Source organism: Pseudopipra pipra, chromosome 15 (assembly GCF_036250125.1).
Source record: "Pseudopipra pipra isolate bDixPip1 chromosome 15, bDixPip1.hap1, whole genome shotgun sequence".
NCBI classification, from domain to species: Eukaryota; Metazoa; Chordata; class Aves; order Passeriformes; family Pipridae; genus Pseudopipra; species Pseudopipra pipra.
Window position 1 is genome coordinate 8,757,074 of NC_087563.1, and position 278,754 is coordinate 9,035,827.

General features: G+C 52.5%; 9 protein-coding genes and 1 long non-coding RNA gene across 30 annotated transcripts in view; 3 read left to right on the top strand and 7 right to left on the bottom strand.

Moving 5' to 3' along the window:
- Positions 1-2,023: 2,023 nt before the first annotated feature.
- On the bottom strand, positions 2,024-16,460 carry ARHGEF37 (Rho guanine nucleotide exchange factor 37). Its single transcript, XM_064671717.1, has 13 exons — positions 15,832-16,460; positions 13,312-13,529; positions 12,774-12,897; positions 12,207-12,354; positions 11,199-11,398; positions 10,526-10,656; positions 9,881-9,985; positions 9,132-9,242; positions 8,065-8,394; positions 7,051-7,179; positions 6,489-6,684; positions 5,867-6,039; positions 2,024-5,511 (listed from the first exon to the last, which is right to left on the bottom strand). Exons 1-13 carry the CDS (start codon positions 16,448-16,450, stop codon positions 5,302-5,304), a joined length of 2,694 nt encoding a protein of 897 aa, XP_064527787.1. The 5' UTR covers positions 16,451-16,460; the 3' UTR covers positions 2,024-5,301.
- Positions 16,461-33,605: 17,145 nt separating this feature from the next.
- Positions 33,606-70,187, top strand: CSNK1A1 (casein kinase 1 alpha 1). 8 transcript variants are annotated; one of them, XM_064671735.1, is made up of 11 exons: positions 33,606-34,116; positions 34,860-34,966; positions 46,584-46,710; positions 48,440-48,538; positions 50,938-51,021; positions 53,802-53,941; positions 56,855-56,933; positions 57,944-58,018; positions 59,404-59,510; positions 60,382-60,530; positions 69,974-70,187. In XM_064671735.1, the coding sequence occupies exons 1-11, from the start codon at positions 33,994-33,996 to the stop codon at positions 70,120-70,122; spliced, it is 1,239 nt and encodes a 412-aa protein (XP_064527805.1). In that variant the 5' UTR covers positions 33,606-33,993; the 3' UTR covers positions 70,123-70,187. The 8 variants fall into 8 exon arrangements, with proteins under 8 accessions (XP_064527805.1, XP_064527806.1, XP_064527808.1 ...); XM_064671736.1 differs by having other exon boundaries at positions 60,382-60,494; XM_064671738.1 differs by lacking the exon at positions 69,974-70,187 and adding an exon at positions 65,563-67,076.
- Positions 60,537-101,221, top strand: IL17B (interleukin 17B). Of its 2 annotated transcripts, none has more exons than XM_064671746.1 (3): positions 60,537-65,534; positions 99,468-99,754; positions 99,978-101,220. In XM_064671746.1, exons 1-3 carry the CDS (start codon positions 65,484-65,486, stop codon positions 100,234-100,236), a joined length of 597 nt encoding a protein of 198 aa, XP_064527816.1. In that variant the 5' UTR covers positions 60,537-65,483; the 3' UTR covers positions 100,237-101,220. The 2 variants fall into 2 exon arrangements, with proteins under 2 accessions (XP_064527816.1, XP_064527817.1); XM_064671747.1 differs by lacking the exon at positions 60,537-65,534 and adding an exon at positions 70,334-71,344 and having other exon boundaries at positions 99,978-101,221.
- Positions 80,773-90,490, bottom strand: LOC135422526 (uncharacterized). The gene is made up of 2 exons (XR_010434514.1): positions 84,014-90,490; positions 80,773-83,017 (listed from the first exon to the last, which is right to left on the bottom strand). It is a non-coding gene; the product is annotated as an uncharacterized LOC135422526 (long non-coding RNA).
- A 75-nt stretch (positions 101,222-101,296) lies between the features above and the next one.
- Positions 101,297-104,921, bottom strand: PCYOX1L (prenylcysteine oxidase 1 like). Its single transcript, XM_064671734.1, has 6 exons — positions 104,414-104,921; positions 103,873-104,079; positions 103,216-103,390; positions 102,915-103,126; positions 102,680-102,820; positions 101,297-102,116 (listed from the first exon to the last, which is right to left on the bottom strand). The coding sequence occupies exons 1-6, from the start codon at positions 104,904-104,906 to the stop codon at positions 101,458-101,460; spliced, it is 1,887 nt and encodes a 628-aa protein (XP_064527804.1). The 5' UTR covers positions 104,907-104,921; the 3' UTR covers positions 101,297-101,457.
- Positions 104,922-106,733: 1,812 nt separating this feature from the next.
- On the bottom strand, positions 106,734-118,647 carry GRPEL2 (GrpE like 2, mitochondrial). The gene is made up of 4 exons (XM_064671745.1): positions 118,518-118,647; positions 113,550-113,718; positions 112,157-112,238; positions 106,734-110,897 (listed from the first exon to the last, which is right to left on the bottom strand). The coding sequence occupies exons 1-4, from the start codon at positions 118,583-118,585 to the stop codon at positions 110,542-110,544; spliced, it is 675 nt and encodes a 224-aa protein (XP_064527815.1). The 5' UTR covers positions 118,586-118,647; the 3' UTR covers positions 106,734-110,541.
- A 966-nt stretch (positions 118,648-119,613) lies between these two features.
- On the bottom strand, positions 119,614-142,244 carry AFAP1L1 (actin filament associated protein 1 like 1). 2 transcript variants are annotated; one of them, XM_064671732.1, is made up of 19 exons: positions 142,146-142,244; positions 128,903-129,031; positions 128,297-128,380; positions 127,845-127,942; positions 127,608-127,719; positions 127,124-127,222; positions 126,226-126,437; positions 125,698-125,877; positions 124,891-124,977; positions 124,515-124,608; positions 124,251-124,403; positions 123,604-123,815; positions 123,036-123,181; positions 122,601-122,679; positions 122,368-122,482; positions 121,993-122,157; positions 121,565-121,743; positions 121,189-121,317; positions 119,614-120,811 (listed from the first exon to the last, which is right to left on the bottom strand). In XM_064671732.1, the coding sequence occupies exons 1-19, from the start codon at positions 142,159-142,161 to the stop codon at positions 120,788-120,790; spliced, it is 2,313 nt and encodes a 770-aa protein (XP_064527802.1). In that variant the 5' UTR covers positions 142,162-142,244; the 3' UTR covers positions 119,614-120,787. The 2 variants fall into 2 exon arrangements, with proteins under 2 accessions (XP_064527802.1, XP_064527801.1); XM_064671731.1 differs by having other exon boundaries at positions 121,565-121,746.
- A 2,861-nt stretch (positions 142,245-145,105) lies between these two features.
- ABLIM3 (actin binding LIM protein family member 3) lies at positions 145,106-198,465 on the bottom strand. 10 transcript variants are annotated; one of them, XM_064671728.1, is made up of 23 exons: positions 190,199-190,232; positions 165,873-166,010; positions 163,218-163,401; positions 162,705-162,817; positions 160,606-160,732; positions 160,400-160,493; positions 156,687-156,774; positions 155,813-155,871; positions 155,255-155,326; positions 154,719-154,874; positions 153,604-153,633; positions 152,997-153,126; positions 152,047-152,145; positions 150,589-150,639; positions 149,156-149,290; positions 148,838-148,902; positions 148,386-148,533; positions 147,662-147,691; positions 147,145-147,203; positions 146,576-146,636; positions 146,400-146,407; positions 145,767-145,847; positions 145,106-145,362 (listed from the first exon to the last, which is right to left on the bottom strand). In XM_064671728.1, exons 1-23 carry the CDS (start codon positions 190,215-190,217, stop codon positions 145,249-145,251), a joined length of 2,061 nt encoding a protein of 686 aa, XP_064527798.1. In that variant the 5' UTR covers positions 190,218-190,232; the 3' UTR covers positions 145,106-145,248. The 10 variants fall into 10 exon arrangements, with proteins under 10 accessions (XP_064527798.1, XP_064527797.1, XP_064527794.1 ...); XM_064671720.1 differs by lacking the exons at positions 145,106-145,362; positions 145,767-145,847; positions 190,199-190,232 and adding an exon at positions 198,110-198,465 and having other exon boundaries at positions 145,857-146,636; positions 165,873-166,013; XM_064671718.1 differs by lacking the exons at positions 145,106-145,362; positions 145,767-145,847 and having other exon boundaries at positions 145,857-146,636.
- An 11,227-nt stretch (positions 198,466-209,692) lies between these two features.
- On the top strand, positions 209,693-232,036 carry SH3TC2 (SH3 domain and tetratricopeptide repeats 2). 2 transcript variants are annotated; one of them, XM_064671730.1, is made up of 19 exons: positions 209,693-209,920; positions 211,967-212,199; positions 214,657-214,776; positions 215,914-216,018; positions 216,229-216,356; positions 216,803-216,908; positions 217,246-217,389; positions 217,516-217,717; positions 218,316-218,389; positions 219,174-219,369; positions 220,378-220,514; positions 221,351-221,392; positions 221,692-223,395; positions 223,502-223,682; positions 225,133-225,283; positions 225,648-225,770; positions 226,293-226,443; positions 227,005-227,201; positions 227,556-232,036. In XM_064671730.1, the coding sequence occupies exons 3-19, from the start codon at positions 214,767-214,769 to the stop codon at positions 227,745-227,747; spliced, it is 3,843 nt and encodes a 1,280-aa protein (XP_064527800.1). In that variant the 5' UTR covers positions 209,693-209,920; positions 211,967-212,199; positions 214,657-214,766; the 3' UTR covers positions 227,748-232,036. The 2 variants fall into 2 exon arrangements, with proteins under 2 accessions (XP_064527800.1, XP_064527799.1); XM_064671729.1 differs by lacking the exons at positions 209,693-209,920; positions 211,967-212,199 and having other exon boundaries at positions 213,760-214,776.
- A 22,159-nt stretch (positions 232,037-254,195) lies between these two features.
- The window catches only part of ADRB2 (adrenoceptor beta 2), a 31,908-nt gene continuing 7,349 nt past the window's right edge, over positions 254,196-278,754 (bottom strand). For both annotated transcript variants that reach the window (XR_010434513.1, XM_064671744.1), the window contains exon 2: positions 254,196-257,889. Coding sequence is in view for 1 of the 2 variants with exons in the window: in XM_064671744.1 (XP_064527814.1) it covers positions 257,855-257,889 (35 nt within the window). In the remaining variant the exon portion in view is untranslated. The remainder of the gene's footprint in view (positions 257,890-278,754) is intronic.

The window sequence follows — 278,754 nt, forward strand, 5'->3', positions numbered from 1 at the left end:
TAATTCCATGATTCTATAGGATGGCTCTGGCAGTGAGGCAGGAATGAGGCAGCCTTTCTGCCTCGCATGCCTGATGTGAGGAGAGGGCTTTGGAATGGCTCTTGACTCTGAGTTGGTGGCCCATTTGAGGGGAGCTGTGGCCATGGGTATCTATCCCCTTTGCTGGGCTGGGCAACAGGACAGGGCAGCTGTCACAGGGGCTGGAGGGAAGGCATGAGAATACTCTGCACCTCCTCCCCACCACACTCATTCCTTACCTCCTGTGGCCTCTGGAAAGCCCTGAGGTGCTCTCCAGCCAGCAGGGTGACCTTGGGGACAAGACAAGCCCTCAGAGATCTGCCTTTTTCTGCCACAGCAGATGAAGCCCTTGTGCCATGGGGCCAAGGAAGCCCCAGGGGAAAGGCTGCATCACCTCAGGACCACTAGCTTGAGATCCTGCCTGGGGTTCCCCCAGGTCACGGTGGGGCAGGGGCAGGGGGTAGGGACTGGATGAGCTATTTGTGATGGATAGTGTTGCCTGGCTGTTCCAGCTGACTCATGTCAGAACCCGGCTGGCTTCCCAAAGGCGTGAAGCCTCCCCCAGATGGGTGGCACTGCAGACAGGGCAGGCGGCTGCAGGACACGGGTTATAAAGTTACACCAAAGAAAGAGCAGCTCCAGGCGGGATGCTCCTCTCCCTGGCCATGTGCCATCTGCCTGCCCGGCCTCAGCTCAGCCTCTGGGGATGCTCCAGCTCCATTCCTCATGCAGGAGCCTGGTTGCCAGGATGTGCTCTAATAGTGGGGTCTGACTCTGGGAATGTGATCTGATGGGGGGGGTTGGCTGCAGGAACGTGCTCCAACAGCTGAGCTGAGCTACAGGCAGTCGGGCCAGACCCCTGGGCAAGTGTCACCAAGCCAGTGGCACTAACAGCATTGCTGTCCTACCCAGGCTTGCCTTGTGGGCTAAATCTTAAACCAGATCAAGGGTTTAACTTTATCAGTGGCTGGGAAAATGTGGCGCCATTTCCCCGGGGCAAAGTATCTTGATCCCTGCAAAAATCCCAGACTGCTCTCACTCAGCAGCTCCATGGCACTCCTGTCTGCCCCTTTGGCACAGGGACTCGCAGGATACTCTGGAGCAGGGATCATCCTGTGTCCCATGCCCAACCTGGGCTCCCAGCTGGTCTTCCCTCCAAAATCACAGCTTGCACAGACCCAGGAGCACCAGCAGTAGGAGATGGCACTTCCCCTTGCAGGGTGTACCTGGGTATGGATTGCCCTCCCAGCAGGCAGTGCAGGAGGAAAGCCACCACCGGAGCTGAGAGTTCCATGTCCCCTCAGGGGAGCCCCACCACTGGCACTACAATCTCCCCACCAGCCCTGCCAGCTCCCCAGCTCTGGAAAACCTCCCACAACCCCTGCACAGAGCAGGATGATTGATTATTGTTATTAGAGCTGGAGAACAGTTTCTGTGCACATCCAGGTGGTTCAGCAGCAATTAGTCACCCACCGGTGAGGGGGAACCAGGCTGACCCTCTGTCCCTGCCAAGGTGGGAGCTCTCTGCTGCCTGAGCGAGGGTCTGAGGCGGCTCCTGGCACAGCAGGATGGAGCCCTATCTCCGAATGGAGCCCTATCTCCTCAAGGGCTGTATCTGATGGGCAAGGGCAGGGCTTTGGCAGCGGTACAGCCCCAGGGCAGGGCTCGAACCTGAGCTGATCCCTGCACCCCGAGGGCATCTGATAGGGGTAAGGAAGTGGGAGGGCAGCCCCCAGCCCCACGGCAGAGATCTGCCCCCATCAAGGGTGATGCAGCAGCAGCAGCTTGTGCTTTTACATGGGGTGGGCACAGCAGAGGGGTTGAGAGGGAGGGGAGGGACTACGGGCAGCCCCCGGCACAGCCGTCCCGCGGGGCTGTGCCAGGCACAGCTCCAGCCCGGGGCTCATCTGGCAGCGCCGCGACAGCAGGACATCGGCACAGCCGGCTGCGGGCTGGGAAGGGGGGGGCCGTAATGACGGTCCATCTCAGCAAAGGTAGCAGAGCATGAAAGCAATTTCACACTTTATTAGACAATTCAGGTGCCAGCTGCACCAGCCTGGAGCGAGCACTGCTGCTCACACCTCCACTCCTGCTTTGCAGCCCCAGGGCCACTCTCCGTGGGGCTGAGCCCTCCCTCAGGCCATGCTGGTCATGGTTGGTGCACGAGGGGCCAGTGAGGGCTGATGGGGGCAAGGGCTGCTCCTTATGGACCTGGCAACAGTGCAGCATAGGCTAGCTCTGCTCAGAGCCAGCTCAGCCTCACAGAGAGGGTGAACTCAAGCTCCATGCCCACAGTCACAGCCCCGCTTGGGCTGGTTGTGCCTTTCAGTGCAGGGCAACCGCCCTGCTCCTTCTGGGTCCCCTCTCTCCTTTCCTTCCCCGCCCTCCATTGCTCTGTTGCTCCCCTACTCCTATTCTGCACTTCTGTGGTGAAGGGATGGTCTGGGTTTGGGAGCCTGGGCTTGGGGCTTCCCTGGCAGCTGCTTTCCTCTTGCCCCTCTCTGCTTCCTGGGTGCCCCAGCAGAGCCATCGGGCACATGGACACCTGGGCACAGCCATCCTCCTGCAGTCCAGGTGTCTTCACCTGGAGATGTGCTTTGTGGCCCTCTACCCTGTGTCCCCAGGGCCCAGCGTGCCCCACAGAGCAGGAGAGAGCAGAGTCTGAGCTGCCACCGTGCTGGCGCCGCATGCCCTGGGGACATGGCCGTGCACTGTCACACCCCACAGGTGGACGCTGTCCAAATGCCTGCACGTCCAGGATACGAATCAGCCTGGACAGGAGTGCAACAGCCGCTCCTGGATGACCGGAGTTGCCCCAGAGGCTGCTCTGGCAGCCAGGCTGTGTCGGTGCCAAATTCCTTGCAGGCTGGCAGGCAGGTTGCAGGCAGCAGTGCCTGCCTGGCTCTGCTGCCACCTCACAGATCAGCCCCTGGGCATGGCAAAACACCAGCCTGTCATGTGTTTCCCTCCCCCTTGCATGGCTCTGCCTCTGTGGTGCCAAGCCACAGTGCTGTGGTCCCCAGCCAGGGCAATGCCTAACCTTGACCTGACCTCCTGAGCAGCCGTCCCTGCCCAGCTGACACCCCATGCCCCTGGCCACAGGCATGTTCCACCGGACCAGCCAGAGCATTCCTCCTGGGAGAGCCTGTCCTTGACGGGCTATTTAAAAGCACACTTGTGCCCTTTATCCCCCGTCATGTTTAGGCTGGAAGAGCCCTGTACCCACCAGGGACTCCAAGAGAGCACTTCCAGACTCAGGGCAGCAGCAGTGCAGTGAGTTTGGGTGAAATCATGAGAGAAGTGAGGGATGTTGGCACCTGCATCCTGCAGTCAAATACTAGGCCATGTCCTGAGGACATGGTGAAGGTCCCATGGGCATCCAGGCTGGCAGCAGGACTGGTGGCAACTGCAGAGCCCAGCTCACCCCTTTGGATCCAAAGACCAGAGGAGCCCCATGAGCTGATTCCCTCTTCCTAGCTGGGACCATCCACCACCAGGACCTTGGGGTGGGCAGGACACCAGTCCCACTGCTGCTGGGCAGGGTGCTGGTGCTGGCTGGCTCAGGACCCTCTTGGTGCTTAGGCTGCACCTCACTTGGAGCACAACTGCCTTATCTGACAAGGGACAGAGGACAGGCAGCTGCTGCCTGACACAAGCAGCATGTCCCCAGTGCAGTGTCGCCTGCAGAGCACTGGGGGGTGGCTCCTGTACATCTGCTTGTGGGATGTACAGGGAGTGTTTCCACCTTGCCCTGCAAGCCTGTCAGCCTGGCAAGTGCTAGTAGATGGGCTTGGGTAGGCAGATAGAGTGAGGACCCAAGAGAGGCAGCAGGGATTTGGGACACCTCACTACGTCCTGCATGTGGGTGAGCTCGGGGCTTCCAATGGCTCCTGAGCAGAGGCAGCTGCCCCCCAGATAACCCCAGGACCCTGCAGAGAGTGAACCCCACAGAGTTCTGCCTCAAACCAGGCACATGGACCCACATGTGGGGTGCACACAACAGTGTCTGGGGCCTGTCCTCACTTGCCTGGCACCCACCCCATCCCTCCCCACATGGCACCTCTGCCCCCCTGCCCAGCCCGCAGTGTGGGAACCTGCATGCAGTCCCCATATCCCCCGGGGAGCCCGTGGGTGGCCGGGCGTGCTGCCTCTCCATCGGCAGGGCACGGGGCCCGGCGTGCCGGCACTCGCCAGCCAGGACACCACACCTTTGATGCGGATGCCCAGGGCAGCCGGGACGACGCCAGGCTGCCGCACCGGCGGGTGCCTGCACTGCCCACGGTGGGCGAGGGGTGGTCAGCGTGGTCCCATGGTCTGAGCTCTCCCGCGGTGCCCTGGGGGCTCTGACACCATGGCAGTGCTGCCGTGGGCACGGCTGCCAACCCTCAGCCCCATCAGCATCTTCAGTGTCAGCACGACGGCAGTGAAGCTGAGGCACGAAGCTGGGGCGCCTCAGGAGTGGTGGCAGGGGGAGGAGGGAGTGCTGTCTCCAGGGGAAGGAGGGAGTGCTGTCTCCATCCTCAGACCGAGCCTTAGGTCAGGGACCGACCGGCACTTACTGATTCTCCCAAAAACCTCTTCCACGGGACCTCCGTCAACTGCCGGGTCGTAGGGGGATGGGGCGCTCAGGGAGCCTTGGGAGCCGGGATCTCCGTCCCATACCGGGCTGTGCCCCCACGGCCCCCGCACCAGTGCTCCCAGTATGCGCCAAGCGGGCATTGGGCGCTGGTTCGGGGCTCCCTCTGGTGGCCACTCCGCGCGGGGCCAGCGCCGCCGCAGGCACTCAGGTGCCCAAGTGCCCCGGTGCTCAAGTGCCCGAGTGCCCCGGTGTCCAGTTGCCCAGGTGTCCAGCTGTGCAGATGCCCAGACGCCCAAGTGCTCAGTGCCCAGGTGCCCCATGCCCGGCTTAGGGCCCCTCTGCAGCACTGCACCTTTGCCACTCAGTCCTGATCTAACCAGGGACAATGCTGCCTCATCATCCCCTGGGGCACATTTGTCACTGACAAAGAATTCAGCAAATCCCTGGATAACTGCAGCCACCTGCCCTCACTCCCTCAGTGCTGCTTTGCGTTGTGCAAACACACACGGGACACGGCACCCTCACGCCTCCCACCACCACTCCTCCACGCCATCCTCGCGCCCCTGTCCCCCGGGCCATATTCTGCCCACCCTCCCCAGACTGGGGCTGCCTCCCTCCAGCATCTCCCGTGAGGAGTCCTCCGGTGCCAAGCCGACTGCTCCCATCTGATGAAGCCTGTGCCCTTGGGTGTGGGCTGGCCATGCTCACACGGGCAAGCTCCAGCCCATGGGCTCCTGCACGGGGACAGTCACCAGGTAGCTGGAGGGCACATAGCCCCTCTGGCCGTTCACCTCCACCAGGCTCCACTCCTTGCTCCCCTTCTTGTCGTGTGGCTCCAGCACCACCACGGGCTGCCCTGCCTGGAGATTCACCTCCTGCGGACTCCTGGCTGCGAAGGAGAAGCCGGCGACCACCTGTGAAAGGCAGGGAAGGAGGGAGGAAGCCATTGCTGGACATGAGAGTCAAAGGGAGGTGGACACACATGGCAGGTCATTCTGAGAGGGCAGCGCTGCAGTGACACGCATGGAGGGACACTGGGGACCCACCAAGCACAGTTGTCTTGCTCTGTCCACCCTGGTGCCAGCAAGGAGGACATCAGCTTCATGTGACACTCACACGGGGGTGTGACACTCCCTGCTGGGCACGTGGCTGCACATGTATGACCATGTGTGTGCTGGAAAAGCAGGTCCACCTTCCCACCCACACACGAACTAGCACGGAGCTGGTGGTGTTGCTAGGAATGGCCCTGGGGGTGTCCCCCACTCTCACCTGGAATGTCGGGGTGAAGGTGGCCACCTGGGGCTTGGGAGCTTCAGGTAATGCATAGGAATGTCTCCTTCTCTCTGTGCCACTCTCTGGGGTTAGCAAATCCATCCCATGCTGCTGGCTTTGTACCGGGGAATATGGCTGGAGTTTTGCAGCAGGCACAAACCCTCGGGGACCTGGAGGACATGGACACACACAGGTCACAGGGCCCCACTACCTGACACATGTAGGACTGGTCAGAGGAGAGAGGAATGACACTTTGGTTGTTGCTTGGCTTGGCACAGTGGCCCTGTTCAAACTAGTCCATCACTAGGGAATATCCAGCAGAAACCCCCTCCCACAAAAGAGGAATTCCATGTGTTTCTGCGTGCATGGATTCTCCTTTCTCAGCCACAACACTTCATGAGTGTTCCCTCGGGGAATGAATCGGGAAGCCTGAACCTCACAGCTAATGGCAACGGGTGTAGCTGGTAAAGCTGAGGTGGGTTTGGGCTGAACAAAGCCTGGAAGGGAGGACCCAGGAGGCCATGGCCCGCTGTTTCATTCAGGATGAGGAAGTGGTGTGGGTTTGGTTCCTGACCCCGGTGCCAAGGCAGGGGGAGGCTGCCCATCGTACTCACGGTACCTCCAGCATCCACCAGCCATCTGCTCGTGTTCCCCTTCGTGTCAGCACTTTGCAGCAGAGCTACAATCTGTCCCCTCAGCAAGGTCAGGTCCAAGTCTTTGCTGCCACTGATGTTGCTTGTCACTTGGTAAAGTTTGTCTGGGCCATGCTTGCTCACAAGGGAAAGGACCTTTCGCTCCTCAGCAGGGTTCAGAGGCTGGCGGGGAGCAGGAGACATGGGAGCACTTGATGAAATGCACAGGAGACTGAGGCCCTCCATGTATACATGCCCTCCCTTCTGCAGGATCACATCCCAGTGAGAGGTTAGAGGACCCCTAACCTCCTTCACACTATCTGCTCTACCCCATGTTTTGGAGATGAGTGCCCAGAACCAGAATTGCTGAGCCGCTTCATCCCTGGTTATTTCCAGCCAGCTGCTGTCAGCGGGAAATACTGTGGCCATGGCAACCCTCTGGGTCACTTTCTCAGCCAACCTCCCTGCCGAGGGGATGTCCTGCACTGGGGGGGCACAGTCCTATCTCTTTATCCAGCTGGCCTGAGACATCCCCTTCCCAACCCCTACCTGTGTCACAGGGCTCGGCATGACGGTCTCAAAGGTCTGGCAGAAGGTCCGGAGCTGAGCACCTGAGTGCTGCAAGGTGTCTTCCACCACCTTCCAGAAACTGGGCAGAGGCATGTGGCCATGGGGCATCTGTGGAGACAAACTCTGAGATCAGAGAGGGCCCTGGGGAGAGAAAGAGCTGTGGGCAGGGTCAGAAGAGAAGGAGCAAGAAGAAAAGGGTTGAGAAAGCAAGAGAACAGACCTGGCCAATAAAGATGCACCTCTCTGACTGTGAGCCACTTTCTCTGGGCAGGACCATCACACATGGGGCTCTTGGGCTGTATTCAGCCAACCAGAGCAATCCCTCATTTTTGCTGTCCAGCCCTGAGCTCACAGCCTGTCCCAAATGACTATAAAGGGAGACAGGTAGGTGTAGCTCCAGGGTAGGTGTCTGCAGCATAAGCAGCCCAGACTGAGCAAGGGTAACCCACTCTCCTGACTACGTATGAGCAGTACCAGAGAGGACACCTGCACCTGGCTGCACCTTGTTCTCATCCTGATCATGGATCAGTCCAGAGCCATCTCTGCCCCAGGGCTTTCAACTGCCCTGACCCTCCATGTTTGCATCAGGCTCAAGAGTACCACAGGGAGGAGTTCTGGGAGACATCTCCCAGGTGATGGGTGTTGAGGAATCCTTGTTCCTCAAGCCAGAAGCTGCCTTTCTCCTCCTTGCCTTCCTGGCACAGAGCTCTCAGGAGCTCAGAGTTAACACTGATCTCTCAGGCAGCAGCACACCAATAAATTACCAGTAGTGTCCGCAAAGAGAAAGCAACAGTTTCTGGCACTGCAGAAGAGAAAATTTGGCTTTCCCCAGGCAGGGAGGAGGAGAGATTGCTTACAAATCCTGTCTGCAAGGGTGGGCTTGGGCCACAGCAAACCTTCAGAGCCTGGATGTCTAAGATGTCCCAAGCCTGCAGAAGGTCTGGCTCAGCTCATGTGCCTGTTTGGGCACACACGCCGACGGGTCACGCTCACCTGCTCCAGCTCCTTGTCTGCCCGTTGCAGGACCTGGGCAGCCAAGTCCCGCTGCAGGGCGCTGAAGGAGCACAGGATCTGCCTCAGGAGCTGCACAGCCACCTGGTTGAACTGCGGGAGCTCTGCCATGAGCAGGTCATTGATGGCGAGGTAGGTGTTCATGGCTGCCTCCTCGTCATATGTCACACTGCCCATCTCGCTCTTCCGCTCCTGGATCTCCTCGTAGTCCAGCAGCTTGTCCAGGCGCTTCTTGACCAGCTGCTGTGGCCCCACCAGCATGTCTGAGAGGCTGCTGAGGGGCTGGCAGACCAGCCTGTCCAGCCGTCGCTTCTGCGAGGTGAGAGAACCCAAACCCCAAAGTGAGCTCCCCAAACAGGACCAGCTGCCTGCTTGGGGCACTGTCTTATGGGGCGTAAAAGGCTTGGGAATCTGTTGAGGGGCTTTGTGTGGAGTGGGAAGCATCTGAGGCATCTTTTCCTGAAGGTACATAGGATGCCAAGCAAAGCAAACCCTTGGCAGAAAGCAGTCATGCCTGCCACAATTCCAAACTTGTGCTCCATGCAAATGACCAGGTAGGAACACTTAATGGCCAGGACCAGTTTCACCTGGGCCTCCCTCCACACTCCTGCCCACAGCCCATTTAAGGGCCCTCTGCCTCTGCCTGTTACTGTGGGTGTGCTGGTTTCTATGTCTTTGGATCTCTGCTATAGGTAGCCCAGCTCCTGGATGCACCCATAGAGAGAGAGTGCATCTTGTCATCAGCCCTGGATGGGCTCTGGAGCTGTGTTGTGGTTGTGACTCTGTCCAAGCCCTCCCTTCTCTCCTGGATGGACCCTGAAGCTGGTTCCTCACTTCATGTGTCTGGGACTGCTGATGGATCCTGTTACTTGCTCCTGGCTCTGCTGCAAATTTGAGGCCTCAAGGGACTGTGAGGACACTGCTCTGGGGTCCCCCTCAGCTCCTGGCTGCCCTGCCTTGTGTGAGCAGCCAGCCCCCCACTGTGCCCTGGCAGAAGGTGGGGAGAGCAATGCTTGGCTGAAGGAGATGTGCAGGGAAGGAGCACTCACAAACTCTGGGAAAACAGTGTGCTGGAGGCATTCTGCAAAGTGCCGATACTGCTGGGCAGGTCCTTCATCCATCTGCAGGTCACGCTGGTGTGGGGTGGGCAGCAGGAATGCCTGAAAGAGAGAAAGCATCAGACTCCCTTACCTCCTGCCCAATTCTATATGGGGAGTCCTTCTCAATATTTTTATGACAAGGTCTTTCCAGCCCATGAACTGCTGCTTTCTGAACCCTCTGCCATTTCCTGAGGCTTTCCTGATAATACTGTCTGGGGATTGCATGTTTTGCCATCGCTCATACTTTCATTTCCCTCAGATGCCCCAAGGAATTTCTATGAGAAAATCACAGTAGCTGCTGACCCAGGTGATTTCAGAAGGGAAATTTGTTGTCAGGACTGATATGGGGACATTTCTGCCTTACATCCGTTATTAAAGCAAGAATCCCCAGGCTGAACAACACTTGGCCTTTTCAGTCATTTAAGACCTTGAAATAATGATAAGTTTAAGGACAGATTATTCTCAAATGACATCAGCTCAGACTGTGTTGTCAAAGCCTCAGCTTTGGTTTAAGCTCCCCTGGACCTGAGCAATCCTTGGATGTTGTGCAACTCCCTGACACAACAGGACACTTTAGCTGAGCTGCAAATCCCTGAACATCCCCAGCAGCTATTGCTTTCCTAAGTGTTCTGCAATCCCAACAAACAGGTCCTGAAGCCTGAACAGGGCCAACCCCTTGCCAGTGGTCAAGGTTTTACCTCTAAATGGCCCAGGTAGGATGCTACATTCTCCTTCAGGGTGGCCACACTGGACACCACACACTGGAATTTCTCTTCCAGGTCATCGTACTCCTTATCCTCTGTCTGCAAGGCAAGAGGCAGCTTATCACCAGCCAGGTCCCCATTCCTGGGGGCTAACACAGAAGCCAGGCACTTGCCTGAAGCTGACAGGGCTGGGGACAGGCAGGGGAGACTCTGAGGGGCTCCAGGAATCTGGAGAGGGGCCAAGACATGGGTTGCTTGGGGTGCAAGCAGCAACAAGGCTTTTGGTGTGGTCATGGTCCTGGGGGACACTAGGGTGTCTTTGCTTTTGTTAGGATGCTCAAGGATCCTGTAGGTCCTTTGGGGGCCAAAGTTCTGCCCTGCAATGTTCCGAGGAAGGGAGCGAGGTGTGTCCCTGCATCCCTCCTGCCCTGCTGGTCCTTGGGATGGAGGACCAGGAGGCATCCTTAGGCTGCTCCACAATGGGACTGTGGCTCCTGTGTCAGCATCAGCCACCCCACCCTGGCCCCACACTCTCCATTCCTTGGGGGAGGCACCTCGGGAGCAGCAGAAAGCCCCAGAATTGACCTGAGGAGAGGCAGCAGGTCCCTGGGTGCAGGCAGAGGGGTGTGGGCTGCCCACCTTGGCCACGATGCCGGCCTCGTGCATGAGGAGCCGGCTCAGCCGCGTGGTTTTCTTGGCGATGGAGTGGGTGTTGAGGCGCGCCAGGCGATCCCGCAGCGTCAGGTGCTCGGCCTTGTTGTATTTGGTTGCTGCCTCAGGTGGGGGCGACACAAAGTGGGGGGGGGGGAAAGATCAGAAGAGGAGACTTCATGGCAACATCCTCAGCAGCCTGAGCAGGCAACAAGGGTGAACAGCACAGGGGCTGAGGCTGATCAACAGGATAAGCACAACCCACATCAAAGAAGGAAAGTACTAGGAAAACCAGAAAGAAGCCAAGCTCCCATCTGTGGAGAGCCTGATTTCTCCTGTCTCAAGGGCAGGAGTGTTCTTTTCAGTTCCCCAGACCCAGGAATGCAGACAGACTGGTTTTATCCTCAGCCCCCCTGCCCATGCCACTCTGCTCCTGCAGCCTTCAGGTCTTGCCCAGAGTGGCATTTACAGTACCAGAGCAGTTCCAGGAGCTGCCTGCACAGAGTGTGTGGCTCCACCAGGCAGGATGGGTGGAGAGCAGGAGAGCTTTGAACTGATTTAAGTGGTAATTAGCGCAACACCAAGGGGAGACAACTGGGGTTGGGCTGGGGGTTCCCAGGGGCTGTGCCCCCTGCCTGCACTGAGCCCCCCGACCGCTCACCTACTTCCCTGCGCCGTTTGTACTCGTTGATGTTGGCATTGACCTGGGCCATGGCACGAGCAGCTGCCTGCAGGGCTGAGTGGGCACTGGAACTGGCCGGGGTGTTCTTCAGGATCTTCTCCAGCAGCAGTGGGTACTTGGTGACTCTCTGCACCGGCATCACCAGGAAGAAGCTGAGATCTGATGCGCCTGTGTGAGGCCTGATGGAGAGGGGAATTGCTCAATGTTGGTGTGGAGAGCTGCCTTCCTGCCCTGCTGCTCCTGCCAGCTTCTCTGCAAGTGTTTTGGGGAGACAGCAGCCCAAAAGTCATGGGAGATTTCTGGCTGTGAACTCTTGCTCCCTTCCAGCTGCAGGGCCACTGCTGTCCCCACCAGCCCCGAGGGCAGTGCCAGCCCCACGTGGGCACCCTGCCTCCCTGAACAGTGCTGTGCTTGTCCAGCTATGAGATACAGGATCTGTGCTTGCTCTGTGGGCACCAGGGAGGGAAAGGGAGAGCAAAGTGCAGGCAAGACTCCCCTTTGACCCAAAGGCAAGGCATATCTCATTCAGGAATCACATCACCCATGCTCTAAGCAGCAAATCCCAGGAGCTTCTCCACTGCCACTCCTGCATCTCCTGGCTCTAACAGTGTTTGTGACCCACCTGATAGTTCAGGACGGGTTTGGAAGGTCCTACAGGGGCAGCCTGTCTCTCTGGTCAAGCTGGGGAACATGTGCCCTTCATGGGGCACAGTGGGGGAGGCAGCAGCTGCCCATGACACCCATCCTTTATTTTAGGGTCCACCATAAAAAATCACCAACTGTAGTGGCCCTTTGGCAAGTGGCCCCAAGGATCCAGGATGGGCTGCCAGGGATTACACCAGGAAATGCCACAAAGGTAGTGGCCATGATATTACACCCAGACTGGGGACACATATCCATACAGGTAGCTTGTCCAGAGAGGTGAAGGGCAAAGCCAGTAGGTAAAACAGGGAGAGGAAGGTGGTGGCCTCAGCAGCAGGTACCTACACTGTGGCATTCAGAGTCTCCAAGATCTCCTCCTGCAGCCTGGGGTCCTTGCGGTAGCTCTCCACCAGCTGGAGGGCATGGTCGTAGCTGGCACAGTAGATCTTGTAGACAGTCTCCATCTCTTCCTTGAACTCATGGAACAGGGTGCCTGGGGAAGAAGAGTGAGGCTGGAAAGTTTGGTCCTTTCCTGTGGCCTCAGAGAAAATCCCTCAGAGAGTGGGGGTTTTTCCCCAGCCTGCTGGAAGGGTGAAGCCAGCAAAGCAGTGCCAGACGAGGGTGACAGGGCAGTGCTCTACACCCAGGCACCTCTGCCTAGCTGGGCCTGATGATCTGCCCCCTCTACTGTTTGCAGGCTGGGCAGGTCTGCCTTGCCTCTGTGGGGCAGGCTCCCTGCGGACACCAATGTGCTGGCAGCAGCACTTCCCAGAGCCAGGGGAGGTGCAGGAGGTGTCAGGGCAGGTGGGATGGGGATGGAATCTACACGTGCCCAGCGCTGGGCAGTGGCACTTCCAGCACCAGCAAAGGCATGGGTGGGCACAGGTCAGCTATTGGCAGTGCACCACTTACTGATGCAGAGCAGCTGCTCCTGCCCCTGGGTGGCCGTGGCCTCAAGACCCTTCAGAAACCGTCTGGAGACATGGAGGATGTCGTCGGTGTTAGAGAAGAGCCCTTCCAGGTCCAGATCAGGCAGCTGAAGGGAACAAAGATGCCCCAGGCTAAGCCAAATATGTCAGAGATGGGCTGTGTGTTCCAGAGGCACTCACGCCCCCCTGAGCACTCATCTGCCCCACGTGACACCCCAGGACCTGGAGCAATGCTCTGTTTCAGGAGGTTTTGGGAATGCTGAGACCTGTCTGTGCTCCCAAGTGGGGCAGTGAGGTCTTTTCACGTTACAGACACAGGGTTACAGTTGTAGGATATCTGTACTTGGTCAGACCCAATGCCCATCCAACCCCATACCTTGCCTGGTCAGGGGGAGCCCAGGCAGGAAGGTGGAAGGTGAGCACATGGTAACCTCCCTGCAGGGATTTGGGCATCTTGCGGCTCTCAACAGATTCACCCCACAGTGCCCAGCCCCTGGGCAGGAGGATGTACCCCACGTCACCTGCTTCTTCTGGAGGTGTGCCCGGATGTCCGACACACAGAGCTGGATGTTGTGGACGTAGCTGGCCTCAGTAGTGATGAGCTCCTCCACAGCCAGCCGCTGGCTCAGCTCCATCCTGTCACAGGGCAGCACCTCCTCATAGATGGCCTCTTCAGCCTCCTCTGCATCCTCAGCATCAGGCTCCACCCCACTGGCACTCGCCATCTCGGCAGGGTACTCTGCAGGGGTGGCAGGAGGTAGGAACAGGCTGTGGCAAGGGCAGGCTGGTGCTCTGGTGCACAATCCAGAGCAGTGGCCGTGCTCCCTCCCCTGTGCCAGGGGCACCACACGGCACATCCCCAGGGACACTCAATCCATCTGCATTTACAAGCAAGGCATGGATGACACTCAAAGCATGAAGTGCTGCAAGGCAGGAACAGTCTGGCTGCCGTGGGCAGACACCCACGTGTGGCAGGCAGGGACTTGCCACACACACACACACACACACACACACACACGCATGTGCCCAAACTCCAGGGACCACGTGCAGGGCCAGGGTACAGGCAAGAGGGGCCTCCAGGTGCAGGCAGGGGCCTGGCAGCTCCCACCCAGCTCTGGGACTGTGCTGGGGCTGTCCTCGAGGGCAGAGTGGGGTTTGCCACCTCTGCTCCAGCTCCTTGCTGCCAGAGCCAGTTGTTCCCTCCCTGCCCTGGTTGTCGGTGCCTGGCACCTTGCCTTGTCTTTAAGGGCCCTGTTCAAAGTACAAAGAGTGTTTCTGCAGTGCTTGAACAAGAGATGCTTCTGTGACAGCGAGAGCTGGTTTAAAAGCCACTGGGACGGGGGGAGAAGTGGGCAAAACTGCTGACGCCTCTGCCAGATGCACTGGCAGCCCCTGGTATGCAATGCCTGTGCCCTGCCTGGCACGGGGCACTGCCTTGTGTCTGCCTGCAGAGAGTGTGGAAAATCAGAGCTGATTCATGACTGTTTTCTTCTCAGGAAACATGCTCTGCTCTAACTGATACCGAGCAGGATGGAGCAGCTCCCAAAGCATCACAGATAGTGGTTGATTCCTGGCAGGAGGCCTTGAGGGAGAAAGATGTGGCACGGCCCACACCAGCACAGTGCACAGCTTGGCTGGATCCAGATCCCAGCCAGGGGAAGGAATTCTGCCAGGCTTTCCACCTGCCTGTGGAGGAGGTGAAGAGCAAAGGCAAAGCAGAGGTGGCTTGGCAGAGTAAAAGCAAGATGGCACAAGCAGCAGCACATGAAGGCCGGCTCTGTCCCTGCTCTCTGCTGCCTGCCCAGCCAGTGCCAACCTCCACAGCCAGACTGCAACAAGCCAGGTGCCCACTTTGGAAGCTGCAGCCCCGGGCCCCTGCAGTGGGAGCAGGGAGAGGGGCTGGTAGGACAGCCCAAGCCTCTGCTGGGGAGGGTCCAGCTAATAAGCAGGGCGAATGACCCCTCCTGGCATACGCCCACTGCTGTGCTGGAGGAGAGCTGGGTTTGGCACAGCAAGCAAACACAAGTGAGAGGGCATTGGACCTCCACCTGCCTGACAGGGGTACGTCACCCTGCCAGCTGTCATCCCTGCCCTCTGCAATTTGGCTGCCTCCCCTGCCTGTGGCATGGCACTGGTTGCTATAGGACATGGGAAGTAGGAGGCACTTTTCTGCACCCCTCTGGATGTTTCCAAGGTGTCCAGGCAGAAGGATTTCCATCAAGGACTGTTGGACAAGCTCAGTGTCCTCTGCCCAGGCAAAACCCTTGCTCAGAGGAAGGGCTGTGGTGGAGGCAGGTGGAAAGTCCTGACCTGAGACACCCCCCCAGCCCTGGAGGGACGTCCTGCAGCTCAGGGCATGCCAGCATTGATCCCCGCAGCAGCATCCTCAGAGCACGCAGCTGCTTTGGGGTTTCCCCAGGCTGCGGAAACCTCTTTCCCTCTGCTCACCCCTCTGGCCTGAGGCATCGGAGGGGTAAGGGAACTGTGCAAAATTAAAACGCAGCATTTCTGGGCAGCGTTGGAGCAGCTGGAGAGCGAAGGAGCGGCTTTCGTTTCCCCAGCCCTTCCTCCCGGGCAACTGCCCGCGTCTGAGCTGTGACTGCCGCCTCGGCGGGTCCCATCCCAGCATCCCTGTCCGTAACGAACGGGCTCCCAGCATCCCTGTCCGCAACGAACGGGCTCCCAGCATCCCTGTCCGTAACGGGGGGGATGCTGTGAGCATCCCTGTTTGTAACCACGGGGCTCCGAGCACGCCTGTCTGTAACCAGGGGGCTCCCAGCATCCCTGTTTGTAACCAGAGGGCTTCCAGCATCCCTGTCTGTAACGAAGGGGCTCCCAGCATCCCAGTCTGTAAGCAGGGGGCTCCGGGCATCCCAGTCCGTATCGCGGACACGGCCGCCCCCCGGCCCTCCCCAAGATCCGAGCGCAGGGATCCCCAGCTCCCTGCCCAGGTCCCACTGCGGCCCGGGAGTGCCACCCTCGCTCCCCGCTCAGCCCCGGCGTCCCCTCCGCGCCCCGAAACCCCAGGCCCCGGCTCTCACCTGCGGCGCAGGTCGCCGTGCCCGGCCGCGGCCGCTGTCGCGCTGCTGCGGGCGGTGACACCGCAGCCGCGGCCGGGCTGGCACCGGGCGGAGTCCGCGGTACGGGGCGATCCCGAGCGGGGGCTGATCCCGAGCGGAGGCTGATCCCGAGCAGGGGGTGATCGCTCCCGGGGGGTGCCGGCCCCGCCGGTCCCGGCCCCGGCAGCCGCAGCCGGTCGGAGGGAGGCTCGGCGGGGCGGTCCCTGCGCACGCCCGGCGGGGCGGGGGGGTTGGCGGCCGGCCCGGGTGGCAGCGGCTGCCCCGGAGCGCACCGCCCCCGCCGGCACCGGACCGCGGCACAGCGGCGGGGGGCTCCGCTCTGCGATAGCAGCCGAGCCCCCAGCGCCGGGCCCGGCTCTGTATTGGCCCCCCTGCGCCAGGCCCCCCTGCCCCCTGGTCCATCCTCGAACCGCGGTGCCCTGGCAGCAGCTGCGGCTGGAGAGCAGGGGACACACCGCCTCTCCCCTGCCATAAATAACACGGACAGGCCCCCGGTGTCTCCATGGCCTTGCTGCAGCTCCGGTGTGCTGCCTTCGTTGATGCCATGGTGCCCCCCGCCACTGCCCCTAGGCTCTGCCATTGCTCAGCAGCTGCTCAGCCACGGAAAAGGGGGCAGAGAAAACAGACATGAAAATATAACCGAGGAAGTGGTTGCCAGGATTAGGGCACTGGGAGACAGTGGCTACTTGGCATGAAGTTGTTTTTATGCTGGTGAGGTGTTTGCACCCTCATAAACAAGCTATTGAGAAGTGAGGCTGTTCCTTAGCCAACTCCCGTAGCTGGGAGCTCAAATTCATCCCAACCACAGGGAGGGGACAGCAGCACCTGGGTTTTTCCAGGCTGACCCGCAGTGTGCAAAAAGCATTGCGTTAAAAAGGACTCCGAGTCCTTCAGTGACTCACACAGATCACAGGCAGCATCTGTGTCTAGACCCAAAACTCCCCATGGGCCAGGACAAGCTCTTTGCCACCTCCAGCCCTTCTGGGTCCCTTTCTGGGACCATTTTTGATATGAGCTGGGCAGGGCAGCATGGGGACCCACATGCACCTGCTCCACTGGCTCCCACCCGGTGCTGGTGCCAGGAGGGCCATCCTGCCCCCCTGCCTGCCCTGCCTGCATCCCATACCGCCTGTGGAGAGGCTGGGTGCAGCTCATGGGGCCCCAAGCAATGACTGTGAAACTGCTCTCCTTCATCCCTGCACTGAAGGGATGCTGGAGCACACAGGAGCAGTTATGGGTGGATAAGCTGGGCAGCCAAGCAACAGAAGAAGCCGAGGATGGGAAGAAGTCCAAGCTGGTCTTTGGGGGAGAGGCCAATGAACATACAGCGATGTCCCCTGGCTGAGTGGGTGGCCAGGGTAAAACCACCCCAGGAGAATTGTTCCCAGGCTGATCCATGCTGTATGGGCTTAGGGAAAGACATGTGGCCATGGGAGAGACCTGCATGTGGCTGGGCAGTGAGGGCATTACCTGTCTGTGGCCTTGGAAACACAGATGTCGTTCCTCCCTTGCAGACGTCAGCAGGAATTCAGTCTATGACCAGGTGCTTTCTGAAGCAGCAAAAGGCCTGGCCAGGCAGCCTTTGGGCTGTCATCACACTGACACAGGAGTCCTCCAGCTCTGTCCTTGGGCAGGTGCTCTTACTGCCATGTCCAACGAAGCCATCAGCCCTTGAGACACATCACCACTGCTTTGCTCTCATTGGCATATTGTGGATGATCACGCCAGGGCAGGAGCCATGCTCCGTCAGCTGCCGAGGGAGTCCCAGCAGGGCAGTGCTCCCTCCTTGGTCAGCACCCTGACCCACCAGGCCCAGCTCCACCCCGCCAGCTCACACTGTGGGTGTTGCCTCAGGTATATTTCCCATTGCAGTCTGGTTTTTCAGAGGCTGTGTAACCTGGCTCCAGCTAGTTCCTTGCAGGATGGCCTCACCGTCCTCCTTCCTGACACCTCCTTCCCCCCAGCACAAGTTGTTTCCTTCCTGCTGTGCCACTGGCCCCACACACCTCTCATCCAGCCCTGGCTGCGGCTGCACTCACCTCACCTGGGTGGCTCAGGGACCAGGAGCAGTGTGACAGTGCTGTCACCACTCCAGGGCTCCCCAGGCAGGTGTGGAAGTAGGCTGGCTGCCCTGGCCTGGCCCTCCTTACATAAGGAAAGCAAATAGGCACTGGCTGGTTGAGCACAAGTGTTTGTGTCCCAGTGTGAAGCCAGGCTAAAGTGTTCCAGTGGGGTGGGCTGTCCCCTGGCAATCTTGGTGTCAGCTCCCTTGTGGGTGTGCCCCCAGCTTGACAACACGAAACCCAGCAAGCAATGTCAGGGAGTGGGGCCGTGTGTGGGATCACACGTGGGACTGCACAGCCGCCGAGGGAGGCAGGACTGGCTTCACCTGCAACAGAGCCAGCTTTGTGCAACCTCATTGCAAAAGTGTTTTCACAGGATGCTTCTCACAGAGCAGGGATGAGCCACCTCCACAGCACTGCCCAGCCCTCCTCATACCCACTGCCACAGCAGAAGTGCTCTGCCAGCCCTCTTCTGGCAGTATTTAAGAAAAAAATCAACCCCTTGTGGCTGGTGGGGCTAGATCCCCCATGACACTCCTTGTGTGATTGACCACAGGCTCAGTCCAGAGGCTGGAGAAACACCTGACAGTCCTGGGCTCCAGCTCAAAATAGGCATCATGGTGAAAGCCTCAGGAAGAGAGAGGCAGATGGGAGGCAGGAACTTGTGGCTGCCCAGCAACCATCCAGGCAGAAGGCACCAGGAGGTGCCTAGGAGGTGGTTATTGCCCTCCTACATCTCATCCTGAGCTTCTGCTGGCTCCAGGAAAGCTTTTTGCTGTTGACAGGGACTTTCCCTGCTACTCCAAACATTAACGTGCAGGCTGTTGGAATGAAAGCTAAAGCCATCAGGGGGCTCTGTGGGAACGCACCAGACAAGCTTTGAGTTAGACAGGGCTTGCTCAGAAAACAAGCAAGGCCTCCAGCCATGCAAAGCACGACAGTTCAGGCTCTGCCAAATAACAACAGCGGGCGGGGGTTCCTCTCCCAGCAGCAGGTTTGCACAGGAAAGTTACATTTCCTCTATTTAATCTTTTCCATTATTACTGTTCTTTGGATTTCTTTCCCGTCTTGAAAGGGCTTGGTGACCACACGCCGCTATCGGCCATTCATGGTGGAAATGAAAACACAGGGAAAAAAACCAGGAGCTTAAGAATGTGCTCACAGGTGCATCCTAATCACAAAACTTCCTCCCACACTGCTGGGCTCGGAAGTGGACTTTGCCTGCAACCTCAGTGCTTGTGTGTGCTGTGCAAGGCAGGGCAATTTGAGCTGCGGGAAAGGAGGAAGAAACCTGTGAAATGAAAGGTCTTCATTCTGCTGAGCTTGCCATCAGCATGAGCAACTCCAGAAAAACCACACAGATGTCATTCCTTTCTCTTCCTTCTTCTCTTCCCATTTAACGTGCTTAAATCACCTGTGGGAGGGAAGGAGGGCTGTGCATCCATTCTCAGGATAATCCCATCCACGTACTTGGCCACGGCTGTGTCCAGAGAGGGCTCCCAGGCAGGTAGAAATGGTGTCAGCCACATGCCTGCACCACAAGGCACAGGCTAAAAATAAGCAGATAGGATTTGATCCAAGCAGAGTAAATTAAGAGCCAGTTCTTTATTTCCAAGAGGGTTATTTATGGGCCCTGTGCAGACCTCCTTCATGGAGGAGGCTTCAGCCACTCTTGGCCTCTCTGAGGCTAAAGCAGCCCAAGTCTCGTGTATTTAGTGGTTTTAGTGGCTAAAGTTTCCTGTACACCAGCCTCTGTGGTCCTTCTCTCTCCACTCTGCTGCCTTGCCTTGCTTTTCCTATCCCAAGATTCCCATTTCTCTCCCAGGGCTGGTGACTCTGGGCCTTTTACCAGTCTGTCCCAAGTCCCTGTTACCAGCTGAGCCAGCTGATGGTGATGACAACTTGAACAAAAAGCCAGAGGCTGGTGTGAGGGCACCAAATTCCGAGGTATCCATCTTTCTGCCCCGGCAGCGGTGCCTGCTCTCTCAGGACCAGCATGGAGAAGTGCTCTGCTCAGAGCCCTCTGCCATCCCTCACTCTGCTAACCAAGCAGTACTGGTATTTAGCCCTTTCTTTCTCCCCTTAATGAGGAATACTGGTGGCTGCTTTTCTTGCTGGTGTCTCTGCTGGTGAAGGATAAGAGTTTGCTGGAGAGCACCATTACCCAGTTAGCAAACAGGCTGTTTCATAAGGGCTGTGGGCTGCATGACCTCCCATCCCTGTCCATCAAGAACATACCCCAGGCCTTTCCTGAGGGGTGGTGTCTCCAAACCCATGATAGGACAGGCACTTAGTCCCTGCCTCTGCCCTTCTCTGTCCTGGAAAGCCATGGATTAACAGAATGCAGAGGTCTGCCCAGAGTCCATGGGCGTCTGGGCCGGGATGCAGGGAGAGAGAGAGAGGTGTCTACAGCAACCCGCAGCTCTGGGAGGAAGAACAAATGTCTTCAGGACAGTTCAGCCTGAGATGGGGCCATCAACACTCATCATGGGGCAGTGCCAGCGACAACACTCATTGCCCAAAGCATCCCACAGCATGGGCACACCACCCCACCAAGTACCATCTGCCTGCAGCAAGGAGGAAAGGAGACATGAGAAAGGTAAGAAGAGTTCAGAAAATTCTGGTGGTTTCTGCTGATTAGTCATTTCCACTGATCAAACCAACATCTTCTCCCTGTCTGTCTTTGTACAATTTCTGCTTCTGCTGTGTCATCACAACCACCCACCTGTGGAGCTGGAGCTCCACACGAGCACCACCTCCTCCCCCTGGCACCCCACACGCCTGGGGACCAGGGCAATCCCTGCCCACACCCCACCTTGGGTGCAGTTGCTCTCCTGAGAAAGGTGAGGGCACAAGAAGATGAACAGAGGCACATCCCCTCGAGATTCACCTTCTCCTTTGGGATTGGGCATCTCTGGAGTCCCACCAGCACCCGCTCCTCCAGGCAAATTTCTCCCAGAGTAGGTGCTGTCTGCACAGGAGATCTTGCAGGAGCTGAGTTCTCTTGCTTCAGAGAGAAATGAAGGGTGGGAGGGAGGTGAGAGCCCCTTGAAGCTGCCAAGCCAGTCCATGTGCAATCTCTCCCTCCCTGGCTCCACAGACACGCCCGGGAGTGCCTCTGCCATGACAGGGCTTATGTCTCTGCTGCCGGCAGGTGTATCAGCTGGATCATTGGGTGCCTGTTTCACTACTAAAGGCAAAACCCCATCCCAGGAGTCTCACAGCACAGAAAGGACACCTGAAGCAAAGACCTTGCAGGTCACCAGCTCTATGCCCTGCTGGGGTGGGCAGCCCTGAGCTTTGTGCAATGGGCTGGCCAAGAGCTTTTTCAGGGGAGCAGCCTAATGCCTGGGTCCCCCTTCATTGTGGGAAAAATAATCACTGGAGGCTTCAGAGGGCTGGGTGTGGGCAGCTGCCTGGCAGTAATGAAGGTCCCTGGTGGGGCTGCCAGATGCCGAGGCTGAGAAGACAGAGACGTGAAGCTAAACAAACCCAGAAGAGATGAAAAGAGGCTGAGGTGGAAGGAGAGGTGTAGAAGTCCCTGGAGCCCCAGCAGCAGCAGAAAGGCTGCAGGGCCTGCTTATGGCATTGCCCACGTCCTCCGCTACCTGCCACTTCACATCTTAGAAAGGAGGGTGTTTTACTGGGCAGGAGTTTGTTGTGGAAAAAAACCAGCAGCTCATTCCATGGAATATAAGATGATGGGCAGGAATTGCAGGTGCTGGTGTTACTGAGGTGTGGCAGCTCAGCCTGGGTGCCAGAGGCCCCATACAGCTCAGTATCCCCTGTACTTGTCAGGTTATCCCAGCTCTGGCAACACGGGGCTTCCTGACAAGGTGGCAGCACCTGACCAAGGTGTGCTCTGCCCATCAACTGCTTCTGCTGAAAGCAGAGCTCCCCTGTGGATCAGCAGCCATTGCTTCACCTTCTTCCCTCCAGCCACAGGATGACTGCAGCATCAGAGGGACATCTCCATTATTAATGTGTTTCCATTATTAATGAGGTTCCAGCTCCAGCTCTTCCACTCACCCTGACTCACCAGCCTACACCCCAGCTCCAAGTCTCCTCCCCAGGCCCTGACGGTGAGAGTCACCAGCCTTGACATCTTCCAGTCAGAGACCTCTCTGCCAAGCCTGGGTCCTGCTCTTGGCCGAGGGGGATCATGGGGCCATCCTACAAGGATGCAGGGAAGGAAACCTGGTTTGTGACATGTCCGGCCAGGCCTCCCACCACAACCCCCCAGGGACATGGTGTTGTTCAGGAGAAAAAGAGGAAAGACCTGCCAGACAGAGCAGTTGTCACAGGCAGGAAAGGAAGGACTGAAGTAAGGGGTTTGTTTTCACAGCAAAGGGATGTTACCTGTGGGGAACCATTGAGTGTGCCCACAAATTATCTGGAAAAGGGCCAAAGTGATCATGTTTGCCACCAGCACTGAGCTCTTCAGAGAACAGCAGGCAAGGGCAGGCTGCAAGGAGCTGCTGGGTCTGTGTCCCTGTGTGGTGGGACAGGCAGCCAAGGAAACTCAGGCAAAGGCAGAGCAAACACAAACCAGTAGCCCAGCGATGAGCTCTGACTGGTGTGTCTCCTTGCAGGAAGGGATCCTGGGGGTCATGCTAAATGGTGTTTCCAAATCATCTGGGGCAGAGAAGGCAGAAAATTGAATGGTGGAAGTGAGTAGGAAAGAAACAGAGGATGAGAAAGGAAGCATTGCCACTGCGTGAGCCGGTGATGTGCCCACACTAAGGATGCTGTGTCCAGCTCTCCCCATTGCCTCGGCTCAAGAGGGATATATGGAAGAGGCTCAGGGAAGGCAAGCAGGAATTCACTAAGCTCTGGAGCAGCCTCTGTGTGAGGAATAGCATCATGGCCAGGAGAAGGGATGACAGTGACGGGTGTGATACAGATCTGCACTGTCTTGGGAGGCATGTGAGGGCATGGAGGGGTGATTACTCACCATCTCTTCCAGTAGAGGAATACAAGCTCCAAATGAAACTACCTGGAGGGAAGTTTGAAACCAGGAGAAGGAAGTGGTTCTTGGTGTAATGTATAGTTAAACTGTGGAGCTCCTCTCCACAGGATGTGACAGATGCAAAGCATTTAAACAGGAACTGGATGAATTCATGGAAGAAAAATCCTTTGGGTTCTTAAACACAAAGAACCACCACCTCTTCCCTAAGGCTAGGGGACTGGGGGGAGCTCAGGGACTATTCTTGGGAAGCCTTCCTGTGCCCTTACTCTGTGCCTCTGTAAACATCTGCCCTGGGCCACAGCAGGAGCCAGAGTATTGGCCCAGGTGAGCTGCCACGTGGCTCTTACGTGCTGTCCTAAGAAGGAACCACAGACCAGGAGCTTCCTGGGAACATGGCACACCACTTCCTCACCTGAGGAATGCTGCCAACTGCTGCACCCCACGGCTGCAACAGGTCCACCCTTGTGTGAATGTAAAACACTCCTTTCTTCCTCGCTGGCCTCAGATCTTTTTTTTTTCTCTCTACAGAGCGGAGGCAGGTCCCACATCTGAATTCTCTTGAGAAGCTTTAAAGTGAAAAATAGCCTGTCTCAGGTGGCAGGTTGGATCCCAGACCTGGGGCCCAGCTCCATCAGCCCAGGTGACACAGATTTGCTGTGGGGAGCCACTGCTCAGCCTCCACACACCCTCCCCTGCTCTGGGGACCTGGGGCACTGTGTCCCTCTGGAGGCAGGATCACAAGAGACCTTGGGACAGCATGGGAACTTCCTCACTTAGGAGAGAGGTGATGAGCCTTGTGCCTGAGTCACATGAGATTTCCATCTGCTCTGCAGGTACTAATGGGATTTGGACCTGTAATCAGGGTGAGGTGTCCTTGCTGTGTGACATTCCTGTGCCAGGCATCAGTCACCACCACTCAGACCCAAAGGAGGTGGCTCAGAAAGGAGCATGGGTACAAGAGCTCTGCACCTGGAGCCTCACACAGTGACAAATAAGAGTACCTGTATTTTCACCCGGTTTCAGAGCCAACAAGAGCAGGCACAGGGCAGCGACCTGCAGAGCTGTGCTCCCATCATGAATCCCCTCTGCAGCTGCATCTGATCCTGGGTTGTTGGAGCTGCCCTCCAGTTCAGTAGCAGAGACCAGTCCCTGCCAGGACCCATTCCCCCTCGCAGAGGACTCTGCAGAGGGAGCTTATGCCATGTGTGCTGGAGCTACAGTCAGTGCAGAGGAGAAGGGAGGCTTGTCCCTAGCTGGTGCTGCTCCCAAATTTGCATCATAGGTGTCAGTGAAGCACCCTGCTCTTCAGGGCACCCAGCTGCTTCCCAGGGTGCTCAAATGGCTGTCATTGTGCCTCTGAGCAACAGGAGAAACTCAATCTGCTGCCAGAAAGCACCGTGGCCACAAGCTGCCTTGTGTTACCGAGCCCCAGTTCAGCTGTCCCCACAGGGTCTCACTGCCACCCAGCTCTGGGGATAAAGTTGGAGTGTCCCTGTCTGGTTCAGAGCATGGTCATGGCAAGCTTAGAGTTGTCCAGGAGACCCCGTAGAGCCATTCCTGTGTCTGCCTAAATATTGGCCGGTGTGTCCAACACGGACTCCTGCTTTTGCAAACCATGGCTCCCCTGTGCTGTGCTGAGCTGCTGATCATTGGTGCTAAAATTAGCTGAAGGCCCATCAGTGAAGGAGCCCTTGACAGAGCTCATTCTCAAGTGCACCCAACCAGGACAGCTCGTACCCTTTTCATCTGCTCGCTCTGCTCCTCAGATGATGAAGTGGGACCCACGAGTCGTGACTGCTGCTCCAGAGGGGATGTGGGGCAGGGCCTTGTGCATCAAGGGCCTGATTGATTTGTTAGTGATATTTCCAGTGCTGTGCTAACAATAACATGTGATGAGCCTTTCCCCTTATCTGGCACTTTCCTCCCTGTGCTTTTCCCAATGAACCGGAACTCGTGATGATCTTTGGAGGAGGGGAGAGAAAACATTCAGGCATAATCAAACAGCATCACTCAGCCCATTGTGTTGTGGGTTTTTTTTTAATCTCAACAACTACCAGCTTTTGAATGACAGCTGATCTATTTTTGAAAGCTGATCTATTGAGTAGAGAAGATACTTAGGCCTGCAGGTGACTGTTGGAAGGGACAAGGTACAGGTGGATCTTACACCTGGGAGGACTCGCTTACAAAGGGGCTGGAGCCCCAGGTTTCCAGACACAATTTGTCTGGAATCAGGTGGTCCAGCCTGAGTCCAAGTCCTGGAATACTTTGCCCAGTAGCTTCCCAGTAGCTTCCTAGCCCTTGTGCAAGGCTTCTGGGAGGTAGGCCAGCACATAGCATCCAGCAGAGCTTGTCTTCTGTGACTCTCCCCCAGGATTTAGAAATCAGGAGGATGGATTAGGAAATATCATGCTTAAAAAATCACAGAGACATTTACAAACCAGCCCCATGAGGCAAGGGGCTCCTTTCCACTGCGCTGTGCTCTCCAGGCTCTCAGGGGTGCTCTCAAAGATGTTTTTCTTTCCAGTCTTGGGAGGAAGAAACTTGCTTTAAAAAAAAATGGAAGGGACTGTGATGTCCTGACTCCATGGGACTCACTCCATGACCCCTGAGGAGGTGCTGATGAAAGCCACAGCATGAAGAGTTGTTAGTGATAACATCACTGGCCTCAGCAGTGCTTTGATTGGGCCCCTCATCTACAGTCTGCTGGACTGCTGATCCTCTCCCTGGGGCAGTCTCTGAGTGCTTTGAGATTCAGGAGCAGGGAAGCAGAGGGAGCATCCCTGCTGTGAAGGGGCTTGGGGGCAGCCAAACCGGCCTCTGCTCCATCTCCAAGTCATTTCTCCCCCAATGTCTCAAGAAATTCAGAGCTCTCTGAGAAGAGGGTGATGGGCTCTCTGGGACAGACTGTGCTCAGTTGGCTCTTGCCACTGGAGAGCAGCAATATCCACCCTGCACAGCCAAAGCCTGCAGTGGACAGAGAGGACCCAGCTGGCCACATCCTGCACTCCAGGCTCTTCTTTTGCTGCTGCAGCAGACACTCTGCACCAGCTACTTTTTTTCCTTCTATCCTCCCTGGCATCCTAAACCACAGTACATGACATGTATAAAACCCATGTTCCCTGAAATGGTTCAAGAAATTATACTTAGGAGGAAGATTTACTCCCAGGTGTATCAGCTGTCATCCACAAGCTGAATTACTTTGTGTTAGAGCAGACTCACCTCAGTGATTTGAACCTGACTGATTTAAGCAGTCACAGAGGAAATGTGCCTTGGATACCAAATACCAGAACTCTGCACCAGCAGGGTAATTAATTCAAAAGCACCAGAGAAACTGCTGCTGAAGACTTATCCACAGCACTTGACATGCAGTGAATCAGCTGTGCTGCCATTTACATCTTTTTCTGGCCCATAGCTCCTTCAGACTCTCTTACCTCACCTCCCAGTGCATCCACTCAAGCACTCAAAGCAATTTCAAGTCTGACATCACTGGAAAGTTTGCACCTCAACTTCACACACTGCAGGACAGAGTCTTCCAGGGAACAAGTTCACTGGTAGAGCTTCAGCTGTGCACTAACAACATTTCCTATGAATCATCCAAATTACTTGAAAATCCCCCTTTTCCTGCAGTACTTAAAAAAACCTCTCTCTCCAAACAGCCGAGAATGTCCCAGACTGCAGAATTCCCCTCAAACTTCTTTCAAGCTTGGAAATGGCACTGTTAGCTCATGGCCACCTTTTCCTGGACACAGACACCTTTGGTTCAATTCAAGCACTGTGAGAATGAGATTCGTCCCACTGCCCCAACCCTGATCCAAGCTCTGTCCCAAAGCCACACCCCAGCTCCAGGGCCCACCATGTCCCTTCCCTGCCTGAGGATGAGCAAGGCACGATGCTCCATGGCTGTGGATGATGGGATCTGTCTGGAGACATGATGTGGTCAAGTATAAGGTTTTGGCATAGGTGGAGCAGGCTCATCCCAGCCTTGCTTTTCTCTGCTGTCCTTCTCCTGGAGCAGCACTGGAGATGAAATCCCAGGCTCTGGGGCAGACATGGGATGGCTGCTCATATCTTTGCTGATGCAAAAAGGCATCGCCTGTGCTGGCTGTAACTCCAAGGGATGACAACTCTCTGAGGGTTGAGTGCAAACACTTAAAGCAGTCACTCTTGCCAAAAATAATGGTGCCTCTTGCCTTTGTGCCAGCACTGGCATTGAAGCTTTGAGCTGAGAGCCAGCCTGGCAAATGCAGCCAGTGTCAGACTGTTCCGGAAAAACAGAGTTATTTTCAGTCTGGAGCAGATCCCTGGGCTGGCTCCCCACAACCCTGTGGCAGTGCAGGGGAGGGAGTGATGTGAGGGCAGGGACAAGTGGCCCTGGCAGGGATGGCCAACAGCACCTCTTTGCTGCCAGTGGATGCCCTTGGCGTGGGTGGGTGTCAGGCAGGACACTGCCCAAGGAATGTGGAGGGACTGGATCCCTCCTGCCACGCTGCAATGTCCTAGTGAGCCCCACATCAGCCTGCTCTGCCAGAGGCACCTGAGAGGGTAGGAGGGTTTGGCCAGATGGATGGCAAAGTCACCTGTCCTTGAGCAGGAGCATCCCAAGGTGAGCCACCTCAAGTGGGGTCCCAGAACAAACTTGGTTTGGTTCCTACTGGCACAATCTGCTCCCCTTCAGCCATTTTCCCAAACACCATAAGCTCTGCTAAAAATAGCTGGATGGAGAATGAGCTGAGATCAGCTCAAAGCTGAACCAGGGGCTCAGGATAGAGGGCAGAGGCCCCTGAGTGAAGGGCATGCTGCTGGTGTAAGGTGTGGGCACGGGGCCTGTGAGGAGATGCCAGAGTAGAGAGGGTGTCCCAGACAAGGACCTGCTGCATCTGCAGACCTGTGACCCACATCTGATTGAAAGCACACATCCCTAGGTCATGCCAGAAGCTCATTTTTCCTTCCTGCCAAAGAGCAAAGGAATTCTGAGATGATTTTGGCTGCCCAGGACTCAGTGACAACCATTGGTGGTGCCTCAGTGTGTTCATCTGCACCCTTGTTCTGCCAACGTATAGAGAAAACTGAGGACAAAACTGCCTTGAGTTCTCCATCTTTCTGAGACAATAAACACTTCAGAGAGAAGACTGGACCTTGGGCTGAAGATAGAGATTTTGCTTTTTCTTGGCTACACAAACAAGGTGAATGTGCCCCTCTGGAGAGGGGCTGATGCTGGGTGGCTGGAGGGATGAGCCAAAATACAGAAGACAAGAGTTTGATTTCTCAAGATCACAGAATCATAGATTATTAAGGGCTGGAAGGGACCTTAAAGATCATCTAGTCCCAATCCTCTCTGCCATGGGCAGGGACACCTCCCACTAGACCAGATTGCTTGATAGCAAGGTCTTGGGCTTCTTCTGATCCCAGTTTTGTTTTTCCTTTGCATCAACTCCAGCTTTGTTGGACTTTGCCATGAGACAGTCTGATTCCCTAAACCATCAGAAAATTGGCTTGGCAAAACAAGGGAATTGTCTGGTCAGGAGGTACATGGGCTTGGCTCAGGGCCAGAGCTGGAGCCAGGAGCAGGCAGGGGATGGGATTTGTCAGCTCAGCTCAGCTGTGACGTGTCACTTTGCCCTTTGTTTGTTTTTCAAAGTCACTCAGCATGTGCACCCCTGGTGCTCCCAGGCCCTCCCCACAGCAGCAGGAGGGAGGCCCTGGGAGATGGGATCTCCACTCCACAGAGGCTCTGTGATTATAACCTGACCTGAGTGTGAGCAGGCACTCCCTGCCTTTTGACTTTTTCAATCATGGCTTTACTCAGCTTGTCATTTCACCATTCCTCCCTCCCCAGGAGCTTTTAGACAGGATCCCAGGACATTCCTGCTGCCCAGGAGGATGAGCAGTTCCCTCCCTCTCCAACTTCACAGCAGTACATATTTGCTGACACAGTGACATGCAAAGGATGCTGCTCTATCAGTGCTGCATCTAACAGCTGATTTCTTAGGCTGAAAACACTTCTCTCCTTTGCTAGGATCAAATGGAGAGGTTTGGGGATGCTCAGTTGCAAAGCAGGCACAAATAAAGGATGATCAACACTGGCATCAAGGTAGCTGCTCACACTGGAGGCTTGGTCATGCAACAGGACTTCTGGCCTGCCTTTTGGAAAGAGAAGAGAGAGGATTTATTTCTTTCACTCTATCAAGTGATGCAGATATAAAGATGTTTTCTTTGTCTCGGTGTCCCTGAAAGAAGTGAACAGGAGCTGGACTCGATGAACCTGATGGGTCCCTTCCAACTCAACATATTCTATGATTCTGTGATTCTACAAGAGCTAAAGAATAGCCTGTGGGTGTTTTAGCTGTGTAGTTCACCCCATCCCCTTCGGTGGTGGTACTGAGGTTGGTGTTCTCCCTGTTAGCTGGGAATTCATGGATTCTCATGCTCTCTCCCGGTAGTCTGCAGAGCGCCTTTCCAGGCAGCAGAGGATGTTCCTTCATTTTTCCCATCTGACCCTTCCTGTCTGGTGTTTTGCCAACCTGGGACAACCCTTGCACTGTCCTCTGGAGTTCTTTGAGCCACTAGGATCACCAGTCTAACAGAATATTAACCCAGAGAAAACACCAAGAGAAACCACTTGAGCAATTTTCTGTAGGTTTGGAGAGCTGAGCCGACCATGCAGGGTCTGATGAGCTGCCAGAGCTGGGAATTGAGTGGGGTGAGTAGGAGGGAAAAAGGATGCAGAAGTGAGATTATCCTGTACGAGCAGCAGTGAGGCCTTAGGTCAGGTCAGCTGCTGGGCAACCACAGCCTAAAATTCCCCCCCATACACTTACATTTTTCAGTGATTTTCACTGATATAATTTCAAATCCAATCGGTGTCTCTGTGAGTTTTATGTTTGTGTAGATCTCATATTGTTTGTCCTCACCAACTTCTGTGCTTTCCTAAAGACTCAGGTCGTGAACCCCAAGGAAGAGGCCATGGTAGGATTTTCCCAAGGCCAGGACTGCTTTCGAACCATCAGTACCTTCATTGCTCAGCAAGGAGAACCCCAAACATGGTGTCATAGGATGTGGTTTCTCACAAAGGGCTCAGAGGGGAATTTTCCTGCACTGTGACATGAAGACAGAACAGATCAGTTAGCCAAAGTGAAAAACAGCAAAAGCTCCTGCACAAGTGGACTTTGTCCTGACACAGGACGGGACAACACACCAGGAGAGACTCACCTCTAGATCTGATCAGCTTCTGGACATTTTGGATCCACTAGGCTATGAATCTCCTCCACCCTCATGCTCTGAATAGTGCTGTTGGATCGATGGGTTGAATTCTGCCCACCCAGAAATACAAATGCCTGTCCTCTGAACGGAACAAAGCTCTCCATGCTGCTGTGGAGACATGAACAGAGCCCAGAGGGGCTGGGATGTACAGTCAGAACGTGGGATCCGACGTGGTTGTCCCCAGCCCACAAACAGACGTGGTCTGCAACCACGGGAGTGAGGAAACGGGAAGCAGGTTGAGGTCACCTCGATGTGGCACTCGGGGTGACACAGGCACACGGGGCTTCCAGCTCCTCCCTCACAGAGCTCCAGAGCTGGAGATGGGGTGTAAATGTTCCCCATGCACTGGTTCCAGTGCAGGAGGGTGTTCACAGCTATCCTCACTGCTCCTGGACGGGGTGGTGGAGCTGCAGCTGTGCTGGTAGGTTTTTCTTCTCTTCTGTGTCCTGGTTTTACCTGGTTTATGTTGACTGACTTCTGCTGCCTCTGTGCTGTCCTCCAGCCTGTCCTGCAGCCCTTCCTACATTGCCTACGCTGATCTTCCCCCATTCCCACCTGCCTGAGGCACACATCAGTTGAATGCATGTTAAAAATAATCAACACAAAAACCACTGAATGATGATGCTGGTCATCATTTTGCACAACATCCAACTGGCCTGAAAATGTTTGGGGGAAGATGAGATGTGTTTGCACTGCATGGCTCTGCATCCCTGTGGGATGTTGTCTGGCCCATGCCTCTGGCAGTGTCCCCTGGACACAGAGATGTCCCCTGGACAGAAGAGCTGTTCCCTGGACACATAGATGTCCCTGAGACACAGAGCTGTTCCCTGGACACAGTGATATCTCCTGGATACAGAGCCGTCTTCCGGACACAGAAATGTCCCCTGGACGCAGAGATGTCCCCCGGACACAGAACTGTCCCCCGGCAGGCAGGAGGTGGCAGCATTGCCTAGCCCAGGAGATCCTGTTCTCCTGCATACTCAGGCATGGGGCTATTTATTGGCCAGGAGCTCCAGACCTGTTTTTCCAGCTCCTCCAAGGATACGTGACTCAAGTCCAACGCCTCCAAACTGCTCAAATCTCATCCAGAGCAGCCATTAAAAACAACCAAACCCCAAAGGCCGATAGAAGCACATCAGTACTAAGCTGTCTGCAAATCACAGAGGGCAACTGAGGACACAGGGCTCTGCTTTTAGAAACGGGTGTGATGTTTAAAGATACCTCATTTGCCCTTGAAACTCCAGCCCCCTTAACTAGTGTGTGATGCATCCGAGATCCTCCGCACAAGATCCACAGTCCCTGTGAGTGACAGGAGTGCGGATATTCTTGCCTGCACAAATGCTCCTTGACAGAACCGAGGTGGGAATGAGTTGGAACCCAGCTTGTTCTCAGAGCATTGTTTTCATTCTGGTGCATCTGGCACAGCCCGGGCTGATTTTGAGTCATTTTTTATTAGAGATATGGAGAAAGCTGTAGTAAAACCTTGGATCTAAGCTCCCTGAAACACCAGAGGAACTTGGAGATGATATTTGCTGTGCAGGGCATTGCTGGCTGGCGATCTTTCCTCTCCAGTCCTCCCAGTCTCTCAGCACGGAATCGTCTGGAGCTGACTGAGTCCACCACAGGAAGAAACACAAGCAGATCACAGATTTCCCTCACTGCCTCACAGCCAAAGGGACACAAGCCAGGACTTTTTTGCACTTGTGCAGACAAGAAGGGCTTTTACCACAGTGCCTTTGCTGAGCTAGAAAGCAGCATGGTGAGCACAAGAAAAGCCTCTACCGCCGTGTGGATGCTGTTCTATGAGAGGACTGCTCCACCTTTATATGAACAGCTTCCTACTGATATATCCTAACTTGGACCTCTCAATCTCACTTCTCTCCAAAGCAGTGAACTATTAAAAAAAAATCTGTGCACAGACAGGCCTTAAAAATCAATATTTCTACTATTTTCACGGCTTCAGGTGCACCAGACAAGCTGGAAAGCAGTTTTTGACTGCCTCCGTTAAAAGCAGACACCCTGAGTAGGCTTTCCTTCTACATCCATGAGCCACATTGCTGGAGGAGCTTTCTCTCTCCTGCAGGACTGAATCATTTCCCAAACGTAGACTTGCACAGCAGAAGTCGCTGCTGTGACAGGGAGTGACGATGAGTCACCGGGAAATCACAGTTTGGTGTTCCTGCAAAAGGGAAAACTCACAGCGCGGAGCGAGGGGGCAACGGAGGAGATCTCGCTTCTGACAGTCAGCATGGAACACCTCCTGGAGCACGAGCTGCTGGGTCAGAGGGACCTGGGGAAGGAGAGGAGATGAGTGTCATGGCCACGTGAGGGTGGGGGCTGCGGGGCCAGGAGATGTGGCTGTGACAGGTGGTTCTGATCACAGTGTCATCCTTGTCTGAGTGTCACGGCCTCCTCAAGCTCCTCCTGGATCCTCACCTGGACTGATAAACCCCAGGTCCTGCAGCACCCAAGCAGGCGCAGGCTGGAGGGCCGAGGGATGAATCAGCCGTGGCAGGCGGAGCAGGGAAGGGTAATGAAGCAGATGTTGTGTGTGCACAGGAGCATGGATGGCTCAGCCCCACGACCTGCCGGGCTGAGGATACGGGCAGAGGAGTCAGGTTGTGGATTTCACAGAGTCACAGAACGGTTGGGGTTGAAAGGGGCCTCTGGAGGTCACCCCGTCCAACCCGCCTGCCCAGCCAGGGTCACCTGGAGCAGGTGGCACAGGAACGTGTCCAGGTGGGTGTTGAATGTCTCTGGAGAGGGAGAGTCCATGACCTCCCTGAGCAGCTGTTCCAGTGCTCTGCCACCCTCATGGAAAGAATCTCAGAATCACTGAGGTTGGAAAAGACCTCTGAGATCACCACCGATCACCACTTTGTCGACCAGACCATGGCACCATGTCCAGCCTTTCCATAAAGACCTCCATGGAAAGAAACTATTCTGTATTTATTTACACACAATTATTTATTTATATACATGTATTTATTTAGACACATTTATTTATATACAAGCCAGCCCATTAACGTACACAGAGGTTGGGGTCCAGGGCTCGAGAAGAACAGCCCCATAGGAGAGGTGGACAGTATATCACGGTGGTGGCTGACCCAGGGCCACCCGCACTCCCTGCCCAGGATCCCGAAGCGCTGAGGGACCTGTGCCTGGGTGAGCAGCGCTAACTCCTCAGGCACCTCACCCTCCCGGCCTCCTACCCCATCCCACCGCCTGCCCCTTTAAGGCCGAGTGAGGGCACGTCTGCTCCTCCCCTCCCTCTTCCGCCCGGACTCTGGGTGTGGGGTTGTGCGCACGCGCGCACCCGCCGAGCGCCCAATCGCCGCGCCCGGTTGGTGAGGGGGTCACGGAGCGAGGGCTGTGATTGGCGCAGCGCAGGGAGGGGGGCGTGGTTTGTGAGGCCCCGCCTCGCCCCGCTCCCAGCGCGCCCCGCGCGGTGAAGAAGCGGCGGCCGCGCGCCGGGGGCATTTTGTGTCGGCGGCGGCGGCTCAGGCACAAGATGGCGGCGGCGGCCGAGTGAGGGGCCGGCGGCCGCCGCGACCCCGAGAGTGCCCCCTTCTCCCCCCGCCTTTACAAAGCACCTCGCGGGCCGCTTTTTGTCTTTCTGGAGGGCGCCGAGAGCCGGGGAGCGGGGCAGAGCCGCGCAGGGGGGGCGCCCGCCCGAGGGGCCCGGCTGGAGCTGAGCGCAAGGACCATCCTTGGCTGCGCCGCTCTCCCCTCCCTCCCCTCCCTGGCCCCTTTCCCCTGTAAAGGGGGCAGCTGTAGAGGCCTCACTGTCCCGCCGAGCCGGCCGGGAAGGCCTGAGAGCCGCCTCTCGCTATGGCGAGCAGCAGCGGCTCCAAGGCCGAGTTCATTGTCGGAGGCAAATACAAGCTGGTGCGGAAGATCGGGTCAGGCTCCTTCGGGGACATCTACCTGGCGATCAACATCACCAACGGGGAGGTAAGGGCCGCTCGCATTCCTCGGCCGCTCGGGGCGATCCGGGGACCAGCCCCGGCCTCTCCGAGCTCCCCCTGCCCCCGGCTGTGCCCCCCCATGTCCTCGGGGAAGGGGGCGAGGTGCGGACCCGCCGTTGGGGGACCAACCCCTACCCCCCGAGGGTCCTCACCCTCTCCCTTGGGTCTTCACCCACCCCCGAGGGTCTACACGCCCTCGGGAGCGTAGGGAGAGGAAAACACACTAATCCATTGTACGAAAACATATTTAAACGAATTTTGTGCCTTATGAACGGCCACAGTCGTCCCTCGCCCGCCATTGATCTACTCCCCATCTGCCTTAGCTGGGCAACACTTTGTATCTGGTTTCATCAACACGAATAGAAACAAAGAAGATCCCCCTGTTTCTCCAGCTTTTTCTTTGTTGTTTTTTTTTTCCTTTTCTTCCTCCCCCTCACGACTCTAAGCTGTAAAGAAGAAACACCCACGTATGTTCTTCCTCACTTAAATGGTTCTGAAGACTCCACATCTCCAGCTCAATTGCATGACCTGGGATGGATATTTATGTTACAACTCATCGCGATATGGATTTTATTTGAAGACGCGACAAAATGCAGCACGTCGAGCTCCGCAAAAAAATAAATAAATATATACCTCAGAGCGTTGTGTGGGGAGTGTTGAAGTGCTGTGGCCCTTAAACCTCAGTGCTTGGTGGACACTGCTCTGACTCCTTGTTCCCTCTCACTGCAGGAAGTTGCTGTGAAGTTAGAGTCTCAGAAGGCTCGGCATCCCCAGCTGCTGTATGAAAGCAAACTGTACAAGATCCTGCAGGGAGGAGTTGGCATCCCACATATACGGTAGGAATCGTCCATATATGCCAGTAACTTTTCTCTGTGTTAGTACGACTTTTTTTTTTGTCTTGCTTTTCAGGGTGTATAGTTAGAAGTTACATACTTTTTAGTGTGAGGTAGGGCAGCTTCATGAAAAGGAAATTTATCTCTGAGGGATTGGGCTGATGGGGAGGAAAATGCTCCGTTCCAAGCTCTCCCAACTCGCTGGTTCCTCCCCACAGGCCGCTGTCTTTATCGTACGTACTGTGCTTTGAAAGTGAGATATCCAGCAGTCCCTGAGCTGTGAGAAATTCTTATAGTGATTAGAACAAAGTGTGAGGAGGCTGTTTCTCCGAGACTCCGTGTTCCAGCTGAGGCCGGGAGTTGGGAGCCGGCCCTGGAAATGGCTGCTTTCTTTTGTTGCCTTTTTTTTTTTTTTTTTTTTTTTTTGTTCCAACATGTCTTCCTGCTCTGCTCAGAAAATGGCGGATGGACGTGATTAACCCTCCCCCTTCTCCTGTTGGGACAAGGGACGTGCTCGGGCTTGTGTCTTTTCCTTTCATAGTTATGAGCCGCGAGCCTTGAGACTGCGGAGAACCTGGAGCAGGAATGAAATGGCAGCTCCTTTCTGGTGCCCGCAACAGATGCGTCACCAGGGTTTCCCGCACGGTTAAAGTGCCAGGATTAATCCGTCCCAATTGGTCATTATGCGGCTCCTCATTTCCTATTCCATCAGAAACTTTCAGTAGGGTTTAATAATTCCCTGATCTGGGAGAAAAACTCTGGCGCAGGACTCCAGGAGGAGTTATTCCTCCTGAGATTATTGAGGTGTTACCCTGGATTAGTGCCCAACGCCTGGATCTGGACATCAGAATAGTTACATGAAACTTCAGTTTTCTCCAGAAAGACTTTGTACAAGTTGTTCTTTTTTTGAATCTTTGTTAATAATTGTTTTCAAAGTTAGTATTTCTTCCTTTTGCACAATGGCATAAAGGACTTTTGTTCGTTGAGCTGCAGAAACTATTTCAGTTTATGTTTTGTGTCAAACTATGGATTCCATTTAATTTAACCCTTCCTGACTTCGGACGTGCACCTGGATCAATCCTGGCATTTGTGGCTATTTTAAAGTTATAAAGATGACATAGTCAAGATTCTGTATTATTTTCAACAAAGCATAGAACAAATCTGCATTTCTGAGGTTAATAGCTCCCTCCTCCTTCCCCTAGAACACAACTGGCTCTGATCCTGAGCCAGAGGAGACTCTGTTGTCCTGGCCATCTGTCCTCATTTACTACAGCCTTTCGCAGGGATACAATAAACATACCTGAATTAAACAGAATACTTGCAGCTTCAGCAGAGTTGGTGATGTGAAAACAGATGCAGTCTTTCTTTTAGGCTACAATTCCCTTCTTTTCTCAAACGTGGGTGCTTTTATTTCACAACTGGAAGAATAGGAATCGTGTTTTGGAAAGCTCTCACAGTATAGTTACATGCTAAAACAGGGATAACTGGGAAAACAGCCAGAGCAAGCAGATATCAGGTGTTTCATTGCAAAACTGGAAAAACAGGCATCCTTAAACTACTCTTTTTAAAAGTAAATGACTTTTTGGCGTTATAATGAGGCCTAATTTGCAAATTTTTTGACTTTTCCATGTAACAGAAGTGAAATGCTATTTATTTCCTTGTATTAGGTTGAAATGGCCTTTGAAATACTGAAGGTAATCTCACATGCTGAAAAACTTGCTTCTTAAGATGACTGCTATAGTTGAAGCTAGTTTTCTTTCATTTGTATTTGATGTTCTTGTAACTCCCAGAAGTAATACAAGGTTACAAAAAATTAATAAGAATGAACCACTGAGGCAGCACTCAAATTGATTCATAGACTCATTGTGCTGAAGGCGTGTGATGTATTGGATAATGGCAGTCAGTGCCTTTCAGGTTCTCACAGTGTTAATCTTCGTAATATTTTTCTAAAAAAGTTTTTTTTAGGAAATTTTTGAAAATACCCTTTTTGTTTTCAGAAGCAGCATTAATTTTAAATCTGTTTGTATGTGCCAGATGCTACTTGTCAGCTTCTTTGGGCTGCTGTTCCTAGTTGTCTTCTTGCTGTATGACAGCTGGTGATGTTTGAGGAAATCTAAACCAGTATTCCTAGGTTTACTTTCTGTAAGAGGAAGCTGAGTAAGGGACTCAGCACAGTTCTCGTGTCAAGTGTTAAAATGTTCTGTGTTTAGTAGAAATAGAATCCGTGGTGCTCTGTATCCAAGTCAGTATATTACTTGGTACTTAGGTCACTTTGCATATGTCATTGATAATCCATGTGCCACCATTGTTTTATAATAATATGCTGTCACCTTGGAATAAGCTGTTCCTGCCTCTGTGTATTCAGAAGGATGAATCAAACTGAAGGAAAACCAATACATTTGTTAAAATTTCTGTAATGTGACACCTTTAAACAAAAGGAGCACAAAGAGATAATTTGATAGCAAATTAACAAATCATTCTAAGCTTTTCCCATTACCATTTACTTTATAAATGAACTCAGCAGTACTTTTACCTCAGCGCTGCACATCTTGGACACAGAGGCAGAGTTTTCTCTTCCTCAGTTAGGAATGAGGGACTTCTGTATTTTTCACGTACTTAAGTGATGAAGTGGCCAAGATCAGCTTCCTGGAAGTTGCATTATGTGACTTTGCCTCACTCGAGTGGTCTCTGCTGTGGTTTTGTGACTCACAAAGCTGAAATAATAGGTGAGTTGTGCATTGCTCATTCATTTTGGGCTCCTGTTCTTAAAACTGAGTTCTGCCCTTTAGATGTCATTAGAAGTTCTTAGAAATTATAAGATCACAAGTTATCTAGAACCAAGCCATTTTTTTATAGCCTTTAAGGTTGATTTGATAGACTTTCTGGCAGATTTGAAAACAGTTAATGAAAAAACATCTGAGTTTTGGAGTTAAAAGTTTTATATTGCTTCTGTGGGGTCAGGGGTGAACCTTCACCCCTGGGGGATGAACAGGGGCCTTCGTACTTAATTCCACTGTAACAGAACATGTTGTTTGCACAGAAAATAACTATAAATGAGATTGGAATGTTCTCTGAATATTCCAAACCCTCTTAGATTTGCTAATCTTTTGAGTTTGTTGCTTATTGTTGTGTCCTGGAAGAGTAGCAAAGTTTCTGAACTCGTCTCTGAAGTTTCACAAAACCTTCCATAAATACTCCACAGATTTTTAAAGCTGTGGATTGTTCTTGATGTACAAATTTTGGTTAATTATTACCTTAATTTTTCACAAAAGACTCTTGAGCCAAGCTTAACGTTGTAACAATCTGATCTGCCTTTAGGACACAATGCACAGCCCCAGCATTCTGCTGGGCTTACTCTCATTGTTCTCACTCGTCAGCTGTCCTTTGCTTTTTTCCTCTCTTTTTCAGTGACAAAGCATTTTGAGCTGTAATCTTGTTAACTGGGCACTGATCCTATTAGTTTGGACTATCTACCTTTATTCCCGAATTCCTAGTTCTGGCTTGGAGGAATGCAGCAGAGTGTGTTTTGATTTTGGATGTTTGTTCACAGTGTAACTGTAAAACACTCTTGACAAAAGCAATTATTCAAATTACTTTTGACAGCCACCCTTGATTTTTTTGCCATTTATGGTGTTTATCAACTATTTCTCACATCCTCGAGGAAGATTAACTTTAAATACTCTTTCAGACCTGCATTTAAAAAGTGGGCTTCAGACTTCTGACAATATCATGGGATAACCTGTTTTTGTTATCAGTTTTAAATGGAAAACAGCTCTGGTGGAACCAGTTGTGGCTGGTGAGGCATTACAATTGTTGCACTTAACAGGAAGAGAGACTAGTGAGTGTGAAAAAGAGATTGCATGTGGTTTTGCTTGAAAGCTAATCGAGGTGATATTTGAGTTTAGTTATTTGTAAGTTTAAAAACAAAAAAAAAATACTTAGTGGTGTTTTTTTCCAAATATTCTCTTGCAAACGGAACAAATTATTCTCCACATTTCTGAATTTTTCAGTGCAGTACTTATAAATATTTTGATGTTGTGAAGTTCTCAATTGAGTTGAGAAATCTTAAAGTTTCTAGCAAAAAAATGTATAAAAGAATCTACAGTTTTTGTGCTTCTAGTTGCTTACTGCCATGCTGCTGAATAATTATTAATAACAGAATCGTCCCTTATTCATCTTCACTAAATAGTACATGTAATGGAAAACTGTGGTCAAGTTTGGTAATCTTAAGAGATGTTCTCACAACTGATTTTGCTTTAAGCACTTGTAATTTTGATCTTTTAGCAGTGCTTAAAAGCCTGTAAATATACCTCTCAAACACATTAATTTTAAAGTGTTTTCACAGTAACTTCCTGCAGCATAAAAAAACCCAGAGCAGCCACCAAAAAAAGCCCCAAACCACCACCAGAAAAACAGAAAAATACCCATGAAACCCACAAACAACCCCACCCCTCAAACAGAAATGAGAAGGAAGGTTCTATCAGTACAGCCTCCTATTAACTTTCTAATATTACTAAAGGCTGCATATTGAAGGGCAGAACCACTCTGGTAGATAAGGAGAAGCCTCTTGTTCTTGTAGCTTGAAATAAAATGGAAGCTAGTATTTTAAATGAATACCTAAAGTGCCTCTGCTAAGCAAGTAAATGTATTTTAAAAAAAAATCTATTTCCTGTTTTCTGACAATCTTAACTTCTGTCTTAATTGGCCTTTGTGGACTCTGTAGAAGCATCCAGGAGAGGTCACAGTTTGAAAGGAAATGGAGCTGTCTTATTTTATTTTTATTTTTTCTCCTTGCCTTTAATCAGCCTTTGCAGTTTCAGGTCAGTGTTACTCCTGTTTGAAACAGCAGAGGTAATACTAAAACACTCTTTTTCCTCAGCAGTGTGTCTTGTCCCCACTGTGGATTAATGGCTCACCTTCTGAACTGAATTGAAACTTCTGACTTTTGCAGGAGAAACTTGACTCCTCACTTCCTACCAGGTGTTAATGTCCCTTATTAAAGAGCTCCGCAAAACAGCGAGTCAGCTGCATGTTTGCAACATAACACTGGGCAGATGAAACCACCTTATTGCTGAGGAGAGGAGTTGTGCTGACATACTTGACGTGTTCATATTGCTCTCAGAACTGTACAAAAAGTGATACAGAATTTTATTTATAGAGTGTATCCAACTCCATAGCGTAGGGTGTTCATGACTGTGTCTTTATTTAGTACTTGGGTGGCCTAATTCATGCTCTCCATGGCAACTAACGTTAGGTGACATCTGCTAAGTATTCCACTTCAGTATTTCAGTCATGCCATATTATGCTCATTTATATTACTCCTAGCTGGCTAACAGTTAAGTGCTTTTCCAGTTTCAGGGGAGATAAGTTAGAATTATAAAATATGTGTCAATTTAGACATGAGTCTTTGATGGATTACCTTTCTTTTATGTGTTGCTTCAGTGTCTGTTAAAGACTGAAGTTAGTGTATTTTTACAGACATGATATACTTTCCAGTTTGTCTGCAACGTCATTATTTGTCAGGAGATGTCTGTGCTGAGCAGTCTAGAACATGAGAGCAGAAAGGACCACTTTAGTCCAAATCCAGCACCTGTTTTGGACAGTGGGCTGTTCTTTCTGTGAATCAGTCAGGTGCAACATCAAAACTTTCTAGGCCAGCAGGGCAGTGCTCATGATTGTGTTGTTGGGCAGAGAGAGCTGCTGTGCCTAAACATAATGGTTGTACTCGAGCAGTTTTATTTGTTAATAACCTTCTCCCTCTTCCCGTCCTCCTCTATGTATAAAGAATAGTTGCATAACTCTGTAGCTGCCTTGCTGAGCTGTTTAAATACATGGTTGCAGAGGTCACCACCTTCTCATTTTTCTTGAGGTTTCTTTTCTGTCCTTGTTGAGATTTGGGTTTCCTTTCCTCAATGTTTGTGACAGAGCTTGCAGCACTGATCCCAATTACTTCAGTTTCTGCTTAGAACAGCTGCACTTTTACTGCTCAGGATTACTTGGTATTTTTCGGTGATATCAGAGCTCTGTGATTATAGGGAGGTCAGTGTTGTCTCTTTAGTCACACCATCTGACTAATGCCTTGTTCAGAGACTTTTGTATAAATGACTTATGGCTTGCAGAACTGGGATACAGTTCCAGAGTGTTCATCAGTTCAGTGTCATTTGGTTTTCTGTAGGATGTCTGAATCCTTTGTGTTCATGAGGCCTTCCAGACTGGCATGTTCCCCTCATGTGCCTGCTGACTTGTCAAACTTGCTAATTAGGTGATCTCAGGTAATTCTAGTAGTAAGTTCTTTCCAGCTTTCCTGTTCACTGTACATTTTTGTTCTAACAGCTCTTTTATCCACCTTAGTTCTTCTGATAATCTCCGTTTTTGTCACATGAACTCTTCCACTTGCTGCTGGGAAACTAATTACATAGGACTACACAGAGTAATCATAGGGTCACATACCATAATTTATGAAAGTGGCAAAAGTTTATGTGGTGTCAAAGAAGTCAAAATCACCCTTTTTGTAATGTGAGTATCAAGGTTTCTGGAAGTGTAAAGGTTTGAGTTTAAATATTCAAGTGTTGGAAGCATTGTACTCATTGTACTTCCCTGCAGTGAGGCACCAGGGGATATTTCTTGTCTCACAAAAGCATGACCTCCTGCAGTTCTGTTTGTAATTCCAGGTTGCCACAGCCTCCAGTGGAATAGTCAGTGATGGAGTTGACAGAAGCCTTTAGTGGAGGATGGGCTGCCTGGCAAAGCAGGTGTTGATTGAGGAGAGCTTTTATTGAGTTGGAACAAAATAGTCTTGTCACACTTGCTCTGGTGGTGAGAAGAGTTTCTTGACACTGAGCTCATGTTCTGTTGGTTTTTTATATGATATGCTATAATATATTACATATATTAATACACAACATCATATATTGTTTTTTTATATTTTATATTATAACCTGTAGGCAAAGTGAGGTGCCATTATGCTCATAGTGCCTTTACTGCCTTCATGGTTTCTGAATGCTGGGAATTGGGGTTTCTTCACCAGTGACTAACAGCTGTCATTTAGCAAGTCAGTTAATTTAGTTCATCTTGGTCTGAATTTGATTTTTTTTATGTGAATCTTCTGAATCCTTTTATTTATCGCTAGACCTGTCACATATCTTTGGTAATTGTGCTGGGTTTGTTACCTTGTTTTAATTACTAGTGCCAGTGTCGTGGATGAAACTGCTGGTTATCAACTAAAATTGTGTAAGTGGCACAGTAGTAACATCGAGCCTGTGCCTGCATTCTGTTTGCCCTTCACCCACCTTTCTTTGCTTGTTGACCTATTTCTGACCCTTCCAAAGGAGGATACACCAGATGTGAAGAAAATACTATAATAACCAAATGTAGTATTTTTGTAGTTAAATAAAAAACCCAAACCAAGCTATTAACAAACACTTTCTCAAACGTTTCTTTTGTTCTTGACATTATTTACCAAATAAGCAGTTGCCAAAATGGACATTATAGTATTTTTGAAAGATGCAGCTCTGAAAGCGCAGAAGGATTTTAAGTTCGGGGAGACCTGACTGCAGTATTTGCCACCAAGTAGTAGATGTGCATCAAAACTTCACTTGCTGTCTCAAGATCAGTCAAGAGAATCAAAAAAACCACCCCCATGAGTTAAAGTGACCATCCACTTATGTGATCTGGCATCATACCTGTTGTATATTATTTGGAAACCAAGCAAACCACTGTGTCACGTGACTTCGTTGTTCACTAGGACTACAATACTGAAATGCAGGAGGTTAGAGAACTTCTGCTGCCTGCATGTGCTGGGGCCATAGATCAGCCTCTGAAACCACATGATTTGGAAGCTTGTTGACGTGGCAAATGTTGGTCTTTCACATCGGAGAAGTCACTGAAGTCAAATGAAGGTCTCTGTGCTCAGCCTTGAACCATGCTCTGATAGAAAGCTTCATAAAGGGTATTTACTGCATTCTGAGTGATCTGGAGTCATTTGATAAGTAGCTTTAAACAGAGGAGGGAAGGGAGAGTGACGAAGCATTTTCCTGCCTGTGAGCTTGGGCACACCTTGGCAGATGAGTATGGACCAGGGTTCCTAACAGCTGTGTCAGGTGTTCCAGTGTGACACTGCCAGTTAAAGGGTAAACTGAACTATTCCTCATAATTCTGTCCTGTGAATGTTTTGTGTAAAGGAAATATTCCTAATGGGATGTAAAGCACTGTGAGAATCAATTAGAGAAATAATGAATTTTCCTAGTCTAATAAATTAGCTTCTCTTTTTGAAATAATCCATTTTATGTAAGTCTGCCAAACCCAAAGTGAGCTCTCAAGTAGTTAAGTCTCTTGCTCCTGCTTTTTTCTCCCCTCCCAAACTCTCCCAGTTTAAATGTATTGCTGCTGTTGCTTCCTCAACTTCAGTATGAGAGAGTGGACTTCCAAGTGTGTGTGGGGAAAAAAAAAGGTCCATGGAGTCCCTTATAGGGACATGTGTGTTCTGAAATGCCAGTGTCATCTAATAATTGCCCAGGGCTTTGTATGGATCATTCCCTTGGTAGTTCACTGCAAGTTTCCTTCCTGATGCAGTATTAGGAGTTGAAAGATTTCTCTTTGGGACACCAGCTTTTACATATTGTAATATCCAACTTTTCCCAAGAAGAGACAAGACTTCCGCTATTTTTACACTCACAGCTGCCAGTAGTAGCAGTTCCTAGATTTTGAATGGACATGATGTAGCCTTACTTTTTAATCCCATTTTCCCTGGAAATGTTCCAAGGGAAATGAAAACTTACTTGGAGTGTTAGCAAAGTAAATAAAACGCAAGTTACTCCAATACTCTGGAAGAAGTTCCAGTTGCCAGTAGTGAAATGAATAGGTGCCACAGTCTTCTGTGAGGAACTACAGGCAGGTAATAATGAAAATGAAATGTTGAGCTCTTCTGTCTTATTTCTTTATCTTGCAGAGCTGAATGTGCTTTCCACCAGTGCAGAATGATCAGGAGATTAAAATTTTCTTGTGCCTATGTAGAAGTAGGACAAATGGAGGTTGTGCAATCAACCTGAATTACTGCACTTAACTCAGCAGACAGATCCCTGTAGAGGAACCAAAGGCTTTTTAAACTGTACCTCCCAGGGTGGGCTTACTTTGCATCAGCTCCACTTTTTCTGTGATGCTGTAACTAAATTTTCTTAGCTCAGTTGAAAGCTGATCTTTGATCCTTTTGCCTTACAGTGCATCTCTTGGGCCCTGAACCATTACTGTGCTGAACAATTACACTCAGCATCTGACTTGGATTTCCATTTCTTGGAAAAAAATTTTATTTAGATCTTGATTTACTACTTGGAATGCTTCAATTTAGCTCTTTACTCTCCAGACTTTTTCCTAAACAAACCTAAATTTCATGGGACAGACTCTCTAGGCAGGTAACTTGGTCCAGGTTTTATTATTCCAGCTGACCATCATGTTTTGTTTTCAGCTGTGACCTGTGGAGCTGTTTAGAGGGCAGTGTCAAAAGCTGTTTACATTGGTGACTTTGATAAGAACCAAGAAGTAGATTTGTAGGCCTCATTAATAATTCTTGAACTGAAGCTGGTCATTAAGAACTTCTCTCCACAGTATCTCATTTTGACGATTCATTTTCCATATTTTAAATTCTCTACTTGGTTGCTCTTGCAGTTGAAAGTAGCTGCTGATCACTCCTTAGAAGGGCCTAGGCAGGCAGGTCTTCTTAAAACACATACATTTCATGGCTTGGTATCTGGTTGCAGTGTAAATATTAACCTTTTTTTTTGATATTACGAACTTCATCAAATAATACCATCAGCATTTGTTCCTAGTTGAGTCACTGGTAAGTTTGGGGTCTTTTTGTGCATTGTTGTACATTCAGTGAATTTTTAGAAGGCAAAAACTGATAAATAGCACTTACAGCCTTGGTGTGGTCATTAACATGTTGGAGGAAAACTGTTCTGTTGACATTCAGTTTGAATGAATGCTTGCAAAATATGTATTTTCTGCCTCTCATTTTGATGTAGGGAATGAATAAAGGTCCTAGATTCATCTGTAAAACAAGGAGTGTGAGCCACATATATAACTTTTATCAAGTGTATAACAATGCAGCATGAAGTGCATGGTTTCTGCTAGAATCCTGACAGTGGGAAGATACAGGCCTGAAACAAATCCAAATATAGAATCTTTTCTCTGTGCTTTGTAAACATTTTACTTTACTACCCCAACTAAGCTTGGAATCCTATGGGTACCAAGGAATTTGTTGACTTTATCAGTGGTAACTATTTTCCAGACATCTATGCATTAGTCTACTGGAGTCGTTGCCTAAAGTGGAAATACAGTGTCTATACAGATATTTAAGTCACAGATGCTACTTTGAGCTGAATCCTGATTTTTTTTTTTTTTTTAATCTGAATGTTCCTTTTATGAGGTACAGTCTTGATGTATCTTGTCTCTGCCACTGTTGTTGGAAACTTCAGTTCTCTTCCAGGAGGGAGCTAATCAGTGTCTTATCCCTGGGCTGCTGCCACTAGACCCTTGTTATAAGGACTAGGTGCTTAGCAAAGGCAAAATTGCAGCCTTTGATCAATAAGGTGTCATGTCAGCATTATAAACAGCTTTTCACATACAGCTGTCACTTAACTGGGTATTTGGAACATGAAGAAGGACTGGAGAGGAGAATGTTCAAGTTGTGTCTTTCAGTGCCCGTTTAAAATATGGAAATTCACAGCTGAGATGGGCTGGAGTGAAGTGTAACTCCACTGGAGTGAAGGCTGTAACTCCAGGTCTTCTCAGTCAGCTTAGGTGGTGAGATACTACCCCCCAGTTGCAGATACAAAGCAATGCTGTGATGGAAATGCTAGATATGGATTGCAAAGAAAAATACACATGGAAGGACTTCTGCTTGTCCTCACAGCATTGGTAACCTTTATTTTATGCCCAAAATTGATATATCAGCACTTAAAGGTGAATATCAGAGTCTGGCTGCAATTAGTGTTTTGTTACGTATGTATTTTGCTTTTATGGCACTTAAGTGCTTTTGCCTTTATCATGTTGAAAATATAATGAAGAGCCTTTATATTCTACTTAATTGGACAGTAGAACTTGATTGCCATTTTTTTAATTTGGAAATAAATTAAGGCATAGTATATGAGTTAACTGCACGAGCTGCTTTGGTCTGAGCAGAGAACTGAAACCTGAAAACAAAGCCGAAAGCATGTAAAGATGGTTCTGTGGAGTGAAATGAATGCAGGAAACAATGAGTGTAAGGTGTCCTGCAGATGAGTTTCAGTCCAGATGTTGTACATACACCTCAGGACACTGACACATGATGGCTGCTGCTTTGCTTGCGTTTTGGTTCTGCTGTTTGGTGTTTCAGTTGCTGAAGCCTAGTAGTGGTTTTTCTTAAGGGCAAATTAAATGTGCACACACACACTTGCCAACTTGTGTATTCTGGTTTGTGCTCAGACTTCTGTTTCCAGGAAAAATAAGACACTGCTGGCCTTAGTTTCTCGTTAGCTTTTCAAGACTGAACTTCAGTGAGCCATGTGCCCTTGCAGCCAGGAGGGCTGGTGGTATCCTGGGCTGCATTAGGATTCCTGCTAATCCTGGATCATTTTCTTTGTTGCAGGTGGTATGGTCAAGAAAAGGACTACAATGTTCTAGTCATGGATCTTCTTGGGCCCAGCCTGGAAGACCTCTTCAACTTCTGTTCTCGCAGGTTTACGATGAAAACAGTACTTATGCTAGCAGACCAGGTATGTACAGCCTTGGTGGGAGGAAGACAAAAACCCCAAGGGATTTTGTGCAATGTTGTTCTTTTTAAATGGGTTAAATAATGTTTAATGCAGAGTTTCATGCATCTCAGTGAACACTTGACCTATATAGGACGAAATAATGGTGGTTTCTGTGAGCTCTGGCCTACAAAATGTGCATAGTGGGAGGACAGTGCAGCTACCAGCTCCTTCATCTGCAGACCTAACAAGGGTAACTTCGTTAAGGTATCAAGACTAATAAGGGTGGATTAACTCCCAGTATCAGCCATGGAGGTGGAAGGTCTGAAGCAGTCTCCAGTTATGGTCTGATTCAGTGGGACCTGTTACGTGTTGGCCAGCTGTGGGGACATGTGGGGTTTGTTCTTACTGACTGTCTCTGTGCACTCACACTCTCCTGTAACTTCTGGGACCAGACCATGAGCTAATAAATACTGTCTTGCTTGTTTGGTCCTCAAAGACCAGTTCTTAAAGCTGTTAGTGGAGATGCCACTTCTCAGACTTAATCAAGGCTTCTAAAACTGAAGTCTTAAGCCTTTTTTTCTAGCAGTTGATATTTTTCCAACTTCTCCATGAGAATACAGCATTTCAAATGGGTAGCCATATTTATTTCTTGCTACTTAATGAGTAGCTTGATTGTGCTGCTTCAGCTCCTTGAAAAGCAATGAGTGTTTCTGGAGTTGAATTTTCAATGGTAGTTTAAATTTCATCTAATATTACGTAATTGATGTCAGTACCAAGCTGTCACTTGGCCAGATGCTCGTAGAATCCCAGGCTCTTGGCCAAGGAAGCTCATGGCATTTGTATGGAGACAAGGGGTCAGCTGTCCCTGTTCTCAGCTGCCCTAAGAGAGCGGTGTGCTTGCTTTGGAGAGCCACTTGCCTGCTCGCTTAGCTCTGGTCTGGGTGTTACAGCATCTCCAGGGAATCTGTAAGGACTTTGTGCAGTATTCCTTCGGGTGACAAACACTAATTCTTTGTCACCTGGGAAACATAGAGGGAACGGGTGCTATCGGTGCTCACAGCTGGTTTTTAGGGCATAGTCCAGTAGAGCAACTGTCAGGGGTACTATGTAGCAATTCAGATGGTTAAAGGCTGCATGAGGAGTGTGTGAGGAGCTGGGAAGCTGTGCCACATAACCCATGTGACCCATGTACTGGGCTCTCACGGCAGGAGGTGGTGTGACCTCGTCTGATGATGCGGATGTTCCAGAGTTTCTCTGCGGCTCCACTGCTGACAGATATTCCGGGATCACAGTAGCCTAGATATGACAGGATGGGCCACAATCAAGTTGTTACTTGCTCCATGAAAACTTACCTGGAAAAGTGACGTTTGATGATGAATGAATAACCAGATGAATGAGTAACTGGGGTGGGGGAGGGAATGAGCTTTAAAATTGTCTTGTGTTTGAAGTAAGAGAAAGAAATGGTTCTTTAATGGAATGCTATAGTTAGAAACATGAACTTCGGTATCTGGGAAATAGTTCAGATATTTCATCTGCCAGTTCCTAACCAAGGTTATGGAATTTTAACATATAAGAAAGATAAACTTATTTGAACAATATTTTTTAAAAAAAATGGTTTTCATTAAGCAAATACATAAACTGAAGTTGCACAGGAAGGTAACACTAAAAATTCATGTTTTCATTGAAGGTTTAAGTGAATTGTGTTCTCTCATTGAAATCTTATGTGTTTTGTTGCTGGTTTTTTTTACAGATGATCAGTAGAATTGAATATGTGCACACAAAGAATTTTATACACAGAGACATTAAACCAGATAACTTCCTAATGGGTATTGGGCGTCACTGTAATAAGGTTAGTCTAAAGCTCTTTGTTTAAAAGTCCAAAGAGAATGCCTGTGTGATTTGATTCAAGCTGCACAACTTTTGTAAAATTGATTGCTAAAACTGATGTTTTGGATGCTAAACCACAGTTCTTTGAGGTGAGAACTTGTTTTTTTTGGTACCCACTTCTAAATGCAGTGACATACATGTGGGTCTCTGACTCATCTAGATGATTTCTAGACTTGCAACAAGATTGTAAACTAACCCTATAGAATACTTAGCTACTCCTTTCACTGCTGGAGTTTTGTTATTGACATGACTGTTGTAATAGAATTTTTTTCCTCAATGATAAAGTCAAATCTTATCTTTGGCTTTGGGCCTGACTTCCTGGGATGAAAACAATTTGTGCCAACGTGGGAGCTCCTGACCCACCAGTCATCAAGGCATTAAATCTTGCAGTGACAGACTGGTAAAGAGAACACTTTGTCCATCAGAATTGTGGATAAGGTTAAGACTCAACATTTAGATGCCTTTATAAATAAAAGAAATTATGCAAATACGTTGATGGAAAACTGTTAAGCTATAAAATACTTGAATATGTTGTATGACAAACTTTTTTAAAATTTACTTTGTGGGGAAAAAAAAGCTGGGGGGTGGGCTGAGGTTGTTGCACTTTTTGGGCTGGGTAAACATAGTCAGAAGTGCATGTTTCCTGATGAAAATCTTACATAGAGGACAACTTTTTATTTTTAGTTTTCTTGAGTGAAATATGCTTAACCCTGCAATTGATATGTCGAGCTCGGGCAGACAGGCAGCATTGGCAATGCATTAAGCATGCTACTGAATAGCAATTAACTTCAGGACAAATGTATGTGATCAAGCTGTTTATTGGAAGCAAGATTCCCACTTATCTTCTCTATATGCCATCTGAGAATGTCTCATCTCTTTAGGCACTACTAGTATTAAAAATGTTTACCTTTGTTTGCCTGTATGAATGCCAACTTCAGGGCCATGAACATTAGAAGGGGAAAGCTTGAATAACATGAGATAACAGCTTTTGTCTGAAGAGGTGCAATGCACTGAGTGTTTAGATACAACCATTGTTGGAAAAGTTTGTAATTCCAGCTGAAAGACAGTCTTTATGTAATCTTGTTGCTGTTAAACTTTGCTTGTTCCCAAGTTTCATACTTTCACTCTGTACAGCTCTATTTTTCTCTGCTGTGTTGAGCAGTTAGGCTCCTTAGTTTTCTGGCATGACTTATAGTATAACTTGAAAACTTTTTTTTTTTGTTTTTTCCTAGTTTTCTAGTTTTCTGATTTCCAATTGTTCTTTTTTGGGCCATTTTTCTATACTTTTGCACAGTCATGCTAGGTTGGCATTGCTGCACTGTAGTTCATCTTCGTGTGGATTAATGGCCTAGAAATTGCTGCTGTGCTTACTTTAGAGGAGGAACACATTAGATTTGCATCAACTGAAACAAAATACAAAACTACCTGTAAACTATTATATTTTTTTCCCCGTTAGTAGCTTAGTTAGGAAGTCACACAATGATATGGTGGTAAAACACTGTCTGTAGGCATGGGCTTCATTTTTGTTTCAGGGGGTTAGAAATTAGGGAGATAGTTCCTGATCCAAGTGCAGATTGATAGTTTTACAGAGCAAAGTTAGGAATAGGTTACTTCAGTTTGGAAACAAGTGCTTTATCTAAGAAACACTTGCCACCATACAGTATTTAATGTTTCTTTTTCTAACTAAGTACAATTTTGGAGTTTTTAGAGATGACTATACACAGTTTAAAGAAAATCAGCCACAGAGTCTAGAATAGCATGGTAATCTTGTTCCAGTAGCTTCCTGTCAGTTATATTTAAAAAAGATTATATTGATTTTTTTCCAAATTCCAATTTGGTGATTGGGAGAAATTTTGCTCCCACCTTAAAAGATGAATTTCCAGCTCTGCTAGTAATAAGCCCTGCATGCTTATGAAAGTAAACTTTAAGGTGACTAAATGCCTTCTACCTCTTCCTTACTGAAGATTTACTTTTTCTAAATGTCTTTTGGGGGAAGGGCAGTTTGTGGAACCAAAGGCTGCTTTTGTAAGCAAAACTTTAATTTCCTTTTTTAATAGAGCCAAATGTCACCATTGCTATCCCTGGTCAAGGCAGTGCCATTTTGGAGCGGCTCACAGTTGAAATTTACTTTGTCACATCTTTCAAATTTTCTCCTTGGAAAAAAAAATAATAATAATGATAATAAAAAAAAGATGGAAATATACATAGTTTTTTTGAAAACTACAGTGCTTGGTGGAAGAAGGATGGCATTTGGCTACCCTGTTCTTTCTCGAACGCCTCGGTGTTGCCTGTCTGCGCCGGCCAATGTTGCAATGTAAGCAATACTGTTTGATGCACTGCCACCCTCTATTGTTTGTTCAGTGTTTAGAATCTCCAGTGGGGAAGAGGAAAAGAAGCATGACTGTTAGTACTTCTCAGGACCCATCTTTCTCAGGATTAAACCAGGTCTGAACTGTCTCCTATTCCAACCTCAACCCCAAATTCATGTGCTTTATTTTGGTTTTGGTTTTTTTTTTTCATTTTTTTTTTGTTTTGGTTTTTGTTTTTCTGGAGAATGTAGATCTTGCAAAAGCACCTCTTATGTTGGCATTATTCAGACATACTTGGCAAACATGTAACATTACTAAGATGTTTTCCTGTGGCGCTTGTTTAAATTGTGGAATTGTTTCTGAACTTTGATAGGGCTAAATGTACGTGCTTGATTTCAGGTGCAGGTTTGATTTTTGGCCTTTAAAACTCAAAGGCAATCTACTGAATGTGCTGAAGGATAGACATGCCACCCTGGTGAAATATCAGGGCTCCTGCTTGCCTTCCCGAAGGGTTCCTGCAATGTCTGTGGATGCACATGGAGAAATTCTGTTATTGCTTCAGCCAGACTCCTTCCTGTACAGTGTTTGTTCAAAATCTCCCCAAATGTGTAATGAAGACTAATATTTTCATCCATTGTGCTTCTAAAATGAAACTACTCCAACAAGTCGTGTCTTAGAGAAGCATGAGCTTATCTTGTAGTGTTAAATGTGGTATTTCTTCTCTTTAAGAGAAGATGAATTGGAGAGAAAGGAAGACATACGCCAGTTGGTAGCAGGACAGCTGGAAATTGCTGAATGTGAATCATAGCTGAGGAGTTTGGCCATAGAATTGTTCTGTAGCTTTCCACAATAGTCTCCATGGATTAAATCCCAGGCAGATAGCTGCTGTACACAAGCTGACAGCCTTCTGTTGTCTGCTTCTGAAACTTTCTTATCAGAGGCAGAGACTTTGATCTACTTCTCTAGTTGCTCTTGGCAAAAATTGTGCCCTACTTCTCCAGTTTCCTGCTGATAGTGCAACAAACAGAGTTAAGGTGGTGTGAGGTTATCTGCGGGAATACGTCTGTTTCTGCTGACTGGCATCAGGATGTTCTGTGCTCCTCCAAACCGGGCTGTGTCTTCTGACTTAATTCTTACTCCTTTGCCTTCCACCCATCTAGAGGGAAATACAGAATCATCTTAAGCAGGGGAGCACATTAAACCTCCCCAGGGAAATTGGTGCTGTAAAATAATACCCAGTTATTTGACTAGCATAAACCAGGTCTGTGTTCTGGACCAAATCAGTAAATAAGGGATTGTGTTGGAGTTCAGGCTTTGCTTCTATGGAAGTCACATTTGCAGTGTTGTAATCACAGAAAGCTTTGCACTGTCTGCTTTGGGAGTTCCATATCAAGTATTTCTTGGTATATCAAATCATTTCCTGGTAGCTCGAGAACATGTCCGTGCTCACCTGTAGTGGCAGCTGTGGCGGGTGCAGCAAAGCCAAGGCCCCCACTTTGCTGAGCTGTCTGAGCAGTGTAGTTGTTCGAAAAACTTGGGTTTATGGCCTCTCACTCAAAGCATTCTGGGCTTCCAAGGTGATTTGCACCAGAACAGCACAGGTAGAACTGCTGTGGCTTGTGTTTTCATATAAATCATGGCAAGACTTCAGCCCCAGGTTTTCTGCTCCAACACCAATAGTTAAGAGGTTTTTAGCTTCTCTTCTCCCTGTCTAGACTACTGTCTTCTTACACCAGAATTCTAAAACATAGCTACTGTGCAGTTCAGAAACTTTCAGTATCTTGGATATTTCCGTGTTGTCACTTTATAATTCACAGCACTTCCAGTGTGCCAGATTAACTCTTTGTTGCAGCCTTGGTACACCTGCATATAGTCTCCAGTTTGCTTTTAAAGCTGCATCTTCTGTTCTCTAATCAGCTTTAAGCTGATACTGAGTTGCTTTTTACTGAGACTTTATCGAACCTTAAATGTCTTTTTTCCCTCACATCCTTCCCCCACTCAAGTTACTTTTTGCAGCATTCATCAATCTGTAGGGGTTGTAGTCCTTGATCCTGTAGCATTAATCCAGACTTGGATTCAGGAGCTCATGATGTGGAGCTTGAAGACTAATGCTAGAGTTTGAAACGTTCCTTAGGTACTTCTGCCTCAGCTTTTTTTTGCCTAGTCCTGAAATCTTGTGAGAAGGTACTTTCTGGATTAACCCTTTTATGTGGGCTGGCTGTCAGCTCACTGATAGCACACACTCAGGTGTTGCTAAATATCAAATCATTGGGCAAGCTTGGTTATTAGAAACCCAGATTGGCTTCAATTATGAGGCTTCAGCTTCCTGACTGTTACAATCATTAGTGACTGTCACGCTGCTGTGATAGTGTCTTGGCAGTCTTACTGAGCAAAGAGCTGAGAGCAAGATGTCTTGTTTGCTGTTGAAGGTTTTGGCCTTGGTGCTCTGCAAAATGGTCACTGTTCCTTGAGACAGAAGGTTGCAGGATGTGCATCATGTGCATTAAGCTGCTGAGCTGCCATTAACTCTGTGTGTGTGACCTGCTCCAGTGCCAGTGGGGTTCCCGGTGTGCTTTCACCGTGCCAGTTCCTTCCTCAGCTGTGCACTGTAGTCATCGAGCTCATGTGATAGGAACTGCAGTAGTAACATAAAGTAGTTGTAGAACTAAGCTGCAGATGCTGAGTAGCACAATCTAATCTATTCCAGTGGATTGAGAAAAGGCTTAAACTAATTCACTATTAAGTTTTTAACTGACTAGTTAAAGCTGGTTGTGCCTCTGCACTGTTACTTTGCTTCTTTTAACTGTAGGCTGTTACATTGTCTGGGTGTCTTAAAATGTAGCTAATGCTCACTGAAAGAAATTGGGAATTTCTTGAATTGTATAGGAATATAACCTATTTTCATTTTTCTTTAAGTTATTCCTTATTGACTTTGGTTTGGCCAAAAAGTACCGGGACAACAGGACAAGGCAACACATACCATACAGAGAAGACAAAAATCTCACTGGCACAGCTCGATATGCCAGCATCAATGCACATCTTGGCATTGAGCAGAGGTGAGTGCAGTGTTCATGCTGTGCTTTGGAGGCTGCAGGGTGATCTCTGCAAGCTTCTCAAGTGTCTGAACTAATTTTATATAAATAAGCGTATCCACCCTTTTGCAAGTGTTTTTCTTTTTGGCTGCCTGTGCAAGGGTAGGGGAAAAATTCAAGCACCTAATTTGCTTCTTGAAGAGACTCTGTGTCTTGCAGACATGAGGTGGACATAGTGTGTACTGTTTTGGCTTTTTAAAGGCTAAGGCATACTTTGATGTGGATATGGTGGAGGACCTTCATAAAGGTGCACTTTGCTGATGTGTTGGTACCTGTTGACACCACTGTTGCCTGGCTTGAGATGGCTTTCTGTAACTCGTGTTCTAAAACTGATGTCTTGTTTTCTCGCTCTCTTCAAGTCAGTTAACTATTATTTCTCCTTTTGCCTGCAAGCAAGACTTAAATATCTCCATTTGCGCTGTATTTTAGTTTCTGGTATAGTCATAGTCATGTATCTAAATGTATGTATACATGTGTGTGTGTGTATATATATATATGTTTGAGCTTTGCTTAATCATAAACATGTTTTTATCATCTAGATCAAAAACATACTGCTCCTTCAGTATCCCAGCAGTGGTTCAGTGGAGAGAGCTCTCTGAATTGGTTGGAAGTGTTAGATACTCAAGAGATATTAAAGAAATGGCTCTCTTCTCCTCCTTTCCTATGTGCCTAAATATTCTAATATAAAAGTGTAATAGTGTTGCTTTACCACACGATGCTGATGTCACTTGGTTGGTTAAAACTTCATGAATGTCTGTGACTCTGACCTTCATGTTAATCAAGATGGGAACAACAGAATTTCTAGTGGTCAACTTCAACAGAACATGCAACCCACAAATACTTGGTGCTTTAAAATGTTCCATGTTCTTCTTTGCTTTAATTTCCTTAAGGGTGTTTTATTGCCTGTCAGTGTCATTATTTAAGCCTACTTGACATGTGGGTCAAGGAGAGTAAATGACAGGTGTAATTTCTGAAGTAAGTGCATTTCATAGATCCCAAGCAGCTCTGGTAAGGGAATAGCTGTGCAAGCACCTGAGACTGAAGGAGGGATTTGCAAAGGATTGTTGCTTTTGAATTTAATTGGAGTCTTACAGCATATCTGCTGGTAATGGGAAATCTGTTATGATTAGAAACCTGACTTGGTACGTGCTAAAAGCTGCTAAACTGTCTAGATCAAGCCAGCAGTGAGACAAGTAATAAATTCCTGCAGTCAGGAGAAACCAGTTCTGAAGTTCATGGCAGAATATTTCAGCTGTTCGTCCTGTGCTTTTATCTGTTGCAGAACATGTTTTCCTGTAGGTAGTGACAGCTGTGCTCAAGGAGCTGTTTGCAATGTTATCCGTTTTAGTAATGGAGAGTGTTATCCTGTTTTCCAAAGCCTGAAAATCACTTTTATCAGTATATGCTCAAATTTAATGTACCCCTTAGCGATGTGCAAAACTAAATGTTTCCTGCAACAGAATCATGACATTAAACCTCGAAACAATGAGCTGGATGGGGGATGGAAACTATTCATGCCTTTGTTTCTGAATTTATCACTGCCTCCTAAGGACACGTAATTTTATGTCATGGCCCCATACAGGTTCCCTGAATCCTGTTGATGATTAAAATCTGCAATTCTAATAGAATTAGCAAGTTTTGCAGGCTGGAGTTTGTGGTCTCGGTATAATTTTTCGTCCCTCTGTCTTTGTCTGTGGTTTCATGTTGCAGCTGAGATGATCTCAGAGCGAGCTGCTGTCGAGAGGAGAGAACCAATCCTATCTTCCCTGACCCATTAGTGCTTTTTTGGCCTTGTGATAAAAGCTTTAGAGAGCCAAGGTGATCTTCTTCTGTGATAGCTTCCTGAACTCGTTCCCCAAAGGGTTAGAGAGTTGACTCACCATTTAAATCCTTTTATCACAGATCTGGATGGCAGAGCAGCAGCAATATCCACCAGATTCTCTCCATAAGGGAGCTGGGAGGAGAAAAATAAGTTATTTTTCTGTCTCATGTTAAATAGATGTCAGCTGCAGAGGGGCAGTCAGGAGGAATCTGATTTTACCACAGCTGGGAAGAGGCAACTTTGCCAAGAGGAAAAAAAGTCATGGAGTGTGTTTTCCACTTCAGTGAACTGTACTAGTCTTAGCACTCATGAAAGCTGTGTAGCGAAGTACAGTGGTATTCACGGGGCTGATGTGGGGATCTGGAGCATGTGCAGAAAACATTTGAAGCCTTTACATGAGTTGGTGTGCAGGTTCTCAGTGAAGTCTGTGCATGGGTCACTTTGGAGTTCTCCAGCTGCCCCAAAACAGGCCTCTTATGGGAAGAAAGCAAAGGCACCTCTCAGATTGATGCATGCACTTTCAATATTGCTTGTATTTAAAAAAAACCAGACAACTCAGAGTTTTTTCACGGAAGTGAAGGAAGAAGCTGTGCCCTTTTGGGGCTGAATGTTCAGAATTGATCCCAGAGACAAGGTTCAGGGAAAAATCTTCATTAAGGAAGTAATGCATTCCATGCTTCCTACAAGAAAAACTTCCATTTCTGTCCAAGCTACTTTATAAAGCAGGAAAGACATTTAATGTTTCTTTTTCTTCAATTTTCCAAAGTTTTTCTTTCCCAAATTATTGTAACTGCAGATGAAAAGAACACACAATACTTACTGAGTATTCCTTGCTTGAAAAATGAATAGGATCCCCTTCTGCTGGGGAAGACTTTTTACAGTGGAATCGTGAGCACATCAGTTTTTTAGCTGTACTAGAAAGAGACCTTTGCATCAAAGCTTAGATTTTATCCCTCAGTTATTTTTAATTTAAATTTTCGAACGCTTGCACTATTTGGAATAAAGTGTGAAATGCCAGAATTTGTAATTCATTGTGTTTTTCCTCTTTTCTGCAGTCGTCGGGATGACATGGAGTCTCTAGGCTATGTATTGATGTACTTTAACAGAACCAGTCTGCCTTGGCAAGGATTAAAGGTAGGTTGTGTTGCTTTTTCTTTTCTCCCCCCACCCTGCCTTTTTGATTTTCTTTTTTTTTTTTTCATGTTTGGGTATCATGGTTCTGTCTGCTGATCAGGATAGGTGGGTTTATATAATGTTTAGCTTCAGTTATACAAAGCAGCTTTTCCCAAAGCATGATATTTATAGAATGTGGATTCTGCCTCTTGCGCAGCAGGCAAAATGTGCATTGTTTGATTGTCTCAAAATTTATGCTAAACAATAGCTTACGTCATCTTTGCCAATTATTATTGTCCTGTTGTAGTCTGAGGCCCTTCTGGGAAATAGAAAATAACATTTGTTAGTGGCTTTTTGAATTGCTGTAGAGAGCATGGAAATAATCTCTTGCGTGGCAAGTTTAGCCTCAGTGGTATCTTCAGTCCAGGTTATGGCACCACTGAGTGATTATTGGCTGCAACAGGCTTGTTCAGTATTTCCATGTATGGGAGCCAACTACAAGGATGGCAGATATTCCTTTTATATAGACTTCAGTGATTTATTTCCTTGTTTTAATTGTTTTTCTTCCTCCATATGAGAGTTTTGTAGCTCCAGTGGTGTTGCAGCTGCAAGTTTTCTAAAAAGACAGCAGCTTGTGAGACACTGGAACTCTTCAGCTGCAAATGAATGTAACGGGTGCTTACTGAAACACCAGGCAGCCCTGAATGGGGCACTGAGTGGGAATTAATACAAATTTGGCAAATGTAAATGCAAGTCTGGTCTGTTTAATGGACAAAAGCAGCAGCTAGAACTACACGAGCTGTGCCATGTGATGGAAGCATTAGACTGCGACAAATGGTATTAAACTGTGTCCAAATCTTAATACCAGATTGACCTTCATTCTCTTCGCAATAAGTGTGTGGGACTTGGAGATTTCACATAAAATACTTATGGTTGACCAAAGGATTTTTGTCATTTTTTTTTTTTACTGCTGTCCTTGTTAATCCAGTGTTGCACAATATCTCTTATATTGTGACCTACATGTTCCACAGGCTGCAACAAAGAAGCAAAAGTATGAAAAGATTAGTGAAAAGAAAATGTCCACTCCTGTTGAGGTTTTGTGTAAGGTAAGAGTTTCCAAGTGATGTCATACTGTGAAATGGAAATTCCTTTATTGTTTGTTTTGTTGTTTGTGGATTTTTTTCTAAACTAAAGCCAAAGTATTAGATAGTCTCACATGGCATTTGCTGCTGAATAATATTCTCTGGCAGGCACTGGGTGCCTTGTGTTTGGCCACCCAGCTAGACTGTGAATAAGTGTAACAGGGCAGGCATTTGCTGCCGCTTCTTGGCGTAGTTCGTGCCACCATCATTCAACTCTTGCTGACTGTTGGCTGTGCAAGCTGTCCAGCTCTCTTAAGTCAGGCTTGTTCAGTTCTTCACCTTCTACAGTGGAAGCTTTACATGTAGGAGTAAATAAATAACCAGGGTGGAGCTGTCTGGCTTGCCCACATACACTTGTTTCTGCCTCAAGATTGTTCATATTGTCTACTCCAACTCAGGTAGAGGCTGTAGTGGAATTGGATGCAAGTGAGCTTTTAGAGCCCTGCTGCAGAATGATGTTTTTCCAGTATTGTCCTTTGGGTCTTCAGATTTCTCTTGCACTGTGGCAACTACATGCTTGTTAGCAAAGGTCCTTGAGAACATGAAGTAGTTTCTGCACATCAAACAGCAGCACCAGGGATTGCAGTTTCTACTTCTGCACATATCTATACCCTTAGTCTGACAGTATCTTTCAAAGTGTTGAACTGTTCATAGAACCATAGAATGGTTTGGGTTGGAAGGCACCTTAAAGATCACTTTCTTCCACCCCACTGCTGGGACAGGGACACCTTCCACTAGGCCAGGTTGTTCTAAGCCCCCTCTAAACTGGCCTTAAACACTTCCAGGGATGCTATACCCATATTTTCTTTACATCCTATTACCTGTTTTCAGGTAGGCTTTAATATAGCATTAAATGTATAAAAATATAAGAGGAAATCTTTGAAAAAGGTTTTTATGATTAAAGTTTTCACACTTAGTGCCATTAACTGATCTTGCCTCTAGTATGCTCAGGTAGATTATCAAGGAAACAAATGGAATCTCTTAAGAGACAATTGCCTCTTACTATTTTAGAGACTTCGTTAACAAGAACGAGGTTTAATTAGGATGAACTAAGTGCTTTATAAGTAAGTACATTGAAGGTTTTGGTAGCAGAGAAGTTGTGATTGCAAAACATGCATCAGGTAACAATTCTGGGGAAGGAATGTGTACCTGGGGGTCTTGCTGATCAAATCCACTTTCTGAAATACAGAATTAAATTAATAACTAGGGGCGAAGTGGTATTACTTTACAAATCTTCAGCCAGTTTTTCTCTGCTGTTACAGAAAGAAGCACATCTTTTTGCCTTCTTATAGAGTTGTTAGAAGCTTTTTGCTGCAAGCCATGGCTTGATTAACACTGTTGATTTACAGGGATTCCCTGCAGAATTTGCCATGTATCTGAACTACTGTCGTGGCCTGCGCTTTGAAGAGGCACCAGATTACATGTATCTGAGGCAATTATTCCGTATTCTTTTCAGGTCAGTCTCAAGGTGGAAAAGTACAGAAATTTGTCAGGGCTTTAATGGTTGGGAACTGCTCTGTGGGACTTGCACTGTAGAGAGCAGCTCTGTGTGTGTGTAGTGTAGGGAGTTCTTCTGGTCCTTTCTTTCAGAGTTTGAAAAGCTGTTTAAATGACCTGAAAAATATGTTCAATGTTAAATATTCAATGTTAAACATAAAGGAGAAAGATTCTCTGGGTTTTGCATTATGTGATGTAACCGCTAATGGTAGAGACTTGAGCCCATGCTTTAAATTCTGTTGCAAGTAGCTTAAAAAATTGACCCCTTGTAAAAGTTTGAAGGTTTTTATGTTTGGAAATTGGTGGTGGGACTAGCAGTGGTGCCCAGGAGATGGATTTCAGTGGAGAGGAATAGTGCTGCTTCATTGAGCTTGTTTGAGCAACCAGAACATAAACTCAGCCTTCTGGAGTGAAGAGTGTCTGTCAAAAGAAGAGCTGGTACTGATCTCTCAGGTCTCCCTGTAGGTGTCTGGAATCCAAAGCAATTTCTATTCAGCAATGTACAATACTGCATTCTCTCCCTTAAAATTACATTTATTAAAAAAAGCTCAGAAACTCTGCAGGCAGTGGGTAAGGTGGGTTGGGAGGAAGTGCTGCTTCCACAAGTGCAGACCTTTGTGTAACCAGTGAGGAAACGCTGCTGGATGGTTTTCAGTCTTACTGCAAGAATCCCTTTAAGTTACTAATACTTAGCATTTCTATACCATTCATAATCTCTAAAGCAGCTTATAGGAAGAGTTATCCTCTAGTTCTGGTGTTTCAGGGAAGGCTTGGTATTAGCAATAAGGAAGCCATGACGTGTTACAGTAAAATATTTCCCTCTTTTTTAGGACCTTGAACCACCAATATGACTACACATTCGACTGGACAATGTTAAAGCAGAAAGCAGCACAGCAGGCAGCCTCTTCCAGTGGGCAGGGGCAGCAGGCCCAAACCCCCACAGGCAAGCAAACTGACAAATCCAAGAGTAACATGAAAGGTTAGTAGCCAAGAACCAAGTGACGTTACAGGAAAAAAAAAAATTACGCTAATTTGGACAACGTCGGCAATTTAAGTGTTAGATCAAGGAGGTGGTTTAAAAAACATATTTGGCTGTTAAATTAAAAAGCAAAACCAAAAGACGTCCTTGGAGAATTTGACTACTAACTTTATACCAAAATGTCCTTGTTATTCATATCATTTCTTCTGGGGATTTTTGGGTCATTTTAACCACTGCATCTTTTGCTCCCGCATTAACCACTTTCCAAAAACAAGAAACTGACTTGGTGTTGGGAATGTGACATTTTAATTTATTTTTATTTATATATACATATATATATTTATATATATATAAATATATAATGCAATCCAAAATCCTAGACCTAACACTTCTTAAGGGATAATTCTCATTAACTAGGCAAGGATCTAGAGACTTTGGGTTCTGCTCTGTGGCAGCTGGTATAATGCTGTGGGTTTGCTTCTGTTCTGTATGCATCAAACGTGGGAAACAGAAAATTGTGAGTGATCTGGCTTCCTCCAGTGGGTTTACATTGAGACATTTGGTCCAGAGTTAAAAGCAGGGACCAGTGAGTTCAAAATGTCTTGCCTAAATCAACCAGTAACCCCAAACTGCTGTGGACTGCCAAGTCACAATTTTCTGAGGTATCTGGGTGCTCTGGGGTGGGGCTTCAGGTTTCTTGATGATTTGAAATTTTTCTAGGTTATGGTTTCAAAGGGAAATGTTGTGACATGTTCAGCATGTAATTGTGTAATAACTGAAAACTGAGTTCTGAAAAGGCACATACAATTTTTTTCACACAGTCTAGAAGCTTTTAAAATACTTTTTTTTGTGATGTAAATCTGCTAGTGCTGGTAAGTCACTGGGATGAAACTGCCACAGCTAGTGACTGCTACAGTCTTATAATGAAACCAATTCCTCAAGCTGAGCTGCAGATAAAATTAAAGCTAATGAGATTGTACGAGTGAGACTAGAAAAGCAAGGTCTAAGTTCTATACTGAGGTATTGCTAGTACTTGCTGCTCTTCAGTACATCTTGTCTATCATATTTATATATATTAAAATTATATATTCAGCTAACATGACAGACTTGGAAGTCAAAGAAACGCAGGAGTGTTTGCAATAAACGTATCAAAACATTGTTTTTCATGTATCATGGCAGCATTCAAACCTTACCAGGTGTCTTTAGTCAAAATAGCTATCCAAAAATGTAACACTTCATCCAGAAAAAAATGAAGTAGTAAAATACCTACTGCTCTTCCCGAGGTCAAAAAAAATAAAAAAAAATTTCATAGGCTGCATTAAATGTCAGACTTTCAGCATAAAGAGTCCAGGTTGTTTGGCTGCAGCTGACAGATGTTCCAGCACTGAAGGCTGTAAACCAGTTCCTTCAGCTGAAACACCAGGATGTAGCAGACTGGGTGATTAAGCATCTGGGCTTAGGTTGCTTGCTGCAATACAGAAGCTCTGACTGAAGTCCAGAACACAGCCCAATTTGGGGTGTGGAGAGGTTGACTGTTAGAGCAGAAGATAATCTGAGAAAAAATGCACATTCTTCACAACAGCTCGAGCTTAAAGTGAAGGGCTTGCAGGAGGTGATAATCTGTAAGCAGAAGCTGCCCTGAAAATAAAGTTGGGCCCTCATGAAATACTGTTTCACTCACGTATTCTGAGGTTTAATGTGCTGCTCTCCTGGCTCAGGCTGTCTCTGACCAAGTGCTGGAAGTGCAAGGTCATTAAAATGATTATCTGCCTCCGCCTTGTAGTGGTGCTTTGGTGCCAGAGTGCAAAGCTGAGCTGAGTGACAGGCAGGAGGAGCAGGGAAGCTGCCTTGCCATGGAGCCTTAGAGACCTTTTCTGTTTCCTCATGGACATTCCTTATCACACTGTCCTTTAAGAATGAGACCCATTGCTGTAGCTACGGTGAAGTTCCTGGGTTTTTAGCAGAATTTCATTGGCTCTTGCATGGAGTAGCAGCCTTTTAAGGGTATTTCTCCTTTTTTCCTCCCCATCCTAAAGAAAGGCTTGTGGCCTTCGAATCGATCAAGCTGTAATGTCAGCAAAGCATTAAAGTATCGCTTGGCAAACATCTGAAGACTTCTCTTCAGATGCTTAATCTCTTCATCAAAGTAAAGATTCCAGATTTCTAAAATCCTACATGCCATTTTGTATGGAATGTTGTCTATTAAAGAAGACTGTTTTGAACCCAAAAAAGCTAAGCTTACGGAGGAATCTACATGGCTTTTGTGTTCCTGTCACATTGAAGATTAATGAAATACCTGGTTATTTTCCAGAGTTCAGGTAAATTCTCTTTTAGTTGCTGTAGCAAAGCCTGCGTGGAAGTGGCTTAAAAGGCTTCATGGTGTCAGATTCTACCCCTCTAATAACCAAATCCAGTTCAACAAGAGTCCTAGAAAAAGCAATTTACAGATGCATTTCTTTATAAAGTGCAAGTACTATTCAAGATGTGCATCTGGGAATGGTGAGCAGACAATCTCCAGATGTTTACTCATTTGCAAGTACTCCTGGCTTCCTTAACTCAGATCCATGTTAAATAATTTCTGAGTCCTGTAGGTTATTCAGGATGAATATTCTGTCTGGTTCCAGAGTAACCTGTTCTGTCCATGGTATTTTTCTCTTCTATTTTTTTCCCTGTCCCTCTCTGGAACTCAGTGCCGTGTCTTTTGTAACAGCAAGATCAGCTGGTTTTGAACTTGGGAGAGGTGAACTGTTTGAATAGGCTCAGCTTCTTTGCTGACTCAAAGAAGTTTGGCTCTTGCTCTCTTGACAGCGTTGTTCAGGTGTGATTTGTAACAGTGCTTACAGTCAGCTTTTCTCAATCATAAAACTGACTCAGGCAGTCAATCTGCAGGATAAAGTCTACCAGTTCCATTGTGAGAAGTGTTTTTAGTTCTTGTCAGTGGAGAGTTCTGTGAGCCCGTCATTAACATTCGCTGGACGCCTGTGGTCGTGGCAGGATTTCTCAGCACAGACTGTTAGTTCTCTACTTGAGAATTAGCCAGTTGACAACTAAGTATTTTTCACTGCACTGCTGGTCCAGAGAAACAGAACAGACAAAGCTTGAGAGCTTCAAGTTGAGGAGGTTGTTAGGGTGTGACAGGACAGTTGCTTTTCCCCATCGATCAGATCTGCAGCTCTGATGGTAATAAAGCAATTTGAGTATCCCTCACGTAGTACAGAGATTATCAAAGTTTTGGGTAACAGCCCAGAGAGGGACAAGCAGTGATGAATGTGCAGGTTTGAGCTGGCCATGTATATAGTGAAGATCTGTTAAAGAAATGCCAACAAACTCTTCAGCACGTTCTTCATACCAGCAGTGATGCATGTGCTCCATGAGTGTCTCTATTTCATATGACAGCTGTGGTTGGGCTGTGTCTTAACACGACTTGGAAGGGATGTTGTGAGTTGATTCCAGTTCCCTGTTACTTTCTCTAGCTGTAGATGGATGTTCTCTTGCCTGTAATACCTTGGATTTGAGGTATTCTAACAAATAGCAGCATATAGTTTGTTAGCACATCCTTTGTCCTCAGGTTCAGGGTCCCATTTTTCATTTGAAACGTTCAGGTTTCTAAAGCAGTGAGTTGATCTGTTTCTTCCCACACTCCTCCTTTGTTCACTTAGTTTTGGCTGCTCGGATGGAGAAAGTGGTTCAAATGATGAATCAGTGTTCACTGCTGAGCACACTAAATGGAAAAACAGTGTAACTCTTGGTTGTATGCATCGAGTAAGGGTTAGGGAACTAAGGAATCTCTGGGGTTTCTGTGCGAATTTGCTGTCAAATGGGAATGGCTGTCTTAATTCTGGTGCAGGATTTTTTTTTTTTTTATATGACTACTGGTGGATCAAGAGAATTGTCCTTCAGTGCATTAAGATTCAAACAAAGCTATTGAACCTCTTCTAAATGACCTGTAGCCTGTTCTGGAAGAGTTAAAGCTGTTTTCTGAGTGCTGTCCAGATACATTTGGGATAGAATGTCAGGCTATTAAGACTTGTTTGCACTTGCTTCTCTCTGGATGACAGCACAAGCTATAGCTGAGGTCAGCTTTGTCTGTATTTCACTGTGAAGAGATTTCTGTTGCAAAAACTCAAGAGCTGTTGCTCAGCTGAATTCATCCGTGGACAGACCATCCTTTTTGGAGGGCATCCAGAACGGAAACTCGCTTGGCAAAGTGATCTTCAGATGAGACTCCTGTTACCTCTGTAAAGCACAGTGCTGCCACCTGAGTCACCAGGAATGAGCACGAAGGGAAGACTGGCTTAGCTTGCAGTAACTGGTTCTTGGAGATTTGTGTGTATTCCTTCACTCTCCGTATCCCACAATGTCTCGAATTTGTCATTTGGAGTGCTGAACATTAAGAGAATTGTTCTTGATGCCCCACCTGCCCTGTCATGTGAGTTTTCACATGTCCTTCCAAGGACAGAGGTGTGCTGGGTCCCTGGTCACTGTCACAGGTTCTGGCTTCTGTTTCGTCTGCCCAGAGAATGGTGCATGTGGGCATGTGGTGACACCAGTTACTGTAAGGTAAGTCATTCCCATGCCTCTCCCTTCTGTCCGTGTGACAGTGCCGTGCTGTGTCTCTGAAGAGCACACTGCAGTCAGATGACAGTTTGACATTCAGGGATATAAACATGAGACACTGCAGACAAGTAGAAAACAATCCTATGAAATTACATCCTGTTTCCTAGTGGCAATAACACGTCTTGTTTTCAAACTGTTGGTCTGAATTCCCGCTTGAGGAATGTGGCATCCAGCTGGTGCATAAGCCTGTTTTCCAGTGCCAGCAGTAGGTGTGAGCGAGAGGTGCTCGTTTGAACTAAAGGGTGTTGGTAAACATCATTACCTTCGGAAACGGACGCCAGGAACTCTGCAATTCCAAGATGGAGCAGCATTTTCCCCTTTGAATGACCATAACTGATGTTTAGTTCTCCTGCTGTGAAGGCTGTTTCTCGTTTTCATCCCGTATCAGTAAGTTGCCCTTGTCTTTATCTTGCAGGTTTCTGAGCATGGCGAGGATGGGACAAAGCAGAGCAGATTGGAGCAGGACTTGTCACTCCCCAAATCCTAGAAATTTTAGTTCATACGTACACTTGCCAGTGGCTGTGGGCAACCATTTACTTGGTGTAAAGAACTTAATATCAGTATAAACTGGCTCTGGGCAGTGTCAGTGATGCTGCACTTTGAGTTGTAGCAGCTGTAATTGTGAATATTACTGAGATAGTGAAACATGGTGTCCAGTTTTCTATTGCATTTTTTTCAAGTGGAAAAGTTAACTAATGGTTGACACACAAGTGGAGAAAATTGTGCATATGCCAATTTTTGTTACCTTTTTACTTTGAACTACACTGCTTATGAGATCTCATTGTTTTGGAAGAATGGCATGAACAGTCTTCGGCAACAGTTGTGATAATTGTAAATGCTCACAATTGTGCACTCTTTTCTGGTTATTCCTCCCTGGGTTTTGAAAGTTGTACACTTAAAACATTCTTAAAGTTGTTGGCTTCTATGTGCAACATACCAAGCCAGCTGACATGGTAGTAACCAAAGATTCCAGTTTTTAAGCATATGAAAGACTCTGCCTGCTTACCTGTGCTAGAAATAACAGCATCTAAAGTGAAGACTTAAGAGAAACTTAGCGACTACTAGATAATCTTTAGGACTCTGCATTAACTCTATAATGTTCTTGGTAAAAGGAAAAACAGCATATTTGTCACGAAATTTAGTTAACATCTTACAACTGAACCTGTATGTAAGTTGCTTAGATAAATGTAATCACTGTAAACATCTATATGATCTGGGATTTTGTTTTTATTTTGAAGCGGGAGCTTTTTTGTTTACAAGTTCATTAAAAACTAAGAAACTGTTTCTGTAAGGAAATGAAATTTTTTTAATTTGCCTTGTTAATTCAGTTTAAGAAATTTACATTACCCTGTTTTTAAACCAAGTTTTGAGGCCATTTGTTAAGCAAAAGAAGTCATATTTCTTTCTAAATCATTTTAGATTTAGTGTTGTAACTCTTCCTCATTTTGTTTTTAAATAAATTTTGTATTTTTTCCTTGAGGGGGAAGGGGCAGTCTTGCATTTTTATAACTTGTTGTTTGAGACCAGCCCTCTATTCTAAGATTGGATTTTTTTAAAATGAAGTGGCATCTTTTGCAGACCCGGTATTGGCAGCCTCCGAGCATCGCCATGTCATGCATCGGCTGGACTGACTTGTGATTGCTAGTTTTGAGAAAAATTTGAATGGTTTGAAAATTTGGATGGTTTTAAACCAAGGCATTTTCTTTCAAGTTCTTGTGAAGTGGATATGACCAGATTTACTCTTGTTCTTGGGGGCAGCCTCGCACCATGCAGAGTTCACATTGGTTACTGCCCCAGGCTGTCTTCCTTCTCACTCCTATTCTAGCCCAGCTGAAAGAAAGAAATACTTTTATTGCTGGTAATTCTTTAACAGTGTAATTTATTCCTTTATAGCATGTCAGAATAAATTAAAAAAATGTCTGAAAATGATGCTGCCAGATGCCTATTGTGTAAATGTTGTTTGTATATTTGCTTTTTAGACAGTTTTCACGCATGTAGCAGAGTTCCTGCTCACAGTTCATATTTTTAGTGTTTGAAAAGGTCTTTCTTTCATTTTGGAAACCATTTCTTCAGGATCTTAACACACCATGCGCTCTCAGCCGTCCCGGAGTGGTGATCTGGATCAAGGTTCCCTGTGGTCACTGTGTGCTTCCTTTAGGAGAAGGAGGTGCCCCGAGATGTGAAACTTTAGGTGGAGAACATTATGTGCTAATAAACGTTTGTATAGATAATCTGAGAGTAGAGGGAGGCAGAGAGTCTGCCGGGCTTCAGAGATACCTCTGCACACTTGGAAACTTCGGAGGCACAGTGGGCTCTGTGTTACCTGGAAGGTGGAAGAAGAAATGTAGCTTGTTCCCCTGGCTAGGATGATTTTCTAGGCTGAGTACAGCCCCATCCAAATAAGGATGGTTTTCAAGCAATGCCTCCTATAACAACTGGTATGTTTCTAAGAACTGGTATCTGGAGTACTCTGTGATGTCCTTATCCATGATTGCTGCTGTCTAGGCAACATGTCTGACAACATGCCTTGGCAGGGGGGGAAGAAGCTTCAATGAAATGCCTTCTTGGCAGCGGAGTGGCTGCTTGGAATTGTTTTGGCATCGCTTTTCTTGCTTTGACATGAGATACTTAAAAGTTGGAGAAAATCACTTGGTTTCAGGAGAATAAATAATTTTCTCTGTCCGCTAAATTTGCTCATGACTCTGAGGAGGGTTTTAGAAACAAAACTCCCCTTGATGAGCTCTGTAAGCAAGAATATTCAGTGTACTTGGGGTGTCAAAATGCCTTGGTTTGTAGTTCTTGGAGCTGCAAGTCCTGTGGGAGGAGTGTGAAGTCCAGTCTGCCTTTCAGATGTTAGTAGAGTTTACTTCTGCACAGAAGTGTGGGCTTAGTGTCAGCTGTTGTGTTTTGGAGCAACAGGCTGTGCCAGACATTGTGAGTGGTGAATGAGATGCCCGCCTTCCTGAACGAGACGCTGTGGTACCAAACACCCATTTGCTGTGTGTTCTCTGGTTTGTCGCAAAGACTTCAACCTGAAAGCATTAAAAACTATGTGGATCTTGACTCCTGGTCGCAGCTCTGCAAAGGTTTGGTGTCGGGAGGTTTACCTGCAAAGTGAAAAACTTCTTCAAGCAGTCACAGGCCCTTTACAAGGAATTATCGTTGGAACAGAGGCTGTAAGGCAAAGAACTGCGTCCTCGTGCTCCCTGGAAAGTGCCAGAATTCGGGTAATGACATTAGGCTGTGACAACAGGTTCTGAGTCATCTCACTAAGCTGCGTACAGGGTTTCAAAGCAATTTATTAACCTCCTTATACCGACTCTGAGAGGCTTCCTAAGGCCACCTTTTAAAGGATTGCTTAATTAGGAGCACGGAGTGCCCATGTGCAGCATACTGGTTCATTATTTTTAACCTATTTAAGCCATTCCTCGTTAGAAGCAATTGAGAGCCTTTTTCTCTTCTCCCACAAAGGCTCTGAAAAGAACAGGTTGCTCTGGGTCTCAGTTATTAGTAATGGCACTCTGTGCCTTGCCTGCTGTTCTGTGTGGTGTTGGTAACAAGTGACAAACTCACGCCCTGGCTGTTGAAACACTAGATATATTTCTGGTAGGTCTCAAGTCTGTCCAGCGTGTGCCACCCTAAGTTTTGGGTTGTTTGTTTTTTTTTTTGGCTAATTTCTGTGGAATTCTGTCTGTCTGGGTGTTATTTTTCAAGCTTAACTGTTGCCTTGCTCTGCTCTTGCAGTGTTATGCCTCTTCTGTCTGTTGGCTTTTTCATGTGTGTTACTTGTTGGGAACTTGGTGCTTTGTGCTGTGATTTTCCTGCAATGGACTGTGGCAGAGGTGGAGTTGCTTCAGTCGTAGGAGCAGGAGCTTGGGCTGGTTGCCTCCCTGCAGTCCTTTCCATCTGGATTTTTTCTGTGATCCCGAGTTGGCTTTTTGCATAAGGCTTTAATTTCTCTTGACAGAGTTCTCCAATTTAGAAGATTTGTTGCTTAGCCAGCTCCGTCAGCCCCATCTGCTCCTGACTTAATTGCAGTGAAATCATCATGATTTCATATCAGCTTGATGTCATAATACACATTTGTGAGCAGGGCAGGCTCCAGACAAAAAGGAAAAGTGGGCTGGGAGGAAGAGCTGTCTGCTCCGAGCACTAATGCCTCTGGAAAGATGACACAGAGGAAGTGCCCACCCTCCTAATAGAGCCTGAGTGGAAGGACTGTGTCCGTGGTGTGTTCTAATGTGGAAATGGCTCTTAATGTAATCCTTGTTAGCCAGGGCTAAACAGGAAGGGGGGGAGGGTGGTACCGGGTCTGTCTGTGAAGAATTGAGATTGAAGGTTGTGCTGGGACACAGGTCCTTCGTCCTTCCCAGCTGTGTTAATGAAGCCTTTCAGATCAGACCCAGGGCTGTGTCCCTGTTCTTAAATGAACCACAGTGGGCTCAGCTGCTTTGCAAAGCTTAGTACCAAAGGTGTAAAATTGACTAAATTAAGATGCTAACTTGACTTTTTGCATTATGTGATATGACTATTGCTAATGCTGAATTTTGGTAGCTAGAAAGGGGGAGAAGCCAGGGAGTATTCCTGCACCGGACTCGAGGGATTGGGTTTCTAAGCATTTCTGTCTATAAATAACTGTGAAGGTGTGATGTAGCTCCTTTCTCAGAGAACAGCTTGGCATTTTGATAGTACCTGAGCACAGTCAGTCCTCACTGTTGTGTCTTCCCTACCCAGGAGCCTTTTGTTCCTGTTGATAATGTGGGTTGTTTTTTGTAAACACAGCTGATTAACTTATTTAACTTATTTCTTTCCCCCTCTGAGTTTAGGAGTCCATTGGTGGGCATGGCTGGCAGAAAAGCTGTTTCCGAGGTGCAGGTCAAGCTGTAGAATTCAGTGGTCATCCTCCAACAGCCACAGGACTCTTAGCTCCTTGTGCTGCTCCCTGGTCGCCCTTGAAATAAAGAGTCAGCCTTGAGCTATTTTGCAGGTGGCAGACTTTCTGAACTTTTTTTGAATAAAAGCAGTTTGAGGAGGTTGGAAGACCTTGAAGAAATGTACATGCTGTCATACAGGGTAGACTGGCTTTTGAGCTTTCCTTGTTGCAGTCAAAGCCCCTGTGTGCATGATAAATCCGTGCCTTCCCCTTTACAGCCCTGTGAATGCCCAGGGCAAGTGCCTGGCTCAGCATAACCTGGTCCCTGGCAAAGGTGGGGCAGTGGTACTTGCATGACTCAGCTGTGCTTTGTGGGATGTCATCATCCACCAGATGAGCAAATCCTCCCTTTCCCTTCCGTGTACCTCAGCTGAGTCCTTCGTATGTAGCTGTGGCACACACCAACGCCAAAGCAGTGTGGTGGGACTTCTCCATCATGTGTTTAACTGGGAATCCCCAGGGCTTAAGACTGGGCTCCTGGGCAGAGCTTACCTTGATGTGTTGGGCTCCCCTGAGCTGCTTCACTTCCTTCTCACAGGTTTATGTACCAACTGGCAACTGCTTCTTACCACCATGGGGGAATTAAAGATCCCTGAGCCCATTTCTGCAAGGATGCTTCACAAATCCCACTGTCTCCAAGTGCACACAGTGGGCTGACCCTGGGAACAGCCTAGGGATTGCAGCTGGCTCTGGTGTTCATCAGCTGGACCAGGCTATGTCGCCTCTGCTGATGTCTGCCAGATCCTCATCTGGTGGAGCTGCAGGCAGGGCTTTGCCCTGGTCGGGCAGAGAGAAGCAGGAACGGTTTTCCTGCCTTGCCAGCTACAGTCAGAGGGTGGGGGAGGAGAGCAGAGAGGTAAGGCTAGAAACTGGTGCAAGTCCTCTGAGCTGAGAAAAATCACTTAGGCAGCAGATAGATTTGTTCTTGTGCACTGATGGCTTCCCCCCGGCACAGCCCTGACTTGTGCTGAGCTCTGGGATCCTCCTCCTCCTCGCTGGCTGGTGTTGGGCCAGGGCTGTTTGCAGCTGGTGCCGCTGGGTCAGGGTCACCTGAGGGGACAAAGGCTGTGAACAGTGTGGGCGCAGTGGAGTGTGTGTGTTAATGTTCCTTTTGGGGCTGGCACTCCCATTGTGCCAGTCAAACCTCAGGTAGCTCCTGTGCACAGCACTGTTGGAAGAGCAGGTATGGCCAGAAATCCCTGCTGACTCATGCTCTGGAGGTGCCGACCTGCCTTCCCAGGACCCCCTTCTTTGGGAAGGAAAGGTAAGGAATCCAGCTGTGGCCATTCTTCCCTTGGGCTGCCCAGGAAGTGTTCACTGATGGCTTTTACCAGATGGGCCTGTGCTGTGCTGTTTGCGCCTGGGGAGCCGAGCGGGTCGATAACCCCTGTCTGTGCCGCACCCCTGGCGTGGGAAGGTGCTGCAGTGCCGGGGCTGGGCTGACGCGGTCGGAGCGCGTTCCTGCCTGGTTTGCCTGGAGCTGTCAACAAATCCCATAAACTGATTATGGCCGTAAGTCCCTGATGCTCAGTGACTTTTCTCCCTCTCACTCTCAGCTTTTAACATTGTGCCTCCTGACCCTCCCTGTGCTGCTGGCGGGGGGTCCCAGCCGCGGGCAGCAAGGTGGGTGTGAGCTGGGCATGGGGCTGGATCGCGTGCCAGCAACCAGCAGGCTCTGCCAGTGAGTTCCCAGGAGATGAAATGCAGGCTTGGGAACTTGATGCTGATTGGAAGTGGCTTGGTTTTGCTTCCCAACATGCAAACAGCTCAGGTCTGATCTGACTGCACTCAGCCTTTCCTAGTGAAAGGCTCTCAGGGTTTGTCAGCCTGCTGTTCCCACTCCTGTTTGTGTCTTCCAAAATCCCAGCTCTTGTGCCGGCAGGATGCTGTTGGTGGAGAGGTGCAGTCATGGCACTGGACAGACTGGCTCAGTTGTGGCCAGGCAGCTCTTTCCTGGGCTGGCTTTTCCAAGGAGGGAGTTCATCATGTGTGACAGGGAACACCTGGGCGTCAATGGGACGCGCAGCACAGGGTGTGTTTAAATGTATTTATGGCCCTTCTTGGGTGGGGAGGAGGGGGGAGGAGGGGAGGAAGCAGTTGATCCAGCACAACGTCTATCCCAGTGCCAAGATTGTGCAGGCATCTGCCTCTTCTTTCTTGGAGCATTCTAGTTTGTGTCCCTCTTTGGGAAGCCCCTGTCCACTGGTGAGGGAAAGCCTGCTGCTCCCCTCCTGCTCTCCTCCCACCACCTCCCCTGCCTTGCTGTTCCCGAGGGTTCAGCAGCCGGGCAGGCCATGAAAGCGGAGCCGGTGCCGCTTTCCTCTCCTCGGTTGCTGAGTGACTGGTAAACACAGCAGAGGCAGTGCTGGGGGGGCTGGGTGCCCTTCACCCCCTGCCTGGAACCAGGCACAGCTGTGCCAGGGGAGCCTGGCAGCTGGGGTGGCACTGAGGGACCCTCCTTGAAGGGCAGATGGCCCAGTGCCTGGGCACAGTGAGCCCCAGTCAGGTGAGAACAGCCTCAGCCTGCCTTGCCCCAGCCCGGTGTGTGGGACACGCTGGTGACCCTCTGCAGGAGTCTTTCCCTAGCCCAGGGGGCTGTGGCTGTGGAAGGTGGCTTGTTTCTGGTCCCAGCCTTCGTTTTGGCTGCCCAAAGGAGCTCTGCTGCTGGAGCAGCTGTGTGCTGAGACTCCCTGAGGATGGCCAGAGGGTCCCAGAGCTGCAGCATCCCCGTGGTGGCTGTCAAACACCCAGTTCCAGCAGCTTCCCTGTAACCTCTAGGGAGAGGTTTAAATACAAGATACTGGAGCAAGCAGGACACAAACAAGCCCGTTGCCCATTCAGCTCTTCCCAGGCCACTTCCTAGGCTTGCATGGGGAGTGATGGTGAGCCTGTGTGGATCTGGTGTGTGTGGGGCTGCAGTGGGACCATCACCCCCAGTGCTGGCAGGCTGTGCTGCTGGCAGGTAATGGGAGAGGGAAGCGGTGCTTGGAGCAATCCTGCTGCTCTAAATAGCTTGCCAGCTGCTGATGTTTGTTAACATGGCTGAGCCGAGTTCCTGCGGGAATGTGAGGTACTCCCGGATCAGTGTTGCAAGGGGAGCTTTGTGGGATGGGAAGGAATCCCAAATACCAGGATACACTTTCCAGGAAAGAAGTGTTTATGCCCAAATCCCATTTCTGGAAGGGCAGGGCAGCCTCCTCTATGGATCTATGGCTGCTTTTATTTTTGCTGTGGTAATTGAGAGCTGGGGCTGAAATCCTGACCTCAGCCATTCTGCCAACATCCTGGGAGCTAAAGGCTGACCCAGCTCCCTGCCTGTTCCCACAGCTCTCCAGCTGCCCTGGAGCTGACTGCTGGCAACTTCAAGGTGTTGCCCTGGTCTGGACACCTGGATGTCTGCTCTGGAGGGGGTTCAAAAGTGTTGGTCCAGCCCAGAGCTCAGTCCCAGCTGCATCTTACTCCCTTCTGCCCTGGATGGGTCCTCACCCTGAAGCAGGGGATCAGCAGGGAGCACCCCAGCTGTGGGTGGGCAGCTGCTGTGGAGATGGCACTGGACCTGGTGTGGCAGCTCTTTCTGCTCCCAGCCTGCCCGCCAGCATGCTCAGGAGAGTGGGAAAGCTGGGGATATCCCTGGCAGGGCTTACCCTGCCATCCTTGGACCTGCAGCTCTGTGCCAGCAGCCTCTGGGAAAAGGTCTGGTTCTGCTAAAACCCCCATGGATGATCTTAGGTGAACACAAAGCAGCTGAAACCTTGAGGTCATCCTTGTGCCTGGCTGCCAGGGCTGTGACAGCCCATGGAACTGCACCCCTAGAGGTACAGTTGCTGGGGAACCTGCCATATCTTTTTTTGCCCCCAAGAAAAAGGTTTTCTGCAGCACTTTGAGTGCAGAGGTGGATCTGGAGGGGCAGCTGTTCCAGGCTACAGCTGCTGAAGTGACTTAACAGCTCCACTGCAAGAGCCCCTGAAGGAAGTGGGTGGCAGCATGGGTAGAACATGGCAGGACCAGGTCAGGGCTTGTATCCTCTCAGGGTCAGCTGTGTGCCTGCCTGACTAACCTGTGGCTGCTGTTTGGGGCGTAGGCAAGTGCCTGTGGTGCTGTGCATGTCAGTTTTAAATGAAGTATTGGAAGTATTTTACATCTGCTCAATAACACAGCTCAGCCTGGCTGCCCTCTCAAACCCACCTACCCACTTTCTGGGCCTCCACTGTTCAGCTCCAGAAAAAAGAAACTTTTCTTTCAGAGGGGGAGAGAATAAGCTGCTCCTTCCTCCAGCTCCCATCAGGAGGAGCGTGATAAATCAGCAGTGTCTAGTCTGGCTTTGCCTGATAGCTGGAGTATGGAGGTGTTGCTGATGGAAAGCTGAGTGCAGCTCAGCTCAGTGTGGGAAGTGCTTTGGCTTAAAACGTGTGAGCTGCCACCCTGTCTCCTTCCTGCAGAGAGGCCTCCAGGTGCAGTGTCAGCTCCTGCTGGGGTTGGTCCGGGACAGCTGGCTTTCCCAGGCTCTGGAGCAGGAGAGGAGGCTGCCAGCTCCGGGAGGCAGTGCTCTCTGGGAGGAGAGATACGCCTCTGACTTGCATGTCCTGTCAGATAAGCACTTCTCCTTTTAACATGCTTGCTGGGTAGGACCAGTGCCTTCTTTTCAAAGCTGCCATGGAGCTGAACCACTGCTCCTGCTGTCAGCAGGATTTCATAAGGCAAACGTGTCTTTGGCTCTTCACCCCCTGGGAAAGGTCCCCTCTTGCACTGCTCCCACCTTCCAGCTCAGAAGATCATCGTGGCCCTGGTGGGAGAGGGGCTGGGAGCTCCCTGACCATTGCTGCCCCTCCCTTGTGCCCACCCTGCACCTCTCTCCTGGTCCCTTCACCTGCTTCTGGGGCCCTGAGGCTGGTTGAGCCCTGGCTGATGGCAGAGAATGTCCCCTGGCCCGTGGGCTCAGGAAACAATGTGCAATGTGAGGTTCTTTCTAGACTGGGTTTCTCTTCCCCAGCAATAAAAACTTTCAGGGCAGTTCTTAAAAAGCTCTGAACTCTGGAGCTGCTGGGCTCAGCCTGGTTTGTGCATTGCTACCCCCAAGCAGCCAGTTCCAGCTCCTTCATCCCACTTAGCCCAGATTTTCTTCTATATAGGTCACTCATTAATTGAGGGCAAGTACAAAGTTGCTCTGTTACTCCTAGTTCTCCAAAGCCGGACAGACCCACTTTGAGAGCTGCCAGACCTGGGGCAAAGCTGAGTGGTGCAATCCCCGTTGGCTGCTGCAGCTCTGGCTGGATTCAGCAGCTGCAGGACTTTGGTCGCTGGTGTGCGAAGCTGGGCAGGGCAGGTTGGGGCTGACTCTCTCTCAAAGGCCCTGTGAAAGCCCAACCCTGGCTTGTTTGTAGGAAGAGGACAGTAAAAGTCTGGGTTGTGGCTGTTGGGAGGGAGGGAGTAGTCCTGGTCTGGCAGGATGGGGTTGTATCCTCCATGGTGGAGGGGAGGAAAGTGCTGTGTGTGTTCCTGCCCCTGAGAACTGCTCAGCTCAGGGCTGCTTGTGCCTGACCAGGTGCTGGGGGAGGTGGCAGAGGCGGTGCAGACCCCAGCAAAGACTCAGTGCTGGCAACAGGGAGGATTGTGAACTTTGCCATCCCCACCCTCAGAACGTGCCATTACTGGGCTGTGCAGACCCCAGGGGTGCCCCAGCTGTAAGGGGATCTCACAGGGCCCATCCCAGCAGCTCCTGCCCTGGGCAGGCTCTGACTCCCAGCTCCTTTATATGTGTGTGTTTAGCTTTCCCTGCTTGTTTCCATGCAAACAAGTGTGGATCGAGGGAGCCAACTGCAGCCTCTCCTTCCCTGCTCCATGGACCAAAGTCCAGCTGGGAGCACAGTCACAGCCATCTTGTATCTATGGGACTTTTTGCTGCCCAGGGAGGGGTCTGCTGGAGCAGGACAAGGCATGGACAGGGTCCCACCACCTTGGGCATGTCATTACCCTGCTCTGGATGGTCTGGGGTGGCAGAACACCAGCCCCAAGCTGCACAGGAGCTGATCCCCAGACCTGGGGTAGGGGTTAACACAGTTTGGGGACCCAGTGCAAGCACTTGGGCTGCTTCCCCAGAGGAGGAGGAGGGATAAAGCTGGAGCCAGGGCCATGGTGCTGAGGTGGGGGTGTGCCTTGAATCCATATTTGGTTCGTGACAACCCCTGGGCGATGGCGACGAGGGGAACAGGGCTGACGGCTGCCCTCTGGGGCTGAGCCTGTGCAGAGCTGTGTGCGGTGTCTGCTCTCAGGGCAGGGCCAGCCAGAGGAGGATCAAAGGCAGTCCTGGTTCCAGGCCCCAAGGGGATGCGGGGAGGAGGGAAACACGTGGGAAACTGCCCTGTTGGTGATGGGCTGGCGCTGCCTCATCCCTCGCTGGGTGCGTTCAGCTTTCCTGGGCTGCCAGGAGGGAGTGGGGCCAGGCGAGCCGGCCCGCCGGGGTGCTGGGCCAGGCCCAGCAGGTTTGGAGCTGCTCACCATGCAGGGAGAGCCGAGAGCTGCTGATGGAGGGGCTTTTGGTGTGGGATGAGCGTGCAGGGCTGTGCCTCCCTCCCCGGGGATGGGCTGGGTACCACGGGGCTGTGCTGTGGGGGGCTCCCACCGAGACCCTTCGTGCTGCCCCGGCTGGCAGGGCGGGTGCTGGCAGTGCCCTGCCCATGCTTTGCTCAGCCAGGACAAGGCTGCCGAGTTCCTGCCCCAGCGGGTTTGGCACCGCAGGGATGGGGCGCGCCGGGCAGGCCTGGCAAGCGCTGGCTGGGACACGACCTTCCCGGGAGCTGACTCAGCAGGGTGGGTGGCTGCGAGCCCAGGCTGGGAGCTCCTGGGTGCTGGGAAGGATGAGCCCCGTGGCAGGCACAGCCACCCACATCCCCGGCCCTGTGCAGGGGCTAGCAGCCAATGCCACACTTCCCCCCCTCTCCGTGACTCCAGGGCTCCTGGGGGGGGGGGGCGTGTCTATCCCCTCCCTCTCCCCCTCCACCTTCCCACGCACTCGTTAATCCCATACCACTGCGGCAGCCAGAGCGGCTCAGCTCTGCAGGGCTGGGTTTGTGGGGCAGCTCCTGTCCTGGGGGCCCTGGGGTGCTGGAAGACCCCCAGGATCTGAACAACACAATCCTGCTAGGATGGAGCAGCCCAAGCCCAGATCCCCACGTTTCCAGCATAGCTCAGGGAGCTGGGGGACTGGTCTCTGGAGCCAGTGATAGGTGTGGGGCAGGGCGATGCACTGCAGAGGGCCCCTGAAAGGGCCATGGGTAGCAGGCAGCAGCAGGGATGCACAGGAAGGCCCTGGGGATGCAGGTGGGCTCGGCTGCTGCTCTGCTGTGTGCATGTGTGTGTGCACGCCCTCACTCTGCTCCCAGCCCTGACGAGCCCTTGGAAAACCTGTGTGTGCAAAAAGCCCTAATCTAGGAGCCTTTCCCCAGCCCTTGGCAGGGGACAAGCTGGGGCACTCCAAACCACCTTGGAGTCCTGCACTGAAGCACAGTGCTGTGAGGGCCGCGATGCTGAGTGTGCTGGATACTCCAGCTGGCACCCGGGCACATTTCACCCATGCCTTGGAGCTTGGAGAAGGGGCATGGGGTGCCCTGCTGTGGGTACCAGTGTGAGCTGATGGGTTCCAGGCATGTGGATGCCAGTGGTCATCCAAGGGCTGGCACACCAGCACCTACCACCCCCTTACTTAAAATGCCTGTGTTTCCCTGCAGGCCCTGGCAGGGGGGCATTGCTGGCCCCCCCGGGGCCCTGTGCCGAGGCCAGTGCAGGACACAGGGATTAGTTTTAAGCCGATTGCTGCAGCCGTTGACGAAGCACTGAGGTACTCACTGGGCTGTGGGCTGGTGGCTCACGGGGGGAGCACAGCCACCATGGGCCTGGGGGAGGATTTCCCCCTTCCCCAATCCATTTGGTTTGGCAAACATTGCCCTGATGCCTCTAGGAGTGAGGGTAACCCTCCTCTGTCCTGCCCCAGCTCAGGGGGGACACTCAGGACCATCCTGCCCACCTCCACCCTGGGCACCCACAGTGACAAAGCTCCCTTCCTGGCACAGGGAAGGCTGTGGATGCTGAGGTTTGGCTGCCAGCATGGTGCTCTCTTTAATTAGGCAGTAAGAGACCCCCAATAGTTTTTTTGGAGGGATGTGGAGCACCACACAGATCTGGGAGGAGATGGAGTGCAGGCAGGGAAGCACAAGCAGGCAGTCCCTGTGGGCAGAGGAGGATTTATGGCTGCTGAGTTTTTGCGAAGACTATGCAGGACTCTTGGAGGGGTGGAAGGGGAAAATCTTCCCAAAAAAGGGAATGTGGCAGCTTGGCCTCCTGTCTTCGGTGCTTTGCAGAGAGCAGGGAACATGAGGGGCTCATCCTGCCAGGAAAAGGGGAAGAATGAGCACATCTGCCTGCAAGAGCGGGGAAAGCAGCCCTGCTCTGCCATTGCTGCCGTTTCCCTGCTCCCTCCTCCGTGTTCAGGCAGGGGCTGTGCCAGGGGGTGCTGCTGCTCCCAGGTGGTGCAGGTTTTGCCGGCTGAGTCAGGACAACACCCTTCCCGGCACAGCAGGCCCGCGGCACGGGGTGGCTGGTCCCGGGCCAGCTGGGGAGGCTGAGCTGAGCTGTGCTGAGTGTCTGAGCCCTCCCCGGGGTCCTGTGCCGACGTCGTCTCACCACTGGGGAAACTGAGGCAGGGAGCATGTGGTGCCTGGGACGGGTGCCAGGGTGGCATCTTTCCCAGGGCAGTGGGGCTCCCCTTGCTGTCCGTGCCCACCCTAGCTCAGCTTTGGACTCTGCCAGCCCCAGCTGAACCATGGAGAGGGATGAGGCTTTGCTCTCCCATCCCACACTGCCCTGCCATCCTCACCCCCATCAGAGCCCTGGCTGGGTTGTTCTGGAGGCAAAGGACAGGCAGGAGACGTGTGCCTCAGTTTCCCTATCACGTAGCTGGGTCAGCACTCCAGGCTTTATGCCCAGAGCTGCTGGAGCTGTGCATAACCCCTGTGCTTGGAGCTGGGGATGCACCCGGCAGATAGCAAGGAGTGGGGCTGAAACCACCCAGCTGGAAGCTGGTAGAGGTGGGGAGCTAAGCCCCAGCCCTGCTTTGGTGCCTGGGAGGAGACTGGTGTGTCCCTGCAGCGTCTGCGGCAGCTGGTTCACAGGCAAGCTGGGGGCAGGTCAGGAATTCTTTGATTAAAGGGACTCTTTTGGCCAGAAATTGCTAATATTGTCCAAGCCTAAATCTCTCTCAGGGACAGGGTCACCCTTGACAAATTTTCTGGCTGAAAATAAAGGGGGGAAAAGAAAGAAGGAAACAATCAAAGCTCTCTGAGCTGGCATTTCCTGAACTAAGTGCCGTATTTTTTTAATTTGGGTGTGTGTGAGAGACATGGCTTTCCCTCCTGCACCGGCATGTCGTGTAACCCCCCAACAACCAAAATCAAAACAAACTGCTTGGAAAGGGTTGAAACAGAGCGGTTGGAGCCATGGCAAACCGACAGAGCTGTCAGGGGGAGGAGCGGGGTGTGGATTTTGCCTTGCCATTTCCAGAGAGCTTTTGTGAATTCCACTTTTCCTTCTCATGTGGGGTGGAAAGGACTTTCCCCATCCCTGCCCCTCTCTTGGCTGGGTTTAGGGTGGCGTCTTGGGTGGGTTTTCCTAAACCCCACTGGGGTGCCCATTCCATCTCCCCAAAGGAGCTGCTGGTTTCTGGGTCCCGGCAGAACAGGCAGTGAACGCCGCAGCCGTGGGATGTGGGAATGGATGGAATGGTGCCCGTGGGGAGGTGCTGGGCACGGGCAGCGCGGGCATCGTGTCCCACCTGCGTCAGCATCCCCCGGGGCGGGCTGGGTGCTGCCGCCTGCGCCCGCTGAGTCAGCGGGACGGGTGTGGAGGCAGTTGGCCCCGTTGGAGCCGGGAACAGGCTGGGTGGGAACAGGGCTGCGGGGTGTGCCAGGCCGGCGGCATGGGGGGGGTTGTGTCGGCATCCCAGGGCTGTCCCCGGGGTCCTGCCTCTGGGGTGGGTGTCTGCCCACCTCGAGGCGGATGGGGGTGGCTGGAGGACCAAGGCTGGCCCAGGGATAGGCAGGGACGGGCAGGGCTGGGCCTGCCTGCTCCCGTCTGGGCAGCAGCGCCACCTGCCGGTCGCCTGAACGCCTGCTGCCTGTATCTGCCTGTGCCGCCTGCTGCCTGTATCTGCCTGGGCCTGCACCTGCCTGGGCCTGCCTGCTGCCTGTGCTTCTCTGAACCTGGGTCTGCCTGCTGCCTGTACATGCCTGCTGCACCTGTCTTCTTCTTCTGTCTCTGGCCTGGGCCTGCCCACACCCAGCCCTGTGCAGGCAGGGCACGATGCAGGCATGGCCTGGTGCAGGCAGTGGGGCCCGGTGCTGGCAGGGCATGATCAGTGCAGGGTGCCTGGGGGCTGCAGGGAGATACCCCAGCCCTGGCAGCTGCTGTCTGGGTTACTGTCATTGCCCAACAGGCAACACATCAGTTCCTTTTGTAGGAGCTCAGCAGGGCTGGGAATGGCAGGGATGTGCTGATGGACAGCACAGGAGGGAGAGAGCAGTCCCCAAGGCCGTGCTCTGCAGGTGGCTCTTGTCCCTCTTTTCTGCCCCAAACTGTGCTGGCACCAGCCCTTTGCCTCCCACCCTTTTCCCAGCCCCAAAGGACCAGCTGGGACAGTGTCAATCAGGATTTGAGACCTTTATTGACCTGGGGTGGCCTGGGCAGGGCAGGAGGGGTGTGTGTGGCTGTCCACCAGCCACATCCTCCTGCAGGATGACCAGCGGGGACATCCATCACCCCTCTGTGTGGGGGGCTGGGTTACCCACCTCCCCATGCTTGGAATACCCAGAGAATCCCCCTCCCAGCCCCCCCTGTGGTGGCCCTGTACCTCCATTGCTGGTTCTTCTGCAGGCTGTGGCTCCCCATGGGATGGGCTGCCGAGCCGTGGCCCCAAGAACAGTATTTCCAGGAATCCCCAACATAGCACCTAAGGGATTCCTGGGAAAACTGGACCCTGAGGACACGGCAACCCAGACTCTTTGCCAGCCCTGTGCATCCTCATCGCTGTCCAGGCTCCGCATGTGGCTGACAGGGAGAAACCTCTGCCACATCCCTGCTGTGCCCCCACATTTCTGTGTGACCCTTCCCACTGTGCGCAGTGCCAGGCCAGGGGTCCCAGGCAGACACAGGGGTTCCTCTGCTGCAAGGAGAAACCTCCTCACCCTCCTCTCCCTCCTTGCTTTCTGCAGGGAACTGGAGCTTTGGGATGAGCCCTTTCCTGTAGCCAGGGCTCAGCTCTCCTTGTGTCACTTGTCCCGCTGGATGGGGGGTCCTGATGGTCCCCAGGGTGCGCAGTTCCTCCCTTCCCGAGCTACAGTGCTTCATCTCAGACTCCCAATTGACCAGAGATGCAGCACTGCACCTTGGGCTGGGAGACATGGAGGTGTCCGTGGTCACCCTCGCTGCGGCCGACGTGTGTCCATAGGTCGGGACGCAGCAAGGCTGTGTGTCTGCCTGCCCGGCTGGGTGTCCCTGCCTCCAGAGCTGAGTGCCCGTTCTGTGCCCAATCTCAACATGATGGCAGGACAGACTTGGGCTTAGTAGCTCAGCCTGGCCCCAGCTGTGCAGGAACAGACAGGGATAGGGACATGGGGCCAGTGCAGAGAGCAAGAGGGTGAGGGTGATGGGAGTCCCCCCATGGAGGGGAGAACAAGACTTTGGGTATCGCATAGCACATTCATCCCTGCCCTCTGCCCCTTCTCCACCTTGGAAGATGAGGAGCGTGTGGTAACTCCTGCTGTCCCTCCCCACCCTTGTCCTTGTCCCTGTCCCCAGGAGAGCCTGCAGCTGGCCAGCACCTCAGCCTCCCAGGCTCAGGCCTCAGCCGTTCCCTGGGTGGCAGAGCTGAGCCCACCCCTTTCCATGGGCAAGGACCAGGTGCTGTGGGATGGAAACACCCTGAACCTTCACCCCCGGGTCTGGACAGGCTTCAGCCCATCTGGCCTCAAGGGTGAGGATCCGGGGGGAAGCAGGAGGCGAGGGAGGCTGGAGGGAGCAGCTGAGCCCAGAAACGTCCTTTGCAGGCGAACACTAACATCCTGAGCAGAGCCGGAACGTGATAAACAGACCATCTATCACAGCCGCGGCCCCGGCAGCCGCGGCGCTCCCAGCGGCCTGATGAGAAGCAGATGGTGCCTCTCTGCCTTGAGCCCCTGCATCCGGACCGGCCCCCCTGCACCCGGCTGGGACCCGGGGCACAAACCACCCCGTGCAACGGGCCGGGCTCTCCCGTCTGATGCCTCTTGTCCTTTGGGGGAAAGAGCCCCGCGAAGCCCCACGCTTGTGGCATCCATTGCTCAGGAATGAGGGTTGGAAGCAGCCTTGTCCAGCACGGGGTTGTCCCTGTACCAGCCACAGCCAGGCCAGCCCTGAGCCCCGGCCAAGTGTGAGAACAGCCACAGGGACCCAGAACCAGGGGAGGTGCTGCAGGGACCTTCCTGACACCCTGTGCCTTTGCAGAGCCTCTTCCCAGCCCCGTGCAAGCCCCCAGGAAGGGGTAGCTGTGCTATCAGCAGGAGCAATGTGCAGCACTGCAGTGTGCCCTGGGAGCCAGCCCCTGGGAGCCAGCCTTGGGATCCAACACCTGGGAACCAGGCCCTGGGAGCCAACCCCTGGGAACTAGCCCCTGGGATCCAACCCTGAGATCCAGACCCTGGGAGCCAGTCCCTGGGATTCAGCCCCCTTTGCATGGCTGGGCAGGTTTTCCCACAGCATATCCCTGCCTGTGCCCAGGGAAAGGGCCCGTGGTGATGTCTGTGCTGGCATGCTGGCTCTGCCCATCTCTCGCCACTGGCCATGTTTCTGGAGCTGTACAGTCCTCTTGTGTGTTCAGCAGCTTCAGTGTCCTCAGGGACCCCCACAGCTGAGCCTGTAAGACACAGAGGACATCAGTCAGCACGGCGGTACAGAGCTGAGTGTGGAGCCACAAGCCTTTGGGTCCCACCCTGGGCAGCTGCTGTGGGTCACTTTTGGGTGCCCAGCAACCCCATGGTACTGAGGAGAGCAATGCCAACAGCTCTGTGCACACAACAAACCCTACAACAGACACTCAAAGTCCTCCCTTTGTTGCTCAAAGCCCATGGGCGTGGAGCACGTCCTCCTCTCCTGGGGTGGGTGGCTGGTCCCCAGGTGTGTGGGGAGCCCTGCAGTGGGCCTGGGGATGGGCCCTGTCCTCTCCCTGCCACTGTCCCAGCCCTGGTGGGAAAAGACAGGACAAAGCCCCCGTGGTGTAGGGCTGGGAGAGCTCAGCTGCCGTCCCCGGGGAGGTGGCGGTGGGGGAAGGAACGCCGAGAGAGGCTGGAGGAATGTGCTGGGCTGCACATCCTGCTGGGTTGGAGGCAAAACATCTGCCGTAGCTCACCCACCCCTGCCTGAGAGTAGGTCTCAGGGCAGAGAGGCACCCCCATCTCCCCTCCAACCTCTCCCAGATGGGGCAAAAAAGCCATCACTGCTGGGCCTGTGCTTTCCCCCTTGTCTCTACTTGTGGTTTTCTCCCAATTTCCCAATGAAGGACAGCTGCCACAAACATGCCACGTGGTCACCACACTCACACTGGGCACCACCACCTTGGGGGACACCAATGCCCCCTGAGCAGAGCCTGCCAGGAGAGCTACAGCCCCAGGTTGCTCATCCCCTCGCTCGTGTGGGTGCGAACACGCCACATGGGTTCAGAAGAATCCAGAATAACAAATGGCTGGATCGTGGTCCTGCCACTGCTGGGGGTCCACCAGCCACCACACATCCCTGGACCGAGCCTGTCCAGAGGGTGCCCAAGGCATGGTGTGCGTGCCCAGGACATCTCCCCGCTCCTTCCTCAGTCAGCCCAGCTCAGCTGGCACTGCCCATGCCCCAGCCCTCTGCTCACCTCCAGCCTTTGCCTCTGCCGAGCCGTGTCCCTGTGTGCCCACCCTGCCGCTGCCGGTGGGTGCTGGGAGGATGGGAGCAGGCGAGTGCTCCGTGGCCACGAGCTGCCTCCCCGGCAGCACTGGGCTGAGTCAGAGCTCGGCCCTCCCCGCGGTTACAACACAGCGCCCTTTCCCCTCTCCAGGCAGGCTGTGGCTGCAGGAAATGTCCTTTTTTAATAGCAGTTGGGATTTGTTTCCTCCTCGAAATTCCCCAGCCCTGCAAGGCCAGACTGGGCCTTTTGAGGGACTCATGAGCCCCCAGCCAGGAGGGCTCTGCTCCCGGCTCGCTGGCTGGAAGAAGGCACTGAGTGATGCTCAGCCCCTTTTCTCTCCTCTCAGCACCCAAAATCATGATCTCCACCAGCCATCAGAACTACATCCCTGCCCCAGATGAGCTTTGACCCATCTCTGGTCATCAGATTCCCAAACAGCCCTGATGCCACCTCCGGTTGGCTGAGGTAGCGCCAGGCAACGTAAATCCTGCCCAAGGACCCCCTTGGGTGCCCCTTCCAGGGTGATGAGGCCTGGAATGATGTAGGGGAACATGCCGTTGCTGGAAGGATTCGACTTAAGGAGAAATTTAAGGAATTGACCCCAGGGCAGCTCCTGCTGCCTGTTGGGTCCCTTGCAGGCAGCAATCACACAGGGATGCTGCTCCCTGGCACTTTGCAGCACAAGCTGGTGGCAGAACAGCTCCAATGCTCTTTCCAATGGGCACTGGGGCCTTCCAGCTCTCCCAGCATCTCCATCCTGTCCCCCACAGACCATGGTGGCCTCTGTGGAGGAGAGGTGCCTCCTCTCTCCCTTCCTTCCCCTCCCTCCCTTGCCAGCACTGGTATTAAATCAAAGGTTTATGAGAAAATGGAGGGGCCAGGGGAGATCCTAATCTGGTCACAGGCTGATTAACCCCGAGTTCAGGCTGAGGTCCTGATGCTCAGCTATAAATAGCTCTGCCTTCCCTTTCCCATCCTCCTGCCGGGGCTGCGTGCCTGCCCTTTTATGGTCAAAAAGGCAGATTTGGAGACCAAGCGGCCCCCATCTCCCATGCTGGGGGAGAGCCAAGGGGGCCCAGGGGGATGCTGCTCTTTCTCTCTGGGTTTTGCTGGGATAAATTATAATGCCAAGAACAAAGAAGCAGGTTTGGGGGGCCGAGAGCAGGGGATGGGTGCAGAGGAGAGAGCGCATCTGGTTTGTGCTCCTTCTTCTTGGGGCCGGAGCGAGGGAGAAATCACCTAATTTGGTGTCTCTGAAGAGCTGAGATCCTCCACACCCCATTTGAAGCACAGGGTGGCGGCATGGAATGGATGGATGGAGAGAGCCCAGGGACAAACAAGCCCTCTGTCACCTCCTTGTTGACACCTCCCTGTTTGTCTCCCCAGGGTAGGGGACTGACCTTGCTGTCTCTGTGGGACCACCACTGTGCCCAGTCCTGTGCTGCCACATAGAACCCACTGGTTCTTGCAAAGCCACTGGTGCCAGCACTGTGATGAGAGGCTGAAACCCTCCAGGAACAGAGCCTGGCTTTTGGATGATGAGCCTCCAGAGGGGCAGGAGCAGCAGAATGGGGACTGATGGCTGGAAGAAGCCATGGAAGCTAAGGAAGAGCTGAGGCACGCAGGTCACCTCTTTTCTCATGGCCTCAGCTCTTCCCTGCTGCCACCGACCCTCAGAGCACCATCTCCCCATCCTTAGCTGGTTTCCTCCTCCCCGAGCTGCCTCTCCCACAGCAGGGCAGCACAGCCCTGAGCCCCCCACCCCTCCCGTGCTGGAAGGTGTTTTGGGGGTGTGGGGAGCCCTGCTGGTGAGGGCTGGAGCCTGGTGCCGGCCCCGGGGCACACGGAGCGTGGGAGCGGGTGCCGGCACCAGCCCTCCTGCTTTGTTTACACGTCACATTCCCGGTCTGGAGGAAGTGGTGCAGGGGTGAAGTCCCAGCGGGGACAGGCCAGCACGTCACAAGCCTCCAGCCCTCGCTGGAAAGGGCTGGTGGGAACCCAGAGCGCTGCAGGGAGAGCTCCCTGTGGACACTGTTCCCAAGCAGTGTGGGATGGCTGCTCCAGCATCCTCCTTGCTCCTCACCTCACTCTTGCATGGCTCCCAGATGGAGCTGGCTGAGGGGACACTCAGCATGGAGAGCATGCAGGAGCTCACAGGCCAGCAAAGAGCCTGGAGCTGGAGCAGGCGGGGAGCAGCCAGACTCCCTCTCCTCTGGCAGAGGCACAGCCATGGTGTGGCTGGAGCTCATTAAGCTGCCAGAACTTTGGCTGCTTATTCCAATTCTATCATCTTATCTCTGCTCCAGCAAGGGAGAGGGGGAGTGGGGGGGTGTGTGCAGCATTGCCTGGACATGAGAGGAGCACAGTTTGTAATTCATGTCCCCCACAGGCCCCAGCCTTCCCAGCCCTGCCTTCTGCCCACCCAGCTGAGCAGTTAAAGACACTAAAATAAAATGCCCTAAATGGTTCGAGTTCCCATGACACAGGAGATGAGATGTGGGAAAAGATGGAGCACAAATTTACATTGGGGTTGATGTAACAGGCACTGTAGCCCTGCAGTGCCCGTGCAGCCGGGCTGCCCCATGCCAGCAGAGCCTCTGGCAGAGCCCATGGACACTGGAGGTGGGGAGTAGTAAACATGAAATTTAAAAAATAAGATTGAAAAGGGAGAGGAATAAAAGGAAGGACAAATCTGCAGTGAGGGATCTCAGGTAAGAAGGCCAGGTTGAGAGAGAGAGACGTTGCCCTATGTACCAGTGAGCTGGTCCCACAGTGAGCACCAGGGTGGCCTGTTTGCCACCACAGAGCATCTGCCCCACATATGGCACATTGGATGTCACAGCCCCGTCCCCAGGCCCTGTCTGCTGCTTTCCTTGTCCCAGTGAAGCTGCTCACCCACCTCCCAGCACCTCCCAGGGAAAAGCAGCGCTGCCCACAGCCCTGTACTGCCCACCATGCCAGGGATGTCCCTGCAGAGTGGGGAGATGTGCTCCCTCTCAGAGGTCTCAGGGCAAAGACCACACCACCAACCAGCACCCACATATCCTGCTGCCACAGGGTGGGAAGCCTCCAGCATTTCCAGCACATCCCACCTCCCTGCAGCCACTGGGAAAGGGGCTTAAAAGTGCTGGTGTACTCCCATCACAGACCCAGCTGGGGCCAAGCCTCCCAAGATTCACTCTGGGGCAGGTGGCACTGGTGCCCTGCAGGGCTGGCTGTGGCCTGGACAGCCCCACCAGGATGCTGCCTCCTTCACCCTGACCATCTCCTGCAGCTCTGGCACTGTATGGCACCGGGCTTCTCAATTTTGGTGACAGTAGGACAGGGAAGATGCTGGAGCTCAGAAGCTCCCATATGTCTCACATGAAGCAGAGCCTGGGCAGGCAGGCTCAGCCCAACCCCACACAAGTCTGTCACCTGCCCAGCTGACAGCCACACAGTGTGCACCCAGTGCAGACACAGGGCTGGCCTGGGGCCTGCTGGCCCTCCAAAAGCCCCGTCCCTATCCCTACAGGCAGTGAGGCTGTCCCAGCTTGTTCACTGGAACAAAGCAGCTTCATCCCTCACCTTGACCCAGCAGTAGGAAAACGCTCACTCACAGCAGCCACCCCCGAGGGGGCTCATCCCTGCAGCACCAGCCCTGCAATGGGCTCCCCCCGTGCTGTTCTGCAGAGCCCAGCTCTGCTTCCCCCTGCCCCTGGATGGTGCTGGCACAGCCACATCAGCTCCACACTCAGCTGCACAGGCTGAGTGTGCAGTGAGGATTTGGATGTCGCTGCTGGGAAGGGTCCCTGTCCATACCTGCATCCCTGCAGCAGCCCAGGTCACCCACTGGCCCCTTTCATTGCCCAGTCTGGTGTTACTGTGGTGTGGGACAGAAAAGCCCTGATCCCCCCAGGTAACTGTGTCCCTGGCTCTGCATGGGGTCTGACTCCAGCCTCTGTCCTTTGTCTCCCTGACCATGCCAGCTTCTGTCCCTGCTGTCCCTGCCCTAAGCCAAAGGGCTGGGGTACCCCAGGGGCTGGGGGAGCACCAGCACCTCCTGGCCAGTGACCCCCTTGGTGGCTATTAGAGGAGGAGGTAGAGGAGACCCCACTCCTCTGGACCCTCCGTCAGCCCAGCTGGTGGGTGCTGCTGGTGGGCACACACTGTCCCAGCTCCCCCAAAATCCCCAGGGCAGGCCGGCAGCATGTCCCCACTGCCCTGGGGAGGCCAGAGCCAGGCATGGAGCAGGGCTGAGCTGAACCCTGTGAATGTACATTGTCCTGGGCAGGCAAAGGGATTTGGGATTCAGCAGCAGCAAGCAGTCCCCAGCACCCACTGGCCTTCAGCCACAGGACATGCATTGGGCTTCATCCCTCCCAGCTGGAGCTTTCCCCTGTGCAGGATCTGCTCCAGTTGCCTCCTCTATGCTCCTGGTCAAGGTCAGAGGATGGTGAAACAGCTCCAGAGCTCAGATTTCCAGCCTCTTGCCTCATCACTAAGCGTTCCCTGCCTCTGCCGCACACAGGCTCAGGTGCTGGGGCCACCCTGGGGAGCACTGGGTCCCCAGTCCAGCACTGCCTGTGCTCCTGCCTGTGGGATGGCTGTGCCATGCCACTGCCCAGCACCCTGCCATGGCGTGGCAGTGACCGACAGAGCAGTGCCCACCACAGCCAGAGCCCTCACCGGCCAGGAGGCAGTGGTGCCGTGGGCTGAGGATGCGATTCACCATGGCCCTGCTCACCAGGAACTGCATCAGGATACACCACTGTGTACCAGCTCTCCCCACTCAGCCCTGGGCAAGGAGCAGCAGCAGGATGCCAGGGATGAGCAAAGGGCTTTGGAGGAACAAGCCTTGGAAAAGCCTGATCAAGAACAAGGCTGGTTTTTGGACAGAAAAGGAGACCAAGAGTAAAAAAAGGGCCCTTAATCATCTGCAGACTTCTCCTTGACAAGTGTGGAGGGAAATGCCACTCTATCCAGCAGCCACCCAGAGCTGCAGCCTGTCTAGACACAGCCTTCCCCAAATTCCTACTGATAACTGCTTGGGAAATCTTTGGCGGAAGCGTCTGCCTGTGTTTGTTGGAAGTTAACTTCTCTCCCATCGGCCAGTGGCAGGGAGGCCATGCCATTGCCCTTCCGAGGGCTCCCTGGATGCTACACAGGGGATAGGGAGCGAGGGCAGGCACAGGCAGGGTAGTCCTGTGCCTGGGACATTGCCACTGGGACGGGGACACAGGTCATGTCACACCAGTGGCTCCCCAACCCCATGTACAGCATCCCAGTGTCAAGATGCCACAACTTCCCCAGGAGCAGCCAGCAACAACAGGAAGCCCTTGAAGCACAGCGGGATGGGGACAGACTGGGACCACGGTGGCCATGTCTGCTCCGAGAGGTTGCAGTGCCCTGGTTACTGTCACTGTCCCTTTGCAGAGGGACACATGCCCCTCTAGGGATGGTATCACACCCTGGTTGGACCCAGTGTCCTCGAGCTCAACCTGAATAGAAGCTGGTGGTTGCCCCTGCAGAGGAAGGAGGCAGGGGGACACGGCAGCTTGCTGGAATGGCACAGTGTCCCCAGGTGACCCACTGCTGAAACAGCTACTGCTGTCCTGCCATCACCTGCTGCCCTCCCCCTGCCCTTCCCTCCCGCCCGGTGTCCAGGCCAGGGCTCAGGGACTGGCTCCTACAGGGTCACACCAGCTGCTGCTGCAGCTCCAGGTGTTTGAGGATGTGGCCACTGTTCCCCCGGTGTGTGATGGAGCCAGGGAAACACCAGCAGCTGGAATAACACCAGTGGGGCCAGCTGGGGCCATGGCCAGGAGGACAGAGCAGGGCAGTGGCACAGGCTGGGCTGCAGTTGGGGTCCCAAAAGCTGCAGACCGTGGGATGCTCTCAGTCGGTGTGAGGGTGCTGGGTAGGGCAGCTCCAACACCCTGCAAACCTCTGGCACTGAGCCCCAGCCCCATCCCAGCTTGTTTTCCTCAGAAAGCGGCAGCAGCACAACCATCCAGAGGAGGTAAGCGAGCAGCCCGTTTCTCCACAGTGTGGGGAGCCCACCCGCCTGGGCTTGCCTCCGGCTTCCCGTTTTTTTCCATCCTAGACATATACAGAGCAGAAAGCAATTCCTTCTCCAGACCTGGGAGGGCCCTTCCCCACATCTGAAAAGCTGGATGAGACCCGCCAAGCCAGGATGGATCTGTAGGGACAGACTCTGAGGAACCCCTTTGCCTCGGATCACCTAGCTCTGAGGTGGCTTCGGCCATTCCTCACCAGCTCCGTGCCCAGCAGGAGCTCCACTCTCCTCCCGGAGTGGGGGCACCTCAGCCCACCTCCCTGAAGCCACCTGGGCTGAGAACGCCGGAATGGGTTGGCAGAGGGAGATGCTGGAGGAGCCCTGCCTGTCCCTGCCCACGCCCAGGGCAGGCAGCAGACAGAGCAGGATCTCCCAGGCTGCCGGGGAGCCTCAGCACCAAGCGCCCCCCATTCCCGCCACCCCACGCACCCTCCCGTGCACCCTCCCGCTCCCTCCATCCGCGGGCACCCACCTGCAGCCCCGGCGGGCACCGCGGGGACACGGCCACGTGCCCGCCACCTCCTCCCGGCACAGTATAACCCGCCACTGGGACCCCGGCGCTGCCAGCCGGGGTTTTTTAAGCGGCTGGCATGGGAGCCCTCGGTGAAAAACTCCTTCCAGGCTGCTCGGAAGCTGGAAAACCTTTTTCTTTTTACCTTATATGAGCTGCCGGAGGAGGCCAGGCTGCCGACGGGCACCGCTGTCAGGGGCGCCGAGGGGATCCATTGGCTGGGGGGCCGTCACGTGGCCCCTCCGCCGTGACCCGCCGCCGCGCAGCCCAGTGTTGCTTTTACCCCCTAAGGAAGGGCCGCTTGACAATTTTCATATTTCTTCTAAATTTGGAGATTTCAGACAATGCTGGGAGGCTTGGCTTGGGATGCCAGAGGCCCATGTGGAAGTCATTAAGTCGGAGAGGGGGAGCGAGGGAAGGAGGGCTGGGGGGAGAGGGGGGGAGGAGAGCGGCCAGGGCTGCGCTGGCTGCCAGCGACGCGCCTGGGAACCAGGGCTGTCCCGCCCGGAGAAAGTTGTTTGCAATAACCGACTTCCTCCGGGGACGGTGCACGGAGGGAACGCGCATCCCACCACCGGTGGGGCGGGGGTCCAGCAGGGCTGGCTGTGGGGCCGGGGCGGCGCTGGAGTCCGTCCTGCCGGCCGGGGGAAGGAAGCGGAGATGCTCCCTGGCCTGGCTGGAGGTGGCTCGTGACTCCCATTACTTTGAAAGGCTCCATCTGGCCTGGGAAAAAAAGGCGTTTCGGCAGCCACAGGGCTCTCGCAGGGCTGCCCGTGTGTGCAGGGTGAGATCCTCGAGTGCTGGCAGGGCTGGGACCCCCATGGGATGGTGGTGGCCAGGCCAGGGCTGCAGGGCTGGATGCACGTGGCACCTTTCCCGGGTTTCAGCGGTGCAGGGAGCCTGTGTGGGAGCTCCGTCACCGCAGGGCTGCGTTGGTCCTGGCCCCTCCCGGCCCTGTGGAGGACCACGAGTCCATGTATGGCTTCCAGCCGGCACTGGGGGCCCCTTAATGAGCAGCCAGTTGGCAGTTCAGGCGGGAAACACCCAGCACCAAAGCGCCTTCATCCTCCTGCTCTGGCCATCGGTGCACGGCAAGGAAGGGAAGTCTCTGCTCCGGACACTGCTGCTCTGCATGAGCCCCTCCAGGCAATACAGAGCTGTGCTGGGACCCTCCCAGGCAGGGAATCCAGAGCAGAGCAGCACACAATAACTGAGGGAGCATCAGGGAGTAAGGGGAGGCACCGCCAGCTTCTCCTCTGTGTCTACAGGGTGGTGACGCTCCCTGAGGGAAGAAGCAAAGAGCTGGCCTCTGGGGTCTCATGTCCTGGGAGGATCCTGGTTCCTGGGAAGGAGCTTGATCCTGAGCCATGCACAGGCACAGTGGCAGCTCCTGAGTGCTCCTGGTGCCGGGGGGATGTGCACATGTTGTCACAACCTCAGTGGGGACAAATGTGCAGTAAGAGTCTGGCAGGGCAGGACTTCCACCAGTAACACATCCCAGAGGTGCTGGGAAAAGAGAGGGATCCTACCATTTCCAGGCCCCTGAGTTTGTTGGGACAGCCCCAAAGCCAGGGCCAGGGCCCCTCTGCCATCATGCCAGGCTTTGTACAGGGATGGTGTGGAGTGTTTGGCGTCTTCCCAGCTCGCTTCTGGACTTACACACCATCAAAGCCACTGCTACAGGAGCTGAACATCCCTACAGCACCTCTGTATGTGTATCTGGGACATCCCTCATCCCAGAGGGTGCGACACTGCCAGCTGCAGTAAAGGAGAAGCAGCGAACCAGACTGTGCTGGACAGGGCACCAGAAAGCAGCCCCAAGGGATGCCCAGTGCCTGTCAGGAGAGCAGGAACGGGAGTGGCAGTGCTTGGACCTGCCGGCAGCATGGCCAGACGCAGGGGGGAGAGGCAGCAGGTGTCCTCCAAAGAGTAAGGGACACCATCCAGGGACCTGGCCAGGAATATGAAGCACTTTCCAGGGGCTGCTGGCAGCAGACTGGGGGAAAAAACCCAATCCTTGTTTTGAGTGCTGCACACACACAGGTCCCGTGGCCTCCTGGCAGGACAAGCCTTGGTTTTGCCAGGGCCCAGGGACAGCCAGTCCCCAGCAGGTCTGTCCACTGTCACCAGGGCACAGGAACAAGCCTGGGCTAGGCTGGACATGCAGTGGGAACTGCACAGAACACAGCCCACAGCAGGGTTGTCCTCCTCCCTCTGCTGTAGATAACCCTGGTGCACAGCACAGAGCTAGGACAGCGTGTGTGGCATGTCCCCAGGCCACAGTGGGGCTGTCCATGGGCACAGAGCCCTCCCACACCACTTCCAGTCCCCATACCCCATACCCCTTGCTGTGTCAGGCAAGGGGTATCAAGCTCATCCCCATCCCATGCCCTGAAAGTCCAGCAGCCTCCTCAGGAGCCAGCATAGAGATCTCCCAGCTCCACCACCCTCAGCCCCTCTCCCATCTCCTCTCAGTGGGCTGGCTTTGAGTGAGGCACAACTAACGGCTGTCATTAAACAAACCCTATAATTAGAAAGCAGGTTTCCTAAATGAAGTGAAAAATGTAATGTTAGCCTCTGTTTGTTCGCTGGATGCTGCTCTCTTGTTCCATGACCCAGAGGGGTCGTGCCCTGTGGTTTCTGAGAAGCCTTAATAAGGTAATGTTTAGGAGGTTACTATCTTTACAGCTCTTGTCTTATTACAACTCCATAAGAAAAACATTTGGGGCAAAGCAGGATTCCTTGGCGCGAGTTTGTTTTTGTTACTCCTTCGCTAAGATGCTGCCCAGCCATCCCTCCTCACCACAGATTCAGTTTCAGTATCTCCAGGAAAGTGACTTTTTTTCCCACTTCCCGCTGACCTCCAGGCCCCCTGGCTGGGTGTGAGGGCATGGGTCAAGCAGCAGGTCCCAGGCAGGCCGGGAGGGAACCACTGGCTGCCAGCTGCACACGCAGTGATGCCACGGAGCAGTGATGGAGAGGGAGCCCCTGGGCAGGCTCTGCATGGCTGCTCCCACCTACAAGCAATAAGAGAAACCCTTCTCCTACAAGCCCTGCTAAGACCCAAACCCAACAAATTTACAGCCTTTTCATCTGCTGCCTGACGTCAGAGGAGGCTGCTGGGGGGCAGGAGGACATTTCTCGGCCTGTATATTACTACAGCCACTGCCTCCCTCACCCCCATGTAGGGCAAGACTGTGATTTATGGGTGAGCTGGGCTGGAGCGGCTCTGAAGGTGACCTTCAGGACTGGCCTGTGCTGCTCTGTGAATCCCTGCCCACCCTAGACTGCTAAAACAGCAGCATGGAGGAGCAGGGAATGCGGACCAGAGCAGAAGACTGTCTGCCCTTACTTCAAACAACCAGCTCCTGTCTAATGATGATTACCCAGAAGCTCAGGAGACCCTGCATGTGCTGCAGTGGTCCCATGCCCAGGGACACAGGGAGAAGTTTAACATGAGCACAACCCACCAGGACAGTCATCAGTGCCAAGCTTTCCATTTACCTCTGCCTTTTGCCTTGCCCTGGGAAACTGGGAACTGGGATGCCTGCCCACAAGCAAAAGTCACCAAAGCCCTAAAAATAAGAGGCTTTCTCCTCATAAACCCAGAGGGCATCACTGCCCTGGAAGCATGTGCCTGGGAGCATCCTCCAGCCCAGTGGCCTTGGAGGGAAGGCCATGGGGATGGCTCCAGGCTGCTCTGTGTATCCGACATGGGGCTGGAGGGTCAGCCCTTCTTGCAGCCAGGAGCTGGACTGCAGAGAGCATCCTGACAAGATTATGTCTCCCCTTTGCAATCCAGCACAAAGTGGAGCCACCCCTTCAGAGCACTCAGGGTTTGGTGTCCAACTCCCTGGCTTAGGTGCAGGAGAAAGGAAAACTGAGCTATTTGGAAACCCTGTGTTGCCCGTCCCTGCTCTGCACTGAGCCCATGAGCCCAAAAGGCTAGGGAAGGCAGGAGGGCAAGCACAGGGGTCATGGAGGGAGCAAGGCATGGGGCCAGGTGCCCGTTGGGCTCAGCAGGCTGATGGGATATGTGCCTGGGTAGCCTCGGTGGTCCTTGCAGCCTCCCTGCCCCGAAGGAGACTGTGGCTTTGCCCCACTCCGTCCTATGAGGAGCTGGGGCTGCCTCACAGAGAGTACCCAAAGGGTCTCGCAGGGACCAGGGTCTGTCCATGCCTTGCACTCACACCAGCCTCTCCAGTCCTGCCTCAGTGCCACCATCGGGGAGCCACACGTGGGACACCAGGGCAGGGAGCTGCTGCCGGCCCCGCTCGGGGAGCTGAGCCGGGCAGAGGTGGAAGGAAGAGGGTGTTTCCAGCACGGGGAGCAGGAGAACAGACTTTTTCCATCAGGTACTCTGTCTCCAGGAGCAGAAGGCAAAAGAAAACAAAAGGCAGGAGAGGAGCGGGGCAGGAGGAACCTGCGCGTCTGGATCGTGTAACCAGCGACGTGCTGTAAACGCTGGGCGGCTGATGGATGTGCCGGCGGGGAGCGGCAGGATGTGCTGGATACGCATCTTCCCTCCCTCCCCGCCGTCCCGGCGCTGCCTGCAGCCGCTCTCCCGACGCCTCCGGCCCCCCGAGAACCTCCTGTCCGGGGGGTGGGCAGCTTGGGGTGCTGCTGGCCCCCTGGCCCCAGCCCCAGAGGACAACCCTGCTCAGCTCTGCCTCCCGACGCCGAAGCTTGGCTGTTATCTCCAGAGTGTGATCCAAAGGGCGTGATTTACAGCCAGCCCAGAGCATCACCCAGCTCCCCACCCGGGGAGGCAGAAGGGCTGCCGGGACAGCTGGATTAGGGCTATATAAATAATATTGTCCACTGATGCAGAGCCCTGGCACGGCGAGACCCCGGGCTGCCAACATGGTCACCCTCCTGCCCGCAGCACCTCAGCACTGCATTGGGCAATGCCCCTTTCCTGCCATGGGAAAGCCCTTCCTGCCAGGATGAGGTCTCTGGGAAGAGTGCTGGCATCGTGGGGACACAGAAGGGCATGGGTCCTTGTCTCACAACAGCTGCCGGGAGGAGAGGAATGATGAATTCCTGGCCACCCTGTCCAGCCGTGCCGTGTCTCTGTGTTTATGCGATGGCAGGAGCTGGCAGAATTAAGCACTTTTTGTTTTTTTCCCTTTTTTGAGGACAGGGAGTTTTAATTCCCACCAAACAATGTTCTTTTTCCAGCAAGCTTAAAATAAGCCTTTTTGGCTCGGGCGTCTCCGGAGCCGCTCACGCGCCGAGTGGGCCGTTGTGCAAATATGGATGTGAGCTCCGCGCTGGGCCGGCTCTACCTGCCGGGGGGAGCGGGGGGACGCAGGAGGCCCCCGGCTCTGGCCCTCCTCACGGGGCTGGCTCTGGCCAGGACAGCTCGCTGGAACACGCTTTCCTTTGATGAGTGGAAAATGTTGCTCACGTGGAGATAGGATGTGCCGTGGCCGTGCCAGAGCCTCCCGCCAGACCCATCCGTCTGGCCCAGGTGTGGGTGTGTGCTCGGCTGTGCCGGGGCCTCACAAACCCCATGAGGAGCCAGGCTTGGGAGCAGCCTGGTGCCCCGAGAAGCTGCTATGCCCTGCAGAGTGGCACTAGCAGTGATGCTGCCCACTGTGGGACAACAGACCCCACACCAGCGGCTCCTGCCCAGGCAGGGGCATTGCTGCTTATGGAAAAAGGCAAAAGGCTATTTTCTGCCAGTGTGGAACTGTGGTCTGATTTCTCCCCTTTCCCTTACCCATGGTCCCCCATCGTGTGCTCTGCCACATGCTCCCTGCCCAGTGCATCCCTCCCACCGAGCACGGCAGGACACAGCTGTCCTACATCCCTCTACCCCAGGACCTCTGGCTGGGCTGGGACACAGCTTGTGGGTTCCATGATGGTTACCCTGGCAAACAAGCACCTGTGTTTCCTTGGGGTAGGTAGAGCCTATCTTCATGACCCCTCCTGCCCCATTTTGGGGGGTCTGTTCCTACTCTCCAGGCTCTGTTTTCCACCTAAGTTTCCCATAGCAGTAGGGCAATGTGGTAGGGAGGTAGGAGGGGTGAGCACCTACAACAAAACCAAAAACACATCTCTCCCCTCCAGGCAACACCCTCCCAGGGAAGCCTTGTGGGGTTTCCAGCCCTTCCCAGCCATCCAACTCCAGCACATTCTGCTCCCACAGGGATGGCATTGCAGCCAGCATGGGCACACAGAGTGCTCCAGCCAGCCTGTCCCAGCCTGGAGGCAGAGGCTGGCCATGACCCAGCCGCCCGTGCATCCCAACCCCTTCCCGCGCGTGAGGCCGGTGGGGAAAAGCCTCCCGCGCCCGCCCCTGCCTCCCCCAGCTTATCAAATTTGGCCATGTCTGAAAAGCCCTGGTTTCCTTTTCACCAAAAAAGATCAAAACTGGGTAATTGGCTGCCGGCACAGATGCCTCTGCGCCTCTCTCATGTGTAAACAGCATTGCCGAGCGCTGACACAACGCAGGCGGCCGCGGCACACGCAGGCACCCCCGGCCTGGGGCTGCTTCACCAGCCCTTCTGGGGGTCACAGAATAGGGGGTGAAGTCGCTGGGTGCAGGCAGGGGCTGGCTCAGCACCCCAGAAAAGGCTGGTGGCAGAGGGCTGGGCGCTGCTGTATGCCTGGTGAAGCACAGGCAGGTGGTTGCAGGGCTCCTGTGGCAGCCAGGTCACCTCCGCCAGGTCCCAAGGTGACAAACAGGACACTGTGCTCAGTGCACAGCATCAGGCTTCACCCCAGGGGACAGCAAAGCCTGCAAAATGCTGTGCTGGGGCTGTCCTTGGGGATGTTAACATGGGCTGGGGTGGATGGGAGCAGCTAGGCTGTTTCCTGGGGCTGGTAGGGGGAGAGGGACAGTGGCTTTTACCCCATTTGCAGAGTTTTCTGGAGGCCCAGTTCATGGACTGAGAAAAGGAGGTGGAAATTTCCCACTGCCCTACAAAGCTCAACGGCCTTCAAATCCCTGGGGATGTGCAGTGAGTCGGGAGAAGGAAGGAAACTCATCACCTAGTGCTGCCACCAAAGGAGCAGGGCAGAGCCTGCTGCCCGGGAGCGTGGGGAACAGAGCCGAGTCCCCCGCCTGCGGCTGGGGCTGGGAGGGGAGGAGACTGGGATGCAGGGAGGGATGGAGGGCGGGATGGAGGGGCGGAGGAATGCAGGAAGGGATGGAGAGGAGGAGGGATTCAGACTGGGATGCTGTTGAGTGGCGGACAGCACCATCGCGTGGTACCTGACCGCAGGGACAGCGACAGCCCAGGGCAGCCCACTCTCCCCCGTCCCTGGGGACGGGGCATTATAGCCGGCACCCCTGTGTCTCACTTTCTTCTCCCGCAGCACCCTGCACCCTGATGCTTGGCCCCAGAAGCCAGAGCATCACCCACCACTAACACCCACTGCCCTGCAGCTCTGGGGACCCGACCCACGGCCAGCTGTGGGCACAGCTGCTGCGTTCGCAGGGGCAGGAGTTGAGAACGGGTGTGAGGACAGCAGGAGGGGAAGGGTTTGGGGACAGACAGACCAGGGATGCAGAGAATGATGGGTGTCATCGCCTCACTGCTGGGCAGAAGAGTCTGGGGGTTCCTGAGGACAGAGCTGCTGGTGGTGACACAGGGAGGGCAGAGCCCAAACCCCCTCCCCAGGGCAGGTTATTGCCCAGGGAGCCCCTCTGGGCTGCCTGGTCCAGAGGGGACTCACCACCAACCACAGCCACTACCACCACCGTGGAGCCAGTGCCCAGAGCAGCGGAGGGTGGCCAAGTCCCAGACCACACTGGCCCCTTGCCCTGCCGGCACCGAGCCTCCCTGGCACCTTGGGGACCGGACACACCTCTGGCGGGGCACAGCCAGGGGCTGGGGCTTTCCCTTTTTAGCTCCCCAGCTCTCTGGTGCCAGCCACACTGCAGGACAGCGGCCGGCAGCCCCTCCGCGGCCATGGAGCGGGCTCCAAACCTGGTAGGTGACTCCACAGTGGTTCAGGGCTTGCTCCTCATTTTCCTTCCTTAATATAATTATTTGCATGGTTGTTTACGGGTGGCTACCTGGGTTTGTTTGCTTTGGAGATGCCTGCTGCGGCCCGCCAGGGCCATCGCTCCCATGCCTGGCATGGTGAAGATGCAACAGCCTCGGAGAGCAAAGCTGGGACAGTCCGATCGGACCGTCCGGCACCGGAGGGGGAAAACAGCCCTGGCCAAGTGGTCCTTGCCCCAGGGCACTGCACACCCATGGGCAGGGTGTGGGGCTGCCTCAGCTGACTGCAGGGACACAAATAGCAGGGAGCAGGACTACAGAAAGCAACTTTGTTCACTGCTGGGCAGCCTGCCGGGTGTCAGCACACGGCAGCTCGGCCCCGCGAGCCGGAGGGAGAAGGGAAGGAAAAAGCATCTTTTCTCTCTCACCGTCCTCAGAGCACAGAGGGAGGGAGAGGAAGGTTTGGATAAAGATCCCATTCTTGACTGTCTCATCTCTAAAGCTCCTTTTAAACTAAAGGCTGCCCAGGTACAGCCTGAGTTGAGGGTGTACCCATCCCTCCTAGCATGCAGCTGCTGGGTGGGCAGCAAAGGGACTGGGCACATCTTGGGCAGCACAAGGACACTTTCGGCAACACAAATTGCCAGCTGCAGGGCGAGGGTCTTCACAGCCACACGCATCAGCTGGGGTTATCATGACCCTGTGCTCACCATCCCTGCAAACTGCTCTCAATGTTTCCATGGGTCTCACCTGCAGGCCAGCACTCCTTTAGGGGTTGCACGTGCTATCCCAAAGTCAATGCAGTCCTGCCATCACCTGCTGACCCCTGGGAAGTGGGAGAGCTCCCCTTCCATGCCAGGCCTGCAGCCACACACCATCCTCCTTCTTCCTCAGCTTCTCCTCTGCATCTTCACCTTTGCCATGGTACTGGTCCCCGAGGCAAAGGACCAAAGCAAGGCAGCAAAGGGCAGGAGAAGGGGCCTGGCACGGCCCCCAACAGCCACCCCTGCCCTTGCCTGGGCCCCGGATGACCCTTACACCACCATGGCAGACTACGAGCACAGCATCCAGGACATGGTGCGCCAGCTGAGGAACAGCTCTGAGCCAGGTGACACCAAGTGCCAGGTCAACCTGAGGCTCTGGAGGTCCAACCGGAGGAGCCTGTCCCCCTGGGCCTACAGGTGAGCTTGGGGCAGGGACCCTGGGGACATGCATGCTTTCTGTGCCAGAAAGCACTGCAGCAGCCACCGGTCCAGCATCACGAGTCTGTGGTGGCTGCTGGAGGGTGCAATAGGATGTGATGCAGAACCCCACTTCACCCTGGGGAGGCATTGCCCTCTCCAGCCACCCACTGCTCCCATCTCACCGTTTCTCCAACCTCATCTCATTTTCCATTTCCTCCAGCATAAACCATGATGCAACACGGATCCCAGCAGACATCCCCGAGGCCCGATGCCTCTGCACCGGCTGCATCAACCCCTTCACGATGCAGGAGGACCGCACCATGGCCAGCATTCCCATCTACAGCCGGCTCCCTGTCCGCCGGCTGCTCTGCCAGGTGCCAGGAGAGGTGGGGCACAAGCCCTCTGGGAAGAAGAAGTGCCACAAGAAGTACCAGATGGTCATGGAGACCATCGCCGTGGGCTGCACCTGCATCTTCTGAGGTTGCAAAGCTAACCCCTGCAGCTCCCCATAGGCATCTAACCAGCTTGCTCGTGCTTCCCGAGCTTGCCCAGCCCTCTGGGAGAGGGTCACCTGGCTGAGCATCAGGGTGGGGGAGCCCCTGCGCAAAGCCATGGCAGCTCCAGGAGCTCCCTGAAATTCCCCTGCAGACTCCATAAGCCTGAGCCCAAGCAGCAACTCTGGGGACACCTAGTGAAGAGGGATCCCCTGCAAGTCCCCCAGCTATGCAGTCCTGTGGCCTTGCAGCGAGACATTCACTGCCCTGAGGCTGAGCCTCCAGGGCTCAGCAGGATGGGCTGGGGGACAGAGGGAGGCAGCTGCCTGCTGGTCCCTCTGGCTGGGCAGGATCAGGCCTCCTCCCTTCCCAAAGTCCCCACTTGCCTTCGTTCCTTCCATCGGTGCCACAGCTCTGGTAGGACCCAGCCCTCCCCAGTCCTCCCACAAGTTCCTCTGCCCCAAGCCAGGCAGTCCAGGGTGAGTGGCCAGTGGTTTGGGCAGCTTCTGAGGTCTTCAATAAAGTGCATTGCTGGCCCCTGTCTCGGCCCTTCATGCTGCCCCTCTGCCCTGCCCGCCCAGGGTTGGGGTGCCCAGCTTCTCCCACCGAGACTCTTCTGCCTCCCCCAGAGCTCAGGGAAGCCTGAACACCCCCAGAAACAGAGAGCACCCATCAGGACCTGAGACAGCCCACCCTGCAGCCCGTTCCCGGGGCACCAAGCCCATGAGCAGGGTTAAGCTCCATGCACGCATGGCAAGGCAGAGGCTGTGGGACCTCCTGCTGCAGCCAGGGCCAGCCCTGCCACTGAGTTCCACAGGGGCAAAGCCAGGAAGGCAGGAAGGACTGTAGTGGGAACCAGGCAGTTCATAGGAGGCCCCCATCTGCTGCCAATGCCAGCCAGCCTCTCCCCTGGAAGCCCCCTGAGATACCTCCTAAACACAGATGCACAGTGACTCCTTTTCACAGGAGAAGGCACAGCCTCCTCTCCAATAAAGCCTGTGGAGGGGGAACAGGGAAACTGAGGCACATGGCACAGACACAGCAACACTGGGCAGGAACTGTATTCCTGAAGGTGATGCACATTCCAGTCATCTGGGACACAGCCTGTCCCTCGTCCCCCAGCCCCAAACCCCTGGTCTCCCCAAGGCAATAAATACTCCCCAGGCTGCCCCGCACCGAAGCTCCTGGTCCACCGCCCTCTGGGCGTCACAGCTCCGTTTTCACTTTGTGCATCAAGTCCTTCTGGTCGATTTTCTCCAGGTCCTGATGCCAGCGGTTATAAGCCAGCAGGGCCACGTTTTTGGCCGCCACTGCTATCATCTCCATGGAGCTGGCCACCCACTCCACGCCGCTGAGGTAGAAGAGGTTTTCATGGAGCACGATGGGCGGGAGGGACTTGGCGGCGTCGTAGCGGGGATACGTCTGCCACTCTGTCACCTGCACCGAGTAGTAGGACCTGAAGAGGGTCTTTAGCTGGTGCTTGTCCAGTGGTTGCTGGGAGAGGACACGCCACACCGCAGCCTCCTGGGGCTGCTTGCGCCGGAACGCTGCCGAGATGTTGACGGGACAGATGTTATCCATGGCGTTGAAGAAGAGGTCGGGGGTGTCGGTGGTGAGGATGCTGGTGAAAGGGAAGAGCTTGGGGTCGGGGAAGCCAAAGTAGGAGGAGTTGAGGTAGCCGTGCACCACAGAGGTGACGGAGGGCTGGAAGGCTCCAGGGAAGTCGGCAATGGGTGGCTCAAAGTTCTCAAAGGTAAAGTTGCTCCTGCTGGGATGCAGGGGCGTCGTCACAACCACCATGTCGTAGAAAGCTGAGCCCTGGCCTTCGCTGGTCTCATAGTGTACCTGGTACAGGGCTCTCCCCTCTGAAAAAGACAGTGGACAGTTAGGAGTGGCCCTGAGACTCCAGTGGTATTGCCCTGGCCCTCTCTTTTCTAGCATGGCCTCCATGCTACTGGTTTTCCAGTACACACCAGTGCTTGACCATAGCACCTGATGGTTATGGATGAGTTGCTGACACTTTAGGGCAGCAGAAAAACTTGATCAAGACTGTGGGAGAAAGTTTCCAGAGAAGGCCAGCCCACCTCCCAGATCCCAGCTATCCCACTCTTCTTTTGTGCTTGATGGGGGAGCAAGTCTGCAACAAGGATGGTGACATAGGGAGACCTGAAGGACATGATGAGGGAGGGAGGGAGGGAAACCTCAGGGTTGATTTCTGCACTACAGGGTCCTCACTGAGTCAGACAAGGAGATGAGACAGACAGACCCCTTCACCCTCGCCCAAATGCCTTACCAGGACCAGGATGCCCTCGAGTCCCAGCATCTCCATGCTGCCACCACCAACCTCCCATCTTGGTGCACCCAGACCCTCACCCAGACCCACACCCAGGCTGGCGGTACCCAGAGCAGAGCCCATGTCCAGTCTCACCCGAGCTGTGCAGGGAGATGCCTGTCACCCTGGCTAGGATGACGTTGGCTTTGGTCACCTTCAGCAGACCTGAACACACGAGCTTATTCCCTCCTTCCACTGCCCAGGTGCTGCCCTGGGCTCCTGCCAGGGACATGGCTCCTGTGAAGAGGAAGAGGAGGGCGGCTCAACAGCCTGCCCGCAGAGGGGGTGCTGAGGAGAGTCACACAGGGAGGAGAGGGGTTCCTGGCTTCACCTGCAAAGGCGGGCACCAGCACGGACTGCCCGTAGCTGGAGCGCAGGACGGCCGCGATGATGTCGTCCACGAAGCGCTGTGTGACGCCCACCTCCAGCAAGGACTCGGCCACCGAGCGCTGTGTCATGTTGACGAAGGCATCACCCCCCAGCGAGCGCAGCAGCTCCTCCAGGCTGGAGAAGGCGTAGCCATGAGCCTGGTACTTGTAAATCCTGGAGGGGACAGGAGCACAGGGCAACCGGTGATGTGCCAGTGCTGGGAAAAATCCGCTGTGTCTCCCCAGCCCCGCAGGCTCTCCTACCTCATGAACTTCTCCATCACCTCCTCCACCCACATCTGCAGGCGCAGGAAACTGATGCCATAGTGCCACCAGAGCCGGAAGAGGTTGAGCAGGTACCAGTCAGTCTCCTCCAGGACGAAGTGCTCCCCGCTGAATATGGCACTCTTCCCGGCCACATCGCGCCGGTGCTTGAGGCCTGCCAGGAGTAGAGGGACCCCGGCCCCACTGGGCTCACACAGCTCCCTGGGGCTGGCTGGCTGCTGGGAAAGGCCAGTGCCCAACACCTCCACAGCAGGGATATGGGCAAAGATGCTCTTGGAGGAGCATCAGGGAGTGCGAGACCCCAGGACATTGGGACCCCAGCTGGATCCTGTACATTAGGGGGTCCCATGGAGTTGCTGTTGCCTACTGGGACAAACTGGTGGGATTTTTTGAACAACCCCCTCCACACTAATTCCACCAGACCCCTCACCCTGACGGTCTGTTGGGCCACCCGATCCCTTTCTCCTCAGGGCACAACAGGGCTGGGGTGCACGGACAACAGGGGGATCACTGCATGCCTCGGGTGCTGGGGGGGACTGGCAGAAACCCTCCCCACTGCCCCAAGCACAGAGCCCAGGGGTCCCGCAGCCCCCCAGCTCAGGGAGGCCACGCAAGTGCTGGGATGCCCATGCTCACCCAGGATCTTGACGAAGTCCTGCATGTGGAGGCTGAGGGCGTGGATGGAGGCTCCCCGGCTCTCATACTGCTGCTTGTTGACGGTGACGGTGGCCAGCCTTCCGCCCACGCCCGCCGCCTCGTACACGTCCAGCTGCACCTGCGGCCCGAAGTGCTGCTGCAGGAAGTAAGCGGCGGCCGAGCCCCCCAGCCCGGCGCCCACCACGGCTGCGGGCAGAGAGCGGCGAGGGGGCCGGGTCAGCAGAGCCCCGGGGTCCCGCCGCTGCCCCCGGCCGTGCTCTCCGGCCGCGGGGGGAAGGGACCAGCACCGCCTGCGAGGGCGGGGATGCCGCCGGGATGCGCTGGGATGCAGCGGGGACAGGGATGCAGCGGGGACAGGGATGCAGGGCAGCGCGCCCCGCGCCCGCCGCGCAGGGGTGCGGAACCCCCTCTCCCGGCCCCGGCGGGGCAGGCGGGCAGGAGGTGGCCCGGTGCTGCTGCCGGTACTCGGGCCGGGCGCCCCCCTCCCCACCCCGTGCCATTGCCCCGCTCCCCTCGTTACCGATGGATCTCGGCGCGGCGCGGGCGGCGGCGGGCGCGGCCAGGAGCGCGGCCAGGAGCGCGGCCAGGGCCGGCAGGAGCAGCGCGGCGGGCGGCGGGGCCATGGCGCGGAGAGCGGGGCCCGGCAGCGCCCGCCCCGGCCCGCCCCTCACCGCAGGCTCGGCCCCCGCGCCCCCCTGCCACCGCCCAGCCCCGCCCTCCCGGGCACGGCTCGGCCCGGACCGGAGCCCGGAGCTCGGAGCCCGGAGCCCGGAGCCCGGCCCGGCCGGCGGAGGCGGGGCGGGCGGTGTGCCCGAGGAGGGGGGGATGCGGGGCACGGCATCCCCGCGGGCCTTGGGATGACTAATCCCCCCGGCAGACCGGCACTGAGGGGCAGAGAGGACCCTCGCATCCCAAACCGCTGGTTGTGGCACACGGATAACCCCAGGCACAGCCGCGGCGAGCATCCTCCCTTCCCTACGCTCCGGGATGCTCGGCAGCATCCCGCTCGCCATCGAGGGCCCAAGCCCAGGACCTGCCCCGGCACCACCTCTCTCCTGATGCCGGTGTGCTGGGCATACACCATAGGGCAGTGTTTAGGCCACGCTGCTGCCAGAGCACGTTTTCCATGTGCTCCATCTGCACATGGACGACGCATACAGTGCTCAGTGCCCGGAGCAGGCTGGAGCCTGCATGGCTCATGCATCAGCAAGGGCATTTCAAGCTTTTGCTTGTACTTTCTGCCCTGGGCAAAACAAGGAGCCTGACAGCAAGCAGCTTGTGCCAAGGGGATCCCACGGGAGCCTGCTGCTACTCAGATTTCAAAGGATAGCAAAGGCTGAGCAAAAACTCCAGAACAGGTTGGACATGTAATCACAAACCCAGAGCCTACTGTAGCCCAGAGTTGGCTCCCTGCTAAGGAACAAAATTTTGTTTGAGAATACACCACCTGAACTTTGTCTCAGGAAAACACAACACAAGCACAGGCCCCCTCTTTTCCCCAGCCAGGAACCACTCCAGAGTTCCTGCATGGGGGAACACATACAACCCTGAAACTCGGGCATGAACATGGGGGAACACATACAACCCTGAAACTCGGGCATGAACATTTTGGGGGAGCAGAGACAGAAACTACCATTGCTCAGCTCACCCGAGTCATTACAACTGGCAGAACTGACCCACCAGGATGGGGAGATGATGCTCCCAAAGCAGCTTAAAACGCAACACACAAATATCTTTGCAGCATGCCTCAGGTTTTAACAAGCTCTTACTTAAGCAGCCTGATTTCACCATGGCTGTGGGCGACAAGAAATCTGCTGTGCACACAGCAGGGCTCCGAGGAGCTGGGTCAGCACTGCTCCCAATCCCCCCCCTCTCATGGCAGCCCATGCCCTGCTTGCAGGCATTCTGGAATACTGTGCCATAAGCAAAATGCTCTGCCCCTTGCTCACAAGCTGTGATGCTTTTCTGCAGATGGCAATGGTTGTGGTTTGAGAACTCCCAACTCTCACTTGCTGCAGACAAAAACCAGCAGAGCCAGAAGTTACCTAACGTAGCAGCAGGATTTCCTGGTCTAGTCTGGTTGTAACAAGCAATGCCATCATGGAGAACACTGAGTATTTCAGGCAGAATGAAGAAAAGACCCTATAATGGGACATCACCTCTGCATCACATCTGACTTTGCTGGCAGAGAAATATAGATCTCACCTTGTAAAGGCCATTTGTAAATGGCCTTTTGCAGATGCTTTTGTACTAGTGAGAAGTGCCCAGGGGCATTCAGAGCTCTGGGAGAACAAGACCCACCCACACAGCACCAACTATCAAGGCAAAGCCAGGAACTGAGGCCCAGCTATTTTGCAGAGGATGCAGGAAGGGAGAATGAGATCTGTTACACCCTACAGAGAAAGCCTCTTCTTTTCTCCAGCAAATCCCCCCAGAGAGCGGCTCTTCATTGGGAACTATAGTGAGTAATGGCTTCAAACTGAGAGTAGGCTTAGATTAGATATTATAAAGAAATTCTTGGTTGTGAGGGTGGTGAGGCCCTGGCACAGGTTGCCCAGAGAAACTGTGGCTGTCCCATCCCTGGAAGTGTCAGGCTGGACAGGGCTTGGAGCAACCTGCTCTAGTGGAAGGTGTCCCTGAACATGGTGGGGGGTGGAAGGAGATGATCTTTAAGGTCCCTTCCAACCCAAACCATTCTGTGATTCTAAGTGCTGCCATGGACCACAGCCCTTATCACAACTGGATCAGGAATAGAGAGAAACCTTCCAATGCGCAGTTCCAGATGGTTGGAGTTGGAACTAGCAGCAGTTTGGGACAGGGAAAAAGGAAAGAGAAGCAACTGCAATTCCTTTGTTTTATTTGCAAATGGACAGTATCTGGACATCTAAAGGAAATCAGCCCTTTCCAACATTAACTCAAATGTTGTTGTCAACTACTTGCACCTCTCCCACATGTCGGTCTCTGTCTTTCATACAGCCAGAACCTTTGGGTAAAAAAAGAGCACAGAAATACACAAAAAAAAATTACAATATTTACAGGTTTCCCACCAACTAAATGGATTTAGATTTTTGGAGATTAGCAACGCTTTGTTCATTTGACTTTGCAAGTAATATCAAAACACCTAAAGTTTTAAAATAAAAAAATACTACAATATTCACAATATAAAACTTAAATACTTTTTTTTTTTTTTTTAATTAAGGGACTGCTAATAGCTATTGACTGATCACAGCTCTTTCAACAGAAGCTCTGCTGCTGAAGCACTGAGAAGTCAAGGTTCACGAAGTGACATTCACATTCTGCACTGCTTCTGGTCAGTTGAGACATTGCCATGATCATGACAGTGGCACTGGAGACTTGTCCAGGGGATCCACTCAAACAGGTCCTGCCAACAGGGCATGGCAAGGCCACAGAAGGTGGCAAATGCCCATGTTCAGGGTAGCTGCCCACTTCCCAAGGGTGGAAATGCAGGTCCACACACCACCACATCTTGTCTAGTAGTCTGCATTCCCAGCTCCAGCTCTTCGTGGCTGGGCAAACTAAGCAGAAATTACTAAGAAGAACATGACACTTTCTCTCCTCTGATATTCCCTCCCTGCTAATGTATTCCTGTGTTTTATTAAACAGTCAGTCATTGGATAAAGTGACTGGAGAGAAGCAGCTCATGCGTCAACCTCCTCTCTGCAAGAGTTACACAAGCAGGGCAGACAAGGCAGCAATGACCTACAGAGGAGAGATTCTTACACCCACCCTTACACAATCTCATCCATGACAGAAGAGATCATTAAGTGTGCTTGAAAGGCAAGAGAATCAAATTTTGCCTAGGAAATCTGGATTCTGTGATGGAATCCGGGTTTGGTTATTTCATTTTCACTTCACCATCCAAAGGAAGCAGAAACTAGGACCAATAACAGCTACAGGATTTATCTCTTTGGTAATATCTGTGAAAGAGTCTCTCAGCAATGGGTACATTTCATGGGAATCATAAAAGCCTGATAGGATCCTGTAGAAGTTCCATAGGTTCAACTGGGAAAATAGCTTGCCCAAAATTAAACAGGGCTTCTGTGAGGGTGGGAAAGACTGCACAGGAACTGGATCCCTCAGATGCCTGCTCCACCACACAACAGTGCCTCGGTGAAAGTGGATCCCAGATATACAAGCTGAATCAATATTCTCTTAGTACAGACAGAAGATCTGGAGTGCATTTTAGGATATTTCTTTAAGGCAAAAATGGATGGGTACTGGCTGAGGAGACAGGCAGGATTTGCAAACAGTCTCACATTGGACAGAGTAGCTGCAGAATAATTTCAGAGTCTAGTGGCTTCATGGATGAGTTTAAGGAAGATTTGGATCCCATCACTTCTGGTCACACACTGCTTTTAAATCTGGCTCATGTAAGCTGCAACCTTTCTATGACTGAAACCTACCTGTTGTGTAAAATGCCTTTGTTTTGTTTGGTTCCTTATAACTAAAGTTTCACATTCAAAGTTAGTTTCCATAACCAGCTCTCCCCTCATATTGCAAAAAGACTCAGCTGATAAACCACAGGCTGAAGAGGCAGCAGAGAACCCAATTGCTTCTTCCAGCTGAGGACAGAGTTTCCTCAGAACAGGCTGGAGACAGTTTTGAGAGAGAAAAAAGCAAGACTTGCATTGCCACATTTCATATTTTTTCTATGCTTTTCTGGAGAAACAGCGTACCCTGGTGACCTGGTCAGCACAGACACCAGCAAAACAATGAACAGGAAGTTCTGTTTATCTCTGAAATTCCCAACAATGTGTTAAAACAAGAAGTTAGTTCAAAGTGAGCTAATGCTGCCAGGAAGCAGTTTCAGGGTTGAAATCTCAAGTACCACCCTGAGAACATACTATGCAGAGGCAGAAACCCACACTCCAAAAGGTATCCACTACCAAGTCACTCCACACTTGGCACTAAAACAGGTTGCATGGAGCATGTTAGAAATGTGCATCTTCCTTAAATTTCTGGAATAACAACCCACTAGCTGCACACAGTCTCCTAAATGAAAGACTGTTGATAGCTGCAGTAATCTTGAAGTCCACCACAAAAGGGTTTTGCAACCAAAGCCTGCAAAGAATGGGAGAAGAACAAGCTTTCTTCCAAACCACTGATGGCATCCACTATAAATAAAGCTTTTTTGGAAGTGGATCTGTCGGGCCATGGATCCAATTCCAAAAAGCCAAAAGGCAGCAATTAATAAATCAGGCAGAAACAACCTGAAAACCACCATCCCCGGTTTTGTGTAGTGCAGACCATAGCTGGCTCATATGTTCTTCTGTCATTTGACTGCTCGCTGCTCTGCAAAGGGTTAAAACTCTGATCTTCCTCAGTGACTGCATCCTTTCAGCTGAGACAAATGGACTCCCAGGCAATAGGGCCACTGGGAAATACATATGCTGTGACAACAACGTGCCTCCAACTAAGAGGACAGCTTGAGGTCAGCTTTCGCTTCCTCAGCCTTCTGCTTCTCTTGCTTCCTTGTCACCGCTGCTAAAATTGGTTCAAGGGCACTTGAGACTTTTAGCAGAGAAGATTTTCCTCCTCGCACCAAAACCCAAAAGGTTTAATATTTACTGTGACCATGCAAAAGTAGAATCTGAATGTGAACTGGAAGTTAGTGTTATCTGAGGATCATTACTGGAGAGCTGAGAAAATAGAGCAGTCCAGATTTCCTGCTTAAGGGCACATCTCCATTTTGCCAGCAGCTGCAACAAAGAGCACATAGTTTATCATGCTTGAAAGCTGCACAAATACCCATCAGGGAAGAGAAATTACTCTCCTCTAAAATATACATTTTGGTTGGAGAATAAGAGATTTGAGAACAGTTTTTTGCCCCCACCACAAATCACTATTCCCTGTTTTACTTTTGGGCAAGGAGGCAAGGTGAAATTTTACCTGGAGAAGAAATACTAACACGTTAGTCTGACCTAACAACAGAATTCTCTTTAAACACTCATCTCTATTCAACTGCTGTACGACAGAGATTCCATGAATTCAGGATTGTTTTCCTGAAGCGACATAAGAAAAAGCTGCCCCTAAATGTCATTTCAAGTGATCATCTTCATCCCCATCCGAGGGGCCTGGGGACAAGGGAAGACACCAAAACCAGCTGATAATAATACTCGTCCCTTTGGACTTTTCCAAGTGCTTTACAAAGGAAAAGCCTCACCACATCCCTGTGAGGTAGGTCAGTAAGTATTATTATAGTCCCTTAATATAGCTATGGGAACCAAGGCAGAGAAGTTACTTCCCTGAAGGCCACTGTAGGAGTCTGTCTCAGAGATGGAGGCGGGAGACAAGATCCCTTAGCTCTCAGGGAATTTCCCTTTCTCTCCCATATCTCTTCCCCATACAAATCTTAATGGAGAAATGAGCAAAGGAGAAAGGGTCTACAGTGCCACGTTTCTGACAAATACTAGGACTCCTCCTACTACTCCATGGACCCCAGAAAGTATTATTAAATACACAAGTACCTTCCAATCAATGGCAAAATGACCGCACACACTATCAAGAAGCCATCGTACGATACAAACCTAGCTCAATAAATAAGTAAATACATGCAGCTGCAGCTCCGACTGTTGGGGGTGGTCCCCAGCTCAGGAAGGTCCCAGATGGCAGTGGGGGGAGCCCAGGTCACTCCTGTGACTCCACCGCCACGCCGACGAGCGCGTGTCTGATGGTGCGGCCGTGGAGTTTGTAGCCGTCCTGCGTCACCAGCGCGATCGTGCCCGGCTGCATCCCCTCGGCCGGGACGTGGCAGACGATCTCGTGGTCATAGGGGTCATATCTGCCACCGACAGGGTTCATCTTCTGAAGGCCGTGCTTGGCAAACACGCTTTGCAACTTGGCCTCTATGAGGGAGAGGCCTTCGTAGATCTTCTTCAGGGCTGGGTTTGGGTTACTGGGCTCCGCTTCTCCCGCGGCGCTCTCGGCAGTCTTCTCCAAGATATCTGCTACCTCCACGAGGTCCCTGCAGAAACTCTGGATCCCTACGGGCACAAAGAAGCACTAAGTAAATGGAGGACAGTTTACAGAACATACAGAGCTACGGTACCAATGACAGACATAAAGTCACAGCAGTTGGAAAGCATCTCTAAAGCTGTCAATTGATTTGAACTGTTAATTTAGTGAGAGCAGACGGTGTCTTCTGTAACCAAAGCTTTAACATTAACAGTAATCTAAAGACTCTCCAAATCAAGACATATGCAGGAAATGTACACCTATACATATTAACATACAGATATCTACATGTCAGGTATTCCTGACAGAGCAGAAAATTAGTATTTCACTCCAAACAGTTTTTTGCAACTAACACTTGTCATTTAGGACTCTGCTCTACACCCTCTCATACAGTCCCACTGACTTCACTGCTTTGCCAAGCAGCTCACACAAATGCCACAGGGAACAAACACAATGTGGGGAAGTAAAAACAATAAATGTCTATTCAAAAGTACATCCCCAATTTTATTTATAAGTTAAAAGCACTGTGGCTCAAAAAAACCCTCTCAATATCAATTATCCCACCGATTATCCCAAACTCATCAGCCAGTTTGTAGCTCCACTGGTAGAAGGTAAGAAAATACAGTAGCTCTAATTTCAAGGCTACTAGAGTTAACTACCAATAAACCCCATGAGATTCATGCATTATGGAGAAAAACAGTTTCTCATTCTCAGAGATGGTCCTGACAGAGTCCAATGATTAAACAGAACCTTTTACCCCTTCACCTGCCTCTGTTGCCAAAGCCACAAATTCAGCTCATTTCACCAACAATAAAATACTTCTTTTAGAAATTTTAAATATTTGATACAGGGATTGACAATTGTTGTACCAGGCAGGATCTACCTCCCAAAAGCTAGAGCAGAAGGGAAGAGGATGTTAATATAGCAAAGGAGATCACAACCTGATGACACAGCTGAGTATGAAACACACCCTGCTGGAGCCAATCCTCAGCATACAGCCAAGCCTGTAATTTCAACCAAGTCAGCAGAACTACACTCAGCTGCACTGGGCCTATTTTTTTTTTAAATAGTCACAAAACAGTCCCTGAGGTAAACCTGATAGACAGGACACAGCTGGACATACAGAGAGAATAGCGAGTAAGCCCAGACACCAAGAGCCCAGGCCAAACGTCATGCCAGACTTCACAATGAACAAAGGAGAGCAGGACTGGGGGAGAGAAAAGCTGTTGATCAGCAATTTATGCTCAGGCAGGCAGGCCACTGCAGTACACACAGCTCTTTTGCTTACCAAAGAGCTTGGCATCTTCCACAAACTTCTGTGTTCTCCTCCGGACATTCTCGGAATCTGCCAAAGCTTTCCGGTATCGCTCCTGTAACCACAACAGCAAGGGGAGACATCAAACAAGGAAGTAAAACCCATTTCCTGACAGTGGTGAACCCCTCAGAAATGCTTTAAAAAGAGCCCTCTCCACGTCAGAAGGTTGTGCCAGGCTCCTGCATTTTTATAACATGCAAAACCAAGTCCTTCTACTGATTAACCAAAACCTGCAACTCCCTCAAAAGATGCAGGCGAAGGCCAGAAGTATTCTGGGCACTGAATGACTGAATTCAACTGAACGTCAGCTCTCAGGTTGCTGCTTTTTTTGTGACTCACTGTGGCTATTGAGACACCTTTTTCTGCAGCAGGCAGCTGATGGTCTCAGCCACAGATCGGTGACCACATGATTTATCACTCAGTGCAGGATTCTCAGGGTGACTATGTCAAGAATTGCCCAGTGAAGCAGTATTTAATTCTCTCCTTAGTCACATGTGCTCTTCAATACGTAATGTGATCCCTACTATTTCCCTCACATCACTGTCACTGAAAAGGACATTCCTTCTTGGACAATCTGGACCCAGTGGGACACAAAGCTGTTAGAGAGCATCCAAAGGAGGGACATGAAAATGGTGAAGGGTATAGAGGGGCCACGTGAGGAGCAGTTGAGGGCACTTGGCTTGTTCAGCTGGAGGAAACTGAGGTCAGACCTCACCAGGGTTTGCAGCTTCCTCACGAAGGGCAGCTCCGATCTCTGCTCCGTGTGACCCACAACAGGAGCTGAGGGAGCAGCTGGAGCTGTATCAGGGCAGAGTTAGGCTGGATATTAGGAAAAGGTTCTTCCCCCAAAGGGTGGTTGGGCACTGAACAGGCTCCCCAGGGCAGTGGTCACGGCCCCAAAGCTGACAGAGCTCAAGGAATGTTTGGACAACACTCAGGCACACAGTGGGATTGTTGGGGTGTCCTGTGCCAGGAGTGGGACTTGGATGATTCCTGTGGGTCCCTTCCAACCAATTCTGTGGTTCTATGACAATACACGATCCTGATCAGCACAAAAGTACTGCCACTGGCTCTGTACAATGCTGTGAAAGAACTGACCAGACCAGCTCCAACACACAGCTTTGCCTGCCAGGATTGTGCTATCAGTGTCCTGCTGCTGGTACTACTGACAGATGGTGTTTTTGGGGAATGCAGACTGGAGTTTCCCCCTCTCACACTCAGAGCACAGCTGCTCTGAAGGCTGTCACAGCACAGCAACACTGTTTGTGTGTGTTACAGCATTTATGGAGAAGTCCAGGGCTGAAAGACAGACCAAGTCAAGGGGACTGAACCAAAGACATCATGGTGCCACCAGCACCACACTCACAGTCAAATCTCGGACTTGTTCTTCCAATTTGATGGCTTTGTGCTCCAAGGCACAGTCAGAAAGGGGATGCTTGGGCTCGTCATGGGGATCTTCTGGGCCACACTCATCTCCTGTACTTCTCTGCTGAGCTGCAGTGCTGAAAACACAGGGGGACCCTCTGAAATGCAAACTAGTGACAAAGAAGGAAAGTTAATATCATCAGGGTCATTGAGAATTCTAGTTTAGTGCCAGTACTAAAAACAGGCTCTCTTAAAGAAGATACATAGGATTCTAGACACAATTTTAGCTCTTTTCAGAAAATACAGACAATTAGCAAAGAAACACAAAGAGACTGGTGTTTTTAAATTCTTTTATTTTAGACTCACATGGCACTACAGAGGCTGTACACCACTTCTCTGGCATACCTTGAAAAGAGTCAGATTCTCACAGAATCACAGAATCACTGAGGTTGGAAAAGACCTCCAAGGTCATCGAGTCCAACCTGTGACTGATTTCCACCAGACCAGAGCACTGAGTGCCACATCCAGTCATTCCTTGAACACCTTCAGGGATGGGGACTCCACCACCTCCCTGATCTTTTTCAAACTAAATGATTCTGTGATTCCTTGATTCTGTTTCACTCTCCCTCCTACTACAGTTGCTTTTACAAACTGACCTGGACAGGGCCCATTCCTGCCAGCATGAGGCCAAAGCCTCAGCCACGCCTCCCTCTCACACCTTACACCAGGAAGAGTCTGCAGAACAAAGTACAATTTACTGCCAAACCACCTCCACTCAGGAAACATTTCAGCATACATTTTACAAGGGTGTCTCCTTTTTGGGGAACACCTGAGCTCTTCCTCTCAGCAGGGCTTTCAACATCCTCTTTATGCAATGTCCTATAGCCCCTGTATGGAATGTTTTGCAAACATTAAGTGCACATCCAGTCTGTGAAATTCAGCAAAGCCCAGAAATCCCTGCACTGGTACTGACTCCACCCCTGTGGTTATACAGCACAATTCCACACCACACAGAGACGCTAAGTTAGGTCCCAGAATCAATACAGCTGAGTTCACATTACCAGGCCTGTTCCATTAAGCTTTTTTACATTTTAGCAAGGCTATATTGCTCATGTATGGTGTAACAGAAGTGCACAGTTTATTTTGGGGTCTATCAAACCAGTCAAGAGACCTCAGTGTTGTTCAGCAGTCCAGCTGAGCTTACAGTTTGCTCCTCTTATTCCAGTACTGGAGTCGAGCAGAATTAAGTTTCAGGGAGTTAAACCAGATGAAAACTAACCCTACAAACAAAAGGACTTTTCTCTCTGTGTCCCTGAATAGGTCTGCTGACAGATCAGATAGATGAGTGCAAGTGCCAGTACCAGAGGAGACAAACATGTGAAGCCTGGTGAGATGTGGGGAATGGATGAGGTGTCCTCCTTTGGGTGGCTGGCAGGTGGTTCAGACTCATCTATAGGACCAAAGTACAATTCAAGAGATCTGTATCTGCCCAAAGACCACCAAGCACCTCCTACCACCCAGTGTTTAGCAGCCCAGATGCTCCCTCATTTAATCTTTAACACCAGGTTGCTGAAAGTCCCACAACACTAATGACAAACTTCCTTTTCCCACCTGAAGACATCTGCATATGCATTTTTTATTAAGTGGGTACTTAAAATATGATCTGTATGTTAAACCTCACTCCTTTTCAACAAATTACATGCCAAATACAAGTCTGAAAGTGCTTCTGCTACTTACACTTGCTCTAGGATAGGACCTTCCTCAGACTAATCTTTAAAGAACCAGGTAAGGGGCTGTCCCTGGGCTCCTTTCAAAAAGCTGCCCAGCTCTTGTGGGCTCCAGGAATGCTAACACAGGAAAAAACCCCCACATTTTATCCCTGGCTGCAGATAGATCTGTTTGGGGCACAAGACTCCATCTTGAATGATTTTTAAAATTCTTGTCAACTTACTTTGTTGACTGATTAACACAGCACTTTCTCAAATTTACAAAAAGTAGACTAGACTGGAGGGGAGGAGAGAGCAGGACCCCCTTCACCAAGCCTTCAAAATCAATCTGTGAAAGCTTTCTTTGCACATAAAGGTGTGTCCACGCTAAGCACCAACTACAAGCTTTGTCCTTTATCGTCTCACATTTCATTTAAAGAGCTGCAGGGAAGGAAATCAGCCACCCCACAGATGAACCAAGCAACCTGAAATGCAGCTGAGAAATCTTGCTGGGCCTCTCACAGATTAGACTCTGTTGTCTTAAAAATAGGCTGTGCAACTCAGTTAACTCTTTTGCACCCAAGAAGCAAAGGTTAGTGAGACATTTTCTTCCGTAAGAGAGTTACTCTACAGGAATGGGTGTGTTTCGGAGCGTAGGAGGAGAGGGGCATGGATGAGCCGGTGCCTCAGCTCCAGGGACTTGCCTACGTGGAGCAGGGAGCTCCCTGCATGGACTCCTCTCTCCAGCCTGTGAAACCAACTTAGAGAACACTCCCCCGTGCAGGGACGTGCCCCGGGTATCACATGCTGCTCAGATGAGCCTGCCTTAAAAGTTGTAGGCAAGAAACCAGAGCCACAGACTGGCTCCAAAGGGAGTTCCTAGGAAGGATTCTTATGGAGGACTGAAAATGCCACTCAATTTACTTCTTCCTTCAGGATGAAAAAAAACACTCCACAGAAAAGGACAAGTGCTATTTACAGCCTGTCCACTGACTCTGCTCATTCTCCTAAACACTGTCTTGATCACAGCTGCCCTAAAAGTGGGCAGAAATCCCACAGGAGGAAGTTGACACATCCTTAAGTGACAGACACGTGGAAGTCTCAGGGCGTGTGAAGGGGTTACACAAGTAAGCTGGTGACACCAAAAGATTTACAAAGGGATGTCACAGAAAGCCAAACAGATCAGATGTAGCAGAGAAGTTGATTGCAGCCATATGGTTTAAGCCACTTGGCCCTAAAGATTAGAATTTAAATGATGAGAACAGGTCTCTGGTCAGATATACAACAGTATCACCTCTTTCTGGAGCACAGGCAGGATAGCACCATTCCTGAACATCCCAAACTGACTGTCATGCTCCCTCTAAACACAAGGGTCCTTCCCCACCCCTCCTAAAACACTCCCTCCTCACAAATCAGCATGACAAAGCACACAACAGCTGAGACACATAGAAACATCTGCATCAGTGTTTCTTCTCTGATGAGCTTGCTTTGGAAGGAAATCTAATTACTCCCAATTCCTTTGCTCTGTTTCATCAGGGAGTGATACCAGAGATTAACCCAGTCAAGCAGGGATTGTCCTGCTCTGCTCTGCACGGGGGTGGCCTCAGAGTCCTGGGGGCAGTTTTGGGCCCCACAAAGTAAGAAAGATCTAAAGTTGTTAGAGAGCGTCCAAAGGAGGGACATGAAGATGATGAATGGTCTGGAGGGGCCATATGAGGAGCAACTGAGGGTACTTGGCTTGTTCAGCTGGAGAATAGGAGACTGAGGGGACACCTCACCATGATCTGCAGCTTCCTCATCTATCTCTGCTCTCTGTGACCAGTGACAGGACCCAAGGGAACAGCTGGAGCTGTGTCAGGGAAGGGTTAGGTTGGATATCAGGAAAAGGTTCTTCGAGGGTGGTTGGGCACTGAACAGGCTCCTCAGGGCAGTGGGCATGGCCCCAAAGCTGACAGAGCTCAAGGAGTGTTTGGGCAATGCTCTCAGGCACATAGTGGGATTGCTGGGGTGTCCTCTGCAGAGCCAGGAGTTGGACTCAATGATCCCTGTGGGTACCTTGCAATTCAGGATATTCTCTGATTCTATAACACTATGTGTTATAGCCTCCACACAGGATGGCTGTAAATTGGGCAGGAGGCTCCCTAAGCCAGACTAAGCCAGTCCAGGGTAAGGAGTCCCAGGTTGGGAGCCTGGGCCCCACCACCCCTGCCTTGCTTACAGAGCTGTTCCCATTGGGAGCGACTCAGGCAGGGCTACAAAAAATTTTGTGTACAAAGAGAAGCTTCACATCGAAAGCACGTCCCAGGATTCTCCACAACAGAAGCCTGCTGAGCTCCATCAGTCACCTATTTCACACTCAGTGCACATTTTAGGAGGGGCAAAGCAGTTTTCACACATATGACGGAACATGAAAGAGGAAGAATTTTCTGACACACATCTTTCCATTTAGCCCCAAACACATTTACTTCTATTACATGCTGCAGAATTATTTTATTGCATTTAAATGGTCTTTTGGTGGTGTTTCTTTTCTGGAGAAAAAAAAAATCTAATAAGCATTTTGACTTTCTTCCTGTCCACATTTCACCCAAATACCCAAGGCACCTTTATGAATTTCCCTCTAATAAGCCATACACCACGATGTCCAAAAACATGACCGGACACTGTTTTTCTGCCTGAATATTGACACAATTAAATGGATTCTCTTCCTGTGACCACCCAAAACACGTTGATAGCACGGGTGCTGCCCCGCCACCAAAAATAAAAACCAGGGAGCGCATTAAACATGTAGTTCACGAATAAATGGTTCAGATGGGCGAGACACAGAAACCACGCGCAGTGGCAGGAAACCACCACACAACGTGACTCACCGAGCACGGAAACCCTCTTCCATAGAAATTAATTTTTTTTTACTCAAAAAAGTCATATTTTTCCAGGAAAGAACTCGGTTATTGGAGCCTAATTTTACTCCAGGCCCTGCTGAGTAGCCGGGGGTCGGCAGCGTGCGGGTCCGGGCGGTGATGCGGGGACCTCCCGGGGGATGATGCTCGAGCGGCGGGGTCCAGGTGCGGATGCAGGTGCGGATGCGGGTCCGGGTCCAGATCCGGGTCTGAGTCTGGGTCCGGGTCCGCTCCCTCCCCCGGCGCGGCGCCTGCCCGGGCCCGGCCCCGCGGCGCTGCCACGTCTCGCCCCGAGCCCTCCACGGGAGCGGGACCTCTCGGGTCCCCCTCCGCCCGCCCCATTCCGCCCCACTCCGCCCCACGTACCTGCCCGGCCTCGCCGAGCCGCAGACCGGCAGGAGGGTCCCGAAGCGCCGCAGGGAGCGGGCGGCCATGGCCCCGCCGAGCGCCGGGCGGGATGGAGGGATGAGGCGGCCGCGATGCGCCGGCGCCGCCGACAACTACAGATCCCACAGGGCCCTGCGGGGAGCGGCGGGCGGTGCCTCGGCCGGACGGGTCGGGGATGCCCCGCCCGGCCCCGGAGGCGCTGCTCCGGGATGCCGGGAGTGGGGTCGGGGCATACAACGCTTGTCCCTCTGGACTCGGACTTGGGCCTGGACACGGCTCCTGGACACGGCTTCGGCAGCCCGGGGCTCGGCTCCAGACACAGCTCCGGTCCCCCCGGCCCTGGACACGCGGCTCCCGCCACTGGCTGCGCGGTGTAAGGGGTGATAATGGGACAGGTTTCACCTCTTCAGTAAAGGACTACGAGAGGCTCGGTTAGACCAGGCCGAGCTGAGGTGGAGGAGGCAGCGAGTGGTCCTCACTTGCTGGTGAATAAACATTAACCAAACCCCAAAGCCTTGGCCAAGGCTGCCTCACAACTGGGGGCTACCCCACGGGGAGCCACCATGGACGATGGGGGGGGGACTTTTTACAAGGGCTTGGAGTGACAGGACAAGGGGGAATGGCTTCCTACTGAGAGAGCAGGGATGGATGGGATACTGGGAAGGAATTCTTCCCTATGAGGGTGGTGAGGTCCTGGCACAGGTTGCCCAGAGAAGCTGTGGCTGCCCTGTCCCTGGAAGTCTTCAAGGCCAGGTTGGACAGGGCTTGGAGCAACCTAGTCTAGTGGAAGGTGTCCCTGCCCATGGCAGGGGTGGAATGAGATGGTCTTCAAGGTCTCTTCCAGCCCAGATCACTCTGAGATTCTCTGGTATGCTTTCATAGGCTGTGGTAGCAGGCAGCTGAGCACAGGGTTCTGAGCTAACAGCAATCACTAATCCTGTGTACAAGATTCCCCCAACCTGCCCATCCAAGCTGCCGCAGGAGTGCTGGACTCACCCCAGACCCACCCTGGCCTGTTTCCCTGTGAGCAGGAGTAGCTTTCCTGCCATGCTCCCTCAGCCAGAGGAACCAGTGGCCAGTGCCAGTGTTTTTATTAAAAGCTGCTTACCTAGTTACTAACACAGGGCTTTGAAAGAGCGAGCTCCAGAGGTTAATTGTGGCAGTGATAGCATGAGTGGGTGATGGTCCGACTCCCTTGTTCCCAGCGCAAAAGCCTGGGCCTTTCCTTTTCATTCCTGTCCCTTGTTTCTGCCTGTGCTGAATGACCTTCTATTTCTCTGTTCTGTTCCAATCCCTCCGTTTGATAGCACTTCTGTGGTTTTGTTTTTTTTTTTTAAACTTCCCATCGCTCCATTTTGACCACATGCCTTGGCAACCTGTGTCTGACTGCGGCAGCAATAGTGTGAATGCACTGTTGGCCAGGACAGAGCCCTGCTCCCTTCCCACTCCCCTGAAAGCCACAGGACTAGGGCAGAGAGCAGGGCTGCCTCCAGCCTCAGCCCTTTGCAGCACTTCTAAGCTGTTTAGCAAGGGTGAGAGGTGTCCACTGTTAATTTGCTTTCAAATGCTGACACTTGAGCTTCCTTCATTCCCAAGGGAAGGCAGCACGCCCTCGCCTTTACTGCCTGGAAGACAAGAAGGAAATATTGGACGAAGGCACTTGGTTGAGGCACAGCAAGCTCGAGACATGAGGAACCCTGAGATGAGACCCTGCAGAGCTGGGAGCAGTGAGCAGGGTGAATGATCAGCATCTCTAAAGTGTCTGGTCCTGAGCAGCTCATGAATCCCAACACTAAGGGAGCTAAAAATCCCCAATGAGTCCGTGGTTGCTTTGGAAAGTGTTAGCCTGGACACATGCTGATCCTGATAAATCAGAGAGCCTGCTGGGCAGTGCCACCTGCCAGCTCCCAGGCTCTCCCCTCCTTCCTTATGCACCACCATGGGCACACACACCTTATGTCGAACTCCTGGCCCTGGGGCAGGCTCTCCCCAGAGATGGGTTTCCCAGTAGTATGTGACCCTGATCCACAAGGGACTCTCCCTTTCCCCACCCACCTCCCAAATCCCACTCCCGCCCTCTATTCCCTGGTTTGTAGTGTTGCCCACGAGGCAGACGGTCCACAGTGGTGGGGTCTGGGAGAATGTCTCTTCCCACCATGCCTTCCCAGCACCCTCCCAGTGTCTTGGAGAAAGGGGGCTTGTAGCTCCTCCTTGAGCTCCAGTGTCCATCAGGGGCTTGGCAGGCTGGCTTAAGTCTGCTTCTTTTCCCATTCCTGCAGAGAAAGATAAAATAAAAGCAGGGGATGAGGAGGCATTGCTGGAGAAGGAAACACAGAGCCCTTCAAAGTCATGTCTCCCTGCTGGGGGCTTTAGACCATCCCAGCATTTTCCAGTGCTGGGGTTGCTGCTGCTGCCCTGGGCATTTTAGAAGCAATGCTTTCCCAGTGCTCACCCAGCCCTGCAACCTCCCAAATTTCCCTGCAATCCGGGCCCATGCCAGCAGTGAGTGTGCTGTACTGAGTCAGCCTGCCTACAGGGGACCCTGGCAGCTTTGGGGTAGGGAGCACTCCCAGTCCTCAAAGCAAGGGGGATGGGACAAAGGCTGAGAATTCCCGTGGGGCCAGGGAGAAGAGGGAGAGTAAAGCAGGACCTTGGCCTTCCGCAGCACGTTTCCCTTGTTGGCAGGGATGATGGAGGGACTTCTCTTCCTCAGCTCAGCTGCACAGTTAACAGGGACCAAGTGCTCAGGGGGGCTCCCGTTTGGCTTGTTTGTAGCTTCCTGTGGAAAGGAGGGAGCAAGAAGAAGAAGGGTTTAAGAGACCCAGAAAGCAAGGACAACCAGATAAATAAAAAAGCACAGACTGTCATGAGGTCAAAACTGCTGTGGCCAAACCTAGCTGACACACTTCTGTCCACAATGGGACACAGCCACAGGGATATCCCCTCTTCCCCAAGTGCTGCTCCCCTGACACGCTGTTGGTAGTGGAAGTTGGAGCCGTGATAGAGAGGGAAAAAGGGATGCATACCCCATTCTCAGCCTTGGTGGTCACGGCCAGCCCCAGGGCCGGCCCTCCTGCCAGCGACTGCTTCAGCTGCTCCTTTACTTCAGTCAGCTTGAGCTCCAGGTCGACGCGGCGCTCCTCCTTCTGCCGGCACTGCTCCTCCAGTGCGGCCACTCGCTGCTCCAGCTCCTGCAGCTTTGTCCCTGCTGGGACAACGCACGCAGCTCAGTGCCTTGGCCTGGGGATGAGGCTACGGGGATGGAGAATCCACCCATCCTCCTGGATGGGGACACTAGATGGGGCTGCCAGCCCAGCAGTGTGCTGCAGCCAGCCCGGCTCACAGCCACATAGTCACCGCCAGCCCAGTGTCCCCGTGCCACCCCAGCTCTGCACCTCCCCACTGTGCCCGAGCACCTTCGAGCAGCCGCAGTGCTCGGGCGGCACCAACCTACCCGTGCTGCCCTTCATGGCTTCCCGCAGCTCTCGCTTCTCTTTCCGCAGCAACATCAGCTCGCTGCGGATCGATGCCTTCTCCTTCTCCAGTTTCTCCTTCTCTGTCAGGAATCGCCGGGCATCCTCCTCAGCCCGGTTCTTCCCATACCTGTACTGGTTGGCACCTGCATGCACAAGGGGAGCCCATAGTGAGGGCTGTGACCCCGAATGCACCAGTGCCATCCACAGTCCAGCTGAGCTGGCACGGCAAAACCCATCACCAGTGTGCTGGGGTCAGCTGGCCCCAACTTGGCTGCAGACCCCTCTGGGAAACAGCCCCCTCCCACACCAGCCAGGGCCCCCCTGGGAGGTTTGTGGGTGAGGACTCCACTCACTCGAGGCGTGCCTCTTCACTTTCACTTGTGGGTCCACCCGCCGTGACTTCTCGCTGCAGGAGGAGGCGTGGCGCTTCACCTGGGCTCCCGCTGGCCGCCCTGGCTCCTCCTCAGCCTGTGTGGAGACAGGAGGGAGAGCGTGCTGAAAGACCCATGGGGCCATCACAGCCTGGCCGAGGCTCCCTAGGACACTTTCAGCAGTGGGAGAGGGAGAGACATGAAGTCGTGCTCACCTGAACCTTCTCATACGGGACGTCATCATACACCACACGGGAGGAGTCTGGCTGGTGATCCTGGGAGGAGCTGGCCCACCTGCAGAAGGAGGGATGAGGTCTTCCTTTCCAGGATGTCCTTGCCAGCCCTTCAGGTAGCCCTTCTATCTCAGAGGGATTCCTGCATTTCTCTCCCAGCTTCATTCGTGAGCACTCTACCCTACCCTACCCATCCCATCCCAAGTCCTTCATCAGCTTTGATGAAAGACTTTCTGCTTTCCATCCTGCCCAAGGGGAAACCACCCAAGGGAAACAACCCCTGGGACATTGTGTGTCCCCAAGATGACAGCACAAACCACATTCCAGCCTGTCCTCTTTCTAGGGAGCCCACAGGGCTAAGGATCGCTATCCCCAGCCCAACACTCAGCCCCAGGCACAGCAGGAGGACAGCCTTACAGGTAGGAGTGCCTCACAGCTGTCACTATGTTGGCAATCGTCTCCACATCCACGTAGTCATAGTGCAAGGCCTCTGGTGCTGTCTTGGAGCCTGTCTCCACCAAGAGAAGACCCAGCCAGCGACCCAGGTCTTCGGAGCAGCTTGCCTGCAAGAGAGAGAAAGGGTTGGGGTGCATCCCCAGCTCCCAGACTCTTGCCCTCTCTCCTGCCTCCTGACAAAAAGCCTTGCTGTGCACGAGTCAGCCTCCACACGCAAAGAGTATGTGCAACACTTGGGAGGGTTCAAGAGAAAGCCCACAGGCATATGCAGGAATCCCAAACCCCCAGCCAGCCCCTGCAACCTGCCTGCTTCAGCCCTGCCAGCCTCCTCCCTGCTCCAGCCTGCAAGTACCTGCGTGGCTGCTCTGAGCTCACCTAAATGATACCCTGAGATTCTTTAACATACAGGACGGGGGAAAACAAGGCAGTGCTTACATGGGAGTGTTGATCATCACAAGGGATGCTCCCCCAGCTTGGCACTCCCCTCCTCACGGGCCTGGCACACCCTGCCCACCCTGCTGTCACTCACCTCCAGCGCTGTCACCTCCTGCCCGTTGCGCAGGATGCGGAAGGCGAAGGGATGTTTGGGGCCCAGCCCAGGGACCACCTCGCAGCCCCGCAGCACGATGGCGTTCACGTGGGTCCGTAGGTCGGTGCGGTCCTTGTGGAAGTAGAGGGTGTTGCCCTTGAGGCGACACCAGCGCTCCTTCCAGCACTGGTTAACCAGGACACTGAGGTAGCCTGAGAGTGGCAGGGGGAGGGAAGGGTATCAGTGCCTGCTCGGCTGGACCTCAGGCAGGCTTTAATGAGACATAGCTGCCCAGAGATTACAGCATGGCTCCCTTCTCATTCAGTCCTTCTGTGCCTCAGTTTCCCCACAGAGAACCAGCTGGGACACCCTGAGCCCAGGTGAGGTGCCAGCTCGGTACCAACAGTCCCACAAGCCTGCTCTCCGGGACATGGGTGACCACTCACCCCTTCCCCACTCACCACAGGAATTTGCACAGCAGGACTGGGCAGCATTTCACAGCCTGTGGTACTGTCACAGCCCTCCAGCAGACTGGTGACTTGTTCCTACCCCACTACCCTCTTACCCCCTACAGCCATGCGGGGGAGGATGTCACTCCCCACTCCCACCTGACCCGAGCCCCATCTTTGTCCCTGGCCCACACGAACCACAGCAGGGGATGTCCTCCTCAGTGGAGGAGGTCTGTGTGTCCTCAGCAGAAGGCTTCTTCTTGGAGAAGCTGATGATCCTGGTGATCTTTTTCCCTGCTGCTCGGCTCATCGAGCCCTTCAGGTCAGCCAAGCCGCTCTTTTTGCCTTTCCCTGGAAGGAAAGGACAGGGTAGCTGTGTGCCCCTGGTGCATGTCCTGGCCTCCCCCCTCACTGGAGAGGGTGCTCCCAGCTGTGGTGCCCCCGGCTGGGTGGGGGCTGTACCGTGCTCGCTGTGCTCCCTGCGGGCTGCCGGGGAGCTGGTGTCACCCATGGCCGCGCTGTCCGAGTCCGAGGTGTGCTTCTCCTGGGACAGCCGCTGTGGGGGGAATGGAGCAGAACCCTGTCAGCTGTGCCCCCTGTGCAGACCCCAGCAACGGCCACTGTTAGCCTTTCATCTCCCTGCACAGGGCTGAGATATCCCCAAGCCCCCTTCTTGCCCCCCTTTCCCCAGCATGGGAAGCCCCACAGAGTTGCTGTGAGAATGGGAAGTGCTCCTTGTGCAGCCCCAGGAGTTCGGGGCTCCCCCAGCCCTGTGTTCCCCAGGCTTGGCTGCAGCAGCCCCGCGAAACATCTTGGTAGGGCCCTTAGAAACCATCACCTTATCCAGGTCCATCTTGCACGGCATCACTGGGGAGGTGGGGGCTTCCATCCCGCCTGCTGCAGGGCTGCTGGCTTCCTTTATCACCTGCAGAGACAGCTCCAGCAGTCATTAAAAATGGACCCGAGAGCCAGGGCTGCCCTCCCTGGCTCAACTCCTTCACTGCCAGAGCCAGGCTGAACTGTGGGGTTAGATCCTGATCTCCACCGTACAGGGCAGAGAGCCCTGCTCAGGGTACAAGCCTGGCTTGCCTGTGGGATTGCACACACTTTGGCCCCTTCAAAACTGCAACCAGTTTTGTGGATTTTGTCAGGGATTTTGGAAATGTCAGAGGTGAGAGACTTGGGTCCCAAACCGGAGTCATTCTGCCAGCACAGGACACTTAGAGAGCCCCTTGTTTTACAGGCAGACACAGTGTGGCTTGTCCCGGCTGTGTAAAATAACCCTGTTCTCTCACATTTGGGGTAACAGTTGGATTTGTGGTGTGCTTAGAGGCTCCTTTCCCACCCGCGGCCCCCTCCCCGCAGCCCCCGCTTCCCGCCCCTGAACAAAGGCAGGAAAGGGCCACAGGGAAGAGGAGGGGGAGAGCAAACATCCCCACCCGCGGGGGCTATCAGTTCTGGAGACGCCCAGGCCCTGGGAAGCAGCTGGTCAGCCCCTCCAGCCGATAAGACACAGGAGCAAAGCCCCCTTCCCATTCCAGGGGGGCAAGACCTTTCCCAGGGAAACCCCCTCCCCACTTCAGCCAGGGAGGATGCCAAGGGGAGTCAGTGGCCCCTGGGGAGAAGCAGGGGGCAGCCGTGGTACCTTCAGCCACTCCTCAGCCTGCTCCTTGCTCTGCACAGCCAGCACCAGCGCCTCGGCCCCCGGCAGCGAGAACCGCAGCTCGTGCTTCTTGCGCCGCCCGTCCTTGGGGACGTAAATGACATTGCAGGTGCCCAGGGGCACCTCCACATGTGGCTGCCGGTCCTTGGAGCTTTTGTAGCACTAGGGGAAGCAAGGAGAACTGCTCAGCTCAGAACAGGGCTCAGCTAAAACCTGTCTGTCTGGCTGTCATGCTGGGGGTCCCTCCTGGTCCCTCACAGGTGGCGCAGATGAAGGTGGCTCAGGCTATGCAACAGCCTCAGTGGTGGAGGCCTGCAGGGTGCCTTCCCACTCCATGGTGTCCCAAAACTGTGAGCCCTCCAAGGGAACTGAGGGCAGCCCGCTGCATGTGCTGCAGGGCAGTGGCAGCCTTGGGCAAGGATCTTGGCTTGGAAAGTGCTATTTTTCTTCAGTCCAACCACTGCCATAACCCACCTAGGGGGTTTCTGTCCCCCACCAGCTCAGGCTCACCAGCAGTTTGCTGTCCCGTATGATGGTGAGTTGCTTGGCCCACTGTCCGAAGCGCTTCTTGCGCAACAGGAAAGCACAAATCCTGCAATCCTTCACCAGGTTCATGGAGGCTTCCTCTGATGGCCACTGGTGTGTCAGCTGCTGGCTCTTCCCCTCCTCCTCCTCCTCGTCATACGACTCGTAAGAGCTGCTCATGGCATCCGAGTCATTGTCTGGAAGGAAACAGGGGAGTCACCCCAAAAGGCACTCTGGGACCCTGCCTGCCAGGCACCCTCACTGCCAGGGCACTGCCAGCACACTGCCAGGGCTCCCTGCATTCGGTGGACTCCAGCACAGAGCCTGGGCTGGGTGCTAGAATAGATGGATTCCATGTCAACTTCTGGAAACAGCAGCGTTTGGCCCCAGACATCTCCATTTCCCCTTGAATCTTGGCAGGATGCTCGTGGGCCAAGCGCCAGTCCCAGGTGCGTCTACCCAGACCCCTTGGCTGGCTTATTTCTTTCAGAGGCTCAGACTTTGAAAGCCTGGATTAAACTTCTACTTGCAATGGAGTCTGACATGGGCCTTCTGCTCCACACCTCCCACGCAGGGCACGGAGGAACTGAGCTGTCCTTCCCCAACCCTCCTCTGCCATGGCAGAGGCTCCTCACGCAGGGCACAAGAGCTGCACAGGCAGGGACATCCCTCCCAGAGCTGGTGACAGACACAGCACCGATTGCATGAGCACGAGGGCTCTGGCCTGTGTGACAAACAGCACTTCACGCTCCTTGCTTTTTGCCCAGCAGTCTCTAACATGTGAGTGAGTCTTCAGCCTCAACCCCACCAGTGCTCAAGCCCCACCTCAGGGCTGCATTTGTCAAAGCTCTCCCCTCCCTGTCGAGGGCACCCAGATACCTACAGGAATTTTTTTGCTCCCCATTTATCCTGGTGACGGGGTAGTTGCTGTCTGCATCCTCGTAATAGCCATCCTCGATGGAGTTGGGGGGGCTGGAGCTGTCTGCAGAGGAAGCAGAGGGAGCTGGGGCTGTTACACTGGTTTCCCATCATCGATGCTCCAAGCAGTGAGCCTGTGAGCTGGGGCAGAGCCAAGCACACCCTCCCAGGTCATCTCAGTCCCCCGTGGGTCTGACGTCTCCCCACCACCCCATTCCCAGTGGAGCTGAAGCAAACAATTCCTTGCAATAACAGAGCAGTGGGATGGGAAGGGAGTGGGACAGGAGCGATGCTGGTGGGAGCAGTGACAATTCCTTCCCCAAGATGAGCTGTCAAGCCCACTAAGGGCTGCCTGGTTTTCCAAGGAGGCAGGCAGGTGTGGGGATGCAGTAGGCAGCTTGTGGGGCTTCCCCTACCCTCCTGCTGCCTCAGCACGGAGCAGAACTTACTGCGGGAGGTGATGTACTCAGGGGCCTTGCCGGGACCCAGGGGAAGGGCTTCCTCGTAGTAATCCTCAGGTGGGGGAGTGGTGGGCAGTGGTGGAGCAGGATCCACAGGAACCTACGGCAGAAACACCACCGGCATTATCCAGGCAGTGGAGAGGGTCATGAATCCCAGCCCTGGCCACCACCACGTCCCCATGCAGGTGAAGAGCAGACCTTGCAGGTGGGCACCCAGAGACTTACAGTTTTTGCTGTCTGGCTCCTTGACAGCTCCAGGCCAACACCATCGCTGGCATCCCCCTCCTCCTCCTGCATGTCCTGGAGGTCCTGCAGGTTACAGTCTGCCCAGGGCAAATGGAGAGGGTGAAGGGAGCAGGAGAACAGAGCTGGCCTCCCCAGCCATGCCCTCCAGGGTTCCCCAAGGCAATCACCCATGGCCTTTCACTGGGAAGGTGCTGGGAGATAGGCATCACTGGTAAACACAGCTGGTGCATGGGTTCCCTGTGGTCAGCCCCTAGACAGCTAGATGGGAGTGGGAGCAAGAGCCTGGGATGATGATGCCCACCCTGGATACAAGGATGCAGCTTTCACTCTTCTTTCCTGGAGGGAAGGGACTTCGAGAGGAACCCCAGGACCAGCACTACATCCACCCACCATGACCCCCCAGGGCATCACTCCGGGTCAGCCACACGTACCAAACTCCTCAAAGAGAGACTCCACGAAGCTGGTGCCATTGCTCAGGGATGCTGTGTTGACATACATGTAGTCCACATCCTTCCCTGGAAACAAGGGGGATGCTCTGAGCCCGGGGCAGGCAGGGTGGCCAGGGCAAGCACTGGCACCCTCCTCCCCACAAACACCAGCCCAAGGACACAGGCCACGGGCACTCCTCCAGTGCAGGCACCCAGGGAGTGGAGGAGCCCCCAGGGATGCTGCTGCTCCTCCAGGAGAACAGGAAGGGGGGAAGGCTGTGAAGCCCCACGTGCACAGTCCTCCTGGCCTTCCCGAGGAAACCCCTGTGCTCAGCAGAAGCTGTGGCAGAAAGAGCCCTGCAGAGCAGTGTTTCTGCAGGGAGCAGCCCCCCCTGCAGCCACGGCAGGGCTGATGCCAGGCCCCGCTCCTGGGGCACGGAGGAGCTGGGAAGTGAAAGCAGGGAGCAAAGTGCCCTGAGGGTGCTGAGCAGGCGCTGGGCTCATCCCCCCTTAAGAAAATTTTCCCTGCCCTGCTGGAGTTGTGGTCAGTTGTGGTCAGGACCTGCCCCTGGGAACAGCCACTGGGCACCTCAGCACAGGGACACAGACCTGCAGGTGGCTGTAACTTCTGCAGGATGGTGGAGACAGCCAGCTTCTGCTCCTGCGTGGTGGCACTCAGGTACTCATGGTCCAGCAGCTTGAGCAAGATGCTGAGCTCTGGCAGCAGCTGGTCCAGCACTGGGGAGAGCAGGAAAAAGCCCATCAACAAAGGGATATCAGGGTGCTGGCATTAAGACAAGGCGGAAGTATGACCAGGATGAGGGTTTTTCCCAGTTAAGTGCACACATGCTCTTTCCGTGCACAAGCTCTTCCACCTGCACGCAGACTCCAGGATGCAGTCTGTGAATGGAAACACCAGCTCCACAGGCTACTGGACCTCTGTCAAAGGGCTTAGCACACATTTTTTTCCATGCAGATAAAACTACACCCCTGTCTTCCTCACCATGTATCGTTGCTGCTGGTGCCCCTTTGCTGGGAGGTCACAGAGGGAAAGGAAGGAAAGGAAAGCCAGGTGACATCTCCAGAGCCAACTGGCAGTGCCACCCAGAGATGTTCTCCCCACCTCTCATCTGCTGGGGGATGTTCGTATTCCCCTGCTGTGCTCAAACCATCAGTTTTTACAAAGCAAAAGCACACTGCAGCTCAGGGTACCCATGTGGCAAGGCTCCCAAAAACACTTGGATGTTTCAATGTCAGAGCAGGGCTACAAAAAAAATTCATCACTGAAGGCAAAATTTACAGTGATGGCAGCAGCTGACCAACAGCTTTGGGAAAATATGTTGGCCAAGGATGGAAAGGATTTAACAAGGCAAGCTCTGGACTCCAAATCACTCATGAGCTCCCACACCCTCATTTCTGCACGTGCATCAACATCCTCATCCCAGGTCTTTTCCTGTACCTTATCTCCTCCAAGCAGGATAAGACAAAACTGAGCTGGATCCAAAGCCAAGCCTCTGTTCTACCCAGGATCACACACCCACACAGCTCCATTGGCCTCCAGGGCAGCTCCAGCAGGATCCAGCACCTGAGATGGCCTGAACTGGGGAGGCCAAGCCCAGGGACACGAGCAAACCTGGAGCTCTGGAGGCTACAGAGGGCAGAAAAAGGAGCTGCAGTTTCTTCCAGTGCAGGATCCCTTCTTAGCAGCAACTGAAAGTCCTCACAGCACAGCTGAGGTGGCACACAGCTGGATTTGGGTCTCCAGGGACACGAGGAGAGGCCAGGGATCACCACAGAGGCAGCTCGGATGTGCTGACTTATGGGGATGGCTTGCAGGGAGGGGAGAGCATGTGCCCCAGAAGCACAGAGCATTGGAGACACCCTGCCTGGGCTGTACCTGTCCCCACCACTCCCCTCCAGGCTCTGCCAGCAGAAGGGCCTTGGCAGAGCAGAGATGGGCAGCAGAGAGGGCTGGCATGGGGTATATTCCCCAGGGGAAGGCGAGGATGCTGTGTTGCTGATGGGATTCCCCATACTCATATAAGGAGTATGGAGCGAGTCTGGCATTGCTGCCCAAAGCAGGGACAGTGAAGTAAAACCAACTAGTGATTCAAAGGGTTTTGGCTGAAGAGGAGCCCAGCATGAATGGGTTGAGGTGGATCAGTGCCCAGCCAAGATGAGCCCCCAGGTAAGGAGACAGTATGTCCAGCCCCAAATTGTCACCTTCCCGGGATGGGAGGCAGGATGTGCCTCACAAGTCTCTTCCTGCCTCCCCAGCTTCTATCTCCACAGACCTTCTGCTTCCTCCTCCCTCCCCAGTGCCAAGCTAAACAGCAGCCTCAGCCCTTTTGGCCAGAGCAGCCTTGCCAGTGCCCATCTCCCAAGGGCAGGCCAATCCAGGACAGGTAGCCTCCCAAGCTTCAGGAGGAACAAGCAAGCCTGGGGAGCTGTAAGCATCCCCCAGACTGTGGGGAAGGAGAGGGCAACCACGAGAAGTGGGACTCCAGCTCCTTGAGCTGGAATAACATCCCACAGCTGACAGGCAGCCACAAGACCCAGGTCCTGCTGATGCTCTGCTCACTGGCCCTCTCCAGCACACACCTCCCATGGTAGGGACCTATTCTATGTGAGAGCTTTGTGCTTAATGTACAAGGGTGAGGACCCAGCTCCCATGGCCCCTGTGCAGAGGTAGGAAGGGAGGGAAAAGGGGCAGATCTTCCCTGGGAGGTTTGCAGAGTGCTGCACAGGCAGGATGGGAGCAGGCTCCTGCTCAACGATGCAGTGGTGGTCTCTAGGCTGGGTGGGACATCCTCCCCTGCAGGGCTTGGAGAGGCAGGGGACCAGTAAGGAAGCAGCTGGGATAAAAAGCAATATATCCCCTGTCCACCCAGCACCTGCAACATCTAGGGAGTCACCCATCTTCCTGCTGCCCCAGCTCAGCAGGCTCTCACCTGGCCATGAGCTCCCACAGAGGGGATGGGGGCCATGCACACTCCCTACCTTGGCTTCACACAGCACACTGAAGCCCAGCAGGGATGATCACCAGCATCTCCATTCCCACTGCACACAAAAGCCCAGGCAGGGATGTTCACCATCATCCCCATCCCCTGCCACATGTAGGACATCTGCCATCACGGCCACCAGCTCTTGTGTCAGGGCTCTGGGCCAGCCGGGGGCAGAAGGGCAGGCGGGTTTCTATTAATAGTCTCAAAGCAGGCTGTGAGGGGGGTGAGGAGACCCCACAGCACACAGGAGCCGAGGGTGCCCGATAAGCCAGGCCTGTGGCCCGGCATGGCAGGGGGGTGAGCTCACCAGCACTGCTCTGAGCTCCACACTGAGCCGGGCACACGCAGCACAGCAGGCGTGGAGTGAGCTCTGAAGGCGCCTTTGTTTCCCCCCAGCTGAGCTGTCCCCTCCGTCTCCCTTGTTAAACATCCTCCAAAATACAAGGGGGAGGGAGGGGGCAGTCAAAGAGGCCTGTGATCCCAGGAGGGCACACAGCCTGCTGAGCCGAGCCTCTGCCTGGGGGAGTGGAGGGAGGGAAGGAATTAATTTCCTATGCTCTTTAGGCTTCCACTCTAAAGAAGGTCAAGGGGGTGCCTGCAGGAAGCAAGGGGAGATTGCTCCAGGGGTGCAGCAGTGGATGATGTGACTAACCCAAGCCTGGCAAGCAAGGACCAGAACATCATTCCTGCAATAGCTGGTGGGAGTGAGCACAGACCCTGCACAAATGGCATCTGAGCCCACGCCACAGCGGGCAGGGGACCTGGATCCTGAGCTGAGAGTGGGCGCTGGTGTCAGTGCACAACTCTGGCCTTGGGGGCTCTGAGCGTGGGGACAGAGGTGGCAGCGGGACATCAAAGGGCTCCTGGAGGAGGAGGCGGTCGGATACCCGATCAGCCACAGGCGCTGAGCAGGTGACACGGCCGAAAAGGGACCTCGTGTCCCCCGCCCCCTGAGCCTGGGGACACCTCCGGCCCCGCGCCTGCCTCTGGTGCTGACAAATGGCTCCCACCTGCTGCTTTCTGCTGGGGTTTCTTTTCAGCTGAAATCATGTGGGATCACACCGCTTCTCTGCACTCAGGCTTTGGACATAGCCATGTCAGGATGTCTCCTGGAGGAGCCTGCCCTCCCAGAAACCCAATCCTCTCCACGTTTGCAGCCTGTCCCACTGCCAGAACGGGGAGATGCCCATGAGATCTCTGAGCCTGGGAAGGCCAGGAGCCATGGCAGCAGATGGCTTTAACATCAGCTAAGAGGGCTGGATGGGCTGGGGGGACCCAGGGCAGCTTTGCTGGGACAGGGTGAGCCAGGGGACCAGCACTAGGACACTGCTTCCATTTAGGACAATGGGACACTATTTCCTCTGCTGCTAAATCCTGCCCTAGAAGCAGCACCAAGCACAGTGCTGGCAGAGGAGCTGCATCCCGTCCATCATCCCACCACCTCTCTCCACCCTGCACCCAGGTCAGCTCTATTTTTAGACTCCACAAGTGCTCCCCCTCCTCAGGGACCTGTTTTCACAGCACAGAGATAAGGGTTTGGACATAGCCTGCAGCTGCAGAGCCTGTCACCCCCTCCCTGGCCTCTGCTCCATCACAGAAGCAAAAATTAGGTCTTGGTCCAGCAACCTGCAGAGAGGAGGAAGAGGAAGAGGAGGAAGAGTCTCCAGCCAAGCCAAAGCAGGAGTTTCCTGGTGTACAGACTCAGCTTTTGCAGGGGGAGAGATAAGACAATCACATGGAATTTTCATCCCAAGAAAAGCCAGTCTGCAGCCTGAGAAAACCCCGGGGAGGGGAGATGCTGGAGGAGATGCTGAATCACACCACTGTAATGCAGTGGGAGGTGCACAGGGACCTGCTCCTGGCCAGGCTTCCTCCCACACCAGGTGATGGCTGGGGTTGAGGAGGCCTGGGGGGAAATCGGATGCTGGGAGTAACAGCCATTGTTTGTAGCTAAAATAAAAACCAAGCACAAATAAATCCTTCCTGTTGGCATAGGCAGGGCCCTGGGACGCTCTGCCTGCCTGCACAGGGCTCCTTACAGCTGCCACCAGCAGTAAACAAATGTTTATAGCTCCTGGGATGCCATAAATAGGTGGGGTGTGGGCTGAGGAAGGGTCTGTCCCAGCACCCACTGACGCCCCAGGAAGAGCCCTGCAGGAGGTCCCTGTGGGACAAACAGACCCAGCGCTGCCAAAGGAGCTGTTTGTAGCACACAAACCACGCTGACCTCTCCAAGGGCTGATGTTGAGTCACCTGCAAGAGACACCCAATGCCAGGACACGCCTCCATGTCTCACTGCCTGCCCCAGCACGGGCATCACCAGGGGGGTGTTGCCCAAAGTGGGTGCTGACAGCCCCCTCCAGCCCCAACGTGCAACTTCCCATCCCTGCAGAACCAGCTGTCCTCTACTGCTGCTCTCTGAGGAAGCCCATGGCCTCCTGAGCATTTTGCTGAGCTCTCAGGGCACTTCCTGTTCCCATTCCCATTCCCAAGGAGGTTTTCTTTCCAACAGGGAGGAGGCAGGTGCACAGCCAGCGAGGAAGTGCCTTGGTGGGGGCGTCATGGTGCTCCCAGAATTGTTCCTTTGTGCAGGAGACAGGAGGACAGAGCACTGCCTGCACCCTTCCTGTGGCCACTGCTCCTCTGGTGTGTACAGGAGTGCCCTGCCTAGTGGGCAGAAGAGGGGCAGCATTCAGCCCCTGGAGATGGCAGGGCTGAGCAGGGCACCCTCACCATCCATCTCTGCTTCCCTGCCAGCCATCACCTGCTGGGTGTGGGGCAGACTGGGATGGGCTGCTGGGGCCAGGAACAGCAGCCTGGAAAGTACCTCCTCCTCCCAGTCTGTGCTGCTATGGAACAACTTGGCCGGAGGGGTTTTAGGGAAAAGCCAACCATTAATGATCACACTTGAGCTCTGGCAACATCCTGTAACAGTGGAAGATTTGCTCAGGGGCCACTCTGTGCACATGAATCATCTCCTCCCTGGAAACAAGGGCCCCTTGAGTGGGGCGGATGGGGGGAGTGCCTCCGACTCGGCATCCGACAATGTCAGCATGAGCTGAGCACTTGGGACTGGCTCCTGCAAGGCCAGGAGCCCTCCACCCTCCCTGGCTCTCCAACTGCCCCAGCTGGTGCCTCTTCCCACCCCTTGCTGTGATAACTCCCTGGATTCTGACAGCCATCCCTGCTCCCCCAGCAGGTCTCAGCTTGGGTGCCACAGCATCCCTGAGCATTGTGGAGCACAAGGCAAGCTCAAATTTTGTTCCCCAAACTCTCAGCACCTCCTTGCTGCCTCCCCACTCCCTTCCCTGCCATGGGTGGGGGACCCCCCACACCCCCCCAGGCTGCAGCAGGCAACACACATCTCCTGGGGACCTCGTCATCGTGACCTCACAGTAACTCATACCCTTAGCTGATAACCTTGGAAAATCAGTCCTGGGAGATGAACATGAAACCTGCTTGCTCGAGGGGGCAGAAGGTCTCCTGCCAGCTCTGCCTCCCTGTGCAATTGCGTGCTGGATTCTCTCCTTACACAGGGTTTTCAGGGCCCCTCCATCCCACTCTAGTCCTGGGAGAGGGGTGGATGAGCAACCAGAGAGGTTAGACAGCACAAGGGGTGGCCTGGCTGTGCCTCCAGAGCCTCCTTCATTGGTGGCCCCATCTGCTCCAGATGCACTCCTCAGCACTGACAGCAGCTTGGGGGGTATTCCTTTCCCAGCACAGCTCCAGTGGCACCAGTTTAGTTGCTTTCAGCAGTCCCAGTGCCTTTGCCAGCAGCAGCTCACCTCCCCAGTATAAATAGCCATGCACAAACCCTTATCTCATGGCCTCGCTCCAGCTGCTTGCTCACCCCAGCAGAGACCAGACGAGCAGCAAGTCCAGCCCGGACCAAGTGGCAGAGCTGCCCTCTCAGCCAGGCTCTTCCCAAGCCCTTCTGCTTCCCTGGCCCTCTGTGCAGAGGGGTTTCTCAGATTCCTCACCACCTCCCAAAAGAGGGAGAAGAGCAAGGAGAGCTGTGGCTCTGCCCAGAGCACCCAGCCAGGCACAAGGGAATTGGATACAGAAGGAAGACTTCAAACATCCCCATTTGAGTGCACTTTTTCCTGGAGTAGAGACAGTTTCACACCCTCCAGAGTCTTAAACTAGGAAACAGGAGTCCTGAATAGAGGGAAATGTAATTACAGGCTGACAGAGCTTGCAAAGGGCAAAGATTATCACCTGCATTCATGCCCCTGCCAGCTCACACACTGCAGGAACCATCACTCACTCTGTGGGGCCCGACAAGCCTCTTCTCTATGTAACTGGATTAATGAAGAGACTGAAAAACAAGGGGATCCTGGCAGTTCCCTTCCCACCCAGCCCAGCAGCACACCCCTTGCAGGATGTCCCAAGGGGAGGGTTGTGGACTGCAACTGGACCCCCAGGATGAGTCCAGGCTCTCCTGGTGATGCCCACACTCAGAGCATGGCTGTGAGAGGAAAATCTCCCCCTCAGCAGCAGCACCTCACCCTGCACACTCCACTTGGCACCCCAGTCCTTGGGCAGTGACTCACCAGCACAGCCGTGGGATGTCAGAGGGACTGAGGCTCTCTGCATGGAATCGCTGCTGGGAGAAATCCTTGTTGGGCTGCAGTGTATGTCCTTCCTCACAGTTGCTTCACAAGTGGTGCAGGTAATAATTAACAGGCTGATTAAATTACCCACAAGCATCTCCTGAAACCCAGGCAGGTAATGACCCCCAGTGCCCTGTGCTGTAGCAGGACCCCTTCTCCAGGGGCTGTTCCCCCAGCTTGTCAGCCGTTTCTCTGCCTCCTGGAGAAGTCAGTGGCTGTTTGCTTTAGCTCACCAAAAGCAAACTTTATCCCACTGACCCGAAGAGGCTGCAGCTGCCCCCACCCCAGGGGAGGAGTGGGTGGTTTCTGGGTGGCCCCCTTCTTACTGCTGAGCACTGCAAGACGTTGAGCAAATAAAAGCACCAAGTGAGATATCTTGGAGTGACCCTGCTGTGTCCATAGGCAGGGCACGGGCAGCTTCCTCCCTCTGCCTGCTCTGCCCCAGACCCCTGAGCCCTGGGGGGCTCCCAACCCCAGGTACAAGCTGTTTCTAGCCACAGCTCAACACAATCAGCTGTGCAAATTCACATAGACCAGATTCAGTACCTCCAGACTACCTTTCAAAACTCGGTGCCAGGCTCAGCAGGCACATGGCAGGACGCTCACCCAGCCAGCCTGGGAGCAGACCTCGGAGGCTCCTGGCTGGAAAACACATTTAAATAATGAATGAAAAAGAAAGGTTTGAGATGCCCTTTAAAGGAATAGTCAGGCAGGGGCAAGACCTGCTGAGTAATGTATAAAAAACAAGCTTCAGGCAAAGGAGAGATGTTAGGATTACTCAGAACCCAGAATAAACTGTGTTTTCTCCAACCAAAATTTTGGTGTCGGCCTTTTCCAAACAAACTCCGCAGTGCAAGGAGCAGCAGGTTGGCCTGGGCTCCCCTCCAACACTGGGAGAGGCCCTGGGACGGGTGCCACAACCATTTGCCCACCCCCCTGACCATCCTCCATAGCAGGCAGAGGACTGGGAAGCCTCCCTGGGTCACACCTTCTTGCCTGTGGCTGTCTCAGAGCTGTGGGGACCTCACCTCTGTGTAGTCCTTGGTCTCCACCAAACCTGAGCCTCCAGGACAGCTGGAATTACAGCTGGTTGTAGGCATCGTGGTGGGAAACCCTGTGACTCAGCACCCTGGGGCTGATGCCGGCATGTCCTTCCCACTGCCCTGCACCCAGGCAGGTATGGCCATGCCACTACCCAGGGCCAGATCCAGCCCCCATATCTCCAAAATGGGCACCTCAGCCCCTCTGGTGACGATGGAAAGATTTCTGCATCCCAAAAGACACCTCTTTGTGTCCCATACATCCCTCTTCCCCAAAGCCAAGATCCAAAATGCCTCGGATGCAATACCCGACCTGTGGGAGTGAGACACAGGAAGGCCAACAGGGCTGACACATCTTCCTAGGAGGAAGAGTCGCATGAGGAGGTTGTGGCTGGACCCTCAGAAGGAGAGGAGGGTCCAGGACCCTCACCAAGCAGCTTGATGGGCAGGCCAGGTGTGGGATTTGCAGAAAGGAGCTGGTGGATCAATCATCATCCACCTCCACTTTCCCAAATGCTTTCAACAGCATTGCATGATATGGACACTTATTTTCAGAGGTGGTGGGAGGAGAAACCATAGACTTCCTGTGGGGGAAATATCTCTGGGGACCTGGGAGGAGGAAGATATACGTCCAGCACTCAGCCCCCGATGTTGGCATCCCTGCCCTGACCTCAAAAATGCCCAGAAGTTCTGGAGCTGTGCTGGGCACGAGTCCTCCCTGCATGGCATGGGGATTGGGACCCTCTCAGTGGCCACCTCAGCCCTGTCCCAATGTTCCCAGGCAGGGGCAGGCAGGGCACAGCAGAGGGTGTCACTGTTTGGGGGCCAGGGCCGTGCTGCTCCGGAGGACCCTCAGAGAGCAGGATAAGCGTATTTTCTCAGCCGAGAACAGCCCTTCCGTTTCCTTCCCTTGCCAAGCTCCGCCGGGAGCATCAGGTGCAGCAGCAAGGCCACCATCCGACAGCACTTCCTACCCGCTTAACCCCTGCGGGGCAGGGCTGGAGGGGCAGGAAAGCCGGTTTATCCCGGCGGGAATGCTGACGAGCTTGAGCACAGGGGAAAGTGAGACTGACTGCTCTGGTCGTTGCCGATGGCTCCACCAGTGCTGGGACTGGTTCACCCATACCTGTTTGTAACTCCAGGACACACAGCCAGCTATCAAACCTGTTGCTACATAACTTCTGTTCCTGACTCTGTCCTTCACAACCTTGGATTCCCAAAGTGTTTCCCAAAACTTTGGACCACATAAAATGGGCACTTGAATACACCGGACAAGGAGCCAAAATGGGGCTGTTCCCCTCTCACAAAGTTGGGTGGGTTTAATGTTCAAAAAACCCCAGAAGAAAGCCAAAGCCATTCTTCAAACTGCTCCTTTCACATCTCCTACTAATTGCCAGTGATCAGAGCATACCAGCGTTGCCCAGAGCTCCCCCTTATCACTTCCAGGATCACATGCACATGAAACCCACTTCAAAAAAAAAAAAAAAAAGTATTTTGAGCATGGAAACCCCTTGCAGCAAAGCTCTGTTTTTGTTCCAAACTGTTACGAAATGTCAGTGTTTTCCCTTGCCTGCCAAAGAGCCGGCTTTGATGCGATGGGAGGCATATCAGCAGCAGAAAGGGAAGGGGCTGCAGCAGCCATGCCGTGGGGGGAGGCCCAAAGAGGTTATTTTCATCCTTTCCCACTGCAGAGGCTGCAGATCGTCAACCCAGCATCCACACAGGGACCTGAGCTCCCCAAATGCCACTGCTTTTAGTGCCTTAGGGTGATGACAGGCTGCTGCTGGCTGCCAGGGTGCCCTCCCTGCTCTCTTCACCTCGTGGGTGCCCTGGCAGGGGTGCCAGCTCCTTGTTTGTGCAGAGCTGGCAGAGACTATGCTGAGCTCCTTGGGAGATTTCCAACACAATTGTCCTGCTGCTGCCCTGAAAGAGTGATATTTAATAGATATTTTACAGGATGGAGAGTTACGCCATCAATTTTAAGGTTCCTTATATGCAGGAGATGTGTGTTCCTCAGGAGAGAGCTTTAGCTGTGCCAGACTAGGTAGTAGGGAAGGGTTAAGGGGTTAGGACATAAGTCTGGGATGCCAGAAACCACTTCAAGCCTCCACTCTGCTGTTATCTTCTGTCCCCAGCAAGTTATTTGGCTGCTGAAAAACAGGCACATCTTGGGTCAAACCCTGTGTTCTCTCTCTGTCCTCCTCTGAGAAGGCTTCCCACTGTTTGGGATGAGACAACTTCTTCAAAACCTTAAACAAAGTTTTCCTGGGCAGGGATAAGAACCTCCTGCCAGCTGCAGGCACATCGGAGCTCAGTTCTGCTCCGTAGCAAAGGGCACGTCAGCCTCGCAGCTCAGCACATTTGCTCCGGAAAACAGCATTTCCAGGTCAAGAGCAAACGCGGGAAAGAGGCAGGTTTTCCAGACAGCCCAGGCAGATAGGACAGTCCCCAGGGCTCCTGGATGGAGGACACTACTCCCTCAGCAGCCTCCTTCCCCTCTCCAGCAGCTCCTCTGCAGCAGGCGCCCGTGCAGGGCAGGCAGGTCTGTGCCCCTCCAGAGCAGCCAGGTTGGCTTCAGCAGGGATCCAGTACCTCCAGCGAGACCTATTTCCTGGTTAAACCAAGGCTGCACAAAGGATACTGGAAGAACCAGAGGGGCAAACAACTCCAGCGCTTCCCAGTTCCACTCGCATCAGCATCCCCGGGGCCACCCTCCCACCCCACTTCGCCCAGCACTAAGGGGAAGGGGCAGCCCGAGGGGGGCTCAGCCCCTTCCCCACGCGCTGCCAGGCTATAAACAGGCGGTGGCCCCGGGCAGCTGAGTTTCCAGCGGAAGGAATGGCTGCAATGCGGAGGAGAGCTCGGCACTTGCCTGGCTCGCTAACAGCTGGCCCGGTCAGTGTTTCTCACCCACTCCGCTCCCCTTCCACCGGCGCGGGGCCGGCGGGATTCCTGCTGCCAGCTTGAGGAGGCAGGTCAGGAATGATCCGGGCTCCCTCCCACCAGTCCTGCAACCTCCCCATTCCTGTGGGCAAGCTGGAGCCAAGTTTATCCCTGACACATCTCCACCGGCTTTGCTGGATTTAGACCCCAGATAAGTTTGGTGCAGGACCTAAATTCTGGTGGCACAAAAGGTCATGGAAGAGGCACTAATGAGGAGAAGCCATGTGTGAGCACAAGCCTGTTAGAGCAGAGGCTCTGGCACAGATTACCTCCCAAATCACACACTGTGAGCTGTGTTCTCCATCAGCACAACCTGAAACAACTCCCCCAACAGCCCACAGCACCATTTCCCCCAGTTAGCCACTGGTGTAGAGCTGAGCCTTGCATTGGGTGCTGCCCAGCCTGCTGGGGAAGGCAGCAGGCTCAGCTGGCACATGGAAAGTACTGAAGAAGCTGGCAGATCATAAAGTCAAGATACACCAACCAGAAGCTGGCAGATCATAAAGTCAGGATACCAGGGCCTGAGCAGAGTTCCAGGTGAAGAAAGGGGCTGCCAGACAGCTGGGAATGGAGCACAGAGCTCCTGCCCACCACCAGACTCACCACCCTTTGTACTAGGAAAGGAAGCCTGGAGAGAACCCTCTGCTTTCCCTCCATATGTCACAGCCCACCAGAGGGATCCAGTGGCTCTGGATGACAAGCAGGAGGGTCTGGAGGAGGTTTACATTAGCAAAGAGCCATCCAGGTGCCAACAGCAATTCATCACAAGCACTCAAAACAAAGCAGGCAGGCGCTGCTGCTGCTACCATACCAGGCACCAGTGAGGGGGATGAAACAGCAGAGAGGCTGTTCCTGGCAAGGCCAACCTGTGGAGAGGCCAAACCATGCCCAGACATCATGCTTCCACAGTATGCTGGGCATCTTTTGCCACGAGGTCCCAAGATTGATTTTTGGGGTGGACTGTGATGCAAGTGGGGTAACCTCCCATCAGCTTGCACAGCAGGAGAATAGGGAAGCCAAGACCCTCTGCTCTCCCATTGGTGATGTACTCTGGGACCCTGCACCCCTGCACCTCTGGCATCACATGTCATTTGACAACACTCCTCCTGCAACAGCACCCTCCTTCAGAGCTGGCAAAGGCACCCAGGCTGGCAGGCAGGGCGAGCTGCAACCACAGGGGAAGGTGGAGGAAGGCTGTCCCTGTCACCAGCCCTGTCCCCTCCCAGGCTGCAGGGCACTGACACTGCTCTCCGAGCACCATGAGCTGTGTTTCCACAAGTCTCACACTCCTCATAACTGTGTTTCCACTGCGGAAACGCCACCCCATCCTTTTACATCGGGAAGGGGAACTCTTGACCCTTGGGTCTCTCTGGTGCTGACCCACAGCTGCAGACACAGCAGTGCCTGAACTCCCCTGGGATTTCAGCGTGGTCCCAGCCTGCAGAGCCAGATTGAGGCCCCTGGCCTCCCTGTTATCGTTTTTGGCTGGTGCTTCCGTAGCACCTCCAAGGACAGGTCAAGGGCCAGGACCCCCACACTACATCATGTCACCACCTGCTCCTCCTCTGCAGCCCCAGGCCCCTGCTCAGCGGCAGCAAACAGCAAGCCCCCTGAAAGTTTTCCTCCGCTCCCTGCAGGGACCTGCCAGCCCTAGCAGAAAGCCAGGACCTTCTCTACAAAGTTGGCCCAAAGCCCCTGGCAGGTTTATACATATCCCAGATCAAAGCCTAACAGCTACGTGAGCCCGATGCCACAAGCTGCAGGCAGGAATCACACACATGTGGGAACGCAGCCACTTCCCAACAGGGTGGGGATCAGGCCTTCCGTGGCTTTATGAGACCACTGGTATCTTCCCCAGATAAGGAAACCCTCTAAATCTGATCAGCTCTATCTCAAAATGTCACCTCCCTTTCTACGACCACAATTTCCCCCTTTCTACGACCACAATTTCCCCTAACAAGTGCTTACACCCTATAGACTTCCTTGCAGGCTGATGGCTTTTTACCCATCTGACCAGTAAAGGGAAACTGGCACCAGTTTGTGCCCCAACTGGCTCTGCCGCAGGACTGGTAAGGGGTAAAGGCACCCTGGGAGCAGGGTCCCACATGGAGCCGGTGAGACGCACCCGCTTGGTTGGGATGGGATGCCTGGAACTGGGATGGGAAACCCTTCTCTCCTCCGCGCCGTGCTCCCGGGAAAGGGGATGCTCGTCCCGTCCCTTCCCTTCTCGTCCCGTCCCGTCCCCTCTTACCACTGAGCCGGTCCATGGTCCCGGAGCCGCGGGCAGCACCGGCCGCCCCGGGAGGCGCGGGCGGGCGAGTGTCACGGGCAGCAGCCGCCCGGCGGGGCCGGGTCTCGGTTCGGAGCGGCCAATCCCTTCGTCCGCCCCTCCCTCGGTGCACGGCAGCGCCGAGCACCGGCACGGCCCGGCACGGCACCGGGACACAGCCCGGGGGGGGTTCCCCGCCGGCAGCACGGGCGGAAGGGTTGTCCCCAGAGACGGGGACCCTCCGTGTGCAGCCCTGCAGCGCCCACCTCCCACGACCCCCCTTGCGCGGCTGGGGGTGTCCCGGGTCCCCTCATCCCTACATCCCCACCAGGTGCTGCCGCACACCGGGCGCTGATCATCCCCCGCAGCACCCAGAGACCCCCTGGGAAGGGCGGGGTCTAGAGTGGGGCACCTTCACCTGCCCGCGGGGGTTGTTGGGTTGGGCAACTTCGGTTTGGGGAAAAAATACCCAAACACACATGCTGTGAGCAAACACAGCTACCTCAAAACCCCTTCCATATCTGCTCCTTCCTGGTGCCCCTCATGTGCCCGGCATCTGCCGGGCCACGGTGCTCCTGCCACTGTCACTGTCCCTCTCCCCTCAAGGGAGATCTGGGCTCGGGAGACTTGTGGGGTGTGTGAGAGAGTGCCTCACGTATGGCAGCAAGGACAGCGTCTCCTGGCACCCCTCTGGGGACAGCAGGTTGTGACAGAAATATGTAAATCACACATACCCTGTTATCGCTTGGGAAAGCAATAATTGAAATATTAGATGGGCATTAGCAACTGGCCTCAATAAATTCCCCATTTGGGGCACGCTCAGCCCAGGACTGCTGTGAGGCAGCAGCCTCTCTCACCTCTCCATGGCTGGCTGGGAGCCAGCTCCTGCCCAGACACTGCTCCCTGCCTGGACGGTGTTTGTTGGTCCCTCCTGTCTGGATCAAGCCCTGATTTTCTCTCATAACATGGGGTCATCTGTGGTCAGAGGTGCTCATAAGCCAGGGCTGCCAACACCAGCAGGCTCGGGCTGCTTTGTGGCTGGGAATTGCAGAGCAGCCAAATGAGAGGATGGGCTCAGGCAGGAATTGCTTCCAGGGCAGGTGCTGACACCTGGGTACCTTCTGCACAGCCCATGAGCGACCCATGAGGTTTGCTGCCCCAGAATGGTATGAGCCAGAGAGGCTGCCTTGGCTCTGAGAGGGAGCACCGTGTCCTGCCTCAGTTTTCCCACCTTTGCCATGCAGGAGAACAGTTAGTTACTGTCCATAAAATTATTTGAAAATGAAAAGACTCCTGCTGTTCTGTTATTATTGTTATTAATAATATCCTCCAGGCTTTATCACTGAAACTGCTGCTGGAGATGGAAGTTTCCTGTAGCCACAAACAGTTAAGCTTGATTTAGGGAGCCCTAGTTTATATAAGTAAAACAATATTATAAATAAAATTGGTTCAGTTAGTGCTGCTCTAAAGCAGATAGGAGTAGTTACCAGGGAAATGGTGCCATCTCCACCTCAGTCCCCAGCCTCTCCCATGTTGGTGTAAAGCTCCCAGAGCTGGGGTTGCTCCTAATGGGAGATCTCCTGTCTTGAGCCCCCTGCACCCTGGCAAACCCCTGCAAGGGGCCCCACATATCTCTGCTGCCTCACACAGGAACCTTGTGATGGCTTTTTGGGCAACAAGCTGGGCAACATTTGATGGCAAGGAGAGCATTCAATCCACTCGATGGGAGACACCAGGACAGGAGGGGGGACCAGAACAGGCAGAAGCAGAGCTGGCCCTTGGCAGAGTGAAGGCAAAACCCTTGCTGTACCCTCGGAGGAACCCTGCTGACCTGGTTCCTGCAGAGATATCCTACAGCTTTCTGGCCTGTTTGTAACAGTTCAGTCCTGTCACGTGTCTGAAAATTGTGATGGACAAGCAAATAGGAAACCAGAGCACCACAGACACCAGGAAAAATGTTTGTGTGGAAACAACCTTATTAGTTTTATGAAAAAAATAAGCCAAATCCCCTTCCAACCCAATAGTTTGCAGTGGAGGGAATGCTGAATGGCCCTGGGAATGTCATTCCCAGAGGCTTGCAGAGGGATTCATCAGGGACTCAGGGACTCAGGCATCCATGATGGGGTAATTCAGGTAAACCCAGGAGAGGTCCAGCAGTTAGTGGGACTGGCATCCCCACCTCCCTGTCTCTGATCTTTCCCCCAGCTCCCAGCTGGAATACCCCCACGACTCCCCCATGAATGCTGAGGCCTCAGAGCCACGGAGCTGGGGCCCAGGACTGGGTACCCCAGGGTGTCCCCTCTCGACTCTGGATAAACCTCAAGAACAGCAAGAAACTGCACAAGGCAGGAGGTGGCTTTGGCTATTTCATTTAAGAAGAGCTTGGTTTTGGGATGGCCTGGAAAGCTGCCGTTCCGGCACTTTGGGAGGATAAACTGGTAATATGGGGTTTGCAGGGAAAGCCAACAGCCCTGGAGGCATCGGAGCTCAGGCTCTCACCTTGGACATGGGGGTGCACCCAGCTCCCCATGGGGTCCTCAACACTTCTCTGTCCCATGCCCCAAGCTCTGCATTTCTGATCCCAAAGGTGCCCCAGTCATGGCATGTAAAGGCAGGGAGAGCTTTAAGGAGCTCCTACTGAGATCCCACTTTCCTGCAATTGTGCCTGGGGCCTTTTCCAACCCATAAGTAAATACACAGAGCAGCTGAGCAGAGGGGGATGGGACACCCCTATCCCAAACCCATCCCAGAGCCCTGCTCTCCCCCAGCCCTGGGTGCTGTGGCTGCAGCAAGAAAATCCTCCCCCCCTCCATCATGTGCCTGTGGGGCGGCAGTGACAGACGCCAAGTGCTTCAGGAACCATGTGGCTTTAGCTCCCGGGAGAACCCACAGATTGATACAGAAACAAGGCTGGAAAAGTAAAGGAAACACAGAGCATAAAATGATCTGCAAGACTCCAATTCACTCTCAGGGGCGCAGAGGGCACCTCTGCCCCATACAGCACCGAGAATCATGTAGAGCTGCAATATAGAGATCTCTCTATGTATATATTTATAGGTATGTATATATTTATAGTGCACTGCATTTAAAACAGCCGGGCCTGCTTCTTCAGCTCATTCCTCTTCCACAGGGCCAGGCGGTCGAACTCAGCAATGGTCATGCCGAAGATCTGGTAGAATTCCTCCTGGGAAAGGTGCCGCTGGGGAGAGACAGGATGCTGGGCCAGAGCTGGGGACTCTGGCCACCACCCAGGGCCAACAGCAACCACCCAGGCTGGAGGGGCTCTGAGGGCATCTCCTGCCCGCTTGGGGCAATGAGGTGCCACAACTCTCAGCACTTCTCACTCTGGAGAGGGGGAGAACCTGCCTCCCTCCTGCCCCTGCCAAACACAATCGTGCTGTGGGCACGAGGAACAGCTCTGCTCGGCCAGTGGAGCAGCAGGACCACCGTGACAGTGCTCCTGGGGAGACATAGAGATGCTTCTGCACATCCATGAGCCCCTCACAGCCACATGCTGCCTGCTGGGGCTAAAGGGACACCCCATGGGATAAGGTCCCTCTGTGCCCTGAGGAGATTGTCCCCAGTGGAAAAGGCTCTTCTCACCTCTAACCGAGTCCTGTCCACATCTTTGGGCAGCTGGTTCCTCCCCCTTGTCTTCACCAGGAGAAGCTCATAGGGGTATATCTGCACAGGGACAGGAAGACCGTGAGGCAGCTCTGGAGCCAGAAGAAGACAACTGAGACACACTTGGGAATGAGGCCATGGGGACCACTAAGGCAAAACCTCCTCCTGCCATGTCTAGCAGTGTTTGGGTGGCACAACTGACTCCAGTGACTGGATGGGACAAGGCATAGGAGGAACTTGCTCTCAGGGTGATCCTGATCCACCTTAAATCCCCTTGGTGGCTCTGGAATAGCCTGCTCACTCTGTGAAACCAGGAGTGACCCAGGTACAAGTGTGAGTAGGAAATCACACCACAACCACCTTTCTCTGTTCCTCCCCAGGAGACAATTCTGCTCATCCGAGTGCTTGGGACCCTGGCAGGAGGGGATGGACTCTGGTCCGAGCCCCACAGTCCTGGGACGGGGCTGTCATGTAGGGGATGGAGAGGGACAAAGGCAGGGCATTGCAGGAAGAGGGCAAAACTTCCCCCTGAAGAGCCTGGGGACACACAGACACATCTCCGGGACTCCCACCTCTGGCTGACAGCCAAGCCTTGCAGCAGAAGCATCTTACCTTGTACTCTGTGGGGAGAGAGAAAAGAGAGACATGAGCCATGCTGACCCCTCCGCTACCAGGATCTTCCCACCATCCTCCCTCCAGCCTCATTTTCCAGAACTGCCTGCAGGTGGCAGCCCCACAGGATTTGGCTCTGGAATGCTTACAGGGTCCCTGGCCCCGTGGCCCCTTACCTCGCATCCCCCAGTTGACGGCATTCGTGCTGTCGTAGTGGAAAAGCTCAGCGCTGGGAGGCTGTGGGAGGAACAGAGGGAAGAGGAGTAAGAGGGGGTCTCCTCCAGACACTCAGCATGGCATCTCCCATGTTCCCAGGAGAGAAGGCACCCCACCATGCCAAAGCAGGACCCGCTCCCCACACCTGGCAGGGGGGAAACTGAGGCAGAAGGAGGTGAAGTGACAAGCCCAAGTCATACAGAGGCAGGACCAGAGCTCCTGGTCCCAAGCAATCACTAGCCCAGGATATGAAGCAAAGCTCTTGCGCTGGAAAGCAACACCAGTATCTCTCTGAAACATGCCTGTGGAAGGTTCAGGGCAGGCACTGCCTGAACAAGGCACTTTGGACCCCAATAAAGGTCATTTTGGATTGGCACAGGGCAGCAATGACAACAGAGATGCAGAGAAGGGAGAAGCAGGACACCCTAGTCTTGGAAGGGCAGCACTGGGGGCTTTAAGGAGCCTGGGAAGAATGACAAACAGCACAGAGAGGCCTGGCGGCAGCTGGATGTAAGCACGAGGCACTTACCCTGTGCAGCCCATTCCTCCTGTAGGCAGGAAGGGAGGCCGACTTAGAAATGAGGGGATCTGCAAAGAAGCCAGCAAGATGTGTAAGAGAAAATGCAGGGATGAGCCTCACATCCCAGGACAGCACCCACTGGGCCACCCTACCTCTGTGCTCCCACAGAGCTGTCACTACCCAGCTCCACAGTCACCCAGCTCTGTCTCCTTCCAGCTCCAACTCATTTCCAGCCTGGCTTCCTCCTGTGCTGATATTCCTCTCCTGAAAATCCCTCTCCCATGGCAGCCTTCCCTCTTCACTCTTCAGCACAACACATTCTCCTCTCTCAGTTTCTCTGACTTATCCTCTCCCAGTGCTGCCATCAGCTCTGCCCTGGTTCAGCTCTACCCTTGCACAGGCTTTCAAGGGCTCCTTTTTTGCTTCCCTTCTTCCCTCCCTGGTCCCAGCACCTCCTCCAGCTTGGGTTCTGGACTCCCCAGCCATGGGGGACCAGCCGTGGAGAGCTGTAGGGTCACACACTCACCGCTGTCGGCCAGGTAGTGGGTTCTGGGAGCTGCAAGGAGAGCAGAGCCAGTTGTCAGGGAGGACCAAGCACCCCATGCCATGCAGTGCTGCCTGTTCCCAACCCCACGGGTCCTCCTTGGGGCTCCCTGGAGTCCCACAGGGCTGAGGGGCTCCCTGAGCACCTCCAAACAGTCCCAGCTCCATGAGGGCAGACGTGCCATGAAGATGGAGACCATGGAGCAGGCAGGGCCATCTGTGCTGCCAGGCTCTCAAGCACCCCCAGCCCCATCGTAGCCCCAAGGACAGAGGAGATGGGTGCCCTGGGTGCTGTGTGGTAAGAGCAGTGCAAGCAAGGTAGCCCTGAGGCTGCTCAGCAGGTCTGGGGTGCCAGGAGGTCCCAGAGGTGCCATTAGTGAAGCACACGTGCAGCCAGCCCAAACAGGTCAGAGCAACCCCAACGTGACTGCGATGCCAGATTCTCAAGGGACCCTTCAGCCACCCCACGAGGCACTTCACCAGGTTGCCTGGACACCCACTGGGTGATGCCCCTTCCCAGCTGGGACACAGGGAAAGAATGGAGCTCTCCAGAAACGGAAAGAGCTTTCCTAGGCCAACTCTGTGCCCAGCACCTCTCCTCTCCCCTCCCCTTCCTAGTCTCATTTTTCCCTCTCCACCCCAGCAAACTTCCCAGAGGGGCTGGGCCATACTGGGTGGGACAGACAGACAGACAGGATCATCCTTACAGCCATTGAGGGAGCCCTCATAGCCAGTCGTGTGCAGGGCTTCTCTGCTGCTGGCCGAGCTGCGAGGGGGTGTCCAGGGGTCTGCGTAGGAGTTGGACCGAGCCTTCATCTCCTCCCTCAGGATCAGCCTGCCAATGCCACTCTGGATCTGGACAGAGGAGGGAAAGCCATCTTGCACCCCTCCTTTCCCTGCCCAGCCCTCCCTGCCCACTAGCACATCATGACAGGGCATGGCATCTCCTGGCATGGGCTCAGCACCTCCCATCTGCTCCCCCTCCTTCAGATCCTGTGCTGGGGGTGGCCAAGGTGGGGAGAGATGGCACAGGACAGCAGGGACAGTGGTGGCCCCTTCTTGGGTGGAAGAACTAGGCTGAGCCTCCTCCCCAAAGCCAACCAGGGGCGGTTTGCTGTCAGCTCTCCGTCACTGGGCTGTGGGCAGGGACATCACTCACCTTGTGCATGCCCCGGTCGTACCCATCCTCCTCACCACCTGACGAGAACCTCCGGGCCCGGGGTGCTGCAAGGAGACACGTGAGGGAGTCACATGGGGCCAAAAGTGAAGGCAGGTAGGGAGGAGACATTCCCAACCACATGGGGACAGTTGAGTCCCAGGGGCTCCCAGGATTTTAGGGTCACTTTGGCAGGTACTTCAGCCCAACGCCACCTTCAGGTCCAGACACAACTCAGAGCAAGGTTCCCTCCTAGGAAGTAGCTGGGTTTGGGGGCAGGAATGGGTTTCCCTTTCTCATAGTCCAGCAGGCATTTATTACCTTTGGGCGAGCCTTGGAAGGGCCAGTACTCTGACTCGGAGTGGTAGTACGGATCCGGGGAGTAGGCAGGGCTGTACTTGGATGACTGCGCGATATCTTCACTGGTTTTGCTTTTTGTGGCTGCAGAGGGGTTGTCTGCAAAAGGAGCAGGTAGAACTACAGTGAGGGCCTGCAAAAATCCACTCAGGAATGAAGGCAAATCCTCTCCCCCCCCCAGTGACTGCCAGCGACTCAAGGCTGGGACAGCCTGTAGCAGAGCTGGGAATAATCAAACTGCTGACATCTCCTCGAGACAAGGGTGCTGAGGCAGATGGTGGGGACAGTGACAAGCAGAGGGGCTGTCACTGATGCAGCTGGGAAGGGACACAAATAGCTGAGAGCCCACAGCACCACAAGCACTGGCTCCTGCATAGTGCTCACCCCAATCCCAGTCCCACCAGTGCCACCAACCTCCCTGTGCTCTCCTGTCACCTGTAAGTGAGAGAGGGGATGGAGGAAAGCTCAGTCCCAGTAGGGAAAGGGCTCTTCAGGTTACTGCCAGGGGAAGGTGGCAGTGGGCTGTGCAGGAGGGAGGGAGCAGAGGGGCTCTGGCAGGGGTTTGGCCCCCATGGCAGGGACACAGACAGACTGAGCCTCAGCAGCATAGGTGAGAAACCCAGAGGGGAGTTCTGCTGCACCAGAGGCTGGGAGACTCGCAGAGGAAGGAACATCAAGGACAGGAGGTGTAGCAGGGCCATCCCACCACCTCCAGCAGGCACAGGGGACCCAGCCAACAGCAGGTACTTACAGCAGGAGGAGCAGCCAGCAGCAGGGCAGTGGGAGTTGGGCAGGAGGGAAGGGAAAGTCCAGGGAGAGAGAGGAAACACAGTTACTGCTGGGGGGAGCTGGTGTCCCTCTATGTGCAGAAGCAAGTGGGGACAGTGCAATCCATCCCCACTGAGAGACACCAAACACCCTCCCCACCCTGCAACACCTCCCAGGCCTGTTTCACCCTGGAGCATCTATCCAGGATGGGCTGTGACTTTTCTCCAGGGCTCCATGTGAAACTACAAACTACCTTCTTCATCACTTTTCTGAGGCTGCTCTGGCTCCCGGCCTCAGAAATAACGTCCACCCTTGAACCTTCTGCCACCCCATCATTGCCTTGCTCGCCCTCCCACAGCTACCCTGGTGTTGCTGACAGCTTTCTCCTCCATCCCTCATAGCAGGGATGTGGTCAAAAGCGGTATCTTTCTCCCACTGAACCTTGCACTCTCCTGCCCAGAGGGGAGGCAGGAACATCAGACCACCAAAGTCCAGCGCCCAAACATCTTGTCCTGACGCCTGCCCTCACCTCCCACCCTGCCCCTGGACATGACTCAGCTGGACTGAGCCCCATGCTGGTCCTGTCCCCACGGGGACATGGGGATGGACACACAGCAGGCAGATCGTACCATGGCGCTTGTAGATGGGGGGCTTCCGGTAGATGTTACTCTCGCCGGCAGCTGGTGGAAGAAGAGAGAAAGAAAAGGAAGAGAGAAGGGAAGAAGGGGAAAGGAGAGGTCAGTGTGGGCGTGCCGAGAGTGGGCAGGACAGAGGTCCTGCAGGAGACACTACCCCCACAACCACATTTCCATCACACAACCGCCTCCGGGCCCACGTGTCCCAAGGGAGCGCAGCTCCAGGCCGGTGTGCCGGGCAGCAGGAGCGCGGTCCCGGGCAGCAGGAGGGCGGTCCCGGGCTGCCTGCGGGCAGTGGTGAGCAGAGGCCATGCAGTGAGCACCCAGCGTCAGCATGCACGGGTGCGGCGGGCACAGCCAGAGCCGCCGGCCGCCCCTGCCAGCCGGCAGCGAGGCATCACCGCTCACCCTGCGGCGGTTTCTCGGGGTGCCAGCACCTAGAAGAACCGCCTGTGAGCTACCTGGGGTGAGACAACATCAGCCAAAGCCTCTTTCCGCAGCAGAGAGAGAAAAGAGCGAGCTGGGAGGGAAAGCGAACTGGAGCCTGGCGCCGAGAGCTGCAGCCCCCGCGCAGGGGCCAGGCAGCAGAGCTGGCGGAGCAGGGAGGGGGCCATCCATAAACCACTGACCGGCAGCGGGAGGGCAGGGCAGGGCGGGCAGCGGGGCCAAACCCTGGCAGGGATGGGATGGGAGCTGGGGACATGGTGGGGAGCCTCTGGGTGTCCTCATGGTGCTATCCCAGGGCATCAGCTACGCACTGTGGAGAGTCCCATGCTTTGAAGGAGGACAAGGGCAGTGGGAGATGCTTACAGCTGAGTGGGGTTGTCTGGGGTTCTGACCCCCCTGCATGTGCTGAAGGATGACGAGCAGCTCTGCCTGCTTCCCACCCCACTCTCCGTTTCTGCCCGCTCCGTCCCCGTTCCCGTGGACTCTGCGTGGCTGGGAGCGGGTGGTGGCCCTTACCTGGTGGCCCCCTGCAATCCCTGCAGAAGGGGAGCAGGCATCTGGCAAGCCCAGAAGATCTGGGGGGAGGGAGCAGCGGGCCCTAGGGGGAGTATAAAATAGTCATCTGTAGCGGGTGGGTGTGGAAAGGCCTCCGGCAGACACGCTTCGGCTGGTGATCCTGGGGGGAGGCAGGGGAGGGGGCAGGCTCTCACCAGGGGACTCATCTTCGTGTGGGGAGTGGAGGAAGGTCAGGGAAGAGGGAGAAGAGGGATGTTGCAAGGATCAAGCAGACTCCGGGTGGCTCTGGGACCTCCAGGTGGTGATGGGGAGGGAGGAGAGTTCAAGCTGCAGGTCCTGTTTATGGATGGCCTCTAACAGGGGTAGATCCTGCTGCCAGCTGGCTCTAGGCAGGCGGCGGAGCTACGCATGCGACACAGCGGGGACGGCACATGCGGGCATGCCACGGACACGGCGCTTCCCCAGGGACCGGGGTGCTCCAGAGCCTACCTGGGATGTGGAAATGCTTGGGTGCTTGGTATGAGGTTGGAGTGGAGGACCTCACATCTAACTGGCTATAGTAGGGGGAGCTGCGCCCACTCTCGGTGCCTACGCGGTGCCGAGCAGAAGCAGCCATAAGTGACCGAGAGAGAGAACAAGAGGCAGAAGAAAATGGGTGTTAAATGCAGCAGTGTTAGAAGAGCAGGGGCAGCCCATGTGGTTGGGGGCAACCCACAGGGATGTGAGCCGGGCCGTGATCCAGGATAGGGAGTGATGGAGCAGGGGGAGATTTCCCGCATCTCCGGAGGAAGATGGGACGCAGAGGAAACCCCATGTGCAGGTGCTGGTACAGGACAGCCAGCTGCCCCACTGCTGGTGACAGGAAAGCCGAGCGTGCTGCAGAGACAAACCGTGACGGACCCTTGGCGGTGAAGTGCTGGGGTTTGCAGGACCTCTGGACTTACTGACCTCAGGTTTTCCCAGTCATTCCTTCCCAGCTCCAAAGGACAGGAGACATGGCACAGACACACTCTGCTTCCCCCCGACATGCTCCAGGGTGTGCGTGCATGCACGTGTGCACGTGTAAGGACCTCCCTTACAGCACTGGCTGGGCACAAGCACACTCGTGCACACCCATCCCAGAGCTACCAAGACAGCTGAGGGGCTCTTCACCGGATCTGGAGGTCACCTGCCTCCCCACCCCATCCTGCATGAGCCCCAGCTCAGGTCTGAGCCACAAAGCCTTCTCAGCCTTTCCTTGCTGCTCACAAGACAGGAGTCGGGGGAACCAGAGGATGCACAGATCAGAGTTGGTCACTGCCTCCCTGGTGGACGTCCCCCCCCAGGCCTCCTGCTTGCCAGAGGAGAAACCACAGAAGTCTCAGTGGCATTTTGGTGATCCCCACTCCACCTGGGGGTCTGAGCTTAGCTCAGCCTAGGGTTGCAGCTGAAATCCTCACCTGAGCGGTAGAAATGGTGGGGGGACCTGGGGATGGTGGGGGACATGCCCTGGCGGCTGTAGGTGGGGGAGTCGATGTAGCCAGGGCTGGAGGCTCGCCTCTGCCGCGTGTCAAAGCTCTCATAGATGTCCTGGGGATGGGGAAGGTGTGGAGAGAGTGGTGTTAGAGCTGGCAGGAGGTGTCCCATGGATAGGGATCCCTGTGCCTGGGGCAGCCCGGGAGGGTGCTCTGCAGTGTGACACTATGGGCAGTGCATGTCCTGGCTAGAGGGGGTCCCCACCCTGCTCTGCCTCCCCTGCTGCCAAAGCACAGGCAGCAAAGCCCAGAGTTTGAGACCAGGTGACATGTCCAGCCAGAGGCTCTTTCCCTGGAGATCGTCTCCTTGCCCTGTGCTTGGTTCTGCATCCTGGGTCCATTCTGCCAGGGAGGGATTGCACCCTGTTCTCCTCAGGGCCTGAAGGACAGGACTCTCCTGGACAGGGGTCCCACCCTGGGGCAGCCAACAGCTGTGGGGGGGATGATCAGCAGAGCCCCAGCTGTCCTGGGCAGAGGGACATCCTGCAGCAGCAGTAGGTGACAGACCTCCCAGTGCCCGCAGGGGCATTACCTGCGAGTATGGGGAGAGGGTCCCCAGGGACTGGAGGCAGCAGGAGGCAAAGTGGGGAGGAAAAGAGAGAGAGAGACAGCACATGGTTAAGAGGAGCAGTGACAGACCAGGATTCCACAGCAGCTCATTTTCTCCAAGTTACAGCTGCCAGGCATTTAGGGTGGCTGGTGGTACAGGACACTGGGCAGGAAGCCCCTGGCCAAGAAGGGAACTAGCATGAGGAACCAGCAGACTGCACCCCTTCTCAGAAACCTCAGTGGAGCAGCTGCGAGGGGGGAAGGCACCTGTTGGCTCCTGGGTGCTCTACAGTGGGCCATGGCCACGCTGCCTGCACCAAGCCTGGGGGGGCTGGAGGAAGCCAGGCTTTGGGCAAAACCTTGGGGCTGCTGATGTAAGAGATGCTCCTCCTGCTGGCCATCATCAAATCCCCTTCCAAGACTACCTCAGGTGCCCCATCTCTGTGTGAGCTGCTCAGACCTTCTCTTCCGTGGACTTACTGAACTCATCCAGCAGTCCCAGCCTGCCTGGGCAGGCAGGACAGTCCCATGCCACATGCTGCTGGGGCATTATCTCATCACAGTCTTGTGGAAATGCACTGACCAAGCCCCTGCTCCTGCCTGCAGGGCTGGCACCAAACAGGGCAGCCCTGCCGTGCTCCAGGGGTGCTGTGCTGGGCTGGGTGGCCAGGAGGATTGTGTGCCAGGGGCCACGCTCTGGGCTGAGCCTGGGGATCGTCTGTCCCTCCACCCTGGAGGGATGCACATGTGCTGCTGTGTGACCTCCTCCTCCCCCGCTGTGGGCTGTGATGGGCTCCTCCCCTGCCACATCACTCCTCCCACGCAGTGCTATCCCTGCAGTCGGGTCTGTGACTGGTAAGGTCACTGGTGACTGGTAAGGTCACTGGTTTCTTTCTTACTCTACAGAAGCAGCATCAACACTTTATTTTCAGCCCAGGCCCTCTTCCTGGTGGCGATGAGCCTCCGGGAGAGATCCTATCCCCACTCCTGCCTCCCTGCAGTATTCCCACTGGAGTGAGCGAACCCACACACAATTCTCCCCCAAACTGGGGCCTGGTCCCTGTGCATCCCAGCACTGGGCATATCAACACTCAGTACCTCCCCATAGCTATATCTCTCCAGTGTCTCATCCGACGTGTATCTGTGATAGGGCTCGTAGGAAATGAGGTCAGGACGCTGCACTTCATAGATGGCTTTAATCTTGGGAAGAGCTGCCAGGTCTTTGTAATTAAGGATCTCATTATCCACTTTAGCCTAGGGAGAGGGAGAGACAGAGACAGAGAGACAGAAAGGAAGAGGAAGAGAGAAGGAAGGGAAGGCTGGAACGCACAGTGTGGAGCAGGCAGAGCCCACCATCACCCCAGCAGCAGAAGAGGTAAGAGGAGATGCCTGAGAGGCAGCAGTGTGTAGGGGCATAGGAGCTGGGAGGGTAGGACTGTGCCCCTCTGAGTGCTCCTGATCTGTGCCAGTTGCACTGGTGGCACAGCACGGCACTGGGGCAAGGGGACACGGCTTGTCAATGCTGTCCCCAAATGCTGGGCTTGTCCCTGGGGGACACCTCACACTGAAGAGCAGCTCTGGAAACTGCTGATCCCCTCCTTGGGGCCCTGGATGAGGGGCAGAGCTGTACTTACACAGATGACACGGTTTGGGGAGCCAATGCTGGAACCAGGAGGGGAGATGGAGGTTTCCGACGTCCTTCTGTGCTGTGGAGGCAGAAAGGTGGAAGGCAGGTGAGAGCACGGCAAGGAGGGACCCCTGAGCAGGCACATGCTGGGCACAGAAGCCAAATAGTTGTTTTGGGGGCAAAATTTCACTGAAGGTCCAGTTTCTCTGCACTTTCACTTGCTGCCTGCCCGTGCCCATGGCTGTTCAGGCTGCCCTGCATCCAGCTCTCAGGGACAGGTCTGGAGTGGCCTGGCAAGACCCCACTGACAACTGCTCCCATGGCCAGTCAGGTGCAGAGAGGAGTGTGGGCACTGTGAGGGGACTGCTGTGCCCCCTCCCCAGGCAGGTGTCCATGAACAGCCACCACCAGGTGTCCATTAATAGCCACCCACCATCCTCTGGGCAGCCTCGGGAAGCCACTCCAAGCTTAGACCCTGCCACAACAGTTCCCCTCCTACAGAGGGACCTGGGGGCATCCCCTGGGATGTGCCACCTCTTAAGATGCCCCTCACCCTGCTGCCTACCTTCAGCTTCTTCTCTGCTCTGGCTGCCTGCTTGCAGATCGGGTGCCACACTTCAGAGCCTGCAACGCAGCAAAGGGAAAGTGTTTCAGCTCCACACACAGCTCACCCCCACTGCCAGGGATCATCCAGGTTCCCCTGCCATGGGAGAATCCCATCCTGTCCCTGCCATCTCCAGCAGTCCCATAGGAACATGCCTGGTGGGAAGACTCAAGATATTGGGGACTGTTTGTCTGTACTAAGGAATGAAACAGCTCCCAAGCACTGAGGAACAGTGGCCAAACCTACTAAACTGTGACAGGCAAGCAGGGGTTACTGAGAGAAAAGAAACCCTCCCTCTGTGCTGGAAACAGCCCCTAAAACAGGTCTAAGGGCATAAGCTCCTGCCAAAACCAAACCCAAACCATCCATCTGTGCTGAGTGAAAGCCTTATCCCTCCAGTGCTGCTTGCCAGCTCACCTGGACTGGGGGAGCTGGGGATGGACCACCCTCCCCTGGGGCTGGGGAGAGCAGGGAGACAAGCACCCTGCACCCATCCCAGGCTCTGTTCACTGGGAGAAGGCCAGGGACACATCCAGGCATGCCCAGCAGTGCTCCCCAGCTGTGCAGGGAGACTCGCAGGGAACAAAAAGCTTCTGATGAGGAACAGTCTCCTCCAGCTCAGTGGCAGGGAAGGTTTCACGGAGAGAAATGATTGCCACCCTAACCAGGAAGAGTGCAGGTGCTGGGGAGCAGTGGAGGGGGGTATTGCTGCACAAAGAGGCCCTTTCAGTGCCATAGTGACCCAAACCCCAAAGTCCCCCCAGCCAGGACACCCACACACAGCCATTCTGGTCCACACCCCAACACAGGGCCAGGGGTCCCTCCTCACCCCTACCTGTGAGGTACATCTCCTCTCCTTCTGTGAACATCTGGTGGCAGCGGACACATCTGGCACAGGTGGGGTGGTAGTGCTTCCCTCCTGCCTGCAGGGGTGAGCAGAGAACAGGGACCCCTGAGCAAGGCAGGACATGGTGACCTGCTCATGTCCCTGAGGGCGAGTGACCCTGACAGCCCTCGCTGCTGCAGACAATGACAAGGTGAATGGGACAAAACTGCCCGCATTGGCCTCGGAGACCTTCACATCACATGGAGAAAACCAGAGACCTCTTCATCACGAGTGTGTTTCTGACCTGCTGGACTACGAGTCAGACTGTGAATTTTCTGATCTCCTTGAGATTTCCAACACACAGGAAAGCAGAACCAGGAGATCCCAAACCCCCAGAGAAGGTACCCTACAAACCCTAATCAATCATCCCTGCACTCTGCAAATAGCCAAGGCCCTCTGCAGCAGCACTCAGCTAAGCAGCCATGCTTTGCACCAGCTCCTCCTCTACAGCTTTGAAAAAAACCAGCAAATTTGGCCCAGGATGTCACAACAGGGAAGCAGTAAAGGGAGAAGAAGGACCCCAAAGATAAACCTCGCAAAGCAAAGGTTTCTTCTTGCTGCCAGACCATCCCTGGCTACCACTGCCAGCTCCTCCCTAAAGACACTTTTCTCCTTCGGTGGAGCGATGCCCAAACTTCAGTGCTAGTGACATGCTCTTCCCCAGCTGAGAGGAAGCTAGGCTGCTCCTTTTGCTCTTTGACAGGGATAACAGCTTAAATTGGGAGCTTGCTCCCCCTCAAAGTGTCTTCTAGCATTTCAATTATAGGCTCGCTTTCTGGGCTGGGAGCCCAGAAAAGAACTTTTTACTCCCATAATAATCCAAGAGAAGAAGAATTGAAGGTGGCAGAGGGAAGATGAGGCTCTCACAGACAAAGAAGGGGGGTTATGATAGAGGGGGCTGGAGCCAGTTTGAAACAGGGAGAATCAACAGGGAAATCTGCTGTGAGGATAACTGAGAACCTGCTCATGGGTTGCCCATAGAAATCAGCCTGGAATTCAGTGTCCTTGGGGTGAAAATGGCAGCCAGTGGCCTTCCCCCTCCAGTTTATAACAAAAATGAGTGGAAGGTTTCAGTGCAGGCAGGGGAAATGAGTTTGGATTCCTCTTCCTTTCCTCCTTCCCCCATCCCTCTCTGAATCTGGGAAGGGTTTAGTGCTCTCGGACTCTATCAGTACCCTCAACAGCTTGCTGTGCTGACAGTAAGGAAAAAAAACCCCATATATATCCACCTTTTCCTATCTGCTGTCACAGGTCAGATTGTGCTAAAAGGGGATGCTTTGCAGATCAGGATGTGGGTGTTCAAGGCCAGGTTGGATGGGTCCCTGCCCATGGCAGAGTGTTGGAATGAGATGAGCTTTAAAGTCTTTTCCAACATAAACCATTCTATGATTCTAAGATGCCATGTGGAGGGAGACTGGTTGCTCCCCTGTGGTGTGTACCAGTCCAGTCCCAAATTGCTTTTCATCATAAATCTCTCCAAAAGCCACCCAACATCTCAACACCCGCACTCCTCCTGAGCAGCAACCCTCCAAACCATGCACAAACCTTGTTCCTTTTGCATTGTTTAATGCTACAGCTTGTACAAGGCTGGTAGAGGCTGCAAGGGATAACTGCTTGTTATCACTTGGGTCCCTTAAAGACTCATTAATCATCCAAGCCTGGCTGCACAGCTTGGAGCAGTTGGGAATGCCTGAAGGCTGCTGGGATAGCATGAGGAGCCTCCTTAATGCCTAAAATTATTTAAAGGCACCCTTTCCATTTCACACTCTGACAGAAAAGACAATTAAAGCCCCTGGATTTATAGATGATTCAATACTGTGACCAAGCACATACTAGGGAGGGTAGGGAGAGTGGGCTGCAAGGCCTCTGAACCTGGAACAGATGCCCCAACCCTGGAAGAGTTCAAGGTCAGGTTGGACAGGGGTTGGAGCAACCAGGCCTAGTGGAAGGTGCCCCTGCCCACGGCAGGGGGTTGGAACGAGATGATCTTTAAGGTCCCTTCCAACCCAAACCATTCTATGATTCTATGACAGGGGTCTCAGGTCCCCTCTGACTCCTCTCACTATCCTCACACACTGAACATCCCGTACCACGTAACACCCTCCCTGCTCACACTTCTGGGTGGCTGAGGGTGCTCTGTCCCGTCACGGGGCTATCAGGGACCAGACTTCCCAGGGGAGCAGCAGCAGGGATTTGATGTCTGGGGAGCCTCTGGCTTTGCCCTGCTCCATTCAGACATTTGCTGATGAAGTGACCCCGTGATGGGCAGCCGGCCCCTGGCAGCTGCTGCAGTGCTGAGCTCATGCTCCCAGCAGCCAGTGCTGGCACTGCTGCTGAAGCCTGGAGTCAGCAGAAAGCCTTCCCAGGCAGAGGCAGCCCCCCAGAGAGGGGGAAGATGCTGAAAGGTTCCTGGCAACTGGCTCCAGCTTCAGAGAGGTTCCTTGGAAGGCTGGGTGTTCCCAGGACCAGAGAGGGTGATGGTTTCTTGGTAGACTATGAGTGAAACAGGCTGGAGATGTCCTGGAACAACCCTCAGCAGGTTGGAGACCAACACAGTCAGTCACCCAGCCCACAGCACCTGTGGCCTCATCGTGGAGTCACGGTACCTCTGATTTTGGGATACAGCTTCCTACTCCTGCAATCTGGGGATGATAGAGATATGGGAGCCCTTCCCTCCTGCTCAGCTTTGCAGAAGGGGAGGTTGCAGGAGTGACTGAGAATGCTTTCAGCACTGCTGCCTCTGTGTCACCACAGCCCAGCTCCATAGTGTTATCCTTCTGACATCTTTCTCTGTGCCTCCTGAGCCTTTGGGTTACCCTCAGACTGGAATTCTTTTCCCCCTGCACACATTGCGGTATAAACAGAAAGCATGACAGGACATGCCACTTCCAGGAGCAGGAGCCACAGGCAGAAGGTGACCACCTGGCTGCCAGAAAGGACCAGCCCTGATGGACCTCTCTGTCCCTCCCCAACAGCAACCCTTACTCCCCTCACCGGTTGTGCAGTCCCATCATCACCCAAAACACACTCCACAGCCGCCTTGCTGTGGGATCCCTGTGGAATCCCTGCATTTCTCCGTGGCTCTGCCAGAGCAGCTCCTACTGTCCAGCAATGCAATGAGATAAGCCCCCTCTGATTTGGACCACTGAAGGAGACCCCCTGCTCCAATTGCTGGCCTGCAAAGGAGTGTGCCATGGGGACTGCTGCCCATGGGTAGGGTGCTGCAGCCCCTCACCCAGGCTCTGCAGCGGGCAGCCGTGCTGGATATGTTTCCAAGGCAACAGGCAGGCTGCCGGCACATGGATGGGCTCAGAAGGCAGGCTGGGGTGAGTGTGCTGGGGACATCCAGAGCCAGGCATGGCAGCAGCTGTTTAAGGCTAATGTCCCCACATATTGGACTCCAGACATGTCTCACCACATCCAGGCCACTCTGGCTGTTTCCCGAGCTCAGGCATCCAAGCCACCTCTCTTAAGCTCTGGTGCTCCTTCCCCACTCCCACTCTCCAGAGAAGGTGTGTCCACACACCTGCTGCAGGAAGAGCCCTGGCCCCCAGAGATGGAGGGTAGCATGACAGGGAGGCAGGATTAGGCAATTCCCACACCTCCCCAAGGCATGTCCCTATTACAGACCGGGATGGGGTGGCTGTGGCCCCAGAACTCACCTCCAGGACCCGGCCACTGATGTACCGGTCACAGGTCTCGCACTTGATGCCGAACTGGGCATGGTAGTCAGACTCACAGTATGGGATGCCATCCCTGTGGGAGAGGGAGGAGAAGGGGTTAGTAGTGGGTGAGTGGACAGTCCCTTGCTGCAGCCCCAGCCCCTCGGGGCAGAGCCTGGCAGTGCTGCCAGGAAGGTGGCACTCACTTGCTGATGTACTCGCCAGTGAGGATGATCCCACACGTTTGGCACTTGAAGCAGCTGACGTGCCACTGCTTCTCCAGGGCCAGGAGGGACTGGCCTTGCTTGATCTCCTCCTTACAGCCAGCACAGTCTGGGGGCACAGAAGAGGGGGGGAGTGTGGGACACAGCAGGAACACCCAAATCTGCTGGCCCACACCAAGGCACCCCAGTCATCCAACCTGGCACACCCCTCACACCCACAGGAAAACTCTGCCCCAGAGGACTTCACTAGGGATGATGCTGTTATAAACACCCAGCTCCTGAGACCACTCCAGGAGTAGCCTCTTGGGGATCATTTCTTTATGGAAATACACCACCTCTGCTTGTTCCCAGCATATGAACCAGGAGGAAGGCTGGAGCTGGCACCTCTGCGGTACTGCTGGCACCCAGCCACGCACCCGCCACAGCACAGAGCTGGGTCTCCCTGCTGGGTGACAAGTTTGAGCCAGGGCCAGGGGCTATGCTGTCCTGGCAGGTCCCCAGGGCTGCCTCAAGGCAGGAGCAGTGGGAAGTGTCTCGCAACGAGCGCAGCAGAGGAAGGGCTGTGCTCTCCGGCAGCCACGTCCGGCCCCGCTGCAGTATTTACGAGACTCCCTTCCTTCCCTGCTTCCCCTGGCTCCCATCAAGGCTGGGAGCAGGAAGCACATGGGCCTCGGATGCCTGACCTTGACTCTTCCTTGTCCTCTTCTCCCCCTGGGCAGCAGGTCTGCCCGGATGGGATTTCTCCTTAACCCCCTCCCTGCCATGGCACTGCACAGCGGGAGCAGACAGGCTGTTCCACTCAGCCCATCCCAAGCTACTCTGTGCCAAGTCCCCGCCCACTGGACAAAGCTAAGGGGGGAGGATTTGTGACCCCTAGAAAAAAGCAAGCTGAGCCAGGATCCATTTCCTCTCTCTGGTTTGGAGTTGCTCACAGGATTGGAGCTGCAGAGAGAGGCTCACCATCTTCCTCCTAGGGATGCCATCCCTGCAGAGTGCACCAGCATGGGCTCCAGCCCACACACCTCCCCTGCCACCCTTCTGGGTGGCACTGCCAGGGCGACTGGGGCTGTGAGTGACACATGCAGTAGGCAGGCTACATCTGCCTGCAGCTGTCCATGAATAAAGCATGGTGCCCTCAGGTAACCCCGGCAGGGAGGAGCACTGGTGGGAAGGGGATGGGATGGGAAGGGAGAGGAAGGCGAGAGGCAGAATGTGTGGCTGCCCTTCCCCTAGCACTGCTACAGGAGACAGTGGCTGCTGTGGGTCAGGCACAGCCTGGCTCTGGGCAGCTCAGGGTGCGATGGAGGAAGGTGGAGAAATCCCTGTCCTCTGGCTGAGGCTCATTTGAACCCTGCCACATCTCTTAATTCCATCAAGGCCATGGTGAGAAATGGGGGGAGGCAGCTTGAGGGGGGGGCTCCCAGGGGCACCAACTTGTAAGTCAACCCACGCAGCCACCAGCAGTGCCACCATGGTGACAGAGTGACCACAGTCCTGGTTCTGGCCCTGGCTGCAGGACTCAGCTGCAGCAATGGACAAGCTCTTTTGGGTGGATTTGGCCTTGCTTTTGACCTCAGGTTGGGATTACCTTCCCTTCATGCCATGCTTGGCAAGCCCTGGAGATCAGTGCCTGAAGCAGAGTTTTAGCAGGGGTTCATCACGGCGAGGGGATGAGTGTAAAAAGCCTTTCAGTACTTGTAGAGGCAGCAAGGAATGCCAATGCTAGGACAGCCGGGTGAGTAGTCCCAGGGTCTGCACTTGGACACAGACCTTGGTGCAGCCGAGCACAAAGCAACTGACTCAGAGCAAACTCAGCTCCAAAACCTCTCCGTGACCTCAGACAGCGCCCGCCAGCGTGGCGGCACCTGCCCAGGTCACAAACAGGCCAAGGGAGTTTCCGAAACCAGCAGTGACCTGCAATCCTGGGTGGAGCCACAGGACTACCCTGTTCCTCCTCCTCCGAAACCTCTGTGAACACCCGTGGCCCCTAAGCCTGTTTTGTCACCCTCCCCAAGCATAGTCCACAGGCATGAGGTCCCGCTCCTTGTAGCCATCACGTAACAGGAGAGCAGTCAACTTACGGCTCGGCCCGTGGATCTTGATGGGTTTGGTGCTGATGAGAGAGTGGGAGCAGTTTTGGCAGACGCAGTCCTTCCCGCTGAATGTGACCTTGTCTCCGATGGGGAAGGGCTTCCTGTGGCCAAGGAGAGGGGGGGGAGGTGTGAGCTGCTCATTCCCCTGCATGCAGTGCTTGGGGCTGCCCGGGAGCTCCCACTCCAGGGGCCAGTGGGACCCTCGGTGCCAGGGAGCAGAGGGGCTCCAGGCAAGGGCTACGAGAGGAGGCAGCGAGGGTGCACATGTGCTGGGGTGGGAGGACCAAGGGAGGTCTCCAGGCTGCAAAGGGAACGGCTGGAACCATTTCATTGCCGCCCAAGGGTTTCCACTTAGAGAACACAGAGGAAGTGCCTGCTGTGATGCTGAACGGGGCACAAGGGGCTGCAGGCTAATGAAGACCCCTCTGTCTGGTGCACAGCCAAGAGCTGCTCAAGGCTTCTCCAGGGGATCATGAACGCTTGGTGATGATTTCCACTCACCTGCAGGTGCTGCAGACAAAGCACTTGGGGTGGTAGGTCCTCCCCAGGGCGGAGATGACCTCTCCAGTGATGAAGTCCCCACAGCTGTCGCAGCGGGTCCCGTAGAGCTGCTGGTAGTCGTGGGTGCAGATGTACTCCTGGTTCTTAAAGAAGAAGCCCGACTGTGCCAGGTCGCAGCCGCACACTGGAGGGGAGGACACGCACCCGTCACAGGCACAGTGGGCAGGTCCAGCCCAGGATCCCTGAGCCCACTTCTGCTGCCTCTCCAGCAGCAGTCCCAGGGCATCCCTGGGGACACAGCTTCCTGCAAGTATCTCAGAGGGCTTCCCTTCCCACCAGAGGGCTGGGGCCTTCTCCCAGCACCACAAGATGTCAGTGTTGGGCTGTGGCGGGGTGCAGGATGGTACTGCTTGGACAGCAGGGCTGGGCGCTCCCAGAGGAAATCCCAGGGCTGGGAGGGAACCTCTGCAGCCCCCCCCTACACCATGAACAAACAGCTTGGCAGGGCCAGTGGCATCCCCTCCTGGACCCACTGCACCTGGCTGAGGCTCAGCCCCTCCTTTTGACATTCTCATTGTGTCAGGAAGCTGAGAACAGGACTAGCAAAGAGTTGGGAATGCCCTAGGGACAACTAGGCAGAGGTCTTCTCCATGCGCTGGGGCATGGCTGCCTCTGTGATGAGCCATCCTCATTCCCTGGCCTGGACATGAAGCTGTGCCCTAATGGGTACAGGTCCTGGGACACACTGGGGTTGGAGATCTCAGTGCTTGTTTTTCCATAGGTGTCCAGCCCAACCTCGCTTCCTTCCCTGCTGTGGGAACCGTGGGTGGTGCACAGCCCATCACAGTAATCCAAGGAGACGTGGCCAGCCCGGCCTCAGCGTCATTTCCCTCCCACGTGTTCTCCATCCAGAGAAACCTCGAGAGCATCAGACCCTGGAGGGCACATCTGGCCTGGCACAGGGACCAGCTCCTGGAGCCTTTGCACAATGCCCATCACCCGTCCTGCAGGGTGATGGGGTGGAGGGGGGACTACAGAGCGACTGAGCACCTGCTGGCACAGCCCACCTTGGTCTCTGTTTTACCCTTCAGGCCTGAGCACCTCTCTGTCCTATCCTTGCACACCCTGCCTGCACCTGCAGGCCAGCCCACACAGCAGCCACCCTCCCCAGAGTGGCAGGGGACAGCTGGACCCACTGCTGCAGGGCCCATGGGGGCAGAGATGCAGCTCCTCTCCTTTGGAGCATCCCTTGGCCAAGCTGCTCCCTGGTGCTGTGAGTACCCACCTGAGGGGCATAGGGCCAGCACCCACTGCTCTCCAAAACAGCCTGTCAGCAACAAGGGACAGGTCACCAGCTCTGGGACAGCATTAGGAACCAGCAGCAAGATAAAATGAAGCTGGTTTATGCCCTGTTTGCTTTGGGACCCACAGCACGTCCCTGGGCTGCACTCCCATGCCAGGCTCCGGCGGACATGGCAGGGACAGGCAGTTGTGGGAGCTGGCAGCAGCCAGCCAGAGGTGGCAGGAGGTGAGGGAAGGTGAGACAGGAGGATTTCCTCTCATTATATATTCCCTTTCACTTGGAAATCGGGCAGTGAGCACTGCCAGGCTCTCCCTGCTGGCTCCTGGGTCCTTTGAAGCTGGCAGCTGTCTGAGCTCTTTGTCTGGATGCTCAGCTCCTGCTGGATCCTCCATGTCTGAGCTGGGTAAGGGCAGGATGCTCAGCACGGTGCCCTGCAGGTGTAGGTCAGCCCCGAGGGCAGCCTGGGACCCACATCCCTCCCAGAGATCCAGGGCTGCCCATGCCACAGGGGACAGGGCTGCAGCAGGAGTGGGGACCGTCCAGGGAAGTGTCCCCTGCACCCAAACCAGCTGTTCTCTGGGAAAGAGCAGCAAAGTATGGCCACGGGAATGGGGATTTATATCCTGCTTAGTACAGAGTGTTGGGAGCATGGAAGACCAGAGACCTTTAAAAAGGCCTGAAATGGGATGTTTTACAGCCTACAGAAGCAGCCACTGGCCTGGCTGAGAGCAGCTGCTCTAATAAAGATGCTGAGGAGCCCTTCACAACAGCTCTGCACCATTAGCTTTACAGCTCTGCAGCTCTCCTCTGGCGCTCAGGGAGGATTCAAACAACCCCTCTCCTCCCTTTCTGGCACCCCTGAGGGCCACCGACTCCCAGCTGCATCCCATGACATCCCACAACACCTCAGTCATGTCTCCTGGGCGGGTGGCAGTGATCTGTCACCCAGCTCCAACCCCATCAGGAGCCACTCCGAGTATCACCTCACTGCCTCTCAGCCAGGCTGGCAATACCTCTCTCCTCCTCCTCCTGATTTGGGGGCAGGCAGCTGAAGGACATGGTGGCCCAGCCACATCACAGATGGGCCATGGGCACGTTTGTACCCGCACACTGCTGGCATTGAGGCTGCTCAAGGGTAGTGACATTGCTCAGGTCTTGGCCATCCCTTCATAGGCTCTGGCATCAGGCAGGGGCACCGTGCGTTACCTCCCACCTGTGCCATGCCACTTACCCCCTGCAGGAAGCTGCCACCCCTGGGCATGTGACCACATCTCCGAGGGCCAGGTAAGTCTGTCCCCAGAATTTTGCTTTCCAAACTGCACCCGGGGTTGTGGAGCAACCTGGCCACCTACCTTGGCAGGTGAAGCAGCGGATGTGGAAGTGATTGCTCTGGACACGCACCACCTCGCCCTTGCAGGTGTCCCCACAGCGGTAGCACTGGATCACGGAGGAGCTGCTCCCAGGGTTGTAGGGGTTTTGCTGATAGGGAACTGCTGGCAGAAAAGAGGGAGGGGAAAACAAGAGAGGGGAGGGGTCTGTTAGCATTTGGGACACAGCTGGGTGTCACTGCACTAACCTCTGCTGGGCAGCTGCCAAAGAGCCCTCTGGTGACAGCGACACGGCTGCCGGACATCAGGACATCACTAAAGGCAAAGGACAGCACCCAGCGACTCTGAGCTGGGTGCCCATTCCTGTCTGGATTTGGGACTTCCCTGCCCCACAAAAGAGCCATGTCTCATGTCTGGCTCACTGGTCTGCAGTGCAAGTGCCCAAGCACTGCTCCCTGTCCCTGCATGGACAGCCAGGTCACCTGCAGCATTGCCCCAAAGCCAAGCATGCCTCCCTGGATGCTCTCCTGTCTCTTAAGCAGGTGCAGAAGGACAACACAGGGACCAGCTACCCACTGCTCTGCTCAGCCCTCAGGCAGCCCTGGCTTGCTGCTGACCCGTTCAGAAACAGCCCAGCGAGCACCGATTTGGCAGTAGCAGGGGAAGGAACTGCTGTTTTTTTGGAGCTTCCATTTGTTTGGTTAGGAACTGGAAGAAGAAGTAATTTTTCAAGGAGCTTTCAAACATCACGGCAATTGAGTGTTTGGCCCTGGTGGGACTCTCACCTCCTCAGCAAGGAGCAGCATCCCAGCCCCACTGCTCCTTCCGGAGTGGCACCGTGGCACGTGCAGGCTCTGTGCTGAGCTGGGGGCCACAGAGGAGGGGAGGGTGGCATGGCTCCCACAGAACTGTGGGCAAGAGCCACCTTTCTCCTGCTTCAGAGAGTCCAGAGACTCACCTCCACTCCTCATCCCCCTCCAGCAGCTCTGCAGAACACCATGAAGGTGATGCTCAGCAGCCTCACCCCATTACCCAGGGTAGGATCCATATGGAGCAGGGGAACTTTCTGCTGCCTCAACAAAACCCCCAAACACACAGAGAAAACATTGTACTGAGCAGTTCCTGCTTTCCCTGCCTCACCTGCAAGTGCCTGGGCTGTGCAGGAGGTCTGGGCAGGCTGACACCATGCCAGCCCCTGCAGGCAGGGGCCAAGCAGCACAGGGCTTATTTGCTGTAAGATTTCCGAGAGGGAGTCATGACTTGGGCAACTTGAGCAGCAAAAGGCAGCATTTCAATGGGCCAGAGACTTTCTGACCCAGTGCTGAACTGCATTCCCAGGAACAAGAGAAGCAGCTGATTGAAAGCCAGTCTGTGAAGTCCCTCCAGAGCTGGGAATAAGGGGCGCAGGACAGAGAAGATCACTCATCAGAGGCTCCTCAGTCACTGAGGGGCAGATCAAGTGACAGGGAACAGAAGCAGCCCATTATTGGCTTCAAAAGCAAAGAATGAGAAGTCAAAATGACATTGAGACTGTCTCACAGTAAAATCCCATTCTGTATGCCAACTGCCCAGAGATACACTCTGCAGACATGCACCACTGCTTCCCTCTGGGAAATGGGCTGACCCTCCCTGACCACTGCTCCATACCCAGGTCTGTGGAGCTGCTGGGGAGAGGCTGCCTCACCAAGCTCAACCTGAGGGCTCCAAGGGCAGCTGAGGTACATTCTTGTGAGTGCCCTGCTGCAAAGTTCAAGCTCCAGCCTTCCAAAAGCTGCTGGGACTTCCCTCCTGATCGTGCTTTTGCAGGCGAAGAGCTCTCAGAGACCAATGCAGGCACTAAAGGATACCAAATGCCAACAGAGAAGTGACGAAATGGGAGTCAGGCCTGGAGCTCAGACCAGTAGAGACACTAACTAGTCTAAACCTAATCACTTTAAGCTCCCAAACACAATGAAGGGAGCAGGGTACCTCTACCCACGCTTTCGCAAGCATGTTTTGCCAAGAGGCACAAGCCCTGGGAACAGGAACCCAGGACCTCCTGTGGCAGCTGCTGGTGGTGGTGTGTGTCCATGAGCTCTGCAGTAGCCTGGGGAGACCAACAGGATCTCCCGAGGCTGGAATAAATGGGGGATCTTTTCTGTGAGGGTCTCCAGCAGAGCAAGAGTTACAGCACTGAAACTTCCTCCCACACACCCAGTGCTCACGCCCTGGCCCAGAATGAAGCAGAAGCCAAGCCCTGGACACAGCCACGGAAATCCACAAAGCTCAGTGAGAAAAGCATGACAGAGGTGGGAGGAAAAGCTGGGAATTAATCAACATTTAAACAAACATTGGTAATAAAAAAAGGGGAACAAAAAAAATAATAACCTATGGCAGAAAATGCAGGCATCACTTATTCCGGGCTTCTGGTCTCTAGGGAAAAACTTCCTGGTGTCCATAGCAACACATTGCCAAGCCCCTGCATCGGCAGGTCTGATGGGAGGAAGGCAGAGGAAAAGGAGCCAAGGATGGAAGAGACGGTTATAGCTGTGTTACACCACAGAAAGAGATGGAACTGATATGGTCGCTCCTGCCTGTGCCCATGGGGGCGGGGAAGGACCCAGCTTAGGGAACCATCTCCCTCCCGCCCGCTGGCTTTGTTCAGCGCTACACCCAAAGCTCCCTGATTTGTGATTAACCTCCAGCCCATGCTGGAATTTTGTCCGGGAACATTAACGCATTGTGTTGTTGGGGCTCTGCTTGTTTTCGAGCCGGCAGCTGCCCGCCTCGTGGCCTCGCGCAGGAAGTATTACACATCACTACAGCCCTGAGCAGAGGGACAGCTGAGCGGGGCAAAGCTCATTACATCCAAATAATCCAGTAATAATGTAAGTAGCATTAGTGGCCTTGCAGGCCGAGATGCAGTGGCCAGGGCAAGGGGGTGGGAGCTGCCCAAGGAATGCCTTAATCTCACCCCGGTTTGCTCCTGCTTTTGCTTGTGGAGCGGCTGCTGGGCGAGCTGGCTCCGTCCAACAGTTAATGCATTTGTGCTCCACACTCATACAGAAAGGCTGCCCAGGGCCAGGCTCCTGCAGGGCTCTGCCCATGTCCCAGCTGGCTCTTGATCTGCAGAGCCCCAGGAGTGGCAGTGAGCTGCCACGGGGCTGCGTGGGCACTCGACAGATTTCCCACTGATCCGGATTAAGGTGGCACCTCCGGTCAGGGATTGGTGCCCCGTGCAGCCTCAGGGTCAGGCAGCAGCAGCTGCACACAAGTGAGGGAGTGGGTGACCTGGGCAGGGGAGAGACCCCCAAACAACACCCATGGCTGCCCAGAGGAGCCCTGTCATCCAGGAGAGCAGAGGGACCCTGCCCAAGGATCCTCCAAGCCACTCTGCAGTGAGCAAACTGCAAGTTCCTGCTGTGCATCCCTGGGCAATCCCCCTCCTTCACTTCAGAAGGGTCAACAACCTTGTTTGTCTTCCTGTCCTCTTCCTGCACAGACTCTCAACCCTCCACTAAGGAGCAGTGGGATGGGGAAATGCTGAACCCTTATGCTGCCTCTGGAACACTCTGAACCCTTCAGGGTTGACAGAGGATAATTCCCATCTATCTTGGAGGGTTTGCAGCTCAACACCAATGCAAATAACAAGGTGGCTCAAAACAAGCTCCATCAGCAGTTTGGCCCCCCTCCCTCCTACCCAGGCAGCCCCATGTCCCACAGCCACAGCAAACTAGTAGCAATCCAGGAGCAGAAGCTGCACAGAGACAGCCAGAGGCAAAAAAGATCCATCCATCCTACCTTGCTGAGACCAAACCAGGTGCTGCTGGTTTCCCACCTATCTCCCCCTCCCAGCCCATTAGCCCTCCAGGAAGGTCTATCAGGTAGAAGCTCCTGCAGGTGGGGTTTGGACCATTAGCAACAGGAACTGGAAGCTCCCACCCAGCTCTGCCTGCCCTGACACTGTGTTTGCTGTCAGCCTGTTTATGAGACAGCATCTCCACAGGGGAATGGGGATGCCTGACTTAATTAATTATCAGTAATTAATATCTGCACAATGCTGGGAGAGCCACAGGTGAAGGGGACTGTGGAAAAGCAAAGCATTCATCCTGAAATTAATAAGGAGAGGCAGTGCCACTGTGGGAAACTGAGGGGAACTGTGGGTGCCAGGGGGTGATGCTGGGGCTGAGCGTTGGCACATGCAGCGAGGGGTGAACGAGTGGGTGCTGGCTGTGTGCAGGGAAGATGTGGGTGTCAGCATGGGGTCCAGCTCCAGAAATGCTGGATGTGAGACCTGAGTTGGGATGGATGCTGGGAGGGGAGGGGGAGCAGCAGCAGCAGTGCTGCTAGGCAGATGATGTTGGCAGGAGTCCTCACACCTCCACGGGGCTGAGCTCCCTTCCAGAAGCCACTGCCTCCCACTCGTCCCTGCTGCTTCCCACTCCTCCCAGCTGCCTCGCAGAGCAATTCCCCATAGTCATCCTCTGCACACTCCCTGCCCAAACTGGGGCTGTAAATCATCCTCTCACAGAAACCCACTGGGGGTGGTGGGATCACCATGGCACAGGCTGCGTGTGGGATGCGGCTGCCCTGGGGAGGGTGAGGGAAGCTGGGCACCCCTACTGGGTGCCTGAACCCTGGGGTGGGCACAACTGGCAGGCCCTGTGCCCTCGTGCCCCCAGGAAAGGGCCAATGCCATGGCACTGGGTGAAGGCGAGGAGGGGGTCGGGAGTGTGTCGGGGCTGGGGCGGCTCAGGAAGAGGAAGCCCAGCCCTGCCAGCACACCAGTCCCACAGGCGTCAAGGCTGAGGGGCGGCAATGACTGGCCAGAAAGGAATTTTGCTGGAAGCACTGGAGGCTGAGGGAGAGGCTGGGGTGAAGCACTGGTGATGGGACACAGCGTGCTGGGCTGGGGGCAGAGAGCGAGGGGGCTGTAAAAGAAACCTCCGCTGGGATATGAGAACAAAAAGGTGGCACTCTGGGAGCCTGCACCTCAAATCCTCTTGCTGCAGCAGGGATTGAGGGTGACCTGGCTGGCTCCAAGCCCCACGGGAGGTGAGGGCGAGGGGGAGGATTTCCCCTCCAGGCAGGAGCTATGCTTCATCCCAGGGGTGGCCAGGGAGGAAGGGTGGGACCTCCAGCAGCCACGGGATATGGGTTTCTCATCAGCAGCAGGGCTGAGGGCTCCTGCCTGCTGTCCTGCAGCGGCCAGAGAGCTTGGCCACAGCCATAATAATGCCTTGGGAGGAAGAGAAAGACAGGCTTGGAGCCAAATGATGCTGGTCCTTCAGGCAGGCATAGGCAGAGCCTCAGCCTGGGTCCTGGGGGGCTGCCCTTGACCCTGGCATGCGGAAATGTGTCTGCTCCAACCACCGTGGCTGCTTGTCCACCCCAGCTCCCTGCTGAGAAGGTGATGGTGGGGAATAGTTGAGAGCTGGGTAAGGGGCTCAGTTGAAGGATCAGCCTGGAATAAGTGAAGAGTCCAGCAGTTGGGATGCTCAGCTCTGGTGGTGAATCTGACACCTGCTGTGACATCTGCATGGCCATCTCAGTGCTCAGGCAAACACTTCCCATTGAGCTTCCACAGATAAAAGTCATTTTGATCAAGGAGAGAATGATATATTTACCTTTGCACAAAATATTTTCTCTTCTGATCCTTCCCTTAAGTAAAATCCAGAAGCATCGCATGGCTCCATACTTAATATTTACATTTTTAAGCAGGCCAAGTTCTTCCAATAAAGGCACAGGTTGAGGACAGGTACTATGGATCTGCTGTGGGATAGTTTGAGCCTGGAGCAGCTCCAGCTGCTGCTCTGAACGTTTACATTGCACCCATTGCTGTTCCCACGTGTGTGGCACAGGAGTGGGCTGGGACAGGCACTGGCAGGGAGTGGGGCAGTGCAGGGAGCGTGGGCTGGGAGCAGTGGGGACCTCACGCAGAGCAGGCACTGAGATATTTCCAAGCCATCAGAAAACAGCTCTGTTAGTCAGCTCGGAGTGTCGTGCAGGCGGGATTACAAACCCCCGTCAAGTCCACGCCAGCCTCTCCTCTCCTCTCCTCTCCTGGCTCACAGGCAAAGCCATCTGCAGCTTATGGCTAAAAACCTCCAGCGTGTCGCAGCTCCTAATCCAGCCCTAGGCTTCCCTAATTAGATCATGACCAATTATTGCTCCCACCTGCCTCACACTGTCCCCTTGCCCCCCCTCCACCGCTGTCACTCCTGCACTGTGCATCTTCCTTGGCATGACACAGGACACAAACAAGCTGTGGGTGCTGCGAGGACGCCACCAGTGAGCTGGAGAGGCAAATGCCAGCACAGGCAAGGGCACAGGGCTGCCAGCAGCAGGACAAGGCTGGGATGGGGATGCTGGGCCAGTACCAGCACCATATGAGGGAGGAAACTCTCTTTAGCTGGGTGTTGCAGGGAGGACCTGAATGAGTGTGGCTGAATATCACAGGGGACAAAGGCAGCTAAGCTCTGTGCAAGTCCTTCCTTTGCAGAGGTAGGTCAAGGATGCAGGGCAGTGGTGCCAGCCCTGCATTCCCATCCCACAGTACCCTCACTGCATCCCATGTGCCACAGCTGGCCCACTTCCTCTTCTGGGAGGGCCATCAGCTGGGCAAAACCCCTGCCACAGGCTTCTGAGGAGCTCAGATGTTTGCTCCGATCCCACTCTAGCCCCAAACTCTTGGGCACACTTCAGATTTGGACCTCAGGATGCTCTCAGGCTCACTCCCTGACTTGTCAGGACAGTGGGTGGGAAGGATGGGGATGTGGAGGTGGGCATGGCCCCAAGAGCTGGCAGCACTGTGCTCTGCACCACATGGGCAGTGCTGCTCAGGCAGAGCAGCAGAGTGAGCAGAACCAGCTTCTCTGCTCTGCTACCCAAGCTCCCAGCACTGCTCTGGAAGCAAAATAACCAGTGCTGGGGCGTTCCCCAGAGCTCGTGTCCAACTGGAACTGGGATGAGGCAACTGTCACTGTTGCACAGACTCTGTGGCTGGCCAGTGACATGGGAAGGTGCCCAAAGGGATGCCAAAGCTTTGTACATGGGCATGGCAGGACAATGTACCAGGGTGGGAGCTGCTTTGCAGGGGGCCACACTGCTACCACTGCAAAAACAGCGAGGAGGGAGGTCAAAAACACAGTTGGAAGAGACAAAGGAGAAGGGTAGATAGAAACAGAGAAGGAGAAAAATAAAGAGGATAGAAGGAAAAAGGAAAAAAGATGGAGCAGTGAATAGTGAGGGCCCTGTCTGCACAGCAGAATTCATTTCTGGCTGCGTTCATGGAAATTATCCTCCAAATGTGAGCATGGAGGAAGCACTGATTGTCTCCTCAGGCTGACCTGGCCACAGGCAGCTGCCTGTGCCTGCCTGCAGGATGTTTACTTCCCAGCACAGGCAGCACAGTCAGGGCTAGAACGTGCCAGGGAAACCCAAAGACCCCACTGCTGACTGAGGCTGCAGCAGGTTTCACCTCCTCCCCTGCAGGAACCTGCAAGCCCTCTGGAACCTCCAGTCCCAATTCCAGCAGCACCATGGCCTGTCCTGAGAAAGGGGCCCTGGGATCTGCCTGGTTTGCTCAAAGTACTGACTGCTGCAGCTGTGATTTTTTCCAGATTCTCAACAAAAAGAGGAAAAAGTTGCTCTTCTAGTTCTTGGAGCTGCAGGGAAATTTGACAAGCTCAGTGCAGAGCAGCCTGACAACAGAAAACCTTGTGTAGAGTTCACGAGCTTCCCCAGCCTGACAGCTACGCCCTGGGCTGCCCAGAGCTGGTGAGTCAGGAAGCACACTGTGTCCCAACAATTCCCAACCACCCTCCTCGGCAGTGGCCACCACAGGAACCAGCCCACACATGGCATCCTCACGGGGCTGCAGCAACACTCACACCCAGAGCATTCCTCTAACGAAAGAGGCCCTTTTGCCACTCACCAGGCAAAGGAGGAGAGTGAGTGCCCTGCCACAGGCTCAACAGCATCCCCAGCCCCACACTGATCCATGCCATGGGAGGGTGCCCAGAGCTGGGTTGCATCCCTTGTTATCCCTGCTCTCATCCCACCAGCAGTGTCTGCTCAGAGGCACCAGGGTTTTCACCAGCATTCACCTCCTATTGCAGAACCATCCTTCAAAGCTAAATTGTCACTCACCAGTCACAGAAACTAAATAAATGAAGAAGTGGAGGGCTTTATGGCACAAGCCTCCCCTGCCTGGCAAGTGCTGTGGCATCACCTGGGACCTTCACAGAATCATTTAGGTTGGAAAAGACCTCCAAGATCATCAACCTATGACCAATCACCTCCTTGTCAACTAGACCACAGCACTCAGTGCCACATCCAGTCTTTCCCTGAACACGTCCAGGGACAGTGGCTCCACCACCTCCCGGGGCAGCCCCTTCCAATTCCTGACAACACTTTCTGTGAAGAAATCCCTCCTGATGTCCAACCTGAACCAGCCCTGGCAGAGCTTCAGGCCATTTCCTCTTGTCCTGTCACTATTTGCCTGGGACAACTAACACCTTCCCTTTCCTGAAAGGACCCTGTCAGGATGGCTGCATGGAGACTGGAGGAGGGTGAAGGGCCAGGAGTGAGGCTGTGCACCCCATGTGTGGGAGCTCGGGGGCACAGAGCTCAGGAGGGGGCTGAAGCAAGGGAGGAGGCATTGCAGGTATAACACTGGAAGATAAGAAGTTCAGGTGTGTGTTTGAATACCTGTGCTTGCAGCCACATCAGTGCACGGCCCCCATGGCATGACATGTGCCCTCCACACAGGCTGCTTTTCTCCCATCTCCAACAAGTGCTGCTGGGATCTTTTTTTCCCACATAATACTTGTACAGCTTGTCATGGCAACGAGATCTCCTTGAACTGCAATTGCAGCCAGGATGCCTGGTGCTCACACTGGCCTGTCTGCAGGCATCATGGAAGCCCCTTCCAGCAGAGCTCTGGGCTCCACAGACCCCCAGACTGGGTGCAACTGGGACCCCCAAGGGAGGCTGCTGCCTGACTTCCCATGCCAGGCCCAAGCTGCCCCTCGGCCAAGATGGAACTCGGATTTGGGGATTTTTTGCAACAACTAACAGACAGCACCAGGCAATTCCTCCCATTTGATCCCCTCCGAGAAGGGTCTATGGGATGCTCAGCTCTGCTGTGCTGGGCCAGTTGCTCCCCACCTTGTACATGTTTGTCCCCCCAGCAGCATTTGCAGGAAGCATGAAAGAACTGTGTGATGCAGGGGAAGGATGTGATCCAGCTGTGTTCCCTGCAGGCAGGACAGGGGCTGGGGCTGCTCCTCCCAGGGTCACCCTCCTGGGCACAGCACTCAGTGCTGCAGCTAAAATCTTGACTGCTCCTCCCTCTGCTCCTGACACAGTGCTTGCAACAAGATCTGCTCTCCATATTTACAGAATTCTTTATGTTGGAAAAGACCTCTGAGATCATCGAGTCCAACCTGTGACTGGTCATCAGATTGTCAACTAGACACAGCACTGAGTGCCATGTCCAGTTGTTTCTTGGACAACTTCAGGGATGGTGACTCCACCACCTTCCTGGGCAGCCCCTTCCAATGCCTGACAACCCCTTCTGTGAAGAAATTCTTCCTGATGTCCAACCTGAGCCTGCCCTGGCAGAACTTCAGGCCATTTCCTCTTGTCCTATCCCTTGTTCCCTGGGAGAAGAGGCCAACACCCACCTGCCTATAACCTCCATTCAGGTGGTTGTAGAGAGTGAAAAAGTCTCCTCTCAGTCTCCTTTTCTCCAGGATGAGCCCTTCCAGCTCCCTCAGCCACTCCTTATATGACACACACATCCTCATCCTAACACAATATCCTAACACATCCAGAGTGCCTGTCTTCCTGGGATCCCAGGCTGCATCCCAAACACACCAAGTGCTGCAGACAACCACGGAGGGATGAGGGGTTCAGCCCCTCTGAAAGCTTGTGGAAAAGAGAGCCACCAGCACCTCGTGTACCCTATCCATAGGGTACATAGACTGAACATGCCACAGCTGCCTGCATATCCTACCTGGAGAGCCCAGGCTTCCCAGCAGGTGTGGTATTTCCACTGAGTGTGGGGCTGGAGATGTAGTGCTCGACAGGGAATCACAGGCTCTAGGAACAGCAGTAAATCTCCAAAAGGCACAGCTCAAATTTCAGAGCAACTATTTAATTCCCCTCCCTATTATCCCTGAGAATATTTTAGTAGTTCTTGGTGTCTTGGGGAGAGGAAGAGAAAGGATAGATTGCATTTTAATTAATAATTGCTGAAATGCATGGCTGCCCAGGGCAGGAGCCACAGTGAGCCCAGAGCAGAGAGCTATGCCAAACAGAAGGGGATGGCATGACAGACCTCAGGTGCCAGAGGGCTGGTGCCAGGTCCTGCCCCAGTGTGTCTCCAGCAGGACAGCTGAGACCAGCCCCCTGTGCCACTTTCCCAGGCTGGAACAAGGATGCTCTGCACCTCTGCAACTCAGGAGGCCACTCTCCTTCTTCCTCTTGAAATTTCTGCTTTAGGACTTGAGCTGGTCCCAGCCCTGCCGCTCACATCCTGCTCTGACACAAGGTCAGGCTCACAGAGGAGTCCCAGAATAGCCCAGTGATGGGGGAGCTGCCTCGGTGGAGAGGCTGGGGAGTGGACACCATGGTGGCACACCAGGCTGCACAGCACAAGCTGGGGAGCTGTGCAGAGCCACCCAAGAGCACAGGCAGCTGTCCATTTGCTTTGCTTTCAATAAAAATGGAGCAGTGAAACCATGGGGGAGAGGGAGTGAGAGGCATGTGTGTGAAAGCTGAAGGAGAGATGGAGGATGCAGACAGCAAACCAGTGTCCCCAGGGGACAAATCCACAGCACATGCACTGCCCAGAGCTCTTCTCTCTCTCCCTCATCCCAGCAGGAGATGATGGAGATGCTGCACCATGGTGGAAGACACACACACTTGTACACCCTGAGCAGATACCTGCACATAAGCACATCAGCTCAGCACTCAGGAGGCTGCTGAGATGCTGGATCTGGGCCCAGGAAGCCAGAACAGGTCCCTCTTGAAGGGCTGCCTCTTGATTCAAAGGGTCAGCTGCAAATTAGGAAGTCTGATGAAACAATAAGCAGCAGGGGCAAAGCCCAGAGTGACACAGAGATGCAGGACCCAGCAGGGAGCTGCCAAGAACCCCCAGCCACGTGCTGTTTATCCCAGCCCTGCACTGGGCAGGGGGGGGGTCACAGCCCTCCAGGTCCAGAGCCCTCACAGCACCTGCCAGGAGAGGACAGACTGGGCTCCTGTGGCACTGCACAAAACCCAGCCTTTTACACACAGAGCCAAGGACGACATGGCCAGGAACACAGCGAGAGCCCAAAAACACACTCCTGCCCTCTCGCCCCCACACGCATCCCCCTGGAACATCCCAACCCCAACCTGCAGCCAGAGGTATCCCAAGCCTGCCATGTGCAGCTGGGCACTGTGCCAGGGCTGCTCCCACTGCCAGCATTTGCCACTGCTCCTACTGGCTGCTGCTGCCCAGCAGATGTGCAGCACTCTCTGAGCTCAGCATTTTGGGCTGCAAAAAGGTTTATTTGAGGCGGGTGAGGAGAAAACCCTGCTGAGAGGCTGAAGATAGGATTTCATCCTTACATCTGGTTCAGCTTAAAAAGTCTTGCCTGAGCTGTTATAGATGCAACAAACAGTGTACAAGCGAGGGGGTGTGAGGCAGATGATGTACACAGGCACGTTGCACATCCATGGGCTTCAGCTCTGCCTATGTCTCAAAGCAGGGCTGAGGTGGGAATAGAGATATCCCACCCTAGGAGAGGGATCTGGATGAGCACAAATCCACCTGAGCAGTCACAGAGACGAATGGCTGCACTTGGCAGCCCTCTGTGAATTCCAGGTGGAGCAGGACCACCTGAGGACACACTCTGGAGGACACCACACTGCAGTGTACAGCCAAGCCCTAGGTAGCAGCTTCCCTCTGTCCATGCTGATGGACCCTGCCATACCCAGGACACATATGTCCAGTGGGGTGACACAGTCCCAGCCCCAAATCTTCAGTGCTGCAGAGCAAGAGCAAATATGAAAGGCTTCCCCATGTCCCCTCCTCCACTGAGGTCACCCAGTGGCCAGGTTGGACAGGGTTTTGAGCAACCTGGTCTAGTGGAAGGTGTCCCTGCCCATGGCAGGGAGTTGGAACTAGATGATTTTTAAGGTCCCTTCCAACCCAAATCATTCCATGATTTTTTGACATCCCCCTGCCTCAGTACACACAGCCACTGTATCCCACCCATCCTCTGAGCGTGGGACCAAACTTGAGCTGCCACTCCCAGGAGGAACTCTGGGCCACCCATGAGTCCCAGCAGTTCTACTGCTGCCCTTGGCCACCCCAGCTTCTCTCCTGCCCACCTAGGGAGAGGACCTGGCAGGGTGGTCTCGAGGGAGACAGCTCACTTGGCAGCCAGGCACCGGCCAAAGCCCATCTCCTCCCCCGGATTTTATTCATGAGGCGTGACAAGTGGGTGAGCCACAGCCAAACAGCTCACCCAGCAGCCTCAGCCTATGAGAACACAGGAGGAGCGACCTTGACTGTGGGCTGGACCCAGCCCCAGCCCACACAATGCTATTTTCGGCTCTAACTGGGCTGGACAGGTTTGGGGGGTCCATGCAAGGGATACTCTTGAGTCCTAGTGTTGAGGGGTGCCAGATGTGTGTAGCAGAAGAGTCTAAACTTGAGGTCGTGGCCAAAAGATGAAAATCCTGAGCTCATCGTTTTTCTGAGGCCAGATTTCCTGCTAAATAGAGTCTGTGTTTAGTGCTGGGAGACAGTCCGGGCTGTGTGGGAGTGCTGGGAGCCCAGGGGACTCTCCCCTCGCTGCCAAAGCCCACCCACTGCCACCAGTCAGAGAGGCAGTAGCCTGGGCGAGCTTTAGCAGGAGGGACTCATCCCAGCTGAAAAAGAAACACCCAAAAAACCCCAAACAGAAAGCAGCAAAGGGAAAGGGCAAAGGAGCTGTCAGATGGTCTCCGACACGGTGGCATCCCCTGCCGGGCCTTGGAGGGGGCTGTGGAGTCAGTGCCAGGGTGTCCAGGACAGGAGCCGACACAATGGAAACATTCAGGCTCGTTCCTCGCACGCACACGAACGCGCCGGAGACAGCCGGGACAGAAAGGAGCTTATTTCTGGCTGATGCGTGGAGGGATTTTCTGTTTGCTGCTGTGTTTTGTATTTGCAGCTTCCCGTATGGAAATGCTTTTTCCCTTTAACCTCCACCCATGAGCCCAGTGGATTTTGTTGCAGTTTCCAAAACATATGGTGCATACATCAAAAACATAAAGGATGCTATATTTAAAATATTACAAAGAAAGCCAGGAGCTGACATTTTTAAACTAGGGCAGCGTCTGAGAGTGAAAAATGTGGGGATTTAGGATTTTCTATGCCAGATCAGAGAGACAGCCCCATTCGATGAGACAGAGCCAGGCTGGCAACCCGCCACCTTGCAGCAGACTGTTGCTTACATAGTCTGGTACCACTTTTGGGAGAGGATCCACCCGGTCAGTCTGTGCCTGCACCCTGGTACTTCCAAGGGGCCTCAGTGCTGCTGAGTCCAGCACATCCCTGCCCTGATTGTTGAGTTTAATGTCCAGCCGATACTTGGCAAAGTGGTCTGCACGTGATGCTCTGGAAAGACAGCCCCAAACCATAATGCACTGAGCTCATTTCTTACTGGTTTCTTCTGAGATCGGTTGATTCCCTGATGGGCTGAGAACCTCCTGCATTACTCCACTAATCGCTCTGTGTGCAGCATCATTTATCTGGCCAACACAAGCACTGCAAGGGAGAAAAATTCATGCCTTTTGCAAGCACAGGTTAGAAGAGCAGAGGCTTCTCCATGTCATTTCTCCAGGCTGGAGCTTGTTTCTCCTATTCTACAGAGTGCAGAACACTCACTTGTTTTATTTTAAACCATATTCATGCTGGCATTGTAACTCCAACCTGGGAGACTGCGTCATAGCCAGGGAATGAGGGGTGTTGGATTTGCTATTTTTAACCCTTTCTACTCCAGGGAGTGAACTGAAATCAGATCTCCATCCAGAGACACTGCATAGATATTAATGCAATGAAATGGGAATTTGGACTGGGGGTGACAGCTGGCAAAGCGAGCCCTGGCGTCACAGAGGGGACAATCTCCCCATAAATAGGATGCATGGAAGGGATATATATTACAGTGCAATTTCAATGCCATCAGCACGTGCTCAGAGGGATGGGAGGCTCCAGACCAGCCGCCCCCAAGCCAGTCCCATTCCAGAGGATGAATTACAGCTCAGGGCTGGTGGTAAAACACCATCAGGAGCTTCCCTAGCAGGCTCCAAATTCCTCTATCAACTCTTATACCCTGGGAAGGTGATTTCTAAAACAACTGGGATCTCTTTCAGCTGTGCTCCTGGTAGCAGGAGCAACACTGCCCAGGGCTGGAGCAGGAAGGGCACTTTCACATCCCCCTGGAGCCCTGCTGAACCATCAAACCCCCTGCAAACCATGGGGTTTGCAAACATACTCCTGCAGTGCACTAATACAGAGCATCCCACAAAAACCGTGCAAACCCCTTCCAGGGTAGAGCTCAGCACTGCCCCTGGGGAGTCCCTGCGGCACAGAGTGTGTTTACTGCTTTCCTTAATCTATTGTGATCCCCACTCTAATTATGTTAAAGGTAGCAAATGGAGCCTTTAAGTGGTCATAAAAAGATTGTGTTCACCCCCCATGGAGCTTATTTGAGACACCTGGCCATGCATATGGGTGGCAGAGAGGGGAACACAGCAGGCACCAGGGCTCTGCTGGTGGTGGAGTGCAGTGGGGGACAGCCCTGTGCCAGGGAGAGCCCAACGGCCACCAATAAGTTTCACAGAATCACTTAGGTTGGAAAAGACCTCCAAGAACATCAGAGTCCAACCTTTGACCAATCATCACCTTGTCAACTAGACCAGAACACTGAGTGCCATGTTCAGTCGTTTCTTTAATACCTCCGGGGATGGTGACTCCACCACCTCCTTTGGCAGTCCTTGTGGTGTTTCAGGCACCACAAACACTGCAGGACAGCACAAGGCATCAGACAGAGATGCTGACACTCAGGACAGTACTAGAAAACATCACATCCCCAGCCCCTTGCTGCCCAATGTCCATCTCACCTACCCCATCCTTAGTGCTGGTGGTTGCGGTAAAACCCCGTGGGACAGAGAATCTTCTACAACCTCTGAAAAGCACACACTGTGAGGGCCAACAGAAGGGTACCTCAGAGGGGATACTCTCCTTGCAGCAGCACCATCCAAGGCCTCTCTGAGAGCCACTGCCCCAACCCATCTACCAGAGGTAAAAGGTGGGTTCAGAGGGAGGAAACTCCCTCCCCGCCATGCAGGGATGCACTAAGCAGTCCCTGGGACAGAGAAGACTGGAGTAGTTACGGCCCACCTCAGTGCAGAGCCAGTGTGGGGCTCCTGGCAGCCTGTACCTGCCAGCCCCGCCAGTGCCTGTCTCTAGCACACACAGGTGTGCACAGCCAGCCACCACTGCAGACAGGCATCCCCATTCCTCCACTGGCAGCTGCTGCAGGCTCGGGTCCATCCTGCTACCCTGGAAGGGGCAGATCCCTCCTGAGCTCTGCAAGAGCTCCCGCAGAGGCTGATCTCACCCAAAGCCATTAATGTTTAGCTTCTGCCATGTGTGGGTTTCAGTTGGCCGGAAACAAAAGCTCTCGCTATTAAAAGACAGCAGTTTTTGTTCTTCTTGCCATCTGTATGTTTGTGTATTTCCCCTACCACCATAATTAGCGGCTGGGCTCCAGCCAGGCTCAGGGGGAGATCTTAGTAGATGTCTTCCCAGCAATTTGAACAGCTTCATCGTTTCTTTTATGGCTCCCCTAGTGCAGTCCCCATCACCAGGATCATCACAGCCCAAACTGACACTCCCAGCTCCCCAGCACAGGCAGCAGGGATGGGAGTGCTGTATTCCAAACAGCATCAGCCTTGGCAGCTGTGAGGGCCAGCACCCTAGCAGCACAGGTGAGGACCAAAACCCCATTCCATGAAAGGTAGTGGGAGGTTTTCCATGCTCCCACCAGCTCTCCAGCAGGGACCCACATCACCAGAGCTCTGCCACACTGATCCAGCTCTCTCTGCCCTCCCTGGAGTGCCCTAGGTACATACTAATTGCAAAAACAAGAAGATAAATCAGTGTGGCCCCAAAAACAAACAAAGCCCAGCTGATGTCTGGAATCTCCCTCCAGCTCTGAAGGAAGCTGGTAGCACCATATCCCACTGGTCTAGGGCCAGCCACATCCTCTCTGCAGCATGTCTCCACCTTCCCTTTCCCCTTCCACTAACACTAAGGCTTGGAAAGTCAGGGCAGCTGGCCCAGGGGTGGTCAAGACTCAACCAAGCCCAAGACAACCTCGGTTTCAATCCCAGGCACACACTGTTAAAAGCCCCCACATGGGTTTTTGGCATCTGCTTCTCTCCTCTTTGCACACCCACAGCCCTGTTCCTCTGGAGCATCCTGAGGCACAGCCTCCTGCTGCCCTCATTGCCACTCCCAGCACAAAGACAAGGGCTGGGAATGGCCAGGCACTGCACTGTTTCTGAAGCACTTGTGTCTGAGCAGCACTGGCAGCAGGAAGCCACGATGTGCCGGGTTGTCCACGTGGGACCACAGGACGGGAACGTCGCTGTTCCTGTAACTGCTCTGCCTTGGCAAACCATATTCTGGTTTCAGGCTGTCTGATAAACAGACTTGAGCTTGCACATACACAGACATCTGCCTGAGGCAAACAGCAGGACAGAAATGAACAAGCAAATTTGGCAAGTTTATGTGAATTAAATGTGCATTTAATTGAGATTTATAGTGGGGGTTGCAATAGCAATTGATTATCAAAATCAGATTATTTATGGGGGTTTAGCAGCTATACAGGAGATTAATGTTGTTTCCAGAATAAATCCTCAGTAAATGTATGTTTCCCCAGTAATCAGCTAATAACACGTCATCCTAATTATCTCATGAAAGGGACACAGAAATTCTGACAAATACTGAAAAGATACATTGTCATCTGCAAACTGGCACCAGAAGGCCACAAGCTGCACTCTGCCTCCAAACCACAGCTCCACTGGTGTCTTCCCACACCAGACCATGGGCAGGGGATATAGCCTTAGTCCTCTACATGTCATGGGCAAAGACAAGATCCAGGATCCAGACTTTGCCCAAAGGCAGAGGGAGGTTTTCATCCCAGGGGCCTGAGCCCAGCCAAGTCACCACAGTCACTTGCATGATGACAGGTGAGGATCTCAAGAGAAGAAACAGCACAGCTCCTAGGATGGAAGAGGAAGCTTATTCCCAAAAGGAAACATGTACATATCATACAACAACATACAGTTTTGTATTTGTATTTGGAGAGAGATTGTTTACATGAGCACATAGTGACAGGACAAGAGGGATGGCTTCAAACTGAAAGAGAGTAGGTTTAGATTGGGTATTGGGAAGAAATTCTTGGCTGTGAGGGCGGTGAGGCCCTGGCACAGGTTGCCCAGAGAAGCTGAGGCTGCCCCATCCCTGGAAGTGTCCAAGGCCAGGTTGGACAGAGCTTAGAGCAACCTGGTCTAGTGGAAGGTGTCCCTGCCCATGGCAGGGGATTGGAATGAAATGATCTTTAAGGTCCCTTCCAACCCAATCCATTCTGTGATTCTATGATTCCTACAGTTTTAAACTCACTGCTGGAGGTGGTAGTGCCCTGTTCAACCCAAAGGGACTCTCTGTGCTGCAGCAGCTCCTCTATTTTCCTTAAGTAGTGTTTGTTCATTAAAAAATATTTATCACTCATTTTATTGAAACATCCCTGGCAGAAAGAGGCTAATAAAGCTGTGCCATGGAGCCAGCCCTGCTAGTTCCTCCCCAAACCCCTGCACAAGGTGCTGCACAGCCCCATTCTGAGCTGCTGAGGGCCACCCTATGCCCTATGCTTTCCTCTCCATAAGGACATGTCACAGGGATGTCCCCAAGGACCTCCATCCCAGGAAGGAGGCTGCAAGACAGCCCCTCTGAGGGGTGGGAAGGTGTCTTGCCACTCCCCATGGCCAGGGCTAGCGCAGGACCACTGCTCTGGGATGCAGAGATGCTCTGGCAGTCACCATGGCAACCACAGTACACAGCCAGGCGAACAAAGCTGACAGCAGAGAAACAGAGAAAGGGAAGAGAAAAGGAAGGTGGGGTGGAGGGGAAAAAAAAAGGAAGAAAGGTAAATAGTCTAAAGTCATGGAGCAAAGGCTGGGGCAGGAGGGAGTGACAGGGTGGGAAAACAACTGTTGTGGAAGATGGAGACATGCCTTCAGGCTGCTCACCTTGGGGTGACCTCCAGCCAAGTGACCCAGGTGCACTGAGTGCACCACTCAGACATTTTCTGTTGGCCCCACTGTCCCAGCAAAGGATTCCTCCAGGACATGGCATGTCCCCCTGCCAGTTCCCAGTTCTGAGGCTGTGCTGTGGATGTCCTGCTACAGTGCAGGAGGTGGCACCTGCTAGAGACCCAGGAGGCTGTCAGGAGCCCTTCCACACCCTGAGGCAACTCTCAAGCCTCAAACTGAAGAGATTCTTAAGGTGATGGATGGGTGGATGCCAGGGCCAGGTTATTCAGCACCTTTCTTCTTCCATCAGCACAGATAGATTGGCTCAGCTTTTGGGCCACAGCACACCACATACATCATGCTAGTTCAGGGCTCTCCCACTCTGTCCTGGTTTTAAGGTCCAGGCACATTTCTCAGCCCAGCTGTGCCAGCTCTTTGTCCTGCTACCTTCCAACTGGAGCAGGGCTGCCTGCATCTCCTGAGCCCCCAAGAAGGCATTTTAGGTGTCAGAATACCAAGACCCTTCAGAGTAATAGCCAGTTCCAAGCCTACAACAGTGGGCCATCTCCATGGCTGGTTGTGAAAGGAGCCTGGAGGTGCTGGAGGGCGAAGTACAGGACACTTAATTGCATGGCTTGGGACTCACCTGACCCCCTAACCCAAGGTCAGAGTAGGAGGCAGGGGTGCAACCACAAAGACATTGGCCCTTGTGCTGCAAGAACACGAGCTGCATCCACATGCTCCACTCTCCTTTCTCTGCCCCACTTCAAAAGCAGAAAATTAAAAAGCAGACATCAAGGTTTGGGTCCAAAAGCAGCAACTACAACCTCTCTCAGCTGGAATGGAAAATAACATCCCACTTGGCTGTTTATTCTAATGAAATAACAAATCCCAGAGGGAAGCTCCCCCTCTGCTGAGCTGCCCTGAATGGTAAACACAGCCACTTGCAGGCAGAGAGCAACTGCTGAGGTGGTGCCTCAGCCCACCAGTCATGGGGACAAGAGTGGGTACCCAGGGAGCAGGAAGTGGTCAGTGGGGTTTGCTGTACATGGAAACCTGGCAGGAATAGGAGAAAGACTGAGAAAACTCTCAGGAAAAGCACTGGGTAAACCAGCTCAACCATTTTAGCGATGGGAAAATGAGAGGAACCACTGAAGTGATTGACACAGATGCCACAGGAGCTGCTGGTGCAGGTGATGGGCACCCAGAAAGCTGCTGCTGTGGGAGAGGAGGCCCTATCCCTGCTGTGGCATGGGGATGTCTCCACAGGTAAAAGCACACCTCTGCACCAGAGTGACACTCCCAAGAGGGCTTGATATCCCCCTCAGCCACATTCTGAGCCTCAGCTGGTGGGACATGGGGTTGAGTAGCAACAGGGCCAAGAGATGCCAGTCAGGTCTTGGTGCTGGGCAAGGAAAAACCAGTCTGGGGGCAGTGGGGGATGTGGCAGGACAAGGTACACCCAGAACAATAAACTCCCATGAGCGCGCAAGGGGTTTGGCACACGTAATCCTCTCCCCTCCTCCTTCCCGCACTCGTGCTCTCCTTGGCTCCTGCACACGCTCAGAAACCCGACTTCAAAAGGAGGGGGGGCTGCCAGCGCGGGAAGCGTCAGGCAGGCAGACACGGCTGTCTCCTGCTAAAAGCCTTTGGTGCCTTTCATCAGGGCTGGGGGAAAAACCAGCCTTCAGCCGTCAGGCCGGAGGCAAGCGGCCAAGCCCTGGCATCAGGTCCGGCTGCCCAGCAGCCCTTTGCCCCCGACACGGACCAGAGATTTAACCCTCCCTCCTGGACAGGGTGGGTTTAGCCTTCCCCATCCCACCTCCCTGCTCTACAAGCATAAATAAATCCATCTGTGTACAGTAAGCACCAGAGATCCTCTTAACCCTCCACACTCTCCGTTCCGGAGTCAGGGCTAAGCGCTGTCCTCCCGTGCTGTAGGCACAGGAATTGGAGCATTCCTCGTTAACAAACCCATTCATGCAGCTCAACTCACCCACACCGAGGTCACGGCTCCCTTCCCTGCTGAGATGTCCCTCCCAAGCCGAAGCGACAGTCTGTCCCCAACAGCCTCTGGAAGCCACTTCTCCCAGCTCCTCATTAGCGACAATTAACAGGCAATCAATGGGCCCAGCAGAGCTGGCACTTTCCAGGGAACAAGTCTCTTTTCAACAGGGGAAAATGAACACGTGCTTTGTTGTGCACGCTTTTGGTTAAATGAGCCAAAACCTGCCTGCCAAGGAACAGAATTATTTCCCAAACTGGACCCTTTATGCCACCTGACCAGCCAAGCGGGCAGTGAGGGCTGGGACAGCTGCAAGTTTCCTCTCCTGGCCAGTCCCCTCACTCTGGAGACCTGCAGGATGCTCTCAGCAGCCCAGTAAAGGGCAGGCGAGGTGGGAGCAGGGACCAGGGGTAGACATAGAATGGTTTGGGTTGAAAGGGACCTTAAAGATCATCTCATTCCAATCTCCCTGACATGGAGAAGACCTTCCACTAGACCAGGTTGCTCCAAGCCATGGGGAAGACCTTCCACTAGACCAGGTTGCTTCAAGCCCCATCCAACCTGGCCTTGAACGCTTCCAGGGATGGGACAGCCACAGCTTCTCTGGGCAACCTGTGCCAGGGCCTCACCACCCTCACAGCCAAGAATTTCTTCCTGATATCTAACTTAAACCTAGTCTCTGTCAGTTTGAAACCATTCCCCCTTGTCCTGTCACTCCAGGCCTTTGTAAGTAGTCTCTCTCCATCTTTCCTGAAGGGTCCTACAGGTACTGGAAGGCCACAATTAGGTCTCCCCAAAGCTTCTCTTTTCCAGGCTGAATAACCTCAATTCTCTATCCTTTCCTCACAGCACAGTTGTTTCATCCCTCTAATCATCTTGGTGGCCTCCTCTGGACTCATTGCACTAGGTCTTCCCTGTGCTGAGGACTCCAGAGCTGGGCACAGCACTCATGGTGGGGAGGGTGACAGGCACTCGCCAGCAAGGTCTGTGCTGCTGGTTCAAAACCACCCACTGCTCCCCTAGAAGTTATTTCAGACCAGGTGAAAAGCTCCTCAGAGTCCACAGAAGTCAACCAGGGCAAGAGACACCTTTGTACCCTTCCCAAGGAGGAGGCTGCCCCAGGGTTTGGCAAAGGAGATAGGAAGACACCTCAGCATCCACAGAGGGGGGCTGGACTTGGACTTCAGCTCCCATGCCATAGTGTTAAAAAAGCTGTGGGCTTGAGAAACACAGCGAGATGAGCACACACAGGAGCATGCTGATCCACCATTTGCAAGAGGCCAGTGCAAGGATCAGGCAGCACACCTGATGGTGAAGCAATCTCCAGCTTCACCATTGCCCAGACTGGAGCCAGGCAGGGCCAACCCAACCCAGCCTCTACTTCCCTGGGTTCTTGCCTAGCTGATGAGGAAGGGGAAAAAATAAAAAAGACAAGAAAGCAAGAGGGAGACAGCCTGGATATGACAGACTGGCGAGTCTGACAGAGGAGTCTTGTTAGTAGCATTTTTCCCCCGGAGTTCAAGCAGTGGCAAAGCCAAGGAATGCTTCCCAGGAGCCTCCACCAATGAGTCCATTTGCACAGGGCTCTTTTATTGCCAGTGGCAGAACAGGGGTGGGCAGCAGCACTCCAGGGGTCCAGGAGGACAGATGGAGCAGTGCTGATGGCTCCTGCCACAGGACAAGCTCCATCCTCATCCCCTAGGATGGGAAGCTCTTGTTATCTCTCCAGATACCTTTCCTGCAGCACAAGGGGTGCATTTGACTTCACACTGTGCCTGCAAAAGGCTGAGCTTGGGGTGTTTCATCCTGAGGCTGCAGCATCCTGAAGAGAGTTCACAGTGCCTTGTGCCACTGGATATTCGGACACAGGTCTGGGCCAGCCAGGGGACAAGAAGGGGCCCAGGGATGTGGGGATCAGCAAGGGCCACCTCAGACCTCCACCAGCTCTCCAGGGGAAGGGGAGGAAGGATCTGGCAGATCTCTAAGCTGACTAAGAGCTCTGAGTGCCCAGTGGCTTTGCTGTACCAACTGCAAGCCAAAACAATTAGCATTTCTTGGAGACACTCTGTGTAATCTTCCCTGAGTGATGGGGAGAGCTGCCACAAGCACAGCAAAGGGCCTGGAGCCACTTCCCAGGACCTGGGAGACGCTGTGCTGGCAGTGACGCACAGCAGAGCTGGGCTGTTCCACTCCAGGGGACTCCTGCCAGCAGCTCTGGGACTGTTGCTCCAGCCAGGCACTGGGGAGCTGTGCCCTCACTGAGCTCCAGCCCCAGTCCCACCACCATCAGATCTCACCTCTGGGCCCTGCAAGCTGTCAGGCAGCAGAAAGCCAGGAGACAGAGCAGAGAGGCAGCTCTCAGCATCTTTCCTGGAGCACAGCCCAGGTGGGAAAGGCCACTGCAGGGAAATCCAGGGCCAGGACCGACCTCATCCATCAGCTCCCAGGCAAGGCGCTCGGCCTGAGCCTCGAGGCAAGAAAGGAGCACAGATGAGCCTGGAGCTGTTTGGGGAATCACGCAGGAGCAGCAGCTGCAGCCAGCCCTGGCCAGCCATTCAAGAGTCACGGATTATTTTTAACAGCTACTTGTAGAATGTAGTGAGTGCCTGCAGGAGAGACAGCCCAAGCTGATGCTCACCCCATCCCTCTCCCCAGCACGTGCAAGGCACATATCTCACAGCCAGGTTTTTTATAGGGTTTCCTGCTCCCGCTGGGCACGCAGCTCAGCGGCTCGGTATGACCACACCACCCCCTCCCTCAATAATCACTCACATGCCGTTCACTAAAGTCTTTCCATTCCCTCTCTAGCTGTTTCCTCTTCTCTCCTTATTAGGGATCCACCTACCTATCCATCTTCTCATTCTCTCCCCCTCCGTGGCTATTTTTAAGATGCCATAAAAGCTTTCAACGAGTAGCATCCTCAGGGATGAAAGGGATTTTATATGTAGCCCATCACAAGGAGCCATCACCACATAACTCACCGTGCAGGCAGTGACTTTTCTTTTTTCAAAAGCAGGGGAAGGGAGAACAGCCCCACTCAGTTCCTCAGCTCTCCCTGGCCAGCTCACCAGAGCAGCTCTGCCAGGCACCTCCTGTTCCAGAAGGAAAGGATCAGGTCCAGCTCACTCCACTCCCAAGGTGGCAGCTGGGCCAGATGGTGGGGCAACAGTGCAAGTTCTCTCAAGTAGCACCTGGGTGTATGAAGGAATGGTTTTGCTCACTGGTAAGAGGCTCCAAGCTGGGGATCATCCAGCTTCATGCCTCAGCATCTGCCACCAAATGATGGCTGTGGTTCTCCCTGTATGCCCACATACCTGGAAGCTGCTCTACTGCTTGGTTCATGGTCAAGAGCTGAGGGAAATGTCAGCAAAACTGTCTCCAAAGGCACAGTCTGCCCCAAGTACCAAGTCTCTGGCCACAGCCTGGACAGATAGGGAGGACCAAGGTTTTCCTGATCCATACAGGCACCACACCAACACCACGAATCCCTCTTTTCTCTCCTTGATTTGGTTATTCCCTGTAGAATAGCTGCCTTCCCCTTCTGTCCTGAAAGTCTGGCCAGAAACTTGACACACATGCCAAAGACACCCCCTTACCCTGCCCCATCCACACCACCTGCACCCCAGAGCAGCCTGGCAGGAGCCAAAAGCAGGTTGCTGCGTCTCTGCCGCAGGGGCAGGAAGGCTCCCCGGCGCAAGCTGTCACACTGGCACTGCCAGCGAGGTGTGGGCACACTGACCCAGCCTCAGGACACAGCCTCGGCGGCTGCCAGCTGGGATTAGGCTGCGCATAACCTGAGAGGCGTCCCGCGGCGCGCTAATGCGATGACACGCTCGGTGTCACCGGCGGGACCCGCGGGAGCACTTCTCACCACGGGCTGGGTGTGCCTGCGACGGAGGCACCGGGTCCCCAGGAGCCTGAACTTGGTCACATCCCTCCCAGACGATGCTCGGGTGACGTGGCTATTTATAGCACAAGGGAGGTGAGAGGGAGCTCATCTTACCTCGCTCCACCTTCTTCATCCTCTGAGCAGCGGGAGCTGATGCGGAAGGTGCCGAGGCAGAGGGGGAAAGCGGGAGATGGGGAGGGACATCCCAGGGCACAGCACAGGGAAGGAGGGTCTGCAGGGACCGGCGCTGAGCCGTGATCCGAGTGCAGAGGAGCGCCAGGGAAGCCTGTACTCTATCACACTCGAGGGCTGCTGCGATACGAGCAGAGAGAGAGGAAATCCGGAGCAGAGCTCCTGCTCAGGAGGCAGCAGAAGCCGGTGCCGAGCTGCATAGCCATGACCTGTCTCCCGTGGCCCTGCACAGGTTTCTGCCCCACGTGGGCTGCATTTGGGCTGGGTGATGAGAGCAAGTGGGGTCTGCACCACCCCTGGAGTGGCTCTGGGACCTCTGCTTGCTCCAGCCCCCACTTCTGTGGGCTTTGGCTTCAAGGAGAGCCTTCCCATGCCTTAGCTGTACTCAGCACCTGACCACTGATCTCTGGTTCACCGTGGGGACCTGCTGTAGGTCCTTCTGGGAGCCCAGAGATCTCTTTGCTCCTGTAGTCACACACAAGCATCCTGGATGGTGCAGACATTGCAGCCAACAAAGCCTGCTGAGAAAGTCACTCACTGCCCCAGCCAAGCACTGCTGCAGCCAGTGCAGCCAGAGGTTATTTTACCAGGAAGAGCCCCCAGTGATCCAGTGCAGCAGGAGACAGGCAGGGCAGCAGCAGCTGCCAGACGAGCCCTGATCTAGCTCTCCCTCTTGGTCAAGGCAAGGAAGCCCCTTTTTTCAGAGAGGGGTTGCTGGTGGGAGGCAGCTGCCTCTCATGCAGCTCTGGGGCACAGATGGGCTGCAGCTCCCAAAGCACAACAGAAACAAGTTTCACAGGCAACTTCCTTCCCTCCTCCTTTTCTAATGCTTTTAGCAGGGAAAGGTCCTTGGCAGGAGGTGAAGTACAGCCTTGGGCCATCCACCCTGCTGGGGACCCTCTCTGCCTTCACTGAGAATCCAGGCTGGGGAGCAGCTGTGACTGGGAGATTCCCACCACAGTGCTCAACAAGTCCCAGCAGCTGCTGCTGAGCCAGAAAGTGACCCACCCAGTCTTCTACTAACTTTAAAAACAGCTCCCCTTCACCACCAAGTGCATCTGGGCTGGGCAGGGCTCCCTGGGACACCTCTGCACAACGGGGTCCCCGGGGTGCAGGGGGTGGATGTCAGCAGAGAAGCAGCAAGATCTTGGAGAGTGATGATTTACAAGAGCACGTAGTGACAGGACAAGGGGGATGGTTTCAAACTGAAAAACAGTAGGTTTAAGTTAGGTATTAGGAAGAAATTCCTCCCTGTGACACTGTCGAGGCCCTGGCCCCAGTTGCCCAGAGAAACTGTGGCTGTCCCACCCCTGGAAGTGTTTAAGGCCAGGTTGGATGGCGCTTGGAGCAACCTGGTCTCGTGGAAGGTGTTCCTGCCCATGGCAGGGGCTTGGAATAGGATGATCTTTAAGGTCCTTTCCAACCCAAACCATTCTGTGATTTCCGGGGTTGGTAGTACAATTGGGGCGCTGGGAAGGACAGGCAGGGCCTTGCAACGTGCCTTTCACAAGCAAGATGCCACAAAAGTGTTTCTGAAGGGGGCTGTACCACAGGGCCTGGCACGTGGACTTTGGAAGCTCACATTGAGTCCTGGTTTACATTATGCCTGTCTGATCTCTGCAGCCTGGCCATGTGTGCCTGAGAAACAGTCACGTAACTCACTGCTGTGAGAACAGGTCAAACCCTGAAACTTAAACTTTGATTGCAACGGACTCAAGCTGGGCTGAGGAATGGCTCTGGGACTGGCATTGCACCAGCAAAGCCCTTCTTGCCCCAGAGCACTGTAGTGCTCTCCAAGATGTTCTATTTGTTGCCAAGAAAGAACAGAAGCCAATGGGATGGTTTCAAAGCCTCAAGCACCTGCTCCCCTCTTACACAGTCCTGTTCCTTAGAGAAACATTTCCCCAAGGAATTGTCCTTGTCCAAGTTGAACAACTGGACAAGTCTCAGAAAGAAGATGATTCAAAATGGAAATGGAGTAAAATGTCCATGAACAGAAAAGCAAATGATGCCTGGGGCTCAGAGGACCTTGCCAGGACAGAAAGGGCAAGAAGAAAGGAAGGTCAGAAACCAGAGTACCAGCTCCTTTTTTTTACCCTGATCTCTGCCTGAGGCAATGGAGAAAGCACATCAATTCCCAGGCCAGGGCTTATGGCTGATACTGATAAAGCATTCAGAAAACTATACCTGAGCTGAAAAATGCACATATAAACTGTGGCCTATCAAACACCTGAGCCACCACCAAATAAACGGGAACTGTGCATAGATCAGCTTGGCTGTTAATCTTCAAGACAGCCCCTTCCTAGAAAGCAGGACATGTCCACTGGGGCTGTGCAGCAGTGCACTCCAGCTCTTCTACTTCCCCAGTGATGTACTGAGCCCATAGACTCCAGAAGCAGAGGAGCTGGGCACAGGAGAACTTGGGACAGTCTGTCCTCCAAGCAAGAACCACGTTCCCTGCTGCAGGCTGCCAGTCACCCTGCTAGCCTTGCCCTGAATGGCTCACAACCAAACTCCCTGAGCCTGAGGCATCTGGACTTGGGCTCTGCCTTCTCTATACCCACTGTGGTCTCTCCTCATTCCCTTTCATCTTTCAAAGATGCCCTTCTCCCATCACTCTCCACCCAAGTTCTTGCCATCACCAGTTTATCCCCAGGATACTTTCTGGAGGTCCTGCAGTGCTCACAACTGAGGCACTGATGTATTTAGACTAAAAATATCTAATTATACATTCCAACCACTTCCTTATGGCACCATTATGACAGGACTGCAGGGACTGGCAGCAACTTGGCGGGTTTGCCTTCCCTCCTTCTCAGCTTTGCAGAGAGCAAAGGCAGCACCACACGGACTCCTTGCTGATACCAGGACAGCCTGTCATTAGTCCAGCCTGCTGGCATCACAAATACCATTATCTGGCTAAACCAATCATCACTTTATCACTAGAAAATGTGCTGTTTATTTTATAAGAGCATGGTAGGCCCTTGAAATAATTCAATTGCTTCAACTGATCTTACAGCACGCACTCCACTGGCCTGCAGGGCCACTTTCCATGGCTTCTGCTCTTCAAAGGGCAAGCTGCCAAGAAAAAGGGTTTGCAGGAGAGCCTGAACGAAGCTTGGGGAGAGAACAGAGTCCATCCACCAGCCCGAGGACAAAGAGATGCTGCCTGGGATCTGAATTTTCTGGCACCTAAGCAAATGCAATGGATGATTGTCCCTTTGCTAGGCTGCCTAAGAGAACCAAGGGGACAATTTGTATCTGATTGATTGTGGCGGCAGAGTCAGGCTTGGGTATTAATTGAGAGGACCAAAATGTGGGCAGAGAGTTTGGGAGTTTCCCTCGGTGCCCAAATTCTGCAAAACACACTGCTCATCACATCAACAGGCTGATCCCTCTGGATTCACTGCACTTCTGAGCACAGAAAAAAACCCTCTGTGTCCTCCTCAGCAGGTCCAGCCCCACAGGGTGGGGAGACCTGGTGAATCACCACCTGCAGAGCAGAGCTGGAGCTCCCAGAGATTCACCATGTGATTCCTCTTTAATTACACAGGGACTTAATAGAGTTTGCTGGTAAACACCTTGTAACCACATGTGCCTGGAGATTACTGGGTAATTATGCTTAGTGGATCACGATGTAACAGGGAGCATGATTTAGGAAAGACAGAAATAACCAGGCAAACACGCTGCATTCGTCAGTAGCTGTCATGCAGCCTTCCTGCCCCAATGCTTAGCTGTCCAGCCTTTCCTCATGTCTCCTTCCCTGGCTTTCTGAGAGTAGGGGAGCCCCTCAGCAGGAATTTGAGAGGTGCCAGGGATTGGGATGGTCTGGGGAAACTTTCCACTTGGCATTCCAAATCCCCTGCAAGAGCTCTCCATGCTCTGACAGGCTGTCAGCTGCTCAGAGGAAGAAGGATGGAGGATAAACAGTATTGGCTCACCCCACCCTGACTTAGTTTGCCACAGAGACATTCTGGCCTTCCTTTCCAAGGGTGCATGCTGGACACAAAAAGGAACCTGGAAGATCTCTGGTTTGTGAGCCAGTCCCAATCACCCACTGCCACACTGATCTAGATCCTGCCAAACCTGGTTCGACCCAGGAGCTCTCCAGGGTTTCGTGTCCCCAGGAGTTGTGATGCCATTGCTCAGACCAGTGTGGCCCAGAACAACAAGGGGCACCTTGCTCCTGACAAGATCAGTGCCAAGACTTTGAGCAGCCCCTCTCCCACCCCAACAGAGTTGGAGCAAAAAAGAGAGATGATGTGTAAATCCCATGGGGCCCACCAGGATGACCCCTTCTCACAGACACCAGTCACTTTGTGGACCTGCAGCACCCAAAACTGATGGCTCCCTCCAAAACAGCAAAAGGGATTATTCACACTCACTTCAGAGAGTCTTAAATCCTCTGGGCAATGACAGCTTCAACCCTTTGCCTTTTAATGAGCTCAAACACAGCATCAGTCCTGTTAAACTCTCTGCACAGATTCCAAGGGAGGTGTTGAATGCAGACATAGGAGATTTTAGGGGGTGATTTTAAGGGATGTTCTCTTGGGCAAGGGTTTGTACTACGAGCTCCAGCTTCACTGGAAATGCCAAGCAGCACTGATAGGACTGTTTACTAACATATGAATTAATTTGCAACCAATTAGTAGTGCTAACCAGAGTGAGAGGCAGTGGTAGCATAGCTAATGTACATACCAGCACTGTGCCCTCCAAATGCTCACTGCACACCCAGCCAGCACCCCCTTGCACCCTCAGGGCCATCTGATCTGCTCTGCAGCCTCGGGATATGAGTTTATGCCTGAGATCAAGGGCTTTTTCCTCTTCATCTTAAAAGCAAGATTTCTATATGGCTTAGCCTTCATTATGGGAGAGATGATGACATGGGGCCTCCAACCCTGGGCCCCATACCAAGGTGAAAAGCAAACCTCTGTCCACTCAGCAAGTGTGCTGTGCATGGAGCATCTCCAGAGATACATCTGTAGCCCAGCAAATCCTGCCCAGGCTCCTGGAGGCTTCACAGATAGCTTTGCTCAAGAGCATGGCTTGAGGCCAGCCATGGCCCACAGCCACAGGTTTCCTGCCTCACATCAACCTCAGACAGGAGAGAAGTGTTAACAAAATGCACCAAGCAAAATGGAAAGGAGTGGTGGGAATTCACAGATCAGATGGTGGCATTTTATCCTCAGCTGCAGCATCTCATCAATTCGCCAGCCCCAAAATTTTAGTGCTGCAGCCACAGGTACATCTGTACATCATCAGGCCTTGCACAGTCTGGCTTCATCATCTATCCTCCTCCTCTTCCAGTGCCTCCCTCTCTCCTCCCATCTGCACAGGCAGGGTCCTGTGCACCAGAGGGAGACCAGACTGGGGAGGCTGGAGTGTCCCTGAGCCTGCTGGTGGATCCCACCACATCTGAGCCCTCAGTCACCACAGGGGATGGGGGGAAAAACATATAAAAAGTCAAAGAACAGAGCAGCAGAGCTGGCAATGCCTGGGAGGGCTGGCAAGCCTCTGACAAGTGGCACCAAGCTCACCTGAGCCACTGGACACTTTTTGTACCAAAGGGGTACAAAAGGCATGGCAGGTCACAGCCAGGGAGCATCAGTGGAGTGGAACAGAGATGGCACAGAGAACACTGACACAAGGATCCTGGGCTTTGTTTTTTTTTACTCACTGAGAGACAGATTTGAGGGATGCAGGCTGGGAAGGGATGTGCAGAGCTCGGCGAGGCAGCATCAAGAGGGGAGAGACAGCTTTTAGCAATGTTCACACCAGCCACAGAACATGCTGACGGGAAGAGGTGGCCCCACACCCCTGCTCACAGAACCAGCTGGGAGAAGATCGTGCCATTGCTAAGAAGAGATGAGCCAGCATTTGGGTATGGCAAGCCCTGCTTTGAAAACCTCAGCTACTGGGAAAATGCCTGGAAGCCTAACAGGGCAATGCTCACTGCCTTGCAGGGTTTGCACACCCCTTCTACCTAGTGTGGTCCCAAAGGGACAAGGAATAATCCATAAATAATCAGCCCACAGCACAGTAAGTGATCAGATGCCACAGAGTTGCCAAACCTTTACTAAAATACATGGCTACTTAGAAACGAGGTAATGGCAATATTTAAGTAAAGACTGCAAAGCCATCTAAAGGGCTGGGCAACAGTCATGGGAGCAGCCTGCTGCTGGTAAATCCAGAAGCTGAGGCACAGCTGAGTGAGGTGCCCAAGGCCACAGAGCAAGGCAGCAGCAGAAGTAGGAGCAGCTCCCAAGGGACTCCCAGCCCTGTGCTCACTGCCTGCCCAGTGGCCTCCTCCCGTGAGTCACGTCAGAGCAACGGGCAGGCAGCACGTTTAGTTCCCTGGCATCTTGCTGTGTGTGGGAGGACCCAGCTGAAGGAGTTTTGCAGCACAATCAGATAGTTATAACACACCAGTGCCATAAACAGCCCTTATCTCCATCAGCAGCTAAGCCAGCTATTAAGAGCTGGAAAGGAATCCCAAAAGGAACCAACACGCATTTGTCAAAATTGGCTTAGAGGAAGCTTAACAGTCCCACCTGACCATAGTGGTCACGACACTGACACCACAGCCCTCTCAGCACCAGATCAGAGCTCATCACCCAGAGGAGCAGAGGGAGGACCCTTTGTTATCAGGCATCCTGCAGGCTCAGAAAGAATCAGTCCCTATTGTTTCCTACCTGGGCAGCGCCAGCCCTGGTCCCCCGGGAAGGGAGCTTGCTCCTGTCCCAGGTGTGGCTTGTGCAAAGGGCACCTGGAAAGTTTTCTTGCCTCTGACACAGCCCAACAGAGCTGGAATCACCTGTTCTGTTGCCTTGCAGCGTGCCAAGGCATTTTTCACGGTGTTTTGCTTGGGAACCACCCCAAGCCCTCGGATTGAGAAACCTCAACATGCCAGTGCAATAGAGAAGTTGCTGCTCTGCTGCTTTCTGCCTGGGGGAGTGCTCTTCTCTTCACACAGCCTCCAGGACCCACAGGAGAAGGGAGGGGGGCTTCCCTGGACAAGTTATCCCAGGATGAAGCCCCTCAGGTGGCCATCAACATCAACTGCTTTGCCTGTAGGCTCGCTGCTTTTAAAGGAAGGGATCAAAGCTGTGCCAGCGAGGTGGGCACAGCTGTCACACATCACATCAGTGAGGAAAGAGAAATTGATTGTGACTTAATCAAACCTGATCAATCCTTCCAGACTTTGCCACAAGGACACAAAACCAGAAGTGACCAGACTAGTACCAGGTGCCAGGTCTCATCTTATGCAGCACATTTCCAAGCTCTGCTTCTTTAGAAATTCATACATAGCGCATGAGTGCCTCTGTCCCTGTCTCACACGCACAATAGAAACACCCACATCCCCAGCTGCAGAAGGTTCATGTTTTTCAGTATTGCACCTGTGCTTTGCTCAGGTCCCTGGTTTCTGGGTCCCTCCTTACCCTGCTCCTCCTCCCCATCGGCTCCTTCCCGCATGTCCGTTTGTCCACAGGCACTGGCAGCAGCAAGTGAGCCTGCTGCCTGTCAGAGCGCTCCTGGCTCCCTCTCACCATGTTGCGTATCGACATTTTAGTCGATGATCTGCCCTCCAAACCCCAGAAATACAAGCCAAGAAAAGTACTCAGCGGAGATAAGCACCACGGCTCAGCCCACATGAAAGACAGGCCAGGAAAGCCAGACCCTGTCAGAAAGCAAAACGCAGGCAGGAAAATAAACCAAAATTCCATCCCACTAGGCTTGTCAACGCTGTTATGACATTTTCTTTCCAATTCCTCCCAGCCAGATCGGCGCGGTATCAGCCCCATTCCCACAGCGAAGGCAAGAGGAAGCCGTACTCACTGCTAGTGCTCATCCTGCCGGTCCTCCCCTGTCCTTCTCATCCAACAAAGGGGCAAAGATGCTCTTTAAATCCGCTTTTCTTGACGGCCCCCGACCGCGGGAGGAGGCTGCCTCTCTCCTTTCCCAGAAGAAATATTTCCGTGCGATCCGCCGGCTATCACATCCCACGGCGGCTCCCCGATCCAGCGCGGCTGTCCCCAGGGCTGTCCCCAAGGCTGCGGGATGGCAAGGTCACGGCTGCCGGCGGCAGGGCGGGGGCGCGGCGGGGAGGGAGGGGGCGCCCGGGACCGGCCCGGGCGGGAGCCCCGGCGGAGCCGCGGGTGCCGGGCGAGGCTCGGCCATGCACTGCGGAGCGCGGCCGCGGCCGCTCCGCTTATAGCGGGTGTGGAGCGGCGGCGGGGCCGCGCAGCGCCGGCAACACCCCGCCCCGCCCCGCCCCGCCCCGGCGGCACCGCCCGCGGCCGCGACCGGGCTGGGGGCACTGCGGGGCGGCGGCTGCCGGGACACGGACCGGGACACGGACCGGGACACGGACCGGGACATGGAGCCGAGCGCGGACCCGGGGTCGCACTGCCTGTCCTGCCTGCAGTCTTGCCCGCTGCCCTGCCCAATGTCCTGCCCTGTCCTGCCTGCAGTCCTGCCCACTGCCGTGTTTTGCCTTGCTCTGCCATGCCTTGCCCGCTACCCTGCCTGCAATCCTGCCTGTTGCCCTGCTTGCTGCCCTACCTGCAGTCCTGCCCACTGCCATGCTCTGCCATGCCCTGCCTGATGCCCTGCCTGCTGTCTTGCCCTGCCTGCAGTTCTGCCCGCTGCCCTGCCCTGCTCTGTCCGGCCCACAGTCCAGCCCTGCCTGCTTCCCTGCCCTTCCAGTTGCCCTGTTTTCAATCCTGCCATCAGCGCTGCCTGTAGTTCTGCCTGTGCCTCTGCCTGCAGCTCTTAAGCCCCTTGGCTGGTCCCTCCATGTCACAGGGCTCCCACCCAGCCCTGGGTGACACCTGCTGCCGGCCCCACACTGCTCACTCTCCCTCTTGGCCCTGCAGTGCCTCAGCATCCAAGAAATTCCGTTCCAGGATAGAGGCGGGGGGAGGCGGAGGGATACAGTTTATGAAGAAAACTGAATTTCCTCTAGTGCAAGGGTTCCCTCCCGCAGCTGTCCAGGCTGGCACTCGTGGCTCTCCTGGCAGCCTGAGTGTCTGTCCCACGCCAGGACCAGAGAGGGAGCTGTGGGTGTCTGCATGGCTGCAGGATGGAGAGGGGGCTTTCCTCTCGATATCAGCAAGCAGCCTTCTCTGCTGGCATCAGGATTCCTGGAAGGGCTTCAAAGCCCTCAGCTCCTTGTTTTGTCGGTGAGACGGCTCTCTATCAGTATAAAGCCATACCCAGGCTGCTCCCCAGGCGCCTGCGGAGATGGGGCTGTGCCCGCCTGCCTGCGGAGCCCCCGAGAAGCTGTGCTGTGATTCCAAGATGTGAGCTAATGAAAGAGGTTTTTCATGCAGCATGACAGGCGCCGCATCTCTCCCGCTCCTGGGGCTGGAATGCCGCTCAGAGAGGGCCTTTTGCTTTCCCTTTCTCTTGCTGTTTTATTTGCGGCAGCAGATGTTCGCGGTGACGTGACAAGACAGGTAGCTGGTCGTGTGAGCTACGCCTGTGCTGCCAGTGATACAGCCTGCTCTCTGCAAGCCCTGCTGCCTGTCCCCTTTGGCTGTCCCCTCCCCAGCGGTGTCAGGTGGCTGAGAAGAGCAGGACTAACAGTGGGGGTGGGAGCCTGGAAGTTCCTGTAGGGCTGGGGGGAACAGAGCTGCTGATACAAGAAGGGTGGAGCATGTAGTGACAGGACAAGGGGGAATGGCTTCAAACTGAAAGAGTAGTTTTAGATTAGATATTGGGAAGAAATTCTTCCCTGTGAGGGTGGTAAGGCACTGGCACAGGTTGCCCAGAGAAGCTGTGGCTGCCCCATCCCTGTGAGCGTGCAAGACCGGGTTGGATGGGGCTTGGACCAACCTTGGATAGTGAAAGATGTCCTTGCCCATGGCAGAGGGGTTGGAATGAGATGATCTGTAAGTCCCTTCCAACCCATACCAGTCTATCATTCTATGATGATTCTATGATACAGTCCAGTGGGATGGCTTGAGCTGTCCCACAGTGCTGATTTGGAGCCCTTTGTGCAGTTTCCCTGTGCCTGAGGACTGTCCAGGTGTCCCTTTCTCAAGGGGAGAGCTCAGGACCCCCTGCTCATGTGTCTCGTATCAATAACGCCCATTCGAGGAGTCAATAAAGCAGACACAATGTGAGCTGGTCCCCACGGTTCAGCAAACTAATTGAGCTTCTTCCACTGACCTGGTTTCCAAATCTTGTTAACTTGCTGCCTTCAGAACAACTTGAAATTTCAAGCACAGACAGGCTGGGATTGCTCAGGGGGCAGTGCAGAACCTCTTCTCCTTTGTCCCCTCCCAGCTGGGTGGTCCCAGCTCTGCAGAGCTGCACCATGGGGAAGGGGGAGTGGGCACTGCCAACGAGGCCAGTGGGCAGGGTCTCAGGTGCTCCCCATGGTAGGATCTTTGAGTTTTGGTACTGGTGATATGGCAACAAGGAGCTCTAATCCTCATCACCTCCCCACCTCAGCCAGCAGCTCCTGAGAAGGGAGTTGGCCCTGTCCATGCTGTGGGGCAATGGCCGGAGCCCCTCACCAGTGCTGGCACTGTCCCAGGGTGTTTTGGAAATCCCATTTCCTTTTCTTTGTTTGAGGAAACTGGCTGCAAAAGCTGCCATAAAAGGATGTTAGGGATGCCTGAGACAAGAATTCAGAAGCGAGGAAGTGTCAGGATGTTAACGCAGCCTCCTTTCATCCCTTTGTGTCTGTGCACTGCAACACACTTTTTCACAGCAATTATTAGATGCGTATTTTTCCCACAAAGTGCCTGCTTCATTCAGCACCTGGCATGTCCCACAGAGCTCAGGCTGGGAAGAGGAAGGTGCTGCCTGCAGGACCCCACATCATTCAGTGAAAACAGATACAGTAGTGATGAGGGTAAGAGGACAGAAGGAAAAAAAGTGCTAATTTAATTTCATTTTGCTGATGGCTTCCCTGGGCACTGGGATTCTTATCCCTGCCTCCGTGCTCTTGTGAAATACTGAGTCACCTGAACCAAACCTTTCCTCCCCGGGGGAAGGAACTCTGTTCCTTCTTTCCCTGATGCCTGACTGGAACACCAGCTGGCTGATTGCTGGAAGAGGTGGAAGTATCTGACTGCATGTGGAATCACCAGGAGTTGGGCTCCAAATGTATCTTTTGCTACACCAGCAGCAGGAATTCTGAGAAATCAGACTCACCGCCTGTCCCGCTGGAGGCTTGGGAAGCCACCAGCTGTGTGTTCCCATGTGAGGCTGTGCTCAGCCACTGTCCCTGTGAAGGGATGTTGGTCCCCAGGGCTGGAGGGCAGCCCCCATCCTGCCCCCTCAGAGCAAGGTGTCTGAAGAAAACCCCCAGGGAAGGGGCTCTCTCCTCACTCCTGTGACTTGGGGACCAGGTGAGGAATGGTGAGGCTACAAGGGAAATATAGCAGGTCCCAAGACCAGGAGAGACAGGGTTAGGAGAGGTCAGAGTGTTAAAAAATCACATAAGATCCCAGTTTTCAAGGTGCATGGGGGGATGGTCCATCAGCAGCCTTAGCTCTGGCTTTTCTGGTTCATTTGAAGCCGTAGCATCCCTTCCAGCACACCCGGGTACAGACACACTCACATACATGTTTGCAAACATGCAGTCACATAGACCAGCTTTCAGAGGTCTACGTGTAGGAGCCCCAGGCTTTCCACCCACTTTCTTTCCCCTTCAACTGGAAGTCATTTTGGTGCACAAGCTTTGCTGCTGGGCACTGAAAATCACTGGAGGAGTGGAAATGCCTTGGCCAGAGATCCCAGCTGCAGCCCTTGCCCCGGGGTGCTGTAGCACAAATGTGTCTGTCTGTCCCTGAAGCACCAGCTGGCCAAACGCATCCCTGCCAGCCTGAGCCCCCGGCAGACCTCCTGCATGTGCACTGGCAGCAAAAGGCTCTCCTTTCTCAGCAAGAAGATTTAAGTCCAAACAACAGCAGTGAGACGCCCGTGGGGACCCCGGCGCGGCACAGCCCAACGCCTCGCACGAAGCAGTGGGCAGGCTGCAGAGAAGAAGGACTCTGACTCATCACAAGCTGGTGACATTTTCCAAAAACAGCCTTTAAGTCCAGGGCTGTAATGTTCCCAGAAGGCAGCAGAGAAGCCTAAGGGGTCTGGAGACCCCATTATAGCACAGCATAATGGGTATGGTCTGTGTCAAGGGATGGAGGCAATTCTGCCTCGCTGGGCAGTTCCCCATCCATATTTCTCTTCTCTCCCGCATCCCCCATGAGGTGAGATCTGGCAGAGGTAAAGTCAGGAGTGGTCAGATGCTGCTGCCCAGTGCCCCAGTGCAAAGCCAGTCTCACTCTTCTGGTGATGACAGAATTACTTTCCACATGATGGAGATGAGCATTTTACTTTGTGAGTCCCTGGACCACATAGTAACTGGGACCAGAGGCAGTGAACTAGGCAGTGAGTGTTTTAAGAGGGGACCCTGATGCCTCATCCAGTATAGGACCCCACTCCTCCTTCTCAGTCACAACAACCACCAAGTCATTTGCCAGTAGTTTGGCTTTCTTCCAGTTTACAAAGCAGCAAAACAGCCCTTCCCAGCAATTCCCTGCATCGGCAGGAGGAGACACAGACTGGCAGAGGCAGATGTTCCCCAGGCTGCCTGCATTAAAGTGATAATCAAATGATAGATTATTTTCAAGCAAACTCACATTTTCAGTCATTAATTTTAGTGCTGTGCAAATAGTTTCAGCAAAAAAAATAAATACCCAGACAGTGGAGAATGGTTGGGATCTGGATCTGGTCCAGGCAACGCTGATGCACCACAGCCCATCTGTAACCTGTAGCAATCCTGCAAAGCCAGGAAGGGATGGCCACATCCTTTGGCTACATCTTCCTGCACATGAGGGCCTACAGGCCCTCTGGCATTATCCATCTTATCATCACAAAGGCTGCATCTCTAGGTCAAATGCAACAAATTTCCCAAACCAACAACAGATGACTGAAAACAAGTGCTGAAGAAGCTCTTGAGTGACTCGTCCTGCATGTTAGGAGTGTTCTCCTCCCCTCCTGGAAATCAGGACAGCAGGAGAGGGGAGGTGCTGCATGACCTAGACTAACTGAGTGATGGCAAAGGCCTTAGGGCACTGAAAGTTGGTATCTGTCCTAAAACCTGCAAGTCTTTCACCCTCCAGCCCTTTGGAAGAGCTCATGTTCCTGCACAGGAAAAGTCAAGGAGCAGGCTGTTGTGGTATGCAGCAAGGCTGGGGCTCCTAGGCAATATCTGGGCTTATTGCCTGAGGCTGGGCATCTCAGGGCTGCTTTGGTTCCCTTTCACACTCTGCATGGGTTGTTTTCCTTTTTGCATGGGAAGCTGAGTCTGTGTGCACTGAGGGGACACACCAGGGACGGCCACCCTGTAAAGCCCAGCTGGCAGCTCCTGCCAAGCAGCATCAGCAAAGCAGTGCAAAGGGAGTTCTATACCAGCTGCAGCTCTGGCCCCGAGGTACCTGACCTGCTTTCCCATCGCCAACTATGTTTCAACCCATTAAAGGTCATGGGAAGTTGGGGTTATTTTTAGTTTTCCCTTTTAAGTTGCCCTGAAGCAGCAAGAACTGATGGAAGAAGAAATTTCCTCCCTTCAGTCAGCAGTTTGGTCAGGATCATGAGATGTTGTTAATGGACAGCCTTGCCCATCATGAGCCACCTGTGAGAAGCCCAGCCCTGGGACCTTGGTACTCATGGAAGCTTCCTGGCACACCTCCCATCTTCCCATAGCTCCCTGGGGAGCTCAGAAGTAGCAATTCACATTGGCAAATGCTGTTTGTTTCTTATTGCTGGAGTAGCATTATCACAATAGTTTGGTTTTCCTTTTGTTCCTCATATTTTTTTCATGGGAAAACTGAGAATTGGGTTGGTTCCAGGAGAATTTAGGGGACTTTCAGCCTGGAACATGGTACTCCTTGCTCTAGGGACTGGCCAGGTCTCCAGACCTTGGAGGAGACCAAACGATGTAATTAAGGAGAGATAATTTCTTTTTGCAATTCTAAGCTGCAGAATGGCTTGCCCCAGGTAAGCAGCAGGTTATCTCTTTTCTAGGAAATATCTCTTTTTTTTTTTTCTCCACAGCCTAAAAATGGAATGCAGACACTTAAAATAAATTCCCGGAGAACACCACTGAGCAAACACAACAGGCTTTGAATCAAAGTGCTTGGATTAATTAGCTTAAACTGAAAGCTTTCATTCTGATTTCAGCCTCGGCTTTATGAACAAAAAATTAAAGCAGCAAAGCTTTGAAAGTTGAAAAATCAAAATGTTCCACTCTGAAAATATCAAAACAAGATACTTAGCCTTACTGAGCTGCTTTGTTGTTTCTGAAAGGAAATGGCATCAAGACCAACACCTTTACAAGCAGCTTGGATCATTAAGAGCTTCAGAAAAACCCCTAGATCAGCATAAGCAATTAATTTCTTAATTAGTTTTTCTCATTTTCTTCCAGAGGGAAGTCTAAAAATATTGATTTTTTTTCCAATTTATTAAAAGATTTCTTTAAATATGATCTCCTCACTGTATGGTTAAGCTTGAGCTTGAGCTGTGGGAATTAGATGTAGTGGTTCATGTGAATTCACTTTGTCATGTTTCATTCTCCTTCCTTGTCCTGTTTATTTCTGTTTCAATGGCAAAATGGGAACAGGGTAAAAGCAGAGTCAGGGGAGGATAATAAAGGCAAAGAGAGACTAGAAGGGAGAAATACAGGGAAATCGAAAATTAAAATGAAATACTTTGAAAGTCTCATTTTCTAGAGACATTTCCAAGCGAAACGCATTTCCTTTGGAAACCTCTCTGAGGAGAACAACTTTGATGTTTTGAGCAGTTTTTCCTTCTGATTTTCAGTCAGCTCTATCCGAGGCAGCACCTGAATGAACCTTGGCTGCATGTTCCTGGCAGGCTTTGCCTGACGTGTTACCTGACCCAGGGTGTCATTAATACAGGAACAATAAAATCACCTCTGGAATTGCGCGTGGCCTCACTGACTGCTCACTACCGAGTCAGCAACCAGCAGCTCCCAGCTGTGAGCTCCCAGCAGTCCTTTGCAGATGGGCTCCACAAAGTCATCTTCACTGGAGATGTCCTCCTGACCTGGCTCTTGTGTCCCCGTTGCTGCTTCAGATGCTGGTCCCCTATTTCGGAGCCTGCCCTCGTTTTTCCTGGCAAGCCCAGCTCGGCAGCCCCACGGCGCTTGGGGTTGTTTTCCCACCCCATGTTCCAGCCTGCGGAGCAGGTGCAGCTGCTGGTGCGGAGGGTTGGGGGCAGCAGGGCTGGGAACTGGCTCCAAACCCGTTTTTGCGATGTTGAGATGCTGGTGGCACGGTTCCTGCTGCCATCTAATGGCTCTGACAGTTAATATGCAGGAGGGAGAGTCCGGCTGCATTGTGCACTCCCGGCAGGGTAGTGTCAGCCCATGAACTCTCCCTAGGGCTGCTGGAGGGAACACCGAGCCCAAAACACAGCATGACGTCCCTATGGTGAGACTGGGCATAGAGGGGAGAGCAGGAGTCAGGCATTCCTATTGCAAAGCTTAGGACAAGCTCCTCAGAGGTGATGTTTGCTGGTCTCAGCAGCTCTGCCCTTCCTGGTGGAGGATGAATGCACCATCACACCCTGCAAACCCATGAATCAGAGAATATCCTGAGTTGGAAGGGACTACAGGGATCATCCAGTCCAACTCATGGCCCTGCACAGGACACCCCAACAATCCCACCATGTGCCCAAGAGCATTGTCCAAACACTCCTTGAGCTCTGTCAGCCTTGGGTCCGTGACCACTGCCCTGGGGAGCCTGTTCAGCGCCTGACCACCCTCTGGGGGAAGAACCTTTTCCTGATATCCGGCCTAACCCTGCCCTTCATGCTGCATCATGCTGTCTATGGAAGCAGCAGAATCCCCCACTCACCTTGGGGGATGCAGTGGGAGTCTCCTGCCTGGCCACATTCAGCGCCCTTAGAGGCTGGTAGCTGCCTACAAGCTGCCTGCCATCAATTCTCCTGCATTATTGATATACTTAAGGACATTCAGTGTTCTGGCCAGTGCTGGGCAGCAATATTTCCAGTCTGGGAGAAAAGCAAGGATGAGAGGCCAAGGAGAGAAGCCAAGGATAGGGAAGCAGGAAGGGTGGAGCTGAGGGACCTTTTTACATCAGCTCTTCCATCAGCCAAGAGAGATCAGGTGGCCAGGAGACACTTTTCATCACCGGGGGACCCTCCTCTGCTTTGAAGACCGAGTGGAGCTGGCTGCCAGCTGTGAGTCCACTCATGTGGGGCTGATTCCTGGGATGGGTGGGCATCTACTCAGGGTGCACAACAGGGCCAGGCTCCATGGCAGTGGGAGAGCTGAGAAAGTGGTGTTGGGGGTAAAAGGGAAGGCACTGGTTAGAGGGATGATGGAAAGGGCTCCTCTTCTGCAGGTGATGTAGAAAGCAGCCACTGCTCCATCCCAGGAGAGTCAGGGGCTGGGACTGGGCTGCCTGGGGATGTGTGATGTTCTTAGACAAGCTGTGAGCGTCAGAAGCTCATGACACATCTTCTTGTGTCCCTTCGTGCCTTCTGCCAGGGCTCAGGCATCCTTGAGCAGAATGGAGTTGCTGTGGGGCAGAGAGCCTGGCAGCCCACCCCTCATCCCTGCAACCTTGTCATAGTGCAGGCAGGAGAGAGCTGACAGGAATCAGAGGGAGCTGGGAGGAGTATCCTGAGGGTGCACAGCAGTTTCATGAGCTGTTAGCTCAGATCTTGCAGAGGACACGAGGTCTGCGACCTTGGAAGAAGCTGTTCTAGAGGCAGAAAGATTTTCACTGGTAGTCCTGTTCCTAAAACTACTGTGACATGTGATGCTGTGGCTGTTCCCCCTGCAACCATTGCCAAAGCAGTGGTGGTGCTGGATGGGGTTGTAGCTCTGCCTGTGCCTGGGTGAGGGTATCCAAGGAAGGCAGCAGTGCTGAAGCAGTGACTATACAATGATCAGGAGAGCTCAAAAAGCCTGTAAGAGGCTTGTGACTGCTATTTCTTGCTGTTCTCCTACACCTTATCATGAGCATGTAGTGACAGGACAAGGGGGAATGGCTTAAAAGTGAAAGAGAGTAAGTTTAGATTGGATATTGGGAAGAAATTCTCCCCTGTGAGGGTGGTAAGGCACTGGTACAGGTTGCCCGGAGAAGCTGTAGCTGTCCCATCCCTGTGAGTGTTAAAGGCCAGGTTGGATGGGGCTTGGAGCAACCTGCACTAGTGGGAGGTGTCCCTGTCCATGGCAGGGGGTTGGAAATAGATGATCCTTAAGGTCCCTTCCAACCCAAACCATTTCATGATTCTATGATCAGTAAGCTCTCTACAGTGAAATCAGTGCCTCTGAGACAGCTGTACATGGAGTATCACAGTGGGGCTTTCCCTGACACCTTCAAACCTTCCTGCAAGCTGAACTGGAAAAAAACCAGGAGTGAACTAGAAGGCTCCTTTCAGCAATACAGTTCCAGGCAGGGGCTGCAGCGATCTTCCAACCCTGGAGCTCAGCTGACTGGCTCTGGTCCTTCCTTCTTCCTTCCCATGCCTTATCTGTGGCTTCCACTTCCCTGGCTCTGTCTCCATACAGTCTGGAGGCTCCCCTGGGTGGTGACACTGTGCTGCTCCCTTTGAAGGCAGGTTGGAGGCAGGAGCGGGGAGGATGCTCGGGGTTCACACTGAAGTGCCAGGGAGGAGACCTCACAGCACCAGCCTGGGTGCTCCTGCACAGCTCCCGGTGTGCCGAAGGGTGGTCTCAGCCTCCTGACCCACCTGGGCACAGCTGACACACACGGCCAGTTTTCCAGTTTTCCAAGAGCGCTTACTTCCTCCAGCTCTGGCTGAAAACAATGCAAGAGGAGCAGGCCTCAGCATTTCTGAAAATGAAGCGCTGAGTTCAGCTTAGTTCAGCCCCGGAGCCCTTTTAACCCTTTAGTTGCAGGATGGACCAAATTTCGCGTTGCAGCTGCAGCTTTGGATTGCCATGTGTGGAGGAAAGCAACAGAAGTCTTGGAGGTGGGAAAAAATTCCTGAGTGAGGGCCATCAATGCAAAGAAATATTTTAAAGCCAGGCCAGTCTGGCTGCATTCAGGGACTCACCACACCAGTTTGGCTGCAAAACCCTTGAGCTTCCTGCGTCCTGCAGCCATGCGTGAACTCCCCTTCTACAGCTGCCCCCAGCTGCCAGCACAGCAGGGAAGATGCTGTCCCAAGGCTACCCTTGGGTATGCAAAGATGTGAATGGAGGTACATGGGACAGGTCTGTGTCCCCCATGCTCCTGTCCCCAAGGTATGACCCCAGCCTGAGGGGTCCTGGATTGCCAGAGAGTTGGAAGTATGAGGTAGGCAGGTGCTTGTCACTGCTCTGTCCTTTTGCAGAGGGTGAAAGTAAAAGCAGAGAGTGCAGGAATGAGGAAATGTCCCCAAGGAAATGTCCCCACTGGCCCTCATATTCCTACCAGTGTCCCAGTGCCCCCCACCAACCCCCCCACTGCAGTGGGTGCTGGGCTGTGGGTGGGCTTTCAGATGTGGAGGGAAGGAAAACTCTGCTCAATTTCACACCAAAATGGGTCCCCCCACCCATACCAGAGAATCAAACCCATGAAACAGGAGGGGTTTTGGCCTGAAACAAAATGTTTCATCTTGTTTGTTTGCTTTTTTCCTTGAGCGAAGTTGAGTTTAGGCTGACTTCCTTTTCTTTCAGGTTCATTTTTAAATAACAAGCTGAAAAGCAATGAGGCTTCGTTTTGAACCTGCCAAGGAACAGTCAGCTTCTGAGCATTCCCAGAAAGAAACAGAAATATTGGGAAAGCTTGATATTAACTAATTGTTTCCCAACAGAAAAAAAAAAATCCCTGTATTTTCCTCTGTTGGGGAGTTTAGCCAGGAAGCACAAATACTGCTGGGTCCACAGATCCCTTGTTCAGTGTGCCTGTATTTCCATTCTGTCAGGGAAGAAGGGGGGTTCAGAGCTGGGCGCCTCTGCCACCTCGCCAGGATCACCCGGGAATGCCTCTCCCCGGACTTTGCTGTCGCAGAGGCAGTCGGAGCACAGCGAGGACGGAAGGTCACCAGCCCCAAGGACGCGGCGCCGGGGCTGGGAGCAGGGGACAGGTGAGTCCAGGAGAGGCTGCTCATGCAAAGCAGCTTTTGAGAGTGGGAGAGAGCTGTGTCCGAGGTGGTCACGGCGGGACTGAGCCAAGCGCTGACACCGTGCCCTGACGCTGTGCCCACGGGCATCCCCCTCGCCAGCCCTTGTTTACTGCAGAGCCAGGGCGAAGGTGGTGCCTTGGCGTTCGCGCTTCCCTTCGGGAGCCGGCAGTCTGCCGGAGCGCCGGGCTGTTTATAGCATAACTCTGGGTAACTCATTGACCTCCGCGCCGGCAGCTCTGCTGGGAAGCGGAGGTTCCCAAGATGATAAGCCGCTCTTGGAAGAAATTCCTTTCCTCGTGTGAGGGAGTGGCGGTGCAGGGCACGCTCGCCCGCCTCGCAAACACGTACACAGCCCTGTGCGCTCGCACGGGTGCGCGCTGCGTCCCGGCACCGGCAGCATTCCCCTGGGGAAACCGGCTTTGGAGAGGCTGGAGTTTCGTGGCCAAGAGTTCTCCATGAGGGAAGCGGTGCTGGGAAGCAGAGCAAGGGGCGTGTGTGCAGGAGCAGGTCAGTACAGCCGCCGTGCGGGTCTCTCGCTGGGTGCTGGTCGCCTGCCCGGGCCCTTCGTCCCCAGCTGAGCAAACACAGCCGGGACGCGGAGGTTGCAGATGTCCGGAGAGATCCAGTGCAGGGACACGGCTGTGGAAATCCAGGTTGGGGCAGAGAGTTTGTATTTTTTCCCAGCTGAATTTGAGGCTTGGGTGCAACTGTGATGAGCACACTGGGGAAGGACAGGTTTGGTTTGGGTCCTTTGTACCCAGGAACTGACAGGAGAAATCACAGCAGACATGCTGGATTTAGGAACGTGGATTTGGTCCCAGGGATGGGTGGTGCTGTGTGACAGGCCTGGAGACCTGCTGTGTCTGTGGCAGCTCTGTCCCCCAGCCAAAGGGTGCCCGGACAGTCACACTCCTCCTGTTTCATGCCATGGGTAGGGAAGTGTGGCCGGCTGGCACTCTGCCTGCCAGAGCCTGCCCAGGTTTACAAAGGGAGCAGAGACCCTGGAGAGCTGGCACAGGCAGAGACCCACAGCTGGAACAGGCTGAGACCCCAGGAAACTGCTTCCATACTTATCAGGAAGTATTTCCAGGGAGGCCAGGCTGACAGGTTTCAGCAGCAGCAGTGGGGGCTCTCCAGGGTAGATCCAGGATTGGTATGGTGAGAGGTAGGAAGCAGAACAGGAGGTTTTCAGGTTACTGGCCAAAAGGCAAATTCCAGTTCAAGTCAAACAGGAGATGATCCCTTTGCTTGTATAAGGATGGGTTTGGTTGCTAGGTTATTAAGGTAAACTTTAAAGCAAAAAGAAATTTCAAAACCACAAAGGAAGACATTTTTGTTTAGAAAATGAAAAAAAAAATTCTGGTTATGTAAAATAATATTTTCTCCTGTGCAGGAGAATTTGCTGCTAATTGGTGAGCAGGTATTGCTAAACCCAAGAGCCTTCTGAAGGAAGCAAAAAGCTTTGTTTGGAAGCATGCTGCCCTGCTCAGGCACTGACCACTTTGACAACCTGGGCCCAGAACCGCAACATCTTTTGTGTAAAGATGTGACTGACTCCGTCACAAAACTCCAACTGTGTGCTCTGAGCACAAGCAGGCTGACACCTGCATCTGTATCTGAATTCACCCTCCAGTTCTGCACCTTCAGAGCATGCCTAGGTCAGCTGGGGGAGTTTTCTAAATGTGGAGCTTTCCAGGGCCAGTGAGCAATGGGAACAGACAGTGTCTTTGCCACAGGGAGAGCAGAGCCGGCCCGTCCCAGCACTCACCTTCATGCAGGTCCCGGCAGCTGCACAGCTTTCCAGGAGAGCCAGAAGAGCACTGCAGCTCCCTGACACCCGGGGCTCAGGAGGAGGGTTAAGAGGACGGTCCCTTCTCCAGCAACCTCAATATTTTGACATCTAGTTTCTCCTGTTAAGGCCTAGGAATCCCTACTTTTTCTGTCTTCCCCTCAGCAGGCATATGGTGGCCAGGGCTGCACAGGAGCATCACTCAGTGCAACCTTCCCTGCAGAGCCTTTTGGTTTGACTTCACTTCTGTTTGAAATTTCCCAGCCAGCTCCATGAAGATGGACTCCATCCTGCCACAGCTGTCCCACAGCTGGGTACTCCTCATGCTTTGCACGCCCTAAAGGGTTATTATCACAGTGGTGCCAGGCAGCCCCTGTCACAGCATGGAAATGTGGTGAGAAATACCCTCTCTGGATTATAGAATCACAGAATGGTTTAGGGGAAGGGACGTTAAATCTCATCTCATTCCACCCCTCTGCCATGGGCAGGGACACCTTCCACTAGACCAGGTTGCTCAGAGATGCATCCAATCTGGCTAAATTACTCACTGGAGTAATTACTCACTACTCTGGATAAATTCAAGGCATTGTCATGCATTGGGATGCAGCCTGGCGATCTGGAAAGCCATCCATGCTCCTGGAGAGGGATGGGAAACAAATCACTGCTGTGGTGGCACTGGCTGGTTGCTGACGTAAAAGTCCATCAGTAAAAGACCTCCCCACCTGCAACTTCTCTCCCTAGACCTTTTGGGTTTTATTTTGCAGGAGGTGTGTTGCTCTTCCTCAGAGATGCTCTGCAGACATCTGCCACCCACAGCACAGTGAGACAGCACAGCCAGCACTGAGTCCTGGTCCTGGAAAGGGGGAAGGTCAAAGCATGTGAGCGAGGAGGGAATGAGACTCATCCTGTGTAGCCCAGGGGATCCTGCACAGCAGCCAAACCAGTCCCTCCTGATGTTTGGATCTGGGGTTCAGACAGCCCTGATCTTGGAGATGAGGTGAGCCCTGCCAGCCCCACCGGAGCTCACAGCGTCTGGGCTTGCAGAGAACCCACCTGTGGCTTGCCTGGATGTAACTCTGCTCTGCTGGGGTTGGTGAGGAGTGGGCAGTGCTGCCAGCTGCCCCCACAGTGAAACAGGGAAAGCATCAGGCAGGAAGGTGGCACAGGAACACGGCCAGCTCTGGATGGAGGATGCTGGATGGGCCTCAGTGGGGCATCCATGCAGGTGAGGCAGGTGCTTCCAGTGGTGTGAGGAATAAGATTTCCTTTGGAAGTTGGCACCAGCTAGAAGCTCGATCAGGCTTGGCAGACTGAGGGGCTCTCCATGCTGCAGCTCGTGGGAGGAATGAGAGGAATGTGCCATGTGGGCTGGGCAATGGGATCCCAAAGGCAAGGGCCAGAGTGGAGCCCAGGGTAACTGGGGGCCAGGACAGGGCAGCAGTGCCAGTGGATGGGGTAAGAGCCCCCCAGAGTGCTCCATCCAGCTCTGTGGCCCCCAGCACAAGAAAGACATGGACCTGTCAGAGGGGATCCAGACCAGAGCCATGAAAATGACTGGAGGGCTGGAACCTCTCTCCTAGGAAGAAAGGCTAATAAGGCTCTGGGGAGACCTTATTGCAGCCTTTTAATAGCTAAAGAGGGCTAATAAGAAGGATGAAGCAGTGTGCCCAGGTGGGCAAGAAGATTAATGTCATCCTGGCTTGTAGCAGCAGTATTGTGACCAGGGCAGTGATTGTCCCTCTGTATTGGGCACTGGTGAAGCACCTCAAGTGCTGTGTCCAGTTCTGGGCCCCTCATAGCAAGAAAGACATTGAGAGGATGGAGTGTGTCCAGAGATGGGAACGGAGCTGGGGAAGGGTCTGGAGAGTCAGTCCTATAAGGAGAGCTGAGAGAGCAGGGGGAGTCTCAGCCTGGAGAAAAGGAGGCTCAAGGGGGGATCTTTTTGCTCTCTGCAACTCCCTGACAGGAGGAGGGAGCCTGGTGGGGGTCAGGCTCTGCTCCCAGGGAACAAGAGAACGAGAGGAAATGGCCTCAAGTTGTACCAGGGGAGGTTTAGATTGGATACTAAGAAAAATTTCTTCATGGAAAGGGTTGTCAAGCATTGAAACAGGCTGCCCAGGGGAGTGGTGGAGTCACCATCCCTGGAAGGATTTAGAAGACATGTACATGTGGCACGTAGGGACATGATTTGGTGGTGAACTTGGCACTGTTAGGCTTAGGGTCAGACTGGATGATTTTAAAGGCCTTTTCTACCCTAAATGATGCTCTGACTCTATGACTCCAACCCAAACCATTCCCTGACTCCGTGCCCGTCGCCCCCGCCGTGCTGGCAGCCGGTGCCCGGTCAAAAGGCGCATTGTGCATTGTGGCCGGGCCGCGGTGCTGGCCAGGCAGGAGCAGCAGCAGCAGCAGCAGCCCACTGCCCCGGGGCTGGCAGTGCCACTGGACACATGGGCTGCTGCCTGGGGACCCCCTGGCACCAGGACCTGTCCCTGGGATGCACAGGTAAGCTGTCCATGGGGATGCCAGAGCCCTGCTCTGTCTGAGCTGGGCTGCGAGACCTGTGGCTGCAGAGCTCGTCCTGCTGGACGGGGCCTCTGGGGAGACACCAGTGCTGAGCACGGGCCCCTTTGGCTGTTTGCCTGCCTTTCCTGAGGCGGCTTCTGGTGCCACCTCCTCTTGCCCACTGGATTAGGGTGCGCAGGGAATGAGGCAGGACATTTTGGCTGGGGAGGGGAGAGGATGACTGAGGAGGTTCCCACGCTGTTGGCTTTTCAGGAGCCCCTTGCCACCCCTGTCTGGCTGCCACTGCTGCCCAGGAGTCCCCCAAGCACTGCAAGGTTTGCAGAGCCCAAGGGGTGCTGCCGGCCCCCAAGACACGATTCCTGTACCAGTGTGTCCAAATGAGGTCATGGGGCTGTGCTAAAGGGCTGGAGGAGGGAGGTGGCTCAGGGCCAGCTTCTGTGGCCACGTGTCCCCCAGGAGAGCCAGTGCCAGAGGGTGCCATGAGCACTCAGCCATGGCTGCCAGGAGTGCAGCCCCAAGTGCTGGGACCTGCACTCAGCTCTGGGCTGCGGCTGTTTCCTGCCCACTGTTACAAAATATTTCAGCACCAGGGAGGTAAATGACTCATTGGCACGACTGGGAAGGACTCCTCACCAGCAGTTTCAATTGGTCTCTTGAAAACAGTTCCCAGTTCCTTTTCTGAGCCTGGCCCAAACAAAAATAAACACTGAATCCGTGAGAGCAAACCCATTTCTCTGCTCACCCGAGTAAGTCCTCATCCCTGCTCGGCTCTGGAGACCCACAGTCATGTTCTGTCCTGCCACTGACGGAGGTGGCAAGAGCAATGTCCAATCTGCCACATCCACTGGCACATCCTACGGAGACCTCTCAGGCAGGGAGCATCTTGCTGGGGATCCGAATGCCTCTGCCCACCCTCCGTCTTCCCCAGGCGAAGAGTGTGACTCCTGCTGTCCCCACTCACCCGTGCTCCTGCCCTGCTGGGACCATCTGCACCAAACAGCAGCTGAACACCAGGGAAAATGGTGTCAGGAGAGGACCATGGCATCAGGTACCCATGCCCAGGGAACTGGGACCCAGCCCTGCCCAGTGGAGCCTGGCAGGGTCTGCAGGGACGCAGGGAGGGGAGGAGGAGAGGGAGGAGTGGCAACGGGTAGGCGAGCCCAGCCTGGCAGGAGCCAGTTTGGATTTAGTTCTGCCTGTGTCTCCTTTCACTTCCCCTTCTCTGTTTCCCCCACGTGTGGAAGAGGATGGAGCTGCTAGATGAGGTCCTTTGTTAAGAGTGTTCAAATCAACTGCTGAGAAATGTAGAGCCTTTTCTTTCAAAGAAAAGCTCATTCATGACATGTGCAGCCTTGGGCCATTCTTTTTTACTTGCTAACTATAAATAAGGATTATAATTCTGCATGCAAATAACAGTTTATTTGACTAGCTTGCAAAACTGGCTGAATTAAAAGAACTGTAGAGTACAGTTATGGGCACAGAAGTGACTTAGAGAAGTTGCTGCATGTTCCAGCTCCAGATCTCTGGGTCCTTGTTTGTCTTACAAGTCCAATCTGATTACTGACAAAAATTGGGTTTTAATCTCGTTATCCCTCCACAGCCAATACAGCTGTGGAAGAGCAAGCTGGATTTTTGTGTGCCTCAGCTTTCATTAACATAATTACCAGCTAAAGTTTCAGTTCCTGAATCCTTTATGGCAATAGTTGACAATGTGTGAAGCAGAGAGAATGCATCTTGGATATCAGTTACCAACCAGGCAGGGGAGAAAATCTCATTTTGACTGTCAAAGTTGATGAGTAAAGAATTTTGCAAGGCCTTGACTCTCCTCTGCTGGGGAATTGCTCTTGCTCTGAGGTCTCCTCTAAAACATCCTTCTAACAGATCTGCTCAGTGAGGGTCTGTCCAAGAGCAAGGAGGGAAAGCTCTTGGACATTCCAAAGCCCCTCCAGCGCTGGAAAGAAGCCCATCATCAAGGATATCATGTAGTTAAGACACATCAATCCCATGGATCTTGCCTCCAACCTTGAGCATGATTGTAGAGTGGTACCAGATTCACCTAATCCCAGCCAGATCTGCAGTGCAAACCCTGGGCTGAGCCCTCAGGTGCTCTCAGGTTAGGCAGGATATCCTAAACCTCTGCCACAACATTTGTCAGCAGCTCTTCTGTGTGTTCCCTCCTCACCAGGTAAGGCTGGGGCATCAGAGCCAAGCAACCCCACTACTGAGGCAGGAGATGGCTCCCCGGACACCTCCTTGGTGCTGCTGGCTGTCAGAGAGGGCTTTCCACCAGGTAAGATGCCTGTGGAATCTCCCAGACGTAGTAGAGCCCCTGCCATCCCTTGAGTCTCTTATCTGGGTGGCTGAAGGGGGAGGATGAGCTGGGTTTGTGTTCTTTGAGCATCACAGCCAGGCTGGAGGCACTGCTGGGCCTGGCACAGGCAGCTCTGGGTGCCACAGAGCTCCTTCTACCCCTTAACCCCCTTAACTTTTTTGTTTCAAGAGATATCACTCTTCTTCTCCGTTGAGAGTCGCTCCTCCGGCTGCCTCAATTCCCAGCTCCAGGAAGCAGCCAGAAAGAAGCTGTGGGCCCTGGAGAGTGATGACAGAGGTGTCTGTGCCCTGTTCAAGGTAGAAGCCCCAGCCCAGCAGAGCAGAGCATGTCCTGGGATGCTCCTGGCAGGATGGGATGTGTGATGGGATACCAAACCTAGCTGAGAAAGAGAAGTTTCTCCAAGGCCACTGCAGGGTGTGTGCCTGCACACAGGGACTCTGGAGGGGACTGGAAGGATGGGGGAAATGAGCTGGTAACAGGTGAGAGGCAAATCTGAGCCTCATGGTAGGAGCCTTGTACTGGGGGCTCTGAGCTGCCTGAGGGATCATGCAGATTGCCCTGGAGTGAGCTAGGAAGGACTCAGTGCCTGGAACAACCTTAACCCCTGGCAAACAACTCACACAGCTTCAGTCTCAACTATGCTGATACATGAGTGCTAGTCTCATTCCAGGGTCTAATATCATTAGACCCCCTGTCAGAGTCCCAGACTGTCCCTGAATCCTGCTTTGTCTCCCCTGTGTAGGAGCTGTCAGCCAGGCTGGTCTGTATGCAAGCACAGGAGGATCGGTTCCTCCTCACCTTCAAAACCTTGGAAGAAGTCTGGAAGTTTTCCACGTATCTGACTTTAGGTAATGTTTTCAAGGTGTTGGGAGGTCTAAACAGACAGTGTGAGAAGCATTTTTGAAGAAGGTACTGTAATGTAACAGGGTGGACAGGTGAAGAATATGAATTAGAAAACCTTGCAGTCTTTTGACTGTTTATGAAACTACTGTCTGGATCAGTGAAGGAGACCCAGGAGGATGCCTTCTGGATAATCCTTCTATTGCATTTTGGGTATGGAGACAAAATTAAAGGCTTTTGCCTCACAGCATGGTTGCAGATGGCAGACTAGGAAATATCCAAAGAGCCCTTCATGCTGCCCAATGAAGGACGGTGGTAACACTGATTTCCCTCTTGATTCCTTAGGATACGTGGGCAGCTGCCTGGAGCAGCTTCTGTTTGACCAGGAGTACTGGCTAAACTGTGCCCTGATGGAGGACACGGAGATCAAAGTCACTGTGGATGAGGATCATTTGGCCACCATATATATGGATCTACTCCTCCAGGAAGGTGTGAGGGGACTTCACATGTGGGGAGTTCCTCAAAATTGTCCCAGCAGTGCTGAGTTGCAGCTCTGTGCTGGGCCATGCCTTGCACTGGTGCCATTGACCCCGACATGACTCTTTCTATCTGCAGGTAACTTTTTCTCCAGAGCAATGCCAGGTGCCTGGAAGGCAGAGCAGGAGGGAGAAGAAGGCCTGCAGCTCTGCAAGAATGAGCTGATCCATGTTAAGAATGTTGGAGAGGACTCAAAATGGGAAGGGATGTCCTTACTGACGGGTCAACGAGGCGTGGTGCCCATGACAGCTCTAGAGCCAATACCTCACCCTTTTTACCAGTAAGTAAACTGGTGAATTAATAGGGCTCAAGCCTGATACTGATGCATGAGCTGGCACCAAAGCCTGGTATGGGAAACTGCTCTTGCCTCTGGCTATGGGAAAGAGCCTCACAATTCCATGAGGATGTAGATTATGCATAAAGACAACCACTGGAACCAATTCAGGTTCTGTTAATGAGGCAGAGCATGGACATATTGTACTTCAGATATCATTCCTGTATGATACTCATTTAGGTCATACATGAGATTATCTGTCATTTACAGATGAATAAGTGGAGAAAAAATTTAGGCAATGCCAGCCAAAGTGGGGCTTCACGTTGTCACCTGGCTGAACCTCAAAGACACCTGCAGCTCCTCTTACATGGTGAAATCCTCCTTACAGCCTAGCAAATTTATCCTGCTCTTACCATGGTGTGGTGCAAACTGCCCTCTGTGCCCAGTAAAACCATTACAAGGAATTACTGGGCTGGCTGTGCTGGCCATGCTGGCACTCCCAGGGAACAGAACATCTGTCCTGCTTGTGTGACACCATCCCTGGTGCTGGCCTGAGGACAGGACTGCTCACAGAGGACCAGTGTGATTTCCTTTTGCCTTGCAGGTGGTTCCTGAAGAATTATCCTGTGAGTTTTGGCATCTCCCAGGAGATCAGTGGGACAACCTCTCAGCCAATTGGTGAGTGATACCTTTGTAAGGCAGCATCCCAGGGAAGGGCACGGCTCTCCCAAGCCTGGTTTTGACCACAAATGCAAAGAGTTCATCTCTTGTTCTGGCAATGGCACACCATTTCTGGGTGCTCTAAGGGAATACGGCATCTCTGGACCCTCTGGAATGGAGAACAGAGCTTGCAAACCGTGTGTACTTCAAAGGATTACACAAAGAACGTAGGGTACAGTGGGCTGCTGGTGGCATCCTTCTGCCACTGGGTTTTCCTATTCCACTACAATTTTACATCTCCTTTCATTCTTTCAGGATTGAAGTTTTAAATAATGAGAGTCCCACAAGTGAGCACATGAAACCTGTGCCCACCATTCACCAGTTAGCCCCAGGCCAGTCCTGTTCAGAGTATGCTGGACATGGGAGATCCCTGCAGGTGTGAATTTGGCATGTAGTGTGATGGACATTTGTGCTGTTCAAGATTTCACTCCTGGCAGAGAGCTGAGACAGTGCAGCTTCTGTGAAGCTCCATGTTTCCAGTCACCTCCCAGACTGCAGCTCTCAGAGGCTTCAGCCTTCAGCTGTGTGGAGTTTCTCTCTCCCTCCCATATATTTTATTATAATCCATTTCTCAAGAAGAAATGGCAGAGGTCTGAATCAAAGAGCACAATAAATCTTAGGGGAGAGAGAGGCAGCCTTCTCAAACTGAAATTGTGGTCTCTCCTTACCCAAGTCTTTTCCAGCATGAAAATTTTAGCAGTGGCCTCACACTAAAATGCCCTTGTTTGCTTTGGTTTCCCAGTCAAAGGCAGGTGCACCGCCACCAAGGACCACAGAGGAGCAGCATGGGATGAACTGAGTTTCTCCAAAGGAGACAGCATAGAAGTCATAGGCTTCTTCATTCCAGGACTCCCGTGGTTTGTGGGCAAATCCCTCAGCAGTGGGAGCACTGGCTTTGTTCCAACCCGCTACATAAGTCCCGAGGCTTGTGAACCTCTGTAAGTTTACTTATCACATTAAATTCAGGAGAAAATGGAGGGAAGATTCCAAGTCCCAACTCAAGGCTGTATGAGAGTCTAGGGCAGGTAATTTGCTTTGCAAGACCACAGAGAATCCATTTGAAGTCTGACCAGAAGCCTTGGCCAGGCTCTGCTGCCAACAGGCTGCAGCAGTCTCTGCCCAGACAAAGCAATCGTATTTCACTTGCCTGAGGTGATTCTTGGAGAGGAACAGATCTGGCCCCAGGCTAACCTGGCTCCATGCTAAGGCAGCCCAGGACATCTGTGTACCAGACAAACTGGCTTCACTCCACCTAGAAATGTCTTCAGTTTGTAGCTTTGTCTGAGGTGCTGTGAGTCTGGCAAGGGTGGGATGAGCAATCCCTGACAAGAAAACCAAGTCATGCTTGGCTTCCTTCTGCCTCTTTACTTTCTGTAGGATTGCTGTCAAAGCAGAAGGACCACTGGCACAGTTTCTCCCTGAGCAGAATTCAATACTCTCTCAAGGACAAAGCAAGAGTTATCCAGGGAAGAAGGGTGACACAACCCCATTCTGAAAACTCGGGCAGTTGTCTCTATGGGTGGCTTAAAGATATAGCTCCAGTTCAGTGCCCATCCAAAAAGGCTTCTCCTCTAAGAGTGTGTGTGGGAGGACAAGGTCTTAACCTGTTGCTAGGTCTGTTGGGCTTTCCTTACTCAGTCACTTTACCCAAGGTTAAGTTGCAAGCACTTTTCTCTGACACTCCAGAGAACAGAGAGATCAGATGTTGTCCTGGCCTCAAAAGGGGATTCTGGATTAAATAAAAATACCAATAGCTCCTTTCCTCTGGTATCCATTGGTTCCTTCATGGAGAACCTGGATGGGGAAGATGTCCAAAATCCTGTGTTAATCTGCAGCAGAACTTTTATGGTGGGAGGAAGAGGAGGGATGGAAAATCCCATCCTACAGGACAGCTGTAGCACCAGGGAGACACTGACTGTCTTCTCCTGACATCTGCCTCACCCCAGGGGAAAGGGCTTGGTGTTTCTGAGTGAAGAAGAAAAGTCCCCCCTCCTGCATATCCCATGCAATGGTGACGAGCAGCACTTCACCACCCTCCTCGGGGACTTGGCACGCACTGACATCACCTCTGTGTACCGCCTGGGTGAGTGTCCCCTCTCCTTACATGCCCAGACCTGTGGATCCCCATGGAGAATGATGCTGGACAGTGCCTGGAGAGCTCCTTGCTTGGGCTTTCCAGTGGAGAGAACTGCTGTGGCAGAGCCAACCTCCAAAGCCTAGTCATGGAGGTTGTAGATATCCTCAAGAGGTGACCCCTGCCACACTGCAGTTTGTAGGGGTCTTCTCTGCTCCCAGGGCAGCTTTTCAGCTGTGGGGAACCCTGGCAGGTTCTGCTCTCCACTGATCCTGGCTTTTAGTCCCTGCCTACATGAGTCAGGGCTCCTGGGTGCTCAGTTTCTCTGTGCTTCCAGTGTGGCTTTTGGACTTCAGCTGGTTTCTGTGTCTCTATTTCTTGCTTTCTCACTACCTGGAAGCACAATGTGGCCATGCAGGGCTGAGCCTGAGTCTCCTGGGATTCAGGGGAACTCTCTCAGAGGAACCAGATGAGGGGCAATGAGCCTGAGGTACAGACACACTCATACCTGGAAACCTCTGAATAGACACCACAAGGCTATTGAGAGAGCTGATAAAACCTTATCTGTGAAAAGTAAGACCTGCTTGTTCCTAGGTAACTATCACATTACCTCACCTCACCACCAGCTAAAAGCTGTTCTCCGTGGTCTTACACAGCACCAGACCCCAGCAGATCCCAGGGATCCGAACTGCAGCTGCCTGTGGTGTCTGCAGCTAGAAGCCACACAAGGGTCTGGAGTTTAGCAGAGCAGCAGGAGATGTCTGTAAGGTTTGAGGGACTGTGTCTACACATTAACACTGACCAAGGCTTTGGACTTTTTGTTTTCTGTTTGTCTTTCTGTATAGATGGTTTTGAACCTGCAGCCATGTTCCCAAAAGTGCCATCAGGTGAGTATGAGGAGGGGACAGAATGGGATGCTTTTGTGTTGAGTTCTGAGGGTGAATTTTGACAAGAGGAGTGGTTTGGGTTGGAAGGGACCTTAAAGATCATCTTGCTCCACCCTCCTACCATGGGCAGGGACATCTTCCACTAGACCATGTTGCTCCAAGCCCCATCCAACCTGGCCTTGAGCACTTTCAGGGATGGGGCAGCCACAGCTTCTCTGGGCAACCTGTGCCAGGGCCTCACTACCCTCACAGTAAGGAATTTCTTCCTAACCTTGCTGTGGTTTTCCTGTCCCTTCCAGAGGCTGTTCCCCATGCCAGTAAAGATATCCAACTGCTCCAGTCTTGGGAGGAAATAAATGAATTGGCTACAACTAGCACCTCCGAGCTGTCCAGCCCAGGGAGTGAATCAGCCCCTTCTATGTTAGAAGATGTTCTCCTGGAGAAGATGGACGACTTTGATTATCCCAAGTTCTTTATTGACCTGAACGCTGGACACATGGATGACGCTGATGTCTTTGACCCCATATTGACCTTCCTTAACCAAGATAGTTATGTATCCAGTTTTCAAAGCCTCTATGATCTCAGCTTTTCCTTTCTCCACTCCACTTTTTATGGTTTCTCTGATGAGGATGAACTGGTCCTGTACCTTGAGACGTCCAGGAATTGGGCCAAGAGGACTCGTTCAGTTTGGGCTCATGTCAGGCTCTGTTTCCTCTTGGGTAAGCTCTGCATCAAAAAGGTCAAATTCTCCCAGGCTCGAGTCTACTTTGAAGAAGCCATGAGTGTCCTGGACAGGGGATTTCAGGACCTGCCTCTGTTGGCAGCATTGCATGTGACCCTTGCCTCCATCTACTTGAAACAGAACATGAAGCACAAGTTCTCCTCCCTGCTGGGGAAAATGGTGACCTTGCTTGTCTGCTTGCCTGGCCGCTCTTTCAGCTCTGAAAACGAGCTGGAAGTCATGATGTACGTCTTGAGGGAAGCCATTGCTGTGGGCAATGCTCCCTTGGAGGCACGGGTCTGCTTCCTCATTGTCAAGCTCTTCCTACAACTGGGCAAAACTGATGAAGTGCTGCCCTTTATGGAGCATCTTCAGTGTCTCACCACCACTTTGCTCAGCCCAGACACTAGTTCTGGGCCACTGGATGCCCCTGCCATCTTGAGCTACCTGTATGACAAGAAGTACTTGCCAAATATTGCACTGGCCTCCGCCAGGTTGTTTGTTCCCAGTGGCACCAAGGGAGCACCGACACCCATTTGGAGAGCTGGCTTCATCCTCCAAAATACTTCCAAACTACTGGGAAGCCAACTGGAGAGAAGCAGCATCCCAGCACTGGCTTGTTTCTATCTCAAGCAAGCACTGCAGTTCTGCTGTGAGAGCAGAGCTGTGCCCACCCAGAGGACGCTGTGTGCCATCTTGTCCAGGATGTACCTCCAGCACGGGGTGTTGGATGGGGCGGTTTGTTATGCAGCCAGGGCTGTAGCCCTCAGCAGACTGATGGGCGAGGAGGAGGCTTTTGAGTCTTCCCTCTCTTTGGGGTGGATGTACCTCCTGCAGGGCCAGCCAAGTCCAGCTGCAGACATCCTGTGGCAGCTCCTGCAGTCCCTGAGTGGGACGGACAGTGTGACTCAGGGCGGAGCTGTGCACAACCTCCTGGCCATTGCCCTCAAGGGAGAAGGGCAAGTGCAGGCGGCTGCAGAGAACTTCCTCTGGGCCCTGCACAAGGCCAAGGAGACCGGGAACAAGAGGAATCAGGCCATTGCCCTGGCTAACCTGGGGCAGCTGAGCTTGGGGTGTGGGGCCAGCCAGCTGGCCGAGCTCTACCTGCTCCAGTCAGTCCAGCTCTATGCTGAGCTCCAGGGCAGCCAAGACCTGGAGATGGAGCTGGTGCAGGTGCTGCTGGGGCTGGCACAGGCCATGGTGGACAGGCAGAGGATGGAAGATGGCAAACTCTGTTATGAACTGGCATTGGTTTTTGCCCTGAAGTGGCATAACGTGAGGAGTGAGTACAGTGGGGACCAGGGTAGCATTCACCTCTGAGCAGCACCCTGCCAGCTCCCTAAAACAACCCCTTGACCTGTCCTTTTCCCTTTCCCTGTACCACGCAGGTCAGCTTCACATCACTGAGTCTCTCTGCCATTTCTACAGCAAAGTGTCCCCCGATCTCCAGGCCTGCATCACCTACCACGAGCACTGGGTGTCCTTGGCACAACAGCTGCAGGACAGAGGGATGGAAGGCAATGCCCGACAGGCTCTCAGTCAGCTCTACCAGGCTTTGGGCACACCTGAGTAAGTCCTGTCTGTGCCTGTTGGAGGCTGTTAGAGCGGGATCCCTGCTCACCCAGAGCAAGAGCAGTGGCTTTCTTGGGGCATCCCTCAAGTGAGGTGGGAAGGTGTGTGGTGGCTCCAGCTGCCCTGCAGACTCTGGTTCTGAGATTTATGAGGTGTCACTGTGCTGTGAAGAGGGAACAGTTCAATGTCAAACAGAGTGTCACGACGGTCAGGCAAAAGTTGTCCCAGACAGAACTGGGGTCTGGCCAAACACAGTTTTCCAGAGCAACATCCAGCCTTCATCAGAGAGGACCCAGTGACAGGGAATTCATTACTTCCTTTGGAGGCTTATTACAGTGATTAATCACCATTCACCAGTAAAAATAGGCTTCTTATCAGTTATTTGAATGTCTGGTTTCAGCCTCCAGCTGCTGAGCCTGCCCTTCCTATATCTGCTGGGATATTTTCCCCAGGGAGGTGCTTAAGGTCCCGTAGGAGGTACTTAAGACTCCATATCAGCTCACCTTCCAATCTCCTGCTTGACACCTGCAGGTGACTGATTAGATTAGGCAGAAGAGAAGAGAAAGAGACTTGGACAGACCACAGACTTCAGTCCTTGAAGACAAATGTGTCAAACAGCGGAGAGCTGGTTGCCATGTCCCAGAAGGACAAATGGCCAAGGGCTATCCCTAACTGGGATGTTCATGTCCCCTATCAGGTCACAGTGAGTTCAGAGGGAAGGTATTTAGGAAGCAGATGCCTGTCATGTGGATGGTGCTATTTAAGATCACAAAGCACCCCATTCCCTGGACTCAAAGGACAGCTGGAGCCTGGTTGCCAGCAGGAGAGACACCAAGCAAACAAAATGCCCTGGGCACTGCCTGGCTCTCCCTTACCCACAGCTGACTTCATGTCCAACCCTCTGGATCATCCTGCTGCTTATCCCTATGTCCTCCAGTGACCACAGGCTTGAAAAGGAGCTGTAAGGTCTTGCATAGGTACATACAGATCTGTCTCTTTGACTATGCAAGGGACAAACAAACCTTGTGGGTTTGGGTGCCAGATTCTGTCTGGGAGATGAAGGTACAAGAACTCCCTGCCTGTACTCCCATGTGGAGCTGGGGGTGACTTTGGGGATTAGTGTAGGGGGGCAAATAGTGTTTGACCTGGACAAAACCCCTATTTATCAGGGGAACCATGCAGGGGTTCCCCTGTGGGAACACTGGGGTCCTGGATTGCTCTAAGGTTGCCAGATGATACACACACACATGCATTAAAGCATAGAGACCTCCATGACCTTACCGGGACACATTGCTCAGACCTGTGGCTCCCCATCTGTCTCTAAACTTTGACAACTATAGGAGGAGAGGACAGGTTTGCCATGAGGAGGTGGTGGGAGCTTTGCAGCCAATGGCTGGAAGTGTCCTGTGATTCCTCTGTAATGGCTTTTTGGTTGTTACCATCACAGGGCTTTGAGACAGTCCCTGGATTGCACCAAACAAAGTCTAAGGATCTTCATTGACCTTGAGGAGACTGTGAAAGCAGCAGAGGCCTGGCTGCAGGCAGGAAGGCTCTACTATCTTATGCAGGAGGATGAGCTGGTGGAAATGTACTTTCAGGTATGGATGGGGTGGCTGGAGCAGTCCCATTCCCATCACTTCTTCTGGGTCAGCGACTTTTGAGGCTGGAAAGTAAGTGAATTCATTGAGTAAGAGAGCAATATAGGAGTGCCAAAGGAAGCTGGAGGTGCCAAGTGACCAGTTCCCATTGAAATATACATAGATAAGGGGTAAGTGCCAGGGAAGTCATTGGAGACTTCTTGAAGTAGAAGACTACTGGCTTCTCTCCATCTCTAGCATTATTTTATCAGCTGAGCTGCAAAGTGGAAGAGCAGCTCATAAAATATTGCTTTTATTTAATCATATTAATGTCTATGTGCAAATGTCTCTTTCCAACTCTCACTCCAGTTCCTTTTCCTTCTAGGCAGCCATTCAGACTGCTCTGAAGTGGGAGAACTTCTCCTTGGCCATGGATCTTTATGAGAAAGCAGGCGATACCTTTTTTAATGGCAACCGGAACAGAGATCAAGCAGTGGAGTTTTACAGGGTACTGATCCCCCAGAGCATTTCTGTGCTTGTGTCCCCACAAGGTGATGGCTGTGGGGGGCTTTGCCCCGAGGCTGATTGAAGCACTGTGTGGCCAGGCAGGAGGGATGGAGGGTGGAGAGGGATGGCGTGGTCCTGAGTGTGCCATAGTGGGAAGCCTGGAGCACAGGCATGTTTTGGAACGGCTGCAGCTCTCCCCAGAGATTGTCTGGGGGGGTGGGAACAGGGTCCTTACATTACAAATCCTGGTGGTGTTAAGTGTGAGCTGTTCACTCCTGTGGACTTTCAAGCACCTAAGGAAGGGCAGAGATGTGAGGCTCAGGTTTTGAGAACCACGCTCTGGGATATGAATCTCATTTTCAGGGGAAAGAAGGGACTAGAACCTAAACCTGCAGTGCTCAACTATCCCATCCTCTCCCTGCCATGCCAAGTACTTGGTCCCTGTCCTGCTGCTCTGTCACCCCTCTGCAGGCATTGATGATACCTTCAGGAACATCCTGGAGTCACTGTTCTCTCTCCTTAGGGAGGTGCTGTGCCCTTGGCCAGGAAACTAAAGGCCACTAAGACAGAACTACGGCTGTTCAACAAGCTGGCAGAGCTGCAGATCAGGCTGCAGGGCTACGAGAAGGCACTGGAGTTTGCTACCCTGGCAGCCAGGCTGAGCCTCAGGGTTGGTAAGTGCTGCACATCCACGGGGTACTGTGAGTCACTGGCTCCCTTGGATGAGAACAGTGTGCCTGTAAAAGGGGCATCTCCTTCGATAACACTGCTGGACCCATTCTTACCCTACGTGGTAACATCTTTTTAAGGCCACTTCCCCTCTTAAGCTGTGTGACAACGTAGGGTTGTTGCTACACTGGAGCATGGGAAGTCTGATGAAAGCACAGGACTGAGCAGTTCCTCTCTGCCCTGGCTCTTCTAATAAATTCACCCCTTCCCATTCCAGAAATAGTTTGAATGGGCAAAATGCCAGCATGAATGTCTGATATGAAACCACTCTTGTAATAGCCCCATCCAGCACCAAAGAAATCATGATATACTCCCAGGTCAATCTGTCCAGCTGTGGTATCAGCAACCCCACCCACAGCTCAGTTTTCTCCACCTCACTGACTCCTTATAAAGGTATCCATGCCCCCAGACTGTTGAGAAAATGCATCCAAAGTGTCTCAGCAGGCTGGGCGGGGGGGATGGACTGAGAGTGCTGCAGGCTGACTGCATCAGCAACTCTTTTCCAGGAGATCAGTTGCAGGAGCTGGTTGCATTCCACCGCCTGGCTACAGTCTACTATTTTCTGCACATGTATGAGATGGCAGAAGATTGCTACCTGAAGACACTTGCCATGCGTCCCCCCGTGCTGCAGTGCTCAGGAGAGGCCCTGTACTACTGCAAGGTGTATTGCCACCTTGGCAACCTGACCCTGCACAAGCTGAAGGTAAGAAATGATGTTTTCCATGGTGCTGTGTTGAGCACTCTGGCCTTGACGGAGAGCTGAAGGTGAAGTGTCACATCTCCTGGCAGAGCAGACATGGCTGCAACCTGTAACTCTCCCTCCTATCTGCAAATTTAGAATAAATGCTCCCAGTGCTGGCACAACCCGGTTTTTAAGGGGAAAAGGCAATTTGGAAAGAAGTGCTGGCACTTAGCTGCAATTACACAGAGCCCATTTCAATGAAATGAGGTGTCACTGGGTTCTGCCTGGAACCACTGGGCTCTGCTCCAGTTCCCTTCAGCCCTGTGACCTTCAATCAAACCACTTCCTAACACCTTCCCCATCCTTTATGGTTAGGATGAACAGGATGCAGCAGCCTACTTCCTCCTGGCCCTCGCCGCAGCGACCGAGCTGGGAGACCAGGACCTGCAGGCCCTCATCCGTGCCAAGCTGGGAGCCATCCCCAGTGCCCCACAGGGGCCTGAGGGCACACCAGGCTGTGCCACGTACCGGCCCAGGTGGCTGAGCGAAGGAGGCCACGTCGTCTGACCCATCTCCCACCCCGGGGACTCCAGTGCGAGCCATCAAGGAGCGTCCTGCACAGGTCCTGTGCTCTCCAGGACCACTGGCCCAGAAGGTGTCCTGCACCACATCCTAAGGAGATGGCAGCGTTTGGCCTCTTTGTCCCCAGCAGGCACTTGGGACACTGACCTTATTTTTCAGGAGCAGGGCTGTGCACCATAGCCGAGGTGGTACATCAAGGCTGGGCATCTGGGCAGGATGAGGCCCCAGCAGTGGTGCTGGAGCATGTGGTGCAGTGGGACTGAGCTACTGATGGTGTTTCAGAAGTGCCCTGTCAAGGACGTGGGCAAGAGAGTGCTGCCATGTGCCTGCCTGTGCCCTTAACTGCCCCACACACCTCAGGTCCTGTGGGGCAGCTCAGCTCGGCCCAAATGTGTTTTAACTTGAATAGCACCTCCTGTATTTATTCCTGTCTGGTTTCTGTCCTGTGTTATCCACAGAGGTCTGTGACCCATACCTCTGCCAAACCCCTGTTTTGTAAGAAGCACCACCAAAGCTTTTTGTCAGTGAGAGATAGAATTCGGGAAATGAGGAGCGGCTGGTCAAACCTTGCATGGGGACACGCCCATATGCAGACAAACAGCTGCTCTGGGGGAGGCAGAGCCCTCCCACGCCCCAGGCCTGTCACTGAGCCTCAGCTCTGGCACTGGAGCAGCCAGGTGGCCTCTTCTACCTCACAGCCCATATGCATTTTCAATCTCTAAAGCAGGAGCACAGGAAAAGAGCACTGGAACAGGCTACCCAGGCAAGTGGTGGAATCACCATCCCTGGAGGTGTTTAAAAGATATATAGATGTGTCACTTAAGGGACATGGTTTAGTGGTGGCCTTGGGTGGGCTGGGTTAATGGTTGGACTCGATGATCTTAAAGGTCTCTTCCAGCCTAAATGACACTGATTCTCAGAGCTGTCAGTCCTGACCTGGCCCAGGCTTTGCAGCCCTGTACCCTCCCTAGTCTCCCTTCTCCTGGCTGCAGAGCCCCTCAGGATGCAGGAGCACCGAGGAGCAGATGGTGAGCCTGGACACGCTGGCCTGCACTGTGGCACATCCAGCCCCTGGGCAGGGGTGCTGATGGGGCACAGGGGGGCTTTTGGTGAGGAGAGGCAGCTGCACTGCCCTTGCCTGGGCTGTTGGCAGCCCAAGGAGACCCCACTGCCCAGCAGGCAGCAAGTTGCCTTCAAGTGCCCTGAGCTACGTGGCTAGAAGAGAAACAAAACTCCGTGGAGTGACCAGAGGCAGTAGAAGGCTCCAAGGAGGCTTCTCTCGGGCACCCCGGCGCAGCACACAGCTCTCCTCCACAACCCATCTCGCCACCAGAGAGCAATAAATGCCCATTTTTGCAGTGAGAGCTGCTTCCTGGCCAACACTGAGCTCAGCTCTCAGTCTGGGCTGGTGCACAGGGAAGTAGGAGCAGTTTTTCCAAGTGATCTCTTTGCTTTGACAACCAGTGGCCAGACACCCATCTGGGTCTTCGCAGACAGACCCTGTTCCAAGTTCTTCCCCTTCCCTGACCATGCTCCCCTGCACGGGATTGCTAAATGCAGAACATTTATTTCCTCCCTGCTCTTTGCAAATGCTGAGCTCATCTTCCTCTTCTAATCCCTTCGAGGCATCCATCACCGGGGCAATGAATAGTTTACTGCTTGTTTACCGAGCATTCCTGCAATGCTCCTGGGGAGCCTCAGCCCCGAGTTCAGAGGAGGTAAATCTTCATCCTGTTTGAAATACTGCAAACTCCGTGGAGAACCGGTCCCCAAAACCTTTCTGCCCACTCCGTGGGGCTGCCTGTTCTCAGTACACATGGCTGGTGCTCACTGTGCCAGGGAAGGATATTTTCAGCAGTTTTTCAGGTCAATCCCCCCCCCCCCCCTTTTTTTTTTTGATCTAGATGATCTTTAAGGTCCGTTCCAACCCCTTAACATTCTATGATTCTATGATTCTTTTCATACATGAGGAAAAGCACAGCCTTTGTTCCAGAAGGCAGATTGTCAAGTGGACACCAGGCTATCGAAGGGAGGGAAGCTCTGATGGCTCTGGAAGACCTGAGGGTCTGCCTGGTGCAGAATTGAGCACCAAGATCTCCACCCATTTCTCTGGCCATCCACAGCACCTCACTTAGGGATGCTGTGTGGCCTCATAGAAGCATCCCTGCACTCAGACTGTCTGTGCCCCAGCAGATGGGGCCCAAGACATCCCAGAGAGGCTTTTCTAAGCAGTGGTTGCAGCAGCTGGTGCTGTGCCACTGGCCAGGCTGTGCACTTTGGGGCTGGGATCCAGGTGACTATGCCTCTACCTGTGGCCCACAGACCCACCACAGTGACCAGTGGCTGTTGCAGTTCTTGTCAAAGTTCAGCCTAGTGAAGGATGAATCATGTAGAGAGCATCCCTGCTGAAATATCCTTTCCAGAGCCAAAGCCGAGGCGGTTCTGCCTGGCACTAGTGAGAAAAAATGAGCTTTGTTTAAACACAGAGGGTCAGTGTCTCAGCTGGTCTAAATCAGCAAAGCTCCATGAGTCAAACAGAGATGTTCTGATTTGCAGGGACTGTGGAGCTGGCCCATGGTTTGAAATCAAATGTGTCCTCCTTAAATGGCAGCAAACAAATTTGTGGTGCCTGTGGGACAAAAAAGTCTTGCTCCTTGAGAACATCCCATAAAACATCATTTCCCCTCTCCCTCATCTGCCTGCCTGCTCCCACATGCTGTGACAAAGCTGGGCTGTTTTCCTAGTGGGATGAGAGCTCAGGGTGGCCAGGGCTAATTAAACTCCATAATAATACTTTAAAATAAAGTGAATCTTAGCGTGGATGGTGATCCTGGGCTCCTGGGCCTGTGTCCAAAGGAGGATGAGGATACTCCATCCCTCCAGACACCAGCAGAGTTTTGTGGGCAGAGAAACTCTGGGGACTTTGTGCCAGAGGAGGTCACCATGTGATGGCTTGGGACCTGGGGCAGCCAGGCTGGGGGTTGTCATCCTCCACCCTGTCCAGAATAGGGGGATCATGTCCATCATTCCCAGGGCATGTCTGGGAGCTGACGGTATTTTAGACACAGCAGGGAGCATCCCTGTGTGTATGGAGGGAGAGAGCACAGGGATGCCCTCAAGGTGCTGTGGGGTGCAGAGCCTGGCCATAGTTGTGATGTTGCTCCAAGAGAAGGTTGGAAGAGAAGGAATGTGGAAGAGCAGGAGTTATCCTGCAGAAGGCATTGAGCACCAGTGTCCAGCCTTCTTTTGCTACAGAGGAGGAGGAAGAAATAGGGGAAAGGGAAGGGATGGATCAAGTCTCCTCTGACACCAGGGGTCATTATCTTGCTGTGGCTTGTGACTTTTTCTGGGCTGCATGTGACTGTCTGTTCCATGCCCAGTACAGGAGTTTTCCTCTCTCCGGTCCTCAGCCAACAGTGCTGGAAATAGGACTGGTAGGGACCACGTGCAGCAGCACACGCTTTCACACAGCTGCTAAAAGCAGCATTTTCCTTTCTCATACTTCCAGAGGGTGAAGGTGCTCTAGGAACCTCCTGGCTTTGGCTTTGGAGCTTCTGCATCCCAGTGTCTGAGCTGATGCTGACCCATCTTGCTCTAATCTTTCATCAGTGTGGCCATCTGGGCACCAGCTTTCCCAGTCCTGACGTAAACCCACCTAAGAGCCAATACTGCCCTTCTTATGTCACATTTGTTTAATTCCTCAGGGGGCCATTTAAGGCCTGGAATAAAGAGGGACTAGGTTTCTCTAACATATGGTCATTCTTGGACAGTGGAAATACCATGACAAGAATAATTCTTGGATCCTCTTAGCTCTGGTGTGAGTCTCCCATGGTGTTAAGAGAAAGGAAGTGCTGATAACTGTAAATACAGATACAGGCAGAAGGGTAGAGATAGCTGGATTTATTTGGGTTTACATGGAAACCATGTAAAACCACTTCCTGCAGAAATACAGCACCCTACAATAACAATTATTATCAGCAGACATTTTTCATCATTCCTTCATGGTACAGTGGTGCAAATGTCCACTGGGCTGAGGTGGATGGAGGCTGAGCTGTATGGAGAGACCTGATGTGGAGGAGCAGAGGGTCTGAGGCAGAGGTAAACCTTGAGCTCATCTTATTTCAGAGGTGGCTGCTCCTCTCCGGGCATCATCTTCTTGTATTGCTTGGAACAGTAACGAAGAGTTGGTAAACACCAGCTGTTCTGCTAAGCAGAGGTGGGTGAAGTATGTAAACTGGGTAATTTAGATTAAAAATAATTTATTTTCACAGCAACCTGGGTTGTTGTTCAGTGATAATTGGGATCATAAATATGTATGCCAGGAGGCGTATGGGGGTTGATGCCGGGAGGCTGAGCCAAAGCCAAGAGTCACTAACTGTGACTGCATGTGCTTAAATAAACTTTCCCTGCCCTGCACTGCAGTGAGGCAGGAGCACAGTGTGTGTCTGGGTGTGCTGAGATGGGGATACCTGGAATGGGCCTGGAATGTCTGCACTGCTGGTGTCCCTGCCTTGAGAACCTGCCATGTCCCTGCAGGAGGGGTGAAGAAGGAGAGCAAAGCTGGTAAGGGTCAGTGACTCTGGACAGGGAATAGTGAGGCCAGATGTAAAAATACTTCCCAGTGGGGATTTAATGCTTCTTGTGCTGAGATGGCATCAGTCCTGGAGCTATCACCTCTGCTGTCACTGCCCACAGGACATCTGAGTGTCCCTGGGACTTCCCAGCACGGAATCCAGAGCCACTTGCTGCTCTCATGGGCACTTATTCAGCAGGACTGGTGGAAGACAGGTGTCTGTGCTCAGTATTTCCAGGGAAAACATCTCTTTCGGATTGGAGGGGGCAGAGAGGGTGAAATGGTAAACATGGTAGAGAAAATATAATCCCTTCCAAGCATACAGCTGATAGAAACTATGTGTGTCAGTGACAGGGACACCGTGGAAGAGCAACTGGCTCTCCTGGGTACCAGTTGATGGGAGAGGAGCTCCATGTTCCTGTCTTGTCCCAGCTCTGCAGACAACACAATGGTGCCAGGGTGCACTAAGGGTCCAGATAAGCTGCTTAGAGCTCCCCAGCTCCCACATGCTGTGCCAGCAGCAACAGCTCCTTGCAGAGGGAAACAGAGGCAGGAAACCTGGCAGCAAGAGGCTCCTCTTTCTGCAGCACTGGAGACAAGTGTAGGAAACACAAACAGCACAAGTGCCAGCAATTCCTGTCACACTGCAGGAGAGGGGAGAAAAATTAAAAAGACTCTGCATTTGGCTGCCATGAAGGCTGTTGGAATACAGTTCAGGAATCAGGTTGAATACAAAGAAATGAGCTCCTGAACACCAGATGGTTTTTGAGAAAGGAAGAATAAATTCTTACATAACCAAATTCCCTTTGCACACTGGTTATGGGGTGGTTGTTTTATTTTGCTATCTTCATTTGGCTTTTTCTTTCTTTTGCACCTGCTTTGACAGTGGCATTTGGGCCACACAAGGACATAAACATGCATTGGTGTGTAGGGAGCAACAACTGCAGCATTTATGTCCTGGTTCTAAGATTTGATTCTCCCTGGAACACCTTCAGTTCCTTGCAGCTGGTTGTTTAATTGCATCATGACTTTTTCTTACTGCTGTCCAAGATTTAAGCCATGCTTGATCCCGAAGTATTAGTACAATATTAATCAGGTTAAAAAAAACCCCCTTGCTCCAGTGCTTTGGGAAGGATTTTTGTTAGTTCCTATATGAATTCAGAGCATCAGGCTTGTGTTCTGAAGTCTCTCCCAGACTTCCCTAACCCATCAGCTGGGCTTTCCCATCTTGTCTCTCATGATCTGACAGAAGAATACACTGAGTGCTCTGGTGATGTCTACACTTGCAGCAGAGCACCCGAGCTGCAAGGCACCTGTAGGGACATATACCTGGGAAGCCAAACTTGGCAGGAGTGTCATCACCTCCTGAGTCATCTCTCTGTCTTCTACGTCTGTATCGTGTCTATTTTGGGAGCTATTTGATGCCCCAGAAGCTCCAGTATTTGGGAATGACAGAAACTGCTTTGTACCTGTTCTGACTTCTGTCAGTCCTTTCCTCTTGTGTTTGCTGAACTCCTCCTTAAAGTACCTTTGTCTAGGATTGGCATATTTTCTTCTTAAATCTTCTTGATGCTGCCTTGATAAACTAGCAGGCACGAGCATGGTTTGTTCTTTCTAAGCCTGCCGTGGCACATAACTACTTTTGTGATGATGTGTCCTCTGCACTCTTCGTGTTCATCTCAGATTGGAAATCTGCTGTATTTTCATGTGGAAGGATACAATGGCTAAAGGGACACTTAGGAAAGAGTGTCTATTAGATACTTTGCAAATCCTAGCAGAGATCTGGTGATTTGTTTTTTGGAAGGAAGGCTGTTGCCTGTGGAATTCAGCAGATGTCCCTTCGGTGGTGTCACAGTGGCTGGAAATTTCAGCAAGTTCTGTCCATGATGAAACCTGCTCCTGCCTCCTGTTGCACTTTTTGGGTGACTGAGATGTTGCCAACACCCCCTTGCCCAAACCTGTGTTAGTGCATATGTGCAGGGTGTGCATGTGGGAGAGAGAGAACTCAGGAATAATTAACAGCTCATTAATATTTCCTGCTCTCCAGGCTACAGGTCATTACCTTGAGCAGCCTCACAGACAGCTCCACTCTCACAGGCATTCTGAACTTATCTCTGCCAAACCACAGCTGCCATTCCTGTGGGATTTAAGGAAATGAGCCCTTTCCTTTTCCTTACCTTCAAACAAGGGAGAGAGGCCTTGGCTGATACAAGAAATAAACACAAACCATGATCAGGACAAAGACAAGTTGCTGGGCCAACTGCTATTATGAACAGTGCCTTTCCTCCCCTCCTGAAACACCAGGCTTCCCTGGAGGTCGTCTCCATCCTCTGGCAAACCGGCTTTTCTCCCAACATCTGGCTTCCTCCCTTGTTTTGGGTGTCACTTTTCAGAAATCTCACAGCTGGGCTGGCATGCAGAGCAGTGCTGTCCAGTATATGTGTGAGAAGACATTGGAGGCAGCAGAGAAGGGGGACTGGAGTCACTTCTGAGTCCTGGGAGCTGCAGGGATGTGCAGCATTGCTCTGGCATCCACCTGCCACTCCAACCCTTCCTGGGCATCCCAGCAGCAGCTCATCTGTCTCCCACCTGTCAACACAGGGAGCTGCCTGGGAGATGTGCACTGAGCTGCTCAGCTCCGTGCAAGCCCATTCACACTTGTGTTCCTGCTCTGTCCCGTTTTGCTCCAAAGCAGCAGAAGAGGAGGAAGAGATTGGACTTGGAGACTGATCCTGGCCTGGAATCAAGCACAAGCAAGATGAAACATCCTTAGTGGGGAGATACTTTTCAGCTCTCTTTTAGTATGGAGGATACCTTGGTCACTCTCCAGTGGTGCTCCAGTGGGGAAAAGATGCAGCATGAGTCACGTCCAGAAGGCTGCTGGGAGCTGCCCTTAATGTCACCCTATGTCTGAGTGTTGGTGGCTGCCTAAGAGGGGCAGCAAGATGAATGACAGGGGCCAGAGCTGTAGGCCCAGCTCATCACCCTGGGCCTCTCATGGCAAGATAGGTCGTCTGATCTCAGTCCACAGTGGCCTGTGGATGCAGAGATGAGCAAGCACTCACTTGGGAATGTGGCATGCAGCCAGCCTTGTCTCTTGCTCTTCTAAGAAGCATTAGTTAAGCTGGATTTACTCAGCTAAGGGGCACCTTGAGTCAAAACATGTCCTGGGTAATTATGCATTGCTTCTTGTACAATTAGACTGCAGTAAGTTACATTTTCAAGTTCTGACACTGAGATTGTGTAAACACCTATATTACCCTCCTGGACCTCAAAGAGGTCATCCAGTGAGGCTCAGGGAGCATCTCTGCTCCCATCAAGCCCAGACACTTCTGGTCTCGTTCCTGGAGAGTGGCTGGCAACTCCTGATGGCAGGAGGCTGGTGGAGGGGCTCTGAACCTTGGAGGACTTACCCAGCCCATCAACTCACCCTGTGAGCAAGCAAGGGCCAGCCTTGATGGACAGTAATGTGTGTGGGGATGTGTTCTGTAATTTATGCACATGTATGTGCTAATACCATAGAATCATAGAATGGCTTGTGTTGGAAAGGACCTTAAAGATCATCTTATTCCAACTCCTCCCAGGGGCAGGGACACCTTCCACTAGACCAGGTTGCTCCAAGACCCATCCAACTTCCAGGGATGGGGCAGCCACAAGTTCTCTGGGCAACCTATACCAGGGCCTCACCATCCTCACAGTATAGAATTTTTTTCTAATGTCTGATCTAATTACTTGCCTTCCACCAGATCAATACCAAAAGCTTTGCTCTGAAGAGGCTGTTCTGCATTTTCTCCATGTTCCCAGGATCCAGGCAGGCTTTCATGGGAAGGCTGGGGCTGTACCCAGCAGGTCGGCCCGGAGGATGGGTTTGTGAGGGACAGCATGTAAAACACAGAGCCTGCCTGAGAAAAACACAAGCCAGGGGTGGCAGGTGGAAAGGGGTTACCATGGCAAGGAGCACTGGCTGCTCCAAAGCCCTGGACCTCTTCCAGCCCAAGCTGCAGCCCACAGAAATCACTGTCACCAGCCAGAGCTGCTTCACATACAGGCACACATCAGCTGAATTTGTTAATTCGGTTTTAGTAAGATAATAATTGCATGTTTATAAAAAACAACAGATTTTTTTTTATTATTAATATTCAGTGACTGCCCAGGAGACATGGATTGATTTTCTGCTCGTCAGCTAATCTCTAATTATTATTGTTATTATTATTATTACTATTATTATTATTATGCATCATTGTACTTAGCTTCATAAACAAAAGGCAATGAAACCCAAAGAGATTAACATGAGATACCTATAACTTAATTTACGTATAATAGCTTTATTAACTCAAAGCCTGGAACATTCCAGGAAAGTTCTAGCCAAGATCCTCAAGATGTGAGTGCTCACAACTGTACTTTGAAAAAGTATCACACTGCTTTGAGGAGGCACAGACTCCCAGAGAAGCCAGGACCTTCTCCCACCCTTCCTGCCTATGTCTTGCAGCACTGGAGAGTCAGGGGCGCTCCAGGATTAAAGAACCTTCGAGTCTCTCAAAGTGTGGTTTATTCTCACTTTAAAAGTGCTCATATTTCAGTGTTTATTAGTACATCCTCTCTGAAAGCCTCTTACATGCCTGCTGCTCCACAGGGTGCCCGAGGGGAATGCCACACTGGAGCACTCGGTGGCCCTGTCATTTCTTGTGCATGTCACGGCTTCATCATGTCTCGTTAGTTAATTAGAGGACAGAAGAGCAAGTGGCAGAAATTGGAGCAGCCCTACAAAATGTGTGAAAATGTTTAATGAGCTTAGAAAGCAAAGCCCAAGGTGCTGCCCTTTGTGGAAGCCACACTTTGGGCATCTTGTTCCTGTCATTGAGGATGAACAGGGTGCACTGGCGGATGCTTGTGCCATGCCAGGACAGCTCTATTAGTGGAAAATCGCACTTAGGGTGGCTCCTCACTGCTGCACCATGCCCAGAGGTCACCTCCTGCACAAGGGTGACCTGTTTTGCTTTTTTCTGAACTTCTTTCTCCTGAAACTATTAGCAGAAAAATCAGATAAGGGTTACAACTGTTTGGCTGCACTTTTGTACTGTCATACCTCAAAATAATGAGCAGGATCATGTAAAAATAATTTCACATGAATAAAATAACATTTTCCAGCAAATGGAAGATTAATGCAATCTCAGTTACTACTAAGAGTATATTTTGCAGTATTAGAATTTTACCAATGTCCTTAAGTTCATCTGGTGACTTTTTAGTGTGGTTTGGGTATTTTTATTTTACATTATAGAAATACTGTACCCAAATTCTTGACACACTAAACATGGGAATGCAAAAATCTTTGTGTACTTGAGTATACACTTACTACACTGGGAGACTTATGCTTGGTGTAAGCTAGCAAAGGTGTCGGAAAGATAATTTTGGTGTTGTTATTACTAATTTGTGGCTAATAAATGAGTAAATTTGATCATCTAAGTGAATGAAACAAATGTCTGCCAGGCCTCAAAACCGTGTTTGCAGAGTGTGGCAGGATAAAGCAAACTGTAATACCGTACAAAGGGTAGTGAAATAGGGCTTTGGACTCAGGAGTTGGACGCGATGATCCTTGTGAGTCCCTTCCAACCCTTCCAGCCCTGGAGATTCCGTGATTCTGTGACTGTCAGCATCATGCACAGCCCCAGCCCTCAACAGGGACCCCCTCACTGCAGAGCAGGGTGAAGAGAACATCCCCAGAGTGTCCCTGCTGGCACACCCTGGCTGCCTGGGGCTATCCTCCAGCATTCCAGGGTGATTTCCAGCATTGCATCATTTTTACACCACCGGATCTGGGTTGTGCTTCCCTGGGGAAGGCGAGGTGCCTGTTAGTCATGCAGTGGGGGATGACTGCTCTGCTCCTGTTTTGCTGAGGGCACTCTCTGCCAGTCTGATCTCTTCCATTAATTTATTTTGCCCAGTAAATGGCATTTCCCAAGCTCTGCAGTGATGCACACACTCAGCCCTGTACCACAACCAGTCAGGGATGCGCCAGCTCTCAGTCCCACTGGCGCTGGAGGAAGACTTGAGGAGATCTTCTGCCCTCTTCCCAAGGGACAAGAGCAGGCAGCACTGAATTTGCCTCTACACAAACCAATTTGAAAAGTGAAAGAACTTGCTTTAGATGTTCCACCAGTGCTCTCCTTCTGCAGCCCATGCCATGGGCAGTGTGTACGTGGTGCTGTTCCAGGCTCACAGGGAGCAAGGGAAGGCAGGAGTAAGCCCTCCATGGCCAAATGCACAGTGCTTCCTGAAATTTGCTTTTCCATGTGGCCTGCAACGTTGATTTTTAAACCCACTCTGCTGGTTATTTACTTCTGAAATTGAGCAGTGTGCCTTCGAGCTCTAAATTTTAGGGAGTATATTGTACCTGACTAATTTTATGGTCTGCATTGCCTTTTGTCTTGGCTTGCTATTAATTTAACAGCAAATCTCTGTGCTTGTCAGTTTTGATTCCTGGGGTACCATATAACTTGGTTTGTAAATTGATTTGTGCTTTCTGATACTTCAATAAAGCCATAAACACAGCTCTTCATTTTCCTGTGAGTACGTGGTGAACAAGCAGAAGCTGAGCACAAAAATAGACATTTATTTAACCAACGAGTATAACAAGGGGAGGGCAACAGGAACTGGCTGGCAGCCTGCTGATAGTCTCTAAACTAGGTGCGGGTTCCAGTGCAAATGAATGGTTTTATCCTCAGACAGGACCTATTGAAAGCAATATCCTGTTTGTTTGCTGTCTGCTGTGCACAGATGAGAAGCTCTGGGCCCTGCTGAGCTTCCCCAGCCCATCACCTTGAGCTCCCAGGACATGCACTGCCTGAGATGTCCTGGTTTTTCCCAGCCCTGACACTTCTCTGTGTGTGCAACACAGTGGAATGATTGCGAGTGGGTGCTTGATCAGGAATCTAGAGAAACCAAGGCAAAACTGGGGAGGTGCTTGGTCCCTCATCTCTGTGAGGTCCCTGCTTCTTCTCCCCATCACATGAATCCCTATCCTCTGTGCTCATTCTCTCCATTCCCTTCTCATGCCTGATTTCTTACCAGGCTCATGGCTGTGTAAGGACACCCCAGATACTACTACCAGTGTGGCAGGAGAGGACATTTGTGGTTAATTTTAATTTCTTTTGTGCCAGCAACTTTTCCTCTGTGTCAACCTGCACAATGCCAAGGCCACAGCACGGAGGGCTCGTCATTCTCACCCTGCTCACATTTCCCACAGGGACATGCAGGTTGAGGCTCAGCCAGGTGGCTGCAGGCAATGGAAACCACCTCTAAAAGCTGCTTTTTAGTGTGTTAAATTGATATAATCATAAAATCATAGAATGGCCTGGCTTGGAAGGGACCTTAACCATCATCTAGTTCCAAACACCTTCAAATGAGACACTGAAAATGTAAGGTACTGTGAAGCTGAAGAGAAACTGAACAGAGAAGGAAGCTCAAGTGGCTGCTTTAACAAAATGGTTCATTTTTCTTTGAAATTAATTAGCTGAATCCTGACAAAACCTGTTATTAAAAGAGCACTCTTGTCTTTTTAATCATCAGAGTTGTTTGCAAAGTGCTCCCAGAAGTTGGAAATCATACCCTCTCCTCCGGCTCTTTTGTTCATTTCCATCAGGGGGAAATTCATGAGAATTCATTAAAAAATTATTGGCACCCCAGAGCCAAAGGCAACAAACCTCTCAAAATGTCCAAATAAAAAAAAGCTGTAATGAATAACCACTGTCAAATGGCCCAGCAAAATGGAAAAATAGGACAGCAAACAACACTAGACGAAAACTTCAGCATTTGCCTGCGAAGTGGGGGCTGCAATTAGGAGTTCTGTGATTCATACTCCAACACTCGCCCACCACTGCTCTCTACAGAATGATTCAAGGCTGATTGCATCACTAATTCCCTGGGACTTTCCTTTTGGCAGTGGAAAGAAAGGGCTGAAGGCAGTTGAGTTACTCTGAACCTACAAACACAAATTGTGAGATGGAACTTGTCATCGTGCCCATTGCACAGTCCCACCAGGACTAGTCACAGGTCAAAGTCTGCTGGAGTTATCTCTCTGCCACTGTGGGGTGCAGAGCAGGTCCAGAGGAGGTCACTGCCTGATCCTGGAGCTGAGACTGCAGAAGGATGGGGAGAACATCACTTGGTCCTGGATGAGGAGGGCCACCAAGATGATTAGAGGGATAGTTTCCTCTCCTACAAATAAATGCTGAGAGAATTGGGGTTGTTCAGCCTGGAGAAGAGAAGGCTGAAGGTGACCTGCTTGTGGCCTTCCAATACCTGAGTGGAGCCTGCAAGAAAGATGGAGAGAGACTTTGTACAAGGGTTTGGAGTGACAGGACGAGGGGGAATGGCTTCAGACTGACAGAGAGTAGAGTTAGATTGGATATAAAGAAAAAAATCTTCCCTGTGAGGGTGGTGAGGCCCTGGCACAGGTTGCCCAGAGAAGCTGTGGCTGCCCCATCTCTGGAAGTGTTCAGGGCCAGGTTGGATGGGGCTTGGAGCAACCTGGTCTAGTGGAAGGTGTCCCTGTCCATGATAGGGGGTTGGAACTACATGATCTTTAAGGTCCCTTCCAACCCAACCCATTCTATGATTCTCTGGTGCTGTGATGTCTGTTATCAGCCAGAGCAGCAGCAGGAGAAGACATGGAAAACCTGTGTGTTGGGTTCTATGACGCAGCAGAGCATCCTGGCTCTACATCTGGCAGTGAACAGCCTCCTACATAATTTCAGTGCACTTTTCCAACCTGCTTTCAGCTGGCACACCTGTGGGGACCCTTCCCCAGTGGCCCATGTCCTCTGTCACCACCCCCATGTGGGGACTATGGCAGGAGTGGGTGTTGCAGCATCCAGCTGCACCTGCAATGGCTGCATCAATATTCATCTCTTTGTAAACATATACTGTCCCTGCTGCTCAGAGTCACTTCAGTTTATTCATATTGATTCAGCACCGTTAATGATTAAATACAATGTTCTCCAAAGCCTGTGTTTAACAGGAAATCTTGATTGGATTTGCTGTTTGAGATTGGGTTGTTTTCAGTTACACTGCTGGTCTTTTTTCTTTTTTCCTTGTGGAACATCATGTCATTTTACAAATGAACAATTAACCTCTCACCTTTTAATAAAAACTTCCATCTCTGAAGGATTCACATCCTCCCATGTAATCAGACAACTGATACACTGCATGTCCCACTGTCATCTCTGGGGTCCCCACGGCCATCACAGGCAGAGCTGCTCCTGCAGGTCCAGCAACCTGAGCTGACCCTGCCTAGGAGCCACAGGCTGGAGGAGAGGGGGCAGAACAGGTCCCAGAGAAGGCAGATGATGGCAAAGTCCCCATCTCTAGGCATCCCTAGGGCTCCCCTGGATAGAGAGTATAACAATTGCAAAACCTGGCACTTGTCCTGGAGAGAACTTTGAGCCTTTACAGAAAAAAAATCAGAAGACAAAATGCAGGAGGTGATTTAGTTGATGTTCCAGATTTCCTCTTGGCAGCACTGGGAAGAAATCCCCAAAACCCCAGTGCAATGCACTGTGTAGCTTTGCTTGCCAATAACTCTTCAGGAATCTGTCCATCCAAATGCTGTCCATCCGTCACAGAGTCACGGCCTCCAAAAGAAATGTCCAGACTTCAGTCTGAAGGAGGAACATGTTTGCAAGCAGGACCAGCAGGATACAAAAAATCCCTGCACCTATCTGGGGCAGTAGCTGTAGGTGAACTGGGGCAGAGTTTTACTGAGAGCTGACGCTGTATTTATTTCTCATCTTGCCTTTAAGTGAGGTGGCACATGAGGGCTCAACCACGCAAGTTAAGAAAGTAAAACAAGGGCAGAACACCACAGTGAAACTGCTGAGTTGCTATGAATTAGTGACAGTTTAAAAAGAAGATGTGAAATCAAAGATTCAGGAAAAAACCCTGACCTGAGAAAGCACAGAAGCCCCAAAGAAGCAAAGAAGGAGCAGAGGGAAGACTGAGTGCAACTCAGCAAGTCGGATCCATCGCAGGCAGCAGCACAGACTGGCATTTCCTGGGGCAGGGACTGACACTGTGATGGGTCAGGATGGGGCCACAGCTTGACCAGCCCCGAGCTATGTGCATGAACAACCAGATGATTGCTGTGTGCGCGTGGGCATGGACGTGTTTCTGCTTTCACACCTCTGTGCTCGAGAGAAGATGGACAAATAAAAGTGACTCAGAGGTCCAGGGTTACACCTGGTTAGACTAAATGAGGTGAAATCCATTTTGGAATCTCCAGTGGCCCTTGCTCAGTGGTGTCACACTGGTGCCAGGATATCAAGGGCACCTGTCAGGGCTATTTTAGGAAACAGAGGCTTCCTGCCTGGTGCCCCCCTCTTCTCTGCACTGAGCTCCATGTCAGATGAGGTCTGCTGGAGCAAGGCTCACAGAAAGTTGTGGTTTTAGTGGAAAGGCTTGATGAGAAAGTGGCTGTCTGAGCTCCCTTGTCACACACAGATTCAGCCTGGACTCTTCGCGTTTGGTTTTGGCATCTTCTGTGAAATTTCCACCTGCAGGTTTTGGCCCTGGCAGCACATCTCAAACTTTGCCCATTCCCAGGGGCAGGAAAGGGATTGGGACTTCTCCCAGAGATCTGCCTTGTGAAGCTGAGCTGGTGTCTCCTCCCATGAGAAGAGCCAGCCAGGGTGAGAAGGGAAATGAGTTCAGTGTCTGCACATGGACACTTCTCTTCACACACTGAAACAGTTCATGTGCTCGTCACATACAAATGGGCAAGGCTGGGTTCTGACCTGCCAAAATGCAATGGTTTGAGTTGCAGATCTTGAACATCAAACTCACAGAGAGGCTGAAACCCATCAGCCTTCATGGCCTGGGGGTCCAGCCCGGCTCTGCCCCATTGCACCAGGGTAAAGGCTGGTTTTTAAACTCAGATGACTGGGTTTGCTCTTCCACAAGAGCTATTTCTGGAACCACCTCACTTTTTATCTCCTTAATTACTGCCATGGGTTGCAATTCCCCTGTTTTTGAGTGGCATGACCAAAACTGACCACAGGTGCCTTTACATGGGCAGTTGGGCTTTGGCTCCATGCAGAGCCAGAGGTGGCTGGGAGCAGCACAGACGTAGTGTGCTTTGCTTGATCTAGGATAACATGGGGAAAAGACATGTAACAGAGGGACAGAGCCTGTTTTAAAACAGACTATAATGCAAACATGTGAAGTGGTCTGTATGCAAAGGCAAGAGGAATCTTCCAGCTCAAGGAAGACCCTGCTGTGATTTGCATGTGAAATGAGCTCCTGGTGAAGGGACTGTGGGTGTGCAGTTGCTCATCAAATGAGTAAGTCTGGCAGCCAAGGACACATTTTCAAGATTATGTTGCAATTAATATGATTTAATATCAGAGCCTCTTTTTTGTTCTTATCCCACTATCTCTCCCCAAGGCTTCATCAGACACAAACTTTCTCTTTACAAATCGTAGAATCATAGGATGGTTTGGTTCAAAAGGGACCTTAAAGATCACCTCGTTCCAACTCCCTGCCATGAGCAGGGACACCTTCCATTAGACCAGGTTGCTCAGAGCCCCATTCAACCTGGCCCTGAACACTTCCAGAGATGGGGCAGCCACAGCTTCTCTGGGCAACCTGTGCCAGGGCCTCACCACCCTCACAGGGAAGAATTTTCTCCTGATATCTGACCTAAACTTACTCTCAGTTTGAAATCCTTCTTTCTGGCACAAGGGAAGTCACCATCACACTGCCAGCTACCCCAGCAACAAGTTACAGAGGCAAGGGCTTCTTCTGGCCCTCAGAACACCAAATGTGTTTCACTTATTAGCCTTAAAATCCAAAGGTGAGAAGGAAATAAACTGGGGCAAAGTAAGAAATGGGCAAAGGAAGAAGTTTGTGCTTCATTAAGGAGATGCCTGACCAGCTCAGTTAACCCCAAATGCTGTTGCAGCCATTCCAAGAGCTGGGTTTGGATATATTATCCATCTTTTGCTCTCAGCCTCCTTCACTGTCATTGCAAATTCAGGCTTTTTCTCCTTTGCTCACACTAGATACAGGGAAGATGTTCCAGCGAGCTTTGTGTGCCAAGGAGTGGGATATTCTGAAACCTCTGGTGGTTTTGGATAGGAAGTTCAAGCCCACAGTCAGTCACACACTGATGATTCTCCGACAAAGCTACTCCCAGAGATGGCTTCATGGACAAGAGCTCCCACAGAGCCCGGCCTGCCAGCAAGTGCATCTCCAGCCACCCCTCATGGTGTCACTCAGCCTGGTTTTCGGGCTCTCTAAAGGCACTTGGAGATGAGAAGGCAACAAAGGCACCCAGAAACCACTTCTGGCCCCTGACAAGACGCCTCTTATTGTGAGGCTCCAGCCCTCTATCCCACCACTCAGCATCATATTCCCAGGGAAAAAGAAAATAAATCTCATTTTTCTTCACTGCTGCCAATACAAGAGTTGACTGCTTGGAAATCCTCCCTGTTTCTTCCACCCTTCTTTCTTTCCCCTCTCCAAGCACACTTTCTCTGAAGGACTAAGAACAACCATCACAACCAGTGTGAGCCCTACAAACACCAGCAGTAGGTACATTCCCATAACATCCCCTACTCCAGGCATTCAATGGCTCTCTTCTGACTCTTCTCCTGGCTTTCATATGCCAGCCTAATCACTGGAGTATCATTGTGGGTGATGTTGCTTAAGGAATTAATCTCTCCTGAAATTTCTGCTTTAAGATGTCTGTCCCCATCCCTGCTGCTGTGGAGAAACTCTCGGGGAGTCCCTGACATGGGGAAAATGACCACTTACATTGATTTAATTTAATTCTGGGGAGAGTTGAAAGACCTGTGAAAGACCTAATGTAGCAAATGAACCTCTTGCTTGTAAATTCTCTTGCGTCAGCAGAAGCATTTTATGTTGCTGAAGACTGCACTAATCACTACAAGACAGAAATACATCTTCCACTGGGATTTATCCCTGCACTTGAGCAGGGAATACAAATACAACTTAACCCTCTGCACCCCAGACTAGAAGGAAATTTCCCAACTCCTGTTGATTTTCCTTGCTTTTGCTTCAAAGTTGTTGAGGATGGAGGGAAACAGAAGAAAACAGGGACATCTATAAGGGTGAAACTCCTGGAACTCCCTGCTACCTGCCCCAGGTGCAGGAGGGAGCAGGTGGCAGCAGATGAAGATTACAGGCCATGGTGAAGGGCACTTCTGTCATCAGACAGACACCTGCCCACAGCAGGAGTCAGGGAGCCTCCTCCAGCAGGCGCTGCCCTGGAGAGATTAACCCCAAAAAGGGGATGGAAAAACAGCCCTGATATGAACCTGCATTCCCCGAGAGCGAATCTGGAGGGAAACTCAGCTGCAGGTGCAGAACACGGTGAGTCAGGCTCTTTTTTCTCCCCTCTAATAATACCACACTGAGAAGGGTCCCTGGGAGCTGGGTTGTATGAGGTCATGGGGGAGGTTTCCAGGAAAAAGCAGAGCTTTAGTAGCTCTGGAGGGCCTGGCTGTGTTAGAGTCCTGCAAGGGCTGGAGTGGTGTTGGATTTACAACTGTCTAAATGAGAGGTGAGGTTAAGTTTGGATGTGGCTTATCAAGAAACACCACCCCAAACCCCAGGCACATACATACATATGGGTACAGCCTCCCTGGAAGGGGCACTTTACCAGCCCAGAGAGCTCCTGTAAAAATCCCACATCAGAGTTTTTCTGTTCCAGAAGAAGCCAAGCCAAGCAATAAATACTGAGAAAACCCATGAAGGATAAATTGCTGCTGCAAAAAGAAATCTCTCCTGCCTGGCAGAAGCTCTATTTATCTCCCAAAGACTTTAGTCTCAGTCTCTCCCAGGGGAACATTAACAGAGCTTGTGGGGAGCTTCCATGACAAACAAACCTTTGTCACATGCCAAGAGGACAGGTAAATCTTTGAGGTCCCAGGTCCCCTCCTAGAGACCCGAGGGGATGCTTCATGCTGGAAATGGCATGCCAGGGGACACTGACAGTGCCACTGAGAGACCTGTCTGCGTAGGAGCTGTACAGCAGAGCTGCTGTGAAGACAAGGCCTTCTCCCTTGAGATGCCATGGGCTTGCCACCCACCTCCTTGTCTCAGGAAGAGGGCTGGAGATGGCAGCCGTGCTCCCAGGGCTCCATCTGTGCTCTTGCATGCACAGGAGCAGCACAGCTTTGGGCTGATGCTGGTGCATTGCCTCATCCTCACCTTGTTACTCCCCTTGTGGACAGCCCACAGCTCCGAGTTCAGCTAATCTCAACACCCACTTTATGGAGTCACCTTGGGTGAAGAGCTGGAACAGCAGATGTCACTTGTCCCATCAGGCTGGTCCTGCTCCCTTGCCCTCTGAGCACTTCTGTTCTTTCTGTGGCAGGGTCACACTCTTGGCAGGTGAAGTTACTCAGCTATTGACTACATTCATTAGTCAGATATTGACACATCACGCTGGAGAAAATGAGAAGGACTGCTCCAGTGACTGCCTTATTGCTCAGGCTCTTAAAAGAAACCTGCTCCCCATTTGCTTCTCCCCAAGAAGCTGAATATTCAAAAGGTCAGAAGGACGTCTCAGGATGAATCAGCCAAGAGACACGTATCTAAGATCAAAGGGATTGTCAATCCAATTAACAGCCTGGCTTCCTGCAGCATTTTACGTATAAAATACATGCTCCTCAGTGTTTCATCTCCAAGTCCAGGTCTCTCTGGAAGTCAGCAGCAGCCAATCCCAACCATCGGCAGGAAGAAAGCAGCCTGGAAGAATTTCTTGTTCAGAGGTGGGTGAAGTCAGGAGACACCACATGGAACAACTTCTTGGTGGAAATGAAGATGAGCTGTTAACATTGCAGCAGTGCCACCTCCACAGGGACCCCCAGGGCACCCACATTAGTGCCCTATCAGCATATTAGGATTTGTGTGGGTACTGAAAGAAGGAATAGTGATGAGGCCATTGTTTTGTTGGAGTTTCTGGAAGTGCCAACATTCCCCAGGCAGTATTAGCATAGCCAGCAGCACTGCTGCAGGAAGGTCAGGAGAACTCAGTGGGATGCTGGGATCTCCAAGCATCCAGCCTCTGTGGATAAAGGCTCCTACAGTCTGAATCCCTGTGCAATAGGAAGTAGGAAACCACCCTGGTTTCCTGCTGTGGTACTACATTGAGGCCAAGATTGTGATGTCTCAGAGGAAGATGAGGAACACACAAAGCAAGCAAGCCCTGGTCAAATAGAGCAGGATTCAAACACAGAGAGGCATGTTGTGTTTTAAACTGATCCCAGTTCATTCTGGAGAGCCCTCAGGCTGCACAAACAGGCTGGTTCTCTGGCCAAGGGAAGGTGGGAAAGCTGCAGAAAGGCTGTGCAGGTGGAGGAACGCTGAACCTGGAAGGTCAACCTCCCAGTGGCCAGGACAAACCAACCCCAAATTGGTCCTCATCAGCTTTTAGGGCAAATATGTGGAGTTTGGGATCAGGAGTGCCTAAGCTGTTGTTTGATGGGCAGGAGAGGACATGAAATGTCCTGGAAGACGTGCCCATGGATAGATGGAGATTCTCTTCCTTCTCATCAGCCATGTAGAAGGCTGCAGGGATCAGCACTGAGCTGGAAGGCTCCTGCTGCAGCCTGTGGCAAAGAAATAGAGATGTGGGTGGGCTTTGAGGAAATATATCCCCCACTAGAAGGAGAAGATCAAGCAGACAAAACAGTCTTAGAAAGGGAGGGACCGCTCAGGCATTTGTTCCATCAGGCAGGTACAGAGTGCTGAGCTAAGGGGAATTCACAGCAAAGAAAAAAAAAAAAGACTTTAAAAATGTGTTTCCTTCCTTCAAAGTTATCCAGCAAGCGGTTCCCTGTTAAAAGTACCCTTGGAGATGCAGCTGCCAGGTTGACACAGCATCGCCCCCTCGGCTGTGCAGTTCCCAGCTGTGCCACTCCAGTACGTTCTGTAATTGCTAATCAGCGCTTCACAGCGCACAACCACCCCAGGAATCGATGCCTAAATAAGCACAGGGAAGTCTTAGCTAATGAACTGGGAGTTCATTTCTATTCTGGGGACAAACTTGTTCCCTTGTTGCTGAAAAATATCCTGCATTTCTCCATGTGCTGACGTTGAAGCGTGGTAGTTGTGACTCCTCAGCTCTGCATCTGCTGGAATCTTCCCTGTGACATATTTGCAATGTCATATGGCAGATAAACATTGCTTTTTAAGCAATCCTTTTTACAGAATCAAAGAATCATTTAGTTTGGAAAAAAACCTCCAAGATCATCAAGTCCAACCTGTGACCAATCCCCACCTTGTCAACCAGACCAGAGCACTGAGTGCCATGCCCAGTCATTCTTCAAACACCTCCAGGGATGATGATTCCACCGTCTCCCTGGGCAGGAGAGATCGTGGAGTCACCACATCTTTTTCTCACTGTTTTGACTGGGAGGGAAACACCTCAGCTGCTGCAGGGCCAAGAGGTGGAGATTGCTCTGTCCACATGGAAAGAAGCACTGATGAGGCTTCATGACTTGGCAAGAACATCCTGTGGGCTAAAGGTCTCCTCTCCCTGCAGGGGAGGCTGCAGGCAAAGAGTCAGGGCTCCAGGTGGCAGAAGAAGTTGGGTGTTTGTTTGCAGAAGGATGAAAACAACACCTTTGAAAGCTTTCCAGGGACTTGCCCTACTGGTGTATCTTTATGTAGGGTGTCAGCTTTGGAACTCCTCTGGCATCCATGGGTGCCACCACATGATCTGACTCCTATCAGCAAGAAAATCCTCCCCTGTGAAGTTCCTCTGTTGTTTATTCTGATCTGTGCAATGGCTGTCCCTTTTCCTAGACTGTCCTCTGATCCCAGAAGAAGCATCTTTTCCTCCTGCTTCCCTCCTCTAAGCCCCTTTCTAGGGGCTGTTTTCTCTCTTGTATCCCACCCAGCATAGGCACAGAACGCTTTGCTCAGCATCATGTGGGTAGAGAAGCTTTGGCTTCTGGCCAGCACCTTCCAGCTGCAACCCAAGATTGCTGCAAACTTCCCCTCGTTGTCCCCATTGCTGTCAGTGGTGAGTTCTGAGTGTCTTGCTCTGGACCTGTTCCATTCACACCCAAGGAGTCCAGGTTAGCCCTTCCTTTCTCCAGCTGGGGCAGAGCTTGTTGCTGAGCAAATCAGAGCCCTCTCTGCTGCATTTGGGGCATGCTAATCCTTCCTGCCCTCAAGCACACTCCAAAAATAGCACCAAGCCCTCACCAAGTGCAGCCTCAACAGCAACAGGTGCCATCCTGGAGCCGTCACAGCTCGGCTGCTCGGAGCCCACTGAGTCACTGGCAAATGTCACGTAATTTCTCGTGCCATTATCCTGTGACTCACTGCCAGGAGCACCTGGAATGCATCTGAGGCTGGAGTACAGGTGGCAGGATGGGGGATCAAGCAGGGGTTCCCCCTGTTCCACCTGTCCTGACAAAATTCATGCTGTGCCCACCTTCCCACGGGGCGTGGGATGTCTGTGAGGCACAAGGGCTCGATTGCCAAGTTGGATTCTCAGGCTGTTTACCAAAACCATCCAGAGTTTGTACAAGGATCAGCAGGAAGTACTCAGCTACAGCCACAGGATGGAGAGCTGGAAGCACCATCCAACTCTGCTTAGCCACAGTTTGGGGACCAAGAAGTCAGATTCCATCAATCAAAACCATATTTTCCTCAAAAAAATTATTCTTTCTGATTGCACTTTCATTGTGGGGGTCTCTGAAACATGGCAAACTTCATTTTGGATTGACGCATTCATTTTACTTTGGTTTTGATGATAAAAGAAAACTGAAAAATTTAATTTCCTCCTTGTTTGCTTTGTCCCCGAATGCACTTGTTCAGGGTGTTCGCATATTTTCCCATCCCCCTCCTTTGTTGTTTAAAAAAACATAAAAATCACAAACCTTCTCCAGCTGAAGGAGTGTAGAAGGAAGTGGAACAGTCCCTGGGTCAGTGCACTCCACTCGGCATTAGAAAGGGGAACAATGTGGTGATGAAGATGTGACTTATTTGTTTTCTAGAAAGAAACATCTGAAATTATTTTTCAAAGATGAAAATTGTTGCCTTTAAACAAACCCAGAACCTTTCCCAAAATCTGCCTTTGCATGTTTGGTGCTTGTTGTGCAATTGTTTCCTGGTGCTACAGTTTTTGCACAGGTTTCTTTCAAGAAGCAGCATCTGATGCTCCTGCTGGGCTTGTGCAGCTATCAGACATGTGCAGGGATGGAAACAGGAATGTGCTGCTCCCCAGTGCAGGGCACTGCTGTATTCCCTGCCGTGGGAAGGCTGGCAGCAGGGGCAAAACACAACCTGCCAGAGAGCCAGGTCCCTGTGTCTGTACCAAGGCAGGGCCATGAAAAAGGCTGCAGAGAGTAGAGTGAGTGGCCGGGATTTGCCTGGCTGAATGCAGCTGTCTCCAGCTGAGCTACTCCACAGCAATTTTGTAACATTGCAGGACAATAGCCCATCTAGAGAGGTAGTGTATCCTGCCATAGGATAGTCATAGAATCATGGAATGATTCTATGGAAGGGACCTTAAAGATCACCTTGTTCCAACCCCTCCCAGGGGCAGGGACACCTTCCACTAGACCAGGTTGCTCCAAGCCCTGTCCAACCTGGCCTTGAACACTTCCAGGGATGGGGCAGCCACAGCTTCTCTGGGCAACCTGTGCCAGGGCCTCACCACCCTCACAGTAAAGAATTTTTTCCTAATACTTGACTTATATTTCCCCTCTTCCAGTTTGAGCCCATTACTCCTTGTCTATCACCACAGTTCCTGATAAGTTATCATTTCCTTTGATCATCATTTCCTGATGTTTTGCCAACCTCAGCTTAACCAGGGAGTTCACTTGGATCCTGTTTGCTACCCCTGAGATATCTCCCCTGCCTGTCTTTATTCTCCTGTTTAACCCCTCTCACCTGTTTAGATCCTGAGCTTTGCAGGACTAGACCCTTTCCCACACGGCTGGTGTGACACCTGGAGCCAGGGAGCTCCCTGCTTCGGTTGCCCGGTTGCTATTGCCATTGCAAACACAGCTAATAGTCATCTGCATCCCTGGACACCCAGACAGCCTTTCCATTGGCCTGGATGGGCTTTCAGCAAAGATTAGCTCTTAAAAATGTGGGCTCCCCATGCAGGCTGCAGTAAAGACTTGCAGCAAAATAGTTAATGGTTAACAACAGCATTAGTTATTTCTCTTCTTTTCCAGTTTCCAGTCACAACAAGCTTTAGAGAAGCAGCATGGATAAACCAGCCTGGCATTTGTATATATTTTTATGTTATTTTTTTGTGCTTTAATGACCGTAATTTCAATTTTTTTAACATCTCTTCTTCCTCTTTTTCCTTTCATCCTTTCAGATGACGGCCTGGTCTGGGCAGATCCACATTTCATTATGAATTTCACTGACATGTACAAAAAAAAGGCAGGCAAATAATCCAGCCCTCATCACTTCCTCAGTTGATGAGGCAAAACCATCCCTTCAGCATCAGGATTCTGCAATCCAAAGGTGACCCCTTCTACCAATTTCCACTGAGACCAAAACGGAGCACCTGGGAATTAAAAATTCTACCATAGTAATCAAAATGATGGTAAATTACCATCTTGGAATTTTTTTAATCCAACATTTATTGAGATTTGTGCCTATAGGATTGAAAGTAAATGTGTGTGTGAGACCCAGAAATCAGCCTGTGTCCCAGGAAGGTGCCAGCTTGGGCTGGGGGAAGAGGATCAGGAATAATATAAGTGCTATGGTAGCAGCAGGACTCTTTGGGGTGGTGTCAGGCCAGGGAAAGGGACATATCCACCAGAAGGCATACAAGGAAAGCAGGGAAAGTACCTGCTGCTTATGCCCAGCTGTGCGGTTCTTAAAAGGATACTGAGAGAGGGAGGATCATTAAATGAGGGGATGTGGCTGTGGCTGGGGAAACTGTTGCTCTTGGATCGGGTCTTGAGGACACAGTCCCCTCTATCATCCTCCATCCTTCAGGAAAATCTATGCCCAGAAGCAACAGGGCACCGCAGGAAGATGTCCTACTTGCTGGGGACTGGCAGCCTTGCTTGCATGACAGCTGACAAAATGACCCTAAAAGCTGCAGTAGTCACTGCTGGCTGCACATGAGAAGACCCTGACTTCTCTGCAGCCTCTGCTATGTGCCAGGTAGCCTAAAATCTGGCCAAATGTGGGGGTTTTATTAGCCTGTTTACATTTGGGAGTTATGATGTGTCTCATCTGCTGCAAGAGGTGATGGTGCCAGAGCCTCAAATGAACAAACGGGTCAGAAAACAAGGGCAAAGAGTGAATCTGCTGCTTGGTGAGGGTGGAAAGGGGTTGTTTAATTCCTGGAAGGATTAAACTGACTTGTAAAATAGCCTCATTCAGGCAGAAGCATTTGTGAGTACTGACATCTTGGGTTAACAATGCTCTTTACCAGACATTTGAGAAAGCAATTTTACACGCTGCTCTCAAGAGGTTTAAGTTGCCATAATTCATGTTCATACCTCTAACCATTAAAGGACGAAGAAAAGGTTTATTGCAGTTATGTGCTGCAATAATATTCTCACAGCTCTTTTCTCTGGATTGCTTTAAGGCTTTAGGAACTTTGGAAAGATATTTGGACACATCCTGGGATGTCTGGAGGCACTGGGGTGGTGTGTGCTCTTGGCAAATAAGGCTCACGGTTTATCCAGTCCCAAAACCCAGGGCTGACCCCAGAGCTCTGTAAATCCAGATGCAAAGCCTGGGAGATGGAGAAGATCCATCCTGTTAGTTAGATAAGCCCCTCTAGTGTGGATGGATGGGTACTCGCGGCTGGCACAGAAGTGTCTAAGTCAAATGTGACTTTGGAAATGTTCTTGGAGAGCTGCTGAGTTTTTGTTGTTCCCAGTCACACTAAAAAGCAGAGGTATGGCACCACAGGGATCTGTGCACAGTTATGCTGTTCTGTGATAGAAGGCACATCAAAATCTCAAATTACCCTGGCAGTGCTGCATACAGGTCCCACTGGAACACTGTGGACCCAGAGAGTGCTGCTGCCTGAAGCCCTGTGCCTGCTGGCAGCCAGAGAATGGGCTGCAAACACTTAGCACAACCACTGCCTGAAGCATCTTTATGTATTAGGGCACTCCAGGATCTCCACTGTTTTAAATTGGGATGATTAATTGTCTCATCATGAATTCAGTTGGAAATGTGTTGGTTTGGATTCTTTCATTGTTTGGGGACCAAAATTTCCCCTGACAAATGCTTCTGAAAAGCTGTAACACTGTCATTGCCACCCTGCCCTGGATCACTGGGGAGAACAGCTGGGGATTGAGAGGAGGAGTTAAGGAGCTTTCTGCTCCACCACTGATCTGAAGTGTGCATAAGGAACCAGCCCATGGGATGACACAGTGCCGTGTAGGAGACTTCAGATTCCTCTGTTGTCATTCTGTGAAACCCTTGGGAGACTCAGCACTCTCTTTCATCTGTCTTTTTTCCTTTTCCTTGGCTTCTTTGACCAGACCTCCTCCTGCTCAGCCCCACAGCTCCTGCAGCCCCATACCCACTGCCTTGCTGTTGCTCAGCTCCTCCCTAGGCTGGTCCCACAGCCCATTCCCACAGCACCTGGAGATATTGCAACCCATCACCCAACAGCACCAGGAAGCTTAAAGGAAAAGCCCTGCCACCTACTCTTGTGCATTTTGTGTTTTGGATTCCCCTGGCTATCCTGACTGCACCCAACCTCTCCTCCTTGTCAGCCCCAGCACCTCCTGAACTGCCCTGGCATCTTTCTGTTCCCATCACTGAGGTACAGTCCCCTCCTCTGGCACCAACTGATGAACAGGGTAAAAAAAAAAGAAGAGTGGGAAGAGCAGGACTTTTCATTCTTTATTTGTCGGAACAATTTGTTCAGTGAGAAGAACAGAGCTCTTACAATGACGATGGTGCTCCAGCTGAGTTCTGCACACACAGGATCCCCACGCAAGCTCTCCACGTGCACTGAGCCTGCCAACCCCCCCACGCTCACAGGGTGTGGGGCTCCCTCCTTGCAGAGAGCTGTTGCTGAGATGGGGGCTTGGCTGTGCGCTGTCCCTAACAGGGGTCACTTCCCATGGGATCAGAGTCACAGAATGGTTTGGCTAGGAAGGGACCTTAAAGATCATTTCATTCCACCCCCTGCCATGGGCAGGGACACCTTCACTAGACCAGGTTGCTTAGATCCCTGCCCAAACTGGCCTTGAACACTTGCAGGGAAGGGGCAGCCACAGCTTCTCTGGGCTACCCGTTCTAGGGCCTCACCACCCTCACAGTAAAGAATTTCTTCCGTATATCTTGGGAAACAGGTGCTCACTGCCAACACTGATTGGCTTTTGGACACATCTCTGTGTCTGCCCCTTCCCTGCACCCCACAAGCTTCTCAATGAGGGAGAGAGAAGCACCACAGTTGCTTGGGAGACTGGGTGTTGCCAGAACTCCTGGCTGCTCCAGTGGTGGGTACATATCCCTGACAAACTCAGCATGGCTGAATTAATGAACAGGCTCGTCATATGCCGAGCCATGGGAAGGACAGGGAGCAGCAGTGATCAGGGAGCCAGAGATGTTCTTGGAAGGGAAAGAAGAGTGCAGGTCAAGTGGCAGAACATAATGAACAGCAGGTATTTGAAGAGCATCACTAGGAATAATGGAATGAAGTTTTCAAGAGAAAATACAGGTGGAAAACTAACAGCAGCTCCTCACTTGGAGCACAGAGCAGTCTCCCAAAGGACAGCACAATAACCCTGGTGTCAGGGCATTTAAAAATAGACCCAGCACACCACCAGTAAGTAATATATGGAACAAGCCTGAAGGGTCAGAGGCAGATGGATTTGTAATACACCTCTTCTGTCTCCAATGATCAGCAATGAGCAGGTCACTGCTTTTGGGCCATGCTGGCAAATGATCAGAGCAAGTGCATCCATTCCACTTGCTGCAACCTGCTCTTGCACATCAGGGGATTTGTGAGAAAAAGAACTACATGCATGTCTCTAACCTGAAAACTAATCCCACGGATAGTGTTTCCAGTACATAATAAGTGACTAGAACCAGCCAAGAATCTTAGGAGGAACAGGTTTTGTTGGGAAATATTTCCAGTCAGCAGCCACACAGGTTTGGACAAAGCCTTGCTGGGGCGTCTCAGAGGGAAGGGTATGGGAGAAGCCAGGCTTTCCTGGAGCAGCTGGGAGATGCACCAAGGGATGTCAGTGTATCCTGGTCCCTCCTGAGCGTGGGAGCTGTGGGAGAGTAGCAGGGCACTGGACAGCCGCCCTCTCCCAGAGAAATTTTTCCCCTCTGTGGTGGGACAGACAGACTTTCCATAAAATGGGATATCTGACCATGAGTGGATGCTGCTGGTGTGCCAGTTTTTAGGCAAAAGGGGTAGAAGGGTAGGAACAGCCAAGGCTGAGCATGAACCACTACAGCACAGCTACAGCCCTGCCTCGAGAGGCTGGTCTCAAACTGGCTGTGTCAAATGGGTCTGTGATGGATGTCTAGAGCAGAAAAAGCTGCCAGGTTAATACCTAGTTTAATAACCTCAGTGAACACACTGGTGAAAACTTGCCTGGCTGGGGATATGTCCTCCTGCAAGTGTAGAAACTGTAAGTTTGCTTCAGGGAGTGCTGGGAGGGCACAACCTGGGTGAGCAACTCGCACAATGTCCTGCACAAGCACAGATGCATGGAGGACATTTGGCTACAGGAACATTCCCAAGCTTATGCAGGCTGCAGCTGTCCTGCTGTCCTTCCCAACAAAGCTCTACCCAGCTTGTCCTTAGTTCTTGACAGAGCAAAATTGCACCCTAGGGAGACTGGGGTTTCACTGCAGCCTTTTCCTCCTGCCTTGTATGCTCCCTCTGTAGGCATGTCCACATCATAGAATCATAGAATGGACACCTTCTGCTACACCAGGTTGTTCAGAGCTCCATCCAACCTTGCCTTGAACACCTCCAGGGGATGAGGCATCTTGTTCAAGGTTTATCATAGAATCACAGAATGGTTTGGGTTTGAAGGGACCTTAAAGATCATCTAGTCCAACCTCTCCACCATGGACAAGGACAGCTTCCACTAGAAGGTTACTCCTGGAAGGTGTCCCTCTCTCCTGCCCCTCTTCCCAGTCTCCTTGCACAGACACACCACAGGCCCCCTCCCTCCATCCTCTCTTGGCTGAGGGTGTTTGTGGGGAGGTGGCTCATTTAGCAGCTTCACATCAAGCAGCAAGAAAATAAATAAATAAATACAATTGCACATGAGGGAAGAGGTTTGCAGCTGGAAGCCCAGGAGAGAAGGTCTGAGATGGGGCTCCCGGCACAGTTTGGTACCAGCATGTTTTGCCCAGGCCTCTGGGAGCAGCTCAGTGACCAGACATCTGCAGCTGCCCAGCTGGGCATGACAGTCCACAGCTGGGGCACCACCTGCAAGTCAAAGGTGCACATTTTCCTATGGTTTTTAATCAGTTTTTCCTACTGTTTTCTGCCTGAGATCCGTCACTCCCTCCACATCTGTGTCTTTCACTGCTTAATGAGTTTTTCCCAATCCAAGAAGCAGGAGCTGAGCATGCAGCCTGTCCATATGCTCCTTCCCACAGCTGCAGGAGAGGGACAGATGCTCTATGATGTTTTGAGGCTCAGGTGTTACAACTTGGCTCCCAAGGGTGGCTGGTCATGCTAGAATGTGACTGCTTGTAAGTGAAACAACTGTCAGGTTCCAGCCTTTCTCCTGTCTGAAGTCCAGGCATGACAGTTGCACATTTGTTGGCACAAGGAGCAAACAAAGGCCACATTGCATCTGCACTGGGCAGGATTTGCCCTGTGCCAATCCTTCTGCTTGTTTGTGAGAGTCTGGGCCCCACATGATGTATATGGGCCTACAGAGAAGAAGAAGTAGACAGAGAAGACACCAGAAGGAGAAACAAGCACAGAGTAAGTCAAAGCAATCTTCCACACTTCTTCTCTCTTGGTCTTGGACAGATTCCTGTTTCATCTGGATCCCCGACCAGCACACGAACAGGCATCCTGCTGGTCTCCTGATCTGACCATAAGGCAGTGACCTTGCTGTGCCTCTTCCAAATCAGACACTGGAGCTGACCACGTGGTCCGGGTACTCCCCTTTTGAAAGTGCTTTCCAAGGTTGCTGTGCGCAGGAAACCTCTCTACCTTTTATCATGATTTAGACATCCCTCTCCTTCAGTTCACAGGGCTCCTGTAGCCTCTTTCCAGAGCTGGTTCCACAAGCAGTGACTCCTGCAAAGTGCCTCTCATAGTGCCAGTCCCCCGGTGGTGTCCTCCAAGGCCAGCAGAGCCTTTCCTGGTCCCCTGGTTATCTTTCACCAGCTTCTTCTTCAGGTGATGCACGATGGGCTATGGGTTAGGATGAAGACATTTGCCAATGCAATCACTTCCCACAGCATCCCCAGGCTCAGGGAAGCAAGGCTGTGCTCCCACTCAATCTCTTCAGAGCCCTCATGAGCTCAGGATGGTGAGGAAGAGAGGTTGGTCCATTCAACTCTTGACCATTCCTGGACACCCAGGGATCTCTGTGGGATAGAGAAGAAAGAAAAAAAACATTAGTTTAGCACAGAAGAGCTTGGGGTTTAAACACTTTCATGGATAAGGCAGCCACAGCTTCTCTGGGCAACCTGTGCCAGGGCCTCATCACCCTCACACTAAAGATAAATAGATACATCTCTACAAACAGGTCAGCTGCCCAGGAGATGAGAACACATTTCTCTCTGCTTTTAATATCAGTGAATCTACAAAAGGGAAAAAAATGGGCTTTTTCTTGATTGTGGAGATACTCAAATGACAGACTTGTCAGATGGGAAAATGGGAAATTAATCATGAGGTAAAGAAAGGAACAAGTACAGAATATGCCTGTGTTTTTAATTTTTGAAAGTGATATTTTTTAATAAGTACATGTAAAAGATTATCATCTGTGCATGTGAGAAGAAAGCAAGTTTAAAGCCAGAATGGATCTGCACAAAGGAAAAAAACATATCTGTTCTTTGGGAACACAATGCCTCTCTCAGAAAAATTCTTGGTATCTAAAATGAAGTTATATTTCTTGTGCAAATAGAAGATGAAGTTCCAACATGACAGAGATAATTCACAACAGTGTTAGGTGCCAGCATCTCTTTAAAAGGACTACTCACACTCCATCTGCCTTGCAAAGTATATCCTTCCTTCCTTCCTTCCTTCCATCCATCCATCCTTTTCCAAACATTCACAACCCCAGTCTGTACCTCACCTTACTGGCAAGGATTGTACTCTGCACAAAAGGAAGAAAGTCTTTCACCTTTTGTGTTTTCTCCTCCTAAAAACAGCCCCCATGGACTGCAATTAGCTCTGCAGGTGCAGCCTGTGCAGGGAAGTGTGGGCTGGGGCTGACAAGTGTTAAATACCAGGTTGAGGAGAAACTGATTTGCTAAATCAACTGGATTTAGATGATTTGAACATGTCAATCACTGCTGTTTAGTTTTCTACATGGGGCACTGTGGGCTATCAGAACCTAAAGGGATCACAACTCTATCACAGAAACATGGAATGTTTTAAGATCATCTCATTCCAACCCCTACTATGGGCAGGGATGACTCCCACTAGACCAAATTGCTCCAAGCCCTATCCAACCTGGCCTTGAACACTTTCAGTGAAGGGGCAGCCACAGCTTCTCTGGGCAACCTCTGTCAGTGCCTCACCAGCCTCACAGTAAATAATTTCTTCCTAATATCCAGTCTAACCCTACTCTCTTACAGCCTGAAGCCATTCCACCTTGTCCTGTCACTACAATTCTTTATGACAACTGTTACCCAAAAGTCTTTCAGCTCATGATCTATTTAGAATATTGCTGAGTTTTCCTTTGTGAAATAATACCAGCTCTACCATTCCAGAGGCAACAGCCTCAGCCCCACATTCATGCAGCACAGGACCAAGGACCAGCAGTTTAACCAGGGTGGAAAGCTCTCCCCAAATATGAAGGACAGATGATGAAATCAAGTGTCTTTCTGCAGTGTGGTATGCTAAGCATGCTGGAGTTTTTCCAGAACAAATCTGGAAACTCAGAGTGAAGCTTCTCTGCCCTTTTTCATCAGCTTGAAGCCAGAGAGCTCTTCTTCAACAATCCTACAGATGGAGCTTGTAAGCTTGCAAGAAAACAAGAACCATGCCATGAGCTCCCAGGGCAAAGCCACTTGCAAAGTTCGAAAGAGAAGGAAGAGGAATACTCTAAAATAATTGCATGTTTGCATTCAGGAAGTAGAGCCACAAAGCACAGCAAGATTATGTTTCCAACTCTGCATCCCTCAGCCACTGTGGTTTAATTGCTGCCTTTCATAACTGGAAAGAGTTTTGCTCTTTAGAGTGGTGCTGCTAAGAAACCCCATCCTTCACAGGCCAGTCCCCAAGAGCCTGGTTTAGTTCTTCCCAGGAATACAAAGGAAGCCAATGCTTCTTGATGTCTCATGACAAGGTTATTATAATAGTGACTGTCTGGTGTTCCAAATCCAAGGCACACACAGTTTGATAGGAGACAAAGTCCAATGTCCTCTTCCTGTTGCCCCATTGGATGAGCTTCACATTCAGACTCTGGTTTCCATGACAATAATCACAGTTTTGTTTCACTTCTGGCAAACTCCACCACTCCCTACCAGTGAAGGCATCAGTCAAGTTGTCCACCTCTAGTGAGAACAAAATGGGTGGTAAAACTGGAGCTGTGCTCTGTTAGCTTTCACTCCATCTCCATGGGGCCACCTTCTGAGTGTGGGACAGGGAGGTCCTGTCAATGGGGTCACAGAATCAGGCTGGGCTCCTGAAACCCGTGTCCTGCTCTGTGGCAGCCCCAGGTTACCTGTGGTTCACACGGACCTTGTTTCAATCTGCTGCTTTAAAGCAGCATGACTGCACTTCACTGTGGGCAAACAAAGCCACTGAGAGCAAATGTGTGCTATTAAAAAAGTCACTTATGAACAATTAAGAGATTGGCCAGATGCCAACAGAAGGGGGTGTAAATCAGCTTGTCTCCAGTGGCATTCGTGGAACAAGGCTGGTGGACTTTGGGGTGACAACTGGGCTCTCTAACTTCTATAGAGCAGCCACCAGAAATCCAGGCACTCTTTGCCAAAGTCTCTTTAAGCAGCAAGGTTGTTTGGGAAGCCCTACAGCTTCAAGAAGAAATATCTAGTTTGTGTCTCCTTCTGCTTAAACCCACAGTCTGAAAGGTGAAGCCACTGCAGAGAGAGGGACTGGCATCTCTTTTATAGACTCACTTCTAACCATTAGAAACAAAGTGTAGGAAAATCTAGAGAAATAAGTGAGTAAGGATTAACACCCTGAATGCTGCCAGCACAGGGTGCCTACAACTCTTTGTGTCCTCTTGGAGGAGAAAAGTGCAGCCAGCATTCCCACCCTTACAGACCAGCTCTTGGCACCAGTTGCAAGGGCAGTTCCTCCACACACATGCCCCTCTGCCTTCAGCTGGGACCAGCAGTTCCTCCATGAACTTCTGCCTGGTTTTCATCAAGATATGAGGGTACTGCTGCCTTGCTCTCCATCATCACAACACAAGCCAAATGGTTGGATTCATCCCTGTATGACACTCCTGGAATGGTGTCAGACAGTGGGGCTAATCACTTTACACAGGAGCATTGTTTTATCCTTTCTTTTCATTAATGACCTATTACATGGAGCTCTTTGAGGCCCAAACTGTGGTGAAGTTACGACTCATTTTCATCAATTTAATGCCAGCAAAATCCATGGAACTGATCTCTGTTGTCATCACTGTACCCCAGAGCAAATTCTGGCCTGCTGTTCAGTAACACCGTGCTAGAACATGCTGAGCCCAAGTTCTTTTGCTCTTATCCTGGTGTAAATCAGCCACATTCTGAAGTCAAGGAGCCTAACTCTCCTTTACACTGCCATCAGCTGACGTCAGCGGAGCAATTTCAGATTTATGCTCGTGTCATTGAGAAAGGATTTAGACCTAATTAATTTATGCTACAGTAAAACTGATGTGCAGGGGGAACAGGGTTTGCAGCACACAGCCCTGTCCAGGCACTGATGGAAGACAGGGCCAGCTACCCAAATAGCGGCATAATCTGAAGAATCCTTATTTATGGTCTCCGAATGTGTGCGCGCACGTAGGAAAGAGGTTTGGAAGATGGCAATTAAAATAAACAGCAGATCACTTCTCCTAAACATCTGCCTTGTAAAAGCAAAAAATCAGATGTTGCCGTGGAATGCAGGCTGTTTGCTGCTCCAAGTGACACGAAGAGAGCACAGCTTGCTTGACCTCTTCCAACATTTCCTCTGCCTTGAGATCTGAATTCCTCAGGGTTCACAAGTGAAAGCATAATATTCAAAACAGAAGTTGGCTGAAGAAACCTTGCAGCCTCTGTTCTTGACCTGTGCCTGTTCACCTGTGGGAATTTCAGATTTGCTCACCAGAGAAGCACAACGGGACGGATGGACCACCCGCATCCCACAGGGTCAGGCCACATGCTTCCATCTTGTTAACTACTTACCCAGCAGGATATCACTAATTTACATTCCCTTCTTTTGTTTCATTACAGCCTTAGAAGATGTGGAAGTCTGATGATGAAATCGTTTTTGGTCATTACTCACAAGATATCCCAGGCTCAAGGACAGCTACTCTGAAGGGTGAAGATCCGATGAGAAAGTAAAAATGACCTTTTCAGTCAATGGGAATGGACTAGTGCCCACATAGTCACAGTGGGAGTTTGAAATGCCTCCCATGGGGCATTTCCCAAGACGTCAAGAAAAGGATGAAGAGGGAATAAATTCCCACCCTGACCCTAGTCTGTAGATCAGCAGTAGATTGTCTTAGTGCTTTGCTAAGTGGTTTTGCAAATCAGGAACTTGAGTGATAGGAGAAGGGAGAGTGAACTCAAACTGAAAGACAGTAGGTTTTGATTGGATATTAGGAAGAAATTCTCTCCTGTGAGGGTGGTGAGGCCCTGGCACAGGTTGCCCAGAGAAGCTGTGGCTGCCCCATCCCTGGAAGTGTTCAATGCCAGGTTGGATGTGGCTTGGAAAAAACTGGTCTAGTGGAAGGTGTCCCTGCCTACAGGAGGGAGTTGGAAATAGATGATCTGTAAGGTCTGTTCCAACCCAAACCATTCTGTTATTCTGTGATTCCCTAAATCTTAGATTTGTTTCACTCCATTTGAAATGTACACTGTGGAAATCTCCATTGAGAGCTGGATTTCCAGAGCAATGGAGCCCAGTCCTCAGACCAATGTAGGTGCCTGCAAGGCAGCTGAGTAGCTCTTCCCTAAGCATCCATCAGATTCAGGGTGGAATGAGGCAGAGGAAGATGGAATTTCACTCTATAGTCCTCCAGTACTCCAGAAAACAGAACAGTCTGTCAGCTTTGCAATGCACAGTCTCTGCATCTAAACAGGTCTCACAACCTAGTCAAGACTGGCACAGATTGTCTACAGACTCTCCCCTCTTTCCTTTCCTGTCTCTTTAATCTCTCCTTGGAAACTCTTGCTATTTTATCATGTGTCAGCAACCTGTCATCTGCCATTTGCCAACAATTCCTCCTATAACCTTTAAACAGCATATGTTAAAAGTGCAGGGTGTGAAAAGAATCCTAGGGCACAGCAAGAGGAAATGAAGCATCAGTTGCTTCTTCACAGATCAAGGTAAAAGAAGAACCTGTTAATGCATGATAAGAAGCCAAAGTGTAACATAAGGGCACATGGAACCCCAGCGGGTACCAATCCCAGACTTAGGCTTATTTATGATCACATTTACTTAAGAGAGGAAAAAAATTCCATCTCATCCCTTTCAGTTTGCAGGAACCCAAACCTGTGTTTTAGAGCATCTCTGTACTTGTCTCTCTGATGTGATGTTCCAAGTGACACATGGTGATGCCCCTTATTTTATTACAGGGCTCTGACACAGCATCTTTCCTCCACAGAGTTCATCCACGACTCCTAGGTCACAGCCTCAGGAATGGCTGGAAGTGCCTCTGGACACTTTATAATCTATCCATCAGATCAGAGTTAGCATTTCTTCCCTGCCATTCTCCCCTGCACCAGTTTGTCCTCCTTCCCCATGAGCTCTCCCATGGGAGAGGATCCAGCAGCCAGTGCCACAAAGCCAAACTTGGACACAACTTTCCAGTTAGTGTCAGTTCTTAGCACGTGCCCAGCTTGCTCCCCACCACGCAAGCACTAAATTAACTCAACTTCTCCACTTGTTGGATCTGGTATCAAACCCATCTGAAGACCCAAGTTCTCTGTGTCCTTTATGACCACTCAAAGAACACAGATCTCCCAAGATTAGGGTATTCCTCAACTCTGCCAGGCTCTTGGCGAAGATCACTGGCTCCTACATTGGTGCAGATGTCAGTTCCATTGCTGAATCCCAAACCTGGATCTTCACTTACTTTGCTAAGAAATAATGTCCTCATCAAATTCTAGGTTTGAAGGACTACTTTTTTTTTTTCCTGGCAGAGGCTCACCAAAGTAACTCTGGAAAGCAGCCAGAATGTGAACAGCTGCAAAGCAACAGGCTATGTTATCCTATTTCTCTTGCCCCAGCTTTTCTAAGGGATTGTTTGTTTATTTTGTTGAATTTTGGGGAGGTGGGAAGGACACTGTTCACTTTGGGGTTTTTTCAATCATTGAACAGATTGAACATTGTTCCCAACAGAGCAACAGCTCTCTTTGAAACTATTAAGACTGTAAAATCCTGCAATCTCCAGCAGGAGCTCTTGATTGTTGGAGTATTGGGAGACTTGTGAAATGCTTTTCTGGGGTTTTATGTTTGGGGTTTTTTTGGAAAATAGTGATTTTCCTCACTGTGTTTTCCTGTCAATAGTGCAATGCATTAGGTCATGTGCTGCTATTACACACTCAACTCTTTGGAGTTGATAGAATTCGCTCAAATGTAGCAACTGTGAATATCAGGGCAAGTGGGAGGACTGTAGGAAGGGAAGATACTTTCTGAAGCCTTAATGGAAGACAGTTACTTTGAAGCAAATTTAAGGGCCACTATGACAGAGATTATGCCCAGGTACCTTCCCTGCCCTGCTTTTAGATGCAAATTCTCATATGAAAATAGCAAACAATGGTCCTTTGGATGAGGAAGGGCCAGGGATCTGACAGAATTGGAATATCAGCAGGTGCCTGTGAATGCCTGGAGGGGATTCACACTAAAAGGCTCCCACATTTCAAGAAAGAAATATTTGTGGACATTTGGCTTCAAGCAAGGAAAATCCTTCCCCAGAGTTAGCACCATCACGTGTGGAATTCAGGTCTGAACTCTGATTTCCTACAGTTGTTCCAAGAATTTCTTGGACAACTTGTAAATTGATTTTGGGTGGTCTGTTTAATTGTTTTATGCAAAATAACTTGGGGTCAGGGGAAAATGCTAAATGAATTTCTATTTTAGAAAGTCCAATAATGTCACGGGACAGCTGCCTGGTAACACAGTGAGAGCTCAGCCAGGGTTTTGTTTCCTACCACAAAAAGCAGGGACATCCTGTGGCATGGGGAGATGCCTACATGAGAGGATCCCTCTCAGCTCAGTTGAGGGACTCCATGAGCTGGCAGCAGCCACCACAACAGTCCAGTGAGAAATTGTTCTTAAAGGTCTGATTTGAAAGACCCAACACAGAAAATTTGGAGTAAAGCTGTCAAGGCTTAACAGAAACCATCATGAAGCCATCACAGAGTCCCTCAAAGCCATATGTCACATCACAGGGTCCCTCAAGGCTATGTCCATGCTCTACTGGTGCAAGGATCCCACAGGTAACAAGCAAAAGCAAATCTACTCCTTTTCCCTGTAAATGCCTTCCTTTTTACTGAATAAAGTGGGAAGAATGAGCTTTTCTCATGCCCAGCATATCATTGCTAGTAAAGAGGAACTGAGCCAGAGTCAGAGATCCAATACAAAACCAGTGATCCAGCTGGAGATAAGGGAATGGGGAAGAAATCTGGAGAATACAGATCTCTGCTTCCAGTTCACTGGCATGCATCCAAACCAGCTGTCCCGTGGCTGACCAGAGCACAGAATCTCTCTTTTTAGAGGAATATGGTGCATTTCCTACATTCATACACCCATAACTGGCAGTCACAGCTCCCCACACTGTTCTAACCTAAATTCTGCCTACTGAACTGAGCACTTCCAGCATGGCTGTCACCTTAAACAAGGGACAGGGACACAGGTTGAATTTGGACCAGGAGAAACCAAGCACTGTCATTCCTCCCTTTGGAAACACAGAGACTTAACATCCCTGTTTGTGCTTTGCTGTGAGCTTTTGTGATGCTGCTGTGGTTCCCTTGAGACTCTTCCTTGGAGGAAGAGGCAGCAAGAGTGCAGAGAACACCCTCACTCCATCTCTCACATGCAGCTCTGTGGCTGCCTCTCCTCACAGGCAATATTCCCATGCAAGGCTCCAGTGAGGATGATCTCTGATCCCAAGGGCACCAGTGCAACTGCACTGGATGTGGGAAATGGCTTGTGACTGAGTCCCTTATCCTCAGGCAGCCTAACAACCCCACACAGAGCCCAGGGAGGCTGAACAAGCTGCTTCCACCACAGTCACTAATTGCTGTGCCCTGCTGAGCCTGCTCCACACACCCCAAGCCGGTGGCTGCTGGGTTTTCCTTTCCTACTGGAAAGGAACGGAGCCTCTCCAGGGAAGGACACGGGTGGTTTGTGTCCATCCACCTCAGACACTCCTGCTGCCAAGCCCGTCTCTGCACTGCTCTCCTCCTTCCTCTGTTACAGCCAGAGTGACGTGCAGCAGCGCTGGCCCCACGTGGTGCCAGAAAGGATCTGAAGTGAGGCCAGACAGAGGAAATGGCTCCTGTGACCCTCCTTGAGAAGGAAGGAGGTTCTCCTACCATTGTGGTGTGTGGCTGGTGGCTGGCGTTGGAGCGTGGTCCCACTGGTGGCTCGGAGGAAGGAGGAAGGAAAGGCATTGGCCTGTTTACATCAGCACAAAAGCATTTCCCTCATTTTCAAAATGGTGCATTTCATCTGCTGATCTCGAAGCAGTCGGGAAAGAAGCATTGTCTCTCCCACCCAGCAGATAAGGGGTTAGGATCTGATCCAGGGCAATTAGACAGCCAGTACCACTAGTGACATAAATCTGGTTTCCAAATCTCCAGTCCTCAGCCAACTCTGCACAGCTCTAACATCTCCTGATGAACGTGTGAGCTAACACTGGTGAACAAGAATTGAAGCAGAAAGAGAAACTGGTGAAATGTTAATGCTCGAGCAGGGTAGGAAATGCTCTCTCTTCTCAGGAGGGGCTAAGGCTCATAAAGGTCTTTTTTAGAGCCTTAAATTCTGACAATGTTTGACCTGTTAAGGTATTGCTGCTGCCACTGGGAAGTAAGAGATACACTGGTGCCCCTTGGGATAGTTGAGGGAAGCTCAAAAACTTGTCACTGCCACAAACGTTAACAGTTCAGAAGGGAGCAGGCAGAGAACAAGGGAAGCAAAGGAAAAAGAGAGAAGAAAGGAAAGCCACAGGTTTCTGAAGTTTTCTTAAGACAGACTTTGGGAGCCCATACAGTTTGCTAATGTTTGGGGAAAGGCAGTTGCTTAAGTGATTCAGCACAAAGGAACCATCTGGAGACTTCGAGTCCTTCCCCTCCGGTGGCAGCAGCAACTGTGACTAGTTACAGAAATAACACAAAAGGAGTATAAACAGCATGGCCATCCCCGTGACAGCCCTTTCTCCACAGCCAGGCTGCACAATGACTGTCCTGCAGGACACACGTGGCTCTGGGGAGGTGGGTGTGGCATTAACCCTTTCTTAGCTGGCAGCATGGCAGGGGGGTTGGGACTAGATGATCTTTAAAGTTCATTCCAATCCCTTAACATCCTGTGATTCTGTGAACACCCCTGCAGACAATCCTAACCTGTATATAGCATAACAAAAAGCAGCTCCCCCCCTTTATAGGGGCTCTCAGCAGAAGTTTCTCACCTCTGCTTTCTAAGACTAAAAGGAGCCTGGAGAATCCTGAGCTGCAATGCCAGTGGCCTCCTCTCAAACAGCCAGAGTGCAATGAGGCATAAGATAAGGTTGTGAATGTAGCAGAGCCATGCAGGGCTGCAGGGCACAGCACTGAGGTCAGACCTGAGGTGGTGTGTCCCCACGTGATGCTGTCTCCCATCTAAGGACAAGAGGAAAATCTTTTGAAGACTGAGCAATGTATTATGCCCCTCAGACGTTCTCTACCCACATGCATGTGGAGTGTCTATCAGCACTCCTTCCCACCCCCTCCTCACAGTACTCCATTTATTAAAAATGAACCTATTTTTCACCTCACACAGAAATAACCTAATAGCAAACACATTCATTTCACACTGTGTATACTGGAGTCACACAAACTACCTGAAGGAGAGTCTAAGTGGCAATTACCCCCACTCATGGTTATATCCATGTATGTCTGGAGGACATTGCTCTTGAGGAGTCCTATGGATCCATCATCCCATTAAATCAGTGACAACTATATTAGCAGTGCATAATTGCAAGGGTCAGGGAGAGAGACAGAGCCTTAGCTGTCCTTGTGCAACACATCACAAACAGTTTCAAAAGCAGCTCAGGAGCTTAAGTCTCATTTCCAAAATTGCCTTGGGTAATCGTTCACTCAGGAGTAGCCGCTACTTGATGAGAGTAAGTCCAATTCTTTTTCCCTCATCCTGCTCACCCACATCAAAGGGTGAGGCACAGTGGTTTGTGCCAAAGATGATAAATACTCCCAGGGTTTACAGGGCCAAACCTGTGTGGAAAACACTCAGCCTCGCCACGGCTGAGTTCACACTACGCTTTGGTTCCCTTCATCAAAGCAAAGTGAAGCCGCCCGAGCAGGGGCTGGCACGCAGCAATGCTGATGGTATCACTGGCAGACACAACACAGCCCTGCAGTGGGCACAGCGTGAAGGCAGGGCCAGGAATCCATGGGTGGAGCAGGCATCACACCTGGGTAAACACAACCCGTTTTCCCAGAGCCCAGCTTCGAGCTGGTTACTGCACCACGGGCAGCTCAGCCCTCAGGGGCTTTTCTGCTTCACTCTCTGGCAAGCACCTTCTTCAGTGAGTGAGCAAATGGTTGGCATCTGCCATGGAGGTATAAAAAGATTTCCCTGCGGGGTGGAGCTCGATATGTTGATGATCTCATGGTTTCAGTCACAGTGACCTGCTGCACTTGATGGATGCATCCCTTCCTCCAGTGTCCCTGCCCTTGCCCTCCGTCAGCAGCAGCTACTTTTGCCTTCAGCTGAGTTTTCAGCCAAGGAGGCTGGAATCACCTTGCCCACCCTTTCCAGGGCAAATCTCAGTTGCACACAACACAACAGCAAACCCTTTCCTCCTGACCTGCTCTGGGCTCAAAGTGAGACAACCCTTGCAGAAGAAAAAGTCCAGGAACTTGCAGAAATGGCAGAGGTAAAATGTTAAAGGGACACAAGGTTCTAATTTCAGTCACTTATTTACTGTAATTTCCCTCCTGTTTAGAAAGATCCAAATCTTACCTAACAGCATCCTGACCTCACTGGGAAGCCCAACTGTAACCTTAAACCCCATTTAAAAATAGGTGGTCCTAAGACTTCTGCAGGAATGAGAGCCCTGGTATTCATGAGGGGTTCAAGTAACTCGTCTGCAGCCCTCTGATGGTTTGATATGGAAGGCTTTCAGGTGTATTATATTTTAAATCAGTTGCATTGTTAAGACAGCACTGAAATCTGAAGGACTTGAACTTCTTATAGAGAGTGACCAGCAGCTATGGGACATTGTCTGATTCCTCCACATTTGGCCCTGTCATACAAGGGCTCACTACAATGACAGGAGGACAGAGTAGGGCTCAGTATCACAGAAGTTTCCAGCTGCCAGCTAAAATGGCCAATAAAGAACCTCTGATGTGCAGTTAAAGAGTGCTTTCTGAGACACAGAAATCCATCCAGAGGGGTGTGGAAATTATAACTGAACTTCTCATAAATTACTGGAAGTCAAACGTTAACAATTTCCATGTAAGGAAGATGAAAGGCGGAGCGGGTGGAATGCATACATATATTCAGCTCCATTATTCTCGCCTCAAAAAACCAGTCCAGCAGCCCCTTAATCACTCAGCAGCTCATCTCTAAGTTGTCTCTATTATTAACAACAAAGTGCTTGTTATTTCCACGGCCATCCTTTGAAGAAGTCAGGGATGGGGCTGAGGATGCCTGTGGTGAGAAACGCAGCACAGCACAGACACGGGGTGAGCAGTGCGGGCAAGGCCGCGGCGTGCCAGCTCAGGAGGAGTGATCAGAACAGAGCAGCTGTGAGCCAAGGGGCAAAACAGGGATGAAGGAGATGGTGAGACTCTTCTATCCAGGGAAAGGGTGAGCATCTTGTAATTCTGCAAATGGCAAACACAGCCTGAAAAACTTTAAGGCAACTTCTGAGCAGGATATACCCATCCCTACGTTTGCACTGCAGCAGAGAAATCTTTCACAAATGCACATGACCTAACAGGTCTAGTTTCTCTTAGTAATTTTAACAAACAGTAATTGGAACTCCTGGCTGAAACCACAGGGGATTTCCTCATGCAGAGCTACAGCATGGACCTGGCTCTGCTGTTGCTATAGTTAGCATGTGTACATAAAAGTACCATTATCATCCTTCGACTTCTCTGGCCCAATTTGCACTGATATTCATGATGAAATTGCCTCCTTAGCCTGGCTTCTCATATCACTCCACCGAGACATGAGGTATCTGTGGGTGAATCACACAAGATGGGAAGGGGAAGGAAGAAAGTTCTTCAAACTCAACCTTTTTTATCAGCAGCTGAAGGAAAGGAAATTAACGGGTACTTAGGTTAATGAAAATGGGAAGCTTACAGGGAGGCAGTCACTTTTAGAACAGTCAGGATTACTCAAAGCTAACAAATATAATACAAAATGGCTTTTTACTACTACTAGGTAAGGTTGTCCTTTTGGTGCAAAGGGTTGCATCTTATCCTTCAGTGGTCTAGCCCTGGTGTCTCATCTCCTCTGTGATGAGGCTGAATGATAGTTGTCTTACAGCCATCCTCACAGCTCTGGCAAAGTAATAAAAGGGTTTCATCGTTAGGTGAATCTGCATCAGGCAGAGTTCAGATTCCTGCTGCGGAAGCCAAGAAAGGACAATATCTGGTAGTTGTGAAGCATCTTCTCTCCAAATTCCTGGACACAGAGTGCAGGGACACTGCCCTTCCAGGCACCATGTGCCTGGCAGGCTCCATGTCACAGGCGGCACCGAGATGTGAGATGAGTCACCTCAGTGGAGCGCAGACTCAGCGCTCCGTTTCTAATCTGGGCCCTGCATCGTAGATGTTTGTCACTGCAGCACAGGGTGATATCTTCACGCTGTATTTCTTTCTTCCTGCAACTCAACGAGCACCTCATAATAAAGCCTTTGTGCTTCAGAGAGGATTGAGGTCTCCAGGAATTACTTACAAAGCCTGAATGAACATTTCAGGCTGTACCAAGTCCCATGTGTTTCTGTAACAGCACAATCTCTACCCAGGGACTACAGACCCAGGCTGCTGCTTTTCAGGGATGGCTATGAACACTGGTGACAAGGAGTATTTCCATGTTACTGCAAGGGCACCTTTCACAGCAAGACGACTCCTGTCTAGATTTGAACCATGGGTAGTTTTACATCCCTAATGCAGCCAGGGTCCTGCCCAGGTCCCCATCCTGTGGGCTCCCACTTTCCTGCTTTTCTTGGAGCACAGTGCAGCTGCAGGTCACTCTGCATATCCTCTGGGGCTGCTCAGGGCAAAACCACCTCAGCAAAGCAGAACTAACACCAGACACGTACCAGGCACTCATATTCCCACAGGCACTGGAAATAGCACGGCCACAGGCCCACAACCCCGTTCACCACAGGGACAAGTGTGCACGATGGATAGACCAGGAGTAGTGAGCTATGCTGACCTGTCCCTTCCAAACAAACCACAGCTGCTGGCTGGCGTGGCCCACATTGTGGAGACACCCCAAGATTATAAACAAAGAGTAAACTAAGAGCAGCAAAAACTTCTGGGAGCAATGCTGATGCCAAAGCCCAAACAGCATCCCTGGTGTCACCAAGTACCCAACCTCTTCCCATGGCTCTTCTCCAGGGAAAACCCCATCTCCCCTTCAGCTTTTCTAGTTGACAAAGTGGTAATTAGTTGGACTCGAAGATCTTAGAGGTCTTTTCCAACCTAAATGATTCTTTAATTCAGTGATTCTGCACTCACACCTCCTTATCACCAAGGCCATCACCTCTCCAGGGGGACGGCTGTCCTGATTTGTCTCCATACCTGTCAGACACTCACTGCAAAGGCATTCATGCCTCAAGAATGACAGGAACGCCTGCTCCACACCCTCCAAGCTGTGCCTTGGCAGGCAGCAGGGCGGCCTTCGAGAAGGAAGAGAGCTTGCTGCTCATTCCAGAAGTAGTCATCCTCTACACAAAGGGAAGGAACCTGGAGGGGCTCAGAGGAAACCATGAATTATTGCTTTATATAATCTTGTCCTGCGCCAAGGGTTGGGAGGGGATTTCCCAAACGCATTGGCTTGTCTTTGTGGCTTCTGCAAGGAAGAGGAGGAAGAAGATGCTCCAGAAGAGAACCAGGTGGTATGACTCAAATAACCCAGATCCAGAAGGGGCTAAGGGAAAGAAAGGTGGTATATTAAGGTAGACAGTACATTTTTGGAAATGGATACCAGGCTTTTTTCATCTGTTGTCCACTACTGGTTTTCTCTGGGCACCTCTATCTACATGTGAAGGCTCCTAATAGAATACACATTTAAAAATGCCTTTTTAAGCCACCTCCTAATTCTTTCAGCCCTCATGGGCATCGGAAGTTAGGAACACCAGCTAATGCCAGCCAGAGAACAAGCAGGCACTATGCAAGCATGTCTGTCCCAGTTTCCATATCTTGGCACTGCTCTCCCCAGCTGCAGCTTTTATTCAAGAAACAATAAATTTGGCAAAGGCTCTGCTTGGCCATTTGATCTGTGGCACTTTGAGGGAGACTCACAAGCGCTGGGTCCCATTCATAGGAGCTCTGTCTTTAACAAATGTCACGTTTGTTCCCCTAACTCCTCTGGATTCTACTGGGAAACTCTAATTGCCCTGTGTGCTGGTGTGGCACAGCCCTCCCCAGCCCCCCAGCCTGCCCAGTGAAACCCTTCTTCTTCCCTCCATCACTCCCCAGCCAAGGTGCTTTGCTGGCAACTGCCCCAACCCCGCTCCAGTTGCAGTTAAAATAAGAGTGAGGTCCCAAATTTATCTGCAGCTATTTGTCTTATACAGTCATCTCCCTCTTTCTCCATCACACACCCCCACACCAGCGCTTTAGCAGGGTTGGATGACCCAAGGTCAGCTTTAGGCCAACTCATTACTGTCATTGCATTTACACTGACTGGAAGGGGAAACAGGAGAGAGAAATGTTGGAATCAAGGCTGTAATATCAGTACAGAGAAGGGATATCTCCATCCAAAACTAAGGCACAGGACAGTCTGATCCTGTGGGTGATGTTGGAGTGAACAGCTCAGCAGCAGGGACATCTCAGAATGTTTTCATTTGGTTGGAGTTGCTTTTTCCCTGCTTTTCCCAGAACTGGAACCCTACTGCAGGAGGTCACATGGCACAAGGCAGAGGAGACCGTTATTAAAAATAAGAAAACATTCACCTTCCTTCTCTCGGAGTGTAAATTAGGCTGGCCACTTGTCTTGGACAGCCTTCTTGACACTGGGAACAAACTGTGCCTGCATTGCCTCTCTAATGGCCATCCCTGCTCACCCACGGGTCCCCAGCAATTCTGTGTCACCAAGAGACTGTCCTGCCCACTCTCCCTGTGTTCTGCCACATTCCCCTGCCACATCTGCTGCATCAATCTCACACTGCCTGAGAGCAGACAAGGGAAGTACTAATGTAGGAGGGAAGAAGCACCACTGGGGCTGCCTGCACGGAAATGCAGATCCTACTTCCATGGCATTTTCCAGCCCATTTGTACCTTCTCCCTCCTTTTCCATGGAATCCAGCCTCTTGCTGTCCAACCTGAGTTTCCTGCTGATGCTTGACTCATTGTCCCTCTTAGGACCAATTTTTCATCTCCAATCATTTCATCTTTTTACACTCTTCTTAGGCATATAGCCTCTCTTATTTCCTTAGAGTCCTTCTCTTTCCATCACTGGTGTTTGCTGTATTTATGACTTTAATGGCAGAGCTGACAGGAGCCTCCTTAGGCCGTCAGTAAGCTGCAGTTGTTCAAACCTATGCTAAAAGAGTTGGCCCTGTCCAGTTTTATCATTATGTTTTCCCTCCTGAATTTTGAGTGTTAAAGAGGATTCTTAGGCAGAGAAAGAAAACATCCGTGAATTCACTCTGACTTTGCTACAAGCCTTTGGCTTTGCAAATCATATCAGAAAGGAAAATCCCCAAAGCTCTGTCCTGTAGCTGTAGCAATCTGAAATCCTACCCTGCAGCCAGATAAGTGAATCCAAGCGTGGTTTTCAGCAGTGGTTTGCCCCTGGAATGGAGGGTTGGGGCCAGCCCAGCCTGAGGCCAAGCCCGAGCAAATCCAATGCCAGGCCCCATCCTGGGTCTCTCTAAGATGCAGGGGGGCTTTGCAGACTGATAGGGATCACTTATCATGCCCCAGGCCACCAATTCTCCAGAGCCCCATGCTTCACTTCAAACCAACAATCCTTTCCCTTCTCCCCTGTCTCTCCTGGCCAACATCCACAAGTCATGCCTAGAAACCACAGCTTCACCCCCAGGCCCCTCCTGCTGCCACTGGCTCTGCCTTGGAGGCTCATCACACACAGCTCTGCACCCTGACCTTTCCTTTCTGGGAATAGCATGCACTGCTCGCCTCCCATCACTTCCAAGGAAGGGGCAGCCCAGCAGGAGTACCCTGCCCCTCTCCCTGCCTCCTCCTGCCTCTGCCAGCCCAACGTGGCAGCAGCCAATGTGTCATCACCTCCGGCACCAGGGAGAGATGCCGGCAACTGTCCCTTACAGTCTGATAGCAAATGTCAGAGGGAGGGGCTGGGACTGCAGGAGAACAGCCTGTACATCACTCTGCTGCTGGGGATGGGGAGGTGTTCATTCAAGGCTGGATGACTCTCCTGGAGCAGTTTACATGCTATAAATAGGTACCTCGAGGATCCCCTTTTAAGAAGGGTCTTTCTCTGCAGCAGGGAGCCCTGGAGGGACAGGGAACCACATAGTCAGCTTTAAATGAGCTGTACAAAGCATGCTATGCAGTTACTGAGGAATGGCCTTCTTGTTTTGAGTCACAAAATGTCCTTCTGTGATTCTGCTCTCCCTTTATCCTCCCACAGGTCTCACCTCTACAGCACCCCTTTGCCTCAGCTGCTGAGCTGAAGTGATTTTGTCTACAAAGCTGCTGGTGCATCCCTTCTGTGGGTTTGATCCCCATATGGGCCATTCCCTTAAGACTTGGACTCGATGATTCTTGTGAGTCCCTTCCAACTTAGAATATTCTGTCATTCTGATTCTGACTCAACTTCATACCCAGTAGCTCTGCACTAGAGCTGTTCAGCCTGACTCGTCTAAAGAAGTTCCTGTGCTCAGCCTGACTCATGTCAAGGCAGAGTATCACAGTAGTATTTGGGTTACAGAGAGGTCTCACCATCAGTCAAGGCTGATACAGATGTATCTCAGCATCATTCTCTTGCTGCCCACAGTTATAATTACACTTCCTCTCAGAAACCACGAGCAGCAACAGCATCTTATTCTCACGAGATACAGACCTGAGCTGTGACCCTAACAAAGGACTGGAAAGAAACGGTGACAGCCTACACCTGATCCCACCCATTCCCAAGCAGGAGTAGAGATTGTGAAAACATCTGAACAGTGAGAAAAGATTCCCCAGTGAACAGGTACCAACCCAGCTCCCCCACCCTGCTCCCCTGAACAGAGATATTTTGGGGCTCCCACAATCTTTACCATGTGCAGACACACTTCCTTTCTCTACCAAGAGTGTATCGGAAAATCAGCATATCTAGCACTGAGCCATTTGCTTTTGGGGACAGGCAGCAAGAAACTTATCTAGGGCTCTAGTTTCTCTCAGGAGAAACTGCCCTGCATTTCCAGCCATGAGTCCAATACAACAGAACAGGACTTTCAGCCTTTGGAGCAGGGACCCTGTAACCCTGGGGGTATTTTGCACTGCTTTTGAAGTCATCTTCAAGGCTGCCTCACCAATTTGCTGTCTACATGCTGCAGCCCATAGGACCTTCATCCAACAGACACTAAGGAGTGTCATGTCCTGACAGGCGCCATCATGGGAGGCACCATTTAATCTGATTCCAGGGGGCTTGGGAGGCAGGAAGAGCATTATGGCTTTGGGGATGATAAGAAATGTTTTCAGCCGTGTGGTTCTTGCTTCAGCTGCAAAGTATCTAGATGAGGGCAGTTCTCACCCAGGGGTGAACAAGAATTTCCTTCAGCCAGAGAGAAAAAAAAAAAAAAAGATGAAGGAGAGGTTTTTCACACTTGCATACACTTAAGAGGAAAAAAATATTTACATGAGGGAAAAAGGACTTGGCAGGGGTTTCCCAGAGGCCATTTGCTGTTTATGCATTTCTCAGGACTGGGCTGAGGCCACAGAGCTTGGTGGTGGCGCCTGAACCTCCCTGAGCAGCTGAGGGGACTGTCTTTAGGGCTGGGGAGATCCTCTCAATGTTCCTACTGTGCCTCCATATGCAGACAAGTTGTGTCTGTGAGACCACAGGCAGCTCTGACAGTGGCTGCTGTGGTTTCCTAATGTCTTTCCTTTGTCATCCCTGAGGGACCAGAGCCAAGAGAAGCTGTCGGAAGCCTCAGGGTAACATCACATGTGCTGGGAAGCAGGAACTGGGCTCTAAGAATCTCTTAATACCAACAAACCTTTCCAGGATGGGATGAGAAATATTCTCCGATTGGAATGTCCTGTTTTAACAGGGGTGGGGGGGAGCTGGATGGCAGCTGAGGCTCCCACCACAGAGGCTGAAGGTCTGACTGATTCTTTCATCAGGACCCCTGCCGTCAGCAATGGCTTGTACTTATAGCTGTGGCTCTCTATCTCTTGAAGGCACAAAGCCACAAATTATTATAATTTGGGCATCTGCCGTGCTTTGGAATTGCCTAGTGCAATCCCTCCCTGTCCAAGCTGCACAACAGCTCCCTGCTGTTGTTTCTGGAAGGAAGAAGCCTCAAAATGTTCCAGGCACACTGGCCTCTGCTGCCAAGACTTTCACCATGGTCTTAAGTGGCATAAATAATGCAAAATACTTGTCACTGCAACATGCTGGGCTGGGATCCTACTTTACATTACCCATGCTCTTTCTTCACCCTCACCTGAAGCAACAGGAACGTCAGGACAACAGGTAACAGAGAACAGGCCAGGAGACTTTCCCAAAGACACGCTCCCTGAGCTTTTCCAATCCTATCTAGGAGATAAAACAACCTGGGACAGACAGCAGTGTCCTACCACCACACCATGCTTCTGTCACCCCATTCCTGCAGGGCAATTCATTCCATCACCCGCTTCCAGCCCAAGCTCCAAACCAGCCCAGCTGAAGAAGCTGCAGCACAGTGTTTGATGCTGTCAACACTCAGAGGCCCTGTGAGGTGTGAGGTAAGACCTTGCTCAGACAGCCGAGAAGGAGCAGAGCCACCATTCCCTCCTGCTGTGTGCCAGCATGGGGGCTCTGGGGTGGAGCAGAGCAGGGACAGCATTGGGCTCTACAGATCAGTGCCAACTACATTTTGCAGTGTTTCATGTTTCCCATCCCAGCAGTCTCAGCACTGGACATCTGTGTTTCCTCCCAGTTCCAGGGAATGCTGGCACTGGTGACCAGCAACAGAGGATTAAAGCCCCCAGCTGTACTGGTCCATGTTTCTGCAGCAGCATGGGAAGTGCTGCCATGGCAGTGCAGGAGCCATCCAAGACTGCCATTGTTTCCAGTCCAAACAGACAGGAAAGCAGGTGGACTTTTAAAACTCTGTTTGCAGATCCCGGCATAAGATGTGAAAACCAGATAAGCCCTTTTACAGCGAGGTTTTGAGCACCCACAGGTCCTTCACTGTTTCCAGTGCTCAAAGCACTGAATAAATTAACGAAATTCTTGTCCACACTATGTTTGCCTCCCTGCCAGCACCCACATCTTGAGGTGCTGGTTTTCTTTAATGAGCCCTGAATGATTCACTGGAAGAGTCTTGGAGAGTATGGAGGAAATGGAGCCAGCAAAACGGCTTTAAGCAAGGACACTTGACTACAAGCATACCATAATTACTCTTTATTTAAACACAACATCGATAGGACGTGCAATAAATACTCCAAGTTTTAAACATACAGATCTTCATCTATGTATGTATCTAGCACAGCAAAACACCTTTACATTTCCTTGTTTATATACAGATCTATATATTGCTGTATATAGATAATGGAGATATATATACACACATATACATCTATCTATAATGAACTTGTGCAAAAATGACCTTACCAACGACAGTAAACAATTAAATATTTCCCAGTCCACTCTCACTGGCACTGGCAATATTGCACAGAAATTCAATTGTATGCTCCTGCCATTGGGAGGGTGAGAAAATGGGAAAAAACTGAAATTGCATGCACAGAGAAGCAGCAAATCCACTTTTTCATGATGAAGAAAGTTTATAAAAGCCCGGTGCCCACTAAAATACTCTGTTTGATTCATCACCTTTACACAGCAATTCCAGCGAACACCCATTGCCAGATCCAGGGGAATCAGGGTCGTGTTCTGCTCTTACAAGGCTTACCACTTACCACTTTACTTTCAAGCTGTGTAAACCCCAGTTTCCAGCATGCACTGCTCTGTCTAGACCCAGGCTGTGCCACTGGAGAAGTGACTGTGCTCCCAGCCCAGCTGGCTGTACCTTGTTCTGTGCCAGGCAAATACAAGCCTCAGTCCTCTGGCTGAGGGAGCGGTGGTGCCACAGGACCTGCCCGTGCCACCAGCTGCAGCTGGAGCCCTTGAGGAACAGCTGTAGTGCATCTCCCAAGAGTCAGTGCTGGGTGGAATGTTGCTGCCCTACTCTGGAATGTGACAAAAAGCACCTACAGGTTCCCCTGGGTGCCCCATGTCACTGCAAGAGGGTGTATCTACCTCAGCTGCCAAATGGCAGCATCCTCACAGCCCAGGGTGTGCGTTCATTGCAAAATGTTCTCTTTGCCCCCAGGAAGAAAGATTAGTACTAATGTTTGCTTTCAAAATAGCTCCAATAAAAGTATAACAAGGGGAAGAAATGCTGGGGCTGCTCAGAAAAAGCCAAGCTTTCACACTGGAAGAGACCGCTGCACAGGGAGTAGATGCCAAAGTGGCTGTGGTCCTACTGTGGAACTGAGAAACCA

What these genes read in the sequence shown, in the direction of transcription:
- ARHGEF37 (XM_064671717.1), bottom strand. Translation starts at nt 16,450, where the DNA reads ATGGCAGAGCCTAGGGGCAGTGGCGGGGGGCACCATGGCATCAACGAA. An exon ending in CCTACCTGGGCCATTTAGAG is followed by an intron (nt 9,243 to 9,880) that starts GTAAAACCTTGA and finishes TCTCTCTTTCAG; the next exon opens with GCATTCCTGCTGCCCACCCC. An exon ending in TGCCGAGCCCTGTGACACAG is followed by an intron (nt 6,685 to 7,050) that starts GTAGGGGTTGGG and finishes GCTCCCCGCCAG; the next exon opens with CCTCTGAACCCTGCTGAGGA.
- ABLIM3 (XM_064671718.1), bottom strand. An exon ending in AGAGATATAGCTATGGGGAG is followed by an intron (nt 153,634 to 154,718) that starts GTACTGAGTGTT and finishes TGCTGCCTCCAG; the next exon opens with TCCCTGGGGACCCTCTCCCC. An exon ending in CCCTCTCCCCATACTCGCAG is followed by an intron (nt 153,127 to 153,603) that starts GTAATGCCCCTG and finishes CCCCATCCCCAG; the next exon opens with GACATCTATGAGAGCTTTGA.
- IL17B (XM_064671746.1), top strand. Translation starts at nt 65,484, where the DNA reads ATGTTTAGTTCTCCTGCTGTGAAGGCTGTTTCTCGTTTTCATCCCGTA. An exon ending in CTCGTTTTCATCCCGTATCA is followed by an intron (nt 65,535 to 99,467) that starts GTAAGTTGCCCT and finishes CTTCTTCCTCAG; the next exon opens with CTTCTCCTCTGCATCTTCAC. An exon ending in CTGTCCCCCTGGGCCTACAG is followed by an intron (nt 99,755 to 99,977) that starts GTGAGCTTGGGG and finishes CATTTCCTCCAG; the next exon opens with CATAAACCATGATGCAACAC.
- AFAP1L1 (XM_064671731.1), bottom strand. An exon ending in GGAGGACATCCCCTGCTGTG is followed by an intron (nt 123,816 to 124,250) that starts GTTCGTGTGGGC and finishes TGCCACTCTCAG; the next exon opens with GCTACCTCAGTGTCCTGGTT. An exon ending in ACGTGCTGCGGAAGGCCAAG is followed by an intron (nt 120,812 to 121,188) that starts GTCCTGCTTTAC and finishes CTTTCTCTGCAG; the next exon opens with GAATGGGAAAAGAAGCAGAC.
- PCYOX1L (XM_064671734.1), bottom strand. Translation starts at nt 104,906, where the DNA reads ATGGCGAGCGGGATGCTGCCGAGCATCCCGGAGCGTAGGGAAGGGAGG. An exon ending in GTGATGGAGAAGTTCATGAG is followed by an intron (nt 103,127 to 103,215) that starts GTAGGAGAGCCT and finishes TGTCCCCTCCAG; the next exon opens with GATTTACAAGTACCAGGCTC. An exon ending in CATCTCCCTGCACAGCTCGG is followed by an intron (nt 102,117 to 102,679) that starts GTGAGACTGGAC and finishes TGTCTTTTTCAG; the next exon opens with AGGGGAGAGCCCTGTACCAG.
- SH3TC2 (XM_064671729.1), top strand. Translation starts at nt 214,515, where the DNA reads ATGTTCTGTCCTGCCACTGACGGAGGTGGCAAGAGCAATGTCCAATCT. An exon ending in TTCCACGTATCTGACTTTAG is followed by an intron (nt 216,909 to 217,245) that starts GTAATGTTTTCA and finishes TTGATTCCTTAG; the next exon opens with GATACGTGGGCAGCTGCCTG. An exon ending in CAGGCTGAGCCTCAGGGTTG is followed by an intron (nt 226,444 to 227,004) that starts GTAAGTGCTGCA and finishes ACTCTTTTCCAG; the next exon opens with GAGATCAGTTGCAGGAGCTG.
- CSNK1A1 (XM_064671735.1), top strand. Translation starts at nt 33,994, where the DNA reads ATGGCGAGCAGCAGCGGCTCCAAGGCCGAGTTCATTGTCGGAGGCAAA. An exon ending in TCAACATCACCAACGGGGAG is followed by an intron (nt 34,117 to 34,859) that starts GTAAGGGCCGCT and finishes CTCTCACTGCAG; the next exon opens with GAAGTTGCTGTGAAGTTAGA. An exon ending in CTGTTGAGGTTTTGTGTAAG is followed by an intron (nt 58,019 to 59,403) that starts GTAAGAGTTTCC and finishes GTTGATTTACAG; the next exon opens with GGATTCCCTGCAGAATTTGC.
- GRPEL2 (XM_064671745.1), bottom strand. Translation starts at nt 118,585, where the DNA reads ATGGCCGCCCGCTCCCTGCGGCGCTTCGGGACCCTCCTGCCGGTCTGC. An exon ending in AACAAGTCCGAGATTTGACT is followed by an intron (nt 112,239 to 113,549) that starts GTGAGTGTGGTG and finishes TTGTGGTTACAG; the next exon opens with GAGCGATACCGGAAAGCTTT. An exon ending in GGAAGATGCCAAGCTCTTTG is followed by an intron (nt 110,898 to 112,156) that starts GTAAGCAAAAGA and finishes TTGTGCCCGTAG; the next exon opens with GGATCCAGAGTTTCTGCAGG.